Source organism: Pogona vitticeps, chromosome 4 (genome assembly GCF_051106095.1).
Source record: "Pogona vitticeps strain Pit_001003342236 chromosome 4, PviZW2.1, whole genome shotgun sequence".
NCBI classification, from domain to species: Eukaryota; Metazoa; Chordata; class Lepidosauria; order Squamata; family Agamidae; genus Pogona; species Pogona vitticeps.
Genome location: NC_135786.1, coordinates 86,773,200 through 87,016,219, shown reverse-complemented (window position 1 = coordinate 87,016,219; position 243,020 = coordinate 86,773,200). Strand labels below are relative to the sequence as shown.

The 243,020-nt window shown below is 40.5% G+C and overlaps 2 protein-coding genes, 2 long non-coding RNA genes and 1 other non-coding gene across 15 annotated transcripts; 1 reads left to right on the top strand and 4 right to left on the bottom strand.

Moving 5' to 3' along the window:
- Positions 1-10,357: 10,357 nt before the first annotated feature.
- PRKACB (protein kinase cAMP-activated catalytic subunit beta) lies at positions 10,358-113,930 on the bottom strand. 3 transcript variants are annotated; one of them, XM_020795066.3, is made up of 10 exons: positions 113,741-113,930; positions 29,060-29,121; positions 27,488-27,616; positions 24,067-24,165; positions 22,467-22,549; positions 21,714-21,840; positions 21,164-21,259; positions 20,070-20,192; positions 16,738-16,902; positions 10,358-13,330 (listed from the first exon to the last, which is right to left on the bottom strand). In XM_020795066.3, exons 1-10 carry the CDS (start codon positions 113,784-113,786, stop codon positions 13,205-13,207), a joined length of 1,056 nt encoding a protein of 351 aa, XP_020650725.1. In that variant the 5' UTR covers positions 113,787-113,930; the 3' UTR covers positions 10,358-13,204. The 3 variants fall into 3 exon arrangements, with proteins under 3 accessions (XP_020650725.1, XP_020650723.1, XP_020650727.1); XM_020795064.3 differs by lacking the exon at positions 113,741-113,930 and adding an exon at positions 56,742-57,812; XM_020795068.3 differs by lacking the exon at positions 113,741-113,930 and adding an exon at positions 44,230-45,043.
- On the bottom strand, positions 71,806-71,969 carry LOC140707084 (U1 spliceosomal RNA). Its single transcript, XR_012087081.2, has one exon. It is a non-coding gene; the product is annotated as a U1 spliceosomal RNA (small nuclear RNA).
- A 241-nt stretch (positions 113,931-114,171) lies between the features above and the next one.
- TTLL7 (tubulin tyrosine ligase like 7) lies at positions 114,172-228,215 on the top strand. 9 transcript variants are annotated; one of them, XR_013544496.1, is made up of 22 exons: positions 131,164-131,295; positions 147,676-147,846; positions 150,071-150,202; positions 152,187-152,308; positions 154,664-154,731; positions 160,586-160,744; positions 161,904-162,120; positions 163,800-163,964; positions 164,515-164,673; positions 168,677-168,771; positions 173,545-173,692; positions 173,788-173,861; positions 175,734-175,869; positions 178,350-178,436; positions 185,505-185,694; positions 189,394-189,668; positions 191,891-192,019; positions 194,555-194,635; positions 201,731-201,827; positions 205,903-206,063; positions 210,101-210,274; positions 226,903-228,215. XR_013544496.1 is itself a non-coding variant. In XM_072997878.2 (22 exons), exons 2-22 carry the CDS (start codon positions 147,822-147,824, stop codon positions 226,935-226,937), a joined length of 2,685 nt encoding a protein of 894 aa, XP_072853979.2. In that variant the 5' UTR covers positions 131,164-131,295; positions 147,676-147,821; the 3' UTR covers positions 226,938-228,215. The 9 variants fall into 9 exon arrangements, 8 of the variants coding, with proteins under 8 accessions (XP_072853976.2, XP_078248317.1, XP_078248315.1 ...); XM_072997878.2 differs by lacking the exon at positions 201,731-201,827 and adding an exon at positions 224,862-224,914; XM_072997875.2 differs by lacking the exons at positions 131,164-131,295; positions 201,731-201,827 and adding an exon at positions 114,172-114,619.
- Positions 227,062-231,033, bottom strand: LOC144588791 (uncharacterized). The gene is made up of 2 exons (XR_013544498.1): positions 228,964-231,033; positions 227,062-228,407 (listed from the first exon to the last, which is right to left on the bottom strand). It is a non-coding gene; the product is annotated as an uncharacterized LOC144588791 (long non-coding RNA).
- An 857-nt stretch (positions 231,034-231,890) lies between these two features.
- LOC144588792 (uncharacterized) lies at positions 231,891-242,378 on the bottom strand. The gene is made up of 2 exons (XR_013544499.1): positions 242,282-242,378; positions 231,891-232,028 (listed from the first exon to the last, which is right to left on the bottom strand). It is a non-coding gene; the product is annotated as an uncharacterized LOC144588792 (long non-coding RNA).
- Between the last annotated feature and the right edge of the window lie 642 nt (positions 242,379-243,020).

The window sequence follows — 243,020 nt, the reverse complement described above, 5'->3', positions numbered from 1 at the left end:
GTAAGGGAAAACAAAGGTAGGTACTGCTATGCTTATATGTGAGCTTGTAAGATGTAAGAATTCTGCACTGCTTTTTTTCCCCTTTTTACTCCTGCACACTATAAACAATGTCATTGCCAATTTCTGTAAAGGCCATTCTGCACATAGAGGAGTTACACTATATTTTATTTATATTAAATTATTGTAATTATTAGTTAGACAACTGGTTTCCAATAATTAATGATTATTATAGTCCTTTTTGAATACGTACAGTAATTATAGTTGTCAAAGTAAGACAAAGAAATACTCTGATTTATATTTCTACAGAACTCATTAAGCTACAGTTTGTAAAGAGCAGGCGTGATCTAGCTTTTTGCTATTTCCACAAACATTTCCCTTCCCTCGGACTTCCACTATTAAACTGAACACAGAATTTGGTTCAGACACAAAGCGTGTGCGCGCACACACACACACACGCACGCACGCACGCACGCACGCACGCACACACACACACACACACACACACAGAGATAGAATGAGGGGAGTGGGTGTTACTTTTTGGAATATAACTGCCACATTTTGGCAGGACGGGGAGACTTTTTGCTATTTTTAAACAAGTGGGAATCAGAGTCTACAGTTAATCACCCAGCGTTCTACAGTTTAGTTATCATTTCATTTTCACAATCCGACTTTCCTCGTAAGAAATCAAGGTGGCCTACATTGTATTTTTCACTCACACTCATATGTAAGTATCACAGTAACATTGTTAACTGGTTCAAGGTTATCCCTTGTGTTTTACGGCTGAGGAGGAATTGAACCTGCCTTTCAGACACTCCTAATGCAACACTCCACCACCCTAGGCTGGCTCTCTCCACCAAGAAAGGTACTCTTTCTGTCAGTTCTTGCTCTAGAGCACTGGTTCTTAACCTTTGTTACTCAGGTGTTTTTGAACTTTAACTCCCAGAAACCCCAGCCAGCAGAGCTGATGGTGAAGGCTTCTGGGAGTTGCAGTCCAAAAACATCTGAGTAACAAAGGTTAGGAACCAGTGCTCTAGAACACTGTCTAGGTAAAATAAGGACACCTGAGAACATGTAATTTATCTTCCTTGCAATATTCTATATATTTTTTTTAAATTTATTTGTAGATTACAAATAGAAAAGCAGCTTAGAGATCCAACAGTTGTGATATTTGCAATTCAGCCTAATTTCACCATGCATAACACAGATCATACATGAACTGTTTGCCAGCAACATACAAAGAAAATGAAGTAAGGGGAAAAAAAGGAGAGATGGGAAGGAAGCAAGGAGGATAACTCCATCATTCCTGTCATCCAGAGCTATACCCTGGGAGAAAAGAGTGAGCAACCACAATCCATATAAATCTGAATATGCAACCCAAATATCTTTGTATAAGTCAAAATTCAGCAATAAAGAGTCCATTTTAAAAATTGCTTTGATGATTGAGTGGGTTTAACTTTGATGTCCATCCTCGTCCAATGACGTACTTGGCATTCAAGAGTGACTCGCACAGCCTGTCTTGGCTGCCCTGGTGTGAGTTTCAAGGCCATAGAGAATGTGTCTGGGAAGGCATCTAACATGAAGTTAATCCTACTGCAGTGTATATGAAGAAGCAAAGCATCCCTCATCTGACATCCCCAGTATCTTTCTGAAGGTGACTGCTGTTTATACTTTAACTAGAGATGGGGTATTTGTATACGAATATCCCTGCACAGGTGGCGATAATGGTCCACTCACCAATCTGCCGCTGCCGCAGACGCCACAATTCTTCCAATGGCTCCGCAGATCATGATTGGCTAGCCACTCCTGGCAGGAGGTGGGAGGATAAGCCTTGCTTCAAGGTCGAAGAGTGGCTCGCAGATTGCGATCTGCAGAGCCATTGGAAGAATCGCAGCATCCGCAGCAGTGGCAGATTGGTAAATGGACCATCTGGCCCCATGGGGCTGGACCCTTGTTATCGCCACCCGTGCAAGGATATTAGTATACGAATACTCCCATCTCTAATATTAATCTTTTAGGAGTCCAATATTCACAAAATATAACTTATTGTATCAACCTCATTCTAAGTCTGAAAATATGAGGCGATTTGACGCAGTATAGCTTTCTACTAGTTACTCCAATGTGGCATACCGTAGCCTTCATTCTAACATCTGTACATCAAGAGCAGGTCTGAATGCTTTTGGAGGACTCATCAAGAACTACTAAGTTCTTTGGAATTTCAGATGGACTCAAAACTGGGAAGGATTAAACACTGCTACTATGAGATATTTCAGCTATGAATAGCACAAACTACAGATTGGCATGAATCAGAAAAATGGTGATTCCTTTTGTGATTCATCAAGGTGGACAAATCACAAATAACGAATTTACAAGTTTTTGTGTCAAATCAATGAATAAATTTGTTGATAAATTTTACCTTTAAAACCCTATAAAATGCCCATCCAGCACCTAGAGACACTCAAATTGCAAGAAAGCTTTCCTAACTCTCCTCTACAAGCCCTGCAAGTTTGTGGGTGTACATAACTTGGACACCTGAAACCCAGTCTTCCCAAACTTGGAAGGATTGTAGAGGAGTTAGGGAAATGTCTGCAATTTTGGTGTCTCTACTGTAGGTGCCTGGAGGGCTGTTTTATAGCCAAATGAATTGACAAATCAAAAACTACTAAAAATTCATTTATTTGTATTCATACAAATGTGAATTAGCAATTTTTGAATAAATTTGGTGATTCATTTTTAAATTTGTGCCCATCTCCAGTGCCAACTGGTACTTCTGGGCAAATTCTATTTTTGCAACAGAAGGCAGACACATATATTCTCTTCCAATTAACTGAATAAGCATAATATCTCTATTTGGGGCCTTGAATTTCCGGAGGAAAGAGCAATTTACGATCTTCAAAGATGAGTTGCACCAAAACATGATTCTTGCATGGCTGAATGTATCTAAACAATATTGTCCTGTCAGATACAGTATGATAAAACTCCATGTACCATACTAATAGTGGGTGGTGCTTTCCCCACACTTAATTTTTTTTAATTTGTTTTCCATTGGGTAAGGGAAGATCATAGGGAAGGGGATTTGGATCAGGGTATTGGGATAAATAAAAAATACAGAATGTGATAGAGAACACTATATATCATTATTACATTTGTTGATATGTTTCTTACTAAACTTATTTCACTGTTACATTTTTTTCTAAGCCTTTGAAATCTAAAATTATATCATATTTTCTTTCTCATAATTTTAATCTTTTCATATTCTCATCTTTCATCCAATTATACAAAGACTTTCACTTTTTTCTAGCCTCAGCAATTTCTTTGTCTTTTAATACTTCAGTTAAAACATCCATCTCTGCTGCTTCAAGAATTTTTTCCATTAACTCCTGGGTTGTTGGCGTCTCCTCTTTTTTCCAGTATTTGGCATATAAGATTCTTGCTGCTGTAGTTACATGTATGATCAAATATCTTTTTTATTTTTCTATCAAGTCTGGTATTATATTTAACAAAAATAGTTCAGGTTCATATGGAATTATAGAAGATAACTTTTTTTTTTTTTGTAAAAACTCATGGATTAGTTTCCAAAAGTCCCTAGCTTCCCTACAAGTCCACCACATAAGATAAAAAGTACCTTCTTTTGATTTGCATTTCCAACATTTGTTACAGGTACTTTGATATATTTTTGATAATTTTTCAGGTGTCATATACCTCTATAGTACATCTTATACATATTTTCTTTGTAATTAATTGCTTTTGTTACCTTAATATTACCTTCCCATATTCGTGACCATGACTTTAAGTTAATATTATGGGCCACATTTTGGGCCCATTTTATCAAACATTCTTTAACTATTTCATCTTACATTTTTAATTCTAGTAGATAATTATACAACTTTTTAATCAGTTTTCCTTTACATTCAGAAGTATCTTATCTAATGGCATCTGTTCCCCACTGCTTTATCTCTTGTATATCTTGAATCTATTTGTGTTTTGGTCCACCAATCAAGTATTGTACCTTGTTCTTCTATCTCGTCCCTTGATTTCATACTTAAGTCTTCTTTTAACAAATCTCTGTATCTCAAGAATTTCTTCTTTTCCATGTTGGTTGTATAGATGCTTCCATTGGTGAGACCCATTCAGGAACTTTTTGGTAATTTTCTTTCCGGATCTTGGTCCATACCCAGTTTAAAGCTTTCCTTATCAGATGGTTTTTAAATTGTTTATTGTCTTTTGCTTTTTGATACCATATGAAGGTGTGCCATCCTAGATTCTATCCACATTCTTGACATGCATGGAATGCAAAGCCATCCAACCAGAAATCAAGTATAAAAAACCTGATTCCAGCACAGCCCAACAAGAGTTTTAGAAGTGATTGGTATATCCAAACCTGTATATATGAGTGTGAAGGATTCCCCCTACTTCTCTGAGCAGTCTTACTGAAATCAGCATGAAAAAAAAATCTGAACTGACTGTGTAAAAGATCTGGCCAAAGATATACCATGCCAGATTGATAAAAAACTGAAACAAGATCTTTCCAAAGTAGACTCTTTAATGAAAGAATGTCAACAGATGGGAAACGACATGAAAGCAGTCCAGGGAGAAATGCAGAGGATGAAGGCAAGCATAGTAAAAATGGAGGACAGAGTGAAACAAGTGGAAGATTTATTAAAAAAGAATGAAGGGAAAACAAAGGCACAACAACAGAAGACAGACAATTTGCAAAAGAAAGTGATTTATCTGGAACAGCTCAAGACGTAACAACATCAAAATACAGTGGTGCCTCGCAAGACGAAATTAATCCTTTCCACGGTTAACGTCTAGCGAAAATTTCATCTTACGAAGCGTGTTTTCCCATAGGAATGCATTGAAATTTAATTAATGCGTTCCTATGGGGGGAAAAGTGAGAAACAAACAAAAAATTAAAATAAAGTCACTTACCAGGTACTGTAGACTTTGCCCGGCTCCTCACAGTGCCTTGGTAGCCCCCAAAAACCCGGAAAAAGAGTGCCAAACAGCTGAGAGTCGGCATCCAGCAGGGAGGCGGCAGCCATTTTGTGCTCTTCTCCACTCCCGCCCCCCTCCCCACCTCACAGCTGATCGGTGCTGGGTCTTAGAGGCTTCCCTGGGCTTGCCCAGCACAGAAAAAGGTAGGGAAAAAGAGCTGGAAATAAAAAAATGGTGCTTTCCCCCTGCACCGGGGGAAGTTTCTGAAAGCAGTGCTTTGCCGCGGGGAGTGGCGGGGGGTGTATTCCTCTGTACATAATAGTTATTCAAGAATAGATTTTATATTTATATCTCATAATTTAATTTCTAAAATAGTAGATACAAATATTAATATGTTAAAAATAATGGATCATGCATTGATGAAGATGGAGATGAAAGTTAAGAAAGACTATAGAGAAGCTAGAAGATGGATAATATTTTCCAATATTTTTCAGTATACAGATGTAATGGATAGAGCTAAGAAAGAATGGATGGAAATATGGTGAATAAATGAAGCAGGTGGGAGTAAAAGGAGTGTTATGGGATACTATGAAAACAGTTATGAGAAGAATTGCCATAAGAGAAATATGTAGAATTAAAAAAACAGAGAGAAAACATAAAAAAATCATTAAAAGATTTAGAAAGTAAATATTTTACAAATAGAGATAATTAGAAATTATTAGAGATTCAAGCTAAAAGGAGAGTGTTAGAAAGCAAACAGAAAAGGTCCAGAGGGATTTGATATACTCGAAGAGGAATTTTTTCGAGTATAGTAATAAAAACTCAAAGCTTCTAGCTAGGGTAGCTCAAAGAGCAAAAACACAATTGGAGTGATGAAAGATAAAACAGGAAAGAATTGTAGTCTAATGAAGGAAAAATTAAAGATACTACAAGAATTTTATCAACATTTATATAAAGGTAATGGTACATTGAAAGAAGATATAGAAAAGTATATTAAAAATGTAAAGAGTAAATTATTAGAGAATGATAAAAGAGAATTAGAAAAAGAGATAAAGGATGAAGAGATTACAGAGATTATTAACAAACTAAAAAATGGTAAAACTCCAGGCTTTGATGGAATGGGATCCAAATATTATAAAGTTTTAAATCACTACTGATCCCCAAGTTAAAAATACTTTATAATGGGATATTGGAATGAGAGAAAATACCAGATTCTTTATTGGAAATATTCATTAATAATTCTTAATCCAAAACCCAATAAAGATTTGACAGACCCAAGTTCTTATAGACCTATCTCATTATTAAATCAAGATGCAAAGATATTTACTGCTATCTTGGCAAACAGAATAAACAAGTTTATTACAAAATATATTAAAGAGGATCAAAATGGGTCTTTAAAGGGAAGACAAACGGAAATTTTAACTAGGAGGGTTTTGAATACTATATATAATATAGAAAAAGAAATCAAAGGCAGGTAGTTTATCAGATATATTTAAGGCATTTGATTGTGTAGAATGGTTAACATTAAAGTTCCTCTTAAAGGGTTGGGGTTTTGGAATGAAATTTAGGGGGACAACAGACTAATTATATTTAGAGAATACTTCTACAGTAATTGTTAATGATGGGATGACAGAGCAGCTAGCTCTAGGCTGAGGCACCAGACAAGGTTGCCCTCTTCTCCAGTTCTGTTTTGTTTGATTATTGAAATGTTAGCAAATGTAATAAGGAATGACAATTTAATTGAAGGTATGGGTGAAGATAATAAAATAAAGATTAATTTATTTGCTGATGATTCCCTGTTGACAGTGAAAAACCCATTAGAAAGTACAGACAGAATTAAAATTCATTTAGAAAAATTTGGAAAAATAACAGGATTATGTGTAAATTGTTAAAAATCTGAAATAATGTTTAATCATAATAAACTAGAACAAGAAAAATTTGTTGATAAATATGATTTTAAGATATGTAAATCAGTTAAGTATTTAGGTATAGATTTAGTAAAAGATACTCAAAATAAAAACATAATTATAATAAATTAAAAGGAGATATTAAAAAGAAACTACAGGAATATATTAACTTAAAAGTTTCTTGGTTTGGAAGCATCGTACTGATAAAAATGAAGATTCTACCAAAAATTATTTTTTTATTTAGAATGTTACCAATACAGTTAACAGAAGATTTTAGATTTTGGCAAGGAATGATTAATAAATATTGTAATAAAGGGAAGAGTGCCAGAATAAATAAAAAGTATGGATATAAAAGAACAAAAAAGGAGGTGTAGGCATACCAAATATTAAAAAATTATTATTTAGCTAATCAGTTGAGGTTTATTGGGGAAATTATATATAACCCAGAAAGGTTAATTTGGTGGAAAACGGAATAGTCAGAATTACAGGTAGATATTGAAAAATATCTGTTTGGTATGATTAAGAAATATAAAATAAGTGAAATTAAGAACCCATTTTAAAGAGTATGTTAAACATCTGGTACAAGTATAGAAAGAATTAATGTCCATTTAAGTCTCCATTAGGATTAGTGACTGAAATAGAGAATTTTCCTGCCAATATGAAATTGTATGCAGAATTATTTAAAGAAAAAGGTGATTAGATTAAAAGACTGGTTGTATAAAATGAGATTGAAAGATCAAATGAAACAAATCCTTCAAAATAAGAATATATCATGGTTGAATTATATGCAATTAGAAAGATGGACTAATGAATAGGTAAAGAAATATAATAAAGGTAGAGAATATACAAAGTATGAACAATTTCTATTATCATATGAAGATATTCAGATGCCTTATTCAGTAAAGAGTACTATGAGTAAAATTTATAAATTCCTGCTTCATCTAGAAGAAGAAGAGACTGAGAAAGAAGGATTGAAGTTAGCGTAGGAACAAAACTTAGGAAAAAGAATAAATGATGAAGATGGAAGAAGATGTGGAAAATGAGGGTTTAAAGATTTATGTCAGTGAGAATAAGATTTTTCTTTCAAATTGGGCTTAAGATAGTATAGTTGTACCTTGACTTGAGGATGTCCCTACATAAGAACGATTCGAGTTAAGAACGGCTCCATTCGCAAAAAGTTGCTTCGACTTGAGAACAGAGCCTCAACTTAAGAACGAAAAAAGGGGAAAAAAATCTTTCCTGCCCTGTTTTTGACCTAAATTCACCTTAGGTCAAAAGAAGAAGAAAAATCTGCCATCTAGTGGTGGCTTTGCATTGGTTCCTATGGGAACTAATGTTTTGACTTAAGAACAGCGCCTCGACTTAAGAACGAAAAACAGCAGATACAGATTAAATGGTTTTCAATACATTCCTATGGGAAATAGTGCTTCGACTTAAGAACCTTTTGATTTAAGAACGCAGTCCCAATATGGATTAAGTTCTTAAGTCGAGGTACCACTGTATTTAACACCGACAAAATTGAATAAAATTAATGCTAGTTATTTGAATGTCTGTTGGAAATGTGAGAAGGAAATTGGTACATACTTTCATATGTGGTGGGAATACGAAAAAGTACAAAGATTCTGGAAACTAATCTAAAGAACTAAATGACATGTGAAAAAGATATAGAATTTAATCCTGAGATAGCTTTGTAATATTTGAGAATGTGGAATATGATGACTAAAGAATTGATTACCAATTTATTAAGAGCAGCTAGATAAATAATAGCTAGGAATTGGAAATCAAAGTCTGAATTTCGAATGGAAGAATAGTATGAATTGCTATAAATGATAAGTTAACTTGTAATTTAAAGACTAAGAAAGGAGAGATGAAAAAGAATGATATATGGGGCAGATTTTTGGAATATGTGCTAACAAGAGGAAAAGGGAAAGCTCCAAATCAAGAATCAATGCAGTTCTGGAGAAGAAAGAAGAAGAGAGGAAGAAGAGGATTAACTGCAAGAGGTCCCGGCTATGGTGGTGGGGAACACAGTCAAATTGTATTTTGGTTTATGTATTTTATGTTTATGTTGTAGTTAAAATAAAATTTAAAAAAATTATATTAAAAAAGGAAGCTCTGTTGTGATTCTAGACTCTCTAAGTACCTGGAGGGGTCCTCTTTGTGAGTATATAACTCAGGGGTCCGCGATCCAATGTTCACCAAACTTTCAGGAGTGGTAGAAACATGTCTGAGGAAGCTTCCCTGCAAATATGGTGTCTCTAGGTGGTTTGGGTCCAGTTTTATAGTCATTTAAAGCAAAGATGTATTGACCGATCGATTCATCAAATCGTATTCGTATATTCGTATCTGTTGATCCGTTAACCTTGACGGATCATGAATCAAAACAGATCACAATTTTTTTTAATTTGTCCCCATCTCTAATCCTGACCCTTGCTCCATTCTGGACAAACAAGCATGCCATGTACGGATATTTGGGCTGAGAAGAAGGAATACTTGAGAAAAGCATGTATTAGATCAGTTAATTAAGCAATTTCTGCCATTGTCATAAACTGCTAACTACTGTGAATGGAATATGTCATGAGACATAGGAGGCAGCATATATCAGTCTTTGAAAAGATCCAGAAACTTTAGCAGATTCAGTATGGATGTTTGGACAGGAGCCAGCTATTGACAGGATGTGACTCCTTTACTATATGTTCTTGGCTACTTCTCCATTTACTGTACACCAGCTTCGTCTGAAGGCAGAATTCACATCGATTTGTAGGACTTTCAGATTGAGGTGGGATGGCCTGAATTGTTTTCAGTAAGTAAGTAAGTAAGTAAGTAAGAAAGAAAGAAAGAAAGAAAGAAAGAAAGAAAGAAAGAAAGAAAGAAAGAAGTAAATAAATAGGTGAACGGAGAAATTTTGGAAATAATACTGCAAAATGACTTTCTATCTCTAGGGTATTAAGGAAAAGAAGATTCTTGGAAAATGTATCTGAGAAATGTCCTCTGAGAAATTCTGAATTGGCATGCGACTCCACTGAGTTCTGCACTTCCTCCAAACCTTACAAATGGTAGACCAGATAGGCGGGGTATAAATAAATAAATAAATAAATAAATAAATAAATAAATAAATAAATAAATAAATAAATAAATAATTTTGTCTCTGTTGCACATGCTCCTTCCTTGGAAATTCTGGAGCAGGAATGAAGGAGGATACTTCTATGAAGAAGGTGATATGAATACTGCCATATTTTGTCTTTCAATTCTCCGGAAGCATATTTCCCTGTGAAAGAAGATTGAACTTCTCACCCCTAAGGATTTGTTGAAATTTCTCCTCCTCTAAAATTATTTTCCAAAGGAATCTCTTTTCTATCTAGCTGAAAAGGGATGACTGAAATTCCGATGACAGAAATTTTCAGCACAGAACAAACTTTCTTGTAATAAGGTTCAGGGGAGATCATTTGGCTCAAGTCCTATGGCAAAGCAGAATACATGACAACATATCCTGATGAGAAAAAAGCAGCACAGTCTTTATGCAGTGTTGTACATAATTTAATTTGCAGTTTTGTATATAAACTTTTACTGTATTGCACACTATTGTAGCAAACTAATTATTTGCAAAGAAATCAGTAAAATACTTAAAGGATTTAAAAATAAGGGTTTTAATGCAGCTGACAAGAAAAGAAAAGAAGCAGTTTACTTAATGAAGATACAATCCTTTATGTTGAAAATGAGTTACATACAACTAGAATACAATTAAAAGATACCATACAGTCCAACACTTAATTCCTCAAATTGTGTAAAATTAACAAGTCTCTACTGTCAAATATACAGTATTTTATATGATAATAAGGGTTTTGAAATTAAATACAGGCAGCATTATCTTCACGTGGCTTTTGTATGTTTAAAATGATAGGGCCATGTCACATATTGCCAAGTTTGTTATTTCAATGCCTTGGAAATGGCATCCTCCTCTTTTGCCCAGCCCCTTTACTTTGAATCTATTACTCCATCACAGGCTTTACCTTTGCCTTCGATTTCTGGCACAGTGAATATGCATAAATCATAAGGAATCAAGACGGTATTTAAGGAAAATCCACCTAAAGTGAGATCTCAAACAAGCTAGGATCCCCACCTTTCATCCCTAATTAGACATCAAGATTAAAGTCTCAGAACCTGTTTCAGAGAAGACACGTCCTGTGTATTATCCAATCTATCTATAGGCTAAACTTCATACCAGAATAATAATAATAAAAAGGTGATCTCCAGCATTTATTAAAATCTTTGAAGTTCATAAACAACAAAGTTACTTTAGATTTTTTTTTCGCATAGCGCTAGCATTCAACAGCATGTCCTCATTCTAGATGAAATACAAAAGTTTGTAACATTTTCCATACAAATAATGTCTGAACTTATTAATGTGACAATATATTTATTACACAAAATTTGCTACAGCAAAGTATATTGTATGCTTGTCGTACACATACGTTGACAGGGGTGGACAGATATGGCCAACAGACTCCTAATGCGGATGATGTATGAAACTGCTTGACAACATAAAAAGACAGACTGAAAGTTCTATGATACACCTTATTCCAGGCTGTAAAATGTCTGCAGAGGTTTTTGTTAAAGGAGTGTAAAAGGAAGCAATGCCAATGTTCTCATCTGCACTGGCATCCTACAAAAAAACATCATAACTACATAAGCAATCTAAATCAGTTCAATAAAACACTCCATCCTTCTATGCATGTAAATGGATAAAAAAAATCCCACATTACCCTACTTTATTTTAAACATACCAATCCACCATCTTGAGACAGACCAACTTAAAAACTTGTATGGGTAAATTTAATAGCACAAAAAGGTGTGCTGAGCCACTGATTCTTAACCAACACTGAAATAAGTGTGTGTAAAAGTGCTGGAAGCGAGCACATGGCAGCAATACCCATTTAAGTCAGTTGGTGAGATTATATGAAACTTAATGCAACTGAAACAATTCTGTGTGTGACTGTACATTCCATTTCAATGAAAATAAAGTATTTTAGAAATGAAGATGCCACATCACAGATGGTGGCAGTTTTTAAATTTGTCTTTTTTCTGTGCAAATAAAGCGCTGCTGATAAGAACCATGATTGGAGCAGCACCCCATCCTTGATTTACTAATATAGTATACCAGAATAAAAACTTGGCATTTACTTCTTTATTCTTCACAGCTAACAGAAATACCATGTTTATCTAGCAATGCATCAATATTTTAATACTAAATTGTCAATTTGCTAAACCATTTCTTGTCATAGCTAAAGAGATATTTTTTTAAAAAAAGCTTTCCCCCTTCAATAAAAAAAGGGTTGAAATGTGAAATACTTCAGGAGCCCCAACATTGACATTACTAAAAATCAGTCCTAATCTCTGACAATACTGACCAAATCTTTTCAGTATTTTGGGCTTTAAGGTGTTTTAAAACCCAATTAAACAGCTATTTATTTAAATGCAGGTTATTAAGCATGGTGAAATATGGTCCAAAGCCCAAGCTAGATAGAATTGTTCCTGCTTATTGAGACTGTGTGTTTCATAGCACAGTATGCTTATGGCATGTTTAGCTACTGCCCAAGAAGAAAAGGGAAAAAAGAAAAAGAAAGAAAGAAAAAGAAAGATCTATGAGGCAGGTAGAAAACCAAGGCACAGGGTCTAGCTACTTACCCTACACAACTGTCCAATTCTGATACTAACTAAATTTGGTCAGTCTCCAGGAAGATGTGTTTAAGTGAATCAGCATACACTCATATGGCGATAAATACTACCTTCGAAAATGCTAATGAAGTTGGCTAGGTTTAGTCTGAGCTACTACTAAAAAAACAAAACGAACAAAAAACCCTGCGAACTGTAGCTTCAGACACAAAGACAGACACGGGAGGATTGGCTGGCACAGACTAGAAGCAACACTTATCTTTCATTTCGGTCTAAGTCATACTAGCCAGAACACCTTCAGCTTCACGCACACAAATACATTTTTCAAAAATAAAACGGAGCGTTCTTAGGTAAAAGGCTGCTTCATTTTAAAAGGGGCAAGAGAAAAGAGAGGGAAAATTAACAAATACATAGAAAACAAAAGAAACAACATAAACCCAAAGGTAAATAGGAAAAGTGGTCTATATTCTGTGTTACAGCACAAACAGTGCTTCTTAATTGTGCCTAGTTATAAGGGTTGGTGCAAACTGCACACATGGAAGATGGCAATAAAGACCTCAGTCAGCTTTGTGGAATGAAGTAACTAGGTAATTGTTTTGACATAGGATGGTCTCAGCTCCATCTCATGAGTTAACAGAGTGCAAAGATCCCAGTGTGAGCCCTGATGTCCTCTTCTCCGTCATTGACTACTAAAAATCAGCAAATTCCTTTGCACATTTTTCTGTTAGAGACACACGGATATCTTCCTCCTCATAGTCATCAAAGTTGCTCGTATCTCCAGGGCCTCTACATTTTGGTATGAAGGGAGCTTCTACCTATATTGAAACAGAACAGAATGTTGTCAATCTGAAAAAATTCATAAGGAAGAATCTGCCAAGACTTCTTAATAGGGGAATGAATTGAAACATGTGCCTCTAATAGATTTCAGCCACAGGTAGCTTATGACTGGAGCCTGAAATTATATAGGTGAACCTCCCACTCAGTCACTGAGCTGCCCCTGTTATAGTCATGCATTCAAAAATGTTAAAAACTCTTAACTATGGAACAAAATCATTCAAGAGTGAGATATTCCAGTTTTTATGAATGCACAGAGGAATTTAAGAAAAGTATCAAAACTCTGCAAAATCTATACAGCTTCAGAGCAATGCCTGAAACCAAGAGGCATATTATTTTTAGAGACAAACTCAGATCAATGTATGGTGGGTTCTGTAATCTCTTGCAAGATTTTGCAAAGTAAATTACAGCAGTTGACCAAACTAAGTATTGCTACATGTTATCTTTTTTATATTTTTCCAACACTGTAAGGAAAGGTGGAAGGTTTCACTTTCCTAGATTACCTTCATGGGACATCTAAACCATGATTGGCAGTGGCTAATCTTTACAGTGTTTTGGGGAAATAGACCAAACTCAAATAATAAATTATGAAATTAAGCTAACTATGCTTTACAGTTCAGGCATAATTCTAAACTGCAGTTAATCTGAAAGGAAAGAAGCTTTTATTTTTCCATCTCATATCTGTGCTGACTGCATAAAGAGATATTTTCAATTTGGCCTTTTAAACTTTTTATTATTAGTCAAGTGGAGTGCTATTTTTATATGGAAAAGTGGGATAAAAACATAAAACACACCAGCCTGGGGCTCACTGCATCCTGGCATAAACAAAACCATAATTTAGCATTGTACAGTATACTAAAGCAGCCTTATTGTTCATCCAGTGCTAAGACAACCATGGTCCAACCTGAAATTCAGATAGGCTTCCTGCATTGAGCAGGGGGGGTGGACTCGATAGGACTTATAGGCTCTTTCCAACTCAATTATAATTCTATAGACTATGCTTTGTCAGTTGGTGGGAAAGTTGCTGATTCATATACAGTGGTGCCTCGCTTAACGAGTGCACCGTATAGCGATGTTTCCGTATAGCGATCCCTTTTTCGGGATCGCTATACGGAAACATACCCGATCTTCGCAATGGGGAAAACCCGCATTGCGAAGATCGGGTATTGCGGCGGCCATTTTGGAGCTGCCGAACAGCTGATCGGCGGTTCCAAAATGGCCGCCGGAAGCCCGGAAATGGCTGCCGGCAGCCGTTTTCGCGCCCTGCCCTCGCTTAGCGAAGGCGCGAAAATGGCTGCCGGCACCTGGAATCCTCGCTGAACGGGTAAGTAACAAAGGTATTGGAACGCATTAAACGAAGTTTAATGCGTTTCAATACGTTTCCCCTACCCGCTTAGCGATGATTCCGTATAGCGAGGGTTAATCCGGAACGGATTAACCTCGCTATACGGGGCACCACTGTACTGTCTCCATCTAAACTATACCAACAGTATTGGCCATGGTCCTGTACAGGGGTCTCTGAACTTTTCAGCATCAGGGCCACATCATATATTTTATACATTTTCGAGGGCTGAAGACATGCGCGTGCATGCATGGCCTGAAAGGAACAGACCTGAGCCTGCAGCATTCATTGGGCCGGATAAAAAAGCAAGGCAGGCCAGATATGGCTCGCAGGCCATAGTTTGGAGACCCCTGGTCCTGTAAATCTTACCCTGGAGTTTGCTGCCACAAAGAGATACCATTGTCTTTCCCCCAGGAAAGACTGCATGGCAAGGGACAGGCCAATCTTGACACATCCACTGACCAAGAAAGGGAGCAACTGTGATGTTTTCTTTCTCCCCCTTTGGTACAAAGGATATTTGGCTCCAGCCAGCAGTTACCCTCAAGGCTATTCTGGCCTGATCTATCAAGTGAAGGCTTAGGGGCTGCTGAGTTTCACATTTGCAAATATTTGGGAATATTATTACTTACTGTTTACAAACCACCTTGAGGATCATTAAGACTGAAATGCAGAGTATATGACTTCAACATTTTTAGATCAATAAAAATTCAAACTTCGAGGAAGTAAGCCCCCCTCTCCCCTTTTTACTATCATTGCTCCAGGAAGTTTTAAAGAACAGCCTATATCATTAGAGCTGTGAAAAATTATAACAGATCTGTTTAAATATTTATTTAATAGGGAATAGTCACAAAAGATTATTAGAACAAAAGAAAATCTCCTTTCATACAAACTGTATACTAAGTGGGTTATTTTAGAAAGTATATGAGAAAATTGCTGTTCTTTAGTGAACGTCTTGTTTCAGAGGTTCCCTTCAAAATAAAAGAATGTCCCAAAGTGTTAACCAGGGTGTGCCTTGTAATAATTAATACATTACTGATTATAACTACTATATCAGCGATGGCAGACCTATGGCACATGGACCACAGCTGGCATGCGGAGCCCTTTCTGCCGGTATGCAAGCCATAAGTCACCGGATCACTAGTGCCTTTTAAAAATGCTTCTGTATAGGAACTTGCTTAGTTTTTGAACTACATCTAAAGCAAATCTAGTTCAAAAACTCCACTGTAGAGCATAACACATGAGGACATGCTGAATCCATGCAGAATTATATCCAGAGATAAAACTTAAGTTCTTAAAAGAGATGTGATGTTCAGAAAATGATTAATTCCAGAACTGTGTGATCAAGGAAAGGAATTATAACTTGTATCACAAAAACTAGTTTTGGGCACCCCATGACTATTCTAGGGCAAATTAGAAACAGTTTATGAATCATGCTTAAAGGACATGAACCCTTTATTGCTTCCTTTGTCTATGGAAAAAATAATAAGGTTCTATATTTGGAAAAGTATCTCAATAAGAAAACTAAAATATTGCCTGAATCCTGTTAAGTTTTACAAGTGGTTTGTGCCAAAGTGTAAGTCATATCCAGCAACTAGTTCTACAGTAAAACTAATTGTGCAGTCATGTCCACAATCAAGCATACAATGCAGACAGCCTGGATGTTACTCCCTGCAAACTTCTGTAGGGTAACATTACATTGTGGCAAGTACCATAGGATTGCAGTCATCATTTCTACAGGGAATAAAGATAGGCTATTGAAAATAAGCAGGTAGAAGCTTCTGTCAATTTGACTACAAGGGAAAGGAGGAAAAGACTTCTTATTTTGGAGCAGAAAAAAGAGAACAATTCAAGAATTAGCACAGAAAACAAAGATATAAGGCAAAAGAACTGCTGCCCAAGAGAAATGCATCCATTGCTTTAAGAAGTAAGATGGAAGTGCTTTTGGAAATCCTGTAAAAGTACCATGTCTACTATGTAATGGGGAAGGTATCTTCCTTTGTCCTTGCATACTATCATTTGTTTTATCCTAAATAGGTAAAAACATACCTTTCTCTGATAAATGGCAATCCAATCTGTAGTGGCAAACCATTTGTGATTTTTAATATCATTTACCCCATTCTTGAGATTTCCATATCGTTTGGTTAAGTCTACTTGGAGTAAATTTCTTAGTAGATCCTTAAGGTCTGAACTGAAGTGTGATGGGAACCGTACCTATAAAACATACCAGCCACATTTACTGTTACAGTATATAACACTGTTTCTTTCTTCTGAAAACCAAGGAAAACCCCCAAGATGAATTGCATTTTAGTAGTAGCACAGTGGAAGTTGAAACTTAAGAAAAACAATATAATCAAGCACAGAGTTGGACTAGATATGTTATATCAGATTGAAGAGGGTCTTTTTCTAGAATAAAACCAATACTTGTACACTGAACAACCTCATGTACCTTAGGTATGAGTTTTTTTCTCTAATCCTAAACTACAGGCAGTGAATTTTGGCAAAAACCAAATCAAAAACATCTCTTGACTGTGGCTGCATTTGCACGTCACAGTAGGCAACAAAAGCTGGCTGCTGCTGCTCAATTCTGCTCACTTGGCTTCTCTGCAGATGGAAGCATGGACCTTCCATCTGTGGCTTCTTCTTAAATGCAATCTGGGAACTCTGGCTAGAGTGGTAAGTAGCATAAGGCCAGATTTGTTGTTTGCTTTTGAGTCTGCTGGGCTGGGATAGGGGAGAGTTCCTAATCTCCAGTGCAACTAAATACAAATGAAAATTTGGAGCATCAATTTAATTTCACATAAATTAAATTGATTTAAATCATGATTTAAATCATTACTCTGAAAGACTTGATCTTTCAGAGTAATGACACTCGGAAAGTGTCTGAATGACACTCTGAAAACACTTGACACTTCCCCACTGTAATATACATACACAATCACTTTTCCCAGATTAACTTTAACCAATAATCATGTATTTATTGATAAGGTATACACTTTCAGAGACAGAGGTAGGGGCCTATCTTCCTATACGAAGAGTTTCAAAAGGCAAACAGGTAGGGTTGCTACTCTTCAGAATCAACATCTTTCAAGGAAACTGTTGAAAGCAGTCTTGGCAACTGTGTAATATGGCTTCCATGGATTTCCAACATTATATCATGCCGAAGAAAACTGCAGGAGTAACTTTAACCAGAGTTGGAAAACGGGGCTGATCACATCTGTTATTTCTCATTTTTATGTAGTGCTGTTAGTGGGCACATATTGGGAGAAACAAATCCAGTCTGAGAATTGCATTTTTCTGATGGCAACCACTAAACAGAGTGCTAGAGGAGACAGTAAGATTAACTTGAATAATCTATACGAAAACCTATAGAACTCCATAAAATTAAGGCCCAGTCCCTGAACTGTCAGACTCTATATACAAAATCCAAAAATGAATTATATTAATATACTGCTGCATAAAATAGAACTAGAGTTTATAATCTATATTCCACAATGAGATCTCTCAGCTGTAACGCATTTTAAAGTAAATATTTTAAAGTTACAAACTTTAAATTCATTTTTAAAGAGACATACATTTAACAATAACTTTTTAAAATTTAGATTTAAAATTAAAAGTTTAAAATTACTTATTTTTCTTTATTGTGGGAAGCACGACTGGAATAATCTGACCTTCCTATAATGATCTGACTCTGTCTCCAAGTATTCCAAAATAAATAATTTCTAAGAAAAGTTCTGAATACACTGTTAAAACTGCATTAGGTATATCTTACTAATTTAACAAATATTTATTATAAAATACTATTTGATATTGGATAAAGTTGTGACACATGTGGACAGTGGCCGTGTGAATAAACTTGGGGGAATGTGCATGGTAAAAGAGTTTTAAAATGCAGTTTCAGACACCCTTCTTTCTGGTGCTTTGTTTTGTTCCTGAACTATTGCTGTAGACTCTCAAATATGTACTCTTGTGCTGTATAATGTAGCAAGAATAATCAGGAGCACATTTTCAATTGTTCCATTTGAAGCACTGAAGAAACAATGAATGTACAAATCTACATTTAACTGTTGTGATTTATTTTTATTTTATTACTCTTATTTGTTTGACTGTATTTTTGTTTGATTTTATTTGTTTTGTGAACTGCTCAGAATAGTGCCTTACATTAATAGGGCAGTATAGAAATCTATTAATTAATTAATTGATTAATTTTCAAGGGTTACATATGACAATATAAATTTCTGAACCTAAACAAAAATTTAAATGTTTGTTTAGGTTCAGAAACTTATATCCTCATATGTCATGCTTGAAAATATTTAAGAAAATGGAACACTACCAGTTCTGCAGTTGGTAGATGAAAATTCTTAAAAGTTTTGGTAATGGCCTAGGCAAGATGGCTTGTGCATTGGTATGCAGACTGCTGAAATTAATATGAATATGTTACTCAGGCAGTGAGTATACTGGTTGTTGTGGGTTTTTTGGGCTTCTTGGCCGTGTTCTGAAGGTGGTTCTTCCTAACGTTTCGCCAGTCTCTGTGGCCAGCATCTTCAGAGGACAGCAAACTCACAGTTTGCTGTTCTCTGAAGATGCTGGCCACAGAGACTGGCGAAACGTTAGGAAGAACCACCTTCAGAACACGGCCAAGAAGCCCGAAAAAACCCACAACAACCATTAGATCCCGGCCGTGAAAGCCTTCGCGAATACAGTGAGTATACTACTAGTATAACAGTGTAAATGTGGTGTCCCCTCAAAATAACGCGACACACAGCCAATACTGTCTAAACTGCTGGCAACAAAAGTGAGTACACCCCTAAGTGACAATGTCCAAACTGGGCGCAAAGTGCCAATATTTTGTGTGGCCACCATTATTTTGCAGCACTGCCTTAACCCTCTTGGGCATAGAGTTCACCATATTATCTGCTCTTGGCCTGGCAGACAGCCTTCTACACAGACCATCAGAAAATCACATCAGTTTTTCTTAGTATCTAAGATTTTGTAGTGGAAATTTGTTTGGTGTCAGAAATTATCTGACCACCACCATACCTCCAAATAAGGCCATCACAACTTCCATCTGAATTACTGACCTTTAAGCCACTTAAAAAAAAATTAAGAATGCATACTCCTTAACTGTTAATCCACTATGGTAGTTTTCCCTTAATACTCAACCTTTTCTAAAAATAACAACATTTTCCAAAAGTGAAAGGCCTTTATATAGCACCTTGGATCTATGTTCATGTGACTGCAAGGGGAGAAGTGACCAATTTCTTTTCTAGAGTTAAAATCAATCAGGAATACACAAGTAGCATAAATGTTGGTGAAAATGATTTGAGTTATTTCCAGGAATGTAGTGCCAAAAGAAATTATTTCCAAGATTACTTGCTTACCTTTCCAGAGACAATTTTTTCATAAATCTGGATTGGTTGATCTGCAAAGAATGGAGGATATCCAGCTGCCATTTCATAAATTAATACTCCTAAAGCCCACCAATCTACTGCTTTGTTGTAGCCCTGATTTAAAAAAAAAACCCAAGTATGATCAGTACCACTTCTTGTAATAGCAAATCTCAGATATAAAACATAATTACAACAATTCCACATGCAACCCAATAACATGCATGTTTACTCAGACCTAAGTGCCACTTTATTTAATATGCCTTAATCTGAGGTAAGTGTGAACAGGACAGCAGCCTTAAACTCTTTCTGAGGAAATCTGCAAATATATAGTGTCAGACAGAGTATTTTATAAATGAAAATGAGTTTTTCTCTTCAACACATCACTGCTAGTTTGAAACACACAGAAAATGTGTCAGAGGTTCATTCAGCGTCAGAAATGGGCACCTATTAATGCTGAAACTAAATTTAATGGATAATGAGGTTCGTAGGTATGGCAACCAGGCTTTCCATTTTTCTTGAAGTATTTTTGAACACTAACCCTCTTTTTAAAAAAGAAAACTATATCTGCTCATCCCTTTTTGAAAATATTTTAGTTACATTTTGAAGCTTCCTCCTGCGATCACAAAAATCACATTCACAAGAATCTTACACTGGCAGTACATGGAATAAATTGCAACAACAAATTGCAATCAGTTAACAAGCTCATTGTACACTAACTTAGATGACTGGCTTGCAGTAAGATATATATGCAGAGTCTGGTTAACACATACAGTACATAAAAGGAAAGCCTCCTTCCTATCAATATTTCTTATATCTAAAAATAGTTGAGACTGTTCATTTTTAGGATATCTTGAACATTTTTGCTACTTCTTTCCTGATCACTTTTGTAGATTGCAAACTCAATTACTGTATTGGGAGATTTTGTATGAATCTGTATCTTATATAACTGTACTGCCTCAATCATCATTGCCTTTACTTAAGCCCTACTGGTTTCAGCTGAAACATCATCCAAGTGAGTGTGTTAGGATCTGCACTATTCCTCTTTTAATATTGTGTGCTTAACATTGTAAAACATGTTTGAATACCTTGCTGAGAATTATTTCAGGCGCCAAATATTCTGGAGTCCCACATAACGTCCAGGTTCTGCCCTTTACTCTTTTTGCAAAACCAAAGTCTGTGACCTGGTGGCATAGAAAAACAGTTAGCACCTTTTTTTGTTTTAAAAGATAAGAACCTTCTGTTTCAGAAAATATTCAACCACAGAAGTGGTTCCATATGTTATGGCACATTTTAAAAGCTTCAAATTTTATAAATGAGATGACAGAATGTATACTATTAAAAGTGGTCAACACAAAGAAGAATTAACTAGGAAGCATATGTACTAAACATGCTATGCTTAATATTAGGTAGTATTCAATTAACCTTGATTAGAATCATCTTAAAATATAAGCTATTTTAAATGAAGTTTCATAACTCCCTTTGGTTAATTTATCAAACAAAAGAATTGTTACCATTTTTGTTCATGGTGATATATTATTACCAGAAAATTTCTTACAACTTCGTAACAATTAAACACCATTTATTTTCTATTTCAAGGAATGATGCTTCATATATAAATATTCATCTGCATCATACCTGGATATATCCTTGTTGATCAATTAAAAGATTTTCAGGTTTTAGATCTCTGTAGATGAGGTCTAGTGAATGGAGGTACTCAAACGTTAGCACTATCTGAGCTGCATAAAATCGTGCATGTGGTTCACTGTAAAACAAAAAAAAAGGTTTTTAACAACAATTGCAATTACAGATAGACCATAATCAGTACATTTTCATTGAAATGGAATGTGTCATAGCACAGTGGTATTCTAAAACTACATCAAATTTATGATTTTAAAAAATATTGATGAAATAATTTGAGGGATACATTTGTAGCAACTGTTAATAACGAAATCAGTTCAGAAATCTTCTAAAATTACTGAGAGAGAAATTTTAAAGTCCCTTCTGATAATTTCTGAGCTTGTATGGATCTGTTACGGTATCTGTTAAGGCTCTGAAAGTTGAGCACTGTGACTTGTATCTCCTGCCCTGCCCAGTATCAGTTATACAATATCACACGCTTCCATAAGTGGTTTCTTAATTTGTTTTCAAAAAGCAACTAAAAACATTCATGTTTCGGCAGGCCTTCCCCCCTAGTTAATTCCTGATTCCCCTCTCTTTTCTTTCCTAGTGTTTAACCTAACTGTTGAAAGTTTTTTATGTAAAACTGTTTTTATTCATTGTTGTACCTCTTGTTGTAAGCCGCCTAGAGTGGTCTCAATCGACTAGATAGGCGGGATATAAATAAAATAAAATAAATAAATAAATAAATAAATAAATAATTGTTCTTACCTGAACCTTCCAATTCTTCTTAAATGTGAAAACATTTCACCCCCAGGAACATATTCCATTACCATGTATAAATTAGAGTTGTCCTAAGAGAAAGTGAAAAATATTCAAGTTGGAAATGCAGAGATGCATAGGAACATAAAGATGCGTCACCTAAAGGTATAACTTTTTAACCTCTCCCCTTGACACAGAAAAAGAAGATTTATAGAGAAAGCATTTAGCTTGACAAGGAATTAAAATCAATTGAGCCCATTCCATTGCTTTCAGCAGGATAAACTGCATTATGATCCTTTCTGCATTTAATTCCAATGTGTCCAAAAGAAGAAATAAGGAAGCTTTCATTTTTGGTTGATGAATTTCACCTTAATTCAATGTGAGCCAAACAAGCAATTATTAGTCGTGACCCCCTATACCCCTCAATTGCAAAAAACCAAAAATCCAAAAACACTTTACTTCCCAAAGCCCCTTCACACCCTTCTGGGAAGTGCGAGGGTAATTTTGCCAGATGTTTGATCCACACTATCTGTTGCAGGCTGAACAGGGTTGTTTTTCCCACAACCATAACTGATTCCTTATCAGTTCCAGTTGTGTTTGTAACTAAAATGTAACTAAAATGGGTCAAAGGATGGAAAAGCCTTGTAATTCCCCACTTGCCAGGATTACATGACCTTGCAAGGTTTTGATGTCTGTGTGGAAGCTTTGGAAGTTGCCCACCTCCTTCTTTAAACCCAAGTTTCTACATGTTAGAAATCCAAGTTCATCTCAGTGCACTTTACTATAACTCTGGATTAGAATCAAAGAATAATTAGAATTGCAATGGGCCTATACCTAACCCCCTTCTTAGTGCAGGAATCCAAATCAAAGTACAGTAGATCTGAACTATGGTTGCCCAATGTTCTCTTGAATGTCCCTACCCATCTAACAGCTAAGATGTTTTTCCTCATATTCAGCTGAAATCTGGCTTCCCATTATTGCACTCTGGGATGATTGAGAATAGATCCTACCTCTCTTCTGTATTTGAAAAGTGCTATAATCTTCCCCCACCCCGTCTTCTTTTCTCAAAGCTATACGTGCCCAGTTCTTTCAGTCTTTCCTCATACGGCTTAGTTTCCAGTCCCCTGATCATCTTTGTTGCCCTCCTCTGAACTTGTTCCAATTTGATAGCATCCTTCTTAAACTGATGAGTCTAGAACTGGACACAGTACTCAAGATGAAGCCTACCAGTGCCAAATATCAGGTATCATAACAAACTATTTTTTGCTGGCTAGTTTACCCACCTGTGCATACCCTAATTTATTAACCCATACATTTTGGTCAAGTAAGTGAATGTGGCCAATGGATGTCCGCAGAAAGATGAGGGAAATAAGATTAGGGTATTTGCTTAAGTAAGATTACTTCTTCTAGTCGTAAAAACTCAATTTGGAGATTCACTATCTGTTATCAGGATGCACAGAATATAACTTCTCCTTTTACTAAATACAGAGTCCACAATCACCTTGTTCTTGATCATGTTTGCTATGAAAAAGGAAGAAACCACTGGACTATAAACGACAAGAAATGATACAATATAAATATCAGAGATATTTTAGAGTTTAATATTTACCTTAAAAGAGTACTCCAGTCTTACAAGGAAAGGAAAATTTACTGCTTGTAATATTCTCTTTTCATTTAGTGTGTGTTCTATTTGCTTCAGTTTAACCACCTTGAAAACAAAACATATTTAATGTTTAGTCTTAACAAGAAGTCAACTTTGAAATATTTTAATGGAAAAGAAGAACATTTCTAAGGGTGATGGTGACTGCTGTGTATAACTCTAAAGGAACACTATACCCATGTATATGCCACAAATATATACAGCAAAGCAATCATCTGTCTTTCAGAAGATGCTTCATTAAGCAAAGGAACAGTACATTCTATAGCTAGTGTCCCATATAAATTATGGTGTGCAGAATGAAAGTGACTATTTGGCAAGGTGCTGGTCAGATGACAGGCAGCCATGGCTCCTCCTACTATTTATGTTCTGCATGCAATATTTATTTATTTTCGCGAAGGCTTTCACGGCCGGGATCTAATCTTCAGAGTGCTGTCCGCTGAAGATGCCGGCCACAGAGACTGGCGAAACGTTAGGAAGAACAACCTTCAGAACACAGCCAAAGAGCCCAAAAAACCCACAACAACCATTCATTCATTCATTCGTTCGTTCGTTTGTTTTGTATCCCGCCCATCTGGTCTATACCAGTGGTTCTTAACCTTTGTTACTCAGATGCTTTTGAACTGCAACTCCCAGAAACCCCAGTCAGCACAGCAGGTGGTGAAGGCTTTTGGGAGTTGCAGTCCAAAACTCCTGACTAACCCAAGGTTAAGAACCAGTGGTCTATGCGACCACTCTAGGCGGCTTCCAATATAACATAAAGAACAATAAAATAACATAAGAATATTACATAACTCTTCCAATAACAAATTACAAAACAAAAATAGAGTAAGAAATAAATAAATAAAGAATAAAAAGAAAAATCAAGTATTGACTGGATTGAATGCCTGAATATACATCCATGTTTTTAATTCACTTTTAAAAGTACCCAGCGTGGGGGCCGCGCAAATCTCTGGAGGGAGGTTGTTCCAGAGGCGAGGAGCCACCGCCGAGAAGGCCAGATTTCGTCTCTTTTCCTTCCAGGCCTCTCCCGGCATCAGGCTCCTCAACCTCACCTCCTGACTCGCACAGGTGATCTGGGTAGACCTTGGTGGGAGCAGGCGTTCCGCCAAATATCGAGGTCCTAAACCATTTAGGGCCTTATAAGTAAGCATTAAAACTTTAAAGTTGATGCGGAAACGAATGGGAAGCCAATGCAGCATGGCCAGAATAGGAGAAATATGCAGGTATTTTTTCACTCCACTAAGGAGTCTGGCCGCCGCATTCTGCACCACCTGAAGTTTCCGCATCAGCCTCAAAGGCAGCCCCACGTAGAGTATGTTACAGTGGTCTAATCTTGAGATTACGAGTGCATGCACCAAGGTGGTGAGCGACCCCGTGTCGAGATAGGGTCGCAGCCGGGCAATCCGCCAAAGATGGAAAAAGGCAGTGCGGACTACCGGCGCCACCTGCGTTTCCATGGTGAGCATCGGGTCCTGGGGTACCCCCAAGCTGTGGACCCCACCCTTCGCGGCCAGGGTCACCCCCCCAAACATGAGTCACCCAAGCTGCCAACCACGGGGCCACCCACCCTCATAACTTCTGTCTTGTCCGGATTCAGCCTCAGCCCATTTTCCTGCATCCATTGCAGTACAGTCCCCAGGCAGCGCTGAAGGGACACAATGGCATCACCTGCAGCTAGTGAAAAGGAGATGTAGAGCTGCGTGTCATCAGCATATTGATGACACAATGCCCCACAGCCCCTGAAGACCCCACCCATCGGCCTCATATAGATGTTAAACAGCATTGGGGAGATAATCGACCCTGTAGAACCCCGCAATTGAGACTCCACGGGGCCAAAACACTCTCCCCAAGCTGCATTCTCTGGGGCGGTCCTCCAAGAAGGAACAGAGCCAGGCGAGCGCCAAGCCACCAATTCCCAACTTAGAGAGCCTCCCCAGGATACCGTGGTCGACGGTATCGAAGGCCACCGAGATGTCGAGGAGGACCAACAGAGATATTTTACCCCTGTCAGCCTCCCTCAACAGGTCATCATACAGGGCGACCAATGCAGTCTCTATACCTTGGCGCGGCCTGAAGCCCGACTGAAACGGATCCAGAGCATTTGTTTCATCCAAGTGGGCCTGGAGCTGGTCAGCCACCACCCTCTCGACGAATTTGCTCATGAAAGAAACATTGGCGACGGGCCTATAATTGCCAATTTCATCCATTGGCATATTAAATTTTTTTCTTATAGGCCTAATGAGTGTCTCCTTGAGGGCAGGTGGGAACCTGCCCTCAAGGAAAGATCTATTTATTATTGCTGTGGCCCATTCTGTTGTTATCGGCCTGGCTGCTCTGATTAGCCAGGCCAGGCAAGGGTCAAGGGAGGAGGAGGAGGAGGCCCGACAGCAATCAAGCACCTTGTCCATAGTATCAGGTGTCACAGGATGAAAGGAATCGAAAGTTACCAGGCAAGACATATCACTGGACATCTCAGCTCGACTCACTGTATTCAAAAAAGGAGAGTGCTCCCGGTGGATGGCCTCCACTTTAGATCTTTAAAATGCTGCAAATTCGTCTGGTGAAAAACTAGGGGGAGGCCCGTCACCCAGACCAATTCCGGATAGGTCGCGCACTATACAGAATAACTTCGCCTGCTGATTTGAAGGTTCGCTTCTCCAGTTAGCGAAGTATGTTCGACAAGCAGCCTTTACCTTAGTCAGGTAAAGGTTAGTTGTGACCCTGACAGCTATCTAATTATAATCTGTCGGGTTCTTCCTCCACCTACGCTCTAGCCTTCTCCTAGATAGCTTCATCGCTCAAAGGTCTTGGTTAAACCAGGGCGCAGGCCGAGCTCTACGCAGGAGAGGCCGTTTAGGCGCGATCATGTCTATAGCCCTATGGCAGCGGTAGACCAGCTGTCAACCAGAGCCTCGACAGGAGCGCCAGCCAGGTCAGCCGTAACCCCTCTCATGGCATCCTGGAATCCAACCAGATCCAGTAGTCTTTGAGGGCGGACCACAGAAATACAGTGGTGCCTCGGTTAGCGATTGCCTCGTTTAACGATGTATTCGCTTAGTGATGAGGTTTTTGGAGAGATTTTGCGCTCTGTTTAGCGATGTTCCCTATGGGGAAATTTCGCATAGTGATGTTCGGGACCTTGCCTCACTTAGCGATGACAGTTCAGGTCCCCGTTTCGCTTATCGATGTCTGTTTTTGCTATTTTAAGTGTGTCTTAAAATGTTCAAAAACTGTTTTAAATGCTTGGGATCGTTAGTGCACCTTGTAAAACCTTTGCAAACTGGTCCACCTGAACCACGAGTTGGCAAAAAACATATGTCAACAACTAGAGTTCACACAAAGAGTAAATTATTATTAAGAATGTACTAACTTTTTGTTTATCCAGTATCTTCATGGCATAATACTGTTCTGTGGATTTATGTTTCACCAACATGACTCTGCCAAATGAGCCGGTTCCAAGTGTTTTTAGCCTCTCGAAGTCATCTAAACCAGCAGTATTCTACATAAGCAGAAAACATACGATAGAATATTCTAAGTATTAAAAATGACTATATGAAAAATATAGTAGCAACTATATTATTCATTTATAAGGGAAACACCATATTCTACTGCAAATGTAAAAGGAAATTAGTGGTATATACAGCATTTCTCTTTTCTTTACTCAAAAAGTATTCTTGATACTTTTCATTCAAGAGAAAAATTGACTATGGCCAAAATCCTATTGCTCAGTTACACCTGGAGAAGGCAAACATTACAACTAGAGATGGGGATGAAGGGCCAAAATGGGGCTTCGCCTTGGTTTGTAGGTCATCAAAATTGATGACCCACAAATTGCCCCCAGTGACCCGACAAACAATGAATCAATTTGTCATTCATCAGGTCATTTGTTTTTTGCTTTCCCTCCTGTTGCTATGCCCCGTGGGAAAGTAGGGATCAAAGCGATCCCGCAGCCACACTGCCTTACCCTTTTCCCCTCCTCTTGCTATGCCCTGTGCTGTCTTTAGCGTGGCTGTGGGATCGCTTTGATCTCTGATTTCCCTCCTCTTGCTAGGCCCCACAGGGCCTCATTTAATAATAATAAAGCACATTTATTTTTCCCAATAAAGCACCTTTACCACAGTCATTCAATTTCAGAGCAGAGATGATTTCCATTTCAGTGCCATCAACAACCAAAGCCTTTAGAAGGATTGTAATTAACAATTCAGCCTAGGATCCACATACTTGGCCAGGTGACTGGGTTTAAATGTGCTTCTTGAAGCCTTCTGCCAAATTTTATTTTGTGTACAGAATTTAAAATACATTAACTTATCTCAAAAAGCAATTTAAATCAGGAACTACAAACATGCTTAAGCAACTCCACTCTGTACACAGATTCGTGCCTGACTACATCCCCTACATCTAAGTAGCACAATTACATAGATGACAAGAAACATATAATGTTTTTAAAATGTTCCTTTATTTGTTATGAGGTCAAGGCATTACCCTCATTTTATCTCACAACAACCCTATGAGGTTGGTCAGGCCAAGAGAATGTGACTGGCTCAAAGTAACTGAGTCAGATTCTTGTCCACCTGTGGCTGGAACCCAGGTCTCCTAAGTTCTAGTGCAATACTCTAACTACTGCATTATACTCTTCTAATCTTAACAACAATTTGACTACATCCTTCTACTACAATGAAGCACATTAAAGATGCTGAATTCTAACCTCCCTATGAGTTGTCTACGCAGAAATGAAAAAATCCCGAAAGTATTTCTTTGCTCAAACTTTTAAAATAAATGTGGATAAATACACAAAATATGTTAATAGGATAGAAGAGTTTGTTCAATGCTTTCCTAGAGGTTTTTGTTACTCTATTTTATAAGCACATATGGCAGCATGCATTATTTCCTTTATCTCCAAATGCAAATTACATGCCAGTAACATTTTAAGTGGTTTTATTACCTGAGGGGGACTTTCCCATTTTCTTAAAAAGTCTTCTTTGGCTTTGGCTAGGAACTCTTTCACTGAAAGCAAAAATAAGAACATAGCATTTAATATAATTTCCTACTGTAACTGGATTTTTAAAAATAATATTTTAAAGCTATTTTAAAAACTGCTAACAAGATTGTACTCTTCAACTCATACTCTATAAGCAGCAAGATTTCTACAGTAGATCTAACAGTTATCTAAAGTAACAGTTATCAAGTAACAATATCTTACTTGTGCTAGTTTAAATTAACAGGCCACACCACTATAGAAGCCAGCAGGCTTTAAGGTGATGCAAACACACATACCCCTTAGATAAGACTGGAGGCAAATTGTTTTAAAAACCCTATAGGTTTTTGGAGAGCAAAATATTCTCCTTGCTATAGCGCATCACTTTTACTTAAAGGCTGTCTGCAAGCTGAAGAATAAGTGCACAGCAGTATTGCAAGCAAAGGCAAAACACAGGGTTACAAAAAGTGCACATTAGAGATGCCCACAGTCAGAGACTTCCTCAAAGTACTAATTTTGTATTTGTGTTAATACACTGAGTAATATCATTCTACATGGTTGTGTAAAATGTGCACTAAGAATCTTTAAAATAATAATAATCTCTGAACATGATTATCAGCCAAACCACAGTAAGTGTAATTCAGTAAAATCCTGTACTTATAAGTGAAAGGAACTTGTTATTTCTGGCCAGAAAAGGTAGAGAATCCTGGTCTGAAGTGGCCAGAACTAGGATGACTGTATTCCTTCTTCTGTAAGGTTGCTGAACTAGTTGGGCCTATTGGCACATGCAGCAGAGCTGAGGAGAAAGAAGGTTTGGTAACCAATAAAGCTTCCAACAGAAAACTTGGAAAGCCTTTTTTTTTCACAGTCATCTCATTAAGACTTCTTCAAGAATAATTCCCAATATCTTTTGAGAGTTGAATAGGGCAATTTCATTTATCTTTTATTTATTTTATTATATTCTAGTCACAAAAATATTTTCTCTACCCACAGATGAAGATGGAAAATGGGACTAAATATAAAAGATCCAACAATACTTGATTTACTTTCACAAAGAAAATGAGAATCTGAGCATGAGCACAGGAAGGAACATATCCATGGGGATCTAGCCTTTGAGAAATTTGTCCTCCACTGAGGAATATCACATTCTTCCTTATGAACCGGGAGATACTTTGAATGCCTATGTTTTGGGAAGTTAAGTAGGTCCCCTTTCTGTTGTCTTGCCAGCAAGCAAATGCATTTTTATACAGCAGGTCTTGTTGAGTTGAAGGATATTTTTTTATGTTGAGTACTGGCTCTAACCTATTGTATTTTCAACTGCATTTTTACTTGGCTACAGCTGACATTAAGTTTTAATCTATATTTAATATTTAATTCTGTATTTGTCAGCCACCTTGGGCCTCTTATTTAGCAAACAGAAAGGATATGAATAAAAGAATAAATACACCTCTAAGTCACATCAGGAACTGTTTAACTACCACAGCTTGCTTTACTGTATGGGACAAAGGACTGCTACTGGCAATCATGGTCTGTAGTGGCTGCTCAGTCTATACTGAATTAAATACAGACATTTCTGGATCTTGCCTTGTGTAATTTTCTACTTTAATGGGATCCTGTCGTTTTGAGACCTTTGACATTCACCACTTAAGGGACTGTATGGTGCATTTTTAGGCCTAAAGGTGTTTCAACCATAGTAACCAACTTAAGGGACTGTATGGTGCATTCTAAGACCTAAAGGGATTCTAACCATAGTAACACCCCACAGTCTTTAATAGAATTTATTGATGCAAAAAAAAAAATCAGAGTAAGAGTGTTTTAAGTTAAGAAAATGCACATGTAATGAATGCATGCTGTTTAACACTGGCTTTCAGTTATCGCACCGCAAAGCTAGTATTCCAAATACATTCTTAACACAATTTATCCCTTTTAGTTTCTTTGTTACAGAAAATTCAGCTCTGCAGAGCCCATCTTTCAATTTAAACAAGGAGAATACTTAGGTGTCAGTGCACCTGTACTCACAAGAAGTTTGTTGCTAAGAAAACTACTAATGATGATATTACTGCAGGGGATGATAACCTAGGGAGGTCTGACACCCTATTCCTTTTCTACCACCTGGTTTAATGTGCACCTAGCCCCCAAATGAAATTATTATACTGCCTAATCCAAACACTGGGAAAATAAGTACAGCTGAGGCTGTAAAAAAGGGTGAGCTGGTCATGTAGTCTCAGGCTATACAACTCACATATTTATTCTACAATCTGCATTTCTACTCTTGTATGGTTCTCCCTTTTTAATATTCACTGGAAAGTCTTCTTTCACATTCTTTCTTTTATAAAACTGATAGAGGCTGCAGAGGAAGGTTTAATCTGTTGTACCCCTTCATATATGTATTCATGTATGCCTTCATGTAAGATATCAGTTTGTTAATCTCACTCAGGAAATTCTGCTACCCAATTAAAACTTTTGTTTTAAAAGGATCTGCAATCACACAGAGTACCACTAGTGAACAGTGTGTGACTTACTTTTAACTAAATATGTTAAGACTATATAAGATGGCTTTTGCTGTGCTGAATCAGGCCTGTGTTGTTTTTGACCGTTCTGCTTATTGTTTGCAAATCTTTACATTATAGTTATTAAACTTCCCTTTTTACTCTTACCTTGTGAAGAACAGAAACAAAATTGCTAACTAAAAAAAAAAATAGAATTTTAAAGTAGTATTTTGTTTTCTTTAAATCAAGGTCAGGGAACATTCTGCCCTCATGATGCTTGGACTCCCCTCAGTCCTATGCTAGCACAGCTAACGGTGGCAGCTGCAGTACAACAACATCTGGACAATACATTCCCCAACTTTGTTTTAAAGTGTGGTTTAGCTGTTGTGTGCCTAATCTGCACATCAAATTATCAGACTGCTTCACTGAAAGCTTGAGGAAGTTTAAGTATAGTCTATTTTTACTGGTTTGTAATGGCAACCTGTTATCAAAAAATTATCGTCTTCTGCACTTTTAAGGAAAAAAAAGGTTTCTCTAATATAAAATAACCCTATCTTTGAGCCACCACCCCAAGTGCACATTTTAATTATGCTTTAGTTTTAGGAAACTATGGTTTCCCCCCTTTTCATAGTTTTATAGTATAGTCAATGACTTTGGGCTCTAATGAAAGAATGAGCATACCAAAAGTTTCTAAAAGTTTCACCAAGGATTTGCAGGAACATTCACCAATATAGATGTGATGAAGAGAAGAAAGAAAGAGAAAAATATTTTATGCATTTTCCATATGGTACACAGAAATTAAAGTTATCTCTACAACTGCCCCTTCCCACCCGTCTCTTCTCTAGTAAATGGATATTGGAATACTGTACACTCCTCCCACATCTTCCTAAAATGGCTCGGGTTATACAAAAAATTAGTGCTGTAAAAATCAACTGAGACATAGTTTTCACTTCAAGAAAAAAGAATTTGGATGTGCTGTACACTCAAAACCGTTACATATGATGTCATGAAATAAAAAGATTTATGAGTTTAAAGTGATAGGTATAACCGCTTCCATTACCACTTTCACCATGAAATACACATTTAGTAATAGATTGGATTAAATTTAATGGCTCGAAGCATTAAAGCTGCATGTGAGAACAAAATTAGCAGCCCAGGATCTAGCAATTTCACAGCAACCACACACAGACCTCTAAACAAGCAACCCATATAATGACCTGAAAAAGCATCTTTCCTGTTCAGCAAAGTAATTTGTGTGTGATATTCTGTCAAACAGATTCTGACTAATCATCACCCTAGTAGTGTTTCCCAGATATATGAGATATCTAATGTGTACTATTAACAGAGCCATGGTCCCAGTAAATTTCCACAACCAAGCAAGGATTTGAACTAAGATCTCCTGAGTCCTAGTCTGATATACTGTCTATAACACTATACTACACTATGCTACGCTACACTACACTGGCTCTCTCAGATCACTTTAGGTGGAACTGGAAGAGCCAATAGTTTATGTATGGTTGTCCTCACACTGCCTTATAACTGTATTCCTCTGTGACCCTAGACTTCATATTCATATTTTATTACCAGGTGTATGTTGACTAGTACAAAGGTTAAATAGATCTGAAGAATTTTAGAGATCTTTATGGAGAACTATTCTGAACATTATAGCTCATTGCTTGCTGATTAACTGAACTGCTTCTATTTCTTCTTCTAATTTCTTCCATTGATCCATATTCAGCTCAATAGGTTTGGAACAGAAGTATCTGCAGATAAGGGAAAATATAATGTAAATAAAATTATTGGCCTGGCTGCGCCTTCAGATGGCCATCCATCAACGTGATTCAATATCCTGGTTTGTTCACTAAGGAATAAATAAGCTATTGTTCCCAGATTTCATATATAACAGAAAATGGTGATAGAGTTAAAAGTAAAAACTTTCATTTCCCCCCTCTTGATGTGGGATCAGGGAGAGACATAAGTTTATTGCATCTAACAACCCATCATGTATCAATGGCTATGAGTCACCACATCTAGCTTTTTCATCCAATATCAGGAGCTATACACTTATGTATCCAGTTGCCAGTGAATACAAGCTGAAGGGTGCTACTATATTTACAGTTGTGTTCAAAATTATTCAACCCCCAATGCTGTAAAGGGGTTTAGGGACTATAGTGTAAATTTGGAATTGTATTCAGAATGAAATCCTACAAGGACGTTTTAAAGAACCAAATGCAACTAAAATAACATCAATTGTTTATGTAATACAGTAGTAAATGTTTCTTTTGTGGTTTCTTCATTGCCACAATTATTCAACCCCTTAAAGACTACCACTCTGAAGAAGAGAGGTTCATTCAGGTGTTTTCGATCAGGTATTGAAAACACCTGTGGATGTCACCGAGCACCAATCAAGCATAATAAGCACCAATTAGGCAGCTTTAAAATGACTGTGATACTCAGCTCCTTCTAGACATTTACTGGTGTGGTTACAAACATGGTGAAGTCAAGAGAATGGTCCAGGAAGACAAGAGAAGAGGTGATTTGTCTTCACAGGAAGGGCAATGGCTATAAGAAGATTGCAAAGAAGTTAAACATACCAAGAGACACCATAGGAAGCATCATTCGCAAATTCAAGGCAAAGGGCACTGTTGAAATGCTACCTGGTCGTGGAAGAAAGAAGATGCTGACTTCGACTGCTGTGCGCTACCTAAAGCGTAGAGTGGTGAAAAGTCCCCGTGTGACTGCTGAGGAACTGAAAAAAGATTTGTCAGATGTGGGTATAGAAGTTTCAGCTCAGACAATAAGGCGCACACTGCGTAATGAAGGTCTCCATGCCAGAACCCCCCAGGCGCACCCCCTTGCTGTCTCCCAAGAATAAGAAGAGTCGACTGCAGTATGCCAAAAGTCATGTGGGCAAACCACAAAAGTTGTGGGATAGTGTTCTGTGGACTGATGAAACAAAATTAGAACTGTTTGGGCCCATGGATCAACGCTATGTTTGGAGGAGGAAGAACAAGGCATATGATGAAAAGAACACCTTGCCTACTGTGAAGCATGGCGGAGGGTCAATAATGCTTTGGGGCTGTTTTGCTTCTGCAGGTACAGGGAAGCTTCAGCGTGTACAAGGTACCATGAATTCTCTTCAGTACCAGGAGATATTGGATGAAAATGTGATGCAATCCGTCACACACCTGAGGCTTGGGAGACGTTGGACCTTTCAACAGGACAATGATCCCAAGCATACCTCCAAGTCCACTAGAGTATGGTTGCAGAGGAAAGGCTGGAACATTTTGGAGTGGCCATCGCAGTCACCAGACTTAAATCCGATTGAGAACCTCTGGTGGGACTTAAAGAAAGCAGTTGCAGTGCGCAAGCCTAAGAATTTGACTGAACTGGAGGCTTTTGCCCATGAAGAATGGGCGAAGATACCCGTAGATCGCTGCAAGACACTTGTGTCAAGCTATGCTTCACGTTTAAAAGCTGTTATAACTGTAAAAGGATGTTGTACTAAGATTGAATGTCACTTGGGGGTTGAATAAAAACTAATAATGATGTGAGCACAGAAAAGACATTTGTGGTTATTTCATTATAAACTTAAGGTTATATTTCTCTGACCTACAAATGCCTCTTTCATGTAAATGTAAGCAAGATGACTGAATGATCAAAATCAATGTCAAAATGGCCAAAACATTCAATTTCAGTGGGGGTTGAATAATTTTGAACACAACTGTATGTTCTGTTTGTAAGCTTCCAGAGCATAGCTGGTTGCTTACTGTGGGAAAATAATGCTGGACCAGAGTCCTCAGTCTCATCTAGCTGCACTTTTAGGTTCTTTTTTGAACCAACCCACTGTGAAGTAGAATGGAACATACCATTTTCTACCAAGCATGCTACTTTGTTAAGAACACAAATAATGTTTTGCAAAAAATTTTTTGCTGGAATTCAGAATAGGGTTTTTTTTTTGTCTGGGGTACCATTTACCTCTTGTGAACCACACATCTATTCTTTATTTTAAAATTTTGGCATAAATTTAAAAAGAAGGCTCAGTCGTTCGCTATATCTGGCAACTCTCATGCTACATCATAAAGACTTCTGCATAGCAATCATATCAATCTAATTCACACACTGGATGAAAGGCTATATATTTCTACATACACAGCTATGCCCTTCAGCTAAAAAAAAATTACATCAGATTTTAGCATGCATAAGTAGGCCACCAGGAAAATCAGACAGAAGTACATAACATTTAGACAAATAATAGAAACATGTCTGCAAATAGAACTCTAAAACATTCACCTCTGGACACCTATTATTTAATGATTCTATACAAACAGTAAGTTATTTTGGAATTCTTAAGAAATCTATTAGCATAATTAGCAAATGTTGGACATGTGGATCTGGAATGTGAATTTAATTATAATTAAGCAACAGTGACAATGCCTTAAAATTAAGATTTCAGGAAAGAATTTCTTTCTGTATGTTTATATACTGTAGATAGTTATCACCATTTTTTCCTTCTTCATGACTATTATACATTATAGTATGGCAAATCTACCTCATGTAAATGAGTAATTTGGTTACAGAAAGACTGACAGGAGGAACAGGAAGAATGACTACAGCTAAAACACCAAAATAATTAACAGATCTAAGGTTTGGAACATTATATACTTATGTAAACTATGATTAAACATTTTAGGGTTTATATAAATTATTTGCACAATCCTTATAATAAATGGGAGCAAGTTAAGTTCTGACATTATAAATACAATAGGATCCTTATATCTGCAGGGGATCCATTCCATAATTTACTGCAAATGCCTGAAATAGCAGATAGCAGCAAAGCCTGTATATATCAGTGGTTCTTAACCTTGGGTAACCCAAGTGTTCTTGGACTGCAAGTTCCAGAAGCCCCAACCAGCATAGCTGGTGGTGAAGGCTTCTGGGAATTGCAGTCCAAGAACACCTGGATTACCCAAGGTTAAGAACCACTGGTATATATCATAGGAGGTGGGAGAAAAGCTACAAGGGGGTGGGACAAATGCCATAAGGCCTGCCCCTTTTATGTTGTATATACAGCTGTGTTAAATTGAGGGTAACTGAGACTGGGTATAACAAGCCTGTGGATATGAGGCTCCTACTATATAGCAATCTAGGGATGATACTTTACTATTATAATTTACTGTTTTATTATTTTAACGAATACTATAGTCTATGTCAATATTTTTATGACCATGTTTTGTTATGCCTTGCAATTGTTACCTTGGATTCTTATTAAATGAACTTTTATTATATCGGCACCAGCTTTTTAAGCATGGCTTATCACAGAGGAAACCAGGATAAAAATAAGCTGCTGTAGTAATGCTTATTAATTATGCTCTCTTGTTATCTTCAAAATGATTTCACATACAGAATCATCCACATAAAGAGAAAAAAAATCAGGAAAGACACACCTTTATTCATAGAAGTCTGGTTAAGAGCTATGAATCACTTGGCTCTTTTCCTTAAATTCTCATGTGCAAACTGACGGTCCTTATGGACAGTTTTGGCTTGCCAGCACTTCTGAACAAACCCTTCTCTGCACAAAATTCATCATTTTTTTAAAAGTAGGAGCGTAAACTAATTTGAATAAAAACAAGCACCATCTGCACTGATTAAATGCCATTTTCTAGTTTTTAAACTACTGTACAGCTTAATTTCTACTGACAAGTGTAGTAAAACCACAATCATGAAATTCTAAGCCTCTGAATAAAGTAAAATACTATGAAGAAATCTAGGGTCTAGTTTAAGTTAAATCTGACAGGAGAAGAGAGTTTTCTGTACACATACAGAAAAAGAGAGGGGTGGTAATTTCTGAAGATCATTCATGACAGACAGCTATCCCCACACCCTTCTGGAAGAGGGGGAAAAGACCATCATGCAAATTAGTCAGCTGGGACTGAGCTTTTTAGTAAAGAAAACACCTGCCTGTTTTGCTGACTACACACTTCTTTTTTAACACACAATTTAAAATCAATCTAAGAGTATAGGAACTGTTAACTTTAGGATGAAAACCTTGGTCCAAATTCACTTGCATAGCTATGCAGATGGTATAGCTCTCTGAGGTAAAGTGACCCAGGTGAAGAAATCGCTGGAAATATCAGTTGCACATTATCATATAACTCAGCATGCAACAAATATACATAAAGTGATAACTTGAAGCAATTTGCCTCCAAAAGTTTTGTCCTTCGTGTTATGCTAGCATAACTAGGGAAAAAGATTTGGGCCCTTGATTATTGTTTTACTACTTGTAACCTCTTTTACCCTCCCCATCCCCACAGTGTCAAATCCTAGAATAATTTATACTGTGCACTACATGAAGTTATCACCATGCTCCAACGTCTCCCTTTTACTGTGGTAATTATTAAACCATTGTTAGCCTGAAGTCTATGATAATCCGAAAAGACGCTCCTTATATCACCTTCGGATTCCCTGGGAATAAAGGCTGCTTCGTACTCATACAACTGAATACACATGCAAACGTATCTGGGGACTTCAGGCAGCCATGGATCCAAGGTCACATGTTTTTCAACACAAATATGTCTTTCTGTTGCAGAAAAATATGAAACTATAATCAGCAGAAGCCACCAAAGTAAAGGGTAGCTTGCTCATAGTTTGCGGACATGGCTAAATTGTATCTTCAGCTGAGAATCTATATATACTCATGACTTATTTTGAGCCTCACTATTTCAAAAATTCAAATGATCTGATAAGCAGTGTTACAGAAGTGTTACAGAAGATAAAAGCTAAACATGTCAGGCAAAAGAAAAAACAACAACGTTGTGGCACCTTGAAGACTAACTGCTATATTTTAATGTGAGGTTTCATGGACAACTCCACTGCTTCTTCAGAAATATAGCAGTTAGTCCCTAAGGTGCCACAATGTTTTCCTCTTCTTCATTTTATTTATTTTTTTGTCTGCCATACTAGCACTGACTAACATGGCTACCTATTCCAAAAGCTAAACTGTAACAGATCTTGCTAGACTGAAACCGTAGTTCTAGGAGCAAGTGCAATCAAGTACAGAAGTATGTTGCAGTCGGAAGGATGACAGAAAATGCTGAACGTCCATGAGAAAATTACTGTCCAGCGGCATTTACAACCCTCACACACAGTATGACGGGTGGAGTGAAGCAACCACTTATCAGAAATACTGTATTTTTCCAAAGCATATATTTCCATAGCAACCATGAAAGTAAAAGGAATAGTAATCAGGAAGTCACTGAAACAAGACAGGACAAAAAAGTGATAGCAATCCTGCCTAAACTTAGGTCATTTCTGAACAAAGGAGAACACCCTGTCTATTTAGCTTTATTTATACACAAACACAATACAGACAATTTTATTATGGGTGTGGAAACTGTCTACACCTACAGTTATGTTTCCATGATATATTCAGACCTTATTATCTGCCTGTTATAACAAGGGACCACTTTTTTTTAAATACACAGCTATTTCATAGCAAACTCTTAATCTCACTGTACCCTCCTCACACCACAGTGCCGCACAGACACTTCAAAAATAAAAACTGGACAATCAGGCTCACAAGATTACACCATTATCATGAAAAGTAATGCCTTGATCATAACCAAGAAACTAGTCACAGTTTAATAACATACAGCTCAGTCTACAAGCATACTGTATTCTCCTGTGTCCCATTTTGGGAAATGTTTGTGTGGCGGATCTTTCAACAAAAACTTCACGTACAAAAATGAGAGACTGCAATCATTACTACAAACTTTACTGTAATAAGTGATGTGGGTTTCCTGGAAAAAAAGTAGAACTGGAAAATTTTCAGAATGAAGTTTAACAGGGACAAGTGTAAAGTTCTACACCAAAGAAAAAAATAACCAAATCCACAGTTACAAGATGGGAGATACTTGGCTCAGTAATACTATGAGCGAGATGGACCTTGGAATTGTAAATTAAAAGCTGAATATGAGTACAATGTGGCTGCAAAGAAGGCAAATGGGATTTTAGGATGCATTAACAGAAGGATAGTCTCCATAGCCCATGAGGTACCAGTCCCCCTCTATTCAGCACTGGTTAGGCCTCATCTAGAGCAGTGGTTCTTAACCTTTGTTACTCAGGTGTTTTTGAACTGCAACTCCCAGAAACCTCAGCCAGCAGAGCTGATGGTGAAGGCTTCTGGGAGTTGCAGTCCAAAAACATCTGAGTAACAAAGGTTAAGAACCACTGCTCTACTGTGTCCAGTACTGGACACCACACTTTAACAAATATGCCAACTAGAGCAAGTTCAGAGGGCAATAAGGATGACAAGGGGACTGGAAACCAAGCCCTATGAGGGAAAACCGAAACAACTGGGCATGTTTAGCCTTGAGAAAAGAAGACTGAGGGGAGGTATGATCACACTTTTCAAATACTTGAAAGGTAGTCATACAGAGGAGGATCTGTTCTCGATTATCCCAGAGTGCAGGACATGTAATAATGGGCTCAAATGCAAGGAAGCTAGATTTTTATTATCAGAAAAACATCTAAACTGTTGGAGCAGTACAGCAATGGAACCAAATACCTCAGGAGGTAGTGAGTGTTCCAACACTGGAGGCATTCAAGAGAAAACTGGACTACCATTTGTCAGATCTGTTTGATCTGGATTCCTACACTGATCAGGGGGTTGGACTCAATGGCCTTATTAGCACCTTCCAATTCAGTTATTCTATGATTCTATGAAAATGCTCTAAATAATGTTATCTGTTTTACCATGTTTGGCTTAAATGTTATATTCAAACACATTCAAAGCCTTATATGAAAGTTATTTTACTGGGATAGTTGTTAATAATGTAAAGATAATAGCATATATTTTCCGTTATACTTTAAAAAAGCATACTGCACCTGATATTTCAACAGTTTAACATTCTTTTGCTTAAGTACAACTGCAGTACCTTCGGCTTCAGTCCCTCCCTGCACTTTTCAGTTCTATTTCAAATTGAGAAAAATCTGATTCAGTACAACTAGTTGAACATTCTATTTCACTAAAGAATGGATATGAGTTTGTGGGCCCTGGAAGCTTACCACACTTTGCCTTAACTGCTTCATTGATTGAGAAGCAATAAATTTTCAAAATAGGAACAAGTTCAGCAGTGTGTTCATTTGTTAATTTACTGATGACAAATACACCATGCATAAATCTGGTCCAGACCCAGTCAGAAGTCAACTGTATTGTGCACAGGAAGAAGTTGTCATACACTATTTTTTAATTTCTCCATGGGCAGCTGAGCACAAAGATTTGCCAATGCTTGTCTCCTTGAAAGAATAACTTACAGAAGTTCATATCCTATACAGTGGTGTCCCGCTAGACACTTACCCCGATAGATGACGAAATCGCTTCACAATGAGTATTTTGCGATTGCTATTGCGATCACAAAACGGTGTTTAGATGGGGAAAATCTGCTTGACGATGATCGGTTCCCTGCTTCGGGAACCGATTTCTCGCTTTACGACGATCAAAACAGCTGATGGGCGGTTTTCAATGCATTTCAATGGGCTTTTTACTTTTGCTTGACAATGATTTTGTTCTACAGCGATTTTGCTAGAACGGATTATCGTCGTCAAGTGGGGCACCACTGTACAGTATTTAGCCCATCTAGCGTGTTTCACTGGAGTACAACAGCCTGACAACTATGTGGGTGTGTATGGGAAATTTTGATTTCCACAGAAATAAACTTGTGTACAAAGACAGGGGAGCCATTTCAGACTGAAACTCAACAGGCACCTACTACCTGAACAGTACTTCCATGTGCTCAAAAGCAGCTTTCACTGTATTTTATCAATTTACCTGTTCTACTGCAGTCTCCAGCGCCCCGTCTCATGACTTTGTAGAGCCCCCCTGAGCCTCAGGAAAATTCTGGGGCTGAGAGTGGGAACCAGAAAACAGGAAAATCTTGTTGCATGTGTGCAATGCCACTCATGCTTCTCTTGAGACAACTCAGTACATATTCTTAAGCACACAACCAGGTACATATAAGCCTTCACACATTCACTCTCAAATTACTTTTCACGAATCAACAGTTTTTCCCGCAACCTATTCAGACAGAGTCTTTCTTCCATGGAATGTTACAATAAAATCTGGAGTAACTAAAGTGCCATGCAAAACTTAAGTGATACTAATTCTTACAATGAATGAATGTAGAAATCAGCACTGGGCAAGGCATAATGGATAAATCTATCCAAATCCTAACAGCCTAAGAGAACCTAAAAGTTTTGAAAGAGTACTTCACAAATAAATTCTGAACCTCCCTGCAATAGGTCATATTACTGGCAGGGAGACCTGTGCTTATACATTATAGTCACTTCATCTTCCCCTGGTGTGTTCAATTTATTTTCATAGCATACAGCTCATTCCTAAAAATTCAAAATCATAATCTGAAGGAAACTGATGTCTGAAAGCATCCCATAAGAAAGAAATGTGCTCTAATGCACCAAGAAAAAAGTAATCAGAGCAACAGCTGTAGACATCTGTGTGAATGCTCAATAGTTAACCTCAAATGCTTTTACTCTCACACTCCGGAATATCCCGCCCCCATGTATGATGAAATGCTTTCTGTCCTAGCAAGTGATGTCAGAATTCCAAGCAGAAGAAGGGAAAGTTATGCTTTCAAGACAACATGCTTCTATTTGTGTGGCAGACAATGGGTCTGTAAAATGGGATTAGAAATGCTAGCCACATTTATAATAAATTGATCATGTCTCCCAGCAGTGGCCTTGGAGTATAGAGGGGCATGTAATTCTTTTGAAAAGGCTGCCATAACATAGTGCTGACTGGTAGCACATGTAGGAGCTAAATTCAGACTCCCTCCCCTTCTCCAAAGAAGATAGGCCACCTTTGAGCCAAGTATTTTTCTCTTAAGGTCTAGAGATAGCCTTAATGGTCTAATCCTTCAGATACGACAGGATGCCTATCCTGCCTGCAGTCTCCCTCAAGCCCAGTATTACTATATTTCAACCACATATAAAAGAATGAATCATGCATTGTCCTAGCCTGTGTGGCCCTTTCAAGCTTTCCAGTTTAAGCATACATGTTTAGGCTGAAACTATGCAGTTCAAGCCAAAGCATGTAGGATTTAAGATAGGCATGTCATTTTCAAACAATAAACAGCCAAATTGATGCTTCTTTCTTTGCTATCATGTGATGTGACACAGCTTGATCTGCCCATCTATTAAAGCTCAACAGCCTTGACTCCTGATTAGGGCTGCAATTATGTTTACAAATAAACAGACATTACCCTGTGCATAGCACTGGAAGTGGAATGCAATTTTATATCCAGTTAGGCATACAAGGGATTCAATTCACCATGGGATCACTTTACAGATACCAGATTTGGCACAGCATCTGCCCTTGATGGAGTTGGATTCTGCTCAAGATAATGTTTACAATGCACAAGGATACAGAAAATGTACTAGATTCCCTTCATTTAATTTGGGGGGGGGAGGGGGAAGAGAATATGAATTTATCAGCCTACATTCCTTGTGGGCTACACTTTTACAATCTGTGCTGGCAGCTGCATTTGCAGTAGCAAGAAATAAATTAGGCAGCAGATTCTCTTCTTCTGTGTGTACACTGCCTTTCCCCGAAGCAGGTCATGCCTCATGTTTGTTTCATGATTACAGGACTGGAGGTTTAGTAAGGCAATTTATTCTAGCTAACAGATCTTAAAAAAAATTTTTAACCTTGCCAATTAGCTTTTTGAAAAACCTAATTCTATAGTGACCTTTCATTTTATGAAATTGCTACAAACAGCCATATGAATAATCTTAAAATGTTATAAGAAGCATTGTTCTTTAAAATGCACTTCAACATTGCTGAAGTTCTTATAATTTTAGAAGTATTTCTAAAAGTTCGGGCAGCATAATGCCCTTTTGATAAGACTTTTTTCTGGAAATAGGCATTAATCTATTTGTATATCCTAAAAATGGAATGTACTTCATTTGGTTCCCATTTTCCAATTTTTTTTCTTGTTGCAGTGTGCAATATATATAATCTCAAAATCAAGTTGTCTTTTTGGAAATGCTAACAAAATCAGTTCACCAAGTTGATTACTGCAGCTCCTTCATTACCTCATCAAATCAGGTTCTATTTAAATGGCAGTGCTTTAAGTGTGCATGCCCAGAATATACATATAAATTCTTAAGAGTATACCTATATCAAAATATATTGTACCTAGAAAACTAAAAACAGTTATATTTTGCAATTAATGAGACAAATTTCTGATTCAAAATGTCATCTGTAAAAATGTACATGGGACTTAAAAATGCCCCAAAGCACTAACTGAAATATACCATGTTTTCTGAAAAGCTTTTAATTAAAACTGAACTTAAGTTAACCATAAACAAAGCAAATCTGAGAGCATTACCTGCATTCTAATTTATATTTTGTTTGAAACTACATGGAGAACATGCTGCATTCTAATGATTTATGGAGTATTAAATAATGTAGTAATGAATGATTTTAAGTAACAGTTTAAATATCTAGATTATGAAAATGGAAAAGCCCACGAGAATTTTATGATAGCACAAGGACAATTTTGTAGATTTCTTAAAAGAAAAAAAAATCATGGTTGAGACAAAACAATAACATTAACAATGGAAAAGACTTACCATTCATATTGAAAGAGGCTTTGGAAACATATTGCTTGTAATATTCGTCTGGTAAATGAATTATTTAATTTCTAGAGTAGATGCATTGGTGCACTCACACACAGCTACTAAAACTGGAAGATAAACACATGCAGGAAGCTTGCCTACATCTTGGCAGTTTGAGCTTTGAAAGCTAACCACCAACAACAAAAAATCAGCACTGAATGCTAGATCAATATTCAGTAGTGATGCTCGTTAACTACTTGTTTTTGGACCTGTATTACCTATACAGATACAAAGCAATGCAAAATGGCAGAGAAAAAGGAAACGCCAGGATGTTTTAAGATGTTCTCAATTATATCAAGCACTGCTTGTTTCCATAGCAACCTTAGAGGAGAATTATTGGTCTGCTTTCACCCAGCCAGTTTTTTCTTTGCTAAGGCTTTAATCTATTCATATGGAAAACATCTTTCTTTGCTGTACATGTATGATAAAAAAAACACTACATCAGTATTTCTCCAAAGACACACATTTTCTATTGAAAGCTCTGTAAGTAACCAAACAAATAATCTGAGACAACTTTTTTCAGTTATCACTTATTTCCATACATGAATCCAACAATATCTTTGAAATTTCTTATTCCACACACTACTATCTAATAAAGCCAAAACCACATCACTAACATTGCCCATTTTTAAGCATTTCAGAAAGTCAATTCCATAGCAAGAACCTGATTTAATAGAATGTCCTAGTAAAATATAGTAACAGTAAATTAAATAACAGCTCTGTCCGAGACGTGGCTAGCACGAGGGCGGCAAAAATGGAACTGAGGCTGTGAGGGATGGAGCATGCGTAGAAGGGGCAGTCTAAACTTTGTTACTTTTTCAGAAAAAAAGCTCTAGAAAATTCCGAGAAAGCCAGCGCAGGCGCAGTTTAACCCAAATGTGTGTGTTCACAGAGGCCACAAAGAAGAATATGGTGCTATGGAAACAAGCACCCTAGCTCTATGGATAGCGTGCTGAGTTAGGTATCTGGTTGTGGAGCCAGAGTTTGGGAGTTCTATTCCCCAATGTGCCTTCAAGGAGAAGAGCAAGCCTGTGTGGTCTTGGGCAAGCTGCACACTCCCAGGAAGCCCCCAGAAGAAGGGAAGGGTAAACTACTTCTGAGTACTGTCTACCTAGAAAACCCTTAAAAGGCTTGCCACAAGTCAGAATTGACTGTTGTTGTTAAAGAGTATGATTTCCTTAAAATTACTAATAAGCAAAGCACAAAACTACTTTCACCTAAACTTGTCCAAGTCCTGGCCTGGTACAAACATACTACTAAATGAGTGATTCTCAACCTTTGGTACTCCCAACTATTTTGGAATTTAACTCTGAGGAATCTTTAATCACAGGTCATGCTGCCTGAAGCTTCTGGGAGTTAAAGTCCAAAATATCAGCAGCACGAAGGACTGAAATTGACTGCATTAAACCATTGTTTATTGCCTTAACCCTGGTTAAGTTCCCAAACATGAAATAATGGTATAAATTTATAAAATGCATAGGAAGTCATATGAAAATCTATTTGAACTACAACTCAGCCATGATGTTCAATAATATTTAACTATAATTAAGAAAACAAATTATAGCTTAGCATTTGCCCTGCATATGATTGCTATGTATCGGAATATAGTGCCACTGTGGTACTGAAAGGTTAAATGAAAGATCAGGATAACATGTACAGCATCAGGGATTTGTTAACTAAAACCCATGAAAAGAAGAGTCTAGTTCTATGAATCTGCAGAACATAAGTAATAATACTCAGCATTGTCTGAGCAAAAATGCATCCAGAATCAGAATTGTCCTTCTAAATCTGGATGAGTCTGCACAAGACTTAGAAATTCTTCATAGTATATGTTTCACACACTAAAAACAGTACCAATAGGAGCAAGACTACTTCCAAAGTACAGTGGGGTCCCGACTTACAAACTTAATCCATATTGGAAGGCAGTTCGTAGGTCGAAAAGTTCATAGGTCGAATCTGCATTTCCCATAGGAATGCACTGAAAATCATTTAATCTGTATCTGCTCTTTTCCGTCCATAGAAACTAATGGGAAACTAATGGGAAGCTGCTATTCCGCCTTCTGCCACTAGAGGGGGATATTTTTATTTTTTTCTTAGGTCAAGAAAAGTTCAGGAAAGGAGGGGGGAGGCAGGGAACAGTTTTAAAAGGACTTCTGAAATTTCTTTTTTTCAACGAAGCCAATTTTATTTTTATTTTTTTATTTATTAAATTTATACCCCGCCCCTCTAGACGATGTCTACTCAGGGCGGATTACAACATAAAATGGCAATATAAAATATAGATAATCATAAAATACAATTAAAATATTAATACAATTGGATTAAAAGTTAGCAGCGTGGAATATGAAGGGAGAAAGAAAAAATAAAAAACTTAGCTGACTGGAGGAAAGGCCTGCTTAAATAGACAAGCTTTTAACTGTTTTTTAAAAACACCCAGCGAGGGTGCCAGCCGAATTTCTGCTGGAAGGGCATTCCATAGCTGAGGGGCCACCACCAAGAAGGCCCGGTTTCTAGTTTTTTGCTTCCGAGCCTCTCTCTGCATCAGACCCCTCAGCCGTCCCTGCTGGCAATGACGGGTGATTCGGGTAGAGCTGGGTGGGAGAAGACGGTCTGCCAAATATTGAGGTCCCAAACCATTTAGGGCTTTATAAGTGATCATTAGCACTTTGAAGTCGACGCGGAAACGGATGGGCAACCAGTGTAGTGCAGCCAGAGTGGGGGAGATATGTTGGTGTTTTCTCACCCCACTAAGTAACCTGGCTGCCGCGTTCTGGACCATCTGAAGTTTCCGCGTCAACCTCAAAGACAGCCCCACGTAGAGTGTGTTACAATGGTCTAATCTCGAGATTACGAGCGTATGTACTAGAGTAGTGAGAGCCCCCCGATCAAGATATGGATGCAGCTGGGCAATCCGTCATAGATGGAAATAGGCGGAGCGGGCCACGGACGCCACCTGGGTTTCCATGGTAAGCGCCGGGTCCAGATGTACCCCCAAGCTGTGGACCTCATTCTTTGCAGTAAGGGTCGTCCCCCCAAAAGAAAGGGAGTTGCCTATACCGCTGACGGGAGGACCACCCACCCTCAAGACCTCCGTCTTGTCCGGGTTCAGCCTCAACCCATTCGACTGCATCCATTCCAATACAGTCTCCAGGCAGCGCTGAAGGGACGGAACGGCATCCACTGAGGTAGATTAAAAGGAAATGTAGAGCTGCATGTCATCAGCGTACTGGTGACACGAAGCTCCACACCCCCTGATGACCCCGCCCAGCGGCCTCATGTAGATGTTAAACAGCATTGGAGAGATGATCGACCCCTGTGGGACCCCGCAATTGAGGCTAAACAGGGTCGAGACCCTCTCTCCAAACTGTACTCTCTGGGGCCGGTCCTCCAAGAAGGAACGGAGCCAAGCAAGCGCTAGGCCACCTATTCCTAACTCAGAGAGCCTCCCCAGGAGGATACCGTGGTCAATGGTATCAAAGGCTGCTGAGATGTCGAGGAGGACCAACAAGGACATATTGCCCCCATCGGCCTCCCTCAACAGGTCATCCATCAGTGCGACCAGTGCCGTTTCCGTACCATAGCGCGGCCTGAAGCCCGACTGGAATGGATCCAGAGCACTGGTTTCGTCCAATAGTGCCTGGAGCTGATCTGCCACCACCCTCTCGACCACCTTGCTAAGGAAAGAAACACTGGCGATGGGCCTATAGTTTCCAATGTCGTCCGTCGCCAAATTTGGTTTCTTCCTAATGGGCCTAATGAGTGTCTCCTTGAGAGACCCATTAATTATTGCGGTGGCCCATTCAGTTGTTACAGGCCTGGCTGCTTTGATTAGCAAGGCCGGGCAAGGGTCGAGAGAAGAGGTGGAGGCCCGACAGCGATCAAGCACCTTGTCCACCAAATCTGGCATCACAGGCTGAAAGGAATCGAGAATAACGGGGCAAGGCGGAGCGCTGGACATCTTGGTTTGATCCATTTTATTTAAAAAAGGAGAAAGGTCCCGGCAGATGGCCTCCACTTTAGATTTAAAAAACGCTGCAAATTGGTCAGGTGAGATGCTAGTGGGAGGCCCTTCACCCAGACCAATTCCGGATAGATCGCGAACTATACGGAAGAGTTCCGCCTGCTGATTAGAAGCATCACTTATCCGGTCAGCGATGTAAGATCTTCTGGCAGCCTTTACCTTGGCCAGGTAATGGTTAGTTGCGATCCTGACAGCAATTTTGTTATAGTCCGTCGGTTTCCTTCTCCACACGCACTCTAGCCGTCTCCTTATTCGCTTCATTGCTCGTAGGTCCAGGGTATACCAGAGTCCTGGCCGAGCTCTGCTCCTGAGAGGGCGTTTGGGTGCGATCGTGTCAACAGCCCTAGTAGCAGTGGAGAACCAGCCGTCTACCAGAGCTTCGACAGGAGCACCAGACAGTGCTGCTGGAATCCCTCTCATGGTATCCTGGAATCTCATGGGATCCAGTAACCTTCGAGGGTGGACCATTAAAATAGGTCCCTGCTCCCTGCTCCATTGCGAGGTTACATTTTATCAGGTGATGGTCCGACCATGACAAGGGGACTGACACGAGGTCAGCCACCATTGGACCACGCTCACTATTCTCAGTGGAGAATACCAGGTCAAGCATATGGCCGCCCATGTGGGTGGGACCGTTAACATGTTGGGACAAGTTCAAGAAAGCCATGGTTTCCAGGAACTCAAGAGCTGGACCGGATACCTCCGCCTCCGCATGGATGTTGAAGTCACCCAGGATCAGAAGTCTCGGGGACTCCAACAGTGCCGTGGAGACAAAGTCCGCCAGCTCCGGTAGGGAGGTGGCTGGGTCACGGGGAGCGCAGTAACCCAGCAAAATCCCAATACCGTCCCTGGTCCCAAATCGCACATGAAGGGCCTCCAAACCTGGCCTCACAACCGAGGAGCGCCTTGTAACCTCTAAAGATTTTCTATAAACAATGGCTACTCCCCCCCCACCCCTCCAGTCTGCCCTGGTGCTGGACTGCATAGCCTGGGGGCAGGAAAGGGTTAAAGGAACCCCTCCTTCCCCACCCATCCAGGTCTCAGTTATGCACGCCAGGTCTGCATCCTCCTCCTGAATAAGGTCTTGGATAAGCTGGGATTTATTGGATACAGACCTGGCGTTCAACAGCACCAGGTTCAGAGTAGAGGGCCAGCTGGCTGTCTACCTCGATTTTGGCAGTTGGTCACAATGTCAGAACAGTGAACAGCCTTCAAACATCTGTTCTCTGTTCTCCTGGCACGAGTAGGCACTGTACCACCGCCATATCTCCCTCTACCCATAATCACCCGGATATTAGAGCCCTCGCTGGGGAAGCAGGCCCTCCTCACCATGTCAAGCAGAAAGGTAAAAACAAAAAATAATAGAGATAAAAAAAGAGGGAAGAACAAAAAGAGAAAAGAAAAAATACACTATAAAATATTAAGCAAATCAACAAATAATAACTAAGTATAAGCATTAGTGACAAAAACATTTACAATGATATTAAAACTACAAATAATAAAAACATAAATTAAATCACATCAAATTAAATTGTTCTAAATTTCCCCTGATGCAATACTAATAAAGTCCCTTGGAGATTCGACCTGTCAACCGGCTGGACAGGGACCAGTAGGGCCAGTTCTCTCTCCCTCACAATCGTCCAGAGTTTCACCCAGGGTTTCGCCCCACAGCTTTGCCAAAAAAAGCAAAAGCCTCCACAACCAGCGCCAGAGAGTCCAGCGGTCTCTGTTCCAGTGATCAGCTTCAGACATGCTGATAGTACTCGGTTCTGGGGGAGGGGTAAGGAGGGCAAGCCTCTAGCGTCCGGGTCGTTTCCCTCCCCTCTCAGCCAGGTGGCTGGTGTTAAAGAGGGGTGGGGTAGCCCGAAGCAGCAGCAGGGCCTGGTCCTGAAGGCCAAGGGAGTCCGGCCAGAAGATTCTCCAGGCACTCTCTCTCACCGGGTGCTTGGGGACGGCAGATGTAACAGGAACTCCCCCGGAGGCAGGAACACTGCTCTAGCACGGCCCTGGCAAGGCTTCTGGCTTTTAAAGCCTCCCTCCCCTCTCAGCCAGGTGGCTGGTGCTAAAGAGGGGTGGGGTAGCCCGAAGCAGCAGCAGGGCCTGCTCCTGAAGGCCAAGGGAGTCCAGCCAGAAGATTCTCCATACACTCTCTCTCACCGGGTGCCTGGGGACGGCAGATGTAACAGGAACTCCCCCGGAGGCAGGAACACTGCTCTAGCACGGCCCTGGCAAGGCTTCTGGCTTTTAAAGCCTCCCTCCCCTCTCAGCCAGGTGGCTGGTGTTAAAGAGGGGTGGGGTAGCCCAAAGCAGCAGCAGGGCCTGGTCCTGAAGGCCAAGGGAGTCCAGCCAGAAGATTCTCCAGACACTCTCTCTCACCGGGTGCCTGGGGACGGCAGATGTAACAGGAACTCCCCCGGAGGCAGGAGTTAAAGCATGTTGTGCTGATTTTTTCAGCACAAAGACACACAGGCAGGCTTTTTAGGTGCTGAGCAAGCTTCCCCAAGCCTCTTCAGAGCCAGCCGATCAGCTGTTAGGCGGGGAGAGGAGGGGGCAGGAGCAGAGAAAAGCACAAAATGGCTGCCAGGCTCCCTGCTGGGTGCTGGCTTTTAGCTGTTTCCTGCTCTTTTTCCTGCAGTTCGGGGGCTACCAAGGCCTGGTAAGTGACTTTCTTTTATTTATTTTTAAGTTTCTGACCCTTTTTTTTCCCTCCAGAAGCCTCTAAGGGGAGGGAGGGGGCACTTTTTTCCTGTTCGTAACTCGAGGGAAGTTCGTATGGCGAGCTGTTATTTCCCTATTGGGCGGGTTCCTAAGTCGAAAAGTTCGTATGTAAAACCGTTCATAAGTCAAGGCCCCACTGTATCACAAGCTACACATATATCTGAATTAGTATAATAAAAGAAATTCAGCATACATACAAAATATCTCAATTCCTACTTGCACTACTAAACCACAAGAAACCAGCAACCTACAGATATATAACTTCCTCCCTAAGACAGCTACAACAAAAAATGTAAAGAAGATATGTCAAAACAATATAGAATTTTGCAATGTATTTTGTAACATGTCAGTTTAAAAGAGATTAATTCCCTTTCCACCTCTTTCCCACAAAAGTCACAATTTAAGTATTTTATATAGGAATTGCCACTTTTTCATATCACTTGAATATTTGTGGGTATTTTAAGGAACTTAAGCCAGAAACAACAATTCTTGTCAAATCCCAACATATTTGGCATTTTAATATAATTAGGTTGGGTGCTTAAGCAAACTTTCTATTAAGTAAATCTCATAAAACTCAGTGGGATGCTTTTAAAGTAATCCACAGAATTTCAACTAGCAACCTCTCACCATGACTTAAAATCTAAACAAACAAACAAAAAACAAACAAAAAACCTAAAAAAGTGAAAAGAAAGTTAAAACAAAACAACAAAGAGTAAACAAAAGCTTGGAAGTGCACTCATAGATATTGTTTGCATCCAATCTGTACATAAAAATATTATTAAATATGGTGTTCACAATAGCCTTCTTAAATTACTGTTTAAAAATGCACCTAAGAAAATGATTTGGAAATGAACCATCCAAACTACAATTCCATACTGACCCCAGCTGACCACCTTCCTTCCATTTCTCTCTCTCCCCTCCTCTTCTTCTCTCCCCTTTTCCTCCATCCACTCTGAGATTAGTCGGTGCCATCTGTTTTTTTAAAGTGTTATTGTTATCAGTTTTAATATTTATATCTTCATGTTTTCTATTTTATGAGTTGTAACCCACTCAGAGTAGTGCTGTGACACTAACGGGAGCAGGATAAAAACTGAATAAATAAAACAATTAAATAAATAAACTATTCATATAAATCTGCTGTATTAATGTGAAACAGACTAAGCATTTTGTAAAACACACGTCACACACTTCTTCATTATCTTTAGTTTATAATTATGTTGATTACAATTGTGGTTGTGGTGATGATGATGTGTCACCAACTCAATTCTGACTTATGGCGACACTTTTCAGGGTCTAGGTAGAGAATACTCAAAAGTGGTTTACCATTCCCTTTTTCTGTGAGGTGCCCTTGGACTGTGTAGCTTGCCCAAGGCTACACATGCTAGCTCTACTCCCAAGAGGCACAGTAGGGAATACAACTCGAATGTTTGGCTCTACAGCCAGATACCTAAACCACCAAGCTATCCAACCAGCTTTTCTGTTTATACACCATATAAAATCTACTATAAATCACATTTTTGCTTAATTTCTACATCATAATCACAAAAAAATACATACATTTACTGTGCATATTTACTGCCACTTCAAAAGAACATATTATGTTTATTGTTAAACATTTCCTTGTTAAACAAGTTAGAAAAGTAAACAAGGGTTAAAACAGAGAAGGCATGAACATAAACTAGATACAACTCGCAAGACAAATGGTTTTGGCAATGTGGTTGATGACTTGCAAGACAAATGTTCATATGGCTGTGCTTCGCAAGACAAATGTTTTCCATTTTTTGTTCCTGCCTCATGTTTGCTGATTTTTAAATGTTTTTCTATGATGTTTAAAAAGTTAAAAAATTTTGATTTAATTTCTTTAAATCATCTGCACAATATATATGGTTTTAAAGAGCACTTAATAAACCCTTTGTAAACCAAATTTGACTTTGTTCTGACCTTTTTTGCCCACAGGAACACATTAATTAGATTTCAATGCATTCCTATGGGAAAACGCATTTCGCAAGATGAATTTTTCGCAAGACAACATTAACCGCGGAACGAATTAAATTCGTCTTGCGAGGCACCATTGTATACACTTATTTAAAACATTCCCCAAATCACAATGTGATCTTATATTCTCTGAAACGCTAGAACTGAAGCAGATGGCAAAATCCTCCTCTTTCTCTCTCACTGTATTCATGTATGTTTATAGTCCAATTATGAATTTAAGCATGAACTGCATTACACTGAGTCTGTTCTAATCAGAACTGTAATCATTGAAAGTGTTAATGGGATGCCTATCTCTTTGACCACCCATTACACTCATGGAATATTTTCTCCTTGAAGACCTCACAGTTTACATTTTAAAGCTGCTTTTAAGCTTTATTGACTATAATCTGCCCAGAGATATCTGGATAAGGCAACTAATAAAAATGTTTTTTTAAAAAAACAGGAACAAGTGCCTAGTTTTCTCCTTCAGAGTTTGCATCATAAATTTTCCACTTAGATTTTATAAAATTTAAGATACATGTAGTTTCTGGTAATTTCTTTATAATTTTAGTATATATAACATTGAGATTTGGCATTACAATTGTTTTCTTTGCTAAACTGTTTTTAAACGATAAAATTTTTGTGTCTCTTTTAAGTACCATCAGTCTTTGGGAGCAAGTTGGTAGATGGCAGAAAAACATGCATTGATTGACAGATTGATTTAGATTTATACCCCGCCCATCTAGACCAAAGGTCTACTACTGGTGGCATTACAAATTTAAAAACACTGAAACCGATTGTTTGTATTGTTTGCCATTCATGAATTCAGGTTATGTACAGTCCAATGTACATCACATAACATTATACAACAAATATATGGATAAAGAAAGGCAGAACTACAATAATTCCTAAAGTCTAATTATGTTATTATGACATTGTCATGCTAGTGTGCAAGGATAATCCTACTTCAGAATTAATCAGATCTGACCACAGGTACTTACTACCTCTTGAACAGCAGCTACGGTATAAGCTGATTTAGAGGTTAGTTTCTAAAATCAAAAAGTGCCAGAATTCAAGACTGCCTAAACCATGCTTACTGAGTAGATCCAAGATTAGAAGGGTATGGCTCTGATTTTGCACACATACAGTGGGGTCTTGACTTAAGAACGGCTTGACTTAAGAACCACTCTCATAGGAAAATATTGACTTGACTTACATACTTAGATTTGAGTTAAGAACTGAAAAAAAAACACGTGGGAGGCAGGGAAAGTGCAAAATTTGAACTTTCAGTTAACTGTTGGCCAGTGAAAAGGGTGCCTGTCTGCTTCCTCACTCCTCCCAGCGTTTAGAGAGTGGACTGGGAGACAGTCTTCAGACTGCCTGGTACTGCCTGGACTGTATTTTCCCTGCCTTCCCTGAACCTTTCTTGACTCAAGAAAAAAAGAAACAAAATATCCCCCTCTAGTGGTCGAAGGCAGAATAGCAGCTTCCCATTATTTTCTATGGACGGAAAAGAGCAGATATGGATCAAATGGTTTTCAATGCATTCCTATGGGAAATGCAGATTTGACCTGAGAACTTTTTGACTTGAGAACCGCCTTCCAATACGGATTAAGTTCTCAAGTCAGGACCCCACTGTACTTGTTTACTTGACATACATGATATTTGCTTTTTTAAAAAGCAGGCTATATGGAAGTCAGCATTTAAAAAGATACTTTCAGAGGTTGCGTTTGCAAGTTGAGTACAAAATCTCTTCTTTACAGCTCTGGTTCTTTATTTCTTTGCAATAGTTTTAGTATGCAGAATCTTCCACTAGTTTTCTTTTTTGTTTAACTCTCTTGGCTATAAACTAAATTGATGAGAACCACACAGAGGAAAGTTGGCTTCATGTTCTGCCCACAGTTTACTATATATTCATTGTTCTGGTCAATTGCCAAAAGAGAACAGCATACATTGGCTGAAATCCTTTAGTGTAATTCTGTGATCATAAATGCTGATGATCTAATCAGATGTAGATGTTAATCTTTAATTTAAAGTTTCCTAACCCACATCTGGTCAGGTTCCAAGGCTTCCTAGGATCCCTTTCAGCCTGGGGAAGCCTTACAGAGCCTTGGGATGGAGCAGGAGCCTTTAATATCCAAAGATCGCCACCAATGCTCCCAGTGATGATTCCTACCTTGTTCCACCAAAATCAACCAAGAAATTGGAAACCATCTACACTCTTAGAGTCTTGATTTAGATGTAACACTAAGCTTGTGCTTCCTGGCTTCTGGTCACGTTAGCTATTCCTACACGTAGGATAGAAGCAGGAACAGTAAGTCATTATAGACCACCATTCTGCTTGTGAACAGAATTTTGTCCCTCACTATCTGCGAATAGGACCATTGCATTGCACAAAAAGCCATTTTTCATATATCTTGTGTTTTTTGAAACACAAGAATGCCCCCAGTGAAAGTACTGTAGTGTGTTTACATTTTAAGTGTGAAGTGCATCAGAAAAAGAGGCTAGCTTAAAATTGTGTCTGTATGAAACATTGTAATCAGGTAAAAATATTATTGGTTAATTCAGTAATCACTGGTCTTTTCAGCCTAACATCAATTACATTAAATTTTTGGTCTCGTTATACAATTAGCATGATCCGGTGTGAGTTTTTACTGTGATTTTGGAAGCCAATGTTCAAACCCTTCAGCCAGGAAGCTCCTTGAAAAGTCACTTGCTCTCCCAACATAACCTACATTACAAGGTTAGAATGAAGCTAAAACAACATTCTGTGTTGCAAACATCATCTCAAATAATATGAAAAGACACACATATAGTGCCTATGATATTATTTGGCAAGTTAATGTCTTTTACTCAGAATTTAGAAAACTTATATTAAAAAGCAATAGTTATAATTCCAAGAATGCCAGAAGTGTAATTATTATTATAGTTACCTTTATGCTTATTTTTAAAGCTACAGTACTGTTTCTTTTAATTAAAGTTAAGTAAAGCAATTGAAATACAGACACATCCAAATGGATGCTGGTCTGAGGTACCATACACACCTCACACCTACCTTGTCATAATCTGAAACCCACAACAGAACATGAGGAAGGACTTTGACTTGGATATGTACTATTTGATGAGGTGACACCACCATAACTAAAAAAAAAAATTCTAAAAAGCCTACAGTTGCACTGCAAAAGGAATAAAGCTATTCCACATATATACAATTATGTTATGTAGTGATACGTTTACAATTAAAAAGAAAACTAATGACAAGTAACTAATTCTTCTTTTCACAATTATTATATACTGGTTACCCTCTCCTACACACTACTCAATTTTGTGTGCATGAGGCCCTAATCAGCAAGCTGTTTACATGCAGAGAAGCCTGTTTCAATGCATTAACCATATTTGGTAAACTGGAGCTAAAACTTCTTTATTTTATGACTTTCCCCTCCAGAAGTGTAGGTATAAGGATATCAACAATTCTAAGTTGTTTAATACTTTCAAATGCAAACTGAAGAAATTGAAGAAATAAGCATTTAAAGTAAACAGAAAAGTATGCAAGGCAACAAACTGACAAAAGAAAGTTTGAATGGTGTTACATATTCTGCACCCTGCGTGCAAACATTTTAAGAAACAGAACTACAGACTGGGATCCACCTGCTAATCATATAATGCACCACTTTAGCTGTCAATGTTTTTCTATATTTAGTATACAACATTCTACAGTTTGCCATTACAAACCAAGTAACCTCCGCACACTTACTTGATCTCTCCCACAGTGCAGCAGGTTCAGAGAAGCGAGGAGACACATTTTCCAGAGCTACTTTCAGCTCACTTGAAGAACTCTTGGAATGCCTGTGAAAGAGTCTGTTGGCAAATCCTTCTAGTCTCTGTAAAGCATTAGCAGTCCCTGTGCTCTGGCTACCTTGTAACTCTCTGGGTGCAGCCATCTATACACATTTAACATATATGTTAAAAGGAACAAACAATTCTGAATTTAAGAGCTTAACACAGAAGCCAAAGGCTAGGCATGTGTCAGACTTCCTGTATGCAGTATGTTAAAGCCACAACTGCTGTTCTGCTTCCTGTTAATATAAAACTAAACTTCAAGAGCTATTCTCAGCAAAAGCCTCTTGATATCAGCTTAGGGTGGTGACTAGCCTGCTGTTTGCATGTTAACATTCCCTCTTCCCCCAAAGAAGGCACATGGTGATAAGAACAACTTTAAGCTTGCCAAATTCACAAGGGGTACTAGAAGTCAGATCTGGAAAACATGCCATGTCTGTGTACGCACATACATATACTCTATGTGTAACACTATGCTTAAGAGTAAGCATTTAAATTTAACTTCTGTATACTTTATTGGTAACACTGAACCATGCAACTGGTTTTCTGATCCAGTTTTATGGAGTCATAAAAAGTGGTTTTTGTAGCATTTTATCTACTAGAAACACATTAGGATGACTGCATATGCCTGCTGAGTTCCCCACAATGTGCACACTGTATCAACCTTTTACATGTGGAAGGGCACTGTATGCAGAGAGAATTATCAGGAACACAAAGTAGGAAGGAGATCTCATACGCACCTTCTAAGAGGTAACTGAATATCTACTCACACTACTGAAGTATCATCTATTGCTATCCAATTGCAGAGGGAACCTAAGCACCATATACTGACACACTACTTACATTTACCCTGGGGTTTTGCAATTAAAAGCAGCTTAAATGAACAGTTTCTATTAAGATGGGGGGGCAGTTAAGCACTTCCTCTAACAATTTTCTCCAACTTTCTGTCTCCACAGGATAACCTGTTTTGGACTACAACGTCTACCAACCCCATCTGTTACTCCTTATGCTGATGTTTCTAAAGTAAATTTCTAAGGCCAAGACCCTGGAATAATAAATTAGAAAACACAAAATGACCTCTAACTAGTTATTTAGTGAGTGTGCCCTCCGAAATAAACAAATAACATTCCTAGGTTGTTTCTTTCTATTGCTCAGCATAATCAATTCTCTTTTTGTGATATTTAAGTCATCTAGAGAGGAACAACGTACCATGAAATGAAATAAAATATTCTAAGCACTTTTTGTCCCACAGCACTATTCTGGCTTCTGTGTCTCAACAATCTAGCGATATTTAGACTGCAGTAAGAAAATGGTGGCGCTGCGAGTTAAACTGCCAGGGACGTGGTGGTGCTGCGGGTTAAACCACAGAAGCCTCTGTGCTGCAAGGACAGAAGACCAGCGGTCATAAGAATGAATCCATGTGACGGAGTGAGCTCCTGTTGCTTGTCCCAGCTCCCGCCAACCTAGCGGTTTGAAAGCATGCAAAATGCAAAAATGTGAGTAGATAAATAGGTACCACCACTGTGGGAAGGTAACGGTGTTCTGTGTCTAGTCGCGCTGGCCACATGACCACGGAAACTGTCTTCGGACAAACGCTGGTTCTGTGGCTTGGAAACAGGGATGAGCACTGTGCCCTAGAGTCGGACACGACTGGACTAAATGTCAAGGGGAACCTTTACCTTTACCTAAAAAAAATGTATGCATGATATTGATGCAAATTTCTCCTTTTTCAGATGCAAAGAAACCCTCCAACAACCCAAGATTTAAGAATGTGTTCCAAAACCAGGTTATCACTCGCCTAGGTTCCTGTGCTATTCTGTCTATTTGCATATCTGTCACAGGAATTCATGAACAAACAGAAGAACAAAAAGTTATTTAGCTAACAAATAACAAAAACTACTGTAACAATTAGTCATGGGGATGAATTAAAACATTTTTCTGTCATCTATGTACTTGCTCCCAAAGACTGATGGTACTTAAAAGAGACACAAAGTTTTTATCGTTTAAAAACAGTTTAGCAAAGAAAAGAATTGTAATGCCAAATCTCAATGTTATGTACACTAAAATGATAAAGAAATTGCCAGAAACTATATGCATCTTAAATTGTGTAAAATCTAAGTAGACAATTTATGATGCATACTCTGAAGGAGAAAACTAGGCACTTGTTCCTGTTTTTTTTTTTTTAACCATTTTTATTAGTTGCCTTATCCAAATATCTCTGGGCAGATTATAGTCAATAAAGCTTAAAAGCAGCTTTAAAATGTAAACTGTCAGGTCTCCAAGGAGAAAGCATTCCATGAGTGGTCAAAGAGATAGGCATCCCTCTGATTCATGGACTTCTGGTCCTTTGTATTTGTCAATTCCGGAGACCCTGACGAATATGAAGGTATGAATATTTACCCGTTTTTATTTATTTCCCTAGAGCCAGGCAGACTAGCCTTCCCTCTCAGCCTGCTGAATAGCTGATCAATGGGCCCATAGGCAGAAGGGAAAAGCTAGCCTAGCCTAACCCCCTAGCCTGCCCCACGCCCCTTCCCACTGTCCCTGTCACCTCCTTACCTTGGCCACCCATGCCACCACCATCTTTGCAAATACTCCAAGGGAAACTGAGCTGCCCTTTGCAAAGATGGCGATGGAAGCTTCCCTTAGGGCATCGGAGCTGGCTCTAAAGGAATCCGCAACCGGCTTTTGCAAAGATGGCAGCAGCAACTTCCCTTAGGCAGCCAACATAAGGAGGTGACAGGGCAATGGGAAAAGGGCAGGCTGGGGGAGTGGGAGGCTCAGGGTTCAGCTTTTTTTTAAAGACAGCCACAGGCTATTTCTAACACACACACCCTGATGAACTGTTGAACTGATGTGAGGTTCATTAATTCACCTGGGGAAATTTGTGGTTCGTCAATCTTGACAAAAGAACCAAAACGAACCACCATTTTGCCAATTTGTCCCCATCTCTAGTAACAATCTGTATGTTTCTACTTACATCCTTAACCATAAAAACCTTATCTCAAGGATAGATATTGGAACTTCTGCAGTTCTGTTGAACAGTTTTATAGTGCGTAACATTGTGCCTTGTGTATAACCACATGCAGTGGTGCCTTGACTTACGAACGCCCTGACCTACGAATGTTTTGAGTTACGAACAGCTCCAGAAGCTAAATATTGCTTTGCGTTACGAACAGAGCTTTGACTTACAAACGAAAAAAAAACTTCCCTGTCCTTTTTTTGACCTAAGTTCATCTTAGGTCAAAAGAATAAGAAGAAAATTCTCCCCCTAGTGGTAGAGTACAGATTAACCGGCTTCGACATACGAGCCGTGCCCTGACATAAGGACAAAAACCAGCCAGAACAGATTACAGTGGTGCCTCGCTTAACGATGTTAATTGGTTCAAAAAAATCGCTATGGGAAAACATCGTTAAGCGAAACACCATTTCCCATAGGAATGCATTGAAAACTGGTTAATCCGTTCCAATGGGAACGGATTGCCGTCCTTAAGCGAAAATCCCCATAGGAAACATCGCTAAGTGAAACAATGTTTTCCCCAAGGGAAAGCCATTCAAAAGCACTGAAGCCGGCTTCAGTGCTTTTGAATGGCTTTCCGATGTCTGTTTTCGCTCATTTTTAAGTGTCTTAAAATGTTTGAAACCTGTTTTAAATGCTTGGATTCGGTAGTGCACCTTGTGAAACGTGCAAACTTAATTTGGTTTTGTTCTGAGTCTTTGTTAATTTTTGGTGATTTTTTGTTTTCCCCATTTAAACCCACTGAACGGACAGTGCTTTCTTTCATGTATGTATGTATGTATGTATGAATGAATGAATGAATAAATAATTTTCGTATCATTTGTAGGGTCCCTATCTGCTGGTGAGGGGACCCAAGGCAACTCACAAAGTTTCAGGTCTTTTTGCCCTCATCCAGCCCGTAAGTGAAACCAGGAACTGGTTTAGAACATGAAATTAGATGGAAAGGAGAGACAGAGTTGGGTGTCATCAACATACTGATGAAACCAAACTGCACTGGATAATCTTTCCCACTGGATTCATATATATGTAAAATAGCATGGGGGACAAAACAGAAGCCTGAGGGCCACCATAGGTCAATGATCAGTGTTTCAAACACGAATCTCTCAGAACCACTTTTTGAGTTCTCCCCTTCAGGAAGGACTGAAACTACTGTAAAACAGAGTTTTCAGGTCCCATCCCAGTCATGGCAAAGAACGGTACCATGCTTGATAATATCGAAAGCCACTGAAAAGTCCAGTAAAATCAAAAGGGATTCTTTTTTCACTTGTTCTATCCAATTCCCAGTGTAGGTCATCAACCAAAGCTGTTTCCATTCCACAGTCACACCTGAAGCCAGACTGAAATGGGTTTAGATAATTCACTTCATCCAAGAATCCGTGGAGCTGAAATCCCCACATTATAGTAGTTTGCCAAGAAATGGGATATTTGAGACAGACAGAAGCGTTGTCCCGTAAAGTGGGGTTCAAAAAGGGATTCTGAAATAATGGTATTATTACTGCCTTCTTTAAGCATACTGGCAACCCTGCCCCGCTCTAAGGAGGCATTCATCACTTGCCTCACCCCTTAGCCAGTCCCCAAACTGGCTTCTTTTATAAGCCAGGAAGGGTGTAGTCTAGCAAACATGTGATGGCTTTCACTTCTCCAAGAGTTCTGTCCACATCCTCAGGCCGCACCAATTGAAATGTATCCACTATAATAGGGCAAGCAGAGGCCAAAGTTACATTCAGAGGACCTGTATCAACTACAGCACGCATCTGGAGATTCAACATTGAGAACCACTGGCATATTACATTGTAAGAGCCAGAAACTCTCATTTATCTCTCACCAGTCAACCAAGAATCATAAACCACGGTTTGTTCTTGGCTTATGATTCTGAACAGAGAAAAACTCTTGATAAACACATATAAGCAAACAAGCCATGGAAGATTTGTGGTATGTTTATTCCTGTTCTACTGGAAATAGTTAAGCAATTAACACTAACATAGTGCCTCATCTATGATAAGCTAACATTCTTTAGAATCTGAGATTATTGTTCCATATTGCAAGGGTTCAACTTTAGGCTCCTTCTTTTGTTCAAATAAATCAGGAGATTTTTGTAATTTAGAAACAGGTGTGATGTTTATTGGTGTGTTTAACAAATAACTGATGTCAACAAAATTGTTCCAACGCTTTTCTCCTTCTGACAACGGGCCAGTCAGAGGTTTCCATTCTTCATCTAGGAACGGGTTCCCTTCACCCGAGTTCCATGGACCTGGCCAGTCTACCGATAAGTTCGGGTTCACCGTCTGTCCTGCTTCACTTTCCAACAGGGGCACAGTGTCATTGTCCTGGCCATCCACCCACATGGAGCATCCGATGGGTCCTCCCTGTCCTTTCCTCCTCATTTCACTCACCCTCCATTCCAGCCTCTCTCTCTTTTCTCTCTCTACTCTTTCTTTCTCCTCTCAGTTTTCTCCAACACACTCTGGATTCTGCTTCTCCCCAGTAAGAGGGTCTTGGGGGGATCTTTTTCTGTAGTCCACCTCCTCCTTAGGGATCCTCAATCTTTCCCATGCTCCAGTCCATGGGTCCTCCATCCAAACCCACTCCCAACCTGTTGGTAACTGTTCCTCTCTCCTTTTTATATCTGCCTTTCCCGCCTCTATCTCCACCCTCTTCTTCTGCTCTACTCCCACAGTTTTTTCCTGAGTTCTTTCAACCCTTAACTTTTGTAATTCTCCCTCTATTTCCCATGTATCTGTCCCTCACTGTTCTGTTCTCATGGGAGGTGAGATGGGCAAGGTCTGTATCTCTTTCTTGGCTGTCAGGGGGAGGGACGGCACTCCAGTGAGAGGGCTACCACTCTCACCCCGTCTCACACATATGAACATAACCAATGTGAACATGCTAAAAAAGGGATGCCTGTGTGAACACATGCATGCATACACATGTGCACACACTTTTGTGTTGTATTAACATGTTTTTATCACCTCCCCAATACAAACTTCAACTAACTACTTGTAAAAAATATAAGTAGTCTTTGATTCTCAGTAATCTAATAAAAACTTATCATAGGCATTTTCAGCAGAAATCATAGTGGTATCACAACAGGACTATAAAAGGAATGACTTAATATCAATAAGTAAAATGAACACATACAGTGGGGTCTTGACTTAAGAACGGCTTGAGTTAAGAACATTTTGACTTAAGAACCGCTCTCATAGGAAAATATTGACTTGACTTAAGTACTTAGATTTGAGTTAAGAACTGAAAAAAACCCACGTGGGAGGCAGGGAAAGTGCAAAAAGTGAACTTTCAGTTAACTGTTGGCCAGTGAAAAGGGTGCCTGTCTGCTTCCTCACTCCTCCCAGCGTTTAGAGAGTGGATTGGGAGACAGCCTTCAGACTGCCTGGTACTGTACTGCCTGGACTGTATTTTCCCTGCCTTCCCTTAACCTTTCTTGACCTAAGAAAAAAAGAAACAAAATATCCCCCTCTAGTGGTCGAAGGCAGAATAGCAGCTTCCCATTAGTTTCTATGGACGGAAAAGAGCAGATACGGATTAAATGGTTTTCAATGCATTCCTATGGGAAATGCAGATTTGACTTGAGAACTTTTTGACTTGAGAACCGCCTTCCAATACAGATTAAGTTCTCAAGTCAAGACCCCACTGTACATCTTAGCAATGTAGATTCTCTAACTTTCCCTTCAATCCTATATCAATCCTATATCAACCTTTAAAAGCAGAAGTGGGAGCAAATCTAACCAAATTCAGTGAGCTACATCTACATAGGCTTTTATAAGATTGTACTATAAATTGACACTTTTTAATTCTGTAGTTCTGTACAGATTAATTGCACAGTTAGCTAACGTGCTGAACTGTTGTTAACACCAACATAGGCTTTTGAATTCATTAAGGAATGTTATAACAATTGGAATATCCAACTAATTACATGCACTTAGGGAAAAAACCTTGAACCCATGTTTCTCAAACAGCTCCCTGTGCCAAGAAGCAAGCTGCTTTTGAAACTGGGAAAACTGTCTAAAATGATACGTAACATGGCATGGAGACATTTAGAGTGTGTGCTGTTAAAAAAAAAAAACAACTGTCAGAAATATTTAAATATGCCCAAGCTTGTACGCTTACCTAGTGTAGCTGTTTGGGACCTTGGCTGGTAGTGCAACAAATATAGCAAACTGTTAATGCACAGGAATTAAAAATCAGTCCAGCACAAACTGATACAGTATTCTATATCTTGTCAACAAAGCTTTTTAAACCCATTGAGAAAGTCTTTCTTTAGCTGGAGAGCAACATAGAGATGAGACAGCAGCATTTCTATAAATAACAATGCCAAGAGGAAGTTGTTGCTATGGGAGCACTAGCCACATTTCTATTTTGAATTCTGAAGATATCTGCTGGCATCTACTGTCCAAAAGTTAAAAATGCAATGTCCTCCGCTCTTCCTCAGTAGATACAAAGCTACCTATTTGTAATAGATGAGCAAAATGCTCCCCAGATGCAATATATCAGTCCAGAGGTAGGTAACTTCAATAAGGCCAATGGACATTTTTCAGACTTGCAGCAACCTAAAGGCTCTACTTCCTAATTGACCTATTTAATTTTGGAGTTTTAGGTGAATGCTGTGGTTGTATACTGTACAGGTTTCTGCAGTGAGCTTTTAGTAACCGAGAAACGAGTTTAAATGGAAAAAAACTGTTTAAACTGAAATAGCCACCTTTTGCCCTCTAGTGGCCAAATATATTTTTCTTTTAAAAATTTTTTAAAAAACAGTATGAATACACCTCTCAAAATCTAGTAACATTGCTCCTAAGCCACCTAGAAAGAGGGAACACATGCCAAGTGAGAGGAAGAAACATCCATTCACCCAGTGTGAGAAGGACTTGTGATTTTTGGAAATTCCATATTCTTGGTGCAGTTCCTATGGCCCATTCCAGCCCATTCTAGAGGATCCTCCAAATTTTGAGGGCCCACAGGTAGGGAGGTGGAAGGAAAATATTCTATGGAAGTTGCATGGAATGATATTTCAGGGGAGAGTAGTTGGTTATTTTCAGGACTCAAAATAAGAAACATAAAATGAGATTGTCATACCATTATTTACAGAGAATTTACAACAAGAACATAAGGAGAACCAGTACAATTGTTTACAGTTAATGTAAATGGAAAACAAGGAAAACCAATATGTTTGAGAGTGAAAGATCCAATCTAAGACTGATTTCTGGCAAGTACATTATCTTCTATTGGCGTGTGAAAGCAGCTGCACCAATCATAACAATCCTTTCAAACAAGAAATTAGAGCAATTAGGATACAGGGTTCAATCAAATTCTTTAAACAGGGCCTCTATTTAAAAAGTGACATTAAGCAGTGCTCCTATTTCTGTACTTTCAATATTGTAGACCAATTTAATATACACCTGAAATCAAAACAACAGCTAATGTCTTGTCCTCCATGGAGATTCATTTCACAGAGTATGATATGCTCAATGCCCTACAACCACTTAACAGTATTAATCAAAAAATGTTACAGAATTGTTGAGGTCAAATTACCAATATGTCAGGTGTTCTCTGTTGAGTTTTATAATTCATCTGCATTTAGCAAACAGATTAAATGTTATTTCTTTCTAAAACAGGCATGCTAAGTTCATAATCACTAACAATAGATTACAAACCAGAAGGGAACACAGAGTGAAGTCATCTGTTCAATCGACTCCTTCTGTTCCATAAGGTGAAAACTCTTGTTTAAAACATATTCCAGGGGGCTTCTAGATTATCTTGATTTAGGTCTCACCCTTATGCTTGTTATTCTGATAAATTTTGCTGCTACTTAGCACTAACACAATAATAGGTCTTCTAAAATTGTTTTTAATATGATTTTTTTTAATGGAGAGAAGCACAACTTGGCATAGAGACATGGAGATCAAATCTACTCTGAAACATTTTCTCCTTCTCCCTTCTGCAGCCACTCCAGCATTTGCTTTACTCCTCAGTTCTCTGGAGCAGATTTTGAGGGAATGAATGGAGCTGGAGGAGGCAGGTTTGCTGATGGACATGGTATATGTGAAAAAAGATTATTAAAATTCACCATTGCATCTCATTATAAGCTTTGGACACTTAAAATGTTAATCAATAAATGTTTCAGAGAACACGAGGAGCAATGGGCAGTGGGAACAGGGGAACTCTCAGGGCTCTGAAAACCCCTGGGTTTTACTCCGAGTCAATGGATCCCCCAGGAAAGGGGAGGCAAATTTTCCACAAGAGAGTGGACTTACAGCAAAGTGGAGCCAGGAAACCCTGAGATTCAGACTTGCAATCTGTTTTTTCAGAAAAGTTTCCTTTCCTCATCGCAACTGACTCATGAAGAAGCCATGATGAATGGTGAGTAGCTGCCTGGATAAGGGGGAGGTATGAAGACTTATTATCTGACTACAGGAACAAAGACTAAATGAAGCTGATTGTGGAAAAAGATCTCAAACGGCATACAACTTTGGTAATCCCTGCAATTTTGGAGCCTTTTTTTAAAATTGCAACACAGCTGAGAGAACTGGGAAAGCGAAACTTTGTCTCTTCCCCCCCCAACCCTCCCCAAGAATTGGCTTTTCATAAATCAGAGGCTTGAGAACTTTAAATAGCTCTGAACAATTTAACCTATGTGACTCTCCATGGAGCTATAAAGGTGGATTATAAATCAAATAATCATCTTTACAACTAGAGTGCTCTCTGCAGGACTTTGAGTTCGGGTCGGCTAAGGAACCATGAGGATAATCTAAGCAAGTAGCTTGTGTTTTTTTGGCCACGGTTTGGAGATAAGAGTCTCAGACTCATTATTGGAATCTACAATGGAGGCCTATCTTCAGGAATTTCAAGAGAACATCATCAATCAATTCAAGGCGGAAATCTTAGACATTAAAACAGAAATCAAAGAGATATTTCTTGGCCTAGAAATTAAAATGAAGATGGGAGATAAACCGACTGAACTCACTGAACCCACGGAACAACTGCTATCGACACATAGAGAGAAAGAGGCTGTTTTCCTTCAAAAGCAGGAGATGGGGACAAACCGATTGAATTCACTGAACTAACAGAACATTTGTCATCATCGGAGAGAGAAAAAGAGACTGGGGGTTGCGATGAGGGGGAAAAGCATATTGAGATTGCTTTGAGAGGGGAAAATGTAAAAGAGGAGAAATGGGCGAATTTGGGGGGGGGGGAAATGTATGATCAGAGATCAGATAGATCCATGTTGCTCCAAAATCAATACATTGATTATACTGAGTTGAAATTAGTAAACAGGATAGAAAATGCCTTAAAGAGATTTCACAGATGGCATTTTAAAACTGGCAAAAAGGAGGCAAGAGGCAAATCTGGGTCCTATGATACTGAAACTGATAAGCAAAAATGAAAAGGGGGAAAGCCACTGGCTGATTAAATAATAAAATTCATTGGTTTGAGAGATATATATTTACATATAAAGTAACATGAGTAATATACTATAAGCAATTCATAAAATGCCTTAAAGAGATTCCATAGATAGCATTTTAAAACTGGCAAAAAGGGACAAGAGGCGAATCTTGGACCTATGATACTAGAGCTATTAAGCAAAAAGGAAAAAGGAAAAAGTTACTTGCTGATTAAATAATAAAAATCATTTGTTTGAGATATATATATTTACTGTACATTCAAAGTAATATGAGTAAATATACTATTAGCAATTATGGCCAGGTAGGAATCTCAAGGGTAGACAAGCATATATAATTAGGAATTTTAGAAATTTTGATGATGAATAATAACATTAGAAGCTTTTGTTTTTAAGGGACATATATAGAGATCAAATATGTGTGAATTACTATAGTGTTTTCATAGATAAGATTAGATATATAATACCTTTTTGTCTGCAAAAATTGAGATTTTTGAAGAATGTATTGTCCTGGCTTGGATCTTATTGGTGGATAAGCAATCTTAAAAATAGAATTGGGAATGTTTATGATGAGTATTGGATAGATGGTAATGCAGGTGAAAGAATTTATAAAATTATTTTAAATCCAGAATGTTAGATGCTAAATTAGATATTCTGAAATAGAGATATGAAATATAATATGTGTATATAACATGATGTAGTATGGGAATAGGGTATAAGATCGACTGTAGTCAGAAGTATATAATGGATAAGTCTGTATGAAAAATACCTCCCCGCCTATATGATGTGTCTGTCGTATATGTTATATGGCTACAATTTTCACTGCCATAAATGCAACCTAAAATTGATTTAAAATCATTTTTAAAACTGTCATGATTCCTTAGGTACTTGGGCAATGGTTATTCTTATATCAGTACTGTAAAGTGGATAAACATCCCAATTTTTGTTGAACTGATGCACTTCTGCCTTCATTTTTTTTACACTAACAGGGCCTCCACATTCAATTGAAAAACAAACTATCTCTGAGACGTCCGAGCTCACAAAGCCAGGAATTAAAGAACAAACAAATAAAAAATAGCAATTAGAGAACTAAGAGCACTAACAGAATTAATGGCAACTAACAAAAGAGAACAAAAGAGGAAAAACAAAACCTGTCTTCTACAAGATCCAAGAATTCAAAAGGAAATATAAACCTAGATTAGGAATGCTGAAAAAGCAACAGGGAAACACATCTGAACAAGATAAAGAAAATGTGGAAAAAATATACTGAAGAACTATATAGAGAAAAGGGGATGACAGATCCTTTGGAGAAGAATTCGACAATGCAGAGCTTTCAATTTTACAAAATGAAGTGAAAGATGCTCTGAAAGTATTTGTTAAAAAAAATCACTAGGGGTCAATTGAAAACCAATAGAATCGATAAGAGTATTTCAAGCTGCAGAGACTGAGGCTGTCAAAATCCTACCATGAATATGCCAAAAAATATGGAAAACAAAACAATGCTGTAAATGATCCATATACATTCTAATTCCCAAGTCAGGAGATCTCAAGGAGTTCAGTATTAGGACTACAGCACTGCACTAATTTTCCCTCGAGGCCATTCCCACCACCTTCACAGGTTTGTCTGATGGAGACATGGGAGAGGGACTTCTCTGTTGCTGCTCCCAGACTCTGGAACTCCCTTCCCAGACTCCTCCAATTTTTGATGTCTTTCTGCGAGCAAGCAAAGACCTTTCTTTTCAGGCAAGCTTTCCCTCAGTGACTGGCTGCCTGAGTCGGATTTTTAAATTGACTATTATGTTTTATTGCTTTGCTTTTGTTATCCATTTCTCACAGTGGTATTTGTTTGTTCAGATTTATTTATCTATTATGGTCAAGTGACCAGCTCATAAAACATATTATATGGCTAAAATATACAAAATGCAAATAAGAGAGTGTACTATTGTGTATTAGTTATATACAGGGAGAGTGATATTTGTTTGTTCCTTTTTAATATTTGTATACTTACTGTTTTTATCTTTAAATATTGTATTGTATTTAAAGCTACCTTAGGTTTTTTTTTAGGAGAAAAGTGGGGTAAGGTATTTTAAATAAATAAATAAAAATAATTTCCCATTCAAAAGCAAAATGATGCTCAAGGTATTGCAACAAAAATTTTTACCCTGTGCAAAATGAGAACTGCCTGGCATTCAAGTTGGATTCTGAAAAGGAAGAGGCACTCAAGATCATAATGTAAATATCTCGATTACCAAAGTACACTGAAGTATTTTCAGATTATCAGTTTATGCTTTATAGACTTTAGCAAAGCCTTCGGCTGTGTGAGTCATGAGAAGTTATGGATTGTCGTGAAAGGAATCAGGATGGCTCAGCACTTGATTGTCCTGATATGCAGTGTGTATTGTCAACAAGAAGCTACTCTCAGGACAGAAAACTGAGAAACAGAATGGTTTCCTATAGGCAAAGACGTTAGACAGGCGTATATTTTACTTCCTGTCTGTTCAATCTGTATGCAGAATGTACCATACTGAAAGAATATATAATACTGAAAGCTGAACTAGATTTTGATGAAGAAGGAGTAAAAACTGGAGAAAGAAAACCAGCAATTTAAGATATGTAGATGATACCACCTCATTGGCAGAGAGCAGCACGACTTAAAACAATTTTTGGTAAAGTGAAAGAAAAAAGAATAAAGAAGGCTGCAACTGAATATTATTAAGAAGACCAAAACTACAGAAGAACTAAACAACTTTATTGACACTGGAAAAAAATTGAAATTGTTAAATATTTTGCATACCTTGGTTTGATCATCAATCCAAATGGAGACTCCAGGTAAGAAATCAAAAGAAGACTGAGACCAGAAGGGCAGCAATGAAGAAATCAGAAAAAATTATCAAATGTAAGGACATATCACTAGAGACCAAGGGCAAGATTATCCACACAATTGTATTTCTGATCACCATGTATGGGTATAAAAGTAGTACAGTGAAGAAAACTGACAGGGAAAAAACCTAATTCGTTCAAAATAAGGTGCTGGAAGAGAGCCTTGTAGATATCCTGGATTACCAGAAAGATGAACAATTGGGTCCTAGATCAAATCAAGCCTGAACTTTCTCTGAAAGCAAAAGTGATGAAACTGAAGCTGTCATACTATGGGCACATCATGAGAAGCCAAGACTCACTGTGAAGTGCAAAGATCGTGGGGAAAACTGGAGGCAGCAAGAAAAGAAGATGATCAAATAGAAGACAAATTGACTCCATGGAAATCATAGCCTTGGGTTTACAAGAGCTGAACATGGCTGTTAAGGGCAGCTCATTCTGGAGGTCACTCATTCATAGGGTCACTATAGGTCAGACTTGAAAGCATGTAACAACAACATAATAATAGCCACGGTCAAGCTATGATTTCACATCTTCGCTTGCTTTCAAATCAAAACTTCAAAAGTTTGAATGCCACAGAATACTTGCTATCTTAAAACTGAAAATGGAAATTGTCACCTCCTTGTGATCAGCTTATTTTCATAGCACAAATACTACACTTCACCGTAATGTTTAAATCTAGAACCAGTTTTGTTCTTCTGCCCTTATATTGTCCCACAAAATAACAGATACAACTTGACAACTTCAGCCAAAGAATATTTAATATTTAATAGACAGTACAGACAGAATGCCCTCTATATTAGCTTCCAACAAAACGAGCATTATAAACATCATAACATTCCCCTTTGCTTAATTCTGGTGACAAATCAAAAATTGATTACTGTTTTAGATCTTCTGTATGCTCAACTATGATTCAGAGCAGGGGTCCCCAATGCCCGGTCCGTGGCCCGGTGCCGGTTTGCTAGGCTTTGCAGGACCAGGCTGTGGAGACAGATCTCTCCCCCCCCCCCGCACACAGGCATGGTTACTGAATATATAATAATTGTATGCCCTCAAGTCATTTCTGACTTATGGCGACACTTTTTCAGTTTTCTAGGTAAAGAGCAGAGATGGGGATATTCATATACAAATACAGTGGTGCCTCACAAGACAATTTTAATTCGTTCCGCAGAAATCGCTGTGGAAAACATCGTGAAACGCGATTCCCCATTGGAATGCATTGAAATCTATTTAATGCGTTCCAATGGGGGGAAAATCACTATCTTGCAAAAATTGTCCATAGAAAACATTTATTTATTTATTTATTTATTTATTTATTTATTTATTTATTGCATTTATACGCCGCCCATCTAGACATAGTCTACTCATTGTCGTACAAAACACAGTTTCTCATACAAATGCATTGAAATCTACCATATTGGAGAAAAACAATCCCCTTGCCTGCACTGCCTTTGGAAATGTAGTGGGTGTCAGATGGCCTTCCCCCTCTTTCTCCAGCAGCAAAGAAAGAGGGTGAAAGGAGTCAAAGCAGCCCCCTGGCTCCTGATAATGGTGACTCCTTTTGCCCTGATCCTTTACCACTGGGGAGAAAGAAATACAAGACATCACCAGGATTTGCTGCTTTTGCAATAGGTCCTGATGAGGAAAAAAGAGATGAAAAGGATTCTAGAAAGACCAGGGAAATCACAAATGCAATTCCCCATTAACACAAATTATGCAGTTGAGTTCCCCACATTTGGTGAAATCATAGGAATCGGCACACCCAAAGTGCAATGGATGAGCCTTCCTCTGGAAAAACCACTTTTATGACCATGGTATTTCCCCTGCAAGGTATAAGTTGGAGTGGCCCTTGCACTTCCTACCCCCTTCTGTGCCCTGTCCCCCCAAGGCATGGTGACCCTGTCTGCACTTCCTGCTCAGTACAGGGCTGCACAGCGCAAGTCCTGCCAGAGGCCACGAGAGCTCCTCAGTGTTTTGGGGTGCCCTGCGGGACCCCCATCAGCTAGGTGTTCCTCCCACAATCCTCTAGTGCACATGTATTAGCATAAGGTATAAGCATATGCTAATACCTGTGACTACAGTCGTTGTAATGTGGATTCATCGTTTTGTGGGGTAATTGTCTTGCGAGTTACCACTGTACATTTGTCTGTATAATGGAGACTAGACTGGAGATTACAGTGGAGCCTCGCATAACGAGGGCCCCTTTTAATGACGAATCAGCATAGCGATTGTTTTTTTGCGATCGCAAAAGCAACCGCATTGTGATGTTTCCCCATAGGCCCCCGGTGGGTGCGTCGCCGGCCAGCCGGCATTTTTGGGGCGGGCGCGTCAGAGCGGCCGCGGTCTCCCCTGCAGTTGTTCTGAAGGGCCGGCCGGCCGGCATTTTCGGGGCGGGCGCATCGGAGTGGCCGCGGTCTCCCCTGCGGTTGCTCTGAAGCGCCGGCCGGCATTTTGGGGCGGTCGCATCGGAGCGGCCGCGGGCAAGGTCTCTCTCGTGGCCGCTCTGAAGTGCCGGCTGGCCGGCATTTTCCGGCAGGCACGTCGGAGCGGCCGCAGGAGAGGGCTCTCCCGCGGCTGCTCCAACGCGCCCACCCCGAAAATGCTGGCCGGCGCTTCAGAGCAGCCACGGGGGAGGGCCGGCCAGGGAGGAATTGTCTCCCTCCCTGCAAGCAACGTTGGGTCCTCCTCACGCTGGGCTGAGGTCAGCCGGCATGAGGAGGACCCAGCGTTGCTTGCAAGGAGGGAGACGATTCCTCCCTGGCCACCGGCTTGCTTCTCCTTTGGAAAAGCAAGCCAGCCAGGCAGGGAGGAATCGTCTCCCTCCTTGCAAGCAACGTTGGGTCCTCCTCGCGCTGGGCTGAGGTCAGCCGGTGTGAGGAGGACCCAGCGTTGCTTGCAAGGAGGGAGACGATTCCTCCCTGGCCGCCGGCTTGCTTCCGAAGCCAAAAAGGCAGGGAGAAAGTGCGGGAAGTTCGAACTTCCCGCATTTTCTCACTGTCTTTTTGGCTTCAGAGAGCTCCGAAGCCGCCCATCACGGCAGTGGGGACCCCCAGGGAGGTCTCCCAGGGCTTGCACGCCACCATGGGAGACCTCCCTGGGGGTCCTCGCCGCCACGATCGGTGCCTTCAGAGGTTTCAAAGGGCTTTCCCCGACATTGGAGGAAGCCCTTTGAAAGCTCCAAAGGCAGCGGAGCACCGGGCGGCTAGAGCAGGCCGGAGCCCTGGCCACTTGCCCCCGGCCGCGCGGAACCAGCGGAGGGCCGGGAGGCTAGAGCAGGCCGGGCCCCTGGCCGCTCGCCCCCGGCCGCGCGGAACCAGCAGAGGGCCGGGAGGCTAGAGCAGGCTGGGCCCCTGGCCGCTCGCCCCCAGATGCGCGGAGCCAGCAGAGGGCCGGGAGGCTTCGGACCGGTAAGTCCTTTTTAAAAAAAATGTCTGCGTGGGTTTTGGAGGGTGGGTTTGGACTGGGGGGTTATGTTTGTGGTTTGTGTGTGGTTTTTTTGCGGCATTTTCGCCGCGGGCGCTTCGGCTGTGTGAAAATGGGGGCTTTGGTCCTCCCAAAGGCCCCATTTTCACACAGCTGATCGGCAGTTCCAAAATGGCCGCCGCAACCATTTTCGCGTTGCCCCCGCTTACTGAGGAGGCGAACATGGCGGCGCTATGGAGGATCTTCGCTGAACCGTGAGTTTGGGCCCCATAGGAATGCCTTAAACGAAATTTAAGGCGTTCCTATGGGGTTTTTCCATCCGTATAGCAATGTTTCCTGATAGCGACGATTAATCCGGAACGGATTAACGTCGCTATGCGGGGCACCACTGTACTGGAGTTTCTGCAATATTTCCTGTGCCTTACTGAACCCACCACTCCCCCGGAGTGCTTCAAATATTGGGGTAATCAGACCAAATGTGGGGTATGTTCAGTGTAAAGGGAGAGTTCCACACATTTCTTCTCCATATCTTTTGAAATGAACTTTTCCATCATATAATTAATCAATGTGGACCCCCCCTCTCACTCACACACACACACAAATCACATGGACCCAGTTCAAACATAATGCCTATCAAACCATGTTTCTGATATGATATCTGCAGGCATATCATATGCAGGAATACGGGAGGAAAGGAAAAGGGTGAAGTAAAGGTGATGAAGGGGGAGAGAGGAGGAGGAGACAGATGCAACATGGCTGACCATGTCTAAAAATTCTGATTCTGCTGGTGATTGGTCATGTTTTCCCCTTTTAAAAAAACTAAGAATGATACTGTCGAGTTCTCTCCATGCATGTCTTTAAAGTATTCAGTGTACACAGTGTACATTTCATCATCAGTTCCCTCAGTACATCGTTTTCTCAGCTTACAATCTCATTACCTCTCTACCTATCTCCCTAACCCAGTAGTCCCCAACCTTTTTGCGACTGCGGACCATTTGGGGGGTGCGGGCTCCGTGAGTGGACTGGCTGGGGGGTGGGAGCACCCCATGCTTGTGGGTGGGCGTGTCACACTCACATGTATAAGTGTAAAAGGCAAAACTCGGCAGTGACAGCCAAAGAAGCAAGTGCAGAAAAGCCGGGCGGGCAGTGGGGTGGCTTCACGTGGCCGCCTGTCTCCCTGCTCGACTTATTTGTCATCCCCCCCGCTGCCGCCCCGGGCGGACCCACCAGCTTCGCCCCGCCAAGGTGACCAGAATGGCTCTTGCGGGGCTTGGGCAAGCTTCAGCCAGTGTGACACTGCCTCCCGCCCGAGGTGAGTGAGGAAGGTCAAGCCAAGCCCTGCTCAGGCTGTGAGGATTAAGTGGAAGGCTGCCCCCCAAACCGTCCGCCTGTCCTGGGTTCAAAAGCCCCCCTTCCCGATGGAGGACTAAGAGTCAGAAAGCCCGGCTGGCAAACCCAATGTTGGGCTCGCATTTTGTTCGGCCCCCTTTGCTGGGGCCTCCTGGGAGGGGAGGGAGAGCGAGGGAGGGGAAAGGGGGTGTTTTGCTGCCGGCTGGCCAGTGTGCCTGGCGGTGTGGGTGGGTGGGTATGTGGGTGCGCATGCACCTGTGTTGGAGGGGGGCATGGAGGCGGTGGTGGTGCTGGCACTCCAGGGATTGGAGGCACGCCAGCCCAGCCACAGCCCAGAGTGCACCAAAGCTGGCAATGCCGCTGGCCGGGCAAGATGGCGCAAGCCGGCGCAGGCTCCTTCCCCACCATGGCTCCTCCGGTGTGAGATAGAGGCTCTAGGCTCGCCTCCTGGAGTCTGAGCCCCGTCCGCCGTGCACCATACAGCACCCCACACCCAGCCGCCCCTCTGGCTGGGAATCACTGGGCGCACATGCGCTTTGTGTGCCGGGGCGACCGTTATCACGCGTGTCCCTGCTTTGCTGAAGCTGCGGAGCCAGAGCAAGTGAGTTTGGGAGAGTCTTTGCAGCCTTAGGAGGGATGGGGCTCCGAGGCTGTCGCTCACGGACAGCCGTCACCCCCAGTTGCCCGCCTGCAGAGCCCATGGCTTCTCTCCGAGGTGGCTCACTCCGCTTCCTTCTGATTGCCCTGAGAGCACGGAAGGGAAAGCGGACGGGGGGAACGAGTGAGCGAGCCAGCTGAGAAGGGGGCATGGGAGTGAGGTGCGAGCAGAACACACCCCTCCGCAAGCACAGCATGCCCACTGGGGGCGCGGAGATCCATGTCTGCGGCCCAGTTCCAGGAAGCTCACGGACTGGCACTGGGCCGCAGATCGGGGGTTGACAACACTTGCCCTAACCAGCCTTATCAGACTCCTGCTTCTCCAGCCAAGCCTCATGTAACTGCTGACTCCGCCTCTCCAGCCCTCTCATAGGTTCATGTAAATCAGCTCATGAATATGAGTGACATGAGTGACATGGGCAGTCGCCACAGGTACTTTTAACAATAATAACATGTTAACTTCATATATTTCTATATCGTTCTTCCCTCCCATTCCCCTTTCCAAAACCCCTGCAGCAAAGTCATATCGAATGTTTTACAATGAGGCTTTCCTAGGAAAATTATAGTCACATTCCAAGTAAAGAACAATAAATCCTGTATGCTTTGGAGAGTCCCTTATTATGCTACCATTTATATAAACAATAAAGATGTCAATCTGTTGCAAAAGTATCCAATGTTTCATCCCTTTAGCTATATGCAATTTGATGCTTAATTTTTTCTGCAGTGCTATGTCATATTCACAATTAGAATACCATGCTGTGATTTATTCTTCCATTTTAAACTATAGTTTGTCTCGCAGCTACTATAAAATGGTCTATTAAAAGTTTATGTGAACTTAGCTCGTTCTTCCTACAGTGTGGTATTTAAACTCTTCCTTGAAGCCTTCATGCAGCAAGGAACTATGTGTGAGTGGTGGATGTTTCAGACTGGAGCTATAAAGCATCCTGAACCTCCTTTACACATAGTATGAGTGGGTTATTAAAGGAAGTTGGTACCTGTATTCCAAGCACACAAAAGCAGGGGTGATTAAGTGTCTCCGTCCTCACTTACCAATCCCCTGTAGATTAATTTTAAAAAAATACAGGCTAAAAGCTTTGTGGGCATATCAACAATGTAGTTCTTTTTAATGTCTTAAATTTAAATTCATAACCTATCATTTCAAATTCCATCATACATTTTTTCTTTTCCAAAAAGAACTACTTAAAGAAAAGTCATGGGGATATATGACTTTCTAATTTTAGATCCTTTTTCTATTCTGCTGAAATACATTCCATCTGATATTAAATCTATAAAACTAAGTTCTAATACCATTTCCAAATATTGATTGCTTGTCAACTTTTAAAAACATATTCTATACAAAGGATATTAATAAACCAATTCTTTGTTTTGTATTTCTTTAAAATTTACCTCAAACTTCCAAAGTAGCTTTAATACTTAAATACATTATCCTATCAGTACATTTTATCTCAAAATACCAAGCAACAAATTTCAGAGACAATGGCACACAACTTTGTGCAATATAACAAAAGGAGGGGATATTTTTAATCACACCAAGTGCAATGGCATAAATACCAGCTAGATAACAGATCAGAGCTTGTATCCCTTGTCATATGCCAATCATGTGAGTTGGTGTGAAATGAGGGATACAGTGACTTGTTAATTAGCAGTTCACCAGTGCAATTTACGAAACTATACTTATACCAGCATAATGTGCAAGTAATACTCTAGACATTACTTGTATAAGCAGAGTCATTACTTGTAGGAGGTGTGCTAATTTTAAGACTCTATTTCTATTCTGCTGAAGCACGTTCCATTTAATAGGGTATTTACAACCTTCAAATTCTACAATTTTATTTTTTTAAAAGAGTTTTTAAAAGTACTCCTAAGCTAAAATTCCTTTACTAAGTTAATCCATCTACTTGCTGTTCCTCTTTTCCTGTCACCTTCAACCCTATCCTAAACGTTATGTTTTTCCCCAGTGAGTCTTGTCTTTTCCTGATGTGTCCACTTTTATCTAGAACCATGTTATTTGTCTTTCTGCTAGTCCACAATATCTGTAAAGCTCCCCTCCAACATTACATTGCAAATGAGTTATTATTATTTTTTTCTGTCAACTTTTTAAAACGCCAGCTTCCACATTCATACATGGCAATCTGGAAGACTATATTATAGAAGATGTTCACCTTGGTCTCTAGTGACATATACTGGAGGATCTTTTCTGGTTTCTTTATAGCTGCCTTTCTGAAACTCAGTTTTCTGGTATCTTGGCTTGTTTTTGGAAAAGTAAAATGCAAGAGTTCGGAACACCTCCCTTTCCTGCTGCTACTCGCTATGAATATCATCCACCACCTCAAAAGCCAGGCCTGGACATAAAAGAAACCTCATGAAGCTAACTGTGAGACAATTCTTCGGCTTGTAGAAAATACAGGAGAGAAAGTGATTTCTTTTGCACCAGCAGGACACATTTTGATTTAGGTCTCTGTTCATTTTTAGTTTGATCAGTAATTTTCTCTGTTTAAATTAATATGTATACTGTAATCTGCAATTATGTTAACTTGGTACCAAGATATTTTGCTATATTTATCTAAACACTTAACTCCTTTATTTGTCCTGCAGTACTGTAGCTAGCCGGAATGCTACTATGAACGCAGTATCATAATATGAAATTTAAACCCACTTATATTATTGTTGCCTATAATTTTAATGGCCAGTGGTTCAATAAAAATACAAAATAAGATGGATGCCCCTCATTTGCTACCCCTCCAACACCAATTTATCTTAACATTGTCCATGAATTATTAACCTAGCTTTGGAATATGTTCATCATATCGCTCTCAACCTAGCTAGGAATCATCTCTCTAAACTAAACCGTTCAAACACGAGGGAGAAAAAAAAGTCTCTATCAAATGCCTTTGCTGCATATATAATTGTTCTTCCTACTACTTAAATTCACACACTATATTTATCATTGTTCCTCAAACTGGAAAAAAAGTCCTTCCTTTTCTAAAATTGGTCTGATCACAATTTGAACACTTATGTACATGTTGGCTACAACACAACCGGTTTCTCCCAACAGGAAATTGACCACAGCTCTGATGTTATTCTGTCCCACAAAAAAATCCTTTTAAGCAGGTTAATGAAACTATCCAATTTAAAGCTGCTCTTATCTCTTTGTGTTCTGTAAAGAGAAGCTATATGTCACCTCCATGAACAAATTTAAGAGTTAAGAAAAGGGGGGAGAAACCTTTCTCAATTTAAAGTAAGAAGTTGTGATTAGAGCTATATTTCAAGAGGAAAAAAGTAAGATCACAGATTACTTTCCCCCCTCAAAACATAGGGATACCACTTCATTATTCATTTCCCCATCTTCTGCCCAAAGCAAACACATGAACACCATTCTTTCTTTCTCTAAAAACCAAAAACTCATAAAAACTGGACTATTAAGATTATCTAAGTGTGAGTAGGACTGCACTGCCATTGTTGTTTTCAGATGTAGACAATAAAAAAGCTGCTATATTTCATTTCAGCTAATACACAGTCAGTTCTGCCCTTATATAGGATGAATAATCAGATTATGGTGTAACATTTACTTGGGTGGAAGTTAAAGTGCAAGAAGAATGCAGCCAAGTCCAGTCCAACTGATCCTAAGTCATCAGATTTTTTTTTTTTAAGAAAAGAGTATCTTTATAAAATTAAGGCCTGGGGGTCATCTCTTGTGATAAAGTACACCAATGTGGCTGAATAAAGGAGATTGAGCTGTGGCCTGTATTTCTTTGTTCTCTGGTACATAGCTTCACCCATAACTTTCTTCTTCATACTAAAAGGTTCTTTTGTGAATTTTTTCAAATGTTAATGTGTGTGTAGAATCTGCCATACAAATCTAAAGTAAGAATTTTTTTTTAAATCCTGCTGGGAAGCATCATGACACTCTAGGCTTACTATACAAGACGGACCAACTTCCTCTAAGCAATTCTAGCTGGATTTCTAAAAAGATCACACCCACTCATAAAAGATATGAAATTGATATTTGAGCCTGGCTTGAAAGAGACAGGTACTGCATACTCCAAAGTGTAATTCATAAATCTGCACTGTATGGGCCACCCCAGCATCCTCATATAGTGCTGGTGTACTTTCTTTTGGGAAACACATTTCACAATCAGAAGAGTTCCACCAAAGCTAGCTCTACCCACATTACAAAAGTTTAATTTTCACCCCTTAACCGCCACTTTACATTATACATTTGGCTAAAAAGCACATAAAGATATTTCAAGCTTTCACAAAGCTGTAGGATTGGGAGGTAGAGCTGCTGCATCACTGATAATAGGTATAATAAAAAGGTTGTCAAAAAGAAAAGAAGAGCAGTCTTTAGCGTTCATTTCTAGGGACAAGATAACACGGAAACCTCTCATGGGTCATTATGTTATGGTTACTAGAACCAGTATGTACTGTTACATACAGCACTGATGGTACCTGTCTGTCATGGGTTTGGAGGGAAAGTTCCATCCTATGGGGAGTGGAAGGCGGGACATCAGGGGGAGGAGCTGTACTGTATATATACTTGGAGCTTGTGTGGAGAGTTGGAGTTGGAGTCTGTGTGTCAGACTGAGTACAACTGTGTGTCAGTTAGTACATACCTGATAGGTTCAGGTTTCTTTATAGGTAGCCAGAACTGATAGGTTCAGGGTCTGTGCTTTACTTTAAAGTGTTCTGTGTGAACCAAACTGTTGCATGTATGATTGAGACTAAGCCACGTTACAGTATCTTATTTACTTGATCTTTTTATTCACCCTGTTTGTTGTTTAAATAAACCTTGTTCTTTTGTTTAGTAAAATCCATCCCTGTCTGTGTGACTTCTTATAGGGAATGGTTGGTGGCAGCATAATTAGAGTGTGGCATACTCCAGTAGGTCTGGGGTTGTCACATTGATTGGTGTCCAGCGTGTGGGATACGACTGGTCCAGTTGTCCAGTGGTCCAGCAAAGCCTTGGCAAGTGTGCCCAGAGCAAGGGGGGTCTAGTCAGGGAAAATCTGAGAGCGCGTAGGTAATCTTCTAGGCTTACCTCACGGGGAGGTAGGCTAGTGGAAGAACGTGCACACTCAGATTGGGGACTAGATTAGGGAGCTCTGAGGCAACCCGTTTTGGCGGGAAAAGGCTGAGGCAAAGCTGTGTGAAGTAACAGTGATCTAGCCTGTCTGCTGAGAGGCCTAGCAGAGGGGGTGGATTCCGCCTGGCAACAGTTGCAAGTTAGTGCTGAAGGAACAGCAGCAATCTATAGAAGGCTGTTCCTGAGGCAAAAGGGAAAAAAGTCGTCGCTTTATTTTGAGGCTTGACTTTTGAAGGCAGCCTGTTCTGGGGGGGGGGATTATGCCCTTGACTCGAAGCCAAATGGCAGAAATGGGGGAAGTAAGAGACCCACAGGTAGACCAAGGTTCTGAGGAGGAATTTGGCTCAGAGCACGGGAGAACAGAACCCAGAACTCAGAAAAATGCTCCTAGCCCAACAGCATGAACTGAGGGTGAGGGAAATGGAGGAAAGATTAGAGAGAGAAAGAATGGAGGAAAGGGAGAAACAGAGACAATTTGAAATGGAATTGGAGAGAGAGAAAATGGCGTTTGAGCTGAAGAAGCTGGAGATAATGAGTAGAAATAGTAATAACAATAATAATGAGGGGAACCCAGGGAATGGGGAAGGCAGCCTGTCTAAAACTGACCTGAAGAAATTCCCTGTGTACCACAAGGGAGATTGCCCTGAGGTGTTCTTTTCCCTCGTGGAAAGAGCGTTTGTGGACTTCTCAGTAAGGGAAACTGAGAAGATGACCATTATGCGATCTTTAATCAGTGGCAGCCTGGCAGAAGTCTATGCAGAGATGCCAGTGGAACTGTTGAAAGATTTCGCTGAGTTTAAAAAACTGGTGTTTGCCAGACATGGGATAAATGCGGAACAGCTGAGGCAAAGATTCAGGTCACTCACAAAGAAACCAGAGCAGACTTTTACCCAAGTGGGGCCCAACTGGTGAGGTTGCTAGAGAAATGGCTGTCTCAGGAGGGGACAGAGACCTTCCAGCAGCTCAAAGACCTGATAGCGCTGGAACAGTTTTATTCAGTCCTGCATGGGGAACTGAAGTTCCAGGTGAGGGAGAGGAAACCGAAATCTGTGACAGAGGCGGCAGAGATCGCAGATTTTATTTACCAAATAAGAAAGCCCTTAGGTGCTGAGGGGAAATCTGTAGGTAAACCCAAAGAAACCTACAGCAAGTACTCTCAGGGACCAGGGAAAAACCAGCAAGGGGGAGGGGCCCATGTTGAAGGGAAGCCCTCAGACATGAAACCACCAAGACCTCAGATTTTGGAGGGAAAACCAAAACCAGATGAGAAAGACTCAAAATACAGCAGAATATGTTATTTCTGTCAAGGAAAGGGCCATCTAATCTCAGAGTGTGAGAAATTAAAGCAGCTAAAGGGAAATTTGCCTCATGATTTGAGTGGAACCAAGCCAAAAGCTGTGTTCTGTGTCCAGAAAGAGCAAAGCTCCTTGCCACTGAGGGAGCCTGTTGCCATGGCTACTCAATCTGGAACAGTTACATCTGCTGATCAGGCTGGGGAAAATGGTCCTCTTGTGGAGGTCAAGCGCTGCTTACTAGTGAGGACAGATTCGCAGTTGTTTGAGACCGCAGGGGTGGACGTAGGAATACTTGACCATCAGTATAGGGGGCTAAGGGATACTTGTTCCCAGGTGACCCTGTGCCATCCAGACATGATTCCTGGGGAGTATATAATCCCGAATGAGAGCTTGAAGGTGGCAGGGATTGAGGGGCAGGTGATCTCACTGCCAGTAGCTGAGGTACCTGTGAGCTTTCAAGGCTGGAGGGGAGTTTGGCGGCTAGCGATTTCATCGACTCTGCCAGCAGCCGTGCTCGTGGGAAATGACCTGGCTGAACATGTGAAACGGGTGCTAGTGATTACACGCTCACAAGCTACCACGGGGACAGTTCAGGGGGGTACTGTAGAGCCCGAGGCTGAAGCAGATGAGGGGAGTTCCGAAGCTGTGGTAGAAACCTTAACCACAGACAGCAAATTTGGCCAAGAGCAAAAGGCAGACGCCACTCTCCGAAAGTGTTTTGAACAGGTGACAGACACCCAGCTAACACCTGAAACCCCAGCGAGATTTCGCGAGAAAAAGGGAATTTTATATAGAGAGACCCTGATGAATATCTCAAGAGGGGGAGATGGGATCAGAAGTCAGCTAGTGGTACCTGAAAAGTATCGCCCCATGATCTTACAAAGGGGGCACTCTGACATGTTTGCTGCGCACTTAGGGGTGAACAAGACACAGCAGAGAATCACACAGAATTTTTACTGGCCTGAAATAGGGAAGCAGATCAAGGAGTTCTGTAAACAATGTGATGTGTGTCAGAGGCAGGGGAATAACCGTGACAGGACCAAAGTGAAGTTGTGCCCTTTGCCTGTGATTGACACCCCGTTCAAATGTATAGGAGTGGATATTGTGGGACCTTTGCCCAAGGCCACAAAGAGGGGGAACCGGTTCATTCTCACCATTGTGGACCATGCCACGAGGTACCCCGAAGCCATACCCTTGACTAACATTGAAACTAACACAGTGGCAGATGCCTTGGTGGGGTATATGTCCAGGATGGGATTTGCCTCAGAAATAATCACAGATTTGGGCACATCGTTTACATCAAAGCTCATGAAACGGTTATGGCAAATCTGTGGAATTAAACACAAGGAAACCACTGCCTATCACCCCGAAAGTAATGGGTTAACGGAGAAGTTCAATGGGACTCTGATGCGCATGATTAGGGCTTACTTGGCAGAGAATCCAAACAATTGGGACCAGAAGCTGCAATCCCTTTTGTTTGCTTATCGATCAGTGCCACAAGCCAGTACCGGGTTCAGTCCGTTTGAACTTTTGTTTGGGAGAAGGGTGAAAGGTCCACTAGATTTAATCAAACAAAATTGGGAACAGATCACCCAGGATGACCCACAAGACGTTGTGACATATATAGACTCTTTAATGAATGACCTAAAGAGAAACCTAGAGCTAGCAGCAGAGAACCTGCAAGCTCAGAAGGTTAGACAGAAAACCTGGTATGACCAGAAAGCCAGGGAGAGGCACTTTAACCCAGGGGAGGAAGTGCTTTGGCCTAGGCCCGGCAAAGAGAACAAACTGCAGCTGGGTAGCCCAAAAATAAAATACTTGGGTCACATAGTAGGGGGAGGAGTGATAAAACCCCTAGAGGCCAAAATAGAAGCCGTTCGTGATTGGCCCAGACCCAACACCAAGAAAAAAGTCAAATCATTTCTTGGGTTGGTGGGCTACTACAGAAAGTTCATCCCGAGGTTTAGCGAGATGGCGACTCCGCTGACCGATCTGACGCGGAAGAAGACTGATGACCGCATCCCGTGGACCAGCGACTGTGAGGAGGCGTTCCGAAGGTTGAAGGAGGCGCTCATCAATTATCCAGTGCTGCGTGCTCCCGACTTCGACCGGGAGTTCATCATCTACACCGATGCGTCTAACAGCGGGGTAGGAGCAGTTCTTTGCCAGGAGGATGAAAATGGTGACCAGCATCCAGTGTCCTACCTGAGTAGGAAACTACAGAAAGGTGAGAGACATTTGGCAACCGTGGAAAAGGAGTGCCTGGCCATAGTATACGCGATTCAGAAGGCCAAACCTTACATCTGGGGAAGACATTTTGTTCTGTGCACTGACCACTCACCACTGCAGTGGTTAAAGACAATGAAAACCCATAATAGTAAACTTATGAGGTGGGCTTTAAACCTGCAAGATTTTGACTTCGAAGTGAAGGTGGTCAGAGGGTCAATGAACTGTGTTGCTGACGCCTTGTCAAGAAGACCCGAAGAGTGAAGACGGCGAAGAAACATGGACTATGTATATTTTGGTGACCAAAAGTTAAATGTACCTGTATATTGAACAGGCTTGGTTTGTATTAATAAAGGTAATTTAATGTAGTGTAAATGTTAATATGTTTAAATGCATAAGTGATGTGTTTAACCTGGAGTAAGTATGGGTTATGGGATTGTATGTTATTGCATAACTGTTTTTGTGTGTTTTGATCCTGGTTGTTTTTTTGGAGAAAAGCACTTTAGCTTTTCCCCTGCAAAACAACTTATAAAGAGGGGAGGTGTTACATACAGCACTGATGGTACCTGTCTGTCATGGGTTTGGAGGGAAAGTTCCATCCTATGGGGAGTGGAAGGCGGGACATCAGGGGGAGGAGCTGTACTGTATATATACTTGGAGCTTGTGTGGAGAGTTGGAGTTGGAGTCTGTGTGTCAGACTGAGTACAACTGTGTGTCAGTTAGTACATACCTGATAGGTTCAGGTTTCTTTATAGGTAGCCAGAACTGATAGGTTCAGGGTCTGTGCTTTACTTTAAAGTGTTCTGTGTGAACCAAACTGTTGCATGTATGATTGAGACTAAGCCACGTTACAGTATCTTATTTACTTGATCTTTTTATTCACCCTGTTTGTTGTTTAAATAAACCTTGTTCTTTTGTTTAGTAAAATCCATCCCTGTCTGTGTGACTTCTTATAGGGAATGGTTGGTGGCAGCATAATTAGAGTGTGGCATACTCCAGTAGGTCTGGGGTTGTCACATGTACTACTATGTCTTGCTGCACAACTTAAATGTTAATTTTTAAACTATATTTTTATGTAAGGTAAAGGTAAAGGTTTCCCTTGACTATTTTTGTCCAGTCGTCTTCGACTCTAGGGGGCAGTGCTCATCCCTGTTTCCAAGCCATAGAGCCAGCGTTTTGTCCGAAGACAATCTTTCCATGGTCACATGGCCAGTGCGACTTAGACATGGAACGCTGTTACCTTCCCACCGAGGTGGTCCCTATTTATGTACTTGCATTTGCATGCTTTCGAACCGCTAGGTTGGCAGGAGCTGGGACAAGCGACGGGCACTCACTCTGTCGCATGGATTCGATCTTATGACTGCTTGGTCTTCTGACCCTGCAGCACAGGCTTCTGTGGTTTAGCCCGCAGCGCCACCACGTCCCAATATATTTTTATGTAGCTTAAAACAAATAATAGCCTTACAGGACATAACCAGAAAGACATAATTTGTCCACAGTAAAACCCTCTTGTAAAGTGCATGAAGCCTGCAAGTGTCGAGGTTCAGGAAAGTCCAAGGGAAGATCCAGTAGCAAGATGAGTTGTAATCCGAGGTCACAGCCAAGAAATCTTCCCAATCATGAAGCAGAAGGAGAGCAGGAACAAAATACAGATAAACTATCAAGCAAGGGGGCAAACATTTATTGCAATCAACTGTTAACTGAAATTTTAGAGGAAGAATCATTGTGCTTCCTCTTGCCCCATTTGCCTTGGTCTGCAATTAGGACTCTTCAAACTGTGTGCCTGTGCTTGTCTCTGCTTTCACTTCTCTCACACTCTTAGCTGGCAATGCTGCTTTGGACTGGATGGAGGCTGAGTCTCTTCATCTTCGGAAAGCAGAATACTCTATTAACTCTCTGGCTTTTTGAGGGAGTACCATCAAAAGTGTAGAATTTAATGACACCGTCATCAACCTGGCTTCCCCCAGCACACACTGAAGCCTCTGGGCTGCCTCCTCCTCAGAAGGGGTCCCAGTCTCCTCTGACACAAGGCAGAACTCCTGAACTTCCTCCCCTTCCAAAGAGGGTGGTTTATCTGTGTGATTACTCCATTCTGTTCAGAGACTCAATGCTAAGGATCAGGTTCATCAGTATCATTCATCTACAATACTTTGCAGCTCAACTGATTTTTTGTAATACCAGAAGGCAGCTCCTTTTTTCTCTCTTTTTGGACCAGTTTTTCCAAGCTCTAAAGAGCATGCCTTTTTGTTAAAAAATAAAATACCACACAAACCCTGAATTGAATGTACACCCTATGTTTTTTAAAAAGGCAACACATTCCACCTACAGGGGAGCTGGAAGGAAAGACAACAGTGAGTTGAATGAATCTGCATAGAATTTTATGATCTGTGTGCCATCCCTGGCAACCTCAGCTAAACTCAGGAGAAAGACATACTCAGGAGTACCATGCCCTGTGGTATTTGCCGTATCTCTACAACTCCCTATGAATGGTATTTATTTGAACTTATTAGGCTTCACAAGATTAGCAGACTTAAGCATAGCCAGTAAGTATAGCCTTAAAATTTAAAAACATTTTCCTATGAGTGTCTCTTTATCCTTTGGAAAAATCCATTATAGGTCACATCCAATGATGAATGCTGAGCATTCTACAACTTTGTGTATTGCTCTCCCTCTTTCCTTTCATGCCCCTCTCCCCAACCAGTCATATTCAGATATAATTTTAACGCCTCAATAACAGCATACAAAAATATGTATTGTGGAAAGTTGTGCGCGCACACAGAAAATTAGATGAAAACATTCACATACACATTTTTTAAAAAATGGAATAGTGTGAAATCTGATGGAACAATTTCATGAATGCATGTACACCAGAAATAGGCTCATTCAACCTGAACCTAATGGATCGGATATATTATTTCAAGGGCATTTTGTAACTGTTATTTTGGGGGGGGGGTGTCTCTACATAAGGCAATAATATGTTATATACAGAGAGGCATGGCAAAGGAGCATATTATTTTTAATTAGGTTGGCTAAAACCTTTTGCTTAAACTGGCTTTTTAGGGAATAGGCCTAATTGATTAACTAGCTAAATTAGGCCTGGATGTTCTTTTGAATTGTCAGACAGGTCTATACACGTTTATAGTATCCTTGCTTATGACATCATTTTTATAAAATAGCCACTACCATAAATTTAAGATACCCTTTCCCCCTGAAAATAAGACCTAAACTGAAAATATGCCCTAGTATGATTTTTCAGGACGCTTGTAATATAAGCCCTATTCCAAAAAATAAGCCCCAGTTAAGTGAAACCCCACCCTCCACCATTGTGCAGCATTGTGCAGCAACCAGAAGATGATAAACATGACTGTAAAATAAAACATCCCCTAAAAATAAGCCCTAATCAGTTTTTTTTTTGAGAAAAATTAATAAAAGACCCTGTCTTATTTTCATGGAAACACAGTAGACATATTCCATCATTCTGTTTGAAATATAATAACTCAGAACTCAGTTTTGCCAGCATCGAAAGTTAAAAAGAAAAAACCCTCAAATGATAAAATCAGTAGTATCTTTTAAAATAAGGACTATTACAAAAAGGAAAAGACTGTAACATGAATGGTGACTGGACATGCAAGAAGGTCTTCTTTGATTACTCTGACAGACATACAAGATGTTGCTTTACTTACAGCAATTGAAATGTAAGATCTACATAGGTATCTATTTATTTCTGCCTTTCTCCCTTGCAGGTCCCAATTTTTAAATGGTTTAAAACTGTATCAGTTGTAGATTTGTTTTAATCTGTTAATTTATTTAACATTGCTTTAGTATTGCAATTTACTGGCGAAAGTCTGTTGCAACTAGATTAGGCCCACTTGAATCAATAGAACTTACAGAGGAGTCAACTCACTCAATTCCCATTAATTAAGTGGGTCCCCTCTAGTGACTTGCTATGCTAAGCAACAGAATTTGCAACTTACAATACTAAAACAGCATTAAATAAATTATTAGATTCAAATAAATCTATAACTGATACAGTTTAAAACCATTAAAAAACCATGTAAGAAAAACAGTAAAGCAATACCTTCTACAAAAAGGTCCTTATCTGTGGACAAAGGCCTGTTTAAATGAAAATGTTTTCCTCTGCTGGCAGAAAAACAGGACAGAAGGAAAGCCTAACTTCCCTCTGAAGGGAGTTCCACTAGCCTGTGAAAACCACTGAATAGGCTCTCTCTCTTGTCTTAACCAAACATATCTGTGGGGGATCCAAGAGAAAGATATTTCCGGAGGATCTTAAGTTCCAGGCAGGCTCATAGAGGGAGAAACAGTCTCAGGTAGCTGGGATCCAAGCCATCTAAGGTTTTATAGATACAGTAATCAGAACTCTGAATTGAGTCGGGAAACAGACTAGTAGGCAGGGAAGCTTTAAAAGCAAAGAATTCCTATTTTCACTAAAACCTGCTCCAATTCCCCCTCCCCCTGGCCCAATTTTTCAGCAGAGAATAGATCCTAAAGCAATTTACAATTAAAATCCAGGCACAGGACAGAGAGAATATTTTTGGCATCATGGAGAGCTGCAGCAGAAAAAGGGGTGCAAAGTCCTAATTCTCCTTACATCGAATTATGAAACACATTGCTCGATCATGGCACAGAAAAAATATAGCAATCAGTAGGGTATGGCAGGCTTTTCTGCCAGCTCCTACTTGATGACAAACTTCATATTCAATCTAGACCATCTCCTTGAATGGGAAGGTAAAATGAGCTGCAAATGGAATCAGGCTGGTTGATGGCAGTCTTTTCATTTATCTGCTTGGTTCCTGTAGTGCAATTTAAAATCAATGGTGTTCTATTAAAATCTTTACACTAGGATAATCAACTTTTTTTTGTGAAGAACCACATTCTCTTGTGTGTAATCTGTCATAGGGTGCACTTCAACAGTGGAAGCAATTGAAGCCACAGGTGGACAAGACCAAGGACAGAAGTAGATAAGCCCATCCTTTCTCTCTGTTCCCACCATTCCCTTTTCTTTATACCTGGTACCCCTACTGTTCTCTTCTTCCCCACCAAAGAGATCTTAACACATCACTTGCAGAGTAATTCGGACACTAGGCTGAGGGCTCTAAGTGGTGCCAGAACTGGTACATACTCTTAGTTTACAATGTGTTGTGAGTTATCCTGTGGGCTTTGCATGGTCATTTCAACAGAGCACACACATGTATGGGGCAGCGGAGCTTTTTAAACAAAAAGGCAAAGTTTTGTGTAGCAGAAAATTTATCTCAATCAGAAGCAATTTGTCATTTATGGATTGAACAGACAATTTTTGCCATGATTCTCACAGTTCCTTTCAATATTAATGTCATCAACCACAAGATGTTAGCACTAATCATTAGTAGATCTAATATTTTGGCATGAGAATGCAATACATTTTGTTCAGAAGGACTTGTTTTTGTAGCATTTTTACTTGCATTATATTTTTGACTTATTTTTGGCTTGTGTAATTTGCTGGGTGTGTCCAGATGACATCACCGATGATGAATAGGGCACAGTATGAGAATGAACCCTACTTTTGCTTACCTTCTGCTTCCACTGGCAAAGACTACAATTGCACTGCAACTTGTGAATTGTATTGGTCATCACCTATAGAGCCCTAAATGGTTTAGGACGTCAATACCTGTCAAAACGTCTCTCCTATAAATCAGCTACCCATCCCACCCACTCTTTGCAGTCCAAGATTTTCAAAACAATAAAACCAAGGGAGGCCAAAAACTCTCAGTTGTGGACCAAACCTTTCGAATAAACTTCCAGCAGAGGTTTAGCAGGCACCTTCCCTCGCAGTCTTTTAAGAAGTCAGTAAAAACAAAACTGGTTAAAGATGCCTTTTAAAAGTTATCATACCTGTGATGTTCAATGTCATTTTAAATTCATTTATTTGAAGATAGGTTAGCTAGTCAGTGGTTTTATTGATTGGTTTGAATTTGTATATCGTTCTGTATTTATTTTTCTTTTGTTGTATGGTTTGCTTACTGTGTCTTGTCCATTTGGCGTGATTTCACTTGCTAAACATTCTATATAAGAAGGGATTTAAATGCTGGCAGAATAGGTAGATAAGAGGGTGTTGATAATGGTAGAGAAGGGTGAAAGAGAAGGGGGCTGTGTGATGTGTGAACATTTGAAACACAACTTCCTAGATAAGTAAACATTTCTCTGTCAACTGCAGCAGCAATTTAAATGCCAGAATAAAGTATGTGTTAATGTCCTTAATCTCACTATTTCTGTTGAAGAAGTAACTGCCAACTTAGAAAATGGAATATAGCAACTATTTCTTCCATCATTAGGGCTCTATACTTAATAAACTACCAACAGATCAGAGTAGAACCATGTTAGTAGTAATATAATTTTGGAATGTGAACTTTTATTTCATTTCAACAGCTTAGGCAATGAAAAAAAAATTCTAATTTAGAAATCTTTAAATTGACTTAGTTCTACTAAAATTTATATGCAAATATGCTATATCCAATGTCTAGACTGTATATAGATTTAAAAAAATTTTTTTTTTACAAATAGATAGTGAACCTGCTGATATCAATAGTTTTATAGAAAGGGCTGATCTTAACACTTCTCGGTTTTGAGCTATTTGGGACACCCAGACTATGTATTTACTTTATAAGAAAGATAGTTTTGAGTATCCACTTTTTTTCCTATTGACTTCCAGCTGATTTTCAGGTCCTTGTGTAGATGAATGCTTCAATACTTCAAATATTTCTTTCTCTTCCTGTACTCCTTAGTTCTTCTTCATGGATTGCTGCCTCTTCTTCATGGATTGCTGCCTCTTCTTCATGGATTGCTGCCTTGTCGTGGCGAAGGGGCTTGAGTAACTCAGAGAAACTATGGGCTATGCCGTGCAGGGACACCCAAGACGGACAGGACATAGTGGAGAGTTCCGACTAAACGCAATCCACCTGGAGTAGGAAATGGCAAGCCACTCCAGTATCTTTGCCAAGAACGCCCCATGATCAGAAACAAAAGGCTAAAAGATATGACGCTGGAAGATGGGCCCCTCAGGTCGGAAGGCGTCCAACATGCTACTGAGGAAGAGTGGAGGACAAGTACAAGTAGCTCCAGAGCTAATGAAGTGGTTGGGCCAAAGCCGAAAGGACGCTCAGCTGTGGACGTGCCTGGAAGTGAAAGGAAAATCCAATGCTGCAAAGAAAAATACTGCATAGGAACCTGGAATGTAAGATCTATGAACATTGGGAAGCTGGAGGTGGTCAAACAGGAGATGGCAAGAATAAACATCGACATCCTGGGCATCAGTGAACTAAAATGGACAGGAATGGGCGATTTCAGCTCAGATGATTATCATATCTACTATTGTGGACAAGAATCCCGTAGAAGGAATGGAGTAGCCCTCATAGTCAACAAAAGAGTGGGAAAAGCTGTAATGGGATACAATCTCAAAAATGATAGAATGATGTCAATACGAATCCAAGGCAGACCATTCAACATCACAATAATCCAAGTTTATGCACCAACCAGCATTGCTGAGGAGACTGAAATTGAACAATTCTATGAAGATTTACAACACCTTCTAGAACTGACACCAAAGAAAGATGTTCTTCTCATTCTAGGGGACTGGAATGCTAAAGTAGGGAGCCAAGAGATAAAAGGAACAACAGGGAAGTTTGGCCTTGGAGTTCAGAATGAAGCAGGACAAAGGCTAATAGAGTATTGTCAAGAGAATAAGCTGGTCATCACAAACACTCTTTTCCAACAACACAAGACGCGACTCTATACATGGAAATCACCAGATGGGCAATATCGAAATCAGATTGATTATATTCTCTGCAGCCAAAGATGGAGAAGCTCTATACAGTCAGCAAAAACAAGACCTGGAGCTGACTGCGGTTCTGATCATCAGCTTCTCATAGCAAAATTCAAGCTTACACTGAAGAGATTAGGAAAAACCACTGGGCCACTCAGGTATAATCTAAACCAAATCCCTTATGAATACACAGTGGAAGTAAAGAACAGATTTAAGGAACTAGATTTGGTGGACAGAACGCCTGAAGAACTTTGGATAGAGGCTCGTAACATTGTCCAGGAGGCAGCAACGAAAACCATCCCAAAGAAAAGGAAATGCAAGAAAGCAAAGTGGCTGTCCAACGAGGCCTTAGAAATAGCAGAAAGGAGAAGGGAAGCAAAATGCAAGGGAGATAGGGAAAGTTACAGAAACTTGAATTCAGACTTCCAAAGAATGGCAAGGAGAGACAAGAGGGCCTTCTTAAATGAACAATGCAAAGAAATAGAGGAAGATAACAGAAAAGGAAAGACCAGAGATCTGTTCAGGAAAATTGGACATATTAGAGGAACATTTTGCGCAAAGATGAACATGATAAAAGACAAAAATGGGAGGGACCTAACAGAAGCAGAAGACGTCAAGAAGAGGTGGCAAGAATACACAGAGGAATTATATCAGAAAGATGTGGATATCCCGGACAACCCAGACAATGTAGTTGCTGACCTTGAGCCAGACATCCTGGAGAGCGAAGTCAAGTGGGCCTTAGAAAGCCTGGCTAACAACAAGGCCAGTGGAGGTGATGGCATTCCAGTTGAACTATTTAAAATCTTGAAAGATGATGCTGTTAAGGTGCTACATTCAATATGCCAGCAAGTTTGGAAAACTCAACAGTGGCCAGAGGATTGGAAAAGATCAGTCTACATCCCAATCCCAAAGAAAGGCAGTGCCAAAGAATGCTCCAACTACCGTACAATTGCACTCATTTCGCACGCTAGCAAGGTTATGCTCAAAATCCTACAAGGTAGGCTTCAGCAGTATGTGGACCGAGAACTCCCAGAAGTACAAGCTGGATTCCGAAGAGGCAGAGGAACTCGAGACCAAATTGCTAACTTGCGCTGGATTATGGAGAAAGCCAGAGAGTTCCAGAAAAATATCTACTTCTGCTTCATTGACTATGCGAAAGCCTTTGACTGTGTGGACCACAGCAAACTATGGCAAGTTCTTAAAGAAATGGGAGTGCCTGACCACTTTATCTGTCTCCTGAGAAACCTATATGTGGGAAAGGAAGCAACAGTTAGAACTGGTCATGGAACAACTGAGTGGTTCAAAATTGGGAAAGGAGTACGGCAAGGCTGTATATTGTCCCCCAGCTTATTTAACTTATATGCAGAATACATCATGCGGAAGGCTGGACTGGAAGAAACCCAAGCCGGAATTAAGATTGCCGGAAGAAATATCAACAACCTCCAATATGCAGATGATACCACTCTGATGGCAGAAAGTGAGGAGGAATTAAAGAACCTTGTAATGAGAGTGAAAGAGGAGAGTGCAAAAAACGGTCTGAAACTCAACATCAAAAAAACTAAGATCATGGCCACTGGTCCCATCACCTCCTGGGAAATAGAAGGGGAAGATATGGAGGCAGTGTCAAATTTTATCTTCCTGGGCTCCATGATCACTGCAGATGGAGACAGCAGCCCTGAAATTAAAAGGCGCCTTCTTCTTGGGAGGAAAGCGATGACAAATCTGGACAGCATCTTGAAAAGCAGAGACATCACCTTGCCAACAAAAGTCCGAATAGTCAAAGCTATGGTTTTTCCTGTCGTGATGTATGGAAGTGAGAGCTGGACCATAAAGAAAGCAGACCGCCGAAGAATTGATGCCTTTGAATTGTGGTGCTGGAGGAGGCTCTTGAGAATCCCCTGGACTGCAAGGAGAACAAACCTATCAGTTCTAAAGGAAATCAACCCTGAGTGCTCACTGGAAGGACAGATCCTGAAGCTGAGGCTCCAGTACTTTGGCCATCTAATGAGAAGAAAAGACTCCCTGGAAAAGACCCTGATGTTGGGAAAGTGTGATGGCAAGAGGAGAAGGGGACGACCGAGGATGAGACGGCTGGACAGTGCCTGCGAAGCAACCAACATGAACCTGACACAACTCCGGGAGGCAGTAGAAGACAGGAGGGCCTGGCGTGCTCTGGTCCATGGGGTCATGAAGAGTCGGACACGACTAAACGACTAAACACACACACACTCCTTAGTTGGGTTCTGGTCAGCGGTATGTATATTCGCCTTGTTTTTGACTTGTAGCTTCCGTTTCTTTTAGTCTTTTGTAAGATCAAATATGTATAAGTTTCCACAATAAACAAGACAATATCCATGCGTGTAAGTAAGGGTGGTGGTGAATTTTGAGAGTGAAGTCTTTAGTTTTCCCAACATAACAGGTGGCTGAGGTGTCTGGAGTTGGCATTCTTCCCATGGAGAAAGAGCTCCTGGGCAAATGTGCACCAGAGTTCATGCTCTTCCCTCCCTCAACAGATTTAGGAGGACCTTGGATCCCACACAGCCACTCACTGAGAGCTTGCAATAGGATTATCCTGGCTTTTGTTCTTTCATTTTTCAGCTGTGCCCCAAATGACCTTCCCTTATATCTCCTATTTTCACGTAAACCTTTGAAAACATGTAGGCACTTTGAGGTTGCTCAAAGAGAACAGGCCAAATCAAATGAGCCATCACCAGAGCAAATGCAGCGGTCATATATAGGAGGAGGAGGCGCTGCCATCACCCATGCGGCAAGGGAGCAGCCCGGGTAGGTGGGACTCATTAGTCTTAGAAGGCAGCCCATCTAGGAGAAGGAAAACTCTGACCCCAAAGCCCCATGCCGTGAGGAGGATGAGGAGGCGCCATCACCCATGCGGTGAGGGAGCAGCCTGGGTGGGTGGGACTTGTTAGCCTTGGAAGGCAGCCCATCTAAGAGAAGGAAAACTCCAATTTCAAACCTCCACTGCCTTGTGCCTATATCCACTGATGGAAAAGGCTTCAGGAGTTAACCTTGAGGCAAAATCCGGAGCCGGAGTCCCAGAGGCAGTTCGTGTCGTTCTGGCAACTCCTGCGACATCACTGGAACCAGTTGTATTGGCTCTTGCCTTTCCACTGGACTATTTTAGCGACATGGAGAGGGGGAATTTGCTGCTTGGGTAACAGCCTATCCTCCATATTATTTTACCCAGGCTTCGTGCTCTGCAGAGGACACTCCAGCTTCGCATACAGTGTCAAAGTCCTCCATACAGAGCACGTTACCATAGTCTCTCGAGACTGAAGGATGCCTATGAGAGTTATAAATATAATTATGTAAGTGATTTATTTATATGGTCCATAGAAGAGTACACATTTATCCATAGAACTAAAGCAAAACATGAATCACCTTAAAAGCTCAAGTAACATCCCAGTCTATACACAAAATCAACACATGGCTTCACTGTAGGCAGGAAGGGACACAGGGATTTAAAATTCATTCATTTACCGCATTTGCCGGCGTATAAGATGACTGGGCGTATAAGACGACCCCCCAACATTTCCACTCAAAATGTAGAGTTTGTTATATACTTGCTGTATAAGACTACCCGCTCTTCTGCATGCGTGATTCTGCTTTGGCTGCATCATGGGGAGAGTTCGTTTTGCTGCTTTTGGTTCCTTTCGCTGGGAGACAGCAAGGGTTTCCTGGAAGAAGGACAGCATCAGCGCCGAACAGCTGACTGTTGGGAACCAGCAGAGAGGTGGCAGCCATTTTGGAGAGGCGGCAGCCATTTTGAGAGGCAGCAGCCATGTGGTCGCATCTCCAAATAGAGTCAGGCTGTTCCCAGGCTACCAAGGAGGAGTGGGGCTCTACTCGGTCTTACTACCAGGTAAGTGACTTCGCTGGGAGAGAGGGAGGGTTTGCTGGACGTGCACCCGGCGTACAAGATGACCCCTAAACTTGGAGGCATGTTTTTCAGGGCCAAAAAGTCATCTTGTACACTGGCAAATGCAGTAATCTATTTCCGCTCTTAAAGGTATATGTATATCACAGAACCGAAACAGACTAGAAGACTTGTGTGCTAGATCAGAGGGTCACTGTTTACCCTTTGGAAGTGCTCTCTTAAAATACCTGATGGGAGAAACCAATTCTCCAGAGAGCCCCTTCTACTGTTTTCATGAGTCCATATAATATAAGGACAATACTATTACAAAATGGTAGTCACACAAAAGCAATTTTCTTGCTGCTGAAATTAGTAATTACCAAGCACAAGTAAGAAGTACATAAGCATGCTATGAAAGCTTGTAAGCAGATATTTGCATGACCAGACAACTAGAAAAATGAGGTTTTTGTAAACAGAAAAAAGCTGCTCCTTTTTCTTCAGAATGTTATGGCCAAAATGTTATTGCTTAGCAGAGTAAATTGCACTAGAGGAGGCTGCTGAGTGAACCTGTCCATGTTCCAATGATTCAAATGGGCCCACTCTAGCTGTGACATACAATGTTAAAGTAAATTAGAGAGTAGATTCAGTTGAATAAAGGGACTTTATGGAGGTGTTCACTCACAAAAATCCCCAATGATTAAATGGGCCTACTCTAGTGAAATCCGCTAAGCAACACAGTTTTGGCCACTGACTCAAAAGCCGAGTGTGTGCCTTTAAAACATAAAGCAGTACAAAATATTCCTATTCAGAAATTCAATAGAATCATTAAACTTAACCCATGAGTACAGGAAACAGGCTAGCCCTGCCACCTTCATTTTTGCTTTTAATTGTAGAGTGCTAAAGTAGCATGTAAAAGCCTACTGCAGGGACATCTACAACGATCACTTCCTTGACAGCTAGAATATGGAAGATGCATGCAATATATCATCACTGCTTCTTCAGGGTTTCTGAACAGGAGTGTGTTTGGATTCACTGTTTGCCCATATATGCAGAACCTGCCTATTTCTTATCTGCTCAGATGAACTCTCTTTAAATCTCCACTGGGCTAAGCAAGTGAAAAATATTTTTTTTAAAAAAGCAACCATATTAGAAGTACAGTGGTGCCTTGCATAGCGGTTGCTCCATATAGCGATGAAATAGCTTTGCGATGGACTTTTTGCCATCGCAAGAGCGATCGCTTTGCGATGGTCCCTATGGGGAAATTTCGCTTTGCAATGATCGCAGGGAAGTGATCATCGCAAAGCCCCCATTTCCGGCCAGCTGATCGGCGGTTTCAAAATGGCCGCCAGGTAAACAAAATGGCCACTCGCTGTGTTTTCTCGCTTTAGAGGCACTGAAAATGGCCGCCCCTATGGAGGATTTTCGCTTTAAGGTTAGTTTTTAGCCCATAGGAATGCATTACTGTAATCAGGTTTTAATGTGTTTCTATGGGCTTTTTAACATCGCTTAGTGATGAAATCGCTTAGCAGCGATTTTTGCTGCACGGATTAACATCGCTAAGCGAGGCACCACTGTATAAATATTTCTTTAAGGAGCAAAAAATGTTGAAGACATCTAACATGAAGAGGATGTTGTCAGGATTAAGAACATAAAATATTTTGCAATGGGAAGGAGTAGGCACATGAAAGGCAGATACAGCAGAATAGGAAGAGGAGGGCACAAGGTTAGAACTAAAGAACTCTGTGTTTGATGTGATATTTCTCAGACATACACTCTGTTGGTTCTAAATTAAAACAGTAGTGTTTAATTCAGAAGTTATAAACCTGAGACATAGATAGGACCACCTATTTAATTTTATCAAGGCTGTATTGTCTCATGTCCATGTTTAGCTGAGTGATGGAAAAGGCAGATAAAGCTGCAAGCTCCAGTGGCTCTGCCTCTTCCTTATTGCTCATGTATTATTAGTAGATTAGCCAAATGGTAGGCAGAAAGAGGACAATATTTATCTGGATTAAAGGGGTATAGAAGCAGTCAAATTTAAAACACATTCTTGCACCTGCATGCATGCCACCCCACACTGCTCAGCTGTTTGTCATGAAAGAGTTAAGCAATGAACAAGAAGGAACATGGCTACAGTCAATTAACTGTGGGACTTTACAGCTTCCTCCCCCTATCACTGGAGAACTTAGAAAAGGGTATCTAGAACTTTTTGAAAGCAGATTCGATGTACCCACATTTTCAAACATAACTCTTTTTGTGGGGAGTGTTGTGGGGAGGGGGAAAGAGAAGAATGAGCTGAGACAGAGATGATTGGTAAATGGGGACAAAGCCTATGTTAATGGTCTGAGTCACTAGAAAATATTCAAGCCCCATCTGGGGGCAGTATGACAAATCATCTGCAAAAGAATGCAAACTTTGTCAGGAAAACGGCTCACGGCTCCTTTGAATCTCTATAAACTTGCATCAACCAAGGTGGATAAAAATCAATGATTTTTTTAAAAAAAATCAAATTGATTTATATCACAATTTAAATTTTCAAAAACCATTTTTATTTACATTGTAAAAAAATCTTATTAAAAAATTAAATTGTGATTTAAAACCTATTGTATTTAAATCAAATCCACCCTCGCCCTGGCATCAATCAAGTTCTGTAACCAAGTGTGGTACTAAATGTAACTTGGGGGATTAAAGAAATTCGGCAAGTAAGACGCTACAGGTGTGCTGGGTATTAAAATCATATTCAATTATGATCAGTGGTAAGAAAGAAGTGCTGATCATCCCCAATAGCATTTGTTGTATTTAAAGTTGTTTCCTAAAATCTACAAGCCACACATTGTAAATGACATTTGTTTACCAAGTCAGCATGTTTGAACATACTTTCAAAGCAAAAGATAACTGAGTGCATGCACATATATACAGATAAACTATACACCGCTACAGAAAAGCAGGTGTACCAACCTGTACCATCAGGTATCCTCATTTTTAACGTTGACTATATTATTCAGTGAGGTTACTCCAAAGCTTGAAACAGAAGTTAACAGTTACTACTATGTAATTTATTGTATAATTTCCCACATACTGTATCATAAGATCAGATAAGTTAGATTGTTTTTCTCTATAAAGAATATAGCTAAAAAGAGCTTATAACCTCACACAGTATTTTGGATTGTCTAGCATCTGTTTTGTGATTGTGTAAATCACAGATCTGAGTGGATAAAAACAGACTTTATTAAAAAATTAAATCAAATTGTAACGCAAAAAATTTAGAGCCCAGATTTTTATTGTTTTAATGTTAATATCCTTTTTTAATTTTTAATGAGTTTTGGGGTCCAGCAGTCCATGGATTGGAGCTTCAGTTTTATGGAGTTCCACAGTTCCAGCAGAGATTATTTAGCTTAATCTCTTCCCTAGAACAGTGGTGCCTCGCATTACGACGTTAATTCGTTCCAGCGAAATCACTGTAGAACGAAAACGTTGTAATGCGAAAATAAAAAGCCCATTGAAACGCATTGAAACCCCTTCAATGCGTTCCAATGGGCTGGAAACTCACCGTCCAGCGAAGATCCTCCATAGGCCGGCCATTTTTGGTGGCTGTCTTGCGAGGAATCTGTCCCAGAAAACAGCGGAGAGCCATTTTAATTACCCGGTGGCCATTTTGAAACCGCCGATCAGCTGTCCAAAAATCGTCGTTTTGCGAAGAATCAGTTCCCGAAGCAGGGAGCCAATCATCGCAAAGCGAAAAAAACCCTATTCAAACCATCGTTTTGTGAACGCAATTGCGATCGCAAAAAGATCACCGTAATGCGGTTTCGTCGTAATGTGGGGCAATCGTAAAGCGAGGCACCACTGTATTCTGTTTAGTAGATATGCTCAGAAAAAATTTCAATTGCCAAACTGAGTACAGTATGTATTTCCAGAGGCACACACCTCTCAACAGTAATACACAGAGAAGAGAAATAACAGACTTGGGGTGCAATACTAACTAGCTCAGATTGCCATAATTAAGCCAGATGAGGATGTGCTGAATCCCAAACCTACTTTTTTTAGGAATGCTAGAAATGAATTGAAACAATTTTGACCTTGGCGTACATTTGTGTCAATGTAGTAAGTGTGAAGAATTTAGATTTATTTATTTATTTTATTTATTTTAGTTTATTTGATTTATACCCCGCCCATCTGGTCTAAAAGACCACTCTAGGCGGCTTCCAGTATAGTAAAAACAGTGAAATAATACAAAAAACATAAACAGTTACATAAATCATATTGTAATAAACAGAATACAACAATAGATCTACTATAACTAGTGATGTGACTTTTCATGTTTACACAAAAGAAAATAAACACAGAAGAGGTTCTTTTGTTTTCATGGTGTTTTGTTGATTCCCAAAATGAAGTCTCTAAAACATGCATGATCTATAAGAAAAGTGGAATACACAGAAATTTTAAGTTTCCCTCTTATACTGTATTTAACCTTTCTTTCATCCTGTGTCTGTCAAATTGCCTAGGAAATCAAAAGGTTCAGGTGTGGTGGTAGATGGGTATTTTGAATATGTAAAATGGGCTGGACTGGTTGGAACACAGTGAGGAAATGTGCTTTTTGCTTCAAAGTCCTTTCTTGTAGGTGGCATTATTGTCCCATTGCTGTCCATCTTAGATTGTGCTAATTGTTGTTGCTTGCAGGACTCAAAGAAGAGGAGATATCAAGTAACAGAGGAAAAGAAAGCTGTCCATGATCTAGTAGTTTTGGTTTGGGAGAGCTTTGATTGTTTCCCTATTTGACAGTTTTTTCCAATAGTTATTTGATTAATTTCCTGTACAGTATATTGTTAAAGGTATATGTTTTGTATTGTTGTTGATTCCTTTTATGTGTGCTGCCTTGCTTGTTTGCTTCTTCTTTTTAATTATGCTGTGTAGATCCAGAGGATATATGCTATGCTACATATGTGGCATTGAATGCATATTGTTGCTTTCTCTTTTCTAATTTTTTGGGTGCTTTACTACTTTTTGAACTGGTGGGTGGATGAGGGAAGTATCCCCCCCCATAGGTCTGATAATGAGTTTTCTTTCTCATGTATTGTTGCCTGCTATGCGGGTAGACAGATTCTCTGTTGCCCCACCTCTCTCCTATTTTGGAGTACAGTGGTGCCTCCACTTACAACCATAATCCGTTCCAGAAGATGGGTGCAAGTCGAAATGGTCGTAAGTCGAAGCACCATTTCCCATAGGAATGCACTGAAACCCCATTAATCCATTTCGGCCAAAGGAAAAAAAATCACCAAAAAATCACTGCAAGACTCATTGGAAAAGTGATTAGTCCCTTCAGGCTGAAGGGGGGGGGGGAAGAAAAGCAATCAAGCATGCAAGACCCATTGCAAATGCACAGAAAACAAACAGAGCAGATTGGAAATGCACAGAGAACAGAGGGACAAGGTCGGTGTAGCATTCACCCTTTGTTAGGTATAAGTCATGTACAGTGGTGCTTCGCATAACGTTTTTAATTGGTTCCAAAAAAAAACCTTATGCGAAAAAAACTTTATGCGAAACACCATTTCCCATAGAGATGCATTGGAAACCGGTTAATCCGTTCCAATAGGCACGGATTGCCGTCCTTAAGCGAAAAAACCCATAGGAAACATCGTTAAACGATACAATGTATCCTCCATTGGAATGTATTGTAGCTGACTCAATATGTTTCAATGGCTTTGCGAAGTCAATTTCTGCAAAATTAAGTGTCATAAAAGGGTCAAAAATGGTTTTAAATGCTTGGATTAGCTTCTGCACCCTCTAAAACGGATGCAAAAGTTAATTTGGCTTTGATCTGACTTTTCGTTAATTAATGGTGAATTTTTTCCCCCCAACTTTTGACAGCTGTCAAAATCTGACAGCTCCATTATTTCCTATGGGGGAAGAAAAAATTCACAAAAAATTAATGAAGACTCAGCAACTGTTCTAAATTCTTGGGTTCGTTAGAGGACCCCCTAAGTTGTGTGCAAACCTGATTTGGCTTTGATCTGAACTTTCGTTAATTTTTTGTAAATTGTTTTCTCCCCCATAGGAAAGCATGGAGCTGTCAGATTTTGACAGGTCCATTGGTTCCTATGGGCCAAAAAACAAAAATTCACAAAAAATTAACGAAAAGTCAGATCAAAGCCAAATCAGGTTTGCACATGTCTTAAGGGGTCCTCTAACGAATCCAAGCATTTAGAACCGTTTTTGACCCTTCTAAGACACTTGTTTAATTGAACAAAAAAACATCGTTAAGTGAAGCAGGGGACCTAAAACAAAAAACGTTAAGCGAAGCATGGTCCCAAAAACGCTATGCGAAAATCGCCCATAGGGAAAAACGTTATACGAAGCACAATCTGACTCTGAAAAAATAAACGTTAAGCGAAAAAAAGTTAAACGAAGCAAACGTTATGCGAGGCACCACTGTATTATTTATGCTGTATGCTAATGTTGCTGAGGGTGGAGCTGAGAGAGAGGTTAAAAGGCGGAGCCTGAGAAGAAGAGTCAGTCAAGAGTGAGAGTGAGAAGGAACAGATATTGCTAGATATTGACAGCTGGTTAAGATAAATAGATAGAGAAGGTGATAATTATATGGCAAGATGAAAGTATGTATAGAGAGACCTGTGAATAATTTGCTTGTGTACAATGAACATCTGAAGAACATCTATGATTATTATTAACTTTGCTACACTTCAATAAATAGGTTTTGTTTGGATTTATCTGACAAGTGTTTGGACAAACATCTTTTATATTGTGAATAGAGGTAATCCACTGGTGGTAGTGAGGGAAACAAAGACTGGAACCTTTGAGAAGGTACAACAAGTAGGTACCTCAAAGAGGTGAACGTCACAGTCGGAAATGCAAAGGAAAAAGCAAGGGAAGCATGCAAGACAAATGCACAGAAAACAAACGGAACAGATTGGAAATGCACAGAGAACAAAGGAACAGGGTCAGAAATGAAAATAAAATAAAGGAAATAGCAAGGGAAACATGCAGGACCCATCAGAAATGGGGGGAAAAATCCAAAAGCAACCAACCCTGCCAAGACCCATCAAAATGGGGAGAACCCCAAAAAACAAACAAATCCCCCATCACAGCACAGAAACATAAACCCCCAGCCTAAAACCACACTGCAAAAATACCCAGAACAGTTTTTAAAAAGCAGAAAACAGCACCTTACCTTACCTAACAGGCAGTCCCAAGCCTCCCTGCAAACACACACATGCTCACCGAGAAGCAGAAGCTAGACAGCACCTTCTCGATTGCACTTACTCTAACCATTTGGGGGGGGGGGAAGAGCTACAAAGAAGCAGCCTCTTTTGCCACCTACAGTTAGCAATTTGAATTTCCCGCCTTTTCCCCCTGCCTTTTTCTGTTCGTAAGTGGAAGCTCCGATCACAAGTAGAAGCAAAATTTTGCAATCGGAGCTGTTCGTAAGTCGAACTGGTCGTAAGTAGGGACGGTCATAAGTCGAGGCACCACTGCAGTTTTAAAAGCTTCTGTACAGCTTAATTTGGACCAGTGCCATGAAACACAGAGAAACCTTAAACAAAAGATCTCAAAAGAGGCTTTATCTTTTGAGTTAAATGAATCTATCAGCATGAGAAAATCACAAAACAAAAAAGGCACCCATGGTAGAAAATAAAATATGATTTTTATTTTCACCATGAAACCAATGTGGAGGATGTATCCAGGATCTCCTACCAACTCTCCTCAGACTGAAGAAGCTACTTGAAAAAGTCATGAAACGTTTGAACCTAATAAGAAAGAAGTCCAGTTGCCATGACTCAACTTCCAGAAAACCTCACCTGGATGACTGAGATTCTTCAGATATCATGGATAATCCTAACCATAACTCAGCTCTTCCACTGCTTCTCCTCTCTTCCACCCCGTTTTGGCTCTTCTCTTCACTGAGTTACGCTGCCAGAAGGGTGGATTTGATTTAAATCATGATTTAAATCACTAGTCAGTAAGACTCAATTTAAATCAAGATTTTTAAATATAAAGACTTATTCTTGCAGGTAGTTACCCTGTTTCCCTGAAAATAAAACCTAACATGAAAATAAGTCCTAGTATGATTTTTCAGGATGCTTGTAATATAAGCCCTATCCCCAAAATAAGCCCCAGTTAAGTGAAAGCCCACCCTCCATCATATGGAGCATTGTGCAGCAACCACAAAAAGATGACATGACTCTATTAGAATAAATGTAAATTGTTGTACATGAAAAAAGAATATAAAACATCCCCTGAAAATAAGCCCTAGTGCATGTTGGCGCAAATATTAATGTATGAAGATTTCATATTTAGAATAACAACCTGTCGGATTAAACAGCTATATCAGAACTGATTTTAGTTTAATAGATTAATCACGCATATTTGGAGAACTACTTAAATGTATTTAACTAAAACAATAAAGTTATACAGCATATATATTCTTGTATTTGCTTAAACATCTATGCTTATTAGCTGAAGTGGTTAAACAAAATACTTTTTTTAAAAAAGGAAGCTATCTTCCAAACAATCGTCACATCTATCATTTAAGGCAGTGGTCTCCAACCTTTTCAGAACTGCAGACCAGTTGGTGGGCCAAGGTCCGTGCGTGGGGGGGGGTTGGGGGCACCACCTCTGCTCGTGGGGCACATTGGTGGATGAGCGTGGCATGCCCGCAGGTGGGTGTGATGTACTCACATGCATGCACAGATAGGCATGGTGTGCTTACGAGTGGGCCATGCGCACAAGTGTGCCACGCCCACCCGTGAATGTGCCTGCTGATCCCATTCATGCGCACACACCACGCCCACCATGGATGTGTGCAGGGGGGCAAGTGATCTGTCTCCATGGCCCGGTCCTGCAAAGCTCACAGACCGGCATTGGGCTGCAGACCGGGGGTTGGGGACCCCTGATTTAAGGTATGGCAGGAACACCACATCCCTTTTCCTCCAAAAGCATTTCATTAAAATAAATCCAATTTAAATTTTTTAAAAATCAGATTTTTTTAATTTTTAAAAATAATCTATTTTAATTCACCCCAGATGCCAGATTCAGTTTTTCTGGTGGACCTGAGATCAGTCATCATAAGGGCAGTGTGCTGGTACAATATGTTTATGCCCATTTCAAGCCCATTGCACCTTTAATCTTAGATTGCCCTAACAACCAATCCTATTTTGCAACTGTAATTGAAGTTATTTAGGATCCTTTTTTTCTCTGGACGCGAAGTAATGAACATTCTTGAAAGCTCTACTAAAATCTCCAAAATATCTTTCAATACTTTCCTTGAATGACACCAGTTCCTTCAGAGTGGCAGCCATATCTACTCACTGAAACTCTGTGCACACTTTCAGTCACTGGAAGTGTCAGTAAATAGAGGGCTACTGAAGGTTGACTCAGTCTGGACAAAAAGATTATGAAATGTACATTATGGAAACCAAAAGTGAACCTTTTGGTGGGGGAGGGCGTCATGCTATTAAATCTAGATTTTTCTGAGTACATAGTTATCTGCAGGTGATGCTGTCCTTTCCCTTCAGCGTTGCCTGGGGGCCGTACTGCAATGGATGCAGGAGAACGGACTGAGGCTGAATCCGGATAAGACGGAAGTTCTGAGGGTGGGTGCCCCCGTGGTAGGTGGCTTGGGTGGCTCTCTCACATTTGGAGGGACCACCTTGGCCGCGAAGAGTGGGGTCCGCAGCCTCGGCATATATTTGGACCCGACGCTCACCATGGAAACTCAGGTGGCGTCGGTAGTCCGCACCGCATTTTTCCATCTTTGGCGGATTGCCCGGCTGCGACCCTATCTCGACATGGGGGCGCTCACTACCTTGGTGCATGCGCTCGTAATCTCAAGATTAGATCACTGTAATGCGCTCTACGTGGGGCTGCCTTTGAGGCTGACACGGAAACTTCAGGTGGTGCAGAATGCGGCGGCCAGGCTCCTTACAGGAGTGAGAAAATATCAACACATCTCTCCAACGCTGGCCGCATTGCATTGGCTGCCCATCTGTTTCCGTGTCAACTTCAAAGTTTTAATGCTTACTTATAAGGCCCTAAACGGTTTAGGACCTCGATATTTGGCGGAACGCCTCCTCCCACCAAGGTCTACCCGGATCACCCGCGCGAGTCAGGAGGTGAGGCTGAGGAGCCTGACACCGAGAGAGGCCCGGAAGGAGAAGACACGAAACCGGGCCTTCTCGGTGGTGGCTCCTCGCCTCTGGAACAATCTCCCTCCGGCGATTCGCGTGGCCCCCACGCTGGGCACCTTTAAAACCCAATTAAAAACATGGCTGTTTATTCAGGCCTTCCCTCCAGCCAACTCTTGATTTTTTTCTTACTTTTCCTTTTTATCTTTACTGCTGTTCTTGTTTGATTATTATGTATTTGTCTATGTTTTATTATTTGATTTTATATTAGGAAGCCGCCTAGAGTGGTCCGGTGGGCCAGATAGGCGGGGTATAAATTAAATAAATAAACAAATAAATTGTGATCCACATCAATTTGATTTAAATCCAATCTACCCTGTCGCAGATAATTTGGTATACATATTCCAGCTACTACATCCAATGGGCTTAACTACAGACTGAACATTTTTGCCCTCAAGGCTGCATGTGGCTGTTAGTTCCAGAGGTCTTTTCAAGTAATCAATCTTGGGCAAGTGGGCTGGGAGCTTTCCCCAGAAGCTCTGTAGGAGTAGAAGATGGATAAAGAGATGGTGGCTGTGGGGTGACAGAGCAAGAACGATTCCTTTTCTTCCTTTGCATCAATCTCAGTAACCACCAGTTGGTAGCCACCAATGAGACTGCTCCTAAGGGCACAGAACCCTTGACAAAGGAAAGTTGGCTGCAATCCAAAATATGGCCAGAGTCAACAAAGTGGTTGTCTATGGCATATAGTTCAAAATACATCTACACATTGACTAAATGCTTCCATTATGTTGTGTTTTAACATTTTAACTATGCTGAAAACCTTAAGTGAGCAACTGAAAGACAATAAACATACAAATAATTAAAAAATAGTTTTGATATCCAAATTTGGATAATGTTATAAAGAAACATGTAAACAGTCTGATCATCAAAAGATTTTCCTCACCACTCTTAAAACATGCATGTACAATTGTGTTATAGTAACTGCTTTTAGAACATGCTTATAGCTCTGTTGCTGGCGACAATAAGAATAGCTAAGAACCACATACAGTGGTGCCTCAACTTACAAACGTCCTGACATACGACCATTTTGAGTTACGATCAGCTCTGACGGCAAAATTTTGCTTCGACTTGTGGCCAGAGCCTTCAATTACAAACACAAAAAGGCAGGGAAAAAAGGCAGGAAATTCAAATTGCTAACTAGGTGGCGAAGAGGCTGATTCTTTGTAGCTCCTTCACCCCAGCAGTTAGAGACTGTGGGATCAGAGGAGGCTGCCTGGTAAGGTAAGGTGCTGCTTTCTGCTTTTTAAAAACTGTTCTGGGTGGGGTTTGCAGCATGGTTTTGGGCTGGGGGGGTGTTATTTCAGTTTTGTCCCAAGCCTTATGGAAGGTCCTGTTCAACAGTCCTGCAGAAGTTAGCAGACACACAAATGCACCAGTTTTTAAAGGGGTTGAATTTAAGGTATAATTATAAAGTTAGTCTAATATAGCATGAGATACATTAATGAATCTGCAGCACTGAAGGGTTATTTAAAAAACATATTAAGAACTACATATTCCCAGGTGGTTTTTACAGGTGCCATTTTAAGGCACTTGAGTTATTGTTACTCTTCCTTCTTGTATTGCTAACAAAAAAACAAAAAACGAAAAAGGAATTCAGAAATTTGCAGATTAATACAGTAATTAGTTATCAAAACAAGCATCTGCACTTTATAGCTCCCACTCCTAGACCCTGGATCTACCAGAATTATGGACATATGGGCTGATATAACTTCAACAGTGAATATAACGTTCACCATCTCAGATATAACCTATATTTTGACAGAATTTTTTATGACACAGCAATTTGTTTATATTTGTTTATAGGATGAATTATAGATTCTTCAACCAATAATCTTCTACTGAGATCAAAGGGGAGTAAATGCTTGTAATGACAGAGGGAGGAAACCACCTTTTAGCTGGCCTGAAAGGCAGTCTTGACTCACTACCTGCAAAGGGTTAGGATCAGGGGGTGAGTCTCAGAGGTGAGTGGGACTAATCAGTAAGAAGTCCAGTGGGATAAAAGGATTTTTGTGGTTCTCTAATCTGCACTGGAAGAGAAGGGTGGTGAAACAGGTTTGACATAATTTCAGTCAGTGCTCTGATCAACAGAAGTCTCTTCAATGACCTTCCTAATTCATCTACCTGTTCTACTGTATTCAAAGTTAGTTTTTCATGCCTTTGAAAAAGACACCTAACTAATTTGTTTTTAAGACACTGGATAGCACTGCTAAATGCTATTAACGCACAGATGTTTTTACTAACCTCTTTAGTCAAATGTGTCACGTTAATTATTGTGAAACAACCAACAGCCTGGAGGAAAGAAAATGAGGAACAGACATCTTCCAATTAATAAAACATTTCTCTGCTTTAAGAAAATAGATACAACAGTCAACTCGGCAAGTGGCTATTTACAACTTAACATTCCATACTTAATATTAAACAAATATCCTTATACAGTGGTGCCTCACAAGACGATTAATTCGTTCAATGGAAATCACTGTCTTGCAAAAACATCATCTTGTGAAACCAGTTCCCCATTGAAATGCATTGAAATCTATTTAATGTGTTCCAATTGGGGGGAAAAATCACTGTCTTGCAAAAATTATCCATAGAAGACATCATCTTGCAAAACACAGTTCCCCATACCATCTTGGGGAAAAGCAATCCCCTTGCCTGCACTGCCTTTGGAAATTCAAGGGGTCTCAGATGGCCTTCCCCCTCTTTCTCTCTCCAGCAATAAAGAAAGAGAATAAAAGAAGTCAAAACAGCCCCCTGGCTCCTGACAATGGTAACTCCATTTGTCCTGATCCTTTAACCACAGAGAAAAAAAAGAGAAAGGAATATAAAACATCATCAGGACTTGCTGCCTTTGCAATAGGTCCTGATGAGGAGAAAAAGAGATGAAAAGAAATTGAGAAAAAACAGGGTTAATCACAAGTGCAATCTCCTATTAACACAAATTATGCAGATGAGTTTCCCACATCTGGGGAAATCACAGGGATCAGCAGCATACCCAAAGTGCAATAGATGAGCCTCCCCCTGGGAAAACCACTTTTATGACATGGTACAGTGGTGCCTCGCACAACGATGTTAATTGGTTAAAAAAAAAGTTCTGTGAAAACATCGTTCTGTGAAACACCATTTCCCATAGGAATGCATTGAAAACCGGTTAATCCGTTCCAATTGGAACGATTGCCGTCCTTAAGTGAAAATCGGCATAGGAAACATCGTTGAGGGAAACGCGGTTCCCCAATTGAAATGCATTGAAGCCGACTCAATGCATTTGAATGGGTTTGCAAAGTCCCTTTTTGCTCCTGTAAAAGTGTCTTAAACTGTTTGAAACCTGTTTTAAATGCTTGCAATCGTTAGCCCACCTCCTGAAACCTATGCAAGCTTAATTTGGTGTTGTTCTGAGTTTTCGTTAAATTTTGGTGAATTTTTTTATTCTCCATTGAAAGCCATTGAAAGGGATGTGGACTTCAATCAATCATCACTTCAATTCAACAGCAACACTATGAGTTCTGAACACTAACAGGTAAAAGCTCTGCAATGTAGAAATGTTTAGATGAAGTTTTATTACTCAGTATGATAATCACATTACCTCCATCAACACTAACCAGTTACAATAAGACCTCTCAAATACAAGCCAGGTATACAAGATATAAACTTCAGAACAGATTAGGATACTTTTTATTATCTTGCAAGTATTGCAGAATGCTGTTGATCTACAAATCACTGTTTCAGTGGGAGCAAAACAATTATATCCAGGGTATGATTATTAACTGCAAAATTTTTTCCTCTTAGGCTTTCTACATATATGTGTAGTAAAACTCTTTATGTCTGCCAACATGAGCTTGGAATAAAAATCCTTGCCCAGGGAGATAGTACCCTTCATATCCAGGTATTCCATAAATATTTCACCTGCAATGAACAGACAAACCTTGTCAAGTGGCAGGATCGGCCTATGTTTTAAATCCCGCTTACCACGTCACATTCAGGAATACCCACCGATACTACCTACAACAATGCTTCCTTCTCAACCCTGTCAATCTTGTTACCCCCAATTCCTGCTTCACCCACAATTCTAGCAAGAACATTCAGGGACATTCTGCTTTGAAGCACATATAGTACACTGCTTTATTCTGCATTCAGATTTTCCACAAGAAATTTAGAAAAAGAATGTAAACCAAAGGCAATCTCATTAACAAGCACCCAAGAGCTAGTATTGACACACATCTCCTACACTACATAACAGCCACTATACTGCTGCATGACAGCAAGTCTAGGAACCTGCCAATAGCCTTACATTTATTTGGATATAAGATACTTAAACTATATGCACAGTTATTATTACACTGATTGCAGTTGTTACACATTTAGGAGGAATATTACGTAGTATAGATGGTGAAGTCCTGATTAGATTAAACGTATTTTAACAATACTGTAAGACATCACAATCCAGAACACTGAATGCATAGATAACAGGCTGCCAAGTAATTTTTCTTAGGAATTCAACCTTTTTTAAGGGGATGCATAATAGTTGGACTCCAAACATTCCAGCTCTGTGGAATAGATTCAAAGTTCTACTGGACACTAAACATTCCACATCTGTGACTTCACCCATTTCACCCATAGCAGGTCATTTCCCTGAAGTCAAAGATCTCAAAAGTTTTACCTTAACAGTATCCAGTAAACTGCTATTTCCAGCATCAAAACTACTCTCAGCAGAAGCAGAATCATATACAGTGGTATATCGACTTGAGAACGTCCCTATATAAGAACGATTTGAGTTAAGAACGGCTCCGTACGCAAAAAGTTGCTTTGACTTGAGAACGGAGCCTCAAATTAAGAAACAAAAAGAAAAATTAAATAAAAAATCCTTTCCTGCTTTTTTTTAACCTAAGTTCACCTAAGGTCAAAAGAAGAAAAATTTAAAAAATTCACCCCCTAGTGGTAGATACAGATTAACCAGCTTTGCATTAGTTCCTATGGGAACTAACGCTTCAACTTAAGAACAGCACCTCGATTTAAGAACGAAAAACAGCAGATACGTATTAAATGGTTTTCAATGAATTCCTATGGGAAATGGTGCTTCGACTTAAGAACATTTCAACTTAAGAATGCAGTCCCAATATGGATTAAGTTCTTAAATCAAGGTACCACTATAGAGGGATGGAAGCAAGAGTACACTGCTGGAAACACTAAGATAAAATCCATAGTTTACAACAAATGTGCTGCTATACCAAAACTTATCAGAGATGTAATAGATACAAAACATATAAGGAACTATATGACAGTGTAAAGAAGCTTATATGAGAACCCTACATTCCACTCTTCTCAGAAAGCATAACTCAAGCCAGGGATTCTTCAAATGTCACACATGCACTGAAAAGGCAGGAAAACTATGCCCATGGTTAGTGTTTATTTAAACAAGATCAAGATAATAGCAAATTCTCTAGACAGGGATTGTAGTGCAGCATTCTCATTCCAGTTTGTATGTTCCTCAAGGTATTTTTCTCCCATCCTATTTATGCTGTGTTATAGATATAAACAACTATCTTAGGATGCTCCTATCTAGCTGACACAAAATAATCATATGCTGTTGAGTCAATTCTGACTTATGGCGAACCTTTTCAGGGTTTTCCAGAATACTCAGAAGTGGTTTACCAGTCCCTTCTTCTGGAGATGCCTTGGGACTGTGCAGCTTTCCCAAGGCCACACAGGCCGACTCTTCTCCCTGGAGGCACAGTGGGTTGAACTCCCAACCTCTAGTTCCACAGTCAGATACCTAATTCACACAAACCCATTGAAATCAAGCACAGTGAAGAGCACTAAAGCGGCTAAAGGGTAAAATCTTAGACATCCAATCAGTAGAACTAAACAGGACTTACTACTGATGACATATTCAGAGGAACATAACTCACTCTTTAGATTTATAAGATTGGTAAGTGAGTTAGATTTCTGGTTAAGGAGCCAGAGGGTAGAAGTTAATTCCCCACTGTGCATCTCAGAAGAGCCAGTCTGTATGGCTTTGGGCAAGCTGCAGAATCCCAGTTTTGCTGCAGAAGTAGGGAAGGTAAACTACAGTACTTCTGAAGACTCTCTAGTCAACTGATTTGACAGCACACTAGTATTATTACTACCACCACTACTACTATTACTACTTATAAGATGGCCAAACATTACAGTATTTTCTTTGTACAGTGTTTGAAAAGATATGTACCTCCCTTAAAATAAAGCTTTTTTCAAATTATAAAACCTTTACAACAGAGAAAAATATTTGTCTGAATTCACTACAAACATAAATACTACTGAATGTGTAACACTGCAAATCTCAAATGTCATAACCAAAACACTACAATTCATATTTACTAAAAATAAGCAAATAGCCACACAGAAACACAACAAATAAGTTGTGGTAGTTTTCAGAACAGCATTAGTTGAAAGATGAAAAAAATAAATGTACACGGAATTAGGTTGTTTTAAATGGCAAGTGGAAATAATGTTGTGGTTGTTTCTGCTGTATTACAGATAGATTTGCCAAACTAAGAAATCATATTTGCAATTAATACCTAATGTTGCTTGAACACCATGCTCACATAGCTTAAGGGAAACCCCATGACAAACTTTGATCTCCTACTGTTACAAAGTACTGTACTGCAAGCGAAGACTATACTGTAAATTCTTGCTACGTTCATTACTTAGAATAATCAAGCACTTTATATGCCAATTGACATAGGACAAGCTGTCCATCAATTGCAGAACCTGAGAATAACTATTTCCACTACAGCAGTGGCCACTATAACAGGAAAAGGTTAGAGGGTTTTGTGTGGCAACATCAGACGAACGGGGAGGAGAATAGAGAGAAGAGGTGGAAATAACACAGGAACCAAACAAATCACAGAACAGTTTACATCATTATGCAGCTCCCGCTCTCTTTAGAGCTTTCCCTCGACACCACGGTTGTGAAATAAAGCTCCTTCTGACAGGGCCAAGAGTTTTTACAGAGAGAAAAGAATAAACAGCAGACGACAACGGCGGGTGGGAGAGGGATTTCCCCCCCCCCGCCTCAATTCATCCCCTTTTCCAGAGGGGCCGCCTGACCTGTGCAAAGGACGCGCTGAGGGAAAAGGACGCGAGTGGGGAGGAAAAAGATGAGCGACGGGGGGAAAAAAAGGTCTGGAAGTGGAAACCGCCAAGGCTCGCAAGAACAACAAAGCTGGCCGGGTCTTCTCGTGACAGCGGCCCTGAACCTGGCGAAGACGGGTTAACCCGCTTACTTGTAAGCCCTGTAGCGGGAGGGGACGGGGGAGGAGGATGCAGCAGGAGTTTCTCCCCCCCCCCCCTTTTACCCGCCCCGCCAAGCAGGCCCCAAATCCTCAAAAAGGGGCTGCCGACGCTCGCCGGGTATAGCCGCCAGCGCCGGGGCCTGCTCTGGGCAAAAGGCGGTGAATGTGTGTAAAGGGGGGAGGGGGGGGAGGGGGTTGCTGTCAATGCCGCAGCCCGCCAGGCTAGGCCGCAGGGCCTGCCACTTGGTCGTCCCAGTGCACCTTGGTGAATGCGGGGAGAGGGAGAGCGAAGCCAAGAGAGCTTGGCTTATCCCCCCCCCTTTCTTCTCCCGGAGGCAAACGGTCGCCGTCGCTGTCCCTTCGCTTTCTTTCTTTCTCCCTCTCGTTCACTCACCGCTCTCGATCTCGTTGCCCTTTTTGGCGGTAGCAGCGTTCCCCATGGCCGGGCCGGGCTGTGAGGCGGCGGGAGGTCGGGTCGCTCCGTCCGTCCAGGAGGAGGGAAGGGCGGGAATCCTGAGCGCCTGTCGAGCTCGGCTGGGCGGCGCGGGCCAGCGCCTCCTCCTCCCTCCCCCTCAGCCCTTTCTTTCTCCCTTCCTTCCTTTCTTTCCTCGCTCGCTCCCTCTTGCCTTCTTTCTCTCAACTGGGTCTCCGGGAGGCCTCAGGAGAAAGAGGCGGCGGCGAGCGCTCTTCCCTGCTTGCTTGCTTGCTTACTTGCTTGCTTGCTTGCTCGCCTGCCCTCCCCGCCTCACACACGGCGGAAATGACGGCCGCTGAGGCACCTCCTCCTCCTCCTTAGTCGTCTCCTTGCCGCTGCCTAACGCTCGCGAAACCCCCTGCGGCGTCCCGGCCTGGTGTGCCTGAGGAGGCTGGATGTGACGGTTTCCCTTGGCTACCCATTCCGAGCTGACTAATTTTATTTTTATTTCTCCCCATGCATGGGAGACGGCTTTCCCTCCTCCTCCTCCCCCGGAGAATATCCTACCAACGCGCCACATACGCACGAGATGACAAGAGTGACAGACACCCCTCTTGCTGGGTTGTTGTTGCCAATTAATGGAGAATAGTCGCTGCTTAACCAGGCACTCCGTGAGGAAAGGATAGCAAGGGCTCGGGCCATGTTAATGCCCACACAGATTTGGGAATTAAACCCCCTGCAGCTCTGTGGGGCTTCTTGTCAGTAAAGGTACAGCCACCCCACTACAAGACAGCAAATCTCGTCTGTCCTCTGTGAGTTGTCCCCCACACAATGTGCTGTGACTTCTGAGCAAAAAAGGTGAGAGGGCTGTAGGGCATTCTTTCTTGGGAGGAAATTTCATATGCTTCAATTGAATTTGCTTCTGAGTAAGCATGCATTGGCTTGAGCGACGCAGCTGCAAGAATGTTTTATGCTGGGTTTAGCGAGAGATGCATCAGGAAATGAGACCTAATCCAGAAGAAATAGAGGCTGTTGTCGGCTGAACATAAGGATCAGCCTGGAAGATTTGGGTTCAGCCTGATCTGGATGGAGGTTTGTCTTCCTCCTGGGGAGCAGGAGTTCGGAAGTGTTGCTAGAGTTTGCCTTGCCTCAGGTTTGCAGGGGAAGCAACTGTGGCTGTTCCTAGTGAAAGTGGATCTCACCTGTTATTTATACCTTGGGTACTTTCAGGTTAGAATTAAACAAAGCACTACCCAGCGGTTGCTTTTGAAAAGGGGATACCTCATGAGGTGTAAAATGCAGAAACTATGCTGTTGACAAGAGCTTCTTTGATGATCATGTGACTGCATGGGGGGGCGACAAAAGTCATGCTGGTATAGGAAGGGAAGAAATTAAGTCTGACCAAAATTTCACAAAAGTGTGTAAGACTTGCATTTTCTGGCACTTCTCACCAGACTAGTACAAAAGAGATAAGGATGGATGGAGAAACAGAAAAGTCTGAAAATGAAACCAGAGGTTGCAAACATTAGGTCTGCAGTTAAACTCAGTGCTAGAGACTGAGTACTGAATTGCCTCATATCTGGCACACCTACCAGTATTTCAGCCATGCATAAAAGTAGTGAGTTGAGCTACGATTACTACTCATAATGTGCCCTACTGATGTGCTTTGCAGCAATTCATTCACACACAGGTATACAGTATTCTGTATACTCCGTTCACATAAATACACCAATGTTACACATACATCTTGTTCACATGTTCATGCATGCATATATCCTGAGATGGAAATGTGAGGAACAAGTGAACAATAACTGAGCTCTTTCTTAGGAGCCATTTATTCAAGCCATATCTCAGTTAAGATCCAGCTCCTTCGCCATCTCACCGCTTACTAATTCCTGAAGCTGTTTGTGGGCCAGAGAGAGAGGGCTGGTAGGCTGAATTTGACCCACCATCTGGAGGTTCCCTTTCCTACCATAACAATTACCTGTTAATCCTTTTTTGAATGCAGAGGGGCATTACGTTTAAAGATGAGCAGATGAAAATAATATTATATAACACAGGCATTGTAGACATGTGGACAATTTGTATTTAGGCATCTCATAGGTCTGGTTACTGTGCCTGCATCTGTAGTAAAGTCTGTTGCTTCTGGTGAATAATTATTTGAAATTTATGTAGCTTATGAGCAAAGTTTGTGATGTTTAATTGTCCAGGATGGATTTTAGATCACTGATAATACTTGTGAGTAGCTTGAGCTGGGGACTATAGCTGTCAAGAGGCATTTTACTGTTTGTTCTTCTGAGTCTTGCAGAATTCCTAGATACCAGTCTGGTTTTGCTGATTTGTTTATTTCTTATTTTCTCTTCACATTGGTGACTAGGTTTAAAGCATCAAGATATGACTCCGTCTGTTTTCATCTGTAGATGCACAGAAAGTGACAGCCTTATTTGAAAATAAGACCAGTTGAACTCATAAACAGATCTCAGTAGAGTGCATACTCAGGACCTGCTAATGCAAATTTAGACTATAATCCCATACATAATTACTTTATTTATTTATTTATTTATTTATTTATTTATTTATTTATTTATTTATTTATTTTATTGGACTTATATACCGCCCCATAGCGCTACAAGCACTCTCCGGGCGGTTTACAATTACTGTATATATGCATGTATGTATTTGAAATATTTTTACCCCACCTTTCTTGTTAAAGACACCAAATAAAATTAAAATATAGTGCAGTATTTAAAGCTAAAAGCAGTAGGTTTACAAACATTAAAAAGGATTAAACAAACACCACACTAAAAGACGGTAAACAGAAACAACACCAAAAACACATTCAAAACAGTAAGGCACAACAATCTATTTTAAAAACTCACTTGAGCAGAGTCGGACACGACTAAATGACTAAACAACAACAAGTCCTACTGAACACAGTGCAACTTATTTCTAAGTAGATACCTATAAATGATCAAGTTTTTACCTGATACTGTGTTTACTTTAGTGCAGAACCTAATTAATAGTGACAGAAGCACATAGGTAAATATTTACTATAATGTATTATTTTATTAAATGTAAGAGTTGGCTTTCATGTTCACATTGGTTTCCGAAATAGCTAAGTTAATGACTGCCTTTCACCTTTTAGACATCTGAAATTAAGTAGTAGGATATTATTCTAAATTGTATAATGGATTCAATAAGTATACTTACCCCAATATAACTTCAGTTGAGTGTACAGTATATGGGACTTCATCTTCAAAGTATGTCTTAGCAAACTTGAGTCCTACCAGCTCTCATTTTGGAACTTAATGCTGCCTTTATGTAGCATTTACAGTACTCAGATGTTTGTTTGTTTTATTTGTACCTCCTCTATCTGGTCAATACGACCACTCTAGGCGGCTTCCAGACAGGTGAAAATATATACATATAGCAAAATAAAAATATCCAGCAATAGATAGTAAACAATAAATAATGAACAATAAGCAATAAACAAAAAGCAGATTCTTCAGAGATGACAAAAGATAGATAAAGAAAAAAAATTAAGTATTATCTGGAGGAAGGCCTGCTTAAATGTCCAAGTTTTTAGATGGGTCTTTAAAATACCCAGCGACGGGGCCGCATGAATCTCTGGAGGCAGGTTGTTTCAGAGGTGAGGAGCCACCGCCAAGAAGTGAGTGTAGGGTTTCAGCCCAAGTGTAATTTGATACTTTTTAACCTGTGTAGGGACATGGTGGTGCTGCAGGTTAAACCACAGAAGCCTCTGTGCTGCAAGGTTGGAAGACCAGCAGTCGTAAGATCGAATCCGCATGACGGAGTCAGCTCCCGTCGCTTGTACCGGCTCCTGCCAACCTAGCAGTTTGAAAGCATGTAAAAATGCAAGTAGATAAATAGGTACCACCATGGTGGGGAGGTAATGGCATTCTGTGTCTAGTCGTGCTGGCCACGTGCCCACGGAAACTGTCTATGGACAAACGCTGGCTCTATGGCTTGGAAACAGGGATGAGCACTGTCCCCTAGAGTTGGATACGACTGGACTAAATGTCAAGGGGTACCTTTACCTTTACCTAACCTGTTTATTGTACTCACAAGAAGAAGGTTTATGTTGCAGTCTTTGTATGTTGTCATCTCTGTATCTTTCATGGTATGCACAGTGGTAATCGTAACATTTTAATAGATATTTGGCATTTTGTGAAACCCCCATTTCATGAGGTTTGAGCTTTGCTTATGCAAATGATATCATCTGTGGTTTTGAATATTTAACTTGTCATAGCTGTTTTATTTGTTTCAGCTGCACAATTAAATACTGCAGTGCTATATGTTCTGGTTCAATCCGAGAACTACGTTCTTCATCTGTCAGCTGGCTGTTATCAAGAACAGAGTGGGGCCTTCCAAATATTGTTGGACTGTAGGTTCCATCATCCGTTGCTACTGACCATGCTGACTGAGGCGAATGAAAGATGGAATCTAGTAATATCTGAATGGTTACAGGTTCACACTCTGATTTAGAAAGATGATTAAAAATGACAGATCATTCTTAGCAATGTTCTACACTTTTCAGTTAGCTGAAATTAGCCACACTTGACTATGCTTTACCTGAAAGTAAGATTTAGTGATACTTAAGATTAGAGCAGCATTATACTAGGAGCCTTCTGAGAGACATTTACCATGTGGAGAGCCATATATAGCTAATTATGCAAATCCTTGCAAACAAGACAATTCAAGGAGGCACATAGGCTGTAAAGCTGGAAAAAATCTTGGTTTCAAGATTTTTCACTCAGTTGATCAATATGATAATCATGAGCCATATATTTTACAATATGGAGAATAAGAACTGAATACATATATGCCTAGACTTGGAATACTGTACTGCAAGTCCTCCTTCCCAATTTTGTTGCACATTCTTCAGGAAGCTGTTTTCATAAAATCAGTCTTCATTGTACTTGATTATTATATTCATAGTTCATTTTCCATTGAGGCTGAGTTATTGACATGCTTGTAATTTTATATCAAAACAGCACCAATTTTTACATATGGTAAAACATACTGTTTTAAATCAATCATATTTATATTCACAGTTATTATTACTTTCATGTGCTAGTCTTCTTTTCTTTTCGTATAGTAAAATGTTCCTGTGTTTCTATATTATATTTGCAAACATCTCTTCTATAATTTACTAGACTTTTCCCCCTCTCCTTGCACAAAACTTTCAACTGCTGGGATTCCTTCTGGCCTGATACAGAAGAACCAGGTAGACTGGGTTTCTCTCACTACGACTCAGAAATGATTTGTAAAAGAATATTAAGGATCACATTGGGCTTTACCCAAGCAGTTGAGGTAACCACAGAGGGAATGGAAAAGGCACTGTGGTTTCTCTAGTTTCTATACCTGCTTTGAATACATGCACTCCAACAATTCTGTGTGCCTTTGAGATAAAAGTGCCATTCTTTGTAATGGGGTAATTATAGCTACTTTCTACCAGTGGAGTAGCTTTCTTATGGAAGGTCCCTCTGCATGTTTGGGGGCTCTCCACACCCCTAATATAGCTCATCTCATTCAGCCGAGTCCCCTGATTTTCTGAATAGTACTTTCAGAAGACTGGAGTGGCTACAGTGGAGACATAGGCCTATCGAAATTTGCTGTCACCTGTGTGGTTGCACATATTTGGATTGTTAGTACTACTTATGTTTTCCATTTTTATGTTCTCCATTTCTCAGAATGACATTTTTAAAATTTTTGTATACTTATTGATCTTTTCCTTAATATTGGCTGTTAATTGATGTAAGATGGCTCCTTATGCATTGTTCATAATTTTCAAATATCTTTGTTTAATTATGTTAACCAGAAAGCAGAAATTTGTTTTCCTCCCATTGCATACATGAGAAACGATAAGGGGAATAAGGGAGCACGTGCGTCTGAAAGTGGTGCTTTATCACACACAAAGTGGCAAGCCATGGTTTGCTGCTATACGTCTGAAATGCATTCTGATTACAATACCTTTAAATTACTTCTTACAGGTTCACTGCAGTGGGAACTGCTGGTATGCTGAATTCTGAGAAGAAGTATTAGTGGCAAATATATTATTGTGGAGTGAGAAAACAAAACATGAAGATGCTAGCCTAATTCAGATGTTTTACACACCGGAAGGTGAATATGCTTAAAGGGGAGTTACTAGCCCCATATCTTCTGTCTTCATTTTCTTCATGGTTTCAACAACAGTCTGAGTTCTTGTTCATGTATATCATCTCCCCCTGCCCAAAAGAATGTGGTAGATGCCTTCTCCTCTTCAAGTGCAATACTGAAACTGATGAATGTGTTGAAGAGATGGTACTTGGGACATGGTGGCACTGCAGATTAAACCGCAGAAGCCTCTGGGCTGCAAGGTCGAAAGACCTGCAGTTCGAATCCACGTGACAGAGTGAGCTCCCTTCACTTGTCCCAGCTCCTGCCAAACTAGCAGTTCGAAAGCATGTAAATGCGAGTAGATAAATAGGTACTAGATAAATAGGTACCACCATGGTGGAAAGGTAAACGGCATTCCATGTCTAGTCATGCTGGCCACGTGACCATGGAAACTGTCCACGGACAAACACTGGCTCTATGGCTTGGAAACCAGGATGAGCACCACCCACTAGAGTCACACACAACTGGACAATTGTCAAGGGGATGGTAATTATTTAAGTGTTATGTCCTTTCCAGATTCGTCGTCGTTTAGTCGTGTCCGACTCTTCGTGACCCCGTGGACCAGAGCACGCCAGGCCCTCCTGTCTTCCACTGCTTCCCGTAGTTGTGTCAATTTCATGTTGGTTACTTCGCAGAGACTGTCCAGCCATCTCATCCTCTGTCGTCCCCTTCTCCTCTTGCTGTCACACTTTCCTTACATCAAGGTCTTTTCCAAGGAGTCTTCTCTTCTCACGAGATGGCCAAAGTACTGGAGCCTCAGCTTCAGGATCTGTCCTTCCAGTGGGCACTCAGGGTTGATTTCCTTTAGAATTGATAGGTTTGTTCTCCTTGCAGTCCAGGGGACTCTCAAGATCCTCCTCCAGCACCACAATTCAAAGGCATCAATTCTTCGGCGGTCTGCTTTCTTTATGGTCCAGCTCTCACTTCCATACATCACGACAGGAAAAACCATAGCTTTGACTATTCGGACTTTTGTTGGCAAGGTGATGTCTCTGCTTTTTAAGATGCTGTTGAGGTTTGTCATCGCTTTCCTCCCAAGAAGCAGGCGTCTTTTAATTTCGTGGCTGCTGTCTCCATCTGCAGTGATCATGGAGCCCAAGAAAGTAAAATCTGTCACTGCCTCCATATCTTCCCCTTCTATTTGCCAGGAGGTGATGGGACCAGTGGCCATGATCTTAGTTTTTTTTTGTTTTTTGTTTTTTGGATGTTGAGTTTCAGGCCATTTTTTGCACTCTCCTCTTTCACCATCATTACAAGGTTCTTTAATTCCTCCTCGCTTTCTGCCATCAGAGTGGTATCATCTGCATATCGGAGTTGTTGATATTTCTTCCGGTAATCTTAATTCCGGTTTGGGATTCCTTCAGTCCAGCCTTCCGCATGATGTATTCTGCATATAAATTAAATAAGCTGGGGGACAATATACAGCCTTGTTGTACTCCTTTCCCAATTTTGAACCAATCAGCTGTTCCATATCCAGTTCTAACTGTTGCTTCCTGTCCCACATATAGGTTTCTCAAGAGATAGACAAGGTGGTCAGGCACTCCCATTTCTTTAAGGACTTTCCATAGTTTGCTGTGGTCCACACAGTCAAAGGATTTTGCATAGTCAATGAAGCAGAAGTAGATGTTTTTCTGGAACTCTCTGGCTTTCTCTGTAATCCAGTGCATGTTTGCAATTTGGTCTCTAGTTCCTCTGCCCCTTCAGAATCCAGCTTGTACTTCCAGATTACGTATATAATATGTGAATGAGACTATTGTTGCATTTCAGTTAAACTACAGTTTGTGAGGAACCGAACATCTTTTATCTGATTACTAGAAAATGTACTTGACTTCACTTAGGTCAGAAAACCTTTGGTTTCACACCCACCCAATGCTTTGACATAATTTTTTTTTCACACGTCTTTTTCCCTCCTTCTATTTCATTATGTGTTCAGCCCAGTACTCACTTCTACTCACACAGAGCTAGAGTTCACTATTTGGAAGTTTGGGGATGTGAAGAACACAATCACATTTAATCCAGTTTGCTATAATGTTTTTGTATCATAGTGTATCATAACCAAAACCATTTTTAGAAAATATTGCTTGCAATACATGTTGCATGACAGAATAGAAGAAGGAAGTTGATAGAACCATAGTGGACAACAAATGCTCTACTTAGTTCATAGCCAGAGAGAAAGGACCTTATACCTGCAGTTTGTAGGACATGCTTAACAGAAGGGTCTACCAGCTAGTATGACCAAATACTGCTAAAGGCCAGTTGAGGCTTTGGCAAACCAGTTTCCAAATATAACTAGTCTACATAACTAAGCTGGGAAATGAGTATAATCTGGCATATGATTTCGGCTGTCACGAAATGAAAGATGGTTTAGAACAAATATTTTCCAAAATATTTATAACTACTTAAGGTTTAGTTAGAGGGAAAGGTTCTCATACCAGAGATTTCTTTGATGTGCTTTACAAAACAGTAAACCAGAAACTATTAAACTATTTATTAGCTGTTTTTCATTGTGCCTATTTGTGACTGTGCAGGATCCAATTTCAGGATATAACCTACCCGATTATTTTATTTGGGACATCAGTACTAGCTGTGATAAATGTAGTGTTTCTCATTCAGTTTCAGAGATTTTTCATGACAAACATACTTTCAAATATAGGGTTTGCAAAATAAAGCACATTGTACTATAAATATAATTTATATAATTTATTCTGAAATATTTTTCCAGATATGCAGTTGTTTTGTGTTACATTTTATACATTCTCATTTCTAAGCATATTTTAATGTTTTTCTATATGTTTCTGTGTATGAGAATAAAGGAAATCAGAGCAAATGGGGAAGGTATGTGGAAGCCCAAAACACCTGCCACCATGCTGTGTTTTGATGTCTTCGTCTTAGTGTGTTCAACCTTCCCTTGATTATCTTGTGTTCTAAAAATCAGTAGAACTGCCCAACAAGTTAATAGTTTTGCATTATTACATCTCCTACAAAGGGAGGATTTATTTGAATGGAATTGCTGGTTGTCCGTTTTGTTTACCACATATTATTCTGGATGATGAAAACCAGCAAATTTTCTTTCAGAGAAACAATGTAAAAGACAAACTGCCTGCATAAATGTGGCTAAGGAGGAAAATACATTATTCCTGACATACAGTGTGGAACAAGCTACTGGAGCTAGAGTTAAAATCAATGGGCTAAGGAAGTAAATTATTAATACATTCTGCCATTTAGTCTCATTTACTAGTAAAAGAGATGCCAATGTTCTCTTTGACCCACAGTATGCTCAAATGCATTAAACAGATCTTAGGCAACCGCAGCATATTTATTTCCATTTCCTGATGCTTCACATTAGAAGATGAGTGCTGTGAGATAATGGCTGTTTTACAGGGCATTAATAGTTCAATGTAGATAATACTGTTCATGCATTTAAGCAAAAGATCTGCTTTAAAGTCAATCTAGGAATCAAGCAAATACTGTACATAAAACAATAACATAAAACAGACATGCATCCCCCACTCCCCACCAAGAATGGTCAACAGGTAAGAAATAGTGGCTGGTCACACTAAATGTCAGTGACATTGTGAATCCCTTCTGGGTTTTAGTCTGCACTTTACATGTCCTATTCAAAGTGGTGAACCATGTCCCTGGAATAGGTTCACACCTTGTATATCTCGGTAAAGTTCAAATTAAAACTCGGTGTGGTTTTTCAGCACCAACAAAATGCCAGTGTTTCAGAGTTTTCTCAGTGCCAGAAGGACACTTCCGAATTACTCAGAAATATAATCTTCTTTAACTATTGATTATAAATGTTTTCAGGTTTTCTCCTTTGAAGACAGTATGGCCTTAGTAAGGTGGTTTGTGTGGCTTCTTCTAGACCTATAGCAGTGGTCAGGGAACAGGCGTAAATTACCCCAAGTGGGGTAAAAATTAAAATCCTGGGGGTAATGAGAACAGTCACGATAGGCATTTTACCCCGAGGCATTTTATTTCCGACGATGCTGTGTGTAGGCGGGTGTTCCGTCGCGGGAAGAGCGAGCCCTGGCGAAGAACTGCACAGGGCACCCGCCTGCCCTCCTCGCCTCCAAAGTGGGGGGGGGAGGGCGGGGTACCAGGCCAGCTGGACTCTTTGCCCGGCAGAACCCTGGCTGGGGCTCTCCTTCCTGCCCGTGCCCACCTGCCTGGTGCACTGGTGAGGAGGCCCTCTTCCCATCCCATCTTACCAGAGCCCATGGCCAGTGGACCTGCTGGCCCTGTGGCACCCACCTCAAGGATGCGCTTTCCCAGCATTGTGACAGCTCCAGATTGGCTACCCAGACGATGGCTACAGGTCCTGGGCGAGCACAGAGGCGGGCCGGGGGTTGGCCTCAGACAGCAGACGGCAAGAGCCAAGGGGGGTGGGTAATGTCAACGTATATAAATTTTTGAGGGGGGTAAAAGGTAAAAAAGTTCCCTGACCCCTGACCTATAGGCACCACTGACTGTCTCCTGACAGCCTTCCTTCCTCGTGTCGGAATGGGTGGTCAACAAGGGAGGATGCCAGCCATGATAGGAGCTACTGGCCCTGAGAGCCACCTGCCTTTCTTGCCTCCCAAGGTAACAGAGATATTTTTTACTAATTTGTGATTGAGGAGGGAGGCCTGTGGGTAGCACCCTAAGCCAACAGGCAGAGTTGCAGTGTTGTATCTGGGACATGGAGAGTCACATGAGGCTTCTGCAATGCTAGCTGTTGTAGATCCAAAAGTCCCACATCAGACGAGCATGTGCCATGAGCTCCAGTCGGTAATTATGTGCAAATGGCAGAGATGGCACAGCTGGCCATCTTGTCTGCTCTGGGTATAAAGGGTCTCTTGCCCAGAGATTCCATCCTTCCCAGCCTCCTGCCATTTGGGTGTCAAAGCAAGGGAATGTTACTTTTTGGGAATATATATCCCCATGTTGGCTGGGGTTATTTTGGGAGATATAGTTCAAAAAAGTTACCCTTCCAAGCTCTACTTTCTATATAACTCTTGTTCCCCTTGTCACACAAAATTCTGCTCTTGAGGGATGAGGAACCCTTTGAAATTGTGTGCAGGAGCAGAGCAGGAAGGAAAAATTGGCTGAATTAAGAGCGCCACACACTGTAAATGGGAAAGCATTTTTCCTTGTTCAAGACAGTGCTGGATCTATACCATCCAGATAAATGTACTAAACACAACTGCAAGAGTCTGCTGTAGATCACTCTTGTTGATGACCCTTTTCCTTATATGGAAAGCTAGGAGAGGAATGAATCAATTTTGGGAAGTATGCTTTCTGTGTTCCTCCAAATCTAAACTGCTGTTCTTCAAAAATCTTTGTATTTGTATTTTGCTGTTAAGGAGTCTTGCTTTCATTTGGACCTCTCCCACATCTGTCCAGATCAACCTGATCTGGTTCAAATTTCCTCTGACTCCAAAGCATGACCTCAGTGGCTTCTCTGTGTCCAATGGGTTATTTGAGAAGACCCTGCCCTTGTAATCTTCAGTAGGTTCACTTAGATGTTAAGTCCCTGTGAGGATGAGGACAGTGGCCTTGAGGCTCCTGTTTGTGGGCTGTCTCACCTCTCCCCAGGATGTGCTGAATTTCACACTATGAATGCTCAGATAGATCTGGGGGATAATAGGGTAAATGGTGGTGTCTTGGGGAAAACAAAGATCAGGGAAGATTTTGAGGAACAGATGCAGGAATATAATCAGGAGTAATAGAAAGGGTGGGGAAAAGTGTAGCAAACCCAAGAACTGTAAGGCGAGATCAACGATGAGATGGAGGAGGAGATCCTTAGCAGCTGGGAGCTAGAAGAGAGGATTTAGAGGTAGCCAAGGGAAGAGAACAAAAAAGGGAGAAGACAAGATACAGAGATCTGTCCAGACAGTGGACTGGATATCAGACAAAGAGCAGGAAGGAAAAGAAGTCTGAGATGATGCAATAGAAGATCCCAAGACAGAATCATACGTATCAGCTGGACATCAAGAGCCCAGATGAACCTGAACCTCCCAGGGACTGGGAATGTGTATATAAAGAAGACCCATTGACTAGGGTATTAGTTCAGCTGAGAGTCCCCTGAGAAGAGGTGGAGAGGCATTTCAACCCACACCTACCACACAAGCCCTCTTACTGGGGAGAAAAGGAAAAAAGTACAATATGTCAATTGAAGAGGGATCTCCTGGAGAATTAGTGGTCCCCCAAACTAAACCCTGGCAGAAGCTAAGACCCAAGCCAACATTCTCAACCCAGGGCAGTTACAAGAAGAGCAGGAACCCAGGATCAGCCACCATGCCCTCGGTGCAGTGTTATAAACCACCCCTGCTGTTCCACCCTGGGTGCTAACCCAGAAAGACAAGAACCTTAGCAAGCTCAAGAATGAACTCCTCCTCAATCATGGTAACTGATGGGGGTAGAGTTTCTGAAGGAGTTGAAGCTAGACTTTGTACCCAAGCACTGAGGGAAACTATCTTGAAATTGTTCAATGTTGTTAAATTTACACTGCTGTCTCCAAGTTCAGTAAACCCCAGTGTGTTCAGAGGTTCTTTGGTGTTTTTATTTATTTATTTATTTATTTATTTTTGCATCTTGGGATGGAGAACTCAACCAATCTACAGGGGTCAGTGGGGCTCACAGTCCCATTTACTTGAATGGGGCTTATTCCCAATATATGTGCATAGTATTACAGGCTTAGTGTCCATGGAGCCAGTACATTTTTTTTCTTTCCATCCATGCATTTTTGGCAGTCTTTTGTTGCTTCTGAGCAGGTGGAGTGGTCTCTAAACAAAATGGCCTGCAATAGGCCATGTTAAGCAAGCCCTTTTATCCTTACATGAACTCTCAGTCCGCTGCCTTGAACATTTGTCAGCAGAGGGAGCTGATCTTACTTTTCAGATATACATGAACAATGGAATATGTTCAAGCAGCAAAGGTTATGACGTTTTAATTACTTTTTGAAAAGCAAATGCTCTTGCTATGCTTGGAAATCCCACAAATACAAGGAAAAGTGGGCTCCCTTTTTTCTGCAAGAGAGTGGGGAAGAGAATAAATTGCACTTTGTTTTTTGGTTTTCACATCACTGGGTGCAACAGTGTTCTCTACAAATGGGACAAGTAATAAGATAACATTTCAAGAAGATAATATTTACTAGCCTAGAAGTGGTCCCTTTAAATATCTTTATTCTATTTGGTTGCCCTGGACAACTCTTGTAAACATCAGTGACCTTACATGTGGCCTTTGAAAAAGCTGGGAACTGAATCTGATGGGAAAGGTTAGGTCATTTCAGAGCTGCTTGAATCAGACTGTAAGTACTCACTCTAGATGGTAATGTTGTTTTGCTTCATCTAATAAAATTTGCTTCACACTTTGGTATTTTGCTTTCAAAATAATCTTCTGATGTTCCTTAGAAAAATTGGCTGTTTTTTTCTAATATGAGCTAAATATAGTTCAATGTACTGGAATTAAGCCATCAATCTCAGGAAATAATAGAAAACATTGGAAATCTCTTGGTATAGGAAATGGCTGTTTTAAAAGCAGTTTTTATAAACTTCTGATAAATATTTGTGAGGAAAGAGCATCTTCACAGATTCCTGCATATAACCCACAGTGGTGGCCATGAAAATCAATAAATCACTGCCATTACCATTCAGTAATTCAAACTACAGAGTGGAAGTAATTATCAGACAAACAGACCAGACTGAATGAAGAGTACAGTAGATGGAAAGATGTTCGCATTTCACTAGCCCAGAGGAAACTTTAAAGTTCCTCATGAGAATCTTTTTTTAACTATACTGGGTTAGAAAGCTGTGGCTGTTTATTAAAATGAGGAATAAAGCTTTGCCAGTTACTGAAACATTTAATCATTGTCTCCAGGGATGTTTTGGGAAGAAATTCTCTAGTGTAACAGAATCAGTGGGGGTGGAGAAGTTAATAGGTCTGTTTTGAATAAGATCCTTATGGTTCTTCCTGTGAGAACAATCTTTTATTTTCAGCAGCAGGAATACAGAATCCATGATAATGAGAGGAGTAGTGTTCTAGATAAATATTGCCATGGATAAAAGGAAAGTTCTGTGTCTAGTTACATGTTGAATGTCCACTTTATTACTACAAATGTACTAGCAAAAGAAAAAATATAGTTTAATCTGACTTTTCAAGGGCTTTGATATATACTGTAAAGGATTTACCTTTTAGAAGAGACTTGATCAGGCATGTTCTTAAAGGATACTTGTGCATTGTTACTATTCAGTGCTTATCTTACTTCTTGGGAAATATATGTTACTTTTCCTAACCTCTTGTGGATATACTGAGATGGGAGAAGAGGCAGCAGCAGGACAGAGATGGAAACTAACTGTCCTTCTTCTTCTGGATACTGATTTTCTGAGAGGAATATGTAGGATGAGGTGGTATGGCTCAGTGGGTTGAGGTACCTGATTGTGGAGCCAGGGGCCAGGCATTCCAATCCCCTGTGTGCTTCCTGGGAAAGGGGCCAGCTGAGATCACCCAGAGCATGTGTGGCTGATGCAACTATGTGTCTTGTCACCAGTGCAGCTTTGGGCAAGCTGTATCATGCAGGGGTGGGCAAAATGTGGCCCTCCAGATGTTGCTGAACTGCAACTCCCATAATTACTAGCCCACACAGCCAATAGTGAGGAGATTTGGGCCTAGCCCACACAGCCAATAGTGTGAGGAGAGTTAGGCCTAGCCCACAGTGAGGAATGTTGGGATTTGCAGTTCAGCAACATCTGGAGGGCCGCACTTTGCCCAGGTCTGTAAGAAAAGGGAAACTGGTAAACCATTTCTGATTACTTCATATCAACAAAACATTGGGAGGGCCATCATAGGTCAGAGTCAGTTTATGTGAGCAGGGTATGTTTGGCACGGAGATTGGCTGAACTTACTGTTAAGGGTTTTCTGCTTGAATTTGGCCTGTGGCATATGCGTGTCTAATGTTTAATCAGCTAAGATACATGGAGAGGCATTCTATCATCTGCAGTGACTCTTTTCCAGCCTCCCTGACTTCCACCTGCAATTTGTTTCTTTGTCATATCCATGCAGATAATTTGCATTTGTCAGTAGGGTAAACATGCTTTATTCTGTAATTATCTTGGGAGTTTATCTTATAATTTTTGGCTAAAATTCACTGTTCTATTCTCAATCATTAATTCCATACATGTTGATGTTTCCTTTTATTGACTATAAGGGTGAGGGCAAAGTGCCCTCTGGATGGAAATTGCAGGCTACCAATACTGTATCTGGAGGACTGCATTTTGCCTATCCCTGTTTGTAAGGAAGGGAAAATACAGACAGCATATAATCACACATTATTAAATAAACTGCTAATTACCGTATTTTTCGCTCCATAAGACGCACCTTTCCATAAGACGCACCAATTTTTTAGGAGAAGAAAACAGGAAAACATAATCTGTTTTCTTAGCTCCATAAGACGCACAGACTTTCCACACCCCTGTTTTGTGGGAAAAAAGTGAGTCTTATGGTGCAAAAAATACAGTAAGTGCTAACTTGGCTCTAGGAATTTCTTATCAAGCAGGAAGACTAGAAGATATGGTTATATCTGATGGATGGGAAGGTGACTTGACAAGTCATTCAATACCACAACTATTATTCTGTGATAATATCAACTTCATATCTTTAATCTCTCTGCTGCATTTCTATACATGTGTCCTCAGAGCAGCTCACAAAACAAAAACACAAGAAAAATTGTTCAGAAAACAAGACTCACAATACATAATTATATTGAACAATATAGTATCAACATATTTCATAATATAAAATAATTTACTGGCAGGTGATAATGTAGTGCTCTTGGAATCTCCCCAAGGAGATTGCTGTGATGAGACCAGGAAAAAGTATATATTTGCATTATGTGCAGGGTCTGTAGTGAGAAGATATATAGACAGTTCCTGATACCTCACACTAAAGAGAGCCCTTCTCCATTTATCTACAGAACTGATGGGAAATGGTGAGAGAAGCACAGAAAGGGAAGTAAAGACATACTGGCATCATACATACAAGAAAGCATAATTCTGTAATCTACAGTGCCCCTATTTAAAAGAGTGGTCAATCAGTATGGCTTGAAGGACGGAAATAATTATTACCATTCTTATATCCCTATTAATGAAAGCTGTTCAATAGCATAATCATACCCATTTCTACAGATGTCCCCCTGAATTAGGTTGGGCTTACTCCTCAATAAATATACACACTTCACTGGAAATAACCCTTACTGAATTCAATATTGACTTCAGCAAAGGTTTACTTCCAGGGAAGTACGGAAGTACCGTACAGTATAGTGGAAGGCTGGGGACGTGTAGGGTTGGTGTATAGGACTGCACCATTAGCAGGTTCTTACTCTGTACAGTATCTAGAAGGACAGGACAGTAGTTGTCAGTGTGGTGTTCGGTTACAATTCTTCACTAAGATGTGTTGGGGCGGGGAAAGAGAGAGAATTAGTTGTAACCTAAACTGTGAGGGAGAAAGGAATCAGAGAAACTGTTGGGCAAAAGAAGAGTGATTAAAGCGAATTCGTGTGTAAACGTGCGTTGCGTAACCGGCAGAGCATCACATGGGCGCAGGTGCAATTTTAGGCACACTCCCTCGGAAGTCGCGGGAAGCCCGAGGCGGTTTAAGGGTGAATGGGAGGGGAGGCGGTAAAGGACACGGTCGGCCCGCGCCCTTCGGGAAGCCCTGCGTGCGGGAGGAGGACGGAGGGGCCCCGGCGCGGCGCGGGCTCGAGAGGCCGCCAAGCTGACCCTGCCTTCGCCTCCGGTTGCTAGGCCCGCTCTGTTAGCATTCCCCCCCCCCCGTTGAGCGAGAGCAGAAGCTGTCGAGGCGGCGCTTTCCATTTTCCCATCAGGAGCGGGTGGCGGTGATGGGGATGGCGCCTCAAGGTAGACGCCTCCAGGACATCATCCTCCCCCCTAGGCGCTGCTGGCGTCCCCTTCACGCCACATGCGATCCCTCGGCCGGCCCCTTCCTACCCCCCATCCCTCGCCCGTCCATGCCCGTGCCCATCCCCAAGGGACGGTAAGTCTCCCTCCTCCCCCCCCGTCTCCCGGTTTTGGAATGGTTCGCTCCGGCCTCGCTCCCACCCCCCCTCCCCACCCCCGTTGCACCATTCCCACCGCGCGCCCAGTCCTGGCAGGCTTCCGAACAGATGCTTCCACCGCTGCCCGGGGTGCGACGCGGGGGGGGGGAGCGAGTGTGCGGAACACGAGCCGAGGAGGAGGAGGAGGAGGAAGGAGGCGCCCGCCGCCGCCTCCGAGGCTTGGCTGGGCTGCTGACATCGTTCAGCCTCGAGGTGCCCGGTGGAGCTCCTGAGAGGACGGGTTGCTGGGGAGTTGCAGGTAAAGGCGAGGCAGCCCTTGCCCGGCATTTCTGCCCTCCTGGCCAATCTCCAAAGGTTACCTTCCCAGCTGTGCGGCTTAGAGGGCGGGCGGGCGGGCGACCTCCTCTCTCCCCCCCCCCCCCCGCGTTTAGCCAGGGTCTGGCCAAAAGGGCTGTTTGCAGGGGGTGAAGCCGAGGCTAGGGACGGCTGTGCAAGTGAGTGGTTAAAGGCTAGAGAGGCACCGGATGAGGAGTCGAGGCTGTGACCGCTGATCATGATTCAGCATCAGCATCGCTCCCCTGGCTAGGAAGCAGAAGGGCAAGGGAGCCCCAGAAAAAAGAAGAGGGGGAGCCCTCGTGCAGAAAGGGGGCCGCAAAGCAAATGTCTTTTTCGTGGCCCTTTCGGGAGGGGGAAGCTGCTTTCCTCTCGACCCATCCATCTCTCAAGGTCCTGTGGTGTTTGTTGTCCAGCTTGCTTTGAAATATGGCGCGCGGGCAGGGGGGGGGGGAAGAGGAGGGTTGGGTGCCCTCCTCCTCCTTCTCCTGTCTTTGTGGGGTCCTCTGGTTGCATTGTGTTAAGCCCTGTCGAGGGCTTTGGGGCCCAGCCGGTCTCACGGAAAGGGCACAGAATGTCTCATTTTACCTAAGAAGTGTCAGGGTTCTCAGGGTTGCCTGTCATCACCCAGAGAGAATGCGGTGGCACGAAAGCAGAGGCAAAATTAAGAATCTATAAAGTGACTGCATTTGGGCGTGAATGATAAACTAGAACTGATGGTTTTTGTTTGATTCTGGAATCTTACGGAATTTGTTTTGTCAGATCAGAATGCGTGGGCTCTCCATTCTTAGAAACCGAAGGCCAGAGGCATTTTGCTTCAATGCAGTATCTTTGTTAAATGCATTATGCATGTTAATTGTAATCTTTGTTTTGATGTGATTGAAAGTAAAAGTGAAGTGCTTGGTTGATGCTTGCAAGAAAAGACTAGGTAATCATAGGGTTTTCTTGTTGCTTTTATACTCTTCTTTCCCCACTCCCCCCTAAATACCCATATATATCTATTTGTCTTATTTTCTAGAAAATATATATATATATATATACACAGTATTTATATATACTGTAGTTGAAAGTCCTACACACACACACACACACACACACAGAGAGAGAGAGAGAGAGAGAGAGAGAGAGAGAGAGAGAGAGAGAGAGAGAGAGAGAGAGAGAGAGTATTTTCCCAAAAATAAGACAGGGTCTTATATTAATTTTTGCTCGAAAGAAAGCATTAGGGCTTATTTTCAGGGGATGTTTTATTATTTTCTGGGCCCCGAAAATAAGACCTAACCTGAAAATAAGCCCTAGTATGATTTTTCAGGATACTAGTACTATAAGCCCTATCCCAAAAATAAGCCCTAGTTAAGTGAAACCCTGCCCTCCACCATTGTGCAGCAACCAGAAGATGACATGACTGTATTTGAATAAATGTAGATGGTTGTACATGGAAAAAAATAAAACCTTTCCTGAAAAAAATATATATGCAGACTTTCACAGATGTGTTGTGGAGCATATACATGTTGTATTGGAATGACATTTGCATTTGGAACAACGCTAATAATTCAGAAATACATATCTGTAATATAGGGGAATAGTAAAACTGACTGACGTCCTGTAATTGCTCAAAGGGTTGGAACTAGAAAATGAAGGTAATGTGCCTTGAACAGTTGAAAGTCCTGAGCAAATAAGTAATTTGCTAAAGTGACTTTTCTCTCTATTTCGCTGTGGTAGAAGTCAAACAACCCGTTAGAGGACAAATCAGCAAATGATTTCTGTGTTGCGAGCAGTGATACTGTCACACTGATTACACAGCAGAAAGTGATGGGATTATTTTAAGAGGTGGGAACTTTAGGGCCGTGGTGTGATATTTTAGAAGATCTGTGAAAAAAGAGTCAAATTTTATAGGGCATCTCAGTTAGGGAGAATGCTGCATTATAATGGGACAAATATATAAAGGATACATTTATACTTATTTTCTGCTGAGAAGTTTTTTCTTTTTTAAAACTTAACTTTAGCACATATAAATTATTCAGGCACAAAAATGATTGTGAGTTTGGGAATTATATCCCTATTTTCTAACAATTTGATGTATGATTATGTAGAAGCACCCTTGCTTCATTGAGGATTACTTACAAGTAAGTAGGTATAGGATCATAACCTCAGTCTTATAGAATGCTAAATTTGCATGTTGATGTTCCCGTAAAAGTGAAAAGAACTACTTGGCTGTAAATGAAGGGGGGAGAGGTCACTTTCTTAACAGTTGTACAATTGCACTACAATTTGTTGCAGTCCTTTGGTTTATATAATATGCTAATTTATAAAGTGCTTTTCAGTTGTGTTCATATTTACAAGAATCATGCAAGATATAAGCCCACTAAACGAGAAGAATGAAGGTTGAGTGAGGTTAACTTTGTGAACCATTGGTGTAACACAGTATTTGGAATTTAGATCCAGTTCTTCTAAGCTGAGTGATAATTTTGTCCTGGCTTGTGTTAGCTTTCTGTCCTGTCATCATTCTTTTATATAACATTCCTTTCATACAACATTCTATTCAAGAAGTATGTGTTAACAACATGTAACCTTGTAAGAGACCAAGTCTGGGGCATACTAATATTTGCTGCTGCTGTCGTTCTAGTAGTTATTTTATAATATCTCTGTGGAACATTCTGATGTTTCTGAACAATAAGTGTCTTTCACTTTTTAGTGTGCTGTAACTTATACAGAAAACACAGTTCATTTTGATGCTTTCATCTTAAAATTGTCAGGCTTCCAAGGATCAACTACTGTATGGAAGAGGCTAGTGGAGGAGAACAACCTCTGTCTCATCCCTATAGGATGAGTTAGGCTGGCTCATGACCTGAGTTGGTGAGGATGCGCTCATCCCAGAGTTTTAGAATGTGTTGCCACTCTATTGGATCCATGGACCCTGGCTGTCTGTGACAATAGCCAGTGGTCAGCTTTGTTCAATGTATGTATAAACTAAACTATTGAAATAGTCTTTTTTTCTTTATTCCTGTCTCTATTTCCTCTGCCTTCCTCTGTACCTTCCCTGTGTCTAATATCATACCGTTTGGGACAGGGAAGTGACAGGTCTGTTCTTTGTAGAGCTTCATATATGTAGTTGACATGGTAGAAATAATAAGTCTAGTTTGAAACAGAGAGTTATCTGTTCTCTTGTTTCCAAAGTACTTAATCCCTCACTCCTTAGCAGTATTAGAAAGAATTACTCCAATAGAACAATGATTTGGTGATGAAGGATTTCATAAGTGCAGTGAGAATAGTGCAGGCTTCTGTTGGATCAGTTGTTTCTTGGGTAGGAGCAACAGACTGGAAAATACAGGAATGTTTCCTACTTTTTCAATTACCTATTGCTGTCCTAAGTTTCAAATCATGGTCTAACCAAATGCCAGTATTCTTTAATTGATAGTATTTGGAGCTATGTGCACAGTGTGTGCACATGTACAGGTTGTGCATTTTCTTTATTGCTCTTTAAGGGTCACATTACACAAAACACCAAATACACATTTAGAAGCTGATAGTGGCTGTCCAGTGATGCAGTTCTCAACAGCTACCTGCCTGAGCAACCAGATTTGCAAATTACGCATGCATTTCCTTCCCAGTGACCAATCACAAAGCAAAGCAAGCTAATAAGCAGGATACGGGGAATGAGTAAAGCTTGTGCTATGACAAACAAATACTATTCAGTAGTCAGAGAAATCCCACTTTTAAGAGTTCATGAAGTCTCTGCTGGTTTGACTCTAACATTAAGTAGTATCAGTGAAACACAAGTGGTATTTATGCAGTTTGCCAAAATTTTGGGAACTGTTTTCAGGATGGTTAGCAAATGCCTTCTTTTTTTCTTTTAATTCAAATTTTGTTATGCCGTTTTTGTGTTTCACTGCAACTTTTGACATGAATTGTTGCAGAGTGGCCTTGTGCTTATAATGTAGCCAAGAAGACAAGTGTTGACTTAATTAATTAAATCTTTTTGTTTTCTGCAAACATGCAGATACAGTATAAGCTATCAATTGTTTGCAAGTTCACTAGGTTGTTGTATTATTATGATATTGGCTGTTTTTTTTTTTTTGAACCTTTACATTCACATGTGAATATCTGCATTCAAATTTCATGTCTGGGAGCCGCATACCTGCCTCTTTGAAATACATGTGCATGAAGCAGTGGTGGGGAGACTGTTTATAACTGAAAAAGGAACAAGGTTACTAATCCAAGCAAGTGAAGGTCACAATAGATGCACCGTTTATGCATTCTATTTACATGCAAAAAATGGAAAACAAAAAGCAGACTTTGAAATAAATCCCTAAATCTTTGGATGAAAGATAGCTCTGTTGCAAGAGAGGGAGCTGGATAGAGCCTTTTGCAGCAAAAATACAAAGAATTGTCTCACACTTTAGACTGAAACATTTGGGCAAAGTTTTCATGGGCTATAGTCAGCTGCTTCAGAAAAGCAAATTGTTGTGCTGAGTCACAATTAAATATACACATTGCTGGAGAGACTGTGAACAGGGCATTCAAAAGGAAGTGAAATGTAGATTACTTTTGCGCACAGGGACCATTCATGAAAAAGTTGCTGGATAAGAACATGGATGTCTTGACATTGGAAAGATGATAAAACCATGCAGTGTTATTTTTTTTGATGTGCCTGTTTAAGTGTTAGAAGACAGAGGTGAACCTCTTGATGATCTGTAATTCAGACATAAGGTGCTTCAACTCAACATCAAAGCTCCTTTGTTCAAGAATGGCCACTTTAAAACCAGTAGAGTGCTTTGGCAGGTTGACATTTTCCCTCAATGGTTTTTGAAAAATGCTATTTTGGTTGCCAGATTTGCAGTCTGAGTGTAAGCAAACAGATAGAGACTGGTCTGGTTGTCCTGTGTATAATGTAGGACATTGCAAGGGCTTTGCTGACAAAAGATACCATTGGAACATATTGGAAGATGAGCAGGAGTATAAGCCCCTAGTGCTGCAGATAATATTAGGTCACATGACAGTGCTGCCAGAGTAGACATAGGGATAGAATAGGCATCTGGGCCTGTCATAGAGCTGTTTGCCAATATCTCTTTTGTTTCCAATGATATTTCACATTGGGCACAGTGCACATTGTACATCTCCTACCATCCAAGGTTAGTGAGAAGGAAGTTGTCCAGGATGGGCTGTAAATTGCTGATGATAAATACATTTGAGTGGTTTTTAGATAGGAATTGCAGTTGAAAACAAATGACATTTTTTGTTTTGGATCTATATTGCAACAAACTATTCCTGAGTGCCGCTTTGCCTTTGTTGTTGTGTTTATGGGCTAGGTGACATAGGCCTAGGAAATGTCTGTTTTAAATGCTTGCATTGTGAGCATCTAAGATGTATGGTTGTATCAGGCCTTGGTTGTAGAGAGTAGATTTTGTAGTTTGTTCTGGTGGAAGATGGAACCATTTAAATACTGTATACATAATCATTAGTTCAGAGCAAGTGTGCGGTGGACAGAATGCCAATTTAAGACTTAAGAGACCTTGCTAGGGAGGTGCATAGTAAAAATATTCATACTACTTCTTTTGGTGGTCTCTTTTATTTTCATTCATGTTTGTATTTTTTGCATACTAGGCCTTTCATTTTGCATGAAAAGGAAAGCCTCTTTTAAGTCATTTGTTTTGTGTGTCCTCACTCACGTTTTCTGATGCTCCAAAAGTCCTAAGGTACACTTGAAAACTGCTCCAAAAAAGCAAAGGCAAGGTGACAGAAAATCAATCTACTCCAAAAACAGGGAGCAGCACTAGAAAAAACACCAAACATCAGACCTATGCAGGCACTAGTTCATATTATCATTACTGTACTGTATTACATCCCTCTTCCGACTCCACCTCCTCCTTTTCTTCTTCCAGAAAGCAATAAAGTAACTACAAATTAGAAAAGAGAAAATAACAATATGGGTTCAGTGCCAACCACCCAGCACAACAGAAACTCTTTGGGCTGAGCAGTACAATAGGAAAAAAAGGCAAGGCAACAGCCAGGCTGGCACTGGCTGTCTAGCACATAGAGGCACCCAATCCCCAGAGCAGGCAGCAACAACATAACACCGAAAACAAGAGAGAAATGCCCCAAGCTATGTCAAACCATCGACAACTGCCCATGCAGCCCAGTGGCACACTGACACAGACACAAAGTTTACACTTTGGCCAGTTCTCTCAAAGAAAATAACTAAACAGTTTCTAAAAAACTCCACTAAATATGCACCTTTAACAGTAAATATATAGTAAATTAACCAAATAACAACATTAAAAAGGCAATCAAACAGGGAAAACACCCACCCCAAGTTAAAAAATAGCAATCTAACACACACACACACACAACCTTTTCTCCCCAAACTAAGAAAATCAATCAAGCAAATAAAAGCAAAAATTACATTCAAAGTGCTTGCTGAACGAAAACTATTAGAATATGGGTAGATTTCTCTCCTTCCTAATAGTTGATGCCCCCTTTTGTCTTACTTGAGTCTAATAAGCAGCTGCAGGCAGGAAGTAGTAGAATTTTTTTGTTTCTCTTTGCTGTCTCGTTCCCACCCACTTCCTTTGCCATGTGCTTTTTTTCTGAAATCCCACCTCAGTATTGAGAGGACAGAGGGTATTTGGGCTCATGTGTTAGCATAGGCGTGAAGCCACAGAGTGTAGTGCCTGGAGCACTGTTCCAATGGCACTGCTCTAGCTACTGCTCAGTTGCTGGCCCTGCTTCTCTTTCTTTTTAATTTCTCCTCAAGGCAGCGGTGACTTATAGGAATTGGAAAGCCACATGTAGCCCAGGGATTACCCACCTCCAATACAAATGTACAGTATGTAATCTGATCCAGAAAGGGAGATGGGTAGGAGCCTTTGAACTGGCTTGCTCCAAGTGTGGAAAAAGGGAGAAACTTTGTCACAGCAAAATAACCCTGGTGGGCTAGTTGTCACTTTTATGTGTACCTGTACATACTTTACAGACACACCCTTAATAATAAGGAACCTGCTAAAGCGTTATTTTCTTTGTCAAATTTTGCTCTCATGTCATCTTTGTTAATGAGAAAAGAGGTATCACCGTACAGTAAAACAACTAAAACTATGAAAATACTGTTGACAGCTTTGCATATAAAATTGTCTTCCAGCATCCCATTTTACTTGTTTTTGCCTGTATTTGAGGGTGTGGCGGGGGGAGAGAGAGAAAAGAAATATCATTGCCACAGCATCATCTGTAACTATTAACCCAAGGCATTTTTCAATGTTAGTAATTTCATTTATTTGCATGTTGCCTTGAAAGTAAATCCTGCTGAGTTCAGTGAGAGTTCAGTGTTGCACTGGATTGCTATTTTAGGCTCCCATAACATATTATAATTTTTGTGGAGTACGTGTTGTAGAACCATACTGCGTATGCTGAGCACATACTTTTATTTCACCACATTGTGGACTGTGATGATATGCCATGCAGTTTAGCCAGCACTATGTCATCTAAAATCATAAGGGCTTTTACGCTAGCTAGGCTTAATGTACTTCCTTCTAAGCTTTTGGAGGGAAGATTTCGACTGTCTCTGCCCTTGTAATAGTGATAAAGTTGAATCAGTTGGTCTGTACTTGTTATCAGGATCTCCGTATAGAGCTTTTATCACCTATTATCTGTAAATTTCCCAGGAGATCAGAGGAGGATTATGTCCAGCTGCTACTCTCTGACAATACCCCTCATATAACAAGACAAGTGGTGAAATTCTGTGCTGCAGCAATGGCTATTCGTAAACAAATGTTTGGGTAGATGATCTTAGATGGATATGTTTTTAATATAACTCTGTCTGAGGTTTTCTTATATTAAGGATACATGATGTTATTAACTGGAAAGAAGGAATTGTTTTATCATGTTTTAATGGAATTTTATTACCCTGACTGATTTTACCAAACTATAATTATATGTATCTATTTTATATTGATTTGGTTTTACTGGTCTTTGACCGTAATAAAGTATTCGAGTCGATTTTCGATATGCCATGCAGTTCTGTGGTTGTTTTCGAAGGAGTACAGTAGGTGTGACAGACGATTGTACCGAAGCCGTGTCATTTGACCTGGGGATTTCAGCAGTGCTCATTTGTGCTGTGTGTGGTTGGGAGTATGTATTAAGATTAGGACAGTATTGTCATGGACTGCAAACCACCTCCAAAGAAGGGAGGTGTTTTTTTTTAAAGGCAGTTTCGGATACATGTGTTGAAAATAGATCAATTTTGAAGGAATATATGTTGTTTAATTCAAATTTAGTTACTGCCAAGTGGAATAAGGCAGGAGTTTGACAAAGTTGATATATACACACAAGTCCCTTGCCTTATTCTGCTTTGATTCTGCTAGTCCATGCTTGGTTCTGGCTTTGTCCTTGGTGTGCATTTGCTAGTATTTTTAGCACCAGGAACAAGCACAATCATATGACTGACTTCTATACCTATTGTAGAGATTTGCCTTTCCTTTTCTCATTAGCATGTGTTACATGATCTGCTTGGATGCTGTTAAATGTGCTTTTTTTCTGGAGTGTCGAGCTATGGCCAGAGATGTCTAAATCTCTTTTATGCTGGAACATGTGCCTTTTTCAAATAAACTTGGATTGGCTGCTGTAGAAGCTTTAGCCATTGTAGATTTAGGTCACTTCACTGCTTGAAATAACCCCAAATGCAAGGCTGCACTTCTGATTGAATAGGTGGGGCTCTGTTAAGAATTTCACAACAGAAGAGACCCAAAATGACCCTCCTTTGTGGAGGGTTTGTTGGAGGTTGAAACTAAGCTGCCTTGAGGTGCCAGATTATTCAGGAATGCAGGGCACAAATATTGAGAGAAAATCAGTATGAACTTCACAAGGACCAGCATCTTACTGATATTCTGCCAAATGGAAAGTCCCACCAGCATAGTAATGTGGAATTGTACTGCTTATGTAGCCATTTATTGAGATCTTTGGTTACATAAGGACAGTGCTTGTGCAAGTACGGTAGTGTTGTGGGTGACCACGGAACAAAGGAAGGCTAATTTCCTTAGAGAGAGAACAAAGGAGTCGACAGCGAATGAACCAGTGGAGCCTACAGGCAATGCCCTGAGGGCTCTTTTATTTGCTTAGCATGATTTATTTATTTATTTATTTATTTATTTATTTATTTATTTATTTATTTATTTATTTATTTATTTATTGAACTTATATGCCGCCTACTCTACCCAAAGGTCTCTGGGCAGCTTACAACGATTAAAATAAAATTAAAATAGATACAGTGGTGCCTCGCTAGACAGTTACCCCGCATGACAGTTTTTTCGCTAGACGTTGACTTTTTGCGATCGCTATAGCAATTCGCAAAACAGTGATTCCTATGGGGGAATTTCGCTGGACAATGTTTGGTCCCTGCTTTGGAAACTGATTTTTGATAGACGACGATTTTGACAGCTCCCTCCGCGCTCGCAAAACAGGTGTTTTCGGGACCTAAGCTTCTCAAGACAGCAATTTAAACAGCTGATTGGTGGTTCGCAAAGCGGCTTTTCTATGGCCAATCTTCTCTAGATGACAATTCTTCCCCATTGGAATGCATTAAACAGGTTTCAATGCATTCCAATGGGGAAATGCTTTTCGCTAGACAGTGATTTCGCTAAACAGCGATTTCAGTGGAATGGATTATCATCGTCTAGCGAGGCACCACTCTAAAAATTGCCATCACGACCCACAGTTGATGTTATTTCAATTAAAAGCCTTCTGGAACAGGAAGGTTTTGACCTGGTGCCGAAATGTCATCAACGTCGGCGCCAGACAAATCTCAGTTGGGAGGGCATTCCATAGTCTGGGGGCAGCTGCCAAAAAGGCCCTTTGTCTACAAGTTGTCCCTCTTACCTCCTTGAGGGATGACTCTTTCAGAAGGGCCCTCTGGCTAGGATCTTAACTGCCGGGTAGGCTCATATGGAAGGAGGCGGTCCTTCAGGTATCCAGGGTACAAGCTGTTTAGGGCTTTATATGTCAAAACAAGCACTTTAAATTGGGCCTGGGCAGCAACTGGTAACCAATGTAATTTAATCAGAATTGGCTTGATGTGTTCTCTAGCGGCTCCATCACTCACCAGCCACGCAGCTCGATTCTGGACCAGTTGCAGTCGCCAGATGGTCTTCAAAGGCAGCCCCACGTAGAGCGCATTGCAGTAATCTATACGAGATGTAACCAATGTGTGTAACTGTCATGAGACTCCGCTGGTCCAGGTAGTGTCATCTTGCATTGCTATGCTGATTGGGCCTTCTTTGTGGATACTGGCCAAAATTACTGTTGAGAATGATGTAATGCAGAAGTATTGAAAACTCTTAATTTTTGTTAGAGAGATTCATTAGTCATCTACTATTTAAATTGTTAAAGCAACTACTCTTCGTAATATACCGAATGCAAATGTATAGTGATGTACAACAGAATAATGTTTATAAACAGATGTCTAAGCTGGAAACATCTATTAAGATTAAATATAATATTATTGCTTATCTTCCAAAAGCCCATTTTTCCAAAAATGAAAATGCTATATTGGTTTAATTTTGCTCTCTTCCCTTTTCAAGACCCAGGATGGACTATATGCATATGATGCAATCATAAACTCTACCAATCTTTGTTGTTGTTTCTGGTGGTGTTGTGTGTTTGTGTGTGTGTGTGTGTTTTAAAGAAATGGCTGCAGTAGGGTCCTTCACTCTGAATTGGGACCACCTTATTGAAGGGAAGTGGGAGGAATGGTCCTGCTCTCCTTTGCCTTCTTTGTACTGAAAATTATATCACTCCCAAGTGCTGTTTGCCCATAAATGCCTTTGGGTCATCAATAAGTGTGTACGCGTGTGTGTGCATGCGTGCCTGAAGGTATCTAAATGAAAGTTGCTTTTAGCAGAGCTGTACACTTCATCAGCAAAACACCATTTTGTATGTATTCTCAAAGGCTTTCACGGCTGGAATCTGATGGTTGTTGTGGGGTTTTCGGGCTCTTTGGCCGTCTTCTGAAGGTGGTTCTTCCTGAAGTTTTGTCAGTCTCTGTGGCAGGCATCTTCAGAGGACTGGAGTAAGAACTCTGTCCATACTTTGTTGCTGTTTGTTGGATAGTTGAGTATTTATAGCTGTGGGAACTGCTTTTGTCCTTTTCAGGAGATAGGGTGATCAGTGTGTTTTTGTTATGGATGTATTGTTGTGGTAACTGGGAGAGATTATCTGTCACTGTGGTTGATGGGTGTCTTTAGCTGGTCTCTTTTGTGCAATGAACCCTGGTCCTTGTGGCTGGGCAGAGTTCGTTGATGTTCTGCAGACTGTATTTTTCAGTGTTGGAAGCCAGGCCTTGTTCGGTTTCAGACTTTCCTCTTTTTTGTTGAAGCTATGCTGATGTTTATGGATTTCAATGGCTTCCCTATGCAGTCTAACATAATGCTTGCTGGTATTGTCCAGCACTTCAGTATTTCATTCTTGGAATAGCCATTCGCCTGTAGGGCCCAATTCAGATGGTTGAGTTTGATGCCGAGAAATTCAGCTTCACAGTTCACAGGGAGCATTGCACAAAAGAGGCCAGCTAAAGACACACAGTGACACACAACCACAATGACCAGATAGGCGAGGTATAAATAGAATGAATGAATGAATGAATGAATGAATGAATGAATGAATGAATGAATGAATGAATGAATGAATGAATGAATAAATAAATAAATAAATAAATAAATAAATAAATAAATAAATAAATAATATCCCTTGGCTAGAAGCCAACTAGAATATTTTGTCAGCTGTCATCAGAGAACAGGTTCTGTGACTTACCCTACAGGTCTGTCTTATGATTGGCTTGTGGAGGAGTTAGAACAAACTCCTACTGGAGTCTGACAGAGAATGACCAGAGTCATTGACTAGGCTTGTGAAGGAGGGAGACATATACACAGGGATGTGGAGAAGGAAAGGAAGTACAAAACTGCCAGACAAGGCTGAAACTGAGACATTTTAACTGGATCGGCACTTCTAGGCTTGTGAAGGTAAAAGTCACACATGTACACTTCCAGGGGTGGAGAAAAAGAGGGGGCATGGAAGGCACACCAGTGAATGGCAAACCCCATAGACATACTGTATTTGCCAGTGTATAAGGCGACTGGGCATATAAGACCACCACTCAACATGACCACTCAGAACGTAGAGTTTGTTATATACTTGCTGTATAAGACTACCCCCTCTTCCGCATGCGTGATTCTGCTTTGGCTGCATCATGGGGAGAGTTCCTTTTGCCCCTTTTGGTTCCTTTTCGGAGAGAGCCAGGGTTTTCTGGAAGAAGGAACAGCAGAGAGGCGGCAGCCATTTTGGAGAGGCGGCAGCCATGTGGTTGCATCTCAAAATAGCTGCCGCCTCTCTGCTGTTCCGACAGTCCGCTGTTCGGCACTAGAGTCAGGCTGTTCCCAGGCTAGGAGCGGGGCTCTACCCGGTGTTACTACCAGGTAAGTGACTTCGCTGGGAGAGAGGGAGAGTTTGCTGGACATGCACCCGGCGTACAAGACGACCCCCCACTTGGAGGCATGTTTTTCAGGGCCAAAAAGTCGTCTTGTACGCCGGCAAATATGGTAATTTACACTGACAAAGGCATTCACGTATATACCATATGTTGAAAATAAATTGATTTCACAAATGATTTTTTAAAAAATGACCTTCTGAAAGCCAAGTAAAATACCTCAGTTTTCAAACAAAAAGACATGCTTCCCAGGCAAAAAAAAATCCACACTTCCATGTGGGGTGTGTAGTCACTTTTTAAAAAACTGATTTCAAACATGCTGAACCTGATTCAAATATACCTTTTTTCTTTGCATGTGCTCTGAGAAGAAGGGGGAGGGATATGGGGTAAGAGCAAGTGTGGTGCAGTGTGTTCTTCTTTTTAACCAGAGGCAGATTCTGAACTTGCCTGCTTTATCTTCTTTACTGTGGGGTTTGCAGCATGTAATATCAGAGGCAGAGCTTGCTGTGGCACCAAAGGAAGAACCTGCTACTGGAAAATATTAGGGACCTCTCAATACATTTGGGAACTTTTTTAAATCTTGTGCTTGGAAGAAAACCATGGAAATTGCCTCCCAAATTAGGGTCCCTCTCTTTGTGGTGTGTGTGTAGTTTCACATGGAATCATTCATAAGTCCTATCCATCCCATTTCCCCCATTGATTTGTATATATGTATATTTAAAGGAAAAATAGCATACTTACATACATGTTTTTAAAAACATAAGAATATCACAACACATAGTCATAAAATGCCCATATTTTCTCTCACAGTATATATTTCTGGATGACTTTTTATCTCAAACCATATACTGTATTTTATATTATTTGGGGGGGGGCGTTTACACATTTTATATTACTTTTTTGAGCTGAGAACTGCATTGCAGAATTTGTAGTAATGCAGGATCCAGCAGGTAACTGCATTCTAATCTACATATTGATGCATGAACTGTGGATCAGGTCAATTTGTACAAGAATTTGAAGTGAACAAATATGCGAAGCGTATCTACTCCAAATGTATTGTCTCTGAGTGCTGTGAGATCTGGGGAGGAATGTTCACCGAGATTTCTAGCTGTCATTGTGCTGTAGGTTGTCAATTTCTTATATGCTAAAAATAAAATTTCAGAGGGTAGAGCAGACTGCTGTGAGAGGGAAAAACCCTGGGGCATCGTACTGCAAGTTGACACATGTTCTGAAAGCTTTCTGCTCCTGTTCAGACATCTAAGAACTCTTTGCCTTTAAAAAACCATGTTCTCCAGATCCTCTTGGTTCTTAATTGTTGATTTTAGTAAATATATAAGGAAAATACTAGAATGCAGCTGAATCTGGTGTTAGCATTTCAAGGCATGATGAAAAATGAGTATGCTAAGATTACAGTTTGCAGTTACAGTACTTGAAGTTACAGAGGTGTGGATCTTACATTGTGGCTGTACTTGTAGCCTAGAGATAGCTTACAGTAAAGTTTGTCTGTACACTGAATGGAATTTTTGAAGCCTCTGATTGGAGTGACTGAATTATGGTTGAGGAAGTACATTCATTCCAAGTTTCTGGAAACCTCTTTAACACCCCAATTCTGTGCATGGCTACTTGAAATATAAATCCCAGTGAGTCCAGTAAGACAGCTGCCTCAGCTATAACTTTAACACAATAATAATAATAATAATAATAATAATAATAATAATAATAATAATAATAATAATAATAATAATAATAATAATAATAATTTATTTATTTATTTATTTATTTTATTTTTATTTTTATTTTTATTTTTATTTTTATTTATTTATTTATTTATTTATTTATTTATTGGACTTATATACCGCCCCATAGCGCTACAAGCACTCTCCGGGCTGTTTACAATTTTTTAATTATACAGGCTACACATTGCCCCCCAGCAAGCTGGGTACTCATTTTACCGACCTCGGAAGGATGGAAGGCTGAGTCAACCTTGAGCCGGCTACCTGGGATTTGAACCCCAGGTCGTGAGCACAGTTTTAGCTATTAGCTATTAGCTATTAGCTATTAGCTATTAGCTATTATTATTATTATTATTATTATTATTATTATTATTATTATTATTATTATTATTATTATTATTATTATTATTATTATTATTATTATTATTATTATTATTATTATTATTATTATTATTATTATTATTATTATAATTAATTAATTAATTAATTATATTTATTTTATTTATTTATTTATTTATTTATTTATTTCCCGCCCATTTAGACCGCTATCTACTCTGAGTGGCTAACAACGGTATTAAAATAAAACAAAACAATAATATTACTACACTACAGGATGGCAAATAAATTAGGTATCGACAGGAGGGAAGGCCTGTCTGAAGAGCCAGGTCTTACGTTGGCTCTTAAAAAGCCCAGTGAGGGAGCCAGACAAATTTCTGGGAGGAGAGTGTTCCACAGCCAAGGGGCCACTGCCGAGAAGGCCCGCTTTCTTGTTCTTTCTTTTCGGGCCTCCCTCGGTGTTAGGCTCTTCAGCCGCCCCTCCTGGTTAGACCGAATGATACGGGTAGATATAGGTGGGAGAAGGCGTTCCGCCACATACTGAGGTTCTAAACTGTTTAGGGCTTTATATGTCATCATTAATACTTTGAAATCAATGTGGAAATGAACAGGTAGCCAATGCAAGGCCGCCAGAGTGTTTCATTGATGATGTTTTCTCACCCCAGTAAGAAGTTTGGCCGCCACATTCTGCACCATTTGAAGCTTTTGCATCAATCTCAAAGGTGGCCTCACGTAGAGCTCATTACAGTAGTCTAATCTCGAGACTACAAGCACATGGACCAGAGTGGGGTGTGTGTCTCGACATCAAGATAAGGATGCAGCTGGGCGATCCAGCAAAATGGAAGTAGGCAGTGCGGACCACTGACGCTACCTGAGTTTCCATGGTAAGCGCCAGATCAAGATGTACCCCCAAGCTGTGAACCTCAGTCTTTGTGGTGAGAGTCATCCCCCCAAAAGTGAGGGAGTTTCCCAAACACAACAGCCTTAATGCATGTTTCTTGACTTATATCTTAGTGTGCCTGGCGAAATCCATCTTGCCAAGAACTTGAGTGCCTCCTGTATCTCTGAAAACACTTAGATTACATCTAAAAGTACCTTTCCTGGCAAAATCCATCTTGCCATGGACATTTGAAATTTTATGTTCTTTAAACTGGTACATGCCTGATGAAGTGGATGGTTCTGATCCACAAAAGCATGCAGATTGTATGGTGATTTTTTTCGTGGTCTATAAAGGTATAGCCTAGTCTTCTATTTGCATATTATGGTAATTTGTCAAAATGGTAGAGAAAGCTTAAAAGCAAGAGGCCATCAAAGGATTCAAAAGTGGAATCCTTTTGTTCCAAATACACAGTCTGTTGGTAGATTTTCATGGAAAAATGTTGAAGAACTGATTGCTCACTTGAAGTTTGATACACAAAATTTAAATTAATGTGGTATTTGTGTCCTTGTATTACAAACTGATCTTTACAGATTAGATTAGTTATTGTTTCCTGGCTCTTTTAATATATATATCTGTGAGGTGTTTGCAAACTATTTTAAATGAAGAGGTATCTAGGATTTGGGTCTAACATGATAGAATTTAGTGGCTGTATACCAGTATGTCAGGTAAAACATTTAACATAATGAAATAATGAGTACTGGAGCATGCTTTAGAAATTAATAATTTATGGTGAATTTCTTTTGAGTGGTGAACCAACCTCTAATCTTATTTTTAAGCCTTAAAAATAGGATTCTTGCATCCAATTGAATACCGGGAACTAGTATGTTCTAACCTTGCATTTGACTTATGGTACACATTTCTCTTTAAATGCAGGCACCTATTTCTTTCCGGAAGTGGGTTTCATCACAGTCTTGAACTGATATGGTATGACGATAGCTTTTAGAGGATTGGCTTGGAAAGCCTTTTAACATCTCTTGGGTGCATGCAGAAGAATTTGCTGTTCTGCCGTTCCAGTGATAATGCCATCCTTGCCTAATGAGGGAGGTAGGTTTCCTTCTTGCCAAAGGCTTGCAACTTAATTTTATTTAAAACCTGATGGACAGTGTAGACATTTTATATCCTCGCAGCATCACACATGTGGCTAGGCAGCAGGCCTATGCATTCACTTCCATTGTATGTCCTCATATGGCAGGAAATCCTGTAATTCTTTTTTTTTAATCAGAGTTTAGAAGATTTACTTTGTTGGATTATAACTCTTGAAGTCCCACTGCCAGTATGGGGTGGGTTCCTGGAACTGCTGTCCAAATTTAAATTTTTTTTGCTTGTTTTTTTAAATCATTTTCGTGCTCTTGTTTTTCTCATCAAAAAAGAAAGACAGAACAAACAAGTGAACAAAAGGGTTTCTAGAGTGTACCGTAGATGCCCTTATTGTTGTGTATACCTGTGCTCTTGTTATGTGTTTGCACAGTTGGCTTCAACTGTGGAGTGAAGCCAACTATTTGTGGAGTGAAGCCGCTATTTGTAGAGTGTCACCAAGACCACGGGAAGTAAAAAAGGAACCATTTACATAGGTGATGTTGAAGGAGAGCTTTACAGATAACATTGACTGCCAGAAAGACAAATAAGAATATGATTAGATAGGGATTTGTCTTGCGGTTCGGTCTGTTTTGGAGATGGGCTGGTTTGTTCCTTTTTCTAGCAACTACATGATATATGGGTAGTTGCAAAGCAGTCTGTCCCTTATCTTTGCCTACCTGTACCTTTTTCAGTCGGGGACTACTTTTTTCTTTTTCTTTTTGGTGCTCATAAGATCGCTCTGTTTTAGTTCGGTTCTGGCACGTGTGTCCCAGACTATCACATTGTGCTTAGCCATTGTAGGAACTGAACAGTCATTAATAAATTGAAAACATCCTCCTGTTCTTCTGCAAAGGGGGAGACAGAAGATGATACAAAAGTTTTGTTTTTTTGTTTGAAAGCGCTTGTCATCTAATACTGAACTGGTTGTTTGGCAAGGCAATTCAGCCGTATTTCACCTGGAAATAATACATTTTTTTGAAAGCTTCTTCCTGCTCCCCTACTGAGGGGAGACAGGAAGAGACACATAGGAGGACCTTTTAAAAAATATTTTTGCCTTTTCTCTTTTCTCTGTAAAGGAAAGAACAGCCTAAATTGGGTTGCTTGAGGTACGGTGTGATCTCCTGCCCTGAAACCACCTGATCCACCATGTGGATGCAAGGGTCACCCCAAATGACATACCGTATTTCAAAATGACCCCATTTTGGATGATCTCTTACAGTGGACCCTCTACTTACGGAATTAATCCGTATTGGAATGGTGGCTGCAGGTCGAAAAGTCTGTAGGTCGAGTCTCCATTGACCTACAGTGCCTTGAAAACTTAATATAAGATGGCTTGACTTAATAAAAGAAGCCACAATTTTTAGTTTGTAAGACCTGAACAGAGCTCTTGATGATAGGACTCTTTAGAGATTAATTGATAGGGTCACCATAGTTTGGAATCAGCATAGTGGCACAGAACAACATATCATCAAGATTAAGAATGAATGGGCTGTAAACTGCACCAATGTATTTGTAATACATTATTATCCTAAATGGGAGTGGATAATGCTTGGCCTTCCAGATATTTTTGGCCCACAACTAGAGATGGAGGTATTTGTATACGAATATCCACGCAGAGGCACAGATAACAAGGGTCCACCCCCTGGAGCTAGACCAACCACTCACCATTCCGCCATGGCTGTGGGCTCCAGAGCTCGCGATGGATTAGCCACTCCTGGCAGAAGGCGGGATGATGAGCCTCTCTGCCAGGCCGAAGAGTAGCTAATCCATCGCAAGCTCCGGAGTGATAGGAAGGGATTGCGGAGCCCATGGCAGTGGCAGACAAGTGAGTGGTTGGTCTGGCTCCAGGGGGTCGGACCCTCGTTATCTGCACCTGTGGGGGATATTTGTATACGAATACGAATACAGTACTCCCATCTCTACCCACAATTCCCATTAACCTTAGTTAGCGTAGTCAATGATGAGGAATGATGGTTATTGCAGTCCAAAAAGAACTAGAGGACCACAGTTGCCCAGTTTTTTCCTAAACTAGTATTTAGCTTTTCCCTCATCAGTTTTTAAGAGGACTGTGACTTTTTGTCCATTTTTGTTATATGCTGTTAACCCTGGGATAAAGTAGTTTTTCATGTGTTCAGTTCACTTTTATACTTTGCTTGCAAACGTATTGTCTTCTTTTTTAAAAAAACAACAGATAACCAAGGAACCTCTTCTCTGACTTTGAGCTCAGACCTGTCTTTCCAAAGCACAATAAGGAGAAAAGCGAGAGAGAAGAAAAAGCATGGAGCCATCACTGCAAATGTTGCTGGCACAAAATATGAGATTGGTAAGAAGCTGCATATTTTGCTTATCCTGCAGTTAATTATGCGATAAGAATGAAGAAAAATGAATAGAGCAAAGGAGGTTAGTTAGCTAGCAAAGTTTATAGGTCAAAATATTATAGAATGCATTTCTAGGTAATGAATTTATTTGTTACACAATACTTATCCTTGTCTTCACTTGCTTAGGGGTCTGCCCATTTAATTACACTTCTACCTCCATTGCAGTTCTAGTTTGTTTCAAGATGTTTTTAATAAAAAGTGAGTGTTTCAACCTAGGGATCAGGTTTAGCATCATAAATTCTTGCTGAGTTATGCGGGGTTGAAATGTCATCAGAACTAGAATCGTAGCCCTGGTTCTATAAGAGTTTGTACATTAGCTGAGAAGTGTGCATTAAATGGCCTTTGTTGGATCATTCCAGCTTCTAATATTTAACAAGGCCACTCAGAGTACATTAGGTTCAAGAGTATTTGCCCATTACCCGTTAATTTTACACATGACTTACAAAAGAGCAGAGAACACTAAAAACAAACAACAACAAAAACCCAACAACACCACACACAAACACACACACACACACACACATAACTAAGCTGGAGTTTGGCATTTTGCCTTCTTAATTCAGTCACAAGAAATTAATTTATAGTTTGGGAGCTTATGACAGGGGTGCTATAATCTGTGCTGTCATTAGAATATTCTTTTCATAATTACAGTTCAGAGTAAGAACGTCATTCTCTTGAGAGGTCACGTGGCAACTGTCCAGCGTCTGTGGAAGATATTCAGACAAAGTGAATTGTGACAGGGTCTTCTGATTTCTCTTTTGCTTCATTGTTTGTTTCATACATCACTCTGTCGGGAACTAACACTGATGTGTCCTTGCTGAAAACACAATTTGCTTGCATATCCAGACTTTGCCTTGGGTCATCTATAGCTGTGATGTCTCTCCCTGCTTTGATATTGCAAGTGGAAGGGGTAGAAGAATGGCCAGTTACTATCTGTTGAGATTGAGTAATTCAGAAGAATTGGATAGAGACATCCTGTAAAGCTCTGGATGTACATTGGTATATTCCTATATTAATTTTTATATGTACAGTGGTGCCTCGCACAACAATGTTAATTGGTTCAAAAAAAAACCCGTTCTGTGAAACATCGTTCTGTGAAACACCATTTCCCATAGGAATGCATTGAAAACCGGTTAATCTGTTCCAATTGGAACGGATTGCCGTCCTTAAGCGAAAATCCCCATAGGAAACATCTTTGAGTGAAACGCGGTTCCCCAATTGAAATGCATTGAAGCCGACTCAATGCATTTGAATGGGTTTGCGAAGTCCCAGGGGATAGCTGTGTTAGTCTGTTGCAGCAGAAACCACAAAGAGTCATAAGGTGCTTCAAACACTAACATGTTTCATTTACAAGTTTTTTTGTGGGCTGCAGCTTCCTTTTCAGGTGCTTGGAATATAGTCTCAGCAGGCAGACATGTACATTCATATACATTCATGTATTCAAGCAGGTGGGAGGTGGGGTAATGGAAATGCAAAAGGTTCCAGCAAGAGCATCCAGAAGCATGTGTATCTTCCACTTAGGCCCTGGAAGTGAATCTGAAGAAGTGAATCTGAAGGAGTCCTCTTGGCTCAAAAAAAAGCTTGTGTCATGTGACTCCTGTCACTCTGGTGGGAGATTTCATATTCAGTGCATTGCTGCATTACCTGAAATTAGTGATGCATTTTGAGACAGATTACTCCGAGACCATTTTTGGTTGAGCTAGAGTTCTTACCTTTGGATAGCTATCCTTTGCTTCTAACCAAGCATTATACCAACATAAGAGAGAAATCTGTATTTCTAGAAATTACGTACAGTGACTTGAACTACATGAGCATTCTTAATAATAATTTATGTGGTAATATTGCTCATGACCAAACTATGACAATTAATCAATAGATATCAGGAAGTCTAGGTTCTATAGTGTTCACGTACCAATTTCTCTCTTCTAGTACGGATTGTAATAGAAGAGATGGGGTTTGTGAAGACTCGTGATGACGATGAAACTGCAAATCTCATCTGGAGTGATTGTGCTGTGCAGCAGGAAAAGATTGCAGAACTCCGAAACTACCAGGTGAGAAGACAGCTCCCACTAGGCCTGGGCATCTTGGCTGAGATGCTAACTGACATAGGATGAACTACTTCAAATATGCTCCTGTGGCTTTTTGTTTTACTTCGTATAGTATTAAGCTGATTTTAATTGTTATATTAATGTATCTGTCTGCTGATAGATACATTCTAATGTGGCCTGCCTCTCTTTGTTTTTGTTACTTGATATACTACTGACATATTAAACATGTCATTATTGGCACACTAAACATGTCATTTTGCAGAACATTGGATGGGAGAACTTGTACAGTGGTGCCTTGCTTGACGACGTTAATTCATTCCAGTGAAATCGCTGTAGAGCGAAAACGTTGTCAAATGAAACTAAAAAATCCATTGAAATGCATTGAAAACCCCTCAATGCGTTCCATTGGGCTGAAAACTCACCGTCCAGCGAAGATCCTCCATGGGGCGGCCATTTTTGGTTGCCTGTAAAGCGAAAAATGGCTCCTAAACACAGCGGGGAGCCATTTTGTACATCCGGCGGCCATTTTGAAAACCCGACGATCAGCTGTTTTGATTGTCGTAAAGCGAAAATCGGTTCCCAAAGCAGGGAACCGATCATTGCAAAGCAGGAAAACCCCATTCAAACCATCGTTTTGCGATCGCCAAAGTGATTACAAAAACCTCACCGTCAAGCCGATTTGTCGTTAAATGGGGCAATCGTAAAGCGGGGCACAACTGTACCTAATCATTTTGAACTAGTCAAACCTCCAGCCCTCTGATTTATTGGCCCAAATTCTCTTGCCATGTAATGCCAATATAAATGGCATAACTTTTAGAGGTGAATTGTCACAAGTTAAAAAAATCACTGTAGACATTATCTTCCATGCTGCATTGCAAAAGGTGAGTCATTTATATAGCTATGCAAAAGGTTTTGGGCTATTAAATCTTATGTAGACAAAGCCTGCAATGGCACTGCTTGTGCATGGACTCCAGTTGCATGTTACAGCACTGGTAGATTTTCAATTCAGTGGAAGCTCATTGGATTTTGTCCTTTGATGGCAGAAGAAAAGCATGTTTCCTTCTTCATCATCTTTATCTCCCCTTAATATTTCTGGGGAAACCTCTAAAATATTGAGTCAAGTCTTTTGTATAGGATGCTTTCACACAAAACTGTTTTGCAAGAGAATTGAGAGTACCTGTTCCGTTACTTGATCATTTGTATGTGTTACTGTAATGGTTGCTAATGGACTCAAGAAGAATGTGCAAACCAATTGCTTTTCTGGTCCTTGTGCATCCTTCCCCATCTGCACTTTTTAAAAATGTAGCATCATTTGCACCAGAAAATGAAGAACACTGTGTTCTCAGACCTTCATCTATCGGCTACATACCGAACACGAATTGCCGTAACTGTTCTTCAGCTTAATTCAAATACAAATATACTCTCAAATATGCAGATCCTCTTATATGTCGGTTGCAAATGGAAAACTGCTGCCAGAAGTAGTCAGCCAATACGTGTAATGTTGATCAGTAAGTCTCAGCGGTTTAGGAAGAATTTGAACTGTCCTGTTCCTTCTTGGGCTAGTTAATAATTCTTTTTCTTTCCATTTGTTGCAAACTTATTTTCTTCCTTAAAAAAAACTGATTGTTTGGACCAAACCTAATGGTGCGGAGATCATACAAATGGGGATCAGGAAGACTGAGTTCCAGATCTTTTCATGGGCCTAATGCCTTCAACAAATCTCTGACTCATCTAGGTGTACGAGTAGTATTCTATAAAAGGAGAAATGTAAATAATTCTCAATGTACAATGGATGCAATACCAAATGAAATAAATATTGAGTATAATGATAATTGTAATAATTGCATGTAATTTTGAATTTTATTGACTGATTAATTTATTGTAGGTGTTTTTTATTTATTTATTTATTTATTTATTTATTTAATTTATATCCCACCTATCTAGTCTTGTTAGGACCACTCTAGGCGGCTAACAACATTACAATACAATTATTTTTTCTTTTGCTGTTCATTTTATTTTATAATCTTATTTATTATGTTAGTGTTTTATGATTACTGATTGTGTTTTTGTTCTCTTCTGTACACTGGTAGATGTGGCCTCTGGTCAGATGGCCAATATAAAAGTGTAAATGAATGAATGAGTGAATGAATGAATGAATGAGTTAGTTAGTTAATTAACTAACTCATAATTAATTAAATACTGTCTTGATATTTCCAGATGATATCTAGCATAACTAGTAAAATTCTGTACTTGGTAGCAACTGATTTTATTATAAATTTAAAATATTATTCTGTAATGTTCTTAACTCTCCATATCCTCCTAATATATGTATTCCCTTTCTCTCTCTCTCCCCTCCAGAGAATCAACCATTTCCCAGGAATGGGCGAGATCTGTAGGAAAGATTTCCTAGCAAGGAACATGACCAAGTAATTAGCCTTTTAATGTTTTAAACAATGGAAGAATGATGGTCAGAATACATATTATAAAGTTTGTTTTCATATTTTAAATCTGTTTTCATATTGCGACATTTGGACTAGGATTTGGCCATACAGTGGTGCCTCGCATAGCGAGGTTAATCCGTTCCGGATTAACCTTCGCTATAGCGAAACATCGCTGAACGGGGCAGGAAAAGCCATTGGAACACATTAAACAGTGTTTAATGCGTTCCAATCGGCTCCTTTACTCACCGTTCAGCGATGTTCCGGGATGGCTGGCAGCCATTTTCGCGCCCTCCCCTTGCTTAACGAGGGCGCGAAAACACTGCGCGCGACCATTTTGGGCCATTTTGGGGCTTCCGGCGGCCATTTTGGGCCATTTTGGGGCTTCCGGTGGCCATTTTGGCCGCCGAACAGCTCGTCGTCGGGGCTTCATTTTGCGAAGATCGGTAAGCGAAACGCTTACCGATCTTCGCAAAGCGAGTTTCGCCCTATCTAAAAGTCGTTGAGCCATCGCATTAGCGAACCCAAAAAAGGGATCGCTATGCGATTTCGTCGTTGTACGGTGCGCTCATTAAGTGAGGCGCCACTGTATTCGGTTTTTAGTGGTCTTTTCAGAGAGCCTTCCTTTAGTATCTGCTTGTCATGATGGCTATCTTGAAACTTCTAGATTGAAAGGCTACATTGGGAATAGGTAATAAGCAATAGTGGTACGTGGGCTGTTGCCATCCTAGCTTGTGAATGTAATGGAATTGCCCAGTTATCCACTGCTGGAAATAGGATGCTGAATTAGATGGACTTTTGGTCTTATCTGGCAGGGGTGTTGTCTTCTTGTCAGGACACTGTAATGTTTTCTTGTAGTTTTACTTACAAGGAAAAGAAAAAATGTTTTCAAATTGTTGCGGGGGGGGAGGAAGGGAAGAGGTAGGTTTTAAAAATCTCTCAGCATTGTCTTACTTTCACGGGCACCCAGTGGTTGTGTGTTACACACTTTGTGGTAGAAAGCTTTTGTTTGCAGAAGCCTTGTTTTCATCTTTGCACTCGTGTCAAAATCTGGCACATGGGTTCTTCTTGCATTTCTTTTGCACCAGCTTTTCTGCCATTCATTATAACTTCATTGGATAGGCTTTTTTGGGATGGCTTCCACTAGTTGTTCCACTAGCAGTTGTTCAGCATGAATGGGATAAAAAAAGTGCTTTTTAAAAAAAATAATTAGTAACTTCTGTGCTGCCTGTGTCTCATAAAAGGACTCCAGGCAGCCCACAATAATTTGAATACAGGCAAAGTTGGAAGCATATTAAGTATAAAATTTAAAAACAAATGAACATGCAATACAATATTAGTCATCTAAACACACACATACACTAAAAAGTACAATACCAAGATTTCACGGAGAGTCGAGCACGATGCCCAATGTAGTTATTAAAAGTCTGTTTAAACCAGTGGTGGCGAACCTTTTTTAGGCTTGCGTGCCCAAAATGGGGGGGGGGCAGCGGGTGGCGTGATTGCGGTGGCGATGGACCCGGAAGACCGGAACTGGAAGTGGCGGTTTAAGGGGGAATCATAGCGATGGACCCAGAAGACCCGGAAGTGGTGGTGGAAGTGGGAATCCCGGCTGCAGCTGCCTCATGAGGTTTGGCTGCGCAGGGGGTTGAGGGGGCAGGGGGAGTAGCAACCTATGACTCACGTGCCAGAAGAAAGGGCTCCATGGGCCCGCTGTGGCACGTATGCCATAGGTTCGCCATCACTGGTTTCAACAAAGTATAAAAGGAAATTTCTTTAGCTGCCACTGGAAGGACAGACATCCAACCTAGCGGAGAGTATTCCACAACCTGGGAGTAGTCACAGAAAGGACCCTCTCTCTCAGACATCCTGGCTAGCACAGCTAGTGGTGAAGGCTTCTGGGAGTTTTAGGCCAAGAACATCTGGGGACCCAAGGTTGAGAGCCACTGGTTAAGATGGTGCATTATTTAGGCTCTCAAGGCCTAGCTTTATTAAATTGCTTTTGGAATTCTTTAATGTAAAACTGTGTCATAAGTGAGAATAGAGGCATGTAGTGTAAAGACAGAAAGCATTTGGTAGGAGAGCTAACTTAGGAGTGAGCTATTCATTGTCACTACCAGCAACATCATAATCTATAAAAGCCTAATTTCACAGAACAAGAGAGCAAGAAAAGAAAGTGCCTACCTGCAGCCACACTTGTGCTGCATTGTTTAACGTTATTTTCAAGTGAGCGTACTATAGAAGTGGCAAAACAAGTTCCCTCTCTTCTTTAGGTCTAATAATGTCTAGAGGCATCTTGATGACAGAAAAAGGGAATCGTGACATGATGGTGGTACATATGAGAACACCAGCTAAGAAAATTAGATTTGGCAACAAGTTGTCTTACTTCATATTTTTGAAGCTCTCTTCCCATTTCCATTTATCATAAAAAGTTAATATGTTCTGACATGGAGTTGAAAGCCATAAGAAAAATAAGGCAGTAGATGTGCCTGGACTGTCGTAATCTGTTGTAGTCAGTCTGTTTGTTTCTGGTACCTGCTTTGATTTGTGCCTTTTGCAGAGAGAGTGTTCCATTGCTAGAGGACATGTAATCCAATCTACAAGATACAGTATTACGAGAGAACAGATATTTCAACAAGCTTCCATGTATCATCTGTGTTGCCTCTGTGAGGTCTCATGGAAGGGCTACCAAGCAGGAATGGGGGAGAATTTCATTTCTGTTCATTTAAAAAACAAACAAACAGAAACAAAAAAACAAGACATCAATGTTCAAATCACACATGTGGGACAAAAATCTGAATGTGCAAAAACAAAAAACTGACAGGTGTTCCTACTCCTACTGGGAATCAAGAGATAGATGAGACATCTGAGTAAGAGGAGAGGTTCTGAAGAAACAAATATTGCCAGCAATGTTTTGGAGTTTCTGATGATAATCAGGATTATGCCTAGGGTGTTTAATAGGGAAAGCATGTGCTTGGGCACTGAGGCTTAGTCCAGTATGAAAGTTGAGCCTAAGTTCTATACAGGCCCTTGGCTAATAATTGAAGATGAGGAGTAAAATCTCATCCCTCAGGTTTTGATGCTTCTAAATACTGTATGTGCTTTTGTATGCTTATGTTCATTTTGAAAGGGTAGGCCTTCTCTCAGTCCGAAATGGTAAGAGTGTTTTTCCCTTCAGTGGTGTTCCAAAATCAAGAGAGAGGAATTCAATTAGTCAGTGCTGAGATTCTGTCAAGGAAGGGTGATATCAGGGGAAAATAGAAAGTGCCACACAGAGAGGATGATGGCTTCTCCACATGCTATCTTTAAGGTTAATGGGATTTTCCACCCTGGGTCCTGATTAAGAAGCAGAATCACTTAAATGAATCAGCACCAGTGGGTCCTGAATTAGAAACAACAGGTGTACTACCAAGCATGCACTATGTGCTCATACTTAGAAATAAAATGAAAACATGAAGAATATAATTTTACCAACAACCTTAAAATATTATTTTGGCTTTGGGCCTATGAAGAATTTAGGTTTGGTTACTGGGCCAGGATTCAGTATTAGAGCGGATGCAAAATAGTCATAATCCTTGGCATCTTCATGTAGGGGCCAAAAAGTACTGCTGGCAGTGTCCATATGAAACCATGTAAGTTCCTAATAAGCTTGTTGTGTTAAGCATGTCCATAGCTTGATGACTAGCATACACAAACCAACAAGAGATTTTGTATTCCCACAAACCCAATACTCACAGTGAGGACGCTTCAGGGAATCATCTAATAAGGGGGGTAATCCAGTAATGTGCATGAAGGATTGAACCAACCCTTTATTTCTGTGAAGGAATACTTGTGTCTGTTTGCAGTGTCTTTGCTGAATTAAGGGTATGTCTCTCCCCATTCCAAATGGGGTTGCCGAGTTGCCAGACGAAGACATAGTATGATTATGTTTATATTTAGGGTACCTTCACATTAACATTTTTGGGGAGTACAGTACTGTATAATGATTCTAAAATAATACGCATCATGTGAATTATGCTTTTCTGTAAGTGTTTCATTGTGTAATTAGCTAGTTGCTTTTGTAACTGGCTATCTATTGTACCAAGGCCTTGATGTTTTTGGCTCCGGTCCTGCATTTGCAGCTGTGCTTGGCAATTTTTTCCCCAGCTTCTGTAACTAAGCTGAGCAATTAGAGGCACCTCACTACTCCCATGGTAGGAGTACAGTATCATCAAAGCTCTTAGGTTTATGTTTGCTTTCTGTTTATTACACCCTGTTTTAGGATAACACTACATCTGTGCTGCTGAAAGTTAGAAAGTATCCCTTATTAAATCTGTTTCTCCACAAATTCTTATTTCAATAGCTCAAAGTCAGGGTGCATTAATATCCAAGTTGTCAGAGGAGTTTTAGCATATACAGTACAGCAGAGGTCCAGCATGTTGTTCTCTGTGGCACGTTTAAAGGGAGAGAGTGGATGGAACTTGCTAAGCTCCATGGGAACTATAAGAGTTTATGGAACTGAATACAATGGTGCCTCGCTTTACGACGTTAATTCGTTCCAGCGAAATTGCTATAGAGCGAAAATGTCGTAAAGCAAAATAAAAATGCCCATTGAAATGCATTGAAACCCGTTCAATGCGTTCCAATGGGCTGAAAACTCACCGTCCAGCGAAGATCCTCCATAGGGGCAGCCATTTTTGTTGCCTGTGCAACGAGGAATCTGTCCCTAAGCAAAGCGGGGGGCCATTTTCTTCAGCCGGCGGCCATTTTGAAACCCGACGATCAGCTGTTTTTGATCGTCGTAAAGCGAAAAATGGTTCCTGAAGCAGGGAACCGATCATCGCAAAGCGGAAAAACCCCATTCAGACCATCATCGCAAAAACCTCACCATCAAGCGGATTTGTCGTTAAACGGGGTAATTGTAAAGCGGGGCATGACTGTAGTTTTTGAGAGCCACCATGTACAGAGCCGAATGAGCAGAGAGACTACCACCTCCACAATCCTTTGCAGTTCCCATGGAGCTTAGCAAGTCCTACCTACCCTCTTCCTTTGCAGTGGCTGCAGAGAAGTTAGTTGTAATGGTGTGAAAATCCAGTGGCTGTAAAAAGGCTTGAGGAAGCATTGGCCCTCCAGATGTTTAGATTTCCATTTACAGAACTTCCAGTCAGCATTGGAAGAAATCTTGGAGCTCACGGTTGACCAGCTTTCCCATAAAGAAAGGAGTAAAATAAATGGTAAACAATTTAATTAATTGTACATACAAAAACATGAAAAATGAGAACATGAAAAATATTTGAACAAATAAGGAGATAAAAACATACAGATGAATGTATATACCTTTTTTGGGATCTTGCTTTGCTAAATATGGACATACGCTGGTATGTTACTAAATGTTTTGTGGTGATAATGCATATTGTAAATTTGTTTTGGCATACAGCCCTTTTGGTTCCTGTGGAACATTTAGACTGCAATGCAGTATATATTTATTTGGGATTCACTCTCATTGAATTAAGTGGAAATTTCTCCTGAGTAAACATGCTAAGCCTCTAGCTCTTAGTGCAAGAAAAAAATGGGCATAATCTTGTGTTTCTAGGTGTAGCATTCTGTCCAGGCAACAAGAATTTCACAGTTTGATTGTGCAAATCAGTTGCACAGTTTCTGTTTCAACCAACTGCGCAATGTGCCTTTAGAAGTTCTTTGTGAATAGCATATCTGCCCTGATGTAATAAGCACTACCACTTTCGTAATGTTGAATTATGAAGGAATAGTTACTCAACAGGATTGCAGCTAATCAAATGCTGTTTATACTTCAAAGTACAAAAAAAGATCCTCTGTCGCATTGACTATTTTTGTTTTGTTTCAGAATGATAAAATCTCAGCCTCAAGAGTATAGCTTTATTCCTCGAACATGGATTTTCCCAGCAGAGTATACACAATTCCAGAATTATGTTAAAGAACTCAAGAGAAAACGCAGACAGAAAACATTCATAGTAAAGCCAGCTAATGGTGCAATGGGACATGGGTATGAGAAATACAAATAATGCTGAATTGTGTTTCTTGCTGCTTCTCTTAGTGTGTATTATATAATCCATTATGGAGTTTCTTTTATGTGGGAATGTAACAGGTAAATTCAGTAATTACAACATTGTTAAATATGCTGTTCATGTAATGATAAAATGTTTAAAAAATCTACTTTCAAATAGTGGACACAATTTGTTTGGTCTTTTCTCCAGGTGCTAATCCATTAATATGGGGATTTATATTTATTAATACAAATCTTGACTGTGTTTCTCATATTGTGAATGTAGGTGTGTACAACATCAGAACAGTAAATGACAGTTTCTTTAAACAGACGAGAAGAAGAAAAAAAAATCTAATTTAAATATGAGTTTGTAAAGAGAAAACTTTAACAGGTCAGGATCGTTTGGATCCTAGGTGCTGAAAGCATAGCTGATGGTGCCCACAGGAGATACCACTGCAGGAAATATCACATGAATTGAAATGCTGATATAAATTCTTCCTAATTTTACTGTGACCCATCAGCTACTCTTAAGTGTATGATCTCTCACTGTGACAGTGCAGCCACATACGGAAGGCATACTCATAGTACGTGAAGGTTTCAGTGTAATTTTAATGGGTTTGTTTTTTGCTCAAGTTGAAAAGTGGATGGTTTATTTAAATGCATGGTAGCACTATATGACATGGCTTATAGGCTGCATGTGGCCTGGGTTAAGCATCCCTGATCCTTGAGTTGATCGAAGCTGATGGAAGTAGAAATTCGGCAGAATTTGGAAAGTCCACACATTTTCCAGCTTTGGCACAGAAGTCCAAGCAACGTGCCCTCTAATTTTCAGCCCCGCCAGGCTCTGCTTCTCCCTTGCATGACTTTGCCCCTGTGTACCCGCATGACTCCGCCTCTCCCATGCAGCAGGTTCTGTTGCAACCAAAGGGGCTGGAAATGATTGCTGCATGGAGGAGGAGGTGCTGTGCGGAGGGAGGTGGAGTCAAGTGTGCATGCAGGCGTATGCCTTAGATGGAACCTTGAGTCCAAGTATGTTAGGTCTGATGCACATGCATCTGTATCGATACAATCATGATCCAGATTAGTTAGAACTGAAACTGAATTACTGAGTGTTTGCTTACTTTCAACGTTTTAAATTTACTTTCCTGATTTTCATTAGGATCTCTCTGACAAGAAATGCAGAAAAGTTACATCCTCAAGAACACCTAATAGTCCAGGAGTACCTTGACAAACCCTTTCTTATGGAAGGCTACAAATTTGATTTAAGAATCTACATTTTGGTGACTTCTTGTGATCCATTAAAAATATTTTTGTATCATGATGGTCTAGTGAGAATGGGTACAGAGAAGTATAATCCCCCCAATGATTCAAATCTGGTAAGTAGATATTAAGTAGATATATTTATGGCTACAGTTTTGATTGAATTGAGGAATGTTGGTTTTCCAGTATATTACTCAGATGAGATCTGAACAAAAGATAAAGATAAAGGGAAAAGATTTATCATCTGCATCTGCATGTCTTTAATTCTTTCTCTCCAGAGAACACCTGTAGTAATGGAAAATAGATGCTCTGTTTTATTTGTTGTGCATATACACACTTTCTTTTATTTAGCTGCTATTTATACAAGTCTGCAAAAGCAAGCAACCAATAAAAGCATTAATTCATCAAGGTATCTGTATTGCTATAAAACTGTATGTAGGATGCATTCATGTGTTGTTTTAAGGGTCATATTTATCAGATAATTCCAGATCCTTTAAAGGTCTACTTTGAGGTCCAATCGATAACATAGAAGTCAGAAGAAAAGAATGTAAGAATATCCCTGCTGGATGAGACCAAAGGTCTATCTAGTCTAGCATTTTGTTTCTCACAGTGGCCAGCCAGAGTCCTGAGGGAAGCCTACAGGCAAGGTAAATGAGAGCAATAACCTTCTCCCAATCTTGTTCCCAGAGACGAGTATTGGGAGAGATGGTGCAACTGGAGATAGCATATACAGTGGGACCTCGACTTACAAACGTCCCTACCTACAAACATTTCCACTTAAGAACGGCTTCGGTCACAAAAGTTGGCATTGACTTGCGAACGGAGCCTTGACCTACAAACGAAAAAAGGCAGGGGAAAAGAGTGGGAAATTCAAATTTCCCACCCTTTTCCCCTGCCTTTTTCCTTCAGATGTTGAGGCTCCATTCGCAAGTCGATGCTAATTTTTGCGAACGGAGCGATTGGTGCCTTCGGAGGTCTCCAAGGACTTTCCCCCTGACATCGGAGGAAGCCCTTTGAGACCTCCGAAGGCAAAAAGGCAGGGGGACAGGGCTGGAAATTCAGATTCCCCCTGCCTTTTTGCCTTTTCTCTTCCCTCAGAATGCATTGATCGGTTTTCAGTGCATTCCTATGGGAAATGGTGCTTCGACTTAAGGACATTTCGACGTAAGAATCCAGTCCCAATACGGATTAAGTTCTTAAGTTGAGGTACCACTGTATAGCCATCATCATTGGAAGCCACTGTTAGCCGTATCTTCCATGAGTCTGTTTCATCTGTTTTTACAGCTGTTCAGGTTGGCAGTCATCACCAACTTTATGTGATGGCAAACTTCATTGTTGATGTGTTTTGTGAAGAAACACTTCCTTTTATTTATTTTGAATCTGCCACCATTTGTCATTGGTGTTGACCCTGGATTCTAAGTAGTGCAGGAAAGGGATTGAAAATCCCTTTTTATTGACTTTCACCACAATGTTTGTAATTTCATACAGTTTTAGAAAGCTTCCTTCACATTTTTTTTTCTACACGGAAATGCCCCATACCTTGTAAACCTTGTGAGTTGCTGTAGTTCCCTGATCATTCTAGAGGCCTTTTAAAGCTCTGTGTCCTTTTCCTTGACCATTAAATGAATGTACAAATTCAATTTATTGTTTAGCACATAGTCTATGGCAAATTAGACAATATAAATAAAATAACAAAATACCGTAGAGTAAAACAAAATTTGAATTCAGCAAATTTCCCCTGCACCCTTTCTGATATCTGCAGCTCAAAGAAGCCTTCCCTTTCTTTTTCTGTTAGAACCAGCTGTATATGCATCTGACCAACTACTCTGTGAATAAGCATAATGAACATTTTGAACGGGATGAAACAGAAGATAAAGGCAGTAAGCGCTCTATAAAGTGGTTTACTGAGTTTCTGCAAACAAATCACCTTGACGTTTCCAAATTCTGGAATGATATTTCAGTAAGAAAAAAACTAATATGCAATAACTGTTTTTATGTTTATGTTGGCATATTAACAGTACTCCACATCTCTCAATTTGGAATGGAATACAGTGTGATTTCTAATGCACAAATCGGCAGTGAATACTTCCTTTTATTTATTTTGAACAAGACGTATTTACCTACAATGTTTATGTTGTTAAATTATTAGAAGGCAAACTCTGATACTGTCTTTAGGTGAAGTCTGGTTCCTTGGGAGCAAGACTTTTGCATGTGTTGAATGTGGAAAATTGACAAAAATCCAGATTGTTCCAGACCCGGGTGGGGGTGGGGGTGGGGATGAACAAAATAGCTAGAATAGTTTGGCAGTACTAAATCCCTAAATTTAATTTTTTCCTATGCTTTTGTGATTTAGAGCGAAACACCCATCAGATAAATTATTGACTTCTGCATGATCGGTCTTTTTTTTCTGTCTTTGAATAAGCTTTAATATCTTTCTGTGTTCTTAAATAATAAATGGTATAAATAATGATGCCTCCCTTGCTAACCTTACTTTCTGCCCAATCCCCCAGGAATTAGTGGTAAAGACACTAATAGTAGCAGAGCCACATGTCCTTCACGCTTACCGTATGTGTAGACCAGGGCAGTCTCCAGGAAGTGACAGTGTTTGCTTTGAAGTTCTTGGGTTTGACATTCTACTGGACAGAAGACTCAAGCCATGGCTCCTAGAGGTAAGCTGCTTACAGAATCACTTAAATCAGTTTGCCATAATATGAAGGAAACATAATCAACATCTTGTCTATTTAGTGGATGGAAGGGATGGAAGAGAAGTAGTAAAATGTCATTCAGAATGGATTACAGTTGTGTCTGGCTGCTAGTTCATATATTATCCAGAAGGGAAAGAGGAATCTTATTGCCTGCTTGCATTCACAGATCATTAAGATAAACAAAAAATTAAAACATGATACACAAACCATTAAAAACTTATTAAACATGGAAATATTAAAACTGTAATACAAAAGGTTAAACATGTCAAAGCATTAAAAAAAAAGATAGTAACAAGGATACAAAAGGCAGCAAGGGTGGGTCATCTAGCTATGTGAAATTAGATACAATCAAGAAGCCTGTTTGATAACGAATGTTTTCAGTTGCTGCCAAAAGGAGAGGAGACTGGGGGCCAGTTTGGCCTCACAGGGGAGAGCATACCATAATCTCTGTGCAGCCACCAAGAAGGGCCTCTGTTGGGTCCCTTTCAAACAGGCCTGTAAAGGTGATGAGACTGAGAGGAGGGCCTCCCCAGAAGATTTTTAAGACTAGAAGAGGCCTACATGGGACAATACGGTCTGTAAGAATCATTGTAATTCTGTATACCAATTGCTGGGAAGGTGGGAAGCTCTGTTGCCTTGTGGGTCTCCCAGAAGCCTGTGGCTGGCCATTGTGGGAGGCAGGAACCTGGAGTGTATTTGCCATTGGTCTGATCCAGAAGGGCTTTTCTGAGGGTCCCCAAAGAATGTGCAAGCAGTTAAACTTTTGCCACCTCCGGGTTTAATACAATGTCTGGTGACACATGTGGATGCTATCCACAGTATGTTCTGGAGCATACAAATTTCTCTACATGTCATGGAAGCAAATCCCACTTCATGCATAGAAGCAGCAAGGAAAGAAGCAAATATTATTTGTATTGTGTCCTTTCCTGCCTTATGTCTGGCTTTACAATCTGCTCCATGGGCTAATTGGATGTTACTTTCCAAACCTGATAATAAGAGAGGACGTTTCACAAATTCCACACCTGTTTCTTATGCACAGTCTGAAAGGGCAGCAATTTTTATTATTTTAAAAATAAATACATGTCCAGGACTTGAAAATTTTTAGAATGTCTCACCAATCAGTCAAAAATTTCACCAGTAAGCATGACCATACTATATCCTTGCAATTTATGTTAACAAATTTAAACTAGGCACTTGTTCACTTTTATTTCTATGTAACAATGCAAACCCCAAAATAAATATACCCTCAGACCTGGGTTGCATTATTACCTGTGTGCCTGTGGGATCATGAAGCTTGTATTTTGAATGCCTTTCTTTTGAATGTCTCCAGCAAAAATAAAAATGAAAGCAAAAGCGCCCGGCCTCTTAAGGAGCCACAGTTCCCTCCCACCCAGGATATGTCCTCATTCGTTTTAAATTGGGAGCAGGAAATCTCCATATTCTCCAGCATGGGACTATGCTACATTCTCCTGCATAGCTATATATCTATGTGCTGCTTGAACTCCCTTCTTGCAAGAAGAGGCTGTTTTACTTTTGCAATGAGAGGGGGGAGGGGAGGACTGCAGGATCATTGAGAGAGAGAGACGGGCAGAGGGTAAGGAGGAAGGGAGGGAGGGAGCTGTGGCTCATCAAGCGCCTTTTTTTCACTTGTCACATATGAGTGGACAAGTGCATTTTTCAAGCCCTCTACATGTCTATCTTTCAAGAGGAAAAAATCATTATGATATAAAGTACTGTACACAAAAATTTAGGAACCAAAAGAAAACAAGAATAAACTTGAAAATAGAAAGTTGTGATCTGTTTTTGTGATAAAGTCTGCTTGTATAACATCACTTATAATAGAACCACCTTATCGCTGACTTTCATAAGTTTCTGGAGTGCATCAGAGAGCACAAAGGAGGTGGATGAAATGTTACTGAGTTTTGTCAGGGCTCACAGGATCTCTGTTGGTTCTACAGCTTGGGTCCAGGCTACCTGAAAGACCGTATCTCCCCATATGAACCTTCTCAATGGTAAAGATAACCAGAGGAGGCCCTCCACTCAGTCCCATTGCCACCGCAGGCATTGTTGATGGGAACATGAGAGAGGCCTCCCAGGTTATGGAATGTTCTTTCTTGGGAGGTCAGCCCCCCCCCCCTTTTATCCTTCCACCGACAGCTGAAGACCCACCTCTTCAGGCAGGTTTTTAGCAATCACGACTGAGTCCTTGAATGCCATGTCCTTAGTTAAGAGAGTTTTTAATGTTTTATATGTTTTAATCATTCAATGCCTGATTGGATGAGTGAATACTATGAGTTTTAGGAGGGGCTTGGGGATTTAGGGATTGTTATGAGGGTGTGTGTGTGTGTTTTTGGTCTGGTCTCTGAGTGTTCTTTGTGAGTTTCGTTGTTTGTGTATACGGTGTATATATGTTCAATGACAATAAATTGAATATTATTTTAATCAGTTTTATACTTTAATTGTTTTTAATGTATAACTATTGAGTTTTTAATTCTAGCCCTTTCAATACAGTAAATTGTCTTAAGTCTCCTTCTGGGCAGCCTGTAAATAAGACAAACAGATAGATAGAAAGAAAAATAGCTAGATAGATGTCTCTTTTTAAGAATAGGATCGGAAGGGACAGGGAGGCTGGACTAAAATTATGGAGAAGCCCAAGACTTGTACCTCACTCCTAATGGATTTCTAAGTGGATTCTGAAGTTCAAGGCCCAGTCAAACTGGCCTTCAGAAGTTCATCGGATGACGTAATTGAGCTGGCTTAAAATTCAAAGATGTTTCAGAAGTGGAACTTGCTGGCAATGAGGGGTAATGTGGGAAACTATTGAGTAACAGGCCAATAGGAAGGCTTTTCAAATCTGAGAAGAGCTAAAAACCCTGTGCTTGTCTGCATGTAGTAAGCTTTCCTGGATTATGGCACAGATTCTTAAAAATTGGCCATAAAATATTCTTGAATGCAGAATCATAGCCACCTGCACTTGGGAGTGTTCCGAATTCTAAGGACAAAGCAGAGATAACATCCTCCCCTCCAAGTTACACTACCTTGACCTCTTGCTTCCTAAATGTTCCAGAGAAATGCCAATTTCTAATAAAGGCTTGCATTGTCTTTTACTGGTGAGCTATCTTGCACCATCTAGTGGATCAAAAGTGAAAACACCCCTCTTTTTTCCTTGCTGTCAAACTTGTTTCATCCATAAGTTTTGGTGGGGAATAGCATTATTTTAATTAACTTAATGCATCAATAACAATATTTGTTCATCAAGATGCAGTCTTGGGGCTGCATATTTTTCTTTACACTATGTGTCTTTTTCAGATAGCTGGCTACTGCCAGCAACCTTCAAAGCCCAAGTGATGGATTACAGTTTGCCCTCAATGCTTTAGAACTTTGAGACTGTAAAGTACATTTATGTGGGAGCAGCAGTTATATTCAGGAGATGCTTGTGACAGAAAGAGTATTTTTAATGAAAGGAATCATTGTGAGAGCCAATGTGTACTTGTGGTAGAGACAAGGAATTGAAACAGGATCCAGACAGAGAAGAGCAAAAGAGAGTCCACAGAGGATGTTAGAAAGGACAGGAAAGTGAATGGACATGACAAAGAAAGAAAGAAAAATTAAAAATTAAAAAAGCAAATGGGACTAGTTTAGAGAGAGATTAGATTGGAATCGGACATTGGATCCAGTTGTACTGCTTTATGGTTAGAGGTAAGAAATGGCAGCAGATCCTCTGTTGTGCTGTGCTGTACTTTGCTATCGTACTTTGTACAAATGCTTTTTATGTAGGTGGATGTTGCAATAGAAAATACTATATTATATGAAAAAAGTTGTCATTCTGCGCTTGGCAGAGTGTAGCTGCAGGACTATTTACAAATTTAGAATTTGAAAACTAGCGCTGGGTATGCATGGGGAAGAGAGTTTGAGTTATTATTTTGTGGACTAAACATACCTGGAGGTGTTCTCTTTGATATTTCAGATTAATCGTGCTCCAAGCTTTGGTACTGACCAAAAAATAGACTATGATGTGAAAAAAGGTGTTCTGATGAATGCGTTGAAACTCCTTAATATCAGGTAAACTTAACATTTACCAATTGTTCCTTTCCCTGCAAATGCTTATTAGGAAGAGGGTTAGGGAACCTGTTTATATTTGTATTACAGTGGTGCCCCGCTTGATGATGATAATCCATTCCAGGAAAATTGCTGCTAAGCGAAATCGTCGTCAAGTGAAAAAAAAAACAATTGGAATGCATTGAAAACCAGTCAATGTGTTCCAATGGGGAAATACCTCATCGCCCAGCGAAGACTGCCCATAGAGAACCACCAATCAGCTGTTAAAAATTGCTGTCTTCCGAAGCAGGGGGTTCAGAAAGCAGCCATTTTGAGAAGGGAGGGAAGCCATTTTGCAGAACTGGAAAAATAATGGCATAGCGAACAAACGGTTCGCGAAGCAGGCTCCTAATCAACATAATGTGGAAAAACCCCATTGGAACCATCATTTTGCGATTGCAATAGCAATCGCAAAAATGTCATCGTTAAGCGATTTCAACATCATGCGGGGTAAGCGTCTAGCGGGGCACCACTGTATCTGGATTTTTTTCCAGAGTAATGAAAAATGTTCTGTGTAAAGTACATGATTTTTGTTTTATTCTTTGAATGTAAACAATTGAGTCAAATTTAAAATTGCTCAGTCATTGGAGAATGTACTACAGGGGTGGGCAATTAATTTCTATGGGGGGGGCCACATGAAAAATCTGAACTGTGTTGGGGGCCAAACCAATTTGACTTAAAAATAAAATGAAACAGTGATGTTATGATAGTTTTATTATAAACTTGTTAATCTTAACAAATACTAAAGAGTTTTTCAGTGGTATGTTAAAGATAGGCAACTGATCAACTTTAGACAAAAAGCTATAAATGGTTTTGATGTTCAAAACTGTCCGCGGGATGGACAGGAGCAGCTTGCGGGCCGTATGTGGCCCTCGGGCCGCACTTTGCCCAGATCTGATGTACTAGCTTGGTGCAGGTTAAATCCTGATTTGGTTCAGTTGTGAAAAGTCTTGGCAACTTTTCTGTAAAGGAATTTGTTTAGGCAGAAATGATCATTTTGTCTCTCATCTCCAGACCTAGGTACATGAATTGATTAGTTACAGATGCTGATTTTTTTCCATGTGCTTTAAGAGATCATTTCATTCCATTTTCTAAAACAGTAAATTTTTCATCAAAGAGTTCTTCTTTTTAGAAAATGAAGTGAAATGGTTTCCCAAAGCACTTGGAAAAAATCAGTCACCAGGAATAGATGTCCTACCAGTAGAGCTATTTCAGGCTATAGAGATGGAATCTGTTAAAATCCAAATAAGAATGTGCTAGCAAATATGGAAAACAGAACAGACTGAAATGTCGACTACACATTCTGATCCCCAGAAGGGAGATAGTAAAGAACATAGTAATTGTAGGATTGATTTTTTCCATGCAAATAAATTAGTTTTCAACAAAGTTTTGCTGTATATAGAGGGAGAAGTGCTTGGTGCTTAAGCTAGATACAGAAAATGAAGAGGTACTACAGATCATCTTGTAAATGTATGTTCGCTGATGAAGTGTACCAAGAGAACTTCAAAGACAATCCATTTGTGCTTTATAAATTACAAGAAGCCTATGGCTCTATGGATTGTGAAAAGCTATGTTCTGATTGAAATGAACATGCCACAGCATTTCATTGACCAGATGTGTAACCTGTACTCTGGATAGCAAGTTAGTATGAAGACAGAACATGGAGAAACATGATGGTTTCCGGTTTAGCAAAGGTGGCAGATTTCCCTGTTTCATCAATCTGTAAGCAGAATGTACACAGAAAGTTGGATCATCTTCAGCTGGAGTAGTGAAAATTGGTGGAAGAAACATCAGTAATTAAAAATACATAGATAGCATAACACTGGCAGAAAACAGCAATGATTCGAAACTATAGCAGTTAAAAAAGAAAGTGCAGTAGAAAAACTGCAGCTGGGCTTGGAGGATTACCTAAATTCAGTGTTGACAATAAAGAAACAGAAGCTGTTGGTGATTTTTTTACACTTTGTTTACAAATCAGGGACTGCTGTGAAAAAATCAGAAGACTAACTTAGAAAGGTAGCTATGAAGGAGATACCTATAAATAAAATCAAACCTATAAAATCAAACATACACTCTTTGGGATGGGGTAATATGAGCTGATGGGACGTGGTGGCGCTGTGGGTTAAACAGCAGAAGCCTTTGTGCTGCAGGGTCAGAAGACCAGCAGTCGTAAGATCGAATCCACGCGACGGAGTGAGCTCCTGTCGCTTTGTCCCAGCTCCTCGCCAGCCTAGCAGTTCAGAGTAGATAAATAGGGACCACCTCAGTGGGAAGGTAAACAGCGTTCCGGGTCTAAGTCGCGCTAGCCACGTGACAACGGAAACTGTCTTGGGCAAACTATGGCTCTACGGCTTGGAAACGGGGATGAGCACCGCCCCCTAGAGTCGGATATGACTGACTAAATGTCAAGGGGAACCTTTACCTTTACCTTAATATGAGCTGAAATGTTCCCTCTACAGAGTAGTATGGAAAAACTAATGTTTTAAGTAAGTAAAAGTTTTTTAAATACTATTTTTAAATACTAGATTTCTGGGCCTTCTCGTGTTAAGATTAACTGAATTCAAGCAATTCATTTGATGTTAACACATTAATTCTCACACATTATTTTCAGGTTCTGTTAATCTCTACCTGAGTTTGAGTAAAATTACATTATAGAGTATACGACAATATCTTTGATTGTTCTCTTTGTGGAAATGTTTAAAGCTCCAACTAGGAGGAGGCTGCCCAGGGTTTTTTTTTTTTTTTAATTCCCATAGTCACTTTAATGAGATTTGCATTTAGTTGGATTATGGGAGTGATGCAGGGAAAGGCCTTATGCAGCTCCTCCTCTTCCTAGGACAGATTGTTAGTGTGTTACTTCCTTGCAGGAATTACCCTGACAACATGTTTACATGTGAAGCTGTGTCTTTCCAGATAAAGTGACAGCCCTCTTAGGAAGCAAAATGTGATGTATGATTGGGCTGTCTAAGCAACTGCTTCTGTGCAGCTGTTGGCATAGGATGATGACAGGACAGAGATCTTGGAATGATTTTACATATTTTCTAAATGTAGGGCGATAGGCTGTCAGGTTTATCAAATAGATCCGGCGCATAGAAAGTCATTGTGATCAAGGATGTCATATCAGGAGGTAGTAGAGCTATGTGGAATAGTAACTCTTCATTCATATTGATTTTAAATATACTTAAAGCCCAATCCTTTGTCTTTCACTAAAAGGACCCTACTTCTATTTCAGATTCTGTCTCCATTGCTCATAATGCTGAAATGCAGCTTTATAGAGAAGGTGGTGGAATCTGTATTTATTTATTTAAGATATTTTTATCCCACCTTTCTTCTTAAAAGGACCCAAGGCAGCTTCATTATAAAAATACAAATTTGTGAGCTATTTTCATTTTCCAGTTTTTTAATTAGGAGCAGTTTTGTTGTTTGTCCCTTGGATACCTTTTTTTGAGACCTAACTACTTTAGTGCTTGAAATCCGGCTTTCCCTTAGATACTTCCATTTTGGTTTTTTTCTGGTCTGTAAGTCAATTCTCAGGCTGCAAGTCAAACCTAAATTTTGCGGCCAGAGAAGTCTGTAACTCAAAAAGTCTGTAAGTCAAGCCGTCTGTAAGTCAAGGGTCCACTGGTATGCAGGTTTGGCTAGATGAGCTCTTCACCCTTCTAACATTTTAAAAGGGAATAATTAATACATGGAAGGGAGTGGGTACTCTTTGTGCAAATTCTTCCCATTTAAAATGCTTCAGTTGTTAACATTTCATGAGTTCTTCTCTTTGATGTCTTCCATTACGCTTATATGCATTGATTTTTAAAAAAAAATACTTTATGATTAGCAGAGCTTGGAATATTTCTTTTTGAAAGTAATGTGTTCCTTTTCCTGTTTATCTTTTTTGCCCCCTTTTTTTTTAAGAAAGAAAGGCAAAAGTTTTAAAAAGCAATTAATTATTAAAATAAGCTCATTATATTGCCTTGCATCAACAAGGTGCTTTTTACTTACTAGCCAGAATTCTACTGCTGTATGCATAAGATTAGCATGATCTACTATGGCTAATTGATGAGGTAACAGGCCATGGCTAGGTTGTGTGTCTGGTCAACTACGGCACTGCACGACCGAGGTGTGCCTTGGTCCCTTGTCAATGAGCTGCAACAAGCTACCCAAATCTAATGTGACCACCAATAGGATTCTAGCCGATGTTTATTAAAAATACAATTTTAAGACTAATAATTAAGAAAGGTCCCCCAATGGAAAGCACTGAAAGTAATGAGGAATAGTAAACATTGCTCATTATGGCATATATATTCAAAAGTAATGAAGTTGGCAACACTGTTATTGAAAACATAACACATTACAGGTAACATTATTATTTGCATCTTGTTATTTCTAAGCCCTGGCCCTTAGCAAGCAGGACTGGAGAATTATAATTCATTCCCCCCCCCTTGTGATCTAAATGGATATGTTATATGGCTATTCTGCCCCCCCCTTTTTGTTTTTGTTTTGGCAAAATTCTTGGTCCTTGTTAGGTAACAAAAGTTATATTCATACCTTGAAAAGCTTTGCCATTGACTCTTGTACACCAAACTGCTGCCAAAATCATAGGAGCAGGCCAAACCAGACTTTTATTTATTTAAAATATGTTTAACCCAGCTTTCTTCTTAAAAAGAACCCAAGGTGGCTTACATTGCTGGATTGCTTATTTGTCTGGATTTCTTTTATCATATCGGCTTGTAACTTCCCTTGCAGGACAAGTGATAAAAGAAGAAATTTAGCTAAGCAAAAAGCAGAGGCTCAGAAGCGACTGTATGGCCAAGGCTCAATGAAAAGGCTGTCACCAGTGTCTTCTGATTGGGAGAAGCAGCGCCGTTCCTTAGAAAGGAGGAGAGAGGAACTGGTATTGTTTTAAAGTAGTCAATAGAAAAGCTACATTTCTGCCCTCTTTTTCTCTGGGGTGTGTTCAGTCACTTCTTAAATGTTCTTGTTTTCTAGAAAGAGAGACTTGCACAAGTCCGTAGGCAGATCTCCAAAGAGGAACATGAAAACAGGCATATGGGAAATTACAGGTAACCATGTGATCATAGCTTCTTGTTCAGCACAAATCTTGGATTCATTTCTTCTGTAATAAGAAAAAAATGCTGTTTAAATCATGCTTGTACAAATATGCCATGCTGTGAGTAGCAGAAGGATGTCATGAAAACAATTGGAATAATTTAGAGGAGGTCAAGTTATTTGACTTAAAAATACAACCACCAGCAATATATTTTACTTCTGCTGCTTTGTGCAAAACCTTAGTTTTCTGAAACCATCCTTTGAGCTAGGCACTCCTTTCCTTTCTGCTGTCCAGGCTTAATTCCTTCTTACTTCCTCCCTTTTAAATTCATCTTTAAGATGGGACGTTAGCATTAACCATGGTTAGTGTTGCTGTAATTTGAAGTCTAAACCATGGTAAAAGTTGAGATGGGCTGTTACCACTAAAGCTAGGAAAAGTGCACTTTTGTGGACTACAGCTGCCAGAATATTTCACCCAGTGAAGATCCTGGCTTACAGTTTTTCACACAATGATCAAGTGTAATCAAAATTCTATCCAACTGCAACTTGATGTCACTGGCAGTTCTTGTAATAAGAGTGCACCTGCTAGGCTGCTTTAGAGAATTATTATGTGGCTACTCTAATGAACACTTAGTAGCTCTCCAGAATCTTTTAGGAAGGCATTATATATTGGGTATAGGTCAGAAACTGTCCTTAACCATAGAGGAAGCCATTTCAGACTGTCTTCCAGAAAACTGTGGGTTGCCTGGAAGCTTATGCAATTGACAGATCAATAGTGCTTGGATACGTTTTCTTGAACATTTGTCTATTACTATCACAGATACCTGGGAAGCTCCTTTCAGGAGGAAGACGATTCGCCCATCTAGTTTTTATTGTTTATTCTGACTAGATGTAGCTCCTCAGCTTCTCTGGTAGAGGTCTTTCCAAACACCACCGGCTTGATTTTTCTATGTATGTGAAGATGGCAGGGATTGGATCCTGTATGCAAAAACACTGGTTCCACTATCACTGAGCTATAGTTCCTGCCCAAGTCTTATCCCGCATAGGAATTCTGTAGTAATCATAGGTTGTATTTTTATGTATCCAAAACCACTGATATGCATGGTATATTCTAGAACAGTGATTCCCAACCTTGGGTAACCCAGGTGTTCTTGGACTACACTTCCCAGAAGCCTTCACCGCCAGCTGTGCTGGCTGGGGGTTCTGGGAGCTGCAGTCCAAGAACACCTGGATTCTAGAGCTCTGTAAAGAATAGGGAAGATAAGTGCCTACCCCACACTATGAAACCTCCTACTCTGGCCTTTCCAGTCCATTCTGTGGCAGTTGAGCAGTAGCTGTGCTACTGACATGCAAGGCAAGATGGGATGTTTTGGTGCTCACTCCAGCCTACTAGGAAGCAGAATGTGACTCATTCCTTGTGGTTTTGCTGAAAACAAAGTCATGCCCCTTCTTAAATTCACTGCTGATGCTTCTGAATCATGGATACTATATTTTGGTAATGTTTCATGCCTCATGCATACCTGCAGTTGATGTTTCAGTGAGTATTCAAAGTTTCATATTGGTGTAGAATAGTAAGTGCTGCCCCTGTCTTGCTTCTATACTTGACTAACACCTGCCCAACACCACTATTGAAATCACACGCAGAGTCATTGAACTGGAATTAGCATTCACAGTGGTTCTTTCACATTGATGATGAATGCCAAAGCTGCAACCCAAGGATCATCTTGGTTTAGTTTTGTGCATAAGCCACTGGAATAATCTTGTACGCACTTCCTATCTAAGTAAACGGAACCTTCATTATTCTGTTGTTGCATGACTTGTTTGCTTCAAAATGTTGATCCTTGTCTTTATGTCATAGTTTTTCTTTTTCTTTGGCTAAACTACAGACGTATTTATCCCCCGGATGACAAGCTGCTGCTTGAAAAATATGAAGGTTTGTTAGCTGCTGCCTTTCACACATTCCTTTCAGGGAGAGCAGCTTCACTTCAACGAGAAATGAACAACCCTCTGAAAAGAATGAAGGTACTGATGAGTGAATCTGTTGACATCCTCCTGGCATTTCTTCCAGCTTTTGATACTGTGCAATATCAACCTCTTTCGAAATGGAAGAGATGTGGAATATTTTTTCAGCACTCCCCCACTCACCTTTCCAAACTTATAGTTCTCTCTGACCTGTGCTCAGAGACTCATTGTGGAGGAAAGATATATCTGAGATAAGATTTATTTAGCCATTATGAATTCAGGAATTCATGTATGCTGAGCAGAACCATCTTTTTCTGATCTTGTTGCTGTTCTACCAGTGGTCCTCCACTATCTACATGCATCAGGACTCTGGTTATTCAGAGTGCTTACTCGTAAAGAGAGCACGCACAGATAATACAGATCTCTCTGTTCATACTTGTCTTGAACATGTAGATGGGTGATGAAACCAGGAATGAAGGTGGCAAGGCTAGAGCTCTGTATGTGGTTGACATACATGAACTCATCATATATGAACAGGTGTGCAATATAGATTAATTCTATGCTTTGATTAGATCCGTGGTTCCCAACCTTGGCTCTCCAGATGTTATTAGACTACAACTCCCAGAAATCCTGGCAAGCACAGCTAGTGGTGAAGGCTTCTGGGAGTTTTAGTCCAGGAATTTCTGGGGACCCAAGATTGGGAACCACCGTCTCAGACCATACACTTATCTACCTAATGTAGAAATTCTGCAGGCTACTAGTTGTGCTCAGTATGTCTTCAGTGAATTTGCAAGAGCCTTCTAAAGAGAAAGACACATATGGGTTTCTGCATTTCCAGGCATTCTGCTAGACTGGGGTGAGCAACCTGTGATCTTTAAAATACTATTGACACCCGCCCTCAGCAGGGAGAGGAACAGTGGGAGCCAAACTTGAGTCATAAGCTTTCCATCCCTCTCATACATGAGGGAAACCTTCTGGTGGCTTGATTGTTGAATGGCAACCAAGCTTTAAATGAAACGCTAATCTAAACCATTTCTTTTTGGTCCAATGTTCTTCATATGTAAAGCTGTCTTATGTTCCAGCTTGTGGCTTTTCAGTGTTGCCACCAGACCATTGCCAATAGGAATGGGGCTTTAGTTGGGAAAGAAAGAGCCTCTTTCTTTCATTATAATGGTCTTATTGGTTTTCACAAACGTTTTGTTCAAATGAAGGAGTAGTAAATGAAAATTTCATATCTTTCATTTCCTATCTTTTGTTTGTTCTTTCTTGCACCCAGTATCTGTCTGATTAAATTGCCAGGAAAATATTTAATCACATAGTGTTGTGATGGCTGCTGTTAGCAGCTAATTAGAATGCCACTGCTTAAGGAATACCTTCAAGAGGAAGCTCTTACTTTATCTGCTGTGAGCAAGCTTGCTTACTCACCCAGAGAGGTAGATTGTATTTTGGACCGCTTATGCAGCCTTCTGGCGTGATCTATTTTGCAGTGGTCACACAACATACGAGGAATTGCTCTCCAGCCCAATCCCAATTTGTATACAAGCTGGACCCTTTGGGTGCAGCTGTAGCGCTACTACTTTTGGGGGCTGGGCTCAAACGATTCCCTAGCAGATGGAAGAGTCACTTTAAGGGAGATCATTCCCTGCAAAGTGACCTTTTCTGATGTGATCATATGCGTGCCTTTCCAGCCATTTGAGCAGACTCTTTGTCATTGCCTTCCACCCCTGCTGCCAGCCTGCCCCCCCCATTCCATTGGAGAGACTTCCTAGCCAGCTACCTCTCCAGTTTCCCCCTCAACCAGACCTTTTTTGTAGTGCTTTGTCATCTTGAGCAGCTCTTCCTCCTCCATATAAACGTGGACCTGCCACTGAGCTGGCCATTTGAGACTCACTTGGAGGGTACTGCAAGGAACCAGTCCCTTTGGTATCAGACAAAAGGAACCATGCACAAAACAATTGAAAACAAAGCATCACCTGAAAGGTAACGAAACCAAACCAAATTGAAAGTTTTTGGTGTGTTCCTCCTTCGTAGCTGATAGTGAGGGATAATGGAAGTTCAGGAACAGCTAGAGAGCCACAGACTGCCTGAATAGAAATTCTGGCTGTAGTGTAAGTGAGCTGGCCTCATATTGCTTTAACATTTAGGGTTGAAGATTTTATCTGTAGTACATTTGGGATCAAATTTTGGAGCATCAATAGCAGATAGTAACATCAGAGTAATGTTAGCTCAACCCAACTAATTGTTGTTATTGTTTAGTCGTTTAGTCGTGTCCGACTCTTCATGACCCAACTAAATGACTAAACAACAACAACAATTAGTTGGGTTGAGCTAACATTACTCTGATGTTACCATCTGCTATTGATGCTCCAAAATTTGATCCCATATTTTGCTCCTATAAATAAATAAATCCTATAAATTGGTGTGGACCTGGTTTTGGAATCTAGCTACCGTTTGATAAGAAACGACATTCCATGCTCCTAATATGTCAGTTACTGCCTGCCTCCTTGTTTTTATAGTAATCCAGGGATTTATGTTTTCAGGAAGAAGACATATTGGATCTCTTGGAACAATGTGAACTGGATGATGAGAAACTAATGGGGAAATCTGTTAGACCACGTGGCCCAAAGGTATTTGACTAAACAATTTGACACATCTCTCTGCATGGGAAGAGATTGAAATGTGGAGTAGGTAGAATTGGGGCATGCAGCAGGATGACTATGTGAAGCTATAAATAGCAATTTATGTGGTATGTATTTGGACCATGAAGAGCATGCTCTGTTTCTGGAGGAAAATTTCAATTAAGCTGTGTTTTCCTTTTGCAGAGATAATAGACTGTCAGAAGCTGCATAGATTTGTGTTTTTCTATGTTGAACTGGCTATTTATGGCCACCAGAGGGCACATTCCACTTTTGTACTAGAGTTCCTTTATGCTCATTAATAGCAATCAAATGCTTTTATGCCCACTACAATGGCACCTCTTCTAGATATGGCTTGTTGGTGTAATGTCAGAATGAAGTTCACACATATACACATTATTCTTTTATTCGCTCTTCCCTACTGAAAACAGAAGGTTTTTTTTAACCTGAGCATGAGTACCCTTTGGAGAAGTGCTTGATCGAAGTTGAGCAATAGAAAAAATGACTACAAATACACAAACAGTTAAACAAGCAGAGAAGTCATGTAAGACCAAGTTTCTAAAGAGTATGATTGGTGCTTCATTTCTTCTCTCTCTCTCTCTCTCTCTCTCTCTCTCTCTCTCTCTCTCTCTCTCTCTCTCTCTCTCTCTCTCTCTCTCTCTCTCTCTGTCTCTCTCTCTCTCTCTCTCTCTCTCTCTCTCTCTCTGTTCTCTAGTTTCAGGCAGTGCTGTGTAGAATAGATCTAGCTTAAAAGGATGTTATGTATTGCAGTAGAGTATAAGGAGACTGGAGCACTCCAAACTGGACATATATCTTGAAACTTGTACTCCTGGTCTGGATAAATGGTGTAGAATCAAAGTGTAATGATCTGAAGGGCCACACAATCAGCTATTAAAGTATAAGAATGCCATCAGATAGAGCATAATCAACTCTTGCTCCTCTGTATTCTCGAAGGCTTGCTTCGCTCCTTTTCCATCTGTTTTTCCCTATTAGCACTTTTGTGTATCAGACTCTGCAAAAGCCTTTGACTGTGTGGACCACAGCAAACTATGGCAAGTCCTTAAAGAAATAGGAGTGCCTGACCACCTGAGAAACCTATACGTGGGATAGGAAGCAACAGTTAGAACTGGGTATGGAAACACTGATTGGTTCAAAATTGGGAAAGGAATACGACAAGGCTGTATATTGTCCCCCTGCTTATTTAATTTATATGCAGAATACATCATGTGAAAGGCCAGACTGGAGGAATCCCAAGTTGGAATTAAGATTGCCAGAAGAAATATCAACAACCTCAGATATGCAGATGATACCACTCTGATGGCAGAAAGTGAGGAGGAATTAAAGAACCTCTTAATGAGAGTGAAAGAGGAGAGTGCAAAAAATGGTCTGAAGCTCAACATAAAAAAAACCCTAAGATCATGGCCACTGGTCCCATCACTGCCTGGCAAATAGAAGGGGAAGATATGGAGGCAGTGACAAATTTTACTTTCCTGGACCCCATGATCCCTGCAGATGGTGATAGCAGACACGAAATTAAAAGACACCTGTTTCTTGGGAGGAAAGCAATGACAAATCTCGATAGCATCTTAAAAAGCAGAGACATCACCTTGCCAACAAAGGTCCCCATAGTCAAAGCTATGTTTTTTCCTGTAGTGATGTATGGAAGTGAGAGCTGGACCATAAAGAAGGCTGACCGCCAAAGAATTGATGCTTTTGAATTGTGGTGCTGGAGGAGACTCTTGAGAGTCCCCTGGACTGCAAAGAGAACAAATCTATCCATTTTGAAAGAAATCAACCCTGAATGCTCACTGGAAGGACAGAACCTGAAGCTGAGGCTCCAATACTTTGACCATCTCATGAGAAGAGAAGACTCCCTGGAAAAGACCCTGATGTTAGGAAAGAGTGAAGGCAAGAGGAAAAGGGTACGGCAGAGGACGAGACGGTTGGACAGTGTAATCGAAGCTACCAACATGAATTTGACCCAACTCCAGGAGGCAGTGGAAGACAGGAGAGCCTGGCATGCTCTGGTCCATGGGGTCACGAAGAGTCGGACACGACTTAACGACTAATTAACAACAAAAGTTAATATGTGAATGTGCTTCTATGGCAATTTACCCATATACTAGCAGTGGTCTTTTACATGAGATATGTATAATATCTCATGTATAATATCTCATGACAACACTCTTTTGCTGTTTCCCCAGAAAGACATACTTTTTCAATTATATCATTATAATGGACAATAAGAATGCCAGAAATTAAATAGTCAAATCAGATAAAGTTCAGGTTTTTTATTTTCATTTTGTTTTGTTTGTTTTTGCTATCCCTACATCAATATTCCTTCCCCTTTCATTGCCTTCTTTCCTGAAGGTTAGGGCAATGTACTGACCTTTTTTCCTTGTTCTGTCCAATATCATAGAATAAGGCTAGACATTGTGTTGGGAGATAACACTCAGCATTATGTGGCAGAGGCCTTGGTCTTGTGAATGCTCCCTTCTCCTCTCTTCCTCTGGCACAGCTATGAGGAGATAGGAAACTGGGGGTGGTCGTTTACTTCCATTTTTAATTAACCACAGTTTGTCATTTCATCTGAATCAGAACAGATTGTGGTTAATCTTCACTGTAGTTTAAACCAGTGGTTCTTAACGTGGGTGATAATGCCCCCCAGGGGGTGATTTCATTTTTCAGGGGGGCGATAGAACGAAAAGGGGCGGTGTGGGGGCGCTGGAGCAGAAGGGGGCGGTAGGGGGGCCCTGGAGCAAGCCAAACCTGTTAAGATGGCTGCAGCCTTTTTACAGTGTGCATGAATATATATTTTCCTCCAATCTTAATTTAGTTTCAGAGTTTTCATCTTGAAATTTTTAGTTCCTGCATTGTGGTTTGTTTTTATGCCCTTTTTATATTTCTTTTTGCATCTTAAAATTCGATTGCAACTAAATCATTAAATGTTTTTGGGGGCATTTCATTTTCTTGGAATTGAATTTTGTTTTCAGGGGTCATTGGATTTAAGTGTAATAAATAAATAAATAAATAAATAAATAAATAAATAAATAAATAAATAAATAAATAAATAAATAAATAAATAAATAAATAAATAAATAAATAAATAAATAAATAAATAAGAAAAATATCATCACCATGGGGAGGGGGGCGGTGATAACTTCCTCAATGGCTCAAGGGGGCGTTTCTTTCAAAAAGGTTAAGAACCACTGGTTTAAACTATCAAGTTTTGGAACCCATCAAATGTTTTGGGCAGGAATTCCCATCCCCTGACCATTTGGTATACTAGCTGGACTTGGGTCAAAGCGTCTGGTGGTAACAGAGTGCGAATCCCATCTCAGTATCAAACAAATGTCAAACCTTGGCTTGTTTTCCTCATCATTCTTCCTAACTTTGGATCCCCAGATATTGTTGAGAGGTCTAATACTGCTCCCCCTTCAATAGTTTTACATTCTTCTTATTCTGTGAACACAGGTGGTGGCGGTGATTGCTAATTCACTTTTATTTTATAGCATGGTTAACCTCCATGATATTTTATTTTAGGGTAGAATAAACTTGTAAACACTCCTATCATTTGCTTCTTACTTCTGTGGGATGCCAACTTAACAGAAGGGATTCAGTGTATTCTCGAAGGCTTTCACAGCCCAAATCCGATGGTTGTTGTAGGTTTTTCAGGCTGTTTGGCCGTGTTCTGAAGGTTTTTCTTCCTAATGTTTTGCCAGTCTCTGTGGCTGGCATCTTCAGAGGACACAAGTTAGAACTCTGTCTGTGTTCTGGTGTAGTGTGTGGGATAGACAGAGTTCTAACTCCAGTCCTCCGAAGATGCCGGCCACAGAGACTGGGAAAACATTGGGAAGAAAAACCTTCAGAACACGGCCAAACAGCCCGAAGAACCTACAACAACCACAGGAGGGATACAAGTTCTTGGAAGCATTTTAGGGCATCTCAGAATCCTCAGCTGATTGTGTTGCGTAGTAATAGGAAAATAAATGGTTCATTTTATGCCAAGTGACCTACCTTTCCCTGTGGAATCATCAGGGAAAAAAACATCAGCCAGCAGAAAGATGAACAGTCATAGCTTGGAAAGGCAGTGGGGGCAGCACTCTGGCAACAAATGATACGTTCCAAGAGGATTGTTCATGCTGATGTTCTGTTTTGTGTCTATAAAAGGAGGAAGGACAATGATCTGACCTTGTCTATTGTTTCTGTGGCTGTTTTCCATCTCACAGTTTTGCTTTCTCATTCCTTATATTTGGAAAGATAAATGACCTAGACTGGATACAATGTCCCCCATGCATATGGGATTACAATGAGATTTACCAGCCCAAGTCTTGTTTCAATTGCTTAGAGTTTTATTCCCAATTGTGTGGTGGTGTTTCAGTCTAGTTGCAAACCTACATTGTAATAGCTTCTGTTGGAACATTACATTAATGAACAAGAGCATGCATTGAACTTTGAAAGATGTGAAAAAGCAAGCAGCTCATATAAATCAGGTGGACTCACATTACTCTCCTCCCACCATATTCGCCAGGATTCAAAATGTGTATAGGAATGTGTATATCATGTGTGTGTGTGTCTTAGGCGAGAGAGACATTCCAGGACCTAGATCCCCCCCCAAAAAAAAAGGCAAAAAAAGTTTTGATTTTGCACTTGAATTTTTTTTGGCTTTTGCCAACTCTGTTTGATACTGTACATACGCAGTTCTGTAGAGTTTAAGAGGCTCATGGCTGAAATACACTCCTATCATGTCTGACCTTTTAGCAACCCTTTTGAGTGTTAAGTGTATTCATGCATGTTCAGAAACCTTAGTAAATATGGCCGCCAGGACTTAACATCAACCTGGGATCAGAACAGCACTGGCAAATCTAAACCACATAGTTGTGGGGTTTAGTAGTGAGGATAAAAGTTGTAAGTGAGCAAGTAAGGCGACTTTTCATTGTTTTAGGTAGTCTCCCTGTACCAACTGGGAAGGATCCAACATTATAAGTAGGTGCCAGTAAGGATGTGTTGTCTTCATATGACTCAGTTTCATACCAAGAGTAAAACTACATGCTATTTTAAAGATGTACTTAGCAGCTGTATCTTTGTTTCCTTGCACTGTTTTTATGTGCCATCAAGTTGCTTCCAGTGTAAGGCAACCCTATAAATTAGTGACCTTCCAAAGATTCTATAATCAACAGAAGCTCTTTTATTGAATCACTCCATCTCACCGTGTTCAGTCTTATGCTCCTCTCATCTTAATCGTGCTCAAAAATAAATGCCAGGGGAATATGATCTGTACTGTACTGTAGTGGGATGTGCCATGGGCAAGAGTGATATTTAACACTCTGCCACCTATTGTGGCCCCAGTTGCAGTCTGCATAGTCTCTACATCTGCAGTTTTCATTGTTTTTTAAAAAAGAGGACTAATTAATTTTATTACTTTTTAGAAAGACGTTACAATGGCAGGTGTGGGCAGGGCTTATCTGGTGTGGGACCTCAGTAGGAAGCCAAAGGGTTCATCTTTCCACACTAAATTCCCAATCTGGATTGAGTTTCCGGGCACTCATGGCTAAATAAGGGGGAAGAAAAGATGTAGCTGTTGGCGCCATCTTTTTTAAATAAATAGATAAATAAATTTATTTATTGTCATTGTAAGTATATACATAGTATACACATAAAACAAAATTCACACAGACACCCAGAGACCAGACCCACATGCACACACATAAAAAATCCCCAAACACTCCCCACCCACTAAAAATCCCCAAACACTCCCCACCCACTAAAAGCCCCAAACACTCCCCACCCATCTTTAAAGCAACATACTGTCTGGCTCTCAGTAAGAATGGAAAACAGATGACCATGCAAAGGAAGGAAATGGTCATATGTGTATATTGTTATTTAAAAGTGCTTCAGATAGTTTTGGGCCAAAATTAAACATACTGGACAATGTGAAGGGAACTTACAGACACTTGGATCATTGCACACAATGCAGGTTCTGGTGCAGTTGAAAGTGCTGTCAATGCACCCTTGTTTAAACTGCACCAGTGCTTCAGTTGCCTGCCAGCCAGTGTTGGGAGAGACTACCCAGCTACTGATAGCACCGTGGTTGGCTTGTGGCAAAAGCAGAGCTGCTGGGGCTGCATTTGAGGCACTGGTAGGAGGTTTCTATATTGGCAGTATTTACTTTTGGTTAGAATCAGCCATGTGACCCCAGGAACCCATGTGATTTAAATATCCATGTAACCAATGCACTTTGGGAGTCTCCCCCTAGGGAGAGGTTTTGTACTAGCAGTTGTGCTGCAAAGTCAATGATGAGATCTTCAGTAGAAGGTCTTTAAAAAGCTTAGGCTTCAGACATTGGAAGGCTGCCTGCATTTCCAGGATCCCTGTGCACTCTTCAAGTTAAAATGTTAAATTTTATGAAATTTTGCCAGAATTAGTTACTGCGTGCCCTGATGGGAAGCAGCTGCTTTGTGTGAGATGCATTATAACGTCCAGTGAACTCTAATTTGATTGCATGAAAAGCCTTAACTGTTGGCTGTGTAAAGAGCTACTCCACCCCCATTCAGGAAAACACACAAGTCATTTTTTTTCCTAAGTCAGACAAAGATTTATTTAATTAAGACTCAGACAAATGCCATGTGTAATCCTTTTCTCTTCCTTAAGGGAGGTGCATTTTTCAATCAACAGCATGGTTTGTGATCAGCCAAAACTGAGCAGTTTAAAATATTGCTGCCTTCATTAGAAGCGATTTTAAGCTGTTAATTGTGTAGAAGAGAGAGTTTTGGCAGGTGTAGCTTATCAATGCAAGCCACACATGCCAAATTTTCCTCTTCTACAAGTCTGCTGAAGGTGCAGGGAACCGTTCCTCTTTTGCATCATAGCATTGTTGAACATTATAGTTTGATAAGTGCATAACAATATTTCAGCGAGAATTATATAACAATTCTGTTCTTATTTAACATTTTACCTTTAAATCCTTTGTAGTGACTCTTAGCCATAAGGATGCACTGGAATAATGTGAAGGATGAAATGAAATTTTTAATACATTCTTCTTCTTTCTTCTTACCTCAGCCTTTGTATTCTATGCCAGAGAGTGCACAGTTTATGAAAAAAAACAAGAACTACAGCAGTGGTAGTAGTTGTGAAAGCAGCAGTGAAATTTCTGAATGGGAGGAAGATGCTGAGAGAGAAGATGAAAATGTGAAGAAAGAGAAAAATGTTTCATTTGATCTAGAAGATGAGAAATTGATAGAGCGATCCAGTAAGTTAAATTAATACAAATGTCATGTATGTGCACATTTAAAAAAGATTTTTAAAAGATTTAATTTTACATTTTAAAAAGATTTTAAAATGATCCTGTAACTGGTGAACTTTCAGCTAGGTAGATTTTTAGATCTAAAATATGAATTATGCTAAACTATCTTTACAGTAGTTTTTTTTTAAATTTGTGTACTGTATTGGTGTTTATATGTGAAGGGTATGGGACTCTACTTGTATAATACTAATGCGTCCTCCATATTATGAAACATGTCTTAAAATATACCATCAAAGCCACTAGGGGTGATATTTTATTCCTTTTGGACTGAAACTCCTAGAATTTGTTAAGGAATCTCCCTAGGCAGAAATCTGGACACTGCAGCCAAAAAATAGTAGCTTAAAAAGGAGTTTTCCTCATTTCTATGTGTCCCTTTATCACTAGTAGACTGGCCTTTCAAGAAGGAGAAGGAAGCTGCTGCCAGTGGTGCCTGAGAGTACTGCAAGAGTTCTTGGAAATTTCAAGGGAGTAAGGGACATGTAATCTCAGTGCCTATTATGATCTATAGACGGAGCTTCGCAAAGAACTACCCATCCTATCCTGGTGAATTTTGGGAGTTTCTCAAAATAAATGAAAGTGTGATGTGTATCAGGTGCGGTAGAACAGTCTAGCCAAGGGATCGGGAATTTTGGCTGTCCAGATGTTTGGGATTAGAACTCCATGAATTGTAGACCAAGGTGTCTGCAGGATCAATGGCTTCTCACTAGAGATGAGGGTATTCATATTCGTATACGAATATCCCTGCACACGTAGAAATAACGAGGGTTATTTCTCATGATTTCGCCACTGACGCGAGTTTGTCAGACTTTCCTATCGCGCCGTTGTCTGCAATCGATTACCCAGTCCTGCCAGGAGGCGGGATGACAAGCCTCTGTGCTAGGTTGGAGAGTGGCTAATCCACTGCAGAGAACAGCACGATAGGAAGCCGCCGTGGTGCCAGCAGCAGCGGCGAAATCGTGAGTGGATAGTCTGGCCCCATGGGGCTGGACCCTCGTTATTTCCACCTATGCAGGAATATTCGTATTGATATACGAATACCTCCATCTCTACTTCTCACCTCTGGTCTAGGAGTTATTGTTCTGATCTTTTCCATTGTTTCTTTGGAGGGGAAAAATATTATCTCTTTCCTTTCCAATTTTAGAGAAACATTGAAACAATCAACTATTAAACATTTAGAAGCTCTTGGTGGTGGTTGGTGGTTGGGTATGAATACAAAGAAATAAAATCGCAGTAATTAAAAACAAATCTGAAGACGGTAGTTAAACCAAGTTGCTGAAACAGTGAAGTCTTCCATCCTTGGCAGCAAAACCCTGATCAAGGTGGATCCAAATTTACTTCCCAGAGAAGATATCTCCACACTCTACGTGACAAAAAGAAAAGATCCTACTGTATATTCCTACCAACCATTTCTTAGAAAGTGCAATGGGACATTGTGAAGGAACTCACCACTGGGCAGATGTGTAGAGTTGATCTTTAAGTCTCTTTCTCCTAACTAAGCTATTTTAAAAGTAGAAAACCAGCATTTTGAATCATATCCATTAGAAAAAAACACATGGTAGTTAGTGGTGGTATGAACAATGGAGTAATCCTGCCTCCACCCCCACACTGGCCATTGTTCAAAACTCTTCAGGCTGCATTCTGTATCAGCTGAATTTTCCAAAGAATTGTCGAAAGTGAACTCTCATACAGTATATTAAAGCAATCCACTAACATGGGAGTGTGTGATTATGTCTGACTCTGTTTGTGCTCCCAAGAAATAGGTGTGGCTGCTACACCAGCTTAAGCTGAGCACATGCGCTAGCTGTTTGGGAGTATAATTGTGTCCTGCCACAGCCATTCTTTTTAGCATAGTATGAAAAAATGCTTTCGTAATGTAGCTTTATGCTCCGTTTACTGCTGGCAGAGCTGAAGGCCAATCTCATATTTGCTTCTTAGTGTACAGATAAAGCTTCATGAGTTCTTCTGCATTTAAGTTGCATTCCATGTTAACTGTTTTGTAAAAAGCCTGATCTGTGTATTAAATATTTTGAAAGAGCAGTCCTGATACAGTCCTGGTGAGTCAGTACTGCTTCTGGATGCCCATGGGTGGTTTGTCTGTCTTACCACTCTACAGTCTTCCTAGATATGGAATACCTAGAATTTTTGTACACTTGCCATATTTTGAAGTGATATACTCTCTTGAAGACTGTATTTTGCATCTTTGCTAAATGGTTGAAGGGAGCTATAACAGAATGAAATAATGTCACAGCCTTTTACTACTTCGAAATCAACTGTCATTCTGATGGGAAAGGATGTGGAGGTTCCCGTGCATTGCAGGGGACTGGTGTGCATATGTGTGTGCATTTGCAGTGGAGGTGCATGTACTGTGTAGATCTGTTTGAGTGGAGACTGATGCTTACTGAGCAACAGTGCCCCCAGCAGCATTTTACTTTCCCCCATAGGAATAGTGAGTTAGGAGAAAGTAAAGATTTATACTCAAGATACACACCGAGATAGGGATAAGTTTTAGTATGTCTCCTGAAGGTTTGGGTCTTCCTAATCTTGTGCCCTTCCCGTTTTTTAAAGCAATTTGGCATCATTTTTTAAACTCCTAGCAGCTATCATCCTATCAATCTTTTTGGGGTTGCGGATTGGCTGAGCCTCTGTGGAAGGTGGGGCACCCCCCTGTACACACACTCTCTCTCCCTCTCAGGTGTATGTGGTGGGGGCGCGCACGTGTGCCCACCAGCACTGGTGTGAGTGCTCTCCCACCCCTTCATGCATGCACAGGAACGCCTGCCTGGGCACTCACCCACCCCTTCACTCGGGCACATGCATGAAGGGGGGGAGCGCTTATGCCGGTGCTGGCATGCGTGCGCGTGTGCAAAACAGCTGTGGGGAGGGGAGTGTATGCAGGGGGACAGGAGGTCTGTCTCCGCGGCCCAGTCCGGCTCAGGACATGGATCGGCACCGGGGGTTGATAACCTCTGATGTAGATTATGGATACTTTAACCCTTTGTCTCTGCCAATAGGCTCCCAGTTCAGATCAGACCTTTCTGTCGATGTCTGCAGTTTATAATTCCAAGAAGTAATCTATGAAAGCCAGTTGCTGGGCAATGTAAATTAAGACACAAAAGCCTCCTGATCAGAATTGTAGTGGGGGACAAAGGTTTAAAGCCCCTTTCTTCCTGCATTACAGTCTTACTCCAGATAGCAGGAAGTAGACTCGTCCACAAAAGCTCACATTGAAATATAGCAGCAAGTTTTTAAAGTGTCACAACACTTTTGTCTCCTCTTCCTCCTCCTCCTCCTCCTCCTTCTTGTTGTTATCTTTATTGTTGTTGTCATTGTTGTTATTATTTGGCCAGATATGCTAGCACAGATGAACATGGCTACCTCTTCTAAAACTCCAGATAGGTTTCTCTTCGCTTGCTGTTAAGTAGAAAAGCACCTTAAAAAAGAGATTCTGTTTCTAGCTTCCAAAGTAATGTCCAACATGACTTGAGCTGGTGAAGTAATTCCAGCGTGGAGTTGAAGGAATGAGAAGGAACTCAAGTAGAATATGGTTTTGCAGGGAGAATGAAAATCTGTAGGAAGTTTGATGGCATTTAAGAAAAAAGAGATACAGTAGAGCCTTTTGTTTTACCGCATTGTATTCTTTCACAGGCAGAACACACTGGAAGCGGCCTCTTAAAAAAGTCCCCTCTTATGCATCTACCACATCATCTGCAGGTCCTATCAGGCGTTCTGTAAGCTGCCCTCGATCTATTTCAGCCTTGTCCATGCAAATGCAGGCCACTGAAAACCGTCCATTCTCCGCCAAGTCAGGGGTGCATCATCTGCGACAGTCCTCTATGAATAGGTCACACTCTTTAAACAGAGGGTCATCTGCAGTCAAGGTATCTCACACTGCCAACCTGGGTACTGTACACTCTTCTGTGGTAAGTGAATGAATTGCACTGTGATTGCACAAAAATGATACCTGTTTTGTTAAGTAAAACTTTTCTGTAAAGGTTGGAAATCTTTGGTAAGATAATGCTCTTCTCATATTATTCAAGCCTAAAGCTTCTAATTTTGCAACCAAAAATTCACAGGTCACCAACTCTACTGATATTAAAATGGGTAAGTGTAACTAAGGATTTTGTATTCGCGAAGGCTTTCATGGCCGGGATCTAATGGTTGTTGTGGGTTTTTTGGGCTCTTTGGCCATGTTCTGAAGGTTGTTCTTCCTAACGTTTCGCCAGTCTCTGTGGCCGGCCACAGAGACATATATCGTCAAGCGAGGCACCACTGTACATGACATCAGTAAATAGCTACTGAGGGCAGCTAAAGCCATAGTAAAACAAAATAACATTAAAGATTAAAGCCATTCAAAGGTGTCTTTTGTATAGGATGTATACAAAAAGCTGAATAAAGTTTTTGTATACATGCACATGCCCTGGTCATTCTAGGTTACTATAGGGTTGGGCTATAGTACCTTTTAAAAAACAGAGACCATTATCTGTGTGGAGCTAAAAACGTGTGCTTTTTAAAGTGAATATTTGGTGACTTTTTAATTATTTCTTGTCACCAGGCTTTGGGGGCATTTTATCTCTCTCCAGTACCCCAAAAGAACAGCTGGAGGAGTTTGTTTCATATACTGTATAGTATCAAGTTATTTGGAAAATAGTATTACCAAAAAAAATCATGATGTTTGTGGAACAGTGAAAATGTAAATATTTGGGAAAAAATACGGCATTGTGAGATAAAGAAGATTAACTGTTCAATTAAATATTTGTTCTGCAAATATTTAATTAAGCAGAAACTTGAGGGATGATCTTGAGTGCATTTACTGTACTTGAAATTAGGTTTCAGTGAGAAAAGTTCAGTTTAGGATGATTATAGAAATATAAGTAGCCTAATCAACACTCTGGAGCTGCAAACCTATGGGAATATATAAAGGTCAGTGAAATTGATGGTTTTTTCAAAATAATACGTTTTACTTCATTTTAGAACAGTATTACCATACCCTCATAAAATACGTTGTTAATGAAATCCTTGATTATACACTGTTTCATCAATGTCTTGTTTCAGCACATTTCTGTACTAATCATCTTAAAGGTACATGATGTTCTTTGAATATTTATACCCCAACCTCAGCAGGAAGATTTTTGTTGCAGTCCTGTCTCCAGTCAACTTGGAGTAAACCCCATTGCACTTACTAGACTTGCCACTGAGTGGACTGTTACAATAGTAAATCTCTCTTTTTAAGTTTAACAAGAGACAACATACAGACGACTTCCTAAATTTTTAACCAGCAAATACACAGCAAAGTATTGAGCAATGTGAACATGCCCTTTTTTGAAGCTTCCTTGTTCTTACGAAATATGTGTGCCTATTAATCCACGCAGAAGAAGCTCCAGAAAGACCTCCAGAATAGTTGAAAAAGGGACTAAAAAAGAAGGAATACTTCTGGATTTAGCTTGTACACAGTGGGTCTTTTATTGAATCCAGACAAGCAATGAAATTTGAGATCCATCAAATTCAGTAGCACATCACTAACACCGAGATGTTGTCTGTGTATATATTTTTATTTATTAAATTTGCAACCTTCCTTTTCGCCTAATGTAAAAGATCAAAAACAAAGCTTTAGGAGTAAGGAGAGAGCACCAGCATGCAGCCAGTCAAAGCACACATATGTGTTGTGTGCTGTCAAGTTGCTTCTGACTTATTGTGGACCTAGTAGGATTTCCAAAATAAGTGAGAGATTTAAGAAATTGTTTTTAATGCTGACATCCTCCAATGAGTTTCCATGGCTGACTGGGAATTTGAACCTAGGTCTCTATCCACTACACTACACAGCTTCTCAGTAATCACTAACCACACATACCCCAGTGAAAATCCAGTTCAGGTGCCAAAGCCCTCTCTTAATAAAAAGACCTTTGCATGCAGGAGAAAAGAAAAAGAAGAGGCAGTCTAGCCTTCTTCCGTAAGGCATTCAAGAACTTGGGATTGGTCAGCAAGGAAGCCCTGTATGTATGTTGATGGTTTATCCTTCCACTGTCTTCTTTTGTTTTAAAGAAAAGGAATTGCAAAGGAAATCTTTATCCATTATACATAGAAGGTGATGCGAAAGTAACGTCTCTCACCTACCTACCAAGTGCCATTTGTTGTACTTTGGCAGGTTGATATGCAGCAGAGAACAAAAGAACAAGAGGAATTGCTCACAAGAGAGACTCTTGTCATTTTCAATGACATGAAGATCCGATTTCCAGGGAAAACGAATGAAGAAGCAGAATTAATAATTGAAGATGTAAGTACTGCAGAAGGGAAATATATTTAAATGCAGGTGGGGTGGGAGTGATACTTGGGAGTAAGTTCATAGGTTCCGCTCCCCTTGGTTGACATGCAGCAGCTGACATTCTCTGTAATCCACCTCATCACCATCCCTATCAAATCTCACAGAAATTAGGGACATGTAATAAATTTAAGCATTTTTATTCTTTTCTGCAACGCAAACGATGCATTTTGAATAAAATAAGATAGCCTTTATTCATGTGCTTAGCATAAGAATGGTGTGACATGAAAGGAACTATAGATGGGAAAAGGATTAGGGAATAAAAGAAATGCTGGCATACATACTTCAGTTTAAATAGTACTTTGCTTAATGATTATCTGGAGTGGAAACAGTTCAGGCCCAGGAGAAGCCTGATAAGGCTGTTCTTATCAAGAGAGGTGAAGGAATGAGTGCCCATGGTTCCCATCTCCTTCTACAGCAGCCTGATAGAATTCTTGTCATATGATTCCAAAGCAAACTTTGTTCCAATTCTGCAGGTAGTAATTTGTGGATTTAGTTTTCCTCCTTCATTCCATTTTTTTTCTCTTTCTGAAATGGGCTTTGGAGTTGGGAGAAGATTTCCTGTGGGACAAATAAATTTCATGTGGTTTAGTTAAGCCATAATGGAATTCTTTCAGAGGGAACATTATTAGTCTGTTAACATGGTTTACAGGCAGAAGGCTGTAGGTTCAATTCATAATGTCTCATAGTTAAATTTTAAAACATGGATCAAGGAGCTGATCATTGGAAAGACTATGTTCTGTCCGATGTCCCGGGCAGTCCCTGATAATCAGACAGTTTTGGGCTAGATGGTTGAACATCATGGCCTGATGCAAAGTATCTTCTTGTGCTGATTCTTAGCAGCATTGAATTGTAGAAATGACAGGCGTCCCAAAGCATGTAGTTCAACCCCTGACCATGCAGTAATTCATAGTTAAGCATTCTTGGTAGATGGACATCCAACCTCTGCCTAGAAACTTCCAATAAAGGAAAGTTCACCACTTTCTGTGATATGCTCTTCCACTATTGATCAGGAAATTCTTCCTACTCTCTCCTTTATTATACTTTAAATCTATTGGTTGGGGTCTATCTCTCTGGAACTGCATCAAACAAGGTTATGTTATTTCCCATGTGTCAGTCCTTCAGATAAAAGAACTTGCATAGGGATCATTCTCTGAGCACCCCTTCTGCAGTGGAATTACTCTCTCCATGTGAAACGTGGAGCTGTAGATGGTATAGACAGCCTTCTCCTTGAACAATGGCTCTTGGTGATCCAGTGGCGTTAAAAGATTACTTCATACAAACAGTTTATGTGGGGAATGTAAAACAGGTTGGGTAGGTTGTGGTGACCCAGATGTTGAATTGCACTCCCGTCATCCCTAGCCAGGGGTGAGGAATAGTGGGCATACAGGGACTTCTGGATTCTGGAGGCACAAATTGCCAGCCACTACTATGCACTGATGAGTCCCAGTGGATTTATTACTCTTTAATATGCTACATAATCTTTATGTTGTTTGCTACACTACAGTACCTTGATCTGGCTGTTCTCTGGGGAAGTTTCCAGTGGCAATTTTCTAGAAAGCTTGGGACCTGACCTTCTTGACCTACTGCCAGAATGTTCTCACCCACTAAATAGTAATTGCTTTGCTGTTCAGACGCAGAAAAGACCGAGAAGCATGTCAGCATTGCCGTGATGGGGCGGTATATAAATGTTAGAAATAAATAAATACATTTAGTATTTTGGGGTCATGGAACAATTATGGGCTAGTTTGCTGACAGGTAATAAACTAAATTGTTTTTGATGTTCAGTAACCACTCCCATGTGTTTGTTGTAAGCCTCCCAGAGACCTTTGGGTAGTGTGGGCGGCATATAAGTTAAATAAATAAATAAAACTAAGTAAAGGGCCACTCTATAATTGCTATATAATGTAGTATTTCTACCGTGGGAACATTATTAGAGTTGCTTGGCAGATATTAGCACGTGGGAGGAAAATAATATTTAAAAATCCCTTTTGTATTTGTGGCCTGAGGCATTTAAATCATTTAAAGTAAATTAAACATTGAATTAAAACAGTAATTTAAACAATCGCTTCCCTTCATCATTTGTGTAGCTTATCTTTGAATCATAATTGTTTTCCTTCAGCATGTTACTTTTTCAGGACATACTTGCGCCATCTGGTGGAATAGTTCAGAACAGTATTAAATTGATCTGCAGTTTCCATATTGTAGAGTAATTTTCTATATTTTAAGTACCTTGAATTCACAGATTTTAACTATACAGTATTTTTAAACAGAAAGCATTAAGAAGTTTGTCATTTGTTTTTATTTTCAGGTAGTTTTTATGCATGCAGAGTGCAGGGTGTATTTTCCTTCCACCTCCCCTGCATGGCGAATGGTGATGAAGCTTGTTAAGAGTTAGAAACCAGTCTCAGTGTACTGGTGTATATGGTAGTAAGTCTGCTTACTATAAGCATGGCACCATTATCACTAATCCTCTTTGCTTTTATACAGATCATGGATAATTGGAAATACCACAAATCAAAAGTGGCCTCTTATTGGTTAATAAAACTAGACTCTGTTAAACAGCGAAAGGTGAGTTGCATAAGCTTTCTCTAGTCATTTGTTAGCCATTAATAAGTATACAGTGGTGCCTCGCATAGCGACGTTAATCCACGCAGCAAAAATCACTGCTAAGCGATTTCGTCGCTATGCGATTTTAAAAAGCCCATAGAAACGCATTAAAACCTGTTTAATGCATTCCTATGGGCAAAAAAATTACCTTAAAGCGAAGATCCTCCATGCATCGGCCATTTTCACTGCCTCTTAAGCGAGGAATCCATGCAAAAACACAGTGGGCGGCCATTTTTTTACCCGGCGGCCATTTTGGAACCGCTGATCAGCTGTTAAAAAATCTTCGTTTTGCGTTGATTGGTAAGCGAAACAGGGAACCGATCATCGCAAGGCGAAAAAAACGCATAGGAAACATCGCAATGTGATCGCTTTTGCGATCGCAAAATCTTCATCGCTATGTGGTTTCGTCGTTAAACGGAGCCCCGTGAAGCAAGGCACCACTGTACTTGGATTAGCATTCGTAACTACATTTGTCAGCTCCTTTTAAATGTTCTTCCCTATGATAAACTTTTTAGATTGTTCTCTGTGATTATTTCTTGATTAATATGGTCTCTGTGATGGTTTTATCCTGGTCTCATCCTGGTTTGTTGTCACTAATGAAACTAATTAAAAATTTAAACAGTTCAGTAAATTTGAGCATCATAAGCTTTTAGTCTCCTACTGTTTTCCAGGAGATGATAGCATTCTTTGTAAAACATCTAGCAGGCACAAGTCAGGAGTAGAAGAATGAGTTACATGAACTCTGTTTGTCAAATTGGAATCCATGGTTCTTTCTTGTAGTCTTTATGACTTATGGTACAGGTCTTTTGGCTAAGCAGGGGTACACCTGGAAATTTCTAGAGCAAGGTAGCTTTGGGAAGCTCACCCCCACACCACCATTGCACCTGCTCCAATGCCCATGAGTGATTATCCTTCTACTGTTTTGCATCTACCACGCGAGCAACAGCATTTGTTCTCTCTCCTCACCCCTTTTGTTTGGATGACTAGTTTGTTTTGTAGCTTACTGTAGTTTATTAAATAGTATTTTTTACCAGAAACGCCTGGGTTCTACCCAAAATTTTGTAGCTACAACTGCGCTGTTTAAGAAGTGCACTGACTGTGGGGAAGCACTGCCCCCTTTGATGGGCATTCAAAATGTTTTTTGGGGGTTGGGAGAGATCCACCTAGCCCTTCTCTGCACTGGTTTTAAGAGTCTCATTAAGAGGAGATTCAAAAGATAAGAATCTCATCTTCACCTGTTTCTTTGGGAGCAGTTGTTGAAATCTGCTAATTTAGTGGCACTACAAGTGTTCACCAAATATAAAGGTAAAGGTAAAGGTTCCCCTTGACAATTTTTGTCCAGTCGTGTTCGACTCTAGGGGGTGGTGTTCATCCCCGTTTCCAAGCCATAGAGCCAGCGTTTTGTCCGAAGACAATCTTCCGTGGTCACATGGCCAATGCGACTTAGACATGGAACGCTGTTGCCTTCTCACCTAGGTGGGATCTACTTGCATTTGCATGCTTTCGAACCGCTAGGTTGGCGGGAGCTGGGACAAGCGACGGGAGCTCACTCCATCGCATGGATTCGATCTTACGACTGCTTGGTCTTCTGACCCTGCAGCACAGGCTTCTGCGGTTTAGCCCGCAGCGCCACCACGTCCCATGCGCCACCACGACACCAAATATATAGCCATCAATATCGATCGATCGATCGATCGATCGATCGATCGATCGATCGATCGATCGATCGATCGATCTATCTATCTATCTATCTATCTATCTATCTATCTGTCTGTCTGTCTGTCTGTCTGTCTGTCTGTCTGTCTGTCTGTCTGTCTGTCTGTCTGTCTGTCTGTCTGTCTGTCTGTCTGTCTGTCTGTCTATCTGTCTATCTGTCTATCTACACACACACACACACAGAGCTAGCTCACTGTTGTATCAGGAATGGATATGTTTCTTTATATGGTCATTTGGCTTCTTGCAGCACACATTCATTCCTGTCTTAAACCCAAGTCTATGTATCAGCTTTACTTGCTGAAAGGTTAGTATATCAGTGAGGTGTCTCAGCTTCATCCAAGTACAGAGATTCAGTTTATTAAGACTTGCATAGATTTTGTGGCTCCCAGGCCTTTCTTCCAATGGAGGGACGAATATGTTGGCAAACATGATTCACGAGGCGCTCACAGATCCATCCTCCTGCACCAGAATGTTGTTGTTGTTTCATCTTACACTTTCCTTTAGTGCTAAAGCACTCTCTGGGCTTTACACCATAATTATGCAAATCACACTTTGTCCCCTAACAAGCTGGATACTCCTTTTACCAACCTTGGAAGGATGGCGGGCTGAGTCAATCTTAGCTGGCTACCTGGATTTGTTGGGGTGAACTCAGGTTGTAAGCAGAGGCTTGACTGTAGTGTTGCATTTTAAGAACTACACCACATATTCCAATGGCTGGTGGACTTTCTGTTAACCATGACAGCTGTACCACTGTTTGCCAGTAGACAACAGCATTTGTTCATAAAATGTTTTGACCTAAATGTAGGCAGTGTGCAAAATGATGTACATATTGATGGAAATGTGGTGCAGTCATTTGTGGTGGACCCCTCTGCACAAGACATCTGAGGTTTCTTTTGCAGTTAGCATAGCCATTGATACTGATGATGATGGATGCTTCCTTAGCAGAATGAGAAATACATTGTTGTGGCCTCACAATCCATGGAAAAGGGTTCTAGAGACCCTGTCGTTTTCATATGGATGTCCTCAGACTTCTTGCTGTCCACAAAGCTCTCCACACGTTCAAGTTTTTCATCCATGGAAGGGTAATCCAGGTAACTACCATGGATACAACCATCATGTATTGTTTCTTGGGTGGATAATCTTGGCTGACTTTGGGACCAAATCACCACCCCACCCCCTGCAGCATCACACACTGGGCAGTATTTTTTCCCCCAAAAAATAAAAAAATAAAATAAAGAAGTAGTGCCAGCATTTTTTGTTTTGCATTTTACTACAGTGGTGCCTTGACTTATGAACTTAATCCGTAATGGAATGGTGTTTGTAAGACAAAACGTTTGTAAGTCAAAGCAGCATTTCCCATAGGAATGCATTGAAACCTGATTAATCCGTTTTGGCTGTTTTTTGTTCTTATGTCAAGATACGGTTTGTAAGTCAAAGCATTCGTTCCCATAGGAACGAATGCAAAACCCGTTAATCCGTCCTCTACCACTAGGGGGAGAATTTTTTTTAACCTAAGTTGATTTAGGTTTAAAAACGGTCAGGAAAAGAGGGAGACAGAGAGAGAGAAGACAATGGGGGAGGGAGAGAGTTTGGAGTCTAAAACATATCCTAAACCAACACATTTTAAACCCACACATTTTACACCAAGCCAGCACAGACCCTTGCAAAAACTTTTCTGATTTGCAAGGGAAGCATGCAGGAACCATTGCAAAAGCACAGAAAACAAACGGAGCAGATTAGAAATGCAAAGAGAATGAAGCAAAAAAGCAAGGGAAGCATGCATGAACCATTGCAAAAACAAACGGAGCACATCAGAAATGCAAAGAGAACCAAACAAAAAGCATGCAAGACACATTGAAAACGGGGAGAACCCCCCCCAAACAACCAAGCCCCCCAAGACCCGTTGGAAATGGGGGGGACCAAAAAAAACAAATTCCCCAAGACCCATCAGAAATGGGAAAAAGCACTCCAAAAAGGAACCAACCCCCATTGGAAATGGGGGGGAACCTTAAAAACAAGCACCCTGACCCCCCAAGACCCATCACAGCACGGAAACATAAGCCCCCCCCAGCCAAAAATCACACTGCAAAAATACCCATAACAGTTTTTAAAAAGTATAAAGCAGCACTTTATCTTAGCAGGCAGCCTTATCGGATTGCACACACTCTAACTGCTGGGGCGAAAGAGCTACAAAGAAGCAGCCTCATTGCCACCTACAGTTAGCTTTTTGAATTTCCCGCCCTTTCCCCCTGCCTTTTTTCTGTTCGTAAATCAAAGCTCCTTTCGCAAGTCAAAGTAAAATTTTGTGAATGGAGCTGTTTGTAACTCAAAATGTTCGTAGGTCAAGGCATTTGTAAGTCAAGGCACCACTGTATTTTGGATGGATGGGGAGTCTTAATGTGACCCCCAACACTCCTTGAATAATAATAATAAATTCCTACAGACCTTCAGAAACACAAATAGGGATACTTTTACGATAATTTTCTCCTTTATTTTTTATTTTTCTCTTGGATGATCTTAGTTGCTGGAAAAAATATCTGGGTGGGCAACATGCACATCCTAATGTAACTTCATTAGGATGTGCATGTTGCCCACACGGATAAATGAATAGGGAGATACGTATCACCCTATGCTCCTTCAACCAGCACATCAGTTGTGAAAATGGTGCTTATAGAGACACATCCATTTTGGTGGTCACTCATATAGCCAGGAATGGCAATACTCTGATGGATTCACTGACCTCCAACCTCCTAGTGTTCCACAACTGGGGAGCTCTGAATAGTCTGTTTTCTGTTGAGTGTTAGATATGTCCTGATGTAGGTGTGTTTGTATTGGCTACTAGAAACAAGAAACGCTGCCTCTTCTGCAACAGGGTCGGGGTAAGTCACCTGTCCCCAGGGCATCTGTTTCTCCATTCCTGATCAGAACACCTTCTTTACCTGTTCCTAGTCACCAAGCTTCACTAGTGCAGTAACAATGCAATACTGAAAATGGCATAGTGGTAACAACTACTGTATGTCAGCAAGATGCACTAGTGAATTATGTGCGTTTAGTATGGACTCCTGCTATTAGGTCTAGATAGTCCAAAAGCCAGGTATCTGTTTTTCTCTGAAATATAGTTTTTCAATAAACATTAGCCGAGATATTGCACTACCTGCATTTTTTTCAAGTCCATATGCTCAAATGGAGGTCCCTTTATGCATGTCAGATATTTGGAGGGTACTGACCTTTTGAATTAATTGAATTTTTTCACTTTACCAGTCCTGGTCCATAGCTTTTTTTTCTGTGTTGAACCTAAGGGCTCTTGTCTCCTCACAATGATTCACAAAAGAGATCATGATAGCTATCTTTCTAACTTATAGACATCCTTACTGTACTTGAAGGGCTCATCAGTCACTTTTCAAGGGCTGTATTCTGCCACAATCTTCTAAGGAATGTTTCTGGTGGCCATCTGTCATGCTGCTACCTGGTCTCAGCTGTCAACCTTCCTCTCTCACTGTTGACTATATGTTTGTGCTTGAGCTGCTGCATATTACAGTAGAGTAGTTTTGGCTTCACTTTTAGCTTGATGTCTCCTCCCCCCCCTCCGCAATTAAACTTACCATTCACCCCTATACTGTATACGAGCCACAGAAATCACCAAAGAGAAGAACAGCTTACTTACTTGTCATTGCACTTCTTTATGTGGCTACCTGTCTGAACTTACACAGCCAACCCTCTTCGTATCTTGTGTTGTCTTCCTGGTTTGCCTGTGCTGCAAAACATCCTCATAACTGCTGGATCTTCATTGGGATGTGTTGGAGCATTAGAGGGTGGCTCTGTGCGTTTATAAGAATCAGACATGTGAGGTTACAAATGGCTAATTGAATAACTATAGTTACAAGTAAGCAGCTGTTCTTTCCTGTCATGCTTAAACTAAGCTATAGTTACCACCTTTTCTTAGATAAGTATGTTAGTTTAAAACATACATATAATACAGATAGGAGGTGTGATATTCATGCCGGTCACATGCAGTGTCAGCTTCCTTGGGACTAAATTGGGCATTTACTGAAGCGTACTCCAGCAAGCAATTTATTACACTAAAGATGGACAGCAAATGAGTCAGAAGGCCAGCTTTCATCTTGGAAATAACCAGTTTTCATCTCTAACACAAACAGATTATATTTAGCTCAATCCTCAACTGTGCATCAGTTGAGAATACAGGCCATCATTGTATTTTAAAAGCTTGGGAAGCAGATTAAATCCCATCTCTATTAAGCATTCTGTTCTCGGATCCTGAGCTGGTTTCAGAATTCTTTGCTGGGACTAGAGGATGCATACATATTCTCTGTTTAACATTTCTTATTTATGATTATGTGAAAGGGTTACCTAGAAAGAGATGTGAAGACGGATAAGGAATATATTTGATTTTAACTCTACTTTCTCCCTATTGGCTGTGCTGGCAAAAGCTGATGGGAAAAGTCATCTAATACTATCTGGAAGATGACACACCTCCTACTATGATGTAAAAGAAATAATGTTAGTAAAACTCAGCTTCAGTCTTATATTTTGTTCCATATCCTCCCCCCCTCCACCAAAATGCACTGACTTTGCATAACAAAAATACAAGAAAATATTCTAGCAAAATACCAATTTTCTTTAAATTACCGTATTTGCCGGTGTATAAAGCGACTGGGTGTATAAGACCACCCCCCCAACATTCCCACTCAGAAAGTAGAGTTTGTTATATACTTGCTGTATAAGACTACCCCCTCTTCTGCATGTGTGATTCTGCTTTGGCTGCATCATGGGGAGAGTTCCTTTTGCCCCTTTTGGTTCCTTTTCTGAGAGAGCCAGGGTTTGCTGGAAGAAGGAACAGCAGAGAGGCGGCAGCCATTTTGAGAGGCAGCAGCCATGTGGTCGCATCTCAAAATGGCTGCCTCCTCTCTGCTGTCCCGACAGTCAGCTGTTCGGCGCTAGAGTCAGGCTGTTCCGAGGCTTGGAGCGGGGCTCTACTCACTGTTGCTACCAGGTAAGTGACTTCGCTGGGAGAGAGGGAGAGTTTGCTGGACATGCACCCGGCGTACAAGACGACCCCCCCACTTGGAGGCATGTTTTTCAGGGCCAAAAAGTCATCTTGTACGCCGTCAAATATGGTACATTTTTCAAAATACATCCTGTTGCTGGCTTTCTGCAAACACAAATCACAGGGTGACCCTCACGCAACTCCATCAAGCAGGTTAGGCTGAGACAGAGTCTACCCAAATGTGACCCAGTGAGCTGCAACGCCAAACGGGTTTGACTTGCGATTCCCCAGTCCTAGACCAGCACTCTAATCACAACATTGTGCTGGTTCTGCAGGTTAAAAGAACACAGAGATTCAGAAAACTATCTCATGGTGAGAAATGCACCACCAATAAGCATGAGGTCTTATAGAAGAAAAGAAAAGAAAAGAAAGGTAACTTCTTGTCTTACAGAATCACTGTCTAAAAACACATCCAATGTAGAGTAACAATAGGTTAGAAACATAAATTGCACTTTTTATAGTCTGCAGTTTACAGACTAGCACAACAGTGGATCATTCTTGCCAGGGTATTCTGAATGTTGTAATCCAAAAGAAAGTAACTTCTGCAACTCTGGTTAAGAACATATCCTCGATCTGGCTGCCTCATTTCTCCTTCCCTCCAAATTCATTTTCCAGTTCTCTTCCTTCGAAACACCCAGATTACTCTGGTACATGGCTGTTCTGTCAGGCCAGCCTTTCTTTTCCCTGAACGTGGGTTTTAGAAAAGAAATAGGCAGTCCGTCTGCTTTCTTCCATTGACAAATATAAGTGGTACTCTCGGCACAAAGTCTGGGCCAAGATGATATACTAGGTCATTATGAAGAAAAATGACACTTCTGGAAGGGCAGATGTCTTTTCTTTGGCTGCAAAGACAGGCTGACGACTCAGGGGGCTGCTATTACCTGAAGCTTTGGTGAGCTCACAATGTCCCTGGGCAGAAGCGCGCTTGCGATAGGCTTCTCCATGTGTTTAATCCAAACTTCTTTGACCAATCAGAGACATTTTAAAGGGTTCATTTTAACAAATGGCTTCACTTTTTGACATTGACGTTGTTGCTTAAGGGCTTCCAAATGTGGCATGTGAGTGCAGTGCTTAGCTTGATCTGAAACCCAGTGTTTTATGCAGGGCCATAGCAACTGTGGGAGAAAAAGAGCAGGTGAAAAGAGGAGCAGGTGGCAGTATATTCAGATATACTGAAGGCAATTTTTTAAGGGTTTCCCCCCTTAAGGAGCATATCCAGCAATTGCAAAGAGTCAAATACCCAGACATCATGGCTCCATTATTTGACAATGTGCATAAATAAAACAATCTGAATAAAGAGAATGATAATGTAGCTGCTTTTATTGGTAAGTGTTACGCATACTTGGATAAATGGCAGCTTTGTTTGATTAGTGTGTATTGGCAAAGAATAATACAGGGGCTATATTGCAGACTTGGATAGCTAGAAGAATGTTTTCACCTGGTCATGAAAGACAGAGTTTGCACATGGCAGTAGTTATGGGAGAAGACACCAGGGCTTAGAGATCGTACTCATTTTACCTCCAGAACTAACATGATGTTGTGATTATAGTGCTGCTCTAGGAGCCTCATGGTGCAGTGGTTATACTGCAGTAATGCAGCCAAAACTCTGCTCACGACCTGGGTTCAATCCGAGGTAGCTGGCTTGAGGTCCATTCAGCCTTCCATCTTTCTGAGGTCAGTAAATTAAATACCCAGTTTGCTAAGGGGACAATGTGTAGCTTGCACAATTAAATTGCAAACCTCCCAGAGAGTTCTTTAAGCTCTGTGGAGCATTATATAAGCATCATGTTTTGCTTTGCCTTGGTCTAGAACTGGGTAATCTCAGCTCAAATCTCTGTTTTGCCTTGCAGTTCACTGGGTGACTTTGGGGTAGGCTCTTTCTCAGCCTAACCTGCTTGAGAGGGTTACTGTGAGGGTGAAATGTGCATGGAGGAGGACTGTGTATGTCCTCTTGAGCTTCTTCAAGAAAAGGTAGGATTAGTCGCATAAAGGGGCAGTGTGGATTGTCCCCTCCCCTTACAGGCTTTCCCAGAACAAATACAGACGGATCATGTCCTTGTGTGGGCTTATTCATATTAAGAGTTAGGTGAGTGTGGAGGAGAACCACCCTCCTGAGGGTGATGTAAACTGATTTGGGGCATGGCTTTGGCTAGAATCTTCAATGTGCACCAAAGTTGTGTTATGTTCTGAAATTGTTTTTCCAGTTTTGAGAACAAAACATAATTTTTCTTGGTAAGCCTCTGAGAAACAGTAGTGATGCAAAATATCAGTGCACTGATGAGGAAGTAGCTTTTATCTGAATAAATGTTTTGCATATAAACCTACTTATGGTGTTCAGGCATTTATGCACCTGTCCTTCCCACCGTCTTGTTCAGTGTATGAAGTTCAGAAATATTCATGTTCTTCCCCCCTTTTTTCTTTTTCTTTTTCTTTTTCTTTTCTTTCTTTCTTTCTTTTTTTTTTTTTGCTTTATGCCTTCCTGAAGAATTCCTTCTCAAAATCAGTCATCAGTTTAACTCATACACAATTAGCCTTAAAGCCACAGAATGATCCCTGCAGCCTTTTCCTGCTTACGGTTTCACATTTTGATTTTGAGTGGAAACTGTTCATCCGGCATTTAGCCTATGCACTTCTAACCTTCATTTACAGAAGATTGGAACTGATAGGCTAATTGCAGCAAGAAGTGAGTCAGTGGCTTCTCCTCAACACTGAAATGAACTGAAATAAAGTAGCTACTAACCTAGGGCAGAGGGAATTGGTTTCATGTGAACAGCTTTAATTTCTTTTCCAAGGATCTGTATATCTCCCCAGGGCTGATTTCTGTGTCTGAGTGGCCACATGGCCCTTTAAAATGTCTGCCTCATGTCACCTAGTCACAGAAATGAGGTCTTCAGCTAGTACATTAACTGGGTTGTAAAACAACACAGCATGCACCAAAAAGATAGAAATATTCTGTGGTAGAATAGCTTTAGCTAGATCAAGATCAAGTTATGGCTTTTTTTTTTGAACACACAGAGAAAAAAAAATCCTATATGAATGCTGGTAGCCCTTTCCTGTACCGCACTTTCACACTTCTTTCCATGCTCCACTCCTCTTCTTAGCCAAACACAGTCTTAAATAAAAGCATTAAAAGACAATGGCATTGGTCTTCCTTTTATTTGAGATGTTTGTTTAGTCTTTCTTTCCTTCGGTGCTACAAATCAATGACTTGTTGTGTAATAAACGAAAGAAGCCTCTCCCAAAATGAGTCTCCTTGTGGGACTGTACATTTGTGAAGTAGTCAGAAGTCGAGAGAGACCTGTGAGTATATCGTGTGTGGCAGAATTAGCTTATAGTTAATCATCTAAAGTGGCTTGAACACTGTTTTAGATGGAAGGGCAGTGTAGAGGTTTTGAAAGTCAGTATGCATTGACAGTCTGTTAAAGAACCATTGAAGATGATGAATGCAGAAGAGCCAGCAACTAGGAATTGCAGCCTCTCCTTCAGCTGTTTTGAGCCTAACTTCCTCCTGCACTTCATTACATTTATATTCCACCTGTCTTCTAATGAGCTCAGAGAGGTGAATATGGCTTTGTTTTTCCCTGCTTTATCCTCCCAGCAACCCTGTGAGGTAGATCAGGCTGAGACAGGAGTGACTATCCAAAGCAGCACAGGGTTTTTCATGATGCAGTGGGGGGGACTTGAACCAGCATCTCAAGTCCCAGTTGAGCCCTCGAGCCACTACACCATAATCATATTTACTGAACAGTATACTGAACAGTGGTTCACTTGTTGCATAGTTCTTCTGTATGTCAAGCAGGATGCCTTCCTTTTTAAAAATTTAAAGCGCAGCATGTTAATTAATTTAGAGAATTGCTGAATTTTTCAATCACTTTTTCTAGTCAAAATCGGTATCTTACAAACTTAAAAACCTGCTGTGGATGAGGATGGAGAGTTGACCTTGTAACATGATAGAATTCTAACCAACTAGTATTGAGTTTAGCTGGCTTGGGCAGCAAACAAGAAGCAGGGGTTTGCCTCTGAGCATAATCTTGAAGAGAAAAACCGTACAATATGGGGGAAATTGACTCAGTGCTTGAAGAAAGGGTTTCTGGGAGAGCTTTAACAGGAAGAGTGTGTATCACAAAAGTTAGACCTGGTGCACAACTCAAGGAAAGTAAAGTTTAGTCAAGAAGTACTTTTCTTATGCTTAAAAACATTGTTTCCCTCAGCTGAGAAGAAGAATAAAATGTTCATCTTTCTATTAAATGTTGATCTAATCTTGTATGTTTTGTAAAAAAAAAAATTCATTGGAAGTACTTGCCATAAAATAGAATAAAGGTTCAAATTTTAAAATGTAACACACTGTCCCCTAAACCAGTAGATGTTGACGCATTGCTTTTTCAAGATTTTCTTTTCAAAATTCCTCCTCTTTCTCCCCCCTCCCCCCAATATAATCCTTTTCTAGGTTTTAGATATTGTGAAAGCAGGTGTCCGTTCGGTTCTGCAGCGTATCTGGAAAGTTTCAGATGTTGAATGTTTACATTTGTACCGACTTTTTAACCGTGTATTTAATCGCTTGATGTGGAGCCATGGCCAAGGGCTGTGGAATTGTTTCTGCAATTCAGGGTAAGAACTGTGTATATATTTAGATTTACTGTGGTCTTTCCCAGCTAGTTTTATTTATACTTCTTATTAATAAATCCTAATATTTTCAGAATTTGTTTATGCATAATTTCAGTACTGGAATGATGGTGGATTAATTTTTTAAAAAAAGATATACTTGCTTCAATTTATAAGCCCCCTCCTTTTCTTCAACAGAATGCTCGGAATTGAAATCAGAAGAATTGGTTAGTTATTATTTTCTTCTCCTTTGTCACTGTACTTTTGCCTTCTAGAGCAGGGGTCTCCAAACTCTTCAGTGTGAGGGCCACATCATATATTTTAAATATTTTTGAGGACTGAAGGAGGGAAGGGGACCCCAAGCAACCCCCACCCCTGCTGTCCTTGCAAAGACAGCGGGGGTGGGGGATTACTTGGGTCCCCCTTCCCTCCTCTTCCTATGCCCGGGCCGGATAAAAAAGGCAAGGCAAGCTGGATGTGGCCCATGGGCCGTAGTTTGGAGGCCCCTGTTCTAGAATCTGGTGATACTGAGAATCCATTCCACACGTCCAAATTTGAAGCCTTGGAAACTGGTCGGCATTTTGTTCAAAGATATCTCTAACTGCCAGTGTGATCTTCATACCACTGAAAATTACATGGTCATGGTTTAACTTGGGGATTGGGTAATTCTGACCTGTGAGTCAAATGCTTCCTGAAGGGGTTCTCTTTCTGTATCCCCAAAGCTTCTTTTGTGTTACCTGCAGTCAATTAATAGAGGCTACAAGGCCTATCCAGCTGCTGCATAGTCCAACCCATGTCGGAATATGGCCATAAGACCCTTCCCAAATTGGTGGTTGGCTGTTGGGTTGAAGAAATTCCCTTACTCTTGGTTTCAATGGTTATTATTCCATTATTTCTCTAAACTGCTCATGGTTTCCTTGCTTTATTTTCTTTAAAATCCTGTGGGGCAAGTTATGCTAAGACAATGTATTCTCGAAGGCTTTCATGGCCGGGATCTGCTGGTTGTTGTGAGTTTTTTGGGCTCTTTGGCCATGTTCTGAAGGTTGTTCTTCCTAATGTTTCGCCAGTCTCTGTGGCCGGCATCTTCAGAGGACTGGAGTAGGAACTCTTTCCATGCTCTGTCCATGTTTCTGATTTGTTTGCAGAAACTCAGTAAACCACTTTGTAGAGCACTTACTGCCTTTATCTTCTGTTTCATCCTGTTCAAAATGTGTATTATGCTTATTCATAGAGTAGTTGGTCAGATGCATATACAGCTGGTTCTAACGGAAAAAGAAAGGGAAGAGCATGGACAGAGTTCCTACTCCAGTCCTCTGAAGATGCCGGCCACAGAGACTGGCAAAACGTCAGGAAGAACAACCTTCAGAACATGGCCAAAGAGCCCGAAAAACCCACAACAGCCATATGCTAAGACACTTTAACTGGCTTGATGCATCAAGTAAATTTCATGTACTTTTATGGAGATTTTAATCTATATCTCCCAAATCTTAGCTCTGGACTATAATCATTGCACCACACTAGAGCTGTTCAGAAAGTCCAGAGGGTCCACAATTTCTCAGACAGATTGATAACTGGGGCTGGTTACAGGGAACGTGCAACTCCCCTGTTACAGCAGCTCCACTAGCTGCTGATCCATTTCTAGGCACAATTCCAAGTGCTGGTTTTAGCCTATAAACCCCTAAATGGCTTGGGTCCAAGCTATCTAAAATACTGTATCTCCCTGTATGAGCCTGCTCGGGCATTAAGATAATCAGGGGAGGCCTTTTTCTTGGTCCCACCACCTTCACAGCCATGTTTGCTGGGGAGAGGGCCTTCTGTACTGTTGCTCCCAGACTCTGGAATTCCCTCCTACCAGGCTTGCCCCATCTTTGTTGTCCTTCCACAAGCAGGCAAAGACCTTTCTCTTCAGACAGACTTTTGGTTAGTGACCAAATTGATTTTTTTGTGTGTGCTGTTGCTTTTAAATGTGTTTTTAGTATTGACTTTAATTACTGCTTTTAATATGATACTTGTTTAATTCTCTTATAATATTTGTTTACATTGTTTTTAGCTTTTAAATAGTGTCTTTTAGGAAAATATTTTAAATACATAAATAAACTGAGATGCACTCCAGCACCTTATCAATAAGATATGGCGATTTATGCAAACCTTGCATCAACCCCAGTAAGATTCTAGCAGGCATATTGTAGCAGACAGAGAGTTCAATTTTAGTCAGGGAAACTGGTACTCAAATCCCTCCTTTGCTATGAAACTGACTCGCTGGAGGGTCATGGTCAAACTGTTACCACTTCACTTGATGTGCTTCACACGCCTCTCACAAACTGGGATACCAACTCTGTACATTTCTTGGAGGATGGTTAGGAAGGAAAGTTCCTTTTGTTAACCCTCCTTCCATTGAGCTTATTCTAGACATGACTTATGAGGCAATCTTACGATTGAATCTCAGAGTCATCTTATCTTCCTCATGGCAACCCTGCACCATCATTTGGGTCATCACCGGCTTTAAAAGAGAAAGTAATTACCTGATCCAGGTAACCTACATGTTGCGGATCTTTGTAGATACTATAAGGCCAATGTCTAAGTTGAGATCTAGGATGTTTTCACAAATGACCTTGTGAATAATCCATTTGTGCTCCTGTCATTTCTAAATTATTTATCTGAGTATGTGTGTGAGATTAAGAGGGGGACACTCAGAGAGATTTTTAAAATCAAATATATTGTCTGAACTATGGCACAATAGTTTGGCTTTTTCCAAATCTGGTAACCATAGTTTGCTAGCTCGGGTTGAATTCAGGAACAGTGATAAATTGGATAGTTTCAGTGTTAATTGCTGTATTCCAATGTGTAATTAAGTCAAGATCTGACTGTCCAAACTAGGCAACTGAGTTTAGGAACAGCTGTTTTTATAGCGATATAATACAGGAAATTTAGAATATAGAATCAAGAGTATATAACCTTTTGAGAGGGATTGGCTGTGCCATTCTTAATATATTTATTCTAATGCAAACAACATACTCTGTTCAGTGGGACTTTCTGGTAACTGGGTGTAGGATTGCACTTGGACTAGGTGTCTCATTCACTGGCCCAACATTTTGTTCAGTATGTTCTCCAAGGCAGACTGAGATTATTCTCTTTTTGTCTGTCAGTAGGCAAAAATGTCTTTATTCAGACAATCCACTGTGCACTGACTGGCTGCTCAGAAAAGCTATTTTAATGGTGGATGTTATTTTCTTTTCCCCCTTGGTGCTTTAAAGCAGTATTTGAATGGTTTTAATTTTGTGGTTGTTTTAATATGATAACTTACTTAATTTTGTCTTTAATGTTACAACTTGCTGTGATTTTCACTTGCATCTGTTTTTAATCCACCTTGGGGTCCTGATGGGGGAGAAAGGAGGGATATAAATAAAATAAATGAAGATAATTCCATTGGAATCCCAACAGAATGGAGACTGGTAAAGTGCACACTTCAGAATCCTGCTTACCTAAAGGAATACTTCCTACTTAACATCAGGCTTTCTTGTTGAAGCTCACCCAGTAAAGATATATGTTGCATGCTTTATTTTGAGGACAAACTCAAGGGCAATGGCTTCTGTCAATTGGATGGGAGACTATCATATTTCTGTTTTATTTCTTTTATTAAATCTTGTACACATGATGGGCTGTATTCTGGTTACCACCTTCATTTTAGCAGATGGATTGGAATGTCAGACAGTTGCTTGAACCTTGATCCATGGCCCAGCTTATATTATAAACTATTTGAAAGGGCATTGGAAAGGCCTTCAGTCCTAAACCCTAAACTACCTTGCCAGAGAAGCTTTGTGGCACTCATTGAACAACCAGCTTGTGGAGCTTTCCAAAACTGATGGTTAACTTAATAATTTGTGTTTTATATTTCTGACCATCTGGTGTTGAAATAGGGTGGGTTCTTTACTGTATTATCTCTCTCTTTTTCCCTCGCTAAATCTCTCATGTAGAGCAGTAAAGCTTTTAGCTTGCCATTTGTGACAGAAAACATGAGGTCATGTCTGTTTCCATGCCAACAGGAGCTCCTGGGAGACGATATTCAGTAAAAGCACAGAAGCGGTGACTGCCGATCAGCTCCAGTGTTGCCAACGAATAGTTGAGCTTTGTAAACAGTGCCTGCTAGTGGTTTACAAATACTCTGTGGATTCAAGACGGTCCCTCACTGGAATTAACCCTGACTGGGATGATACAAGGTAGATATGCTATGTTGATTTCAGCATCCTAGAATCGAACATGTATCTTCAGATGTAGATGGACCGTAAGCCAGCATAGCCAGTGTGAAGAAAGATGGTAGTTGTAGTCTAACAACATCTGGATTGCCACAAGAGCCCCACCACCCAACTTTTAATTCCAGGAGCAGTGCAGGATTGCAAACATCTGATGATACTCTGCTCTGCTTTCTGTTAACAAAATATATCAACATATGCTTTGTTAAGCAGTTGTTCATATGCCCAGAAGTCCACCATTGCACTATTAGCTTCTGATTCATTTCAGTAAGAAGACACATTCCCTCCCTGCAAAGTCATTCTGGATTGGGTCCCTTTAGATCGGCAGTGAGGAACCTTGGAACCTCTGAGTCTTTGGATTGAAACTCCCTTGTTCATTGGTTTTGCAAGGTGGGGCATCTGGGAGTTGAAGTTCAAAACATCTAGGGAACCAAAAAATTCTCTATCTCTGATTGAACGAAAGTAGATCAGCTTGTGTATGGAGGAAGACAAGTTGTTCCCCCCCCCCCGAGAATAAGAACCTCTTTAGCTTCTATTGTGTATGTAGAACTTGTGCAACCATATATCCAGTGGATGATGTCCTCTGCTTTTCAATTAAAGGAGAGCCAAAGCCATTTTTGTAAAAACAAGTGATACACATTTCATAATCTTAGACAGCAAGAAGGAAGATGACTTTTCAGTTGGTTGCAGTGCTTGAAAACCTTCCCCCACAGATCTTTTAATTTATTCTTGAGTCTTCTCCCTGGGGTCAGTATAAGTGGTGTGGTAAAGATATCTTTGTCACTGGGTGTAACGGCAAGCTTATAGGTCATGATCAGTAAGAGAAGTGAAACTGCCAGTGGTTATTTTGTGTGTGTGTGTGTGAAAACTGTAATATTGAGTGTTGGGATAGATTGATCTTCAACTATTGAAAACTTTGCAGAATGGAGCATATATAATGAAACTTAGTTGGATTTGCTGGGCTCTCTGTCAGCTGCTTTTGTTATATAGTGCCAAAGGTGACTTTTGTACTTTTAAATTATTACTAGAACAGAGAAAAGAAAATGTACTTCTTCACATAATTCATAACTAACTTCCAGAGGTTTTAAAACCAGGGACAAGGAACCTCTGGAGTTGTGTTGCAAGAGCACAACTTTGTTAATCCTTGACCACTGAGCATGTTGGCTGGAACAAGTGGGAGTTGGAGTCCAGCAGTATCAGAAGGTCCGAAGCCCCTTTTCCCTTTGCTTTAAGTTGGATAAAAGAGGTTTAGGCAAGACCTTGGAGGGTGGGTCTTTTGATAGCTAAATAAGCATGTTACCAAAAAAGGGACCTCCCGAATGCAGAGAACTTCTCTCTCTCTTTTTTAAAAAAAAAACTTTTTATTTTTAACAAGGGGTGGCAAAAAGGAAAAAGGGAATTGAGGTTAAGAGGGAAGAGGAGAAATAATAACATATTAACATCCATTCTATACATATCGCCATATCAAAATTCCAGATTACTCTTTTTACTATTTTCTGCCTTCCAGATTTAAGTTCTCATTTCAATGTATGCTCTATTACAATAACGAATCAACTTTTTTGCTTTTTCACAGTTTGATTACCCTCCTGCTTTCATCTTATCATTTAATTTTAGTTTAATTCTGTGTTACTCCAACACTATCTGATAACTGCAGCCATTTATACAATACATCCCATCGTTCAGTTTCCTTTTGAATTGAACAGTCTTTCAGCCCATCTGACAGAATATCCATTTTTTGTCACTTCCCATATTTTCACAATAAGATTCTCTTGTTTCAGTATCTCTGCTTTCTTGAGATTTTTAACATAATTCTTTTTTAATTATGTTAAAGCGGAGGCGGAGGCAGAACTTTTCTCCACAGCAATGGATTGCCTTCTGTCAGAAATGGATGGGATGTTGCTCAAATCCAACAGAGAGCTCTTGTATTCTTATGCTTTTACTTTCTTTCACAAAGGAGCAGGATAGAGAAAGGACTGTTTGTAGGAATTCTTTATCCTAGCATGTGACATTGTCTAGTGCAGCTGTCTTCCCCCTCCACACAGTGATCATGTTAGGTTCCAGGCATGGTGGAACCCTGTGTGTGGGTCGGGTGGAGTCACGCAAAGGAGCAAAGTCATGTGAGAGAGAGGTAGTGCCCCACCCAGTAGAGCCGAAAGTTAGAGGGTATGTTGGTTCCCACATGTTCTTGGACTATAACTCCCAGAAATCTTGATCAGCACAGCTAATGGTAAAGGCTTCTGGGAATTTTAGTGCAAGAACCACCTGGGGAACCAAGGTTCAGAACCACTGTTTTACATCATCCAGGACCTGACGTGCTACTGTAAGTTTCTTGGCTGCATTAATTGCAATGTTACAGAGTATTTCTACCACATGAGGGAGCTTTCTGATACAAATCTACTCTTGACTCTGAACATTTGCACAGAGAAAAATTTGCATGGAGAACATTTTTTCAATTGTTTTTGGTAGTGCATGTGGGTAAGAGACACTGAAGTATATGGTTAGTCTGGACCACCAAAATGATGTGTCTCCAAAAATTAGAAAAAGGTAGAAAAGCAATTGAAAAGGTAGAAAAGCAATAAATGCCCATATGGATAACTTATGAACAACTACAACAAATTTACAGGTCAGCAGTACCTCCATCAGTAATTCACAGAAAATCAGACTTTGAAAAGGAATATATTTTCCTGTCCTAAGAAAGACAAAAATGATTAGCACTTGAGAGAGGCTATAGGAAGGAAAATTCCTTCTGTCCATTTATAGAAGGATAACCAGGGGCGCACTGGGACTGTGCAGCTTGCCCAAAGCCACAAAGACTGGCTCTTTTCCTAGGAAGCACAAAGAGGAATCAAAATTTATAGAAGGATAACCTTCTATAAATGCTATCCTTCAAGCTCTGTTCATTTCTCTTAATTTCTAGGCTGACTCTGAAATGCTTCCATTACTTTTCAGTACTGTTGAATTTTCCTTCTTATTTTTTGTTGGCATATAACTACCGGTAGTCATCAGAATAGCTGTCTGGGTAGCTCAGTGGTTTAGGTATCTAGTTGCAGAACCAGAGGCTGGGAGTTTGATTTCTCTTTGTGCTTCCTAGGAAAAGAGCCAGCCTTTGTAGCTTTGGGCAAGCTGCACAGTCCCAGTGTGCTGTTGCTTCTTCTTCTTCTTCTTCTTCTTCTTCTTCTTCTTCTTCTTCTTCTTCTTCTTCTTCTTCTTCTTCTTCTTCTTCTTCTTCTTCTTCTTCTTCTTCTTCTTCTTCTTCTTCTTCTTCTTCTTCTTATTCTTATTCTTATTCTTATTCTTATTCTTATTCTTATTATTATTATTATTATTATTATTATTATTATTATTATTAAGACGTCAGAATATACTTGAAAATTTTAAGAGACACTCCTTGGCTCATAATATTAGATTGTACCAAGTTGCTGCCAGACCACTCCTCTGCTCTTCCTAAAGAAGACAAATAGCTTTCTAAATGCAATTGCCAAATCTCCTTTTTGAATAGTTACAGGAAAGAATGAATTCTTCTAATCCCTCACCCCGCTTTTTCTGTACACAATACTGCTGTTGCATACAAACCAAAGAAGTGTCACAGAAAGATACCTTCTTTCATATGCAATATGATAGCATCAGACTTTGTGTGTTGTAACTGAGGTTTCAATGGTGAGCCAACTAGTGGGGAAGGATCATTAACTCAATGCTATTGCATATGCTTCTCATGTATAGTCTGGTTCCATTGTAGCACCTCCAGCTTTAAAAGGCTTTTGAAGTGAGGCTGAGAAAGGTCCCTGGATGAAGAGAGTTGCTATCTGCTTAAATAGACAGCATTGGGCTATGGTTTACCTCTGTATGAGGCATCTTCATATGCCCATAAATTTTCATTCAAGAGATTTGGACTGTTGGTGGTTCTCCACAGGAAACTCAAAACGTTCAATGTGAAATGCATACAACAGTTGGGATTCCAAAAGTTTTTGTAAACATTCACACTACCCTGTTTCCCAGAAAATAAGACCTAACCTGAAAATAAGCCCTAGTATGATTTTTCAGGATGCTCGTAATATAAGCCCTACCCAAAAAATAAACCCTAGTTAAGTGAAACCCTGCCCTCCACCCTTGTGCAGCTACCAGAAGAAGATGACATGGCTGTATTTGAATAAATGTAGATTGTTGTACATGAAAAAAATACAACATCCCCTGAAAATAAGCCCTAATGCGTTGTTGTTTTTTTGAGCAAAATTTAATATAAGACCCTGTCTTATTTTCAGGGAAACACGGTACTCTTGACTTTGTACACATGTGCATCCAAATGAATTGCTAACCATCAACCTGTATCAATAGAAATGAAATCTTTGAGCATGCAAGGGGTGACTGTGGATCTGGAGGCTTCTTCTGTGAGCAGATAACACACAATTCCACAGTACCTATAGAGCTGGACTTTTAAAAGTGGTATAGGCTTCTTCTCCACGGTGCAGCAGAGCTTGCCATACACTTTATACCACTGTCTTATTCCATTCTTGTGCCAATGCATGACATCATCTGTAATGTCCCCATTATTCTCTTTATCATGGCAATCTGACCTGATCCTTCCACAATGCTTTCCAGCTACCTGCCATTTGCAGATGACATGTATAGCCAAGCACAAAAATGTACAATGGTGCCCCGCATGACGATGATAACCCGTTCCGTGAAAATCGCTGTTTAGCGAAATCATCATCATGTGAAAATCGTTTCCCCATTGGACTGCATTGAAACCTGTTTAATGCGTTCCAATGGGGAAAAATCGTCATTTTGCGAAGATCGCCCATAGGAAAGCCGCTTTGCGATCTGCCCATAAGCTGTTTTAAATCGTCATATTGCAAAAAACCGGCCCCAAAACACCCATTTTGCAAAGATCGCCCATAAGGAAGCAGTTTAGGGAAGCCGCCGATGAGCTGTTTTAAATCATATTGCAAAAAAAAAAAAAACGGTCCGCGAAGCATGGACCAAATCGTCATCCAATGAAATTCCCCCATAGGAATCACTGTTTTGCGAAGCAAAATGGCGGTCGCAAAACATCGTTGTCATGCGGATTCGTCGTTTTGAGGGGTAATCGTCTTGCGAGGTACCACTGTACAATTGAAATAGCTCATTTGAGACTTCTTCCTGCAATTTTTCATTTGTCTTCCTCAGATGTATGTGTGTCTTTTAGGGGAACCATTTTTGTACACTTGCATGTCAATATCATATACCTGGAACTATATCAGAACTTTGAAAAGTTATGTTTTTCATTACACTGTCTGAAATATTTCAGCCAGCAGTCATGCTGCCCATGTTAGCTAACAAGTTCTGGGGGCTGTCATCCTGAAAAGTAACATTACCAAGTTTCATCCAGTCCCTGCCGTGACCCAGTTTCAGCCTGGCACCTCTTGTTCACTGACCAACATATCTTATGTGGGCATAGCATGCATAGAATGAGGTTGCAGCTGTGTCACATTTGAGTTGCAGAAAGGTAGCAGGCACCATCTGAAAGAATAGCGTGGAGTTTGGAAACATTACGTGGTGGACTGTAGCTCCCATTATCTTCTAGCTGTGTTCGCTGGAGGAATGATAGTCTGAAAAGTAAGAGCACAAAGCTGTGGATAGAGAACCAACTGTTACATACAGCACTGATGTTACCTGTCTGTCATGGGTTTGGAGGGAAAGTTCCAGCCTATGGGGAGTGGAAGGCGGGACATCAGGAGGAGGGGCTGTACTGTATATATATGTGAAGCCTGTGTGGAGAAGTAGGGAGAAGCTGGAGGAGAGCTGAGAGAAGAAGCTGGTGTGGGAGTCTGTGTGTCAGACAGGGTACTACTGTGTGTCAGTCAGTACCAACCTGATAGGTTCAGGTGTCTGTATGGTTAGCCAGAACTGATAGGTTCAGGGTCTGTGCTTTATTTAAAGGTGTTCTGTGTGAACCAAACTGGAGTATGTATGATTGAGACTAAGCCACGTTACTGTATCTTATTCATTTGATCATTTTATTTTCCCTGTGTGTTATGTAAATAAACCTTGTTCTTTTATTTGTTAAAAATCCATCCCTGGTCTGTGTGACTTCTTATAGGGAATGGTTGGTGGCAGCTTAGTGAAACTGTGGCATATCCCAGTAGGTCTGGGGTTGTCACATTGATTGGTGTCCAGCGTGTGGGATACGACTGGTCCAGTTGTCCAGTGGTACAGCAAAGCCTTGGCAAGTGTGCCCAGAGCAAGGGGGGTCTAGTCAGGGACAATCTGAGGGCGCGTAGGTAATCTTCTAGGCGTACCTCACGGGGAGGTGCGCTAGTGGAAGAACGTGCCAACTGGGGAGACTAGATTAGGGAGCTCTGAGGCAACCTGTTTTGGCGGGAAAAAGGCTGAGGCAAAGCTGAGTGAAGTAGCAGTGATCTAGCCTGTCTGCTGAGAGGCCTAGCAGAGGGGGGTTGGACTCTGGCTGGCTACAGTTGCAAGTTAGTGCTGAAGAACAGCAGCAATCTATAGAAGGCTGGTTCTGAGGCAAAGGAAAAAAGTGGTCGCTTTATTTTGAGGCTTGACTTTTGAGAGCAGCCTGTTCTGGGGGGGGGGATTATGCCCTTGACTCGAAGCCAAATGGCAGAAATGGGTGAAGTGAAAGACCCCCAGGTAGACCAAGGTTCTGAGGATGAATTTGGCTCAGTGCAGGGTGAGAGCACGGGAGAGCAGAACCCAGAACTCAGGAAAATGCTCATAGCCCAACAGCATGAACTGAGGATGAGGCAATTGGAGAAAGAAGAAAGATTAGAGAGAGAGAAAATTGCTCTGGAAAAAGAAAGGATGGCGTTTGAGTTAAGAAAATTGGAAATGATGAACCAGAACAATAATAACAATAGGGATTCTGAGGGGGGCCAATTGTCTAAAACTGACCTGAAGAAATTCCCTGTATACCACAAGGGAGATTGCCCTGAGGTGTTCTTTTCCCTAGTGGAAAGAGCGTTTGTGGACTTCTCAGTAAGGGAAACTGAGAAGATGACCATCATGCGATCTTTAATCAGTGGCAGCCTGGCAGAAGTCTATGCAGAGATGCCAGAGGAGCTGCTAAAAGATTTCGCAGAGTTTAAAAAACTGGTGTTTGCCAGACATGGGATAAATGCGGAACAGCTGAGGCAAAGATTCAGGTCACTCACCAAGAAACCAGAGCAGACTTTTACCCAAGTGGGGGCCCAATTGGTGAGGCTGCTAGAGAAATGGCTATCTCAGGAGGGAACAGAGACCTTCCAGCAGCTCAAAGACTTGATAGCGCTGGAACAGTTCTATTCAGTCCTGCATGGGGAACTGAAGTTCCAGGTGAGGGGAAGGAAACCGAAATCTGTGGCGGAGGCGGCCGAGATCGCAGATTTTATTTCCCAAATAAGAAAGCCCTTAGGTGCTGAGGGGAAATCGATAGGTAAACCCAAAGAAACCTACAGCAAGTACTCTCAGGGACCAGGAAGAAACCAGCAAGGGGGAGGGACCCATGGTGAAGGGAAGCCCTCAGACACGAAACCAAGACCTCAGATTTTGGAGGGAAAACCAAAACAAGATGAGAAAGACTCAAAATACACCAGAAAATGTTATTTCTGTCAAGGAAAGGGCCATCTAATCTCAGAGTGTGAGAAATTAAAGCAGCTAAAAGGAAATGTGCCTCATGATTCGAGTGGAACCAAGCCAAAAGCTGTGTTCTGTGTCCAGAAAGAGCAAAGCTCCTCGTCACTGAGGGAGCCTGTTGCCATGGCTACTCAATCTGGAACAGTTACATCTGCTGATCAGGCTGAGGAAAATGGTCCTCTTGTGGAGGTCAGGCGCTGCTTACTTGTGAGAACAGATTCTCAGTTGTTTGAAACAGCAGGGGTGGACGTAGGAATACTTGACCATCAGTATCGGGGGTTAAGGGATACTTGTTCCCAGGTGACCCTGTGCCATCCAGATATTATTCCTAGGGAGTATGTAATCCCAAATGAGAGCATAAAGGTGGCAGGGATTGAGGGACAGGTGATCTCGCTGCCAGTAGCGGAGATACCTGTGAGCTTTCAAGGCTGGAGGGGAGTTTGGCGGCTAGCGATTTCATCGACTCTGCCAGCAGCCGTGCTCGTGGGAAATGACCTGGCTGAACATGTGAAACGGGTGCTAGTGATTACACGCTCACAAGCTACCACGGGGACAGTTCAGGGGGGTACTGATGAGCCCGAGACGGAAGCAGAGGGGAGTGCTGAAGCTGTGGTGGAAACCTTAACCACAGACAGCAGATTTGGCCAAGAGCAAAAGGCAGATGCCACTCTCCAAAAGTGTTTTGAACAGGTGACAGACGCCCAGCTAACACCTGAAACCCCAGTGAGATTTCTAGAGAAAAAGGGGATTTTATATAGAGAGACCCTGAGGAATATCTCAAAAGGGGGAGATGGGATCAGAAGTCAGCTAGTGGTACCTGAAAAGTATTGCCCCATGATCTTACAAAGGGGGCACTCTGACATGTTTGCTGCGCACTTAGGGGTGAACAAAACACAGCAGAGAATTACACAGAATTTTTACTGGCCTGACATAGGGAAGCAGATCAGGGAGTTCTGTAAAAAATGTGATGTGTGTCAGCGGCAGGGGAATAATCGCGACAGGACCAAAGCAAAGTTGTGCCCTTTGCCTGTGATTGACACTCCGTTCAAATGCATAGGGGTGGATATTGTGGGACCTTTGCCCAAGGCCACAAAGAGGGGGAACAGGTTCATTCTCACCATTGTGGACCATGCCACGAGGTACCCTGAAGCCATACCCTTGACTAATATCGAAACTAACACAGTGGCAGATGCCTTGGTGGGGTATATGTCCAGGATGGGATTTGCCTCAGAAATAATCACAGATTTGGGAGCATCATTTACATCGAAGCTCATGAAACGGTTATGGCAAATCTGTGGAATTAAGCACAAGGAAACCACTGCCTATCACCCTGAAAGTAATGGATTAACTGAGAAGTTCAATGGGACTCTAATGCGCATGATTAGGGCTTACTTGGCAGAGAATCCAAACAATTGGGACCAGAAGCTGCAATCCCTTTTGTTTGCTTATCGATCAGTGCCACAAGCCAGTACCGGGTTCAGTCCGTTTGAACTCTTGTTTGGGAGAAGGGTGAAAGGGCCCCTTGATTTGATCAAACAAAATGGGAGCAGATCACCCAGGATGACCCACAAGATGTTGTGACATATATAGACACCTTGATGAATGACCTAAAGAGAAACCTAGAGCTAGCAGCAGAAAACCTGCAAGCTCAGAAGGTCAGACAGAAAACATGGTATGACCACAAAGCCAGAGAGAGGCACTTTGACCCAGGGGAGGAAGTGCTGTGGCTTAGGCCCTGCAGAGAGAACAAACTGCAGCTCAAATGGGCAGGACCATATAGGGTCATTTCCAAGATGTCAGATCTGAACTACCTTATAGAGCAGGAGGAAAACCAAGCAAGGAGGGTGGTACATGTGAATGCCCTAAAACCCTACTACAGAGGGGAACAGAGGGTTTTATTTGCAATAAAGGCAACTGAGAGTGAGGAAGCTGAATTACCCTTCTGGGAGGGTAGAGGGGAAGTAAAATACAACCCAGAGGAGGTAAAGATCAGTCCTGCACTCACCCAAGACCAGCAGCAAGAACTAAAAATGCTGCTCATTAAATATCAACAGGTGTTTTCCAACAAGCCGGGGATAGTGAAGGGAGTGATGCATCGGATCCATACAGGGGATGCACCCCCGCAAGCTGTATCCCCATACCGAGTAACGGGACCCTATAGGGACAAGGTGCGGAAGGAGCTGGACGAGATGCTTAGGGAGAACATAATCGTCCCCTCTTCTAGTCCTTGATCCTCTCCGATAGTCCTAGTGGACAAGCCTGATGGGAGCATTAGGTTTTGTGTAGATTACAGGAAATTAAACCGCGTAACCACTCCTGATGCCTACCCAATGCCCAGGCTAGACAACCTGATTGAAACCATAGGGGGTTGTCGGTTCATTTCCTCATTGGACCTGGTAAAAGGATATTGGCAATTAAGAATTGATCCCAGGGATCAAGAAAAGACCGCCTTTTGCAGCCCTTTTGGTCTCTATGAGTTTAGAGTCCTGAGCTTTGGTCTCAGAAATGCACCAGCCACATTCCAAAGGCTGATGGACCAGACCTTAGCAGGGCTCAGTGACTTTACTGTGGCCTACATTGACGACATAGGGATCTTCAGCAATACCTGGGAAGATCACCTGAAACACCTGGAGTTAGTGCTGCAGAGGTTAAGTGCAGCAGGGCTAACAGTAAAGGCCAGCAAGTGTCAGCTGGGTAGCCCAGAAATAAAATACTTGGGTCACATGGTAGGGGGAGGAGTGATAAAACCCCTAGAGGCCAAAATAGAAGCAGTTCGTGATTGGCCCAGACCCAACACCAAGAAAAAAGTCAAATCATTTCTTGGGTTGGTGGGCTACTACAGAAAGTTCATCCCGAGGTTTAGCGAGATTGCGACTCCGCTGACCGATCTGACGAGGAAGAAGACTGATGACCGCATCCCGTGGACCAGCGACTGTGAGGAGGCGTTCTGGAGGCTGAAGGAGGCGCTCATCCATTATCCAGTGCTGCGTGCTCCAGACTTCGACCGGGAGTTCATCATCTACACCGATGCGTCTAACAGCGGGGTAGGAGCAGTTCTTTGCCAGGAGGATGAAAATGGTGACCAGCATCCAGTGTCCTACCTGAGTAGGAAACTCCAGAAAGGTGAGAGACATTTGGCAACCGTGGAGAAGGAGTGCCTGGCCATAGTCTACGCAATCCAGAAGGCCAAGCCTTACATCTGGGGAAGACATTTTATTCTGTGCACTGACCATTCACCACTGCAATGGTTAAAGACAATGAAAACCCACAATAGTAAACTTATGAGGTGGGCTTTAAACCTGCAAGACTATGACTTTGAAGTGAAGGTGGTCAGAGGGTCAGTGAACTGTGTTGCTGACGCCTTGTCAAGAAGACCTGAAGAATGAAGACGGCGAAAGAAACATGGACTATGTATATATTTTGATGACAAAAAGTTAAATGTACCTGTTTATTAAACATGATTGATTTGTATGAATAAAGGTAACTTGATGTATTGAAAATGGTAAATGTTTAACTTAGAGTGTAAGTATAAGTAAGTATGATATTGTATGTATAACTGTTTTTGTGTGTTTTAACCAGGTTGTTTTTTTGGAGAAAAGCACCTTAGCTTTCCCCCTACAAAACAACTTATAAAGAGGGGAGGTGTTACATACAGCACTGATGTTACCTGTCTGTCATGGGTTTGGAGGGAAAGTTCCATCCTATGGGGAGTGGAAGGCGGGACATCAGGAGGAGGGGCTGTACTGTATATATATGTGAAGCCTGTGTGGAGAAGTAGGGAGAAGCTGGAGGAGAGCTGAGAGAAGAAGCTGGTGTGGGAGTCTGTGTGTCAGACAGGGTACTACTGTGTGTCAGTCAGTACCAACCTGATAGGTTCAGGTGTCTGTATGGTTAGCCAGAACTGATAGGTTCAGGGTCTGTGCTTTATTTAAAGGTGTTCTGTGTGAACCAAACTGGAGTATGTATGATTGAGACTAAGCCACGTTACTGTATCTTATTCATTTGATCATTTTATTTTCCCTGTGTGTTATGTAAATAAACCTTGTTCTTTTATTTGTTAAAAATCCATCCCTGGTCTGTGTGACTTCTTATAGGGAATGGTTGGTGGCAGCTTAGTGAAACTGTGGCATATCCCAGTAGGTCTGGGGTTGTCACACCAACAATTTGTGACTTCATTGTGATCAAATTGAGAGCAAGGTCTTAGGCCCATTCTATCCTTGCCTTGGCTGTCTGTGAGCTTTTAGGGCAGAAATAGCTCTTTTCACTTGTGCTAGTAACCATTACCTTCCAATTCTACAGATTGCCTCTATTTACTTAATAGTGTTCCTGAATGCAAAGAATAAATCCAAAAATGTTTAAAGCTAAATTCAGTACCTCTAGATCATTTGAAACAATAGGTGTCAGACCAGTTCCTTGGGTATTTGTTGTTTCTCTTGTAAAAAAAATTTGTAGTGGTATTACATAAGCTAATGTCAGCTGTGGAAAAAGAAGAATGTCTTTAGGCATAGACAACTCAACAGCGCAAAAATAAATCATATGCACCATGAATATGTTGTTACAGTTGAATGGTGATCCAACATTCGTCAGCTATGCTTAGTGCTTGTTTTCCTTTTTATTTATTTATATTGCAGAGAATTATTTTAATGGGATGTCTGTGAATACGTCAAACTAATCATTCTCTGTGTTCTGCCACTGACAAAGGTCTGTTGTCGAAAGGCATGAAAATACTTCTCTTGTTCCTGTCTGGTGGGTGGAATCCCATGCAGAAGTTGTCTTAATTTCTCAGACAATTACATGTCTTAAAATCAACCTCTCCCTCCACCCCCACTTTAACCTACAAAGAGTTCTGTTACCCCTCATTGGTTTTTGGTACAACTTGAAATTCCTTTCTAACCCAGTAACATTAGAATGATTGAGGTCTTTCCATTGGCTGTGATTGTGTTTAATGGTATTGAATGCACCCTGAGGAGTTTACTTTGCCATTTTACACACTTCATTGGATTTGTTCTGGTGGAAAGGAAACCCTAAATATACACAATGATCCATTAGAACAGGCCTTTGTTTACAGTAAATTCATTGGAAGCTTTTGTTAATGGCAGCCTGACTTCAGCATAGGCTTGTGTGCCAGTACTTAGTAATTTTTGTAGGAGTAATCATCATGAGTATTCCGGAGCATGCTGAGTATTCATCCATCAACAGGGTTCCACACACCAATGTAACAATTTCTGAATAGCACACTTTATTATGTGTAGTTGTAATCGGTTCTAGCATAATACATTCCTCCTTATGCAGCTTCCATTTACCATAGGTGTTATTTTTATGTACTTTTAGAACATTTATCTAATAACGGCAAGTAATTATAGTACATCTGTAATGGGAAATAGATTAAAAGGTGATTATAAGACAATTTATGATAAATTAATGTTTGTAGGAGTCTACTTCGGCTTCTTCTAACACAGCCTGCTTTCTAAGGAAATAAATTAGAGAGTCATTGATGAATGGTGTATTAGCAGCGTGCTAAACTCAGTTGCAGATTATATCACAACATTAAATAACAGTCCACTTTAGTCTTATATTCCAGCATTTGTTAACAGCATTTCCAGGCTGGGGCTTGTGCAAACAATTTAGAGTGATGTACTGTGCTCTTTCTCATGACCTAGCTGTAGTAGTTACATCAGTAGTGATATAAAGGGGAGAGAGGGGCCAGATTGCCTGCTTTTAAGAAAAGAGGAGGTTCATGAGTTGGAAGGTCTCTTAAATCCCCCTCCCTCCACCAAATGACTAAAGTAATGCAGCATTATTGTGGCTGGTTTTGAAGTTTTTAAAAAAGTAGCAATCAACTGGTGTGGGCGTGTGGTAGTGATGGAATCAAAGAGTTATGTCATAAGAGATGCCATCACACAATTTAGTCCGTGTGTTTAAAAGTAGCATGGCTGCATGACCCACTAGAAGAAGAGCAGCACTTGAGGATAAACACAGTCTATTTCAAATCCAAAACTACTGTAGTTCCGGAAGTGTGAAATAAATTGGAAAGCTATGTTGTTGTTTTTTTATCTCTCCCACCCTCCACCCTGTTCTTATCCTAGCTAAGTCTTAGATTTCTTTTTCCAAAAGAAATTTGCCTAATTGTGCTGCCTTCACTTATTTATCTTTTCCCCCCTAGACTCTTAGATGTAGGGTTGGGGGATATTTGGTTCTCCAAATGGGATTCCTTGTTTTCCTTAACCTTAGTCTACATATCTAGGGGAAGCATGTGACATAGTCCGTTTAGGATTGGTTGACTTTGGATGTTATAATAATAATAACCTTAAAACTGCTGAGCTGGAAGGGACCCTCTGGATCATCAAGTCCATCCCTTGTCAAGGAGGCACAGTGGGGAACTGAACTCCCAAGCTCTGGCTTTGCAGCCAGAAACCTATACCACTGAGCTATTTAGCAGTTCTTGGTGGGAGGAATGTGTATTGAAACCCCTTTCCACATTTTAAAATCCCTACACAATTTGCTATGGCAAGAACTTTGTATAGCATAGGGTACATGTAAGCCCTACTGCAGGTAAGTGGGTATAGGATAGCAGCTTGACTTAGCGTTTTCCCTGTTGGGCTAGACCTTCATGTATGGAGAGTTTTCTGAAACATGAGCTTCCCTCTTTCCCTGCATTAGCGTTGACAAAACTACAGTGAAATTGTGAAAGCTGTATTGGCCTAGTGACCAAGTGGGTTCATTTCAGCCCACACTGGACTAAATGTATGCTATGTCAACAAGGTGCAAAACCACTGAAAATATTTTTCTAGAACAATAAAAATTGTGAGTACTTCAAACTTAAAAGGCAGTGTTTTTAAATGTAAAGCAAACTTTGTATTAAAATGAATGCAATGCAAAATGTATTAAATTCTTTAAATTTGCAATCTTGCTGAAAATATTTGATCTTTAATGATTTCTTCAGGGGTATGAAGGAATTGCAACAAATGCAGAATTTGGGGTACATTCCAGAAAAAGGTAGGCATGTCAGAGTCCTATAAAAACCAATAGAACTTTAGTGTTTACTGTACCATTAAAACTCATAGACAGAAGTCTTTATACAGTATAGCAGCTCCACTGGCTGCTGATTCATTTCCATGAACAATTCAAAGTGCTGGTTTCAATCTATGAAGCTATCTCAAGGACTACATCTCCCAAGAGCCTATCCAAGTGTTACAATCATCAAGCGAGACCTATCTCTCAGTCCCACCACCCTCACAGGTGCATTTCATGCGGCATGAAATGTCAATGCTCTCAGACTCTGACACCCTCCCATGGGAGGCCAGGCTGGCCCCATCCTTTGTATCCTCCTGCAAGCAGGCAAAGACCTTTCTCTTCAGGCAGGCTTTCCCTTATTGACTGGCTGCTTGGTGGCAATCCAACATCAAAATGCACAAAAATTCCTAAACCACGGTGTGACTAAGCAGCATACTGATATTCTGGTTGTTGTGGGTTTTTCGGGCTCTTTGGCCGTGTTCTGAAGCTTGTTCTTCCTAACGTTTTGCCAGTCTCTGTGGCCAGCATCATCAGAGGATAAAGGACTCTGAAGATGCCGGCCACAGAGACTGGCGAAACGTTAGGAAGAACAACCTTCAGAACATGGCCAAAGAACCACAACAACCATTAGATCCCAGCTGTGAAAACCTTCGCAAATACATACTGATATTCTGTTTGCATATGTGGATAATTGAATCCGGCAGGGAAAGCTTTGTGGGAAGCCAGAATTTAGGATGGTGGTTTACTGCATCCAATAAGCTAGAACATGAAAACAGTTCTGGAACAGGATTTGTTGCTAGTTTGTGATTCCTTGTTTGTTTGGGCTCAAGGAGCCTTCATGGTTGATTCCAATATCACGACAAGCCATCTTGCCCTCGCTGGATCCCTGTGCAAAGAAGAGGGAGCTAGTGAACTGTGTGCAGGGTTGGCATGAGCAGGCCTGTGGCCTGATGTAGAAGAGCAGACATTAGCTCCTGTCTTTTCCAGCCTCTTCTCCCTCTTCCCATCCCTGTAGTCACAGGGATGAATACAGGGATAATCCCCGTCAATGTCTTACTGTAAAGGTATCCTCAAAATAAACTGGCTCAGTGAACAGTCTGGAATGCTGCAGGGGCTGCTTTCTGGTTGCAGTGTTTTCTGCGGCAGGAATGTGTCCAAGCAGGTTCCCAGTGAGTCCATCTGATGGCAGTGTTATACTTGTAATTACTGTTTGCTATACTTTAGTTAGAAATAAAGAAATTCATTATAAGTACATTCTTTATTTCCAGTTAGTAACTTAGAATCTTTGGTCACAAGGTTGACACCAGGATGGGAAAGGTCAAAGTGACATATAACAAAATATAAGCTTGCATTCCACCCAAAAACCAAAATTCTGTAGCTTAGCATAGTGAGTCACCTTAAGAGTAGGCCCATTGAATCAGTGGGGATTTGGTGAGTCATCTTCTCCATAGAGTCCTTTGATTCGATTTGGCCTGCTCTATGGCAACTTAATTTATCATACATAGTAAGCTATACTGTAGCTAGTGTAGACCCATTTGAATCAGTAGAACCAATGGAGGAGTTAACTCACCAAACCCCCATTGATTCAGTCCAATTTACTATGCTAAGCAACAGGATTTGGGCCATTGTGTGCTCATGCCTGTGTGGCAGTCATTTATTTACCTCTGTATGTTTGGAAACTTTTGAATACCACCTTAGATACACCTTACTTTCTCTGAATTTTACCTCAGTGTCATAAGTACCCTTGTTAAGCAAGACAATAAAGGTTTATTTTTGTGGTGTTGGGGAAATATATAAGAGAAAGCTGTTTTCTTACCATGAACCAACATGGCTGTTTTTTTCCTTACCCCAGCAACTCTACTGTATTGTGCCAGAGTCCATAGATACTGATTCAACTAGTATCTGACACTTATTTAATTTCTGTGGCCCCCCCTCCTTCTCTCAATCTTCCTTTCTTTATCTTTTTTTAGGTATTCACTGCCAGGACCTTTGCAGCTCATCATGAAACCTTCTACTGGTTTTGGGCGTACCTCATCTGCAATGACTCGCTCTATATTGTTTACACCTAGATATGACCACTCATGAAACAAGCAGGAATGTTATATATAATGGGCAATTGGTTTTATTTCTTCTTCTTCTTCTTCTCAATTTCAAATGTGCAATGAAATTGAACATAGGCACTGTTATAAATTTATTATAATATATAAAATGTAGGTCAAGAACCTGCTGTAAACTTGTAACCTTTCTGGAAATATAATAAACCTTATTAAAATGTTTACAGAGATATGCAAATGTCCAAATCTTGCTAGGTTTCTAAGTAATTCCTCCATAATGTTATTTTCCTGTAGAGTTGCTAGAACTGAGGAACTTTAGAGTTGGGGGAATGCCCCCCTCATGCCTCTGGAAAACTAGATACTGTACAGCGCTACCATTACACAATTGTTGTTAGAACACTCTGCTGGCAGAGGCGTTCTGCTGGTGAAGCTACAGCAGCCAAGAGGCTGCAGTGGTGCAGAGGTGAGTGTTGCATGAGGTTAAGCTAGAGCTTGAAAGTGGTTTTGGACTGGCCGAGGGATTCCAAAAGTTATAGCCCCCAAAAAGTAATTCTTCTCACATTGTGGGTGAGGCAAGTTTATATTGTAATCTGTATACCTTCATTCCTATTGCCACAGCTGCATTGACCGCACAACTTTGCACCAGACTCAGACCTGGTGTACCTCAGACTTCCCATCACTTCAGTTGCCCCACCAAAATGACCATGACAGAATATTGGATGCTATACTTAATAACAGCATACCCCCCATCCATAGATAATCCCCACACCGTGAGACCGAAACACGGATGACTTGGCAAACAGAATCAGGTTGGCCTTGAGGATGGATTATTATTCACTGGGGGAACTTTGCTGAGGGAAAGTGGAAGGGCACCTTGCACAAAAAGGCAGTACTTTGCACAAGCAGCCTGTCTCCAGGTTCTGCACAGGGCTTTGAGCACATGGTTAACTCTTCTTTGTCAACCAGAACCCGAACACGTCCTTACCTTGAAGTTCCAGACAGAAACATTTAGCACCAAAACCCACTGCTACAAACTCTGGGCACTAGGACAGAGTACCAGGCACAGGTAAAAGTAACTTTGCTACAAAAAATACAGATGCTGTGGCTCTTTCAGCCCCCCTCCCCCTTTGCTAGATGTGAAAAACATGTCTTATCTGAGATGTATTGCTGTTGATGTTCTTTCTCCCCTCAATCCCAGATGCTAAGCAATAAATACCATTCTCATGCTACATGTGTTGTGCCTGTGTTTGCCATGGATCTTTTACCCCACGTGCATAGGTGAGCAACCGCCAAGCACAGTGTGTGGAGCAGGAATAGAGACCAAGGGAAACAGCCCATAGTTCCCACCCTCCAGGTATGCGGGCTTGAAACAGAATAAAGAAATGCAAGGGATCGGCAAGCAGACAGTCTGTCCTGGACACCTAATACAGTGGTTCTTAACGTGGGCGATAATGCCCCCCAGGGGGCGATTTCATTTTTCAGGGGGGCGGTAGAACGAAAAGGGGCGGCGTGGGGGCGCTGGAGCAGTAGGGGGGCGCTGGAGCAAGCCAAACCTGTGAAGATGGCTGCAGCCTTTTTACAGTGTGCATGAATATATATTTTCCTCCAATTTTAATTTAGTTTCAGACTTTTTGTCTTGAAATTTTTAGTTCCTGCATTTGTTTTTATGCCCCTTTTATATTTCTTTTTGCGTCTTAAAATTCACTTGCAACTAAATCATTAAATGTTACTTTTTGGGGGGCATTTCATTTTCTTGGAATTTAATTTTGTTTTTAGGGGTCATTGGATTTAAGTGTCTTAAATAAATAAATAAATAAATAAATAAATAAATAAATAAATAAATAAATAAATAAATAAATAAATAAATAAATAAATAAATAAATAAATAAATAAGATATCACCGTGGGGAGGGTGGCGATGATAACTTCCTCAATGGCTCAAGGGGGCGTTTCTTTCAAAAGGTTAAGAACCACTGACCTAATAGAATATGCAGGCAGGGAGAGCTAACTGCTCACAGATACAAAGATCATCTAGTACTTGACTGGCAGCTAGCTAACCAACAAGCCCTAGTGCTCCAGGAGCAGCCAGATTAATGGGAGCTTTGCACCAATATTGGCCATACCCTTTTGGGGAAGCCCCTCCCTTCCAGCCTCATCTGCTCAGGAAGATTACAGCATGCCCATTGATCCAAGGAAATGGCCACTGGCCCATCAGGACAGAAACTGATAGTAGAAGGGAGACCTTTCTTACACACCAGAAGGAAATACACAGGGGAGTGAGCAGGGGATGATAAATCAAATGGCTGGGGGAGCAAAGGATCAAGGAAGGCTCTTATGGTAAAAATATGGATGAGCACAGTGAGAAGGGGTGGTACACATAAGGATTTCTTCATTCCTAAGGCAGTGAGGATGGTACTCTGTACTGTCTCTGCAACTTGCCGATGATTGACTGCCACTGGATTTCATCTTGCAAGGGAGCAGTTTTTAGTGTGTTCCTGGGTGGCTGACCTGGCTCCGGATCCTGCACATGTGGGTCAGGTAATGTTTCTGGGCTCCTGTATAGTCCTCTGCAAATCCATCAGGATCCCTTGCTGGTCCATCATTGAGTGCTGCTGTCAGAGCCAGCACATATCACCTTGCACCTATCCATAGCTATGGTGAGAGATGACAAGGAGAAAAGGTAGCCAATGGGTCCAGAAAGATCAGACTTTCTTTTTCCTGGAAAGTTGGTGAATTGTTTTGCCCATTCACACATGTGAGCCAACAACAACTTCATTGTGTTTTTGGCCATAGTAACAGACTTCTACAGGGACTGTGGCTGCTAACCATGCATGTGGAGGGAGGGGCACAGTTCCATGACAACTGTGTCTCTGTTCATCCTCCACAAGTAGGCTCCCACACAATATCCATGTGGGCATCCTCATGCATGTACTCTGAGACTGATGGTCTGTGACCGTGTTTCCGTACAGCAAGCATGTCACTCCCCTGTTCCCTCTGATATAGGTTACTGGCATATTTATCTCTTGCTGTCCAGTCCAGGGTTCCGTACACATACGATACAGCAGCCATTCTGTTGGTTGCATAGCCCTATTCTCAACATAACATAAAGATAGGATTGATCTAATACAATTGATCTTGGTACTGCAGTATTGTTTTATCAGCACAATGCCTTTGAATATTTATGTAAAACCTATCTACCATGTTCCCACGGAAATAAGACAGGGTCTTATATAAATTTTTGCTCCAAAAATGCATTAGGGCTTATTTTCAGGGGGTGTTTTATTTTGTTTCATCTACAGCACTCTACATTTATTCAAATACAGCCATGTCGTCTTCTTCTGGTTGCTCCACAATGGTGGAGGGTGGGGTTTCACTTAATTGGGGCTTATTTTGGGGGTAGGGCTTGTATTAGGAGCATCCTGAAAAGTCATACTAGGGCTTATTTTAAGGTTAGGTTTTATTTTCGGGAAAATAGGGTATGTCCCATGTATGTACTGATACATTGTTGGAATAGAAGATATGGACTGGGAAAACAAAGGAGGTAGTGAAGTCCCAAATATGATTATTTCTATAGCACACCTAAGGAGAAAAGTCAGCATTAAAACCCAAGGTTCCTTCTGACATTGTCTTACCATGAAGAGAATTATGAGACTGTATAATGTAGAAATTACGGAATGGGCATGTGTGAAGGGGCTGTAGAGAAAAAGGAGAAAGACCAGAGTGAGCTATCTCCTCAACTAGAGACACCTGAGATGAAAGGAGAAATAGAGGCAGGAAAGATAATAGAAAGTGAAGAGCTGAATGTAGAGGAGGAGAAAGAAAAGGAATCAAAGAGGGAAAAGGTTGAGATTTGTATGGTGGAAGAGAGGGGGGAAGAGGGGAGGAGTTAATTTTACCTGTGTGGGAGGAGGAAACAGGAGAGGAAGGCGGGAGGAGACAATTCAGAATACCAGTGACAGGAGAAAAGAAGGAAGGAGAAGAAAAAGACAAAAGAATTGGAATATGATAGAGTGCGAGGGTTGTTAGAGGACTTCCCTAATTTAAAGGTAGGAGGATTACTACCTGATCCATACATCTAAGGAGAGGGGGACATTGATGGATCTGTTAGAATGGATGGCCGTGATTTTTCTGTGGGGACAACTCAATGAAGGTGATTTTGTCTAGACTCTTCCTTCAACCAGCCACCACCAGAGGGAGATCGGGCCAGACACCCTTGTTGTGGGACAATTTGCGCGGTCCGGAGTGCTCCGATGAGGAAGCCCACTGATGGAGAACGTTTTGGGCCAGCCCCCCAATGAATCCTGTCAGTTCTAAGACAGAATTGTTGTCCCCACAGTATGGACAGTTACCTGGTATCAGTTTGTTTGAACCTGTAGAAGTTATTGCTGATTTATCTAATGTTAAACCAAATAAACCTGTTAATGTTCAAAAAGAGACTCAGTTGTCATTTCCTGCCAAAAGAGATGAACTGCTCCAGATCTTCAGTGAACCCAATCACAGCATGTTATGATCTCTTTCATTTTAAGTGTAGGTCATCCACTGGGTAAAGGATTTGCAACCATCAATTCTGATCTGCTTCTAGCTAGAGCCTTGTAACAAAAAACAGAGAATAATGGTTAATCTTAGTCTTTCGTCCTTGGTATCTTCAGCCTTTTGATTTCTTCGGAAGGATATGACTTCTTCAGACTTGTGCATGTTTTCTACAAATTGACAAAGCAGACGTCTTTCAGAATAATTATGATCTTACAGGGTTGTGCAGTGTAGTGCACTTTATTGCATTGCAAAGGGAATCCTCTGACATAGTATTTTCTGCAAAAAGCATGAAGATTAGGTTTGGAAATGTAATTACCTAGTAATGGATCCCTTTTTAGGAAGACTTGGTTTTCTAGACCAGGAGACCAGGAAATGGGTAAGAACGTGTCGTAAGAACGTGTCAACATGGCAAAACAACAGGGAATATCATGCAACTCATGAATAACAGTTCTGTCCAGTATGCCTTTGGACATTTTGCCTCTTCTAGCACAGTCAAATGGTGATCTTATTCTGGAAAGAAGCAGGAGAAAAGGCCCACCTGTTATACCAGGCAAAATTGCTGCTGAAAATGGCATTTTTTTAAACTGATACAACTACTTAGAATGATTTTAATTCTTCTGAAGTTCTTGAAAGCAAAGTAGTTACCAGGTCAAAACTTGGCCTGGCAATAGCTAATTAGCTCTTCATGGAGTTCAGCATAATCATTCTGCTGTCTTCCCCAGCTCCATAAACCCACAGTCCAAATAGAACTTTGAAATGAAATATTGCAGGTAATGTAGGACAATAGTCCTACATAACTTGCAATATTTTATTTCAAAGTTCTGTTTGAGATATAATGGAGGCATAACAAAGTTACTTTCCAAAAGTAACAAGTTGGATTGACTGTTGGTGTAACCAGTAACACTTTCTCAGTAGTGTTTAAAAAGTTACTTTTTAAGGGTAATTCAAGACCTTTTTAGAGGCATTTTGGCAGGAAATTTGTCATGTTTTACACTATTCTCTCAGCAATATTAAGTTTCGCCATTAAAAATAATAAAATGTAACAAAAAGCAAAGAATAATGTGATAAGCAGTGCATCAAATTATTTTAAACATCATAATGAATAACAGCACAGTACTTTGTAAATTCTACCATGAGTAAGAGGAAGGGACTTAAAAGTAACTTCCTTTCCTCTGGTCCAAGACCTCTAACGTTTGCCAGTCTTTGGGAAAGAAAAGTATATTCACCTCTTAGGATGAGCTACTTAAGAAACAAGCCCAGGAGCTTCTAACCCACCACCACCCCATACACAGTGGATATAGTGTTGGACTAGGACTGAAGAGATCTGGGTTCAAATCCCCACTTGGTCATGGAAACTCACTGGGGTGTAATAATGGTAAAATCACTCCACATGCCTTGAAATGCATTTAGAGTTGCCATTAGTCAGAAGCAACTTGATGGAACATAGCACAAATTGCACAGGCTGCCATCATCATGTGGGATGCCTACGTGCCTATGATCAGCTGCTCAGAACACAGAATTGGACTGTGCAGACTCAAAAAATGATAGCATCAGAAGCACAGCAAACTATTTGTGATGCTATAGGAGAGAGAACTATTAGGAGAGAACTATTGTTTGGATACCACTTGATGAGAGAGCCTTGTAACTGGAATGACAACATGTCCGCATCCTTTGGCAATTGAATCCAGTGGGTGTTAATATATGAATCACTTCCAGAAACAAGTAAGGCCTTTCAGGAGCATTTCATTTCCATCAGAGGCTTGCTGACAGAGAAAGAAGGGCCCTGAGCCTCAGAGAGCATCTAATGTACCCAGTGTCTTTCTTCCAGTGGACAGGAATAGAAATTTCTCATTTTGCTACCTATTTAGTTAATAAAGTTCCACATGCTACTTACAATCTCTAAACATTTTAAAGTGAAACTCTGATGAACCCTGATGAACACCAGTAGCAGGGAAGAGAAGGCAAACTCTTACTATGATATATAATGCTAAATTATGACTAAATCATACTTATAATGCTAAATCATAGCTCGCTGTAGCTCATACTTACAATGCTAAAGCAGCCAGTTCAGATGCTGAGTGATCACTGCACTGTATTCTAATGAGCTTTGAAAAATTACTTTTATCAATTTTAGTCATATCTTACTCTGAGCTTTTCCCCCACCCTAAACTTTTACTAACAGTGTCAGTTAGTTATATCTGCCCCATTGGGCAAACATTATTTTCATTACATAGATAGTATGTTACCCTTGCCTGAATGGCCACTTCATGATTTCCATTTTGATTGACGTGTCTTTGTTCAACCTTGGTTGACAAAACTCAGGCTAATGCTGAAATGTATAATGTGATGAGAATAAAGTATTCAGTCAGACACTGTTAGGACTGGCTGGACAGCTCAGTGGTTTAGGTATCTGGCTGTGGAGCCAGGGGCTTGGAATTCAATTCCCCACTGTGCCTCCTGTGAATAAAGCCAGCCTGTGTGGCCTTGGGCAAGATGCACAGTCCCAGGATGCCCCCAGAAGAAGGGACTGGTAAACTACTTCTGAGTATTCTCTAACTGGAAAACCCTGGAAAGAATAATTATAAGTCAGAATTGACTGGATAGCACATGATTATTAATATGTTGATAGTCCCAGTGTAGTGGATAGAGTGACAGACTACGACTCTGGAGAAAAGAGTTTGAATCTCCACTCAGCAATGGGAACTGCTTGGGGGAGTGGAACTGGTAAAATCACTCCTTAAATATCTCACTTTGAAAGCCCTAGTAGCTATAACATCACCGTTACTACCAACACAAAAGTCTCTGAAAGTCCACTTGAAGGATGTTCTGGATTCAGCTGTCCACTTTTATCTGGGTCTTTTCCAGGGATGGGGACTTAAATTTCTGGACTCATTGTCAAGTTGGACGTAAATGATTTGACAATGATGCAGACTAAACTTGGAACTTGGAAGCTACCAACTCCTCCTTTTTTTCTTGGGAAAAAGCTTGGTTTTAATACAGACTTGGTTGTTGTTGTTGTTTAGTCATTAAGTCATGTCTGACCCCATGGTCCAGAGCACGCCAGGCTCTCCTGTCTCCCACTGCCTCCTGGAGTTTGGTCAAATTCATGCTTCTATGACACTGTCCAACCATCTCGTCCTCTGCCGTTCCCTTCTCCTCTTGCCATCACACTTTCCCAACATCAGGGCCTTTTCCAGGGAGTCTTCTTGTCTCACAAGATGGCCAAAGTATTGGAGCCTCAGCTTCAGGATCTGTCCTTCCAGTAAGCATTCGGAGTTGATTTCCTTTGGAATGGATAGGTTTGATCTCCTTACAGCCCAAGGGACTCTCAAGAGTCTCCTCCAACACCACAATTCAAAAGCATCAATTCTTTGGTGGTCAGCTTTCTTTATGGTCCAGTTCTCACTGGTCCAGAGAGAGAGAGAGAGAGAGAGAGAGAGAGACAGAGAGACAGAGACAGAGACAGAGACAGAGAGAGACAGAGAGAGAGAGAGAGAGAGAGAGAGAGAGAGTCTAAGTGACTGATGGAGGGACAGAGAGAATGGAGCAACATTATGCTCAGTTGCTGGGTAAGTTTAGAAGAAGGGAGGTAAGGGAGTTCAGTGGAAGAGGGGAGCCAGGACTGGTTGGCTGTAGAGATATGAGGCTGAATCCCATCAGGGAGCAAATTAAGCCCTGGCATGAATTTTGTACACATATTGGGGTGAGGCTTTTTAAATTGGGGGTGTTTGTATTCTGAACATTTCTCAGTTCAAAGTTAGTTTTTTTTTTAAATCACTAGTTGCATAGTCGAGTTGTACAATGCAAGATTACTTTTACAGAAGAAACCAGTTGTCCCTAAAACCATGATGGAACCATTATGTTACAATGCCTCAATATCTGCAGATGCTCAGTTAATCTGGAGTGGAACCACGGCTTCCTGCATCTGACCTGGGAGTTAAACTACAAAACAATTACATTCCTTCATTGGATGCAAGAAAGCAATGCAAGCCCAACTGATGAAAATGTCTGTCTCTTCACAGGTTTGCAATCATATGTCTATCCTGGGTGTGAAACGAGGAGAACATAATGGTTACAGAAATGCATTGACAGTAATTACACAATGTTTTGTTTTTAGCAGGGAATAAGTCAGCATGTTTTCAAGATGGGAGATGAAAAGCCAGAGAGCAGTTGTCCTGGGAGATGAAAAGCAAGGCAGCATGTCACCGTTGCCCCTTTGTATTGGTCCTCTGTCTTGTGATGCAGTGGTTAAACTGCAGTACTGCAGCCAAACCTCTGCTCACAACCCAGGGTTTTCTCTCAGGTAGCTGGCTCAAGGTTAACTCAGCCTTCCAACCTTCTGAGGTTGGTAAATTGAGTTCCCAGCTTACTTGTGTGTGTGTGTGTGGGGGGGGGGGAGGCAATGTGTAGCCTGCATAATTAAATTGGAAATCACCCAGATAGTGCTTTAAGCAATATTGGGGTGGTGGTGGTGGAAAATAAGCAGCACACACTTTTTTAAAGCCTCCAGACAAGCACAATTAAGCATTTTGAGCTTTTGAATATGGTTGTTAGTGGGAAATGTTCTGACAAACCTCCTGTATTATATTAGCAGATCAGAAACGTAGGAAACCACCTTATAAAACTTAGTGAAGCCGCTGTTCCTCTAGCCCAGCGCTGCTGACTGGTACAGTCTCTACAGAATTCTTTCTTGGGTTATGCTAGGGATTGTGTTTTATATTAACCTTAGGTTATATTTGGGCAAGGGGAATACACCAGGCAATGGCTTCAAGCTGGAACAGTTTAAGTGACTGGTGGCTGAATTTCAGATTTAAGCACCAGTAGCATCCACAACTCCACTTGATTCTTGTTCCTGATGTGTGGTATTGGGAGCTTGCTGTTGGCACAACTATGATTAATTGTAGCACTGTCGTATTAAAGTCTTTACATATATTAGATATTTTGTAAACAATAGGCCAGCTGATGGCCAAAAAACCAGAGCGCTCTTTTCAATCTGTAAAGGTCTGTGTGGTAGAAAGCTGTATTCACACAGAACCACTTATTCGATTCCAGCGAACACAATAAACTGGAATTTTCCCACCATTCAAGAACCAAATACTTACGCTGTGCTCCAGACGTGGATACAACTGAAAGCCATTTCTTTCCACTAGACAAAATGAAGCTGTCTCAGAAAGGAGATGCTGGGGTAGTGATGGCAATGCTTGAATTGTTCTCCTGAATTTGATACATATTTACCTCTATTGGAGGACAGAACTCTCTCTCTCTCTCTCTCTCTCTCTCTCTCTGTGTGTGTGTGTGTATGTGTGTGTGTGTGTCTGATGCCCTCAAGTGTAGTAGAGCAGTGGTTCTTAACCTGGGCGATAATGCCCCCCAGGGGGCGATTTCATTTTTCAGGGGGGCGGTAGAACGAAAAGGGGCGGTGTGGGGGCGCTGGAGCAGAAGGGGGGCGGTAGGGGGGCGCTGGAGCAAGCCAAACCTGTTAAGATGGCTGCAGCCTTTTTACAGTGTGCATGAATATATATTTTCCTCCAATCTTAATTTAGTTTCAGAATTTTCATTTTGAAATTTTTAGTTCCTGTATTGTGGTTTGTTTTTATGCCCTTTTTATATATCTTTTTGCGTCTTAAAATTTGCTTGCAACTAAATCATTAAATGTTACTTTTGGGGGCCTTTCATTTTCTTGGAATTGAATTTTGTTTTCAGGGATCATTGGATTTAAGTGTAATAAATAAATAAATAAATAAATAAATAAATAAATAAATAAATAAACAAACAAACAAACAAACAAACAAACAAACAAACAAACAAACAAACAAACAAATAAGAAAGATATCATCACCGCAGGGAGGGGGGCGATGATAACTTCCTCAATGGCTCAAGGGGGCGTTTCTTTCAAAAAGGTTAAGAACCACTGTAGTAGAGTACAGTATGCTAGTGCACTTGTAGGTTCTGTATGGTACCATATTTCCCTTCAAGCAGCAAAATATCTTAGGATGGCCCTGGTGCAGCTTATAGGGGATCCAGTCTTCATAGTAAGTATACAGATAGTTGTGCCTATTGTTCTTATGACAAAAGGTCACCTTGTTTCATCCAAGGTTTGCTTGCCTAGAAGAAAATGTGGATCTATATTTTCTCTCAGTAATGGGGCATCAGTGGGTACCCATTTTATTTATTTAAAATAAGTTATGAGGCCATCAGACTGGTCATCCTGGGGTTTATTATGAGAACCTTATTGGAGCAAAACTGTAAAGTCATTGTTGATACTTTGAGACCTAAATGAATTTTTAAACAAATGGAAAAATTTGTCTGATTTCATTCTGGAATTAAGTTCCATAAGGCTCTTAGGAGGACACTTAGTTATCAGACTCTCTGACCAGACAGTTGCATTGACAACCTGACAGTGATTCTTTGGGATGACATTTAAAATAAGAAAAGGGCAGAGGATGGAAGAGTGATGAACAACTGTTTCTGCTGGGAAAGAATTTTTAAAGGTGGGTAAGAGTCAGCACAAGATAGTTCTTTAAACACAGGATGAAAACTAATGACTAGCTTATTTGTTTGGAAGACTAGGCTTAGCCTTAGCTGATAACCTTCAAGGCCCGGCTGATTGACTCTACTTTGCCATAAACATTCAAAGCCACATAGGTGACAAGGAAGACGTTTACACTGTTCTTTAACTTTGAAGTCGACTCTCAGCAAAGAACAAAGAAGGCTCATGGGAGGGGGGCTGTCTGTTTGTTAGTTTTTTGGGGGGAAATCATGTCTCTAACCTTTGTGACACCTTGTCACAGAAAATATTTTTTATTGGAAAGCTTCCACTTCTTCACACCATCAGTGGCTTGTTACTTTTCCCCACCCCTCCATTAACACCAAAAATCTGAGGACACCAGAGGTGGGGAAGGGAGTACTCAAAATGGTTGCTTCCTACTTCTGAGACCTGGTGGAATGGAGATACCAAACGGAGCCACAGAATGGACTCCTAGTGTGTGATTTACCATCTTTTGCCTTATTTCGTTGTATGGGTATACTGTGTATATACTTACAATGACAATAAATTATTATTATTATTATTATTATTATTATTATTATTATTATTATTATTATTATTATTATTATTATTATTATTATTATTAGACTGGCGTACAAAGGATACATTGTTGTCAGTGGCTACACCTCTGAGGTAATTGGAAAGGGGCCTTGATTAGATTTCATTTTCTCTTTTAGCAAGCAAATACTGGGAGACTCTGCTTCAGGCATATCAATTGCATTGTGTGACACCATACTCCACAAGTACTGGTGCAGTGCAGAGCTGGGTGTTGAGAATAAGGCTACCGTCAATTTCTTTCCTATTCCCTTGGGCGTTCTTTTCCTTTTTTGAATCAGAATTCTGAAATATTGAAAAAAAATGCTTGAAATGTCAGCATTGTATGTAATTAACACACTTCCTGCTAGACTTTTTTTGTATGATAGATGTGGCTTATTTCAATTATTCAGTTATGCATAAAGTATGATTATGGAAAAAGAGAGCGCAGCAGCCTAGCGTTGTGCTAACCCTTCCTGTTGCTCGAGGTGGTGAAAAACCTCACCTCCCAATTAAATATTCAGGCAGGGCCTCTATATGTCATTGGAATGCCTGCCTTCTCTATGGTCATCAAACAGCGCAAAAGAATACCTCTGAAAGCTATTAAATGCTATTACTTAAAACAGCTCTGGATGCTATTAAGGTGAATAAAAAAGGGATACCTTTTGAGTGTCTTTGCTAATGTAGCTTGTTTCAAAAGGCCACCTGTGTATTTTTCATTTTGCCTTCTGCGTAATGTTAACACCTTGTAACATTCATTTATTCAGGCATTCTTTTCATAGAATGGAATTGCATCTTTGGCTGTAATCAGGTTCAGAACCATTGTACATAACTTGCTGTTCTGATCTTTTTGTTGCAGACCCGGAGAGGAAGTTTCTATTATATCGTCTCCCATCTTACTCAGATAAAATGCCAACGGCACAATTACTACCATAAATACATTGACCCTGTATTATCCATACATTAGCGCCATATGGACACAAAACCATGGGCTCGTTTTACTATTAATTCCAATAGTTGCAAATTTAAAGGGTATTTGCTGTATAAACAATATGTTACAAATCAAAAGCAGGCTGTATTGTATCTTGTGTTATTATATTATGTGCAAATTTTTTATTGAAGTTTTTCAGATTGTTACAGCCTTCAGCTCAACTCAATAAAGGTAGTAGGTTGATGGATGAAATTTAGTGAAAACGTGTTACCAGCATTTCTGCTTTTAAGAGTTAATTTCAGGTTCAAATTGGCACTTAAAATATGAACTGGGAACATATTCCTTCCTGCAGCTGTAAATGAATCCATTACTGTTATGTGCCATCAGGTAGATTCCAATTTACGGCGACCCCGTGAATTAGTGACTTCTGGAATGTAGTTTCATTAATAGCCCTTCTCAGGTCTTACAAATTTGAAGTGGTGGTCCTGATGCTTTTATCTTTTCCCAGCATTTTTGTCTTTTCCAGGGAGTCTTGTGTTCTCCTAATTTGCCCAAAGTATGATAGCCTCTGTTTGGGCTTACTCTCTCTCTCTCTCTGTCCATGATGTATACCATAGTGCACTCCTGGTTTTCCCCTTTTCTTTCTGGATATGAGAATATAGCTTCTCCATTTTCTGATATTGCACTCTGATTTCTGTATTGATCATTTGGTGATATCTGTGTGTACATCCTCTGCTGGGTTGCCTGAAGCATGTAGTTCCAATAAACAAACTGTTGCTTTCACAAAATTGTATAACTCACTCTACTGATTCATTTCTGACCTCTAGACCAAATTCTTCCTATGATGTTTGGTTGCTGGTTCCTACTTCTGCATTTCAGTCACCTATGATTATCAGCACATCCTATTTTTGGTATATGACCAGCTTCCTCTTGTACACCTGCATATTTCTTTTCCTTCATCATCTACTGTAGGAACATAGATATGAACTGAAAAGAGCAAACTGAATTAAAAAACCCTAATGCATGTCTTGGTAACTGATTGGAGGCCTGCTGATTTTTTTCTGTGGGACTAGAGTAAATTTCTAGGGGCCTGGAATTTTCTATCCCTGGGACCTAAAAAGCAAAGCAAAATGCATCTAGTTTAATGGGGTGGTAGTGGTGAGAATTATTAAGAAGTCCTATGAAGTCTTCCAGGAATAGCAATTCAGCTATTTTTGGCAGAATTTTTAAAAGGTTTTTTAAAAAAAAGCACAAAGGAATTTATTTATTTCTTGAATTTTTATACTTCCTAATTACTGCAAGGCACCACTCGATGGTTAACAATCAGATCTATACATATAATACAACAAAACAAACAAAATTATAATGAAGTAAATCAAATCAAAGACAGCATAAAGCTAGCAAACCAAGATTCCAAGCAATGCAAAACAACCTTTTGCAGGGTTGTTGACTAGACTAAAGGCTGAGTGATACAAACATCTTTCACAGCTGTTCTGTGGCTCTCAAGCATCTCCAAGAATGGAACTCAGAACCTTTGGTTTGGGGGTAAGGTGGGGGATATATCTAGTGCGGTGAGGTATCAGAACTCACACGTTTGGAACAATTGCCTGTTCCCCACTGACCTAGGCTCGTCATTAGACTCTCCCAAATGGAAGGACTACAGAAGACTTTCTGTTTCGGCTGGGATCTTGTCTAAGCAACATACTTGTGTAGGACATACAATAAGATTCCATGTATTCGTAAGTTCTGACTGCTGGATTGATTCCTTGGCTCTGACTTGTTTCTCAGTGTCCAGCTTGTGGTTCACCGCTGACACTATTTTGTGGATCAGGCTCAACTGTGAGCTTTCAGGATTTTGAAATGGACTTCTGAAAAATGTTAGACATGTTCTGATTATAATATGTATTGTAGCGATCCATGTTTCAAAGGTCTAGGCAGCTGTGTTGTTATCTGAATAGGAGTTAAAGTAATCACAAGATAATTCTGTGTACACAAAGCTATTTTTAGCTTGCTGTAATATCTACCTCCAGCCTGAAGTATCTCACTTTGGAGTTGGTGTCAACATACTGGAGTGTATCAAGAACATATTATCTAAGAATTTTTGTACATCCTGGAGTCTGCAGATAAAGAGCATCATAGCAATATTTGTGTGGATATCTACACTGCGTTCCTATTCATTGCAGCCCCATATTTCAGTGGAATTACATTATCTGAAACAAAGGTTCATTAAGATAGGCACAAGAACCACTGTGAGTGTAGTGAGGAGACCTGAGGCACCTGGATGGCAGTGGTCAACCCATCCCTTAAATATCTCCCATACCTTGAAATTCCTAGTTGGGTCACCATAAGTTAATGTGACTTTGTGTCACATGACACGTAAGATAACTACAGTGGCCTTATGCGGTTTCATATGTATTTGCCTTGACTCTTCAACATTTCCCAAGCCATAGAGCAAATAAGTGATGATTACTGATAAATTATTCTAGTATAACAACCTGTCAGTTAGTACCAGACCACTAGACAGTCATTTCCATATTCCAAGCAGGTTTTTGTTACAGAGGCCACACTGGGAAGAGTGTCTTGCAAATATCTCCCTTCTCATTTCCTCTAGGGAAGAAATACCCTAGGTGGCTGTTATGATTCCAGCAACCCTAGAAAGTAGGAGAGGTTGCTCCACATACTATCATGGTTTTCAATAATTGGCCCTGAATTCAAGAGGAAATGTCTATGTTTTAGTGCTTCTGCACCTACCCCAATTCAATCCTGGCTTGATTTGTTTCCTTGCAGAAGGGTGCCTTTTGTTCTGTCATCCACAGTTGCACATTTCCTAGTTGAAGGACATTCTTTGATCTGTACAACCAAAATTGTAGTTCTCCATTTTAACTGGATGCAGCCACTGGAGGCAGTTCTTACTTGCTTGAGTAAAGCATGTCAGGAAGGAAGTTCAGGCTTTGAGCAGATGGGTTCAGGAGATCCAATACTTTTCTGAACAAATTGTTGGCAGGCAGACATTGAGAAATCACTGTTTTCCTGATGAGGTTTCTTCCAGCAAAGCCTTATCTTAAGGGGATGAATGTCCGTCTGCCTCTTAAACCCCAAAGCAACACAATCACCGGTTAAGCTGTCACCGTGTGATGTCACTCTCTGAGCAGCTTTGGCGAGGCTGTGAAAGCAATAGGTAGCTAAGCTGTTGAAAAGGACTCCATTTCAGCAGAAGGTGTGAATGGGTTTAAGGCTTCAGTCTCAAGCTTGCAGGTTGTGATGAAAGCTGTCATGATGGATGCTGGAGAAACATATGCTTTGAATCAAAGTTTAGTCAGGCTCCCCTGAGTTGTAATAATGCACAGGCCAAGTAGCTGATAACATTTGGGAGAGGGGGGGCTGCTTTAAAAGGATAAAAGGCAGCAATGAAATATATTTCACATGCAATGCTGGAAGCAATGAAATTGCTAATACTGTATGAATTCTCCTTGTTGTGGTAACAGCTGAG

Excerpts from the sequence above, each read along its gene's own strand:
- PRKACB (XM_020795064.3), bottom strand. The coding sequence starts at position 56,928 with ATGGCTGCACCCAGAGAGTTACAAGGTAGCCAGAGCACAGGGACTGCT. Across the intron at positions 22,550-24,066 it reads GACTGGAGTACTCTTTTAAG|GACAACTCTAATTTATACAT; the intron begins GTAAATATTAAA and ends ACTTTCTCTTAG. Across the intron at positions 21,260-21,713 it reads ATCAACAAGGATATATCCAG|GTCACAGACTTTGGTTTTGC; the intron begins GTATGATGCAGA and ends CTATGCCACCAG.
- TTLL7 (XM_072997875.2), top strand. The coding sequence starts at position 147,822 with ATGCCATCCTTGCCTAATGAGGGAG. Across the intron at positions 160,745-161,903 it reads AATGGTGCAATGGGACATGG|GATCTCTCTGACAAGAAATG; the intron begins GTATGAGAAATA and ends GATTTTCATTAG. Across the intron at positions 194,636-205,902 it reads ACTCTGTTAAACAGCGAAAG|GTTTTAGATATTGTGAAAGC; the intron begins GTGAGTTGCATA and ends ATCCTTTTCTAG.